Here is a 278,668-nt window from a genome sequence, read left to right on the forward strand (position 1 = left end):
ATTAACTATATTTTGCTACTTCTTTTGGCCCTGCCCAAGCAAGAGCACACAGATTCAGTTTTGATCTTCCCTGCATTGTTTGGGGAGATATATTAGAGAGGCAAAACATAAAGTTTAAGGTTATCACCCAATTAAATTATTCATCATGGACAAGATCGTGATGTTGGCCCATGGAGTTTGGGAATTTATCTTTCTGTAAACAAGTTTAAGCAAACAGGATTGAAGTAAATTGCAAAGACGAAGGAGCTCTCTTTAGAGCTGCTGCGCTCTCTCCCTTTCATGTTGCCTGACTTGGGGGGCTGAACAATGTTAATCACATTGGGAAGACCTTGGGCAGGCAACGCAGCAGCCTGATTAGTTTCACTCACTTCAGACAAGGGCCGCTTTGGAAGTCTGCAATAATATTGTTTTCTTCTTCACTGGATATCTGAGGAAGAGAAATAAACAGAATACTTTAAATATCACCGATGTGTTTGTTCTCTTCAAAAGCGAGAAACATCTTGTGATTCTGTTTTGTGTTTTTTAGAGTGGGTGTCAGATGTTGGATGCATGCACTCATTATTTCAATAAGCCCATTTGGGCCTCAGTCTCATGCATTGCTCTCTATAAAGAGAATTGTGGATGACCCACCATATTCTCCAGTTAATGCAGCATTACAAAAGAATACTAGATGGCTGTGGATAGATAGGACTGAGGCTACGGTGGGACCAGGGACCCACTGTCCCCAGTCAGTCTGAATTGCAAACAAGACTTTTGCCCCAATTCCTGATGAAATGGTGTGGTTAAGTCCAAATAAATTGAGTCCTCTGGTAGATGGTGGAGCTGAGGGGGTTGAAGTAATTATATGGTATTTTTGTTTTGATATACAGTATGTTTTTGGGGCATCTTAAAAAATATCCTTGAAAATATTTGACTAAAAGGATGATTGATTGATAATCATAGAACACGTTTGGTTAGCTTTAGTGCAGTCAGATTGTGCTATTGTGCCTGTTAAGAGCGTTTGTTTTAATTGAAAAGGATTGGGGAATCAGTAGAACATCACCATGAGTGAAGCATGATGCAATGGGGCTGTGCTAATAACTCCCCAGTGATGAGAAGTTAGACAACTGTCTCCAACAGTTTGCCTCTTCACAATACTGATGTGACCCCATTAAATAACAAAGTGCATACAATATACACAATATGGTATATACAAAAGTATCTGGACACCCCTTCAAATGAGTGGATTCGGGTATTTCAGCCCCAACCATTGCTGACAGGTGTATAACATCGAGCACACAGCTATGCAATCTCCATAGACAAACATTGGTAGTAGAATGGCCTTACTGAAGAGCTCAGTGACTTTCAACGTGGCACCATCATAGAAGTCCACCTTTCCAACAAGTCAGTTCGTAAATGTCTGCCTTGCTAGAGCTTCCCCGGTCAACTGTAAGTGCTGGTATTGTGAAGTGGAAATGTCTAGGAGCAACAACGGCTCAGCCGCAAAGTGGTAGGCCACACAATCTCACAAAACAGGGCAGCCGAGTGCTGAACCACGTAGTGCGTCAAAATCGTCTGTCCTCGGTTGCAACACTCCCTACCGAGTTCCAAACTGCCTCTGGAAGCAACGTCAGCTCTAAAACTGTTTGTCGGGAACTTCATGAAATTAGTTAACATGGCCGAGCAGCTGCACACAAGCCTAAGATCACCATGCTCGATGCCAAGCGTCGGCTGGAGTGGTGTAAAGCTCGCCGCAATTGGACTCCGGAGCAGTGGAAACGTGTTCTCTGGAGTGATGAATCACGCTTCACCATCTGACAATCCGACGGACGAATCTGGGTTTGGAGGATGCCAGGAGAACGCTATCTGCCCCAATGCATAGTGCCAACTGTAAAGTTTGGTTGAGGAGGAATAATGGTCTGGGGCTGTTTTTCATGGTTGGGGTTTGGCCCCTTAGTTCCTGTGAAGGGAAATGTTAACGCTACAGCATACAATGACATTCTAAACAATTCTGCTTCCAACTTTGTGGCAACAGTTTGGGGAAGGCCCTTTCCTGTTTCAGCATGACAATGCCCCCGTGCACAAAGCGAGGTCCATACAGAAATGGTTTGTTGAAATCAGTGTGGAAGAACTTGACTGGCCTGCACAGTGCCATAACCTCAACCTCATCGAACACCTTTGGGATGAATTGGAACATCGACTGCGAGCCAGGCCTAATTGCCCAAAATCAGTGCCCAACCTCACTAATGCGCTTGCCACCTAATGGAAGCAAGTCCCTGCAGCAATGTTCCAACCTCTAGTGGAAAACCTTCCCAGAAGAGTGGCTGTAATAGCAGCAAAGGGGGGACCAAGTCCATATGATTTTGGAATGCGATGTTCGACAAGCAGGTGTCCACTTTTGGTCATGTAGTGAAGTCTTTGTGTGCTTGTTTGATTGTTTGGTGTGGTTGTCTCTGCCCAAAACTAGTGATGATGAGTAACCTTTCCTTGTGGAATGCAGGATAAGCAGGTTTGAACCTCGGTCGTAGCTTACATAAGCAGGGCTGAGTGGAAGAGAGGCCTAGAGTCGCAGAGCCATCTTGAGGACACCTTACAACATTGATGGATGAAGTGACAACATCAGGTAAAACTGAATTATAAAACACTGTGTGGAATAAGGTGGCCCACACGCAGACCTGTACTTAGGAAAAATTTGTTTCCGAGGTTACGGTCCACTAAGTGCTACGGTACTTCTATCCTAACGGTCTCCTCTCCCATTGCGAATAAATAGGACACTCAAAACCATATGAGCCATTTCAACTGAATTGAACCCCACAGACGCAGACTACACAACTGTTGAGTGAGGGGCGCGTGTGGGGGAGTCCAGACGACTGCAGACTGCATCCACGGGCCAAAGTCTGCATTCCTATGCATTTTCCATAGCAGCACACTACAGACCTGAGTAGGAGAGCACACTTACTGCTGCAGCTGGTTGTTCAGGAAGTTGCTTGGCCAAGTGTCTGTGTGGACCATGCCAGAGCAGTGGATGGGACTGGGAGGGCTCTCAGCCAGTGGAAGATAGAGTACACTGACACACTCTTACAAAACTCTTCTGCAAGAGACATTTACGCCACCACACCAGACTTCTCAAGAGCTGTTTGGTTTATGAAGAGAATAGATCCAACAGTAGTAAATTCTAGCTGACCACCATATAGAATCGATTTTCCAAATAAGGAAAAAAATATACAAAAATAACAAAACTGTTAAACAGATCCTTCATTTGCCTCGGTTACGTGCTAAGATAAATGTAAACAGATAAGTGTATAACTTCTGGTACATACAGGTCCCTTTTACTTAGTACATTGCTTGAGTGCACTCTGAATTCTGAAGACAACAACAGAAATGTGTTCCTGTTTTTGTCTGGTGATGCAAGTCAAAAATAACAGAGCCACCAAGATTCTGATGAGAGAGAGAAAGATCAATCTTGATAAACTCCCATATGTACTAGGTGAAGTATCACAGTGTGCCACCATAGCAGCAAGCTTGGTACCTAATGCCACAAGAAAAGGCCAACCAGTGGAGCACAAACACCATTGTAAATAAAACCTATATTTATCTGTTTATTTATCTCCCCTTTCATACTTCAACCATTTGCACATTGTTACAACACTGTACATAGCCAATAATATAACAATTGAAATGGTTGGTATTGTAAACATATGTTTCCCATGCCAATAAAGCCAATTGTTGTACAACTGAATGCATTCAACTGAAATGTGTCATCCGCATTTAGAGAGAGAGAGAGCGAGAGAGAGAAAGAGAGAGACAAGAAGGGGCTTTACGTCATAAAAAGGATTAGGATCTGGCAAATTAGTATCCAATTAGGATCTGGCAAAAAAATACTTGAATCATACTTGAATCAGCCCTTTATGGTTGTGAGGTCTGGGGTCCGCTCACCAACCAAGAATTCACAAAATGGGACAAACCCCAAATTGAGACTCTGCAAGCAGAATTCTGCAAAAATATCCTTTGTGTACAACATAAAACACTTAATAATGCATGCAGAGCAGAATTAGGCCGATACCAGCTAATTATCAAACTCCAGAAAAGAGACATTCAATTCTATAACCACCTAAAAGAAAGTGATTCCCAAACCTCCGATAACAAAGCCATCACCTACAGAGAGATGAACCTGGAGAAGAGTTCCCTAAGCAAGCTGGTCCTGGGGCTCTGTTCACAAACACAAACAGACCCCACAGAGCCCCAGGACAGCAACACAATTAGACCCAACCAAATCATGAGAAAACAAAAAGATAATTACTTGACAAATTGGAAAGAATCAACAAAAAAACTGAGCAAACTAGAACGCTATTTGGCCCTAAACAGAGAGTACATAGTGGCAGAATACATGACCGCTGTGACTGACCCAACATTAAGGAAAGCTTTGACTATGTACAGACTCAGTGAGCATAGCCTTGCTACTGAGAGAAGCCACCGTAGGCAGACCTGGCTCTCAAGAGAAGACAGGCTATGTGCACACTGCCCACAAAATGAGGTGGAAACTGAGCTGCACTTCCAAACCTCCTGCCAAATGTATGACCATATTTCAATCAGATTACAAAGACCCAGAAATAATTTGAAAAAAAATCAAATTTTGATAAACTCCCCTGTCTATTTGGTAAAATACCACAGTATGCAATCACAGCAGCAATATTTGTGACCTGTTGCCACAAGAAAAGGGCAACCAGTGAAGAACAAACACCATTGTAAATACAACCCATATTTCTGTTTATTTATTTTCCATTTTGTACTTTAACTATTTGCACATTGTTACAACACTGTATATAGACATAATATATGAAATGCCTCTATTATTTTGGAACTTTTGTGAGTGTAATGTTTACACTATATTATATGAATATAATTGAGAGAGTGACAGAGAGAGAGAGAGAGAGAGAGAGGAGAGAGAGAGAGAGAGAGAGAGAGAGAGAGAGAGAGAGAGAGAGAGAGAGAGAGAGAGATCTTGGTCGCTCTTGGAAGACTAAACACATCGAGGTTCTGCATCATGCTGACCATGGAGTTCTTAAGGATAACAGAAAACATATTCATTCCATATGATACAACATGGGAGGTGATTCATCTATTGCAGGAGAGATCACTCTCTCAACCTAAATACTATCAAGCACCTAATGACAGAATGATAATTCATCTAAGAAACAACCGTTTTTTCCTTTCTTTCTTACTTTCTCTCATAGACATTGTAGTGAAGTGTACATGAAATCATAGATGTTTTTGTGATCATGTAATTGTGGCATTTTGTCACCTATATCACCACAAGAGGGCGCTGTAGATGGACAAATCTTCTGGAATGGATTCTCTCTGTCCAGTCTGCAGTAAAGGGCGTCCAAGAGTTGCATGGTTAGTTACCTGGGCATATGTTGAGTGATGGACACATGCCATATCAACAGTTACTTATTTATATCCTATATGACATGTTATATGTGTTCATGTCAGTTCATTGGGACTCCTGAGTAGCTCAGTGGTCTAAGGCACTGCATCTCAGTGCAAGAGGTGTCATTGCAGTCCCTGGTTCAAATCAAGGCTACATCTATTATATTTTCTCTTTAGGCCTACAGTAGAGTTGTGACTGATTCTCAGTACAGTGCTGTTTTGGGTGGAAGGACATCTCAAGCGATTTTTTGAAAAAAATTAAGTTACCAAAATATATGTGTGTGTGTGTTTTTGGGCTTCTATGTGTGTGTGTGCGTGTGTGTGTTATCAGTCTCAACAGCTCAATTCCAGAGAGAGATGTAAGAAGTGAGGGTGGCTTGTATTGTCTCCCATCACAATGGGTCCTGACAGGGCTGAAAGTGAGCTCAGAGCCGTAACCTTACACACACGCACGCACACACGCACACACACACACACACACACACACACAGACCCCAACCCATTTCCCTAGATGCCAGACTGATAAAAGGAGAAATTCGACAATAGTAACCCATCCATTAAACACATTACATTCACTGTCCATCATAACAAAAACCAAGGAAAGATCCTATAAATAAACAAGTTTTTAGGAAGGGAAGACTTACTGGAAATTGTTTGCTGGGCAGTTGAAGAGGTCTCTGAAGTCTCTGTTTGTGTTCCAAATGGTACCCTATTCCCCATGGGCCCTGGCCAAAAGTAATGCACTACAGAGGGAGTGGGGTTCTATTTTGGGACTATTTGGGCCTCTGACATTAAGGGAGGTTGTCTAGGTTTGGAGTTTTATCATGACCAACCGTGATCTCAGTTCAACTCAGTTAAACTTCAAATTAGGATAGTATTTAGACTAGCTTTCCCACTGAGACCTCTCTTTCCCACTGAGACCCCTTTTTCCCTTTGAGACCTCTCTGTCCCCCAGAGATCTCTCTTTCCCTCTGAGACCTTTCTTTCCCTCTGAGACCCCTATTTCCCTCTGAGACCTTTCTTTCCCTCTGAGACCCCTATTTCCCCCAGAGATCTCTCTTTCCCTCTGAGACCTTTCTTTCCCTCTGAGACCCCTATTTCCCCCAGAGATCTCTCTTTCCCTCTGAGACCTTTCTTTCCCTCTGAGACCCCTATTTCCCTCTGAGACCTTTCTTTCCCTCTGAGACCCCTATTTCCCCCAGAGATCTCTCTTTCCCTCTGAGACCTTTCTTTCCCCCAGAGACCTCTCTTTCCCTCTGAGACCTCTCTTTCCCACTGAGACCTCTCTTTCCCTCTGAGACCTTTCTTTCCCACTGAGACCTTTCTTTCCCTCTGAGACCCCTATTTCCCTCTGAGACCTTTCTTTCCCACTGAGACCCCTATTTCCCTCTGAGACCTTTCTTTCCCACTGAGACCCCTATTTCCCTCTGAGACCTTTCTTTCCCACTGAGACCCCTATTTCCCTCTGAGACCTTTCTTTCCCTCTGAGACCCCTATTTCCCTCTGAGACCTTTCTTTCCCACTGAGACCCCTCAGAGAGCTCAGAGCCGTAACCTTACACACACGCACGCACACACACACACACACACACACACACACACACACACACACACACACACACACACACACACACACACACACACACACACACACACACACACACACACACACACACACACACACACATCCCATGATTAACACATAGGTGAGCTCAGATTTAGGGTTGCACAACCCTGATTTGGCACAAGTCCATGACAAACCTCTCCCTTTACAGAGTGTGACCATGACCCTGCACCGTGCCAATCAACACATCTCAGTCTGGCGGCAGTGGAAAGACCATACAGTATAGTGCCAACTGAAATCACGGGACAGTTTCCTAGCGGAATGAGGTCTGGCCCGGAGATGAGCCCTCCTCAGTTCATTGAGCTTTTTTTTACGGCAAATGGCATGGGTTCCCTACATGTGTTGTACTTGTAGGAAAGAAGAATGGTCCTTGCTCGCATTTTTAAGTTGTCAGTTATACGTTAAATAGATTGTTTGGAATCATGACCTATATGAGGGAGATTTGATTATCCACATCAGTCCTGTAAGACTGAAGTATAAAATACATCAGTAAACACATATACGACCAACTCAGTGGCCTTGTGGTTAGAGTGTCCTCCCTGTGATTGGAAGGTTGGGAGTTGGTCAAGTCATGCCAAAAACTGTAAAAATGGGACTCAATATTTCTCTGCTTGACACGCAGCATTAAGGAGATAGATTGTGGGTAAGGCCCTGCAAGAGATTAGTGTCCTGCGTGGGGACTTTACATCAAGCTGCCTTACGCTATAGAAGGAGGAGATAGGTTCCTGCTTCCATGAGCCAATCCGGCTTGCATAAGCCAAAGCTCATGCAAGGCTACTAACACATATATGGTTTGAGACAGTGTCCTCAACTGTCTGTCCAGTGTGTCTCTGCTAAGACATATGGTCTCATCCCAGGCTATTAAATGCTTGTCCATAAAGACCCTGCATACTAGACTTCTATCTGAAGCCCAGATGAAACATAGGAGGGACCTACAATGTCTGCACATGTCCATGTGAGGATGAGTTATCCCCCTCTGTCCTAAGGAGACATCTCTGAGGCACCAGTGGTGTGTGTGTTCCAGCACCCTGCCAGGAGTTACATCCCCTGGGAGCCTCTTCTTCTTCCCTCTCTACACAAGGAACGTTCCATCATGTCCTATGCAGAGCGAGCCGACCGTTTGTCTATGAACCTTAATTTTTTTTTTTTCAAGTTAATGTCCCTTGCATTACTTCTCTGTGCAGCATCTGTGTCTCTGTCTCTCCCGTCCCTCCCTGTCATCTCTCTCTCCTTTTATCTCTCTCTCTCTCTCCCTCTCTCCCCTCGTCTGTCTGTCTGTCTGTCTGTCTGTCTGTCTGTCTGTCTGTCTGTCTGTCTGTCTGTCTGACAGGCTAGGAAAAGGACGCCACGTAGTTAAGGTGAGCCAGGCCACATCTCAAATGTCAACACTTCAGAGAGACTGTAGAATGAAGAGCAACAACATGTAGCATTTTAACACCTGCACGGCAGGTAACGATCTAAACAGGTAACAGTCTAAAAAGGTAACGATCTAACAAGTAACGGTCTAAAAAGGTAACGATCTAAACAGGTAACGGTCTGAAAAGGTAACGATCTAAACAGGTAATGGTCTGAAAATGTAACGATCTAAACAGGTAACAGTCTAAAAAGGTAACGATCTAACAAGTAACGGTCTAAAAAGGTAATGATCTAAACAGGTAACGGTCTGAAAAGGTAACGATCTAAACAGGTAACGGTCTGAAAAGGTAACGATCTAAACAGGTAACAACCTAAACAGGTAACGGTCTAAAAAGGTAACGATTTAAACAGGTAACGATCTAAAAAGGTAACGATCTAAACAGGTAACGATCTAAACATGTAACGGTCTAAAAAGGTAACGATCTAAACAGGTAACAGTCTAAAAAGGTAACGATCTAAACAGGTAACGATCTAAACAGGTAACGGTCTAAACAGGTAACGATCTAAAAAGGTAACGGTCTAAACAGGTAATGATCTAAACAGGTAACGGTCTAACAACGTAACGATCTAAACAGGTAACGGTCTAAAAAGGTAACGATCTAAACAGGTAACGTCTAAACAGGTAACGATCTAAACAGGTAACGGTCTAAAAAGGTAACGATCTAAACAGGTAACGGTCTAAACAGGTAACGATCTAAATAGGTAACGGTCTAACAACGTAACGATCTAAACAGGTAACGGTCTAAAAAGGTAACGATCTAAACAGGTAACGTCTAAACAGGTAACGATCTAAACAGGTAACGGTCTAAAAAGGTAACGATCTAAACAGGTAACGGTCTAAACAGGTAACGATCTAAACAGGTAACGGTCTAAAAAGGTAACGATCTAAACAGGTAACGGTTTAAACAGGTAACGGTCTAACAAGTAACAGGTAACAGGTAACTCTCTAAAAAGGTAACGATCTAACAAGTATCCTATTTAAAATGCTAAACATACAGTATTAGGTGAAAAAAACGGCTCTTTCTCTCTGGGAACCAAGAGTATAATTGCCATTTGTGGCTAGTTTTACAGGCCACAATATGCTTCATATGAGGGAGAGGGAGCTTTCTGTGGCATACAAACACACACACACACACACACACACACACACACACACACACACACACACACACACACACACACACTCTCTCTCTCTCTCTCTCTCTTTCTCTCTCTCTCTCTCTCGCGCCGACTGTGATTACATTAGCCCTTGGGAATGGGGATTTAGAAAGGCAGCCACAGCTGTCATGCTACTAGCCATACTGGTGTCATTAACCATGTGGTTTAAAGCCATGCTGTAGAGCTTCCTCTAGGGTTAGTCTACGTCCCAAATGGCACCCTATTCCCTGTATAGCGCACTACTGTTAGGCAGGGCCTATACGGCTCTGGTCAAAAGTAGTGCACTATATAGGGAATAGGGTGCCATTTGGGAAGTTGCCATGGTCTCTGAGCTTGCCATAAGGATGCAGTTTGAGTTGTTACACAACAAACTAGCTACATTTCTCTGGCAGGGTGGCATATCACACAGGCTAATCAACAATGTCAGACCAGATCCCAGTCCCAAAATCTGATATGCCATAACACTAGGGTTTCCTTCCAGTTTCTTTCAACGGGTCAAAGGCATTCAGAATGGCTGGTTTATAAATTCCATCTACATGGTTCAGTTCCAGAGCTCTGTTAAAGGAAATAACATACAAGAGAGTTATTTCTTTAGTTCTGGAATTGGTTATTGACTGATATGATCTCGCTCCTCAAAACTACTATTTTGCCTACTGAGCCTCACCACCCTAATAGGCATGCAACTATAACATCAAGATCTGTTGTTACAAATTGAATCATTATTTATACAAATCCCTGTGAGCTCTGTACAAAAGTCTTTCACTTTTGCAGAAAGGGAGTTATTTTAGGTTCACCATTGTGGTGGCGCATTCTACTAATATATTAATAGAAATGGCTATATGAATGGATATGCCTCCATATGTTGGTCTTGTAGTTCCATATGTTGGTGTGTAAGCTAAATGTAAATGGGCTTCCCGAGCCATGTGTTATGAAGTAAGACTCATAATGGTTTAATCTTACAGCAGGGTTCCCCAACTGGAGGCCCGGGTGTGATATTATCTGTCCCTCCAAAAAATTTATAAAAAATATATTTTTTATTTTCGGACATAAAAGACTGTAAAAACAACAGCAAATCAGCTGTAAGTGATTTTAATTTTGGAAATCTGTTCCAAAGTATTTGCATAATAGAGAGATATATGTGATCGTATACAAACGAAAGCCAAGTTTTAAATTATTAAGTGTTAGTCAAATGTTATATCTGTTAGGGCTTCTTGCGGTCAATTTGCAGTCTGCAAATGATTTGTAATCATGTTCTGGCCCTGTGACCATCCGCTCAAGAATAAATGGGCCCATGGCTGAAGCTAGTTGATGATCCCTGTCTTACAGCAATGCCTAAAAATAAAATAGATTTTGATAACTTTTGTAACAAAAATCTGTAAAATGCTTCTAAAAATGTCTCCTTTCCTTATAAATAACTCATATTATTAAGCAATTATTTACAGCTAATTAACTGTCAATTCACAATGTATTTGCAGGGTTACCGCTTACAAATGGGCTATTACTAGGCTATTGCATTGCGAGGTATTATATCCATGCTTTCATCTGCTGCCTGAAGGCCTAGCAATAAAACCAATAGAATAGCTCTCTCATGACTTTGAACTATAGAGGAGAGTTTGACCTCACATACGTGTGTCATCAGCCGTAACAATGAAAGTTGTCCATTATCTCATTATTTCACATATGCTATCAATTTGTCACAAGGCATTTTTAAAGGGCAATATGTTGAAAGAATAACCTGTATTAACTATATGCGTTTATCTTATAAGTTAACTTATCTATTCCGTTTAGAAAAACAAAGTGGACTGTGAGACTAAGAAACAGGCAGACATTACAATCCTCTCAGCCAATGTAAAGAAGAGAAGAGAGAAAAGAAAACAGATTCTAAATATTGATTCTGTCCCATGTAGTTTTATAATTTATTATTATTATGGAGAAACAGATGGTTGTCAGGGGAGATGGAACACAGTGGAGGACTCTGGGAGGATTGATACTCTGCATGAAAAAGAGTTTGCTCCCAACTTTATTGGTCAATTTCTCATAGTTATAATGCAAAGGTTTGCTTGATTTGAAAACTATATTTTATTCATCCGACTGAACATTAAGACAGGTTAAATGAATATGATAAATAAAAATATACAACTTTTGAAAACTTTGATTCTGTATCTAATAAAGATGCATTTGGTAAACGTTTTGCTGTAGAGGAACAGAAGAGGACATAAAATACAGCAAAGCAAACTAAGAGATATTTTGAGAGATTTGTTTGCAGTTGTTTGTAATTACAAACCATCTTGGCTCTTGAAACTGGAACTAGAAAGAAAAGGGATTATAGGCCTAAGCAGTTTATCTGAATAGCATAATGAACCCACTATGGTTGTTCCCAGTCCCAACCAGCTTGCATATCTGTGTGCAGTACAGTCTCAAATAAAATAAACCATGGTTAGAATAGAATACAATAGATTAGATTAGAACATAATTGAATACAATACAAAACAATACAATACTATACGAAGTTCTAGACTACCATCACATGAAATTATTGTTGCAATATCCAATGGTTAAGTGGCCGTGCAGAAGAATCAGCTACAAAACAAAATGTGGACATTTTACCCACGGAAATTGACTACCACTGTCATTGTTTTCCATAATGGTTTGTTTCTAGCCCCGTAGTGTACAGCTAACACACGTAGTTGGAGTACTGGATTATAGCATCAACAACTATAACTACGTAAGAAATACACAGATGGATTGTGGTGGAGCAGCTGTGGTAAACATTAGTGGATCAAACCAGGCACTCACTATTCCCAAATGGCACCCTATTCCCTATATAGTGCATTACTTTTCACCATGGTTTGGTCAAAAGTAATGCACTATATATGGGAAAGGGTGCGTTTAGCACCACTACCCACTGCCTGCCTGTTGTAGAGCTGTGGCCGTCAGAATCACATATCCCTGTCTGATTTATCCCCTGTGCTGAGGTGTTAGTGGGCCAGTAAATCCATTTCCTTCATTATTGAAAATTAAGCACAAATGGAATACATCTGTTTGCTTATTATTAAATTGAACAACTTCAAGTATTGTGACGTTGACTCGGTGAGCGGCAACATCTGCAGGAACAGTTCTCAGGGGTGAACAAATATGCTCGGCATTTTCATGGACCTAAATTCTTTAATCCTATTTCTGTGACATTTCCATCGCTGGGGAAGTTTTTCATTTATTTCTCAGGGAAAAAAATTGAATTCAAAGCAGGACGTTTTGCAGGACAAGTTAACCCGTTACTAAATGCAGTCGTCGACTATCACAGTTTAAGGCCAGAGTATTGAGAGGCGTGTTGCACTATAGTAACCATACAGCTGTGCTACTCCAAAGGATACCCCCAGAAACTTCACAGAAAAACATATTTAAAAAAGAACACATCCAAGACATTAACATAAACAAGAAAGTAACTTTAAATGAATTGTTTAGGGTCGTGAACCCCGAGTGTTTTTACTACATTGACCATATAGGGTGAGAAATCTCTCTTGGGCAGCCAACCATGGCTGGGTCAATAGGCTGAGGGGCTGGGGGAGAACAATTTACACTAAAGCAATCGGGATGGCTTCTTAAAAAAAACAATGTTCTCTTAAAAAAATGTAATCACAGAATCTCTAAGAATACATTAGCATTAGTGTGTCAGCTCAGCTCTTCTGGCAGTGGCAGGTTCCCAGAGCTGGTATTCATAAAGTTTCTTAGATTAGCAGTGCTGATCTAGGATCAGATCCCCCTGCTCCATTCATTATAATATAAAAGGCAAAAAACGGATCCTAGATTAGCACTCCTACTCTGGGGCATTTATGAATAAGGACAATAGGAGCAGATGTCCCTCCTAGCATGAGAGGTGCTCTATATGGCTCCACACAGAGAGGCCCTTTACTGTGTAAACTGGTCCTCATAGAGAGGACTGTTTATGTAACTCTAGCATTGCACGTCTGTCTGGGTGACATTATGGATCTAGTACAAGTAGAATATGCAACCCGGAATCCTTGGGACGTCCCTCTCCATTGAAGTTGACATTTAAAATGGTTAAGGTAAGGGTTAAGGTTAGGGTTAGGTAAGAATTATGGTTATGGTTATGGTTATGGTTAAGGTTAAGGTTAAGGTTAGGGTAAGGGTTAAGGTTAGGGTTAGGTAAGAGTTATGGTTATGGTTATGGTTAAGGTTAAGGTTAGGGTAAGGGTTAAGGTTAGGGTTAGGGTTTAGAGTAGGGACGTCCCATGGAACCCAGATAGCACTGCCCGAAGTACAACTGGAGAGGTAGAAGCGCTGCTCTGTCCGATGGTATAAACATGATACATGCTGGATTCCTCTTAAACGCCTCTTGGCCAAAATATTTAACCAGATGAGCTTAACAGAGCAGAGAGAACCACAGCTAGCTCCCTTCAAAACAGTCCTGCTATAGATTTGCATTATGTAGAAAGGCCCTTCTTAAAGAATGAGTGGAGTCTGATTGGATACTGAGTGGAATGGAATAATCTCAACTGACACTATTTTACAACTGTAGACATATACAAAGGTCCATAATTATTGGCACCCTTGATAAAAATGAGTAAAAATGGCTGTAAAATAAATAATACAAATACAAAGCTATATTATACGCTCAAAAAGATTTAGTTTAACAACAAAAAAAGATAGGTGTCAAAATAATTGGCACCCCTGTTTTCAATAATTTGTGCCCCCTCCCCTTGCGAGGACAATGGCACTTAGCCTATTTCTAAAATGTTTTACCTTAACAAGGGCCCCAGGACTAGTTAACTCAAAACAGCCCAATAACATCAAAGATCCACCACCATATTTTACAGTAGGTATGAGGTACTTTTCTGCATATGCGCCGACAGAGATGGTCGCTGACAGAGAAGGTCGCCGACAGAGATGGTTGCCTCGCTTTGCGTTCTTAGGAAACTATGCAGTATTTAGTTTTTTATGTACATTGTTACCCCAGGAAATCTTAAGTCTTATTACATACACCCAGGAAGAACTATTAGATATAAGAGCAACGTCAACTTACCAACATTACGACCAGGAATACGACTTTCCCGATCACCTGGGTGGTGATCCTCTCTTCGGACCACCACCCAGGACAATGGATTTAATCCCAGCAGCTGACCTAAAACAACGGCGGGGATAGGGAGCGGCAGATAGAAGAGGCAGACAGACCGGTCTTCTGGTCAGGCTTCGTAAACGGGCACATCGCTCACCGCTCCTGAGCATACTACTCGCCAATGTCCAGTCTCTTGACCACAAGGTAGATGAAATTCGAGCAAGGGTTGCCTTCCAGAGAGACATCAGAGATTGTAACATTCTCTGTTTTACAGAAACATGGCTCTCTCGGGATATGTTGTCGGAATCGGTTCAGCCACCGGGCTTCTCCATGCATCGCCCGACAGAGATAAACACCTCTCTGGGAAGAGGAAGGGCGGGGGTGTATGCTTTATGATTAACAACTCAGAAACTCAAACAGGATATACCAGTGACAGAACCATTCAACGCTGGTCTGACGAATCGGAAGCCACGCTCCAAGATTGTTATGATCACGCGGACTGGAATATGTTCCAGTCAACCTAAGAGAACAACATTGATCTATACGATGACTCGGTGAGTGCGTTTATAAATAAGTGCATTGGAGATGTTGTACCCACCGTCACTATTAAAACCTACCCTAACCAGAAACCGTGGACGGATGGCGGCATTCACGAAAAACTGGAATCGCGATCCACCACATTTAACCTCGGAAAGAGGTTTGGTGATATGGCTGAATATAAGCAGTGTAGTTATTCCCTTCACTAGGCAATCAAACAAGAGAAATGCCGGTACAGGGACAAGGTGGAGTCGCAATTCAATGGCTCAGACACGAGACATATGTGGCAGGGTCTACAGGAAATGTTTATTTTATTTTTATTTATTTATTTCAACTTTATCTAACCAGGTAGGCTAGTTGAGAACAAGTTCTCATTTGCAACTGCGACCTGGCAAAGATAAAGCAAAGCCGTTCGAAACATAAAACAACACAGAGTTACACATGGAATAAACAAACATACAATCAATAATACAGTAGAAAAAGTCTATATACAGCATGTGCAAATGAGGTAGGATAAGGGAGGCAAGGCAATAAATAGGCCATGGTGGCGAAGTAATTACAATATAATTAAACACTGGAATGGTAGAATGTGCAGAAGATGAATGAGAGATACTGGGGTGCAAAGGAGCAAAATAAATAAATAAATACAGTATTGCGATGAGGTAGTTGGATGGGCTATTTACAGATGGGCTATGTACAGGTGCAGTGATCTGTGAGCTGCTCTGACAGCTGGTGCTTAAAGTTAGTGAGGGAGATAGGAGTCTCCAGCTTTAGTGATTTTTGCAGTTCGTTCCAGTCATTGGCAGCAGAGAACTGGAAGGAGAGGCGGCTAAAGGAAGAATTGGCTTTGGGGGTGACCAGTGAGATATACCTGCTGGAGCGCGTGCTACGGGTGGGTGCTGCTATGGTGACCAGTGAGCTGAAATAAGGCGGGGCTTTACCTAACAGAGACTTGTAGATGACTACAAAAAGACTACAAAAACAATAACAGCCACGTCACGGATACCGACATCACGCTTCTAGACAAACTAAACACCTTCTTTGCCCGCTTTGAGAATAATACAGTGCCACCGTCGCAGCTCGCTAACAAAGATTGAGGTCACCCTCTCTCCTTCTCAGTGGCTGACGTGAGTAAAACATTTAAACATGTTAACCCTCGCAAGGCTGCTGGCCCAGATGGCATCCCTAGCCGCGTCCTCAGAGCATGCGCAGACCAGCTGGCTGGTGTGTTTACGGACATATTTAATCGCTCCCTATCCCAGTCTGCTGTCCCCACATGCTTCAAGATGGCCACCATTGTTCCTGTACCCAAGAAGGCGAAGATAACTGAACTAAATGACTATCGCCCCGTAGCACTCACTTCTTTCATCATGAAGTGCTTTGAGAGGCTAGTCAAGGATCATATCACCGCCATCTTACCGGCCACCCTAGACCCACTTTAGTTTGCATACTGCCCCAACAGGTACACAGGTGACGCAATCGCCATCCCACTGCACACTGCCCTATCCCATCTGGACAAAAAGAATACCTATGTAAGAATGCTGTTCATTGACTACAGCTCAGCATTCAACACCATAGTACCCTCCAAGCTCATCATCAAGCTGGAGGCCCTGGGTCTCAACCCCTCCCTGTGAAACTGCGTCCTGGACTTTCTGACGGGCCGACCCCCAGGTGGTGAAGGTAGGAAACAACATCTCCACTTCGCTGACCCTCAACACTGGGGCCCCACAAGGGTGTGTGCTCAGCCCTCTCCTGTACTCCCTGTTCACCCACAACTGAGTGGCCATGCACGCCTCCAACTCAATCATCAAGTTTGCAGACGACACAACAGCAGTGGGCTTGATCACCAACAATGACGAGACAGCCTACTGGGAGGAGGTGAGGGCACTCAGAGTGTGGTGTCAGGAAAACAACCTCTCACTCAAGGTCAACAAAACAAAGGACATGATCGTGGACTTTAGGAAACAGCAGAGGGAGCACCACCCTATCCACATCGAAGGGACAGCAGTGGAGAAGGTGGAAAGTTTTAAGTTCCTCGGCGTACACATCACAGACAAACTGAAATGGTCAACCCACACAGACAGTGTGGTGAAGAAGGTGCAATAGTGCCTCTTCAACCTCAGGACACTTTGGCTAGTCACCCAAAACCCTGACAAACTTTTACAGATGCACAATCGAGAGCATCCTGTCGGGCTGTATCACCACCTGGTACGGCAACTGCACCGCCCTCAACCGCAAGGCTCTCCAGAGGGTGGTGCAGTCTGCACAACGCATCAACGGGGGCAAACTACCTACCATCCAGGACACCTACAACACCCGATGTCACAGGAAGGCCAAAAAGATCATGATGGACAACAACCACCCGAGCCACTGCCTGTTCACACCGCTATCATCCAGAAGGCGAGGTCAGTACAGGTGCATCAAACCTGGGACCGAGAGATTGAGAAACAGCTTCTATCTCAAGGCCATCAGACTGCTAAACAGCAATCACTACTTCAGAGAGGCTGCTGCCTACATTAAGACCCAATCACTGGACACTTTAATAAATGGATCACTGGTCACTTTAAACAATGCCACTCTAAATAATGCCACTTTAATAATGTCAACCTATCTTACATTACTCATATCACATGTATATACTGTATTTTACACCATCTACTGCATAATGCTAGATTACTTGTTGGATTTGTGTGTATTAGGTAGTTGTTGGGAATTGTTAGATTACTTGTTAGATATTACTACACTGTTGGAACTAGAAACACAAGCATTTTGCTACACTCGCATTAACATCTGCTAACCATGTGCATGTGACCAATAAAACTTGACTTGATTTCTTTCTAAGCCAAACCCACCACCAGTGTTGCCAAAGTGCTCTATTTCCGTGTCATCTGACCATTGCATCGGTTCCAATCCAAGTGCCAATGCTGTTTAGCAAACTCCAGTTGTTTACAGTTGTTGGTTTCTCTCAATAAAATATTTCTTTCTGGCATCTAATTGTAGATTTGGAGACTTGGTGACCCCAAGATGTGTTCAGGTTCTGTAATTCTCCAACTGCTGCTCTTTTACCTTTTGCCTCCCAAACCATCTTCCTCACTATATGGGGAGACAAGATACTTCTGGGTCCTCTGCGAGGCAAGTTTACTCCTTGTTCCAGTAGTTTTAAACTTTGTTAATTGTTGCCCTAATAGTGGTATATTTGTTTTATCTGTTGCTTTTTTGTACCCATTGCCTGGTTTATGAAAGTCAACAACCATTTGTCTCTTTTCATTTGTGAGTTCTTTGCCTCTCCCCATGGTGATGGATGACGAAAGGAAATTTTATTTATTTATTTATTTCACCTTTATTTAACCAGGTAGGCTAGTTGAGAACAAGTTCTCATTTTTTGCATGTGTTTTACCTCGTTTTATTGCCCCAGTAAAACGGAAAGCCATGGAAGGCCAAAATACAGTGCCCTATCCCTGAGATTTACTTAAAAAACTAGAATGTTCATACAGATTACATTTTGTTTGATTTAATTTATAAGAATCTTTAGGTGTGCCCAATAATTTTGTTTCCTATCTTTTTGAGATTTTGCATACAATATATACAATATAGCTCATTAGTTGTATGATTTATTTCATACAGTATTTTTTGCTCATCTTTATCAAGGGTGCCAATAAGTTTGGACCTGACTGTAGATACTGTACATCATTAGTTCCTACAGTGTTTAAACTTTTTAAATCAAGCCCATATGCAAGAGGGAGGACTGACTTAAGTATTAAAACGGCATAGCATGCCAAGTCACTAACTGGGGTGAGCATATATGTGATTGAGTAATTGAAATAACAAAGAGAATCATTACATTGTTACTGATATTGCCATGGTGTCATTAATCTAAACCACAAATCCCCAGTGCAGTTAAAAATGATTCTGGTGGTTTATTGATTCTGTACTGTGCCGTATTTTACTGTACTGTATTCTATACCTTCTATACTGACCTGGCTGAATGTTGTCAATTAGGAGTGAGGACAAGAAGCAGAATGGAGAGAAAATATAGCATCTGGAACTATGTGATTTGACAAATAGACAAAAAGGTCAAGAAGTCTAGGACATGAAATGAAATATTAAAGTTGACAAGGTACTTAGGTAAGATATCTTACTACACTACGTGCCTCCACTGAAAATCCACTAGAATAGAACATAAATTCTACCTGGCTTATTGGCCTGCTCACAGTTCAAAAGGAGTGCCAATAGAGACAGGCAGACTGAGACAGACAGACAGACAGACAGACAGACAGACAGACAGACAGACAGACAGACAGACAGACAGACAGACAGACAGACAGACAGACAGACAGACAGACAGACAGACAGACAGACAGACAGACAGACAGACAGACAGACAGACAGACAGACAGCAGACAGAGAAAGAGAAAGAGAAAGAGAAAGAGAAAGAGAAAGAGAAAGAGAAAGAGAAAGAGAAAGAGACAGACATACAGACACATGTCTGAGAGACAAACCATTGTCAGGTCTGACCTAACCATAACTGTGACAGAGACGAGAGGAAGAGTCTGGTTTTGAGATTGGGAAGATAAGTAGACCCATGAGGGAAGCCTTACGGTAACATGTCTGTGGAATTCAACCGTTTAGCCAACAAGAGACACTTAATCACCCATCTCATTCACAATGTAAATACAACTGCTGCCTTACAGCTGCCTCGCGCCTCCAGTCCACCTGGCTGCCAAACTACCATCTGCAAAAATCACCTCTACTCTGAATTAGCTAAACATTGTATTTTTTCATCCTTAATTTTGTAGACAGAAGCATATAAATAATGTTAGAATATCAGCGCTAGGCAAATGGCAACCACCTGAATCACCTGACCTATGTGATGACTTCATTCATACGAGATGAGACAGGATGTTGAAAGGTGCCAGAGAGGATGGTGAGTTACTGCCACCAACAACAAGGGTGGTGAAATGACATTCAGAATTCGAAGCACAGACAAAAGGGGTTGGTTATCAGCATCTTTGCCGCTAGCTAGCTGATAAGTTAGTCGTACTAGCTAGCTAGCTGATAAGTTAGTAGTACTAGCTAGCTAGCCAGTGTAGCCAATGTATCAAGGTGACAGCTAAAGCACAAGCAACAGGTTGTAGTGATTTTTGGCATAAAAACTGTATCCCAAAATTATCAAAACCAAATTCATCCTGAACACATAGCGAGCAAGCTCTCCCACTTCATATATGCAGTCATTGCTCTCCCAACTTCGACCACTATGATCAGTAGTGGTGTGTGCGTAAAATAACTGGGGAAGCCAAGCCAGAAATAAAAGGAGTATTACAACCTACAGTGAGGGAAAAAAGTATTTGATCCCCTGCTGATTTTGTACGTTTGCCCACTGACAAAGAAATGATCAGTCAATAATTTTAATGGTAGTTCTATTTGAACGGTGAGAGACAGAATAACAACAACAAAAAATCCAGAAAAATGCATGTCAAAAATGTTATAAAATGAATTGCATTTTAATGAGGGAAATAAGTATTTGACCCCTCTGCAAAACATGACTTAGTACTTGGTGGCAAAACCCTTGTTGGCAATCACAGAGGTCAGACGTTTCTTGTAGTTGGCCACCAGGTTTGCACACATCTCAGGAGGGATTTTGTCCCACTCCTCTTTGCAGATCTTCTCCAAGTCATTAAGGTTTCGAGGCTGACGTTTGGCAACTCGAACCTTCAGCTCCCTCCACAGATTTTCTATGGGATTAAGGTCTGGAGACTGGCTAGGCCACTCCAGGACCTTAATGTGCTTCTTCTTGAGCTACTCCTTTGTTGCCTTGGCCGTGTGTTTTGGGTCATTGTCATGCTGGAATACCCATCCATGACCCATTTTCAATGCCCTGGCTGAGGGAAGGAGGTTCTCACACAAGATTTGACGGTACATGGCCCCGTCCATCGGCCCTTTGATGCAGTGAAGTTGTCCTGTCCCCTTAGCAGAAAACCACCCCCAAAGCATAATGTTTCCACCTCCATGTTTGACGGTGGGGATGGTATTCTTGGGGTCATAGGCAACATGCCTCCTCTTCCAAACACGGCGAGTTGAGTTGATGCCAAAGAGCTCCATTTTGGTCTCATCTGACGACAACACTTTCACCCAGTTGTCCTCTGAATCATTCAGATGTTCATTGGCAAACTTCAGACGGGCATGTATATGTGTTTTCTTGAGCAGGGGGACCTTGCGGGTGCCGCAGGATTTCAGTCCTTCACGGCGTAGTGTGTTACCAATTGTTTTCTTGGTGACTATGGTCCCAGCTGCCTTGAGATCATTGACAAGATCCTCCGTATAGTTATGGGCTGATTCCTCACCGTTCTCATGATCATTGCAACTCCACAAGGTGAGATCTTGCATGGAGCCCCAGGTCGAGGGAGATTGACAGTTCTTTTGTGTTTCTTCCATTTGCGAATAATCGCACCAAATGTTGTCACCTTCTAACCAAGCTGCTTGGCGATGGTCTTGTAGCCCATTCCAGCCTTGTGTAGGTCTACAATCTTGTACCTGACATCCTTGGACAGCTCTTTGGTCTTGGCCATGGTGGAGAGTTTGGAATCTGATTGATCGATTGCATCTGTGGACAGGTGTCTTTTATACAGGTAACAAACTGAGATTAGGAGCACTCCCTTTAAGAGTGTGCTCCTAATCTCAGCTCGTTACCTGTATAAAAGACACCTGGGAGCCAGAAATCTTTCTGATTGAGAGGGGGTCAAATACATATTTCCCTCATTAAAATGCAAATCAATTTATTACATTTTTGACATGCGTTTTTCTGGATTTTTTTGTTGTTATTCTGTCTCTCACTGTTCAAATAAACCTACCATTAAAATTATAGACTGATAATTTCTTTGTCAGTGGGCAAATGTACAAAATCAGCAGGGGATCAAATACTTTTTTCCCTCACTGTATGTGTTGTGATAATTGTGTTGTTTGCTCTATAACCTGTTAGTTCGTATGCCTTGCCACCGTGATATATACTGCAGGCCTAAAGGCCGAGACAATAAGAATACACAGTGGCAGAATAAATTCAACCAAACCTTTTTTTCATCACAAAGCCAGAGAGCAACTTCTGTCCAGCGAAGTCCACAAAGCATATTGCATGTAAGAAACAGTTGCACAGCCAACAGCATGGTCAAGCAAGTTCATGTTTGTGACATTTTCGGACTACTAAAAAACTATTGATTCAGAACCACAGTTACCGCAAGTCGCAAAGAAAACAGGAGCTGCCTCCACTATTCCAGCACCATTTCAACTTCAACATTTCAACAACATCAAATCACCTCTGCTTAGTCTAATACAGTGACAACTAAAAGATACCAAAAACAATTTAGCCCAATTAACGTAAGCTAAATATTATGTGGCTGTCCATGGTACTGATTTATGTCTGAGGGGTGTGTGTGTGTGTGTGTGTGTGTGTGTGTGTGTGTGTGTGTGTGTGTGTGTGTGTGTGTGTGGTGTGTGTGTGTACGTGCGTAACGGGCAAGTAGAAAAAGCATGATGACTCACCCTACTTGTAGAGAAAAGCCAATGCCCTCCTCCTCTCTTTTATGTTGACGAAACAGTCTATGACTGTCATACAGTACACGCTTTTAGTTTTTGTTGACTAAAATGACTAAAATGCTTGCTCGGAGAGATAAATACTTATCTATTTATGGAAAAATTACAGTGATAAACTCTTTGGTCCTATCACAGTTTACTTTCTTACTAATGGCATTGCCTACTCCAGATGATTCGTTTTTAAAATCATATGAGCAAAAAAAGATTTCATTTTATTTGGAATGGTCAGCCAGACAAAATTAAACGTGCCTATTTATATAATGAATATGAGTTTGGGGGGCTAAAATTATTAAATACTAACGCTTTAAACCTCTCACTAAAAGCTTCACTCATACATAAGTTATACTTAAACCCAAAATGGTTCTCCAGTAGATTATTAAGAAAAGCTCATCCTTGGTCAAAAAGTGCTTTTTTGCTTTCATACAGACTACAACTTCTCATTTCCGTCTAATTGAAAATGAAAATTTGTTCTAAAATATAGCCCTTTCTTAAACAAGCCATACAAAGCTGGTTACAATTTCAGTTTTATCGTCCAGAAAAGATAGAACAAATATTACAACAAATGTTATGGTTAAACTCAAATATATTGATTAATAAAAAAACATTCTTTATGGATTACATTTTTTTTTAATTATATTTATTCATGATATTATAAATAGAAATGGAGGAGTTATGTCACATATGCAGTTATCGAAAATATATGGGAATATCTGCTCAATCCAAATTTACAACCAACTGATTGCAGCACTACCACAACAATGAAGGAGACAAGTAGAAAAGGGAGAAGGTAGGGAACTTGTTTGCCTGCCATATATTAAAGATACAAATTGGCTGAAAGGAACTGGCATAAATAGAAAAATATACCAGTTTCATCTGAGGACAAAACTGTTGACAGCTGCACCATACAGATTGCAAAATAAATGGGAGGAGATTTACCAATTCCATGGCACATGGTTTATGAACTGATACAAAAACTACACTTGACTCAACACTTAGAGTTTTTCTATTTAAATTATTATATAAAAGTCTTGCCACCAACAGAATGCTATATATATATGGGGCATACAGCAATCTCAGCTCTGTAGACTTTGTTGCGAAGAGACAGGTATTGGCCCTATGTAGCTTGTTTCCGGCACAGGTTCAGGAATGGTTAAAAAATCACAACATGCACTTAAAATGAACCTTACAAATAGCAGTGTTGGGCGATCTGGAAAGCCATAGCCAATCAGCAAATAATATAATAATACTCGTAGGAAAGGTTTTCCTCTTTAGCTCACAATCTGTGGATAATATATGATTAGAAAGATTCAAATATTTTGGGCCTACTACATCTAGCTACGTTTTGAACTTCTATCCTCTCAGGACAGGGACACAATGTATGAATTTATGGTTGAATCAGAATTGCCATTATGGCCTTTTGAGTGGCGCAGTGGTCTAAGGCACTGCATTGCAGTGCTAGCTGTGCCACTAGAGATTCTGGTTTTGAGTCCAGCCAGCAGCCAGCTGCGACCGGGAGACCCATGGGGCGGCGCACAATTGGCCCAGCGCTGTCTGGGTTGGGGAGGGTTTGGCCAGCAGGGATGTCCTTGTCCCATCACGCACTAGCAACTCCTGTGGCAGGCCGGGTGCAGTGCACGCTGACACGGTCGCCAGATGTGCGGTGTTTCCTCCGACACGTTGGTGCGGCGGGCTTCTGGGTTAAGTGGGCATTATGTCAAGGAGCAGTGCGGCTTGGTTGGGTTGTGTTTCAGTGGACGCACAGCTCTCGACCTTCGCCTCTCCTGAGTCTGTACGGGAGTTGCAGCGATGAGACAAGACTGTAACTACCAATTGGATACCATGAAAAAGGGGGTAAAACATTTTTTTGCTAGCTAGCTTGCCACTGGAGGAGAACAACCAAACGAGATCCAACAATTCTATTTTTTTCTGACAATTACGTTTTGCTCTCAATATGATGTGATTCGTCTGAAGCAATATCCAGACTGGCTTCCCTTGACACTTTTTTTTGGTGCGCCAGGACCATTCACAGTTGAGCTCACTCAGTGTAGCTCAACACTGATTGACTATTATTTTACACTTTTTTTATCAAGGGAAGCCAAATGCTCACTGGCTTCCTTTGCATTCAATGCTACGGGCAGCAACAATATCATACTCTTTTTTGACCAGACAGCATCAGATAGATAGGCTACACATACAGAGGCAGAGGGGCGCTGTTTCGCTCGTTCAGATGCTTTCTCCAGTTAGATACATTGAGCCTCTTGTGAATTGAAGGAAAATTATGAAACACAGAGAGATGAAAAGATCAATTATTTTATGTTTTTTTTCTTGGTAATTTTTTTGGGGTGGAAGCCTGGCTTCCCTTGGCATCCATAAATACACGTATCTGACTACAATACTAACCCACTAATATAATGCCTTGGACCAGCCCTAGTGTGCCGACTGGTATGCGCATAGCACACTGATGCTCTCTCGTCTAGAGTTCAGGTTACGCATGCACATACCGCCTGAGACGCACGAGCATGCACTTTGTGATTCGCAGACTAGGCGGCGTCAGCGCGCAAAATCTGCAACTGGATGCTTCTCCTTACAGAGGCGAGCCAGCGACTGGAGGGTTGCCAGTTTGAATCCCTGTTCTGATGGGAATAATCTGGAGAGAAGTGAGCTGGCAGCCGGAGGGTTGTTGGTATCAAAGCCTAGTTGCCATTGCCTGATGTTGTGCCCTTGAGTAAGGCACTTAACCCCTCAAAACAACTGCTCCATGGGCGCCCAGTTTGGTAGCCCCCTGCTCTAACCTCTCCAACATGGTAATGTATGTGTGTCTTTCAGGAGTTTGAATAAAGCAAAAGTCTAGCTTAGTGAGGTTACATTTTCAAAATCATTATTAATATTGTGGAGGACAACGTGAAAAACTGACAACATCTTTTCATTAAAGGCCCACAGGCTCCCACTCTCCTACTGCTGCAGTCATTAAGCGAGGCTGTGCCCTGATCAACAATGCCACCTCTTCTTCTCTAATCACAGAACAGCTCATGCGGTTAAAGGTGGGTCAGAATAACACACACACTCACTTCTGTCCTCATGGCACATGCATGATGGTCTTAATGGGGAAAACATTTCTAAATGTACATTTTAGTAATTTAGCAGACACTCTTACCCAGAGGGATTTACAAGAGCAATTAGGATTAAGTGCCTTGCTCAAGGGCACATCGGCAGATTTTTCACCTAGTCGGCTCTGGGATTTCAACTAGAGATATTATTGTTTCTGGCCTCACTCTCTTACCCACCTGGCTACATGCCGCCAATGTTTATCTTTGAACTATGCACAGCCCTGGGTCCCTCGGGAGTTAAGGCAAACACACAAAATATCTGACCGCACACCCCCTCCAACCTTTCACAGCTCCAGACATGAGATTTGGGATAGACCCTAGGTCTGACTGGATTCAGGTATTGATTAACTTGTAACCAAACTCAAATCCTAACAAAAAATATTTGAAGCTCTTGTACTAAAGATGATAGAGGATTCCCATTCAGATTGGTGATCATCATAGAGGAAAGAAGTAGCACATTTTAGAGGAAGCACATCTGAAGGGTTTCAGTTGGATACACAATATCACAATCTCTTTCACACGTGTACACGTCTACAAGTACAGGAATACAGAGGATGAGTAATCGGCCGCATAATGTGCGCATACATGTGGACATTCGATTTTCCAAGCAAACACAAACACTTTCTTCACCCCAGCGCAGGTTTGCCTTTTATTCCCATGGGATTTCCTTCAAAGCCTAGCAGACAAAAGGGGTGTGTATTTCCATCACGGCATACCTTTCCCTGTAACTGCAGGTCAGGTCTGCTCCACTCACCTTTCAGTGGTGCCCCGGGCTACAGCAGAGTTTCACCACCCTCAGCACACCCTACACGTTTTCTAGATAACAGCCTTCAGTGAATGACTGGGGCTTGCCATCGACCAATCTGAGCTGAGGTGTGTATTTGATGTGATTATTGGTTGAGAGGGTAGACATCTGGTTGTTTTTAAAGCCTGGTAAGTAGTGCTGCTGTTTTTTTTATTATGTTGGTGTAATGAACACAATGGGAGACAGAGAGCTGGTTTCAAGCGCAGGGCACAGCAGGTGTTTATTGGTAAATGACCACAGGAGGAGGCAGGTAGCAGGTACCTGTTTCCCTCCTTTCCTGTTTCCCTCCTACCCTGTTTCCCTCCTTCTCTTCTATCCTGTTTTCCCTCCTACCCTGTTTACCTCTTTCCCTCCTTCCTTGTTTCCCTCCTCCCCCACTTTCCTGTTTCCCTCCTTCCCATCCCAGTCCTGAACGTCCCACAACATCTGTACCCTGTCTCTGGAAGGCAGGCAGACCAGGCTGACTCGGCAGGCAGTTGCTGACAGCTGGTATTGGTGTATTTTACAGCCCTCTGCCATCCTCCACAAATATGGGTTTATTTTCCAACTGGGCTTTACTTTACAGTTTGGATGAAATTAGTCTGGATGAAATTAATCCGTGGTTTAATTAAGACAGGTACTTAAAATCCACTCCACCACCAGAGCCTGAAAAATGAGCCGAGCGCCTTAATTTCAATGGCTACAATTTTCAGTACAAGCACCTATAAAAGCACAATAAATCAAATGAATGTTCATATCATTGGAATCAAATTTAGGCGTTGCATGTATCATTAATATACTTTTACAGGAATAACTTTGCCAAGATATGATGATCTATACAAACATAATTTCTGAAAAGTTGAGTATTTTCTGATAGACTTTGATGGTCTTTAAATGGTAATTGATAGCTATGTGTTTACTGTAGTGTAATTACACTGTAATTTCTGTAGTCATGATTGAGAAGAATGTTGGGTGACTCTCAGTTTGAAAGATAAGCTTGCTTCGGTGCAAAACAGAGTTGACCGTCGGCGGAAAATAAACAGTGGACATCACACTCTCTGTCTATAATCTCTCCCTGCTTCACAGTTTCAAGTAATGCAAACAAAAGACCCTCAAAAAACAGTTATACCCTCTATGCAGATTACAGATGTGTTGTATGCATTCACATTTTCCATAATACTAACCAACTGTATATGTGTGCATAGCATACTGCATTGTTAAATCTTTGTCACTGTATGTTGACAATTGGCATTCCCTCTGAGTATTGTTGTATTTGTGTTTGGTTTCAGTGTGCGGGAGAGTGGGGGTATTGGCCCTAACAGACCTCTTGGTTGAAGGACAATAATGTCATGTAATAGCCAAGACCGTCATTAATCTGTCATTGCCAGCATTCATTTAGGCGCCTGCAATCCTCCATTTGATAAGCAGATTTATAAACAGTTACTGAGACAAGAACAGTTGCCAAAATAGAGAGGCCACAATGAGGAATGTATTTGTGTATAAAAACAATTCAGTGCAGTTTTGAGACACATTTCTGTGGTGTGTGTGTTTTGTTGAACTATCCTTGTGGGTACCAGAAGTCCTCACAAGGACAGTAAAACAAGGAAAAGTGGGGGACATTTCGCCAGTCCCTACGAGGAAAATTAAGGTTAGGGTTAAGGTTAGGGTTAAGGTTAGGGGTTAAGTTTAGTGTTAGGAATTATGGTTAGATATAGTTTTAGGGTTAGGGCTTTGGAGTGAAGGTTAGGGTTATGGTTATGGAAAAATAGAATTTTGAAAGGGAATAAATATTTTGGTCCCCACAAGGAAAGTAAAACAAAATGTTCTGTGTGTGTGTGTGTGTGTGTGTGTGTGTGTGTGTGTGTGTGTGTGTGTGTGTGTGTGTGTGCGTGTGTGTGTGTGTGTGTGTGTGTGTGTGTGTGGTATATATGTACAGTATGTATGTATCTGTGTGTGTGCGTGCATGCATGCGCATGTATGTGGTTTTGATTGAGCTTTTTATAATGTGCGGTGGTGTGATTCTGAGGCTATAGATATTTTATTGGAATCGCTCTAGTGTTCCAGCTTTAAAAGTGGGGCTCTTCAACCTCTCCAAGTAAATATACACACATTACCCCTGTGACACAATCAAAACACTGTCTGCAAGTCAGCACAATGGGACTGTTTTATGGACACTGGCAAGCGATATCAAATGTACCATAGTCATTTTTCTTAATGTGTGAAGCGAGTGGGGGCCAGCTGTGCTACATTAGGATGCTAAACATAAATGGTCTACTACTATGTCAGGTGTGGTAGGAATGTATGCCTGGGGCATATTCATCAGCAGGGTAAACCTCTGGGATGAAATTATCTTGGTGTTTAAGATTTGTTTGACGTTCGTGTAAGGCTAGTATTCATATCTAATGATCACTAGCACGCAGAAATCACTGATCATTAGTTTGGAGTCTGTAAGAGGTGCTATGGTATACTGTACCTAAAGCCTACTCAGTAGAAATTACTTTACACAAAAACAACATTGAATTTACATCTCTTGATCAGTATCTAAACCTCATAAGATCCCATCATAGTGCCATATTGAAAGTTCAATCTACACCCCCCCTCACCCATACACTCAACCCCCCACCTTACCCACACACACACACACACACACACACACACACACACGCCTCCTCTAACCACTCCAACAAGCCCCTGGGAATTGACCAATGGCTATGAAGCAGGATGTTGTTCCCTACTCCGTGAGGAGGTGTCCCAGACCACTCTACTTGGCCACATCCCCTAACCAGGAGATAAACAAACAAAGCCCAAAACATACTGTCTTGACCTACTTAGAGTAATGGGTAACGTCCCAAATGGCATCCTAATCTCTATGCAGTGCACCACGGGCTCTGGTCAAAAGTAGTTTACTATATAGAGAACAGAATGCCAGTTCGGTCCACATTAAAACTGGCCTCCCCAATGTAGTCAGTGTCAAAAATGCTGTTGGTCAAATTGAATCCAAGGTTTCGTTCCCATATCTGTGATTCAATGGTTCTACAGTAATCCTTTCTCTGGGTTGTTGATATGATTCAAAACTTTCTGACGTACAGAAAGTCTGTGTCCGCTTCCCAATACAGTGCATGGGCCCTATGGGTCCTGGTCAAAAGTAGTGTGACACAGTATATAGGGAATAGGGTCCTATCTGCATTTTTTCTAAACTGAGTTATTGACATAGCCTTGTTCTATACTCTAAATACCCCAATTCATGTTGTTAAGTTCTGTTACAGAAAATAATCTCAGAAATCTGTCTGTGGAGGTGAATGAATGAAGGGTTGGAGAAGTGTGCAAAACAAATGAATCATCATTTAGAGAGGGGCCTGCTCAATGAGTGAGAAATCACTCTTGGACTGGTTCTGTGAGCCTTCATACACAGGTAACGGAAAAGAACGTGCTTAACTCTATCCTCTTGCGTAAAACAATGCTTGAAGCTGTAACGGTCGTCGTATGTAATGGACCAAGGCGCAGCGGGTTGAGTGCTCATTTTAACTTTTATTAGAACACTGAAAAAACAAAACAAGAAAACGAACAGTAATGCAGGCTAAACACAGCAGTGCAAAAACAACTTCCCACAAATGACAGGTGAAAACAGGGATACCTAAGTATGACTCCCAATCAGCAACAGCGATGTACAGCTGTTCCTGATTGAGAGCCATACCAGGCCAACACAAAGAAATACACAACATAGACAGAGCATAGAAATACAAAAACTAGAACATAACCAAAAACCCCGGAATACTCTAAACAAACACCCCTCTACATAAACACATATCCCAACAAACCCCGAACCACATAAAACAAACACCCCCTGCCACGTCCTGACCAAACTATATTAACAAATAACCCCTTTACTGGTCAGGACGTGACAGTACCCCCCCCAAAGGTGCAGACCCCGGATGCACCTCACACAAAAAATAAACACAAAAATAAACCCCCCAATCTAAAGGGAGGGAAGGGAGGGTGGCTACCGTCACCGACGGTTCCCGTGCTACACCCCCCCTCCCCAATCCTCCTACTGTGGAGGTGGCTCAGGCTCTGGCCTTAGTCCCCCACCTAACCTGTCCACCCCTGCTGAATACCTTGGGCTGAAGCGCGTCGCTGTAGACCTCGGGCTGAAACGCGTCTCTGGCTGCGCCGATTCCGGACTGTAGGGCGACTCTCGCTGCGCCGATTCCGGACTGTAGGGCGACTCTCGCTGTGCCGATTCCGGACTGCAGGGTGACTCTCGCTGCGCCGATTCCGGACTGTAGGGCGTCTCTCTTGGCTCCGGAATGTGGGCCGTCTCTCTCGGCTCCAGACTGTGGGCCGTCTCTCTCGGCTCCTGACTGTGGGCCGTCTCTCTTGGCTCCGGACAGTGGGCCGTCTCTCTCGGCTCCGGACTGTGGGCCGTCTCTCTCGGCTCCGGACTGTGGGCCGTCTCTCTCGGCTCCGGACTGTGGGCCGTCTCTCTCGGCTCCGGACTGTGGGCCGTCTCTCTCGGCTCCGGACTGTGGGCCGTCTCTTTCGGCTCCGGACTGTGGGCCGTCTCTCTCTGCTCCGGACTGTGGGCCGTCTCTCTCGGCTCCGGACTGTGGGCCGTCTCTCTACGGGACACTGTCGCCGGAAGCTCTGGACGGGGCACTGTCGCCGGACACTCTGGACGGGGCACTGTCGCCGGACACTCTGGACGGGGCACTGTCGCCGGAAGCTCTGGACGAGGCACTGTCGTCGGAAGCTCTGGGCGAGACACTGTCGTCGGAAGCTCTGGACGGGGACTGCACACTGAAGGCCTGATGCCTGGGGCTGGCTTAGGATGTGCCAGAGTAAGGACACGCACCACAGGGCTAGTGCGAGGAGCAGGAGCAGGACGAGCTGGACTGGGCTGACGCACTGGAGGCCTGGTGCGTGGGGCTGGTAGTGGAGGTACCAGACTGGTGACATGCACCCCAAGGCTAGTGCGAGGAGCGGGAACAGGACGTACTAGACTGGGCTGACGCACTGAAGGCCTGGTGCGTGGTGCTGGCTTTGGACACGCCAGACTGGAGACACGCACCTCAGGGCTAGTGCGAGGAGCGGGACCTGGATACACCGGGCCATGAGTAGGCACTGGAGGTCTGGAGCGTACCTCCTGCACAACCCGTCCTGGCTGGATGGTAATAGTAGCCCTGTATGAGTGGAGTGCTGGCACAGGGCGAACTGGGCTGTGCAGACGCCTGATGGTTGCCGTGCGTAGAGCAGGCGTAGGGTAGCCTGGGCCTAGGAGGCGCACTGGTGGCCAGATGCACTGCGCAGGCATCCTCCTTCCAGGCTGGATGCCCACTCTAGCACGGCACTTGCGAGGGGCTGGGATCGCTCGCACCGGACTGTGCGTGCGCATGGGCGAGATTGTGCGCACTTCCGCATACTCCGGCGCTCTCCACTCCCTATGCTCCCCATAATAAGCACGGGGAGTTGGCTTAGGGCTCACCCTTGGCCCAGCCAAACTACCCGTGTGCCCCCCCCCCCCAAGAATTTCTTGGGGGTGCCTGTCGTACTTGCCCCTCAGCGCGTATAATGCCTCATAACGTCGTCGCTCCGCCTTGGCTGCCTCTATTTCCTCCGGTGGGTGACGGTATTCACCAGCCTGGTGCCATGGTCCAGCCCCGTCCAGAATTTCCTCCCATGTCCATGATTCCCCATAGTCCATATAGTTCCTCTGCTGCTTCTTACCCCGCTGCTTGGTCCTTTGGTGGTGGGAAGTTCTGTAACGGTCGTCGTATGTAATGGACCAAGGCGCAGCGGGTTGAGTGCTCATTTTAACTTTTATTAGAACACTGAAAAAATAAAACAAGAAAATGAACGAACAGTAATGCAGGCTACACACAGCAATGCAAAAACAACTTCCCACAAATGACAGGTGAAAACAGGGCTACCTAAATATGACTCCCAATCAGCAACAACGATGTACAGCTGTTCCTGATTGAGAGCCATACCAGGCCTACACAAAGAAATACACAACATAGACAGAGCATAGAAATACAAAAACTAGAACATAACCAAAAACCCCAGAATACTCTAAACAAACACCCCTCTACATAAACACATATCCCAACAAACCCCGAACCACATAAAACAAACACCCCCTGCCACGTCCTGACCAAACTATAATAACAAATAACCCCTTTACTGGCCAGGACGTGACAGAAGCGAACAGTCAATCAAATAAAAATGACGAAGGGCTGAGCACTCACTTCATTCAGTTGCAAATTAATCTTTGTTTCATTTTCTTTTCTTTTACAAGCAACATGTCTTACTAGAAGCCTTTACACACAGTCATGAGGAAACGGAAGATGGCCAGGTAATCAGGTCAACAGAGGGACATCATACAGTACAGGCAGGGCCTGCATACTTTGGACACGCCAGACTGGAGACACGCACATCAGGGCTATACATAAAGTATGCAGCCAGGACTCTTTGCCTTCCAGTGGTCAGTGAGGTTTGAGAAGTGGGGCCTAGGCTGGTCAGCTCAAACATGGTTTGGGATGACATCATCATCAGATCTCCTATCCAACTCGCCCTGGGCCCATCTCTCCCTCTCACTCTCTCCCTCTTTCTCTCTCCCTCCCTCTCTCTCTCTCTCTCTTACAGCCTGACATCATAGTACTTTACACATTCTGTCCCATCTTCCTGATGAGGGGTCCTTGGAGTCACTGTGATCATGCATGACTCCAAGGACCCCTCATCAGGAGGATGGGCCAGATTAGCCTGTGAGGAGAAAGAGAGTGTGTGTGTGTGGACACATCTAGGTGGTCTACCCCCTCATCCCCTTTGCCAGATGGCCACATGGTCTGCATTATGTAATGGCTTCACCCAAGAGGGGACTGATGACATCATCAACACACTGCCAAACCTAACACATCATTACTACAACTCATTGTTATAAGACTAAGCCCACAGGAATAGGGATATCTACACTATTCTGAGTGAGATAATGACTAAGTAGAGTACCATGATGTTGTTACTGATGTTGTTACTTTACAAATTTTCCGCTTGATAGAGTGTATTAATCAGAGGAAGAGAAAAAAACATGCCGAACAAGTTATGAACGATTATAAGATTTTATTAGGCACACAAATGTGCATTCAAAATGCCATGCCTATTTACAGCATGATTTACAAAAGCTTTGCAAATTAAAAACAACAATTTTATCAACAAATAGCTTTGAGACCAAGGGGATTTCGACTGGCATTTGAGAAAGGACTTCTTTGGTTGTGCATAATGAAACTACAGCCAACTGACCAACACACACACACACACACACACACACACACACACACACACACACACACACACACACAGATGTTGAGAAAAGGTTAAAAAAAAGAAAGGTTCAAACAAATAAAAAAGCTATAGAATTAGCAGAAATGTAGGGATTATTTTACTGGGCAAATGAACTGTTCAGCGCTGATATTATGTACTGTATGGAGTGGGGCCTCTCTTACAGGGTGGCTGAAACCAGCAAACCTCCCCTGATCTACTTTGCAAAATACTGTATACATGTAAGATCTACAAACAGGGATTGAATTTGAGATCTAAACTTCCAAGTATAATATCTAATCGAATCCTAATTCATAGTGTAATTTGAGGTTTAACAGGTTCATGGGTAAATGTCCCACAGTAGATAAGAAAAGCCAGTGAACTACTGGAATGTTATAAATGCAAATGATGGTAACAGCCACTTTATAGAGCGATTGACAATTAAAGGCAACATTCCTGCGGTCGTGGAGACTGCATTCAAGGGAAAGGCTCCCTATGTCGGCTCAATCGGAAATGACCTTGACATTTTTAGGTGGATCTTCCCACCCGATAATTCGCTGATATGGCTTGAATCTTGCCTTAAAACTGCCATCCCACTGGAGCAGGTATTCCCAAACTGGGGTACGCGCAATGCCGTCGGGGGTACGGCATATAAAATGTGATTCACGTTTTTTTTTTAAATTAAAATTAAAAACATATATATATATATATACACACTGCTCAAAAAAATAAAGGGAACACTTAAACAACACAATGTAACTCCAAGTCAATCACACTTCTGTGAAATCAAACTGTCCACTTAGGAAGCAACACTGATTGACAATAAATTTCACATGCTGTTGTGCAAATGGAATAGACAACAGGTGGAAATTATTGGCAATTAGCAAGACACCCCCAATAAAGGAGTGGTTTGGCAGGTGGTGACCACAGACCACTTCTCAGTTCTTATGCTTCCTGGCTGATGTTTTGGTCACTTTTGAATGCTGGCGGTGCTTTCACTCTAGTGGTAGCATGAGACGGAGTCTACAACTCACACAAGTGGCTCAGGTAGTGCAGCTCATCCAGGATGGCACATCAATGCAAGCTGTGGCAAGAAGGTTTGCTGTGTCTGTCAGCGTAGTGTCCAGGGCATGGAGGCGCTACCAGGAGACAGGCCAGTACATCAGGAGACGTGGAGGAGGCCGTAGGAGGGCAACAACCCAGCAGCAGGACCGCTACCTCCGCCTTTGTGCAAGGAGGAGCAGGAGGAGCACTGCCAGAGCCCTGCAAAATGACCTCCAGCAGGCCACAAATGTGCATGTGTCTGCTCAAACAGTCAGAAACAGACTCCATGAGGGTGATATGAGGGCCCGACGTCCACAGGTGGGGGTTGTGCTTACAGCCCAACACCGTGCAGGACATTTGGCATTTGCCAGAGAACACCAAGATTGGCAAATTCGCCACTGGCGCCCTGTGCTCTTCACAGATGAAGCAGGTTCACACTGAGCACATGTGACAGACGTGACAGAGTCTGGAGACGCCGTGGAGAACATTCTGCTGCCTGCAACATCCTCCAGCATGACCGGTTTGGCGGTGGGTCAGTCATGGTGTGGGGTGGCATTTCTTTGGGGGGCCGCACAGCCCTCCATGTGCTCACCAGAGGTAGCCTGACTGCCATTAGGTACCGAGATGAGATCCTCAAACCCCTTGTGAGACAATATGCTGGTGCGGTTGCCCTGGGTTCCTCCTAATGCAAGACAATGCTAGACCTCATGTGGCTGGAGTGTGTCAGCAGTTCCTGCAAGAGGAAGGCATTGATGCTATGGACTGGCCCGCCCGTTCCCCAGACCTGAATCCAGTTGAGCACATCTGGGACATCATGTCTCGCTCCATCCACCAACGCCACGTTGCACCACAGACTGTCCAGGAGTTGGCAGATGCTTTAGTCCAGGTCTGGGAGGAGATCCCTCAGGAGACCATCCGCCACCTCATCAGGAGCATGCCCAGGCATTGTAGGGAGGTCATACAGGCACGTGGAGGCCACACACACTACTGAGCCTCATTTTGACTTGTTTTAAGGACATTACATCAAAGTTGGATCAGCCTGTAGTGTGGTTTTCCACTTTAATTTTGAGTGTGACTCCAAATCCAGACCTCCATGGGTTGATAAATTGGATTTCCATTGATTATTTTTGTGTGATTTTGTTGTCAGCACATTCAACTATGTAAAGAAAAAGTATTTAATAAGATTATTTCATTCATTCACATCTAGGATGTGTTATTTTAGTGTTCCCTTTATTTTTTTTAGCAGTATATATTTTTTTCTTCTTCATATTTTCAAACAGTACATTTATATTGTCCAACGGGGCTATGCATTTGGGTGAGGTTTGTTTCTCGCCTGAGTAGCCTCGTTTCACTGCCATAAATAAAATTAAACCATCTAGTGTTTATAACAACGTCATAGCCTAGTCAAATAATTAACATCCAATCACATTAACCGTTACTCTCTCGCAAGAATACCTTCACTCTTGCGCAGACATTTAGAAACTAAACATGACAATTTGAAAAATAAGCCACAGGAGTTTTTTGAGTGAGAATAAAGACGATTTTCGAGTAGTAAGACATGTATAAAAGCAACAGATACCATTAATAAGAAAGGGCTAGAAGCGTCTATTATGGTGAGCTACCGAGTGGCTTGGACAGGCAAGCCCCATACTATTCTGGAGGATTTCCTTCTTCCTGCTGCCGCGGATATGGCTGGGACAATGCTGGGGGAAAAGGCCCAAAAAACTATATAGACAATGCCTTCATCAAACAACACTGTTTCACGACGCATCAGTGACATGGCAGACGTTTTGAAACAATTACTGATTCGCATACAAGCCAGTGAATTATATGCGTTACAGCTGGATGAGTCAACAGACATGGCGGGCCTGACATAGCTTCTGGTATATATCTGTTACATTTATGGGGGGTCAGTTAAGGAAGACATCCTCTTCTGGAAACCAGGACGACATGAGAGGATATTTTTAAAGTACTGGACAGCTTTGTGACATCAAATGGACTTTGGTGGTCAAGATGTGTTGGTATCTTTACTGATGGCGCAAAAGCCATGACAGGGAGACATAGTGGAGTGGTAACGCACGTGCAAGCAGTTGCTCTCGACGCCACTTGGGTACACTGCAGCATCCACCGAGAGGCTCTTGCTGCCAAGGGAATGCCTGACAGCCTGAAATACGTTTTGGACACTACAGTAAAAATGGTTAACTTTGTTAAAGCAAGTCCCCTGAACTTTCGTGTATTTTCTGCATTATTCAATGGGCAGCGACCATGTAACGCTTTTACAACATACAGAAGTGCACTGGTTATCAAGGCGCAAAGTATTGACACGTTTTTTGAATTGAGAGACGAGATAAAAGTTTTCTTTACTGACCATCATTTTCACTTGTCTGACCGCTTGCATGATGACTAGTTTCTCACACGACTGGCCTATCTGGGTGATGTTTTTCTCACCTGAATGATCTGAATCTAGGATTACAGGGACTCTCTGCAACTATATTCAATATGCGGAACACATTTGAGGCTATGACTAAGAAGTTGGAGCTCTTTTCTGTCTGCATTAAAAAGGACAACACACAGGTCTTTCCATCATCGTATGATTTTTTGTGTGCAAATGAACTCAAGCTTATGGACAATGTCAAATGTGATTTAGTGAAGCACCTGAGGTGCGCAGGTACTTTCCCGAAATGCACGACACAAACAACTGTATTTGTTATCCCTTTCATGCCCTGCCTCCAGTCCACTTACCAATATCTGAACAAGAGCCTCATCGTAATTGCAACAAGCGATTCTGTGAAAATGTAATTTAATCAGAAGAAACTGCCAGATTTCTGGATAGGACTGCGCTCAGAGTTTCTTGCCTTGGCATATCGCGCTGTTATGACACTGATAACCTTTGCAACCACGTACCTATGTGAGAGTGGATTTTCAGCCCTCCCTAGCATGACAACTAAATACAGGCACAGACTGTGTGTGGAAAATTATTTAAGACTGAGACTCTCTCCAATACAACCCAACATTGCAGAGTTATGTGCATCCTTTCAAGCACACCCTTCTCATTAACCTGTGGTGAGTTATTCACCATTTTAGATGAACAAATAAGGTTTTATATGTAAGATGGCTAAATAAAAAGCTAAATTATTGATTATTATTATATCATTATTTATGCCCTGGTCCTATAAGAACTCTTTGTCACTTCCCACGAGCCGGGTTGTGACAAAAACTCACACTCATTCTTATGTTTAATAAATGTATTGTACGGTGTGTGTGTGGCAGACTTACAATGATGGCAAAAAACAACATTTGAGAGTGCGCTGACCCTGGTGCTAGAGGGGGTACGTAACTGGAGGTTGAATGTTTGAATGGGTATAAAAAGTTTGGGAACCACTGCACTAGAGAAAGCAACCTTTCAGAGAGAACTCACAATATAGCTCAAACAAAAAAGGAAAAACTTGTCTGGCACCATCACAGTACAAGACATTGAATAAGAACAGTGTTCAGAGAGTATGAATATAACTAAACCTGTAATATGACATCTGAAAATGTGAGAGGAACAGACAATACAGAAAAACCTTTCTTTTGATTTATGTAAAATACAATGAAGTACTATGTTGTACTACCATTCCATTGTGTTTATAACAATTCAGTCTTGCTTACTTACAGTGCATTCGTATAGTATTCAGACCCCTTCCCTTTTTCCACATTTTGTTACATTACAGCCTTATTGTAAACTGGATTAAATAAAAACATTTCCTCATCAATTTACACACAATACCCCATATTGACAAAGCAAAAAGTTTATTTTCTTGCAAATCAAAAAAAATAAATAAACTGAAATACCTTATCTACATAATTATTCAGACCCTTTGCTATGAAACTCAAAATTGAGCTCAGGTGCATCCTGTTTCCATCGATCATCCTTGAGATGTTTCTACAACTTGATTGGAGTCCACCTGTGGTAAATTCAATTGACTGGACATGATGTGGAAAGGCACACACCTGTCTATATAAGGTCCCACTGTTGACAGTGCAAAAACCAAGCCGTGAGGTCGAAGGAATTGTCCGTAGAGCTCTGAGACAGGATTGTGTCAAGGCAGAAATCTGGGGAAGGGTACCAACACATTTCTGCAGCATTGAAGGTCCCCAAAAACTCAATGGCCTCCATCAATCTTAAATGGAAGACGTTTGGAACTATCAAGACCCTTCCTAGAGCTGGCCGCCCAGCCAAACTGAGCAATCGGGGGAGAAGGGCCTTGGTCAGGGAGGTGACCAAGAACCCGATGGTCACTTTGACAGAGCACCAGAGTTTCTCTGTGGAGATGGGAGAACCTTCCAGAAGGACAGCCATCTCTGCAGCATCCACCAATCAGTACTTTATTGTAGAGTGGCTAGATGGAAGCCACTCCTCAGTAAAAGGCACATGCCAGCCCGCTGGGAGTTTGCCAAAAGGCACCTAAAGGACTCTGGTCTGATGAAACCAAGATTGAACTATTTTAGCCTGAATGCCAAAGGTCACGTCTGGAGGAAACCTGGCACCATCCCTACGGTGAAGCATGGTGGTGGCATCATCATGCTGTGGGGATGTTTTTCAGCGGCGGGGACTGGGAGACTAGTCAGGATCGAGGGAAAGATCAACTGAGCAAAGTACAGAGAGATCCTTGATGAAAACCTGCTGCAGAGCGCTCAGGACCTCGGACTGGGACAAAGGTTTGCCTTCCAACAGGACAATGACCCTAAGCAAACAGCCAAGACAATGCAGGAGTGGCTTTGGGACAAGTCTCTGAATGTCATTGAGTGGCCCAGCCAGAGCCCAGACTTGAACCCAATCGAAAATCTCTGGAGAGACCTAGAAATAGCTGTGCAGCAATGCTCCCCATCTTGAGAGGATCTACAGAGAAGAATGGGAAACTCCCCAAATACAGGTGTATCAAGCTTGTAGCGTCATACCCAAGAAGATTCAAGAAAGTACTGAGTAAAGTGTCTGAATACTTATGTAAATGTGATATTTAAATTATTTATTTATTTATAAATGTTTTTTCTTTGTCATTATGGGGTATTATGTGTAGATTGATGAGGGGGAAAAAAATGTTTGGTCCATTTTAGAATAAGGTTCTAACATAACAAAATGTGGAAAAAGTCAAGAGGTCTGAATACTTTCCGAAGTCACTGTATGTTATGAATAATGTCACAATTGTATTTATTTTTAAGTTATGGGTATACAAAATATTACTTTTGTAAAGCTATATGATATCTAATTGTCTCTATGTTTACATAGGAACATTTCAGTAAAAACAGGATCATTTTAAGGTAGTCAATTGAACCAACTTCAACACTAAGTGAGAGATTTTTCTTTAATTAAAACATCACATGTGAAGAAAATTGCTAATATTTTTACATCATTTATAGAAACAGAAATACATAAAGTAATATATGCAACTTTACAAAAAAAATAGAAAGAACACAAAACAAAAAATTCACAGTACTCAGAGTCAACAATAGATTGTCTCTAGGTAAATACTTTAAAATATATATATTTTTTATACACAACTATATATTTATACTCTGTTTACCTCTGTGGAGACATATATACATGTTAACATACAACTAAGACTCAAAGCTTTGAGATAACATCCCTTCTCTATCAGGATCTGCAGCAAGCAACACTTAAAATACATTACACATAAGTAGGGTCTAATGCCAATTTTCCTAATGTATTGGGTTTTCTATTTCTCTTCCAAACATATTTTCCTTCCAAAAAACTTCCCTTTTCTCCTATTAAAAAAACATGTACTTCTATTCAAACCCCCCAAACACAAAAAGTAAAGACACACCAAAGAACATTCATGGATTCTATGACGGTGAGACTCTTTTGGCTTTGCATTAGCTATGCATGGCACGTGATATTATAACTGATGCAACACAATACAACTCAACACAGTTGTTTGTCACTCACAATGAATGTACTCATTGCTAACATGCATTATATACATCTAAGTGCCCATATGTCTATATACACAGAGAGAAACAATACATGTTTTACTTCAGATCACAAATAATCAGGATGAGTTCATTAATAAGTAGTAGAATGTTTGTCAGAACAAGTACACCATTAACATTCCAGGATGGAGCCAGTATATGGCAATGTTTAAGGTCCAATGCAGCTGTTTTTATCTCAATATCAAATCATTTCTGGGTAACAGTTAAGTACCTTACTGTGATTGTTTTAACGTAAAATGGCCAAAAAGAAACAAAAATAGCTTCTTAGCAAAGAGCAATTTCTCAACCAATAATTTTGACTGTCTGGGAGTGGTTTGAGTTGAGGGGGGAAAACTGAAAACTAGCTGTTATTGGCTGAGAGGTTTGGAACTCTTTCTTATTGGTCTATTAACTAATTTACTGCCTGGGGATGTCACCAGGCAGGACAAAACTCCATCCCACCAAAACAGGCTGAAATTTCAGGCGGTCTTTTCAAACAGTTCTTACACTAAAAGGGCATTATCATAATTTTCACAATTTCACAGTATTGTTCCAACCTCAAAGTGTGGAAATATATATAAAACACAGGACAATCACGTTTTTGACTGCACTGGGCCTTTAACTATTTCATTTTGATGCAAGAGCTCTGGTGAGTAAGATTGGCAATATATTTATTACATATAGAAAATAAACTTGAAACTTGATCATCTGGGTCAGATCTACTGCGTAATAAGCCAATGACTATGTTGGCTTATATTTTCATAACACAATCTCAACCATATCAGATTCACAAAAGATACACATTTTGGTATGAAATTGTGTACAATATTATTATGTACAATCAGAATACCAACAGCTGAAGTTCTAGTGGTGTCGGACCCAGATAGAAAGGCACATTGTTTTGTGTTTTAAATGTAATGCCCAATTACTGTGCCCCAAGTTCACTTTTAACTATACTGTATATTTATGATCCAACACTGCAGCATATAGCATTTTAGTTACCTCACAGTGGATACAAACATTATAATATATTTGGGAATACTGGCCAAACGTAGCCACTTAACAATGTCTTATTTAACAACATGATATTTAGAATGCTTCTAATGCACCAACCTTGCACAGTATATTTTGACTTTCGCCTTATAACATTTTAGATTATTTACAATATTCACAAAAATATACATAGCTTTACGATACAATTTGTATATAGTATAAGAGAACCCATAATGCCTAATTCCAAGCTGTGTAACACCAATCAAACGTGAGACTAAGGATTACAAAGCATACATCACTCAATATCAACAAAAACACCATTGATACTTAATTAACAATGTTGTAACAACAGTAAGTTTAGATGGATGACTTGCCAACGTCCTACTATAACCGATAGCATGTAAAACTAGCTGGCTTACAAACAGGGTTATCATCAAGTGACTGTTCACATTACTTTTGTCTTTCACATTTGTCTTGGTATCTAGCTATCTATCTATTTACACCTCTGCTTGGTTATTAATTCCCTTCACATTCCAAGTGATTAATAGCACATGATGGGATGCTTCACTCTATCTGGTTTTGCTCTCTGATTCAACTGGTTGATTTGACCATTTCCTATCTACTGTAAATAGCATGAGGATAGGAGGTAGCATCTCTATACTGAACAAAAATATAAATGCAACATGTAAAGTGAAGGTCCAATGTTTCATAAACTGAAATAAATGATCCCAGAAATGTCCATACGCACAAAAAGCTTATTTTTCAACAAAAAAAATGCATATTGTTTACCTGTTAGTGAGCATTTCTCCTTTGCCAAGATAATCCATCCACCTGACAGGTGTGGTATATCAAGAAGCTGATTAAACAGCATGATCATTACACAGGTGCACCTTGTGCTGGGGACAATAAAAGGCCACTCTAAAATGGGCAGTTTTTTCACACAACACAATTCCACAGATGTGTCAAGTTTTAAGGGAGCGTGCAATTGGCATGCTCACTGTAGGAATGTCCACCAGAGCTGTTGCCAGATCATTTAATGTTAATTTCTCTACCATAAGCAACATCGTTAGAGAATTTGGCAATACGTCCAACCGGCCTCACAGCCGCAGACCACATGTAACCACGCCAACCCATGACCTCCACATCAGGCTTCTTCACCTGCGGGATCGTCTGAGACCAACCACTCAGACAGCTGATGAAACTGTGGGTTTGCATAACCGAAGAATTTTGGCACAAACTGTCAGAAGCTGTCTGAGGTAAGCTCATTTGCGTGCTCATCATCCTCACCAGGGACTTGACCTGATTAAACTTCAGCGTCGTAACTGACATCAGTGGGCAAATGCTCACCTTCAATAGCCACTGGCATGCTGGAGGTATGTGCTCTTCACGGATTATTCCCTGTTTCAATTGTACCGGGCAGATGGCAGACAGCAAATATGGCGTCATGTGGGCAAGCGGTTTCCTGACGTCAACGCTGTGAACAGAGTGCTCCATGGTGGTGGTGAGGTTATGGTATGGGCAGGCATAAGTTATGGACAACAAACACAATTGCATTTTATCAATGGCAATTTGAATGCACAGAGATCGCGTGACGAGATCCTGAGGCCCATTGTCGTGCCATCTATCCGTCCCCATCACCTCATGTTGCAGCATGATGATGCATGGCCCCATGTTGCAAGGATCTGTACAAAAATCCTGGAAGCTGAAAATGGCCTGCATACTCACCAGGCATGTCACCCACTGAACATGTTTGGGATGCTCTGGATCAACGTGTTCGACAGCGTGTTTCGGTTCCTGCCAATATCCAGGAACTTCGCACAGCACAGGAGTGGGACAACATTTCACAGGCCACAGTCAACAGCCTGATAAACTCTATGCGAGGAGACGTGTCGCACTGCATGAGGCAAATGGTGGTTTCACCAGATACTGACTGGTTTTGTGATATATTTTTTTTAAGGTATCTGTTTCCAACAGATGCATATCTATATTCCCAGTCATGTGAAATCCATAGACTACTGCCTAATGCATTCATTTCAATTGACTGATTTCCTTATATGAACTGTAACTCAGTAAAATCTTTGAAATTGTTGCATGTTGCGTTTATATTTTTGTTCAGTGTACATATAATGTGGATAGGAGTTAACAGGCAGTCCTGTTGACAGTCATGTTGTTCATTTCACTAGTCCTGCTAACACTCACAGATGTTGTTTGCAGACAGGCAGCTTTACTGTCTCCATTGCTATTGGTGTACACTAGCTTGTATACAGCCTAAACTAGAACATTTAAGGTCCCATGAAAATGATCTGATGTGATTGCAGAAAAAAGCAGCATTTGTATAAAAATAAAATAAAAAGGCTGGTATTTCACTAACAGTTATTTTTTGCCCGTAGCTAGAGTTCTAGTACTCTATAGATGTGAGGCCTTGTTGCCGTTCTGGGTATTAGAGGGTCATTCCACGAAATGAGTGCCATTTGCGTCCCTTTGATATTTTAAGTAGAAATTGTACACCAATATAGAATTTTAAAAGCCTGTTATATTTAATCAACTGCCCTTTAATATAGACCACATGCAGAATTCAATAAATCAGCTTTTTAATTTGAATAAAACAACTAAAATAAATAAAAGATTAGCATTTTGACATGTCCCTCCGTCAACTCTGTATCACTTCTAGGAAGATTGTAACCCACTTAACCCCAACATTTCTCTAAGTTTTAACCATCATTGTAAAGCCCTAGTTATTTTATTGCTTTGATAAACTCATTTCTACAGAATATTGTATATTTCAGGTGATTAAGGATTCATATACAATACCAGTCAAAGGTTTGGACACACCTACTCATTCAATGGTTTTTCTTTATTTTTACTATTTTCTACATTGTAGAATAATAGTGAAGACATCAAAACTGAGAAATAACACATATGGAATCATGTTGTAACCAAAAAGGTGTTAAACACTTAGATTCTTCAAAGTGGCCACCCTTTGCCTTGATGACATCTTTGCACACTATTGGCATTCTCTCAACCAGCTTCAACTGGAATGCTTTTCCAACAGTCTTAAAGGAGTTCCCGCATATGCTGAGCACTTGTTGGCTGCTTTTCCTTCACTCTGTGGTCCAACTCATCCCAAACCATCTCAATTGGGTTGAGGTCGTATGATTGTGGAGGCCAGGTCATCTGATGCAGCACTCCATCAATCTCTTTCTTGGTCAAATAGCCCTTACACAGCCTGGAGGTGTGTTGGGTCAGTGTCCTGTTGAAAAACAAATGATAGTCCCACTAAGCGCAAACCAGATGGAATGGAGTATCGCTGCAGAATGCTGTGGTAGCCATGCTGGTTAAGTGTGTCTTCAATTCTAAATAAATCACTGACAGTGTCACCAGCAAAGCACCCTCTCACCATCACACCTCTTCCTCCATGCTTCACGGTGGGAACTACAAAAGTGGAGATCATCCATTCACCTACTCTGCGTCTCACAAAGACACGGCGATTGGAACCAAAAATAAAAAATTGGGACTCATCAGACCAAAGGACAGATTTCCACCAGTCTAATGTCCATTGCTCGTGTTTCTTGGCCCAAGAAAGTCTCTTATTCTTATTGGTGTCCTTTAGTAGTGGTTTCTTTGCAGCAATTTGACCATGAAGGCCTGATTCACGCAGTCTTCTCTGAACAGTTGATGTTGAGATGTGTCTGTTACTTGAACTCTGTGAAGCATTTATTTGGGCTGCAATTTCTGAGGCTGGTAACTCTAATGAACTCTGCGTCTTCCTTTCCTGTGGCGGTCCTCATGAGAGCCAGTTTCATCATAGCGCTTGATGGTTTTTGCAACTGCACTTGAAGAAACCTTCAAAGTTCTTGAGATTTTCTGCATTAACTGACCTTTATGTCTTAAAGTAATGATGGACTGTTGTTTCTCTTTGCTTTTTTGAACTGTTCTTGCCATAATATGGACTTGGTCTTTTACCAAATAGGGCTATCTTCTGTACCTTGTCACAACACAACTGATTGGCTCAAATGCATTAAGAAGGAAAGAAATTCCACAAATTAACTTTTAACAAGGCACACCTGTTAATTGAAGCTGGTTGAGAGAATGCTAAAAACTGCCATCAAGACAAAACTGCAAAACAGCCATCAAGGTAAAGAGTGGCTACTTGGAAGAATCTCAAATATAAAATACATTTTTATTTGTTTAACACTTTTTTGGTTACTGCATGATTCCATGTGTGTTATTTCATAGTTTTGATGTCTTCACTAGTATTCTACAATGTAGAAAATAGTAAAAATAAAGAAAAACCCTTGAATGAGTAGGTGTGTCCGAACTTTTGACTGGTCTGTCCCTCATTTTACGGTCAACCCTGGTACGGTCAATCCTGTTACTTTATTTGGCATTTACTAGTCCTTTTTTTAAATTTAACCTATAGAGATTAGAAAATGTGTGTTTTATGATGTTGAACATGTGCTCTTTATGACAGAATGTTAAAATGAGGTGAAATCAACGTTTTTTTGGAGCAAGTTACACTTCTCAAAAGGCACCGAATTGGTGGAACAACCCTAGTACTGTTTCACTCTCAGACCAGTCCTTGTAGTACAGCAGTTCTGTCACACAGATTAACTTGTGTTGAAATAAATTGAATTAACCAGGGACATTAACGGGTGTTATTGTTTTTTAGTATCTTTCAAAATCCTTTTTTTATCCTTTTATTTTTATTTTCTTCTTTAATAAATCATCCTTCTTCTTTGTTTTCACAAAGCATCCCAAAATAATTCCTTTCATCCAGAGGGGAAACAAGTGTCAACAAACCCAGTTCCCTGTGACCCGTGTAGCCCTTCCTGTAGCCCTGCAGGGGGGTAGGGGGCTCCCCGCCGGGCTCCTTTCCAATGGCCTTGGCCTGACCTCTGGGCTATGCTGTACTGCTGCTTGAACAGGGTGTGCTTTGTGTGCTGCCAATACTGTGGGCCACACTGCTGTTCTCTGAGGGTGGGGGTTGGGGCTTCAGGGGCTGCTGTCGCCCAGCTGTATCACCTGGATAGGGAGGTGAGGGGGAGAGGGAGGGAAGTGAGAGAGAAGGAGAGGGGTGTGGGAGAAAGGGGGAGGGAGAGAGAAAGACAGACAGAGAGAGGGGGAGAGACACGCAGGAGGGGGTGAGAAGAAAAAATACAGAAGTGAGTGAGGGAGAGGGAGAGAGCGAGGGAGGGGAGAGAATGAAAAAGACAGAGAGATAAGGTTTGATGAAATACATCACAATAATATGATTTTAGATACGCTGTTTTGTACCACTGCCTTTTATTCAAGGTATCTTATTATCTAGAGGCCAATGGCTCAATCTGGTAACAGACTGATGTATAAATGAAAATCATCAGTTCTCCAAGTGCTGCTGCTTGTCCCATGTGGTGACCGCCACTTCACTGCCATTTGTTAAGTGAACGTAACAGTCGCACAAGGACTCAACTCCTTTGAGTCAGCCAATCAAAACACCTCATCAAGCACAGTGTCTAAAATGGAAAGACCTGAACTGAGGCTTCTCAATCCAACTCTCCACTTCCTGTTATCTGCAAGCAATTCGCATAGCTTTAGCAGAATAAAAATGAGACAGAGGCCTTTTGCTTGGACCTCAAACCACTGACTTGTTTATTGTTCTGTGTTTAAATGAGCATTCCAGTTTGTAGATTCCTGGGCTCCAAAGCTGGAGACAGAAAGTTAGGGGGCAAATAAAAATGCTTCAATTTGTTTGGAAAGCTTGTCTGACTGAGAACTGAAGGCATCTGAAAAAATCCCTGTGTTTGTTTTACATATCTGGCACACTGTGCTTCTGGTATTAAAATGCACTCCATATGTTGTTTGTTTGCAATCTGAGCTCCTGCATAGCTGAGTGAGGACCATAGAGGAATATACATAGAGAGAGACTGGAAAAATGGAGTCTGTGATTGTTTCCCAAATTGCACCGTATTTCCTATATACTGCACTACTTTTGACCAGAGCCCTACAGGCTTTGGTGAAAAGTCGTACACTATATAGGGAATACGGTGCCATTTGGGACGCAGTCGGTGCCTACCATATTGATCTCTGTTGGTTTCTGGAGTGGTTCTGTGTTTGGGTATTACTGTCATTTACTTTTGTGTGTGTGTTGCGCGGCTCTGGGCCCACAGCCCTTCTGGTTCCCTCTTTCAGGCCCCTCGTCTCTCTCTCTGCTCTAATGTTTGCCAGAGCAGCGCTGTCAAAGAGCTCAAGCTAAACACAGTCCATATACTCACAGAACACTGCATGGGTTGTCAAACACAAAAGGCCTCGGCTCACTTTAACTCTCCTTTCTGTCCATTCTCTATCTCTAAAAAAACTTCAATAACAAAGTCAGTTTACCTCCTGGTAGGAATCTAAGGGGCGAAATCCTAAATTTAATTTAGTCATGCATTGAAATCTATGGGAGACCAAGTGAAAATTTGACGTAAATAGAAGTTAGAATTCGCCCCTAAAAGCATACTTGGCTTTCCACCATACTGTCAGCGAGTTTGACCAAACAAATCTATAAATCTCATGATAGATCCGGCCGACCAGATAGGTAGGTCCGGAAAACCAGCCAGATAGGTACTGTAGGTCAGGCCTGCCAGATAGCTAGGTCTGGCCGGCCAGACACAAATGGGCTATATAATTTAATTTAATGTTGTTGTAAACCATCTGGCCTGAATGAGAAACTTTGCGTATGGTGACATCACGTGTCATTGAAGTGAAGCAACAGTCTATTCACCCTGTTCCGGCGCCCGGGTAACTCCCACTCCTTGTCTCCAGTGGCAATCCCCTTTAACCCCTGGTGTGAGCTATCACAATGCAGGCAGCGAGATCACAGCCAATCTTCCATAACAGCATCCTTCCTCCAAAGCTGTGTCCCAAAATAGCACCCTATTCCATATTTAGTGCACTACTTTTCACCAGGGCCCATAGAGCTCTGGTCAAAAGTAGTGCACTATATAGGGAATAGCGTGCCATTCTGGACGTACACCACATTCCTAATGTGGCATATAGTAAAATAGATGGATACTAGGGATAGTATTTATCACGTCCTGTATACACAGGATACATTACTGGACTGAAGACATAGCTTTAATAAATAACTTCCTGATATCTGTTTCCGGTTACATTAAAATATCTCTTATTTGTATTAAATAAATGTCACTTCCCTGTGGCTGCAAACACACGGTAATGATAAAGAATACTTCAGAGTACTCTACCGGTTTTAATTGTGACCTTCTATACCAGTCATGGGGAATATCAAAGCATGAGCTAGCTGTCCTATCTGCAGAGCCTGATAGGGGAAACCATATTGCACACTTGTACCTGATTAAAATGTGTACTCATGCCTAGTCTGTTGAAAGGTTCAGTTTTGAGCCATCAGGTGGATGCTTCAGCCATCTTGGAGTTTCTTTTTAGGATTTGGCCAAGACCACACAGACCAAGGAGAAAACTTTATGGGCTTGTTTTGTGAGTGGGTGAGTGTAGATGAGTGTGGGGTGAGTATGGTTTTGGCTTTTAATGTGAACAAACCTCTAACATTGTCCTTCGCCTCCTGAGGGAATAAGTGAGGGTACATGTTTCATCATTCACTGTTTTAAAATTATTCAGTTGTGGATATTTTAAGTTGTTTTTGAGAAAATATAAATTCTTGGGGTATTCTTGCCTATGTTTCCATGTAGGGATATGTTGGTGTTACAAGTCAATAGTTTCCAAGACTACATCAGAATAGAATAGGGATGCGTCCCAAATAGTACCCTATTCCCTATCCAAGACTACATCAGAATATAATAGGGATGCATCCCAAATAGTACCCAATTCCCTATATAGTGCACTGCTTTTGACCAGAGCCCTATGGGCCTCATTTTTAATTTTATTTTTAATTTAACATTTATTTAACTAGGCAAGTCAGTTAAGACAAATTCTTATTTACAATGATGGCCTACACCGGCCAAACCCAGACGACGCTGGGCGCCGCACTATGGGACTCCCAATCACGGCCGGATGTGATGCAGCCTGGTATCAAACCAGGGAGTGCAGTGAATCCTCTTGTACTGAGATGCAGTGCCTTAGACCACTGCGCCACCAGGGAGCCCTCATCAAAAGTAGTGCACTATATAGGGAATAGGGAGCTATTTGGGACACAAGCCTAAGCCTCTCGGCCTATTATGCTCCAACAGAGGAACCACTAGCTATAACATCAATATTAGAACCACATTCCTGCAGTGTTTTTTATCACAACTTCTAAAAGGGCTTAACTCTCCTAATCTTTTCATAACTACATTCTTTACACCTGTTTCCCTAAAGAAGTTCAACTCTTGACCTCAACAATATTTTGGGCCATAGGGGAATACAAAGGCTTGTGTTTATAATGGCGGGTCTCTCTAGGAAACTCATAAAAGTCTTATGAAGGACGTTTTAAAGGGGTGCCAGTATAAACAGAGGGATAAAGATAAAAGTAAAAAATTATGTATTTGGACTGGTTAACTGAAATGCACATTAGTGGAGTTTGCTGCACTTTTCTGAGATTTCCGCATTTTAGTGAGGTTGAAATTTGCCGCCCTACTGCTTCTAAGTTATAAGTGACACACATTTTAGTAATGACATTACCTAGATTAGATCAACTTTATTAGAACCCCCTTATGCTGTAAATGAAAGGTTTCACAGTGTTTCACTGAGATCACATCAGATCGATGAAGAGGGGGGCCAACAGTGTAGTAAGCAGATAAGACAGCCAGTGGCCAAACAGGCAGAACACAGACATGCCTTTGGTGCTATCTGTGCTGTGGTCCTCTACACCTTAGGGCAATGATCACACTTAGAACACCCTGATCTTGTTTATAAAGGATTTCATGGTTTTCTCTGAGGACACATGAAGGATCGATGACAGGGGGTCAACTCAACAGCATAGCAGCCAGGCAGAACACAGACAGGCCTGTTCTGTTCTACAGTATGTGCTGTTAGAGGTCCTCTCCAGACCTCAGTGACCTCCACGCTTCCTCCCAAAGGTCAGGGGTCACCAGCCTGGGGATGCTGGTGTGGAAAGTCTTGACTTAGCATCTAATGGACAGATTGTGTCTCTCTTCCTGTGAGCCAAACGGCGAGTACCCCACAAAATGGACAGGGAGAATTCCAGCCAGCCCACTCTCTATGTCCGAGCTGAGGCCATTGTGTCTGAGAATAAAACAACCCGCAGGACACGAGACCCATTCAAAGGCAGGAAAGAGAAGAGCCGCTTAAGCTGACAAACAGGATATATTTACAGTAGAGGGGTCAATATGTTATTGCCAGGGGTGTAGCCAGGGTCTGAGTTTTAGTCGGGTTGGGGGATCCAATAAATGTAAAGAAAGTTAAAGCTCATTTACTGCATTTCTATAACATTTTAAAACTCTAAAATGCTATTTGGATAACAGAATAAACAAGCAAAATTGCCTTAGCCATTACCACATTGGTTGCTGTAGGTTCATTCACCTCAGTTGATCTACTAAAACATAGCCTATTAGCTATACAATTAGCCGCTACACATTAACTCCCATTAACCTGTTAGGGCTAGGGGGCAGTATTGACACAGCCGGATAAAAAAACGTACCCGATTTAATCTGGTTACTACTCCTGCCCAGTAACTAGAATATGCATATAATTATTGGCTTTGGATAGAAAACACCCTAAAGTTTCTAAAACTGTTTGAATGGTGTCTGTGAGTATAACAGAACTCATAAGGCAGGCCAAAACCTGAGAAGATTTCATGCAGGAAGTGGCCTGTCTGAGAAGTAGTGTTTCATCTTGGCTCTTTTTATTGAAAACTGAGGATCTGTGCAATAACGTGACACTTCCTACGGTTTCCATAGGCTCTCAGAGCCCGGGAAAAAGCTGAACGATATCGAGGCAGGCTCTGGCTGAAACACTTTATCGCTTTTGGCAAGTGGCCACTCAGAGTACTATGGGCTTAGGCGCGTGCCCGCGTCGACCGAATGCTTTCTTTTCCTTTGTCTGTTTACCTAAACGCAGATCCCCGGTCGGAATATTATCGCTTTTTTATCAGAAAAATGGCATAAAAATTGATTTTAAACAGCGGTTGACATGCTTCGAAGTACGGTAATGGAATATTTAGATTTTTTTTGTCACGAATTGCGCCATGCTCGCCACCCTTATTTACCCTTTAGGATAGTGTCTTGAACGCACGAACAAAACGCCGCTGTTTGGATATAACGATGGATTATTTTGGACCAAACCAACATTTGTTATTGAAGTAGAAGTCCTGGGAGTGCATTCTGATGAAGACAACAAAGGTAATAACATTTTTCTTATAGTAAATCTGACTTTGATGAGTGCTAAACTTGCTGGGTGTCTAAATAGCTAGCCCTGTGATGCCGGGCTATCTACTGAGAATATTGCAAAATGTGCTTTCACCGAAAAGCTATTTTAAAATCGGACATATCGAGTGCATAGAGGAGTTCTGTATCTATAATTCTTAAAATAATTGTTATGCTTTTTGTGAACGTTTATCGTGAGTAATTTAGTAAATTCACCGGCAGTGTTCGGTGGGAATGCTAGTCACATGCTAGTCACATGCTAATGTAAAAAGCTGGTTTTTGATATAAATATGAACTTGATTGAACAAAACATGCATGAATTGTATAACATAATGTCCTAGGTTTGTCATCTGATGAAGATCATCAAAGGTTAGTGCTACATTTAGCTGTGGTTTGGGTTTATGTGACATTATATGCTAGCTTGAAAAATGGGTGTCTGATTATTTCTGGCTGGGTACTCTGCTGACATAATCTAATGTTTTGCTTTCGTTGTAAAGCCTTTTTGAAATCGGACAGTGTGGTTAGATTAACGAGAGTCTTACTTTTAAAATGGTGTAAAATAGTCATATTTTTGAAAAATTTAAGTAATAGCATTTCTAAGGTATTTGAATAACGCGCCACAGGATTCAACTGGCTGTTGAGTAGGTGGGACGCAAGCACCTAGCCCATAGAGGTTAACTGAGCACCGCAATTAAAAACTATAATTTAATCTGTACAGAGGGATCTGTTACCAGAAAAAGTATGTTATTAACAAAAGTTAAACAACTACGTAAGCCTTACAGAACTTTTTTGGTGATTGCAGTTTTACAGCTAATTTCCTGCAATTATACACATTTTGACATGCAGTACCAGTCAAAGGTTTGGACACACCTACTCATTCAAGGGATTTTCTTTATTCTTTACTATTTTCTACATTGTAGAAAAATAGTGAAGACATCAAAACTGAGAAATAACACATATGGAATCATGTTGTAACCAAAAAAGTGTTAAACAAATCAAAATATATTTTATATTTGATATTCTTCAAAGTAGCCACCCTTTTCATTGATGACAGCTTTGCACACTCTTGTCATTCTCTCAACCAGCTTCATGAGGTAGTCTCCTGGAATGCATTTCAATTAACAGGTGTGCCTTGTTAAGTTAATTTGCGCAATTTATTTCCTTCTTAATGCGTTTGAGCCAATCAGTTGTGTTGTGACAAGGTAAGGGTGGTATACAGAAGATAGCCCTATTTGATAAAAGACCAAGTCCATATTATGGCAAGAACAGCTCAAATAAGCAAAGAGAAACGACAGTCCATCAAAGGCAGAATTCCTCTGTCCAGTGTCTGTGTTCTTTTGCCCATCTTAATCTTTTATTTTTATTGGCCAGTCTAAGATATGGCTTTTTCTTTGCAACTCTGCCTAGAAGGCCAGCATCCCGGAGTCGCCTCTTCACTGTTGATGTTGAGACTGGTGTTTTGCGGGTACTATTTAATGAAGCTGCCAGTTGAGGACTTGTGAGGCATCTGTTTCTCAAACTAGACACTAATGTACTTGTCCTCTTGCTCAGTTGTGCACTGCGGCCTCCCACTCCTCTTTCTATTCTGGTTAGAGCCAGTTTGCGCTGTTCTGTGAAGGGAGTAGTACACAGCGTTGTACGAGATCTTCCGTTTCTTGGCAATTTCTCGCATGGAATAGCCTTCATTTCTCAGAACAAAAATAGACGGATGAGTTTCAGTAAAAATTAGTTTTTCTGGACATTTTGTAATCAAACCAACAAATGCTGATGCTCCAGATACTCAACTAGTCTAAAGAAGGCCAGTTTTATTGCTTCTTTAATCAGAACAGTTTCCAGCTGTGCTAACATAATTGCAAAAGGGTTTTCTAATGATCAATTAGCCTTTTAAAATGATAAACTTGGATTAGCTAACATAACGTGCCATTGGAACACAGGAGTGATGGTTGCTGATAATTGGTCTCTGAACACCTATGTAGATATTCCATAAAAAAAATTGTCCGTTTCCAGCTACAATAGTCATTTACAACATTAACAATGTCTACACTGTATTTCTGATCAATTTGATGTTATTTTAATGGACAAAAAATGTGCCCTTTCTTTCAAAAACAAGGACATTTCTAAGTGACCCCAATCTATTTGAAAAAAATGCAGAGGATATGACCTCGTTGTCCTCAAATGTAGCTACGGCCCTGGTTATTGTCAACTCGCCTCTATCAGCGATAAGATGTTTTCTGATTATAAAACAGCATTCTGGCACTGTGTAGTTAAGACATTCTTTAGAAGCACTTATCAGTCCAGAGAGGTCACCATCAAGATGAAACCTTCAGTCTAACATGAGGCCCAACAGGTAGGACCTCATGCAGCAGCAGGTAAAGGGACAGTACCCAGATGTTTAAGTTCCAATGAGCGTCTACGTTCCAAACAAGCATAGCACTAATGAATGTTCCAATGTCCATACTATCATACCACTTGGAATGAAGCAATGCATTGAGCATACATTCTAAGTAGTATACAAGTGGGGATGTAACTGTATGAGACTTCCTGTGTCTCAGGTAAAGGGACAGGTCAGAGAGATTTAACTGTATGAGACGTTCCTGTGTCTCAGGTAAAGGGACAGGTCAGAGAGATGTACCTGTATGAGACGTTCCTGTGTCTCAGGTAAAGGGACAGGTCAGAGAGATTTAACTGTATGAGACGTTCCTGTGTCTCAGGTAAAGGGACAGGTCAGAGAGATGTACCTGTATGAGACTTTCCTGTGTCTCAGGTAAAGGGACAGGTCAGAGAGATGTACCTGTATGAGAGTAGATGAACCACAGGGCTCCGGTCAACAGGGCACCGATCACAAATGCAGCGAAGGCGATCCCAACCACGGTTGGAGTGTCCAACACATACAAGATGGCTGAGAGAGAGAACAAGGTAGATTGTTATTCAATGACTTGACAACATGACAACACCTTGGTTTGAACGTGAGGTAGCGACAGCATGTATTTTTCTCTGGTCGTGACAGCATGAAAACAAGTTATAAGTAAATGACATAACTCAATCTGGACAACAAGTATTATGTCAAAGTGGCCTAAGATCCTGAGATATAAAACCATTGGTTAAGAATTTCCTAGTCAATGACTGACTTACTTTCCCCTAGGGGGTCAGCAGGGTCTTGTGATGCCATGAGGGTGGGATGAACTGAAACATAAAACACAGACTGGTGTTAACATAGAACAACAACTGAACAACATTACATTTGTAGATGCATGAAAACACCATATCACAACTATGTGTTGAAGCGTCAAGAACACTTGCTGTGACGTAAAATGACAGCACTTCTAAATCAAATCTGAGCAACCCAATGACCCTAACTACCGTGGGATAACCAGGTCTTGACAATGGTCCCCTATGTGCCCTGGGCAAAAGTAGTGCACTACAAAGGGAACAGAGTGCAGAGATGAACTTGTTGACTCCTAACATTTCTGCTTATTCCTTAATTTGAGGTCATCTGGACAGCTTTAAAAAAACAAACAAATTACTTCTAAACAAACCATACAATGGTGCTTGTTGTGTAGAGGCGAACTCAAGAGCAGGTTTGTTCCGGGTCCAAGCTATTCCGGGAAAGAACACCTTTGGGTTTTCATTCCATCATGACGGACAATGATAGAACCATCAGAGGATAGTTGGATTTCACATGGGACCCCCCTCCCTTCATCCCTCCCTCCCCTCCAAACCACTCAGTGACTTTCCTGCTCCATCTCTCAATCCTTCTCCTCCATTCCCCCTTCATCCCACCCTCCTGTCATCCCTCCTACTGCTCCACCTCTCCAGTCTTATCTGTTCCTTTGGCTCGTTATGAAGAAAATGCAAAGCTGACCCGTCAACAATCAGAGACGCCCAACGAGTTCCAGGTCAGAGGAGAGGATAGAGGAGCCGAAGACAAGTTGAGGCCAACAATCAGAGACGCTCAACGAGTTCCAGGTCAGAGGAGAGGATAGAGGAGCCGAAGACAAGTTGAGGCCAACAAAACTAGCACACCGTGGAAATTTGTTTTGCAGTACAGTTGTAGTTGTACAGTACAGTTGTATGAAAAGACTGTAGCAGAAGATCTTTCCAAGCCTGGTCAAACTTTGATTGGGAAGTTCCACCTCTGGGTTGCAGTTGGGGTTTTTGGCCGTCTGAGGTATGGTCACAGCTCTGAGGTTCTGTGTAAGGGTCCCTGCCCTGTTCCCATCTAGCCTCGCCTGCCCATGTGTTCTAACAAAGATGGTTGAGTCAGCTATCCCTGGGTCTTCCCCCCAGACCAACTTTCCTACTAGCACATCTGCAAATAGTATGAAAGAGACCCTAAGGTTCAACCATTCTCCATGTAAGAAGCAAAGCTTTGTTCTTCATACTTATTCAGATTTCACAAAGATCTCAGCTGTGCTACGTGTGTGAGAGGAAGGGAGAGAGAAAGAGAGAGAGAGAGAGAGAGAAAGCGAGAGAGTGGGAGAGAAAGAGAGAGAAAGAGGAAACTAAAGGAAAGGCAACGTTCTCATCTCCGTATGCTCTAGACACAGTCGACCCGGAACCGATAGCACCTCAATAGAGTCAACGTCATTTGTTTGCCCAGTGTTTGCTGTTCACATAATAGAACAGAAGAACAGTCCTTTAGTGGCATGGTGCCTTGTTTCTCTTAACATCTGACCCTTGGCCTCTAATTCAAATCCCCAAAGTGTGTAGAAATGACTAATGGAGTCCATGTGAGATCCTTGACATTTGAGGCCTGTACTCAGATAAACCATATGCCAGTTGACTTGGTTGCACAATTTACAGGCAGTCAGTCAGATAACAGGAATTCAGTCAGAAAATGTTATGTGTTGTATAATTACTGTACTGTAAACAAGTCCACTTCAAAAGAAAAGCATAGGGAGATATGCAACAGGGGATTCAAAATGGCAGTGCTCTGACGAAGTTGGTTGTTGACTGAAAGCTTAGCACATTACAACTCGCATCTGAAGCTTAGCACTGAACCTGCATCTGATTCAAGTGTGCAGAGACTTCTTTTGATAGCTCAACGTTCTTACCAGTACTCAACATTACTACTGTCCCTTCTGTTAGCTTTCCTTACAGTTCACAGTTCAGTAAAAAGGGTGACAATTTATTTATGCTGTGAGGCAGTAAATCTAACTTTGATGGCTGAGCTTGAGGCTGTTATGTTTTTCCGTGCAACAAACTGCCTACAAACGTCCCTCTTTGATTTGGAGATCAAGCTGAACTCAGTGGATACTGTCCAGTACAGGACTCAGGTTGCTTGAAAATACTGCTTGTTGTCTTTGCCATCTCAGCATAAGAGATGCCTTTGTATTAAAAGCATGGTATCTGAGCCCAGCTGTATTTTTTTCATTAGGCTTTATGTGCTTACTTAATATCCCTTTGCCACGGGAAACAAATCCACAGCCCTGCTTGGCATAAGTACTGGTATTGGCAGGAACACAACACACCACTGCCAAGGTTGGCTTGGTTACAGTAGGCTAGGTTTGGCATATACTGCATACTCAGAGCCCACGTGGGTGATGACTCCATCCTTATGGGTCTCTGATCACCAATAGCTAAAAGCAGCTGAGGTTGTTGAGGTTCTTTATTTCCAAACATCATCAATGAAAGACATATCCCTTGATTACAACATCTCAGTCTGAGCCGCAGAGGAGTGGTGCTCACTGTCAAATCAAGTGGCACCCTATTCCCTTAGGGCTCTGGTCAAAAGTAGTGCACTATATAGGGAATAGGGTGCCAATTCTGATGCAGCCTGAGTCTGTACCCAATGTTTAGGCCCTGCAGTGGCATGGTGCTCCTTTGTCAACATAGGCCAAATCAAGTGTAGTAAACACTCCTCAGGTTCCCACTACTGTTTGCCATGCTTCATTTACTCTGGGCACAATGCCAGCCCTTAGTGATTAATACAGTATGATTAGACATGAAAGACAAGTACTGCATCCTAAATTGCAGCCAATTCCCTTTATAGTGCACTACTTTTACCATGGCCCATAGGGAATATGGTGCCATTTGGGACGCACATTGTGGGTCAATAGGGGTTTACTCATCACACCCACCGACAACAGTCCACTTGTTGATGTAATCACCCCATAGGGGGATGCTGATTGGAATGTGAAAACAGTCCCATCTAGATCATAATGAGTATAATGAGATGTAGGACACCCTCGGGCCTCTGTGGTCCTGGGGCCACTCCAGTCTGCCCCACCCTCTCTCTGATCACACACTCATACACGCACACACACACGCACACAATCCCAGCCCTCTGAGCCCCAGAGAAGAGAACAACTGACTGACTGACTGACTGACTGACTGACTGACTGACTGACTGACTGACTGACTGACTGACTGACTGACTGACTGACTGACTGACTGACTGACTGACTGACTGAATAAGTGATTTTCTAATGCAGCGATGAGGGGGCCTCAAGCTCTGGATATTCTCCCAAACCTAGCGAGAAGACCACTTCTCCCTCCTTTCTTTACCGGGAAGGGGAGGCCACAGAGGAGGTTCTAAGTGAAAACAACTAGAGCTCTCTGCTGGATGGATGTGGATGACTCGTCTTTTTCCACTCCTTTCGCACAGTACTGCTTTGTAGAACTGTGATAGAACATGGCTGGGGCCTCATCTGGGGCCTCAGCGCTAGCAGCAAGCCACCCATAACCCAGCTATGCTCGACTGCTCCAATCAACCTCTCTCTCACACACACACACACACACACACACACACACACACACACACACACACACACACACACACACACACACACACACACACACACACACACACACACACACACACACACACACACGCTAATAAACTCCAGATGCAGGGAGGCAGGGGGGCGGAGGATGCGCTCTGCAATGTGTCTCCTCTCCTTCTGCAGAACTGAGGTTGATTTTTCCTGGGACGTCCTTTCTGCCACCCAGACTGTTCTCTGATTTACTCTCTCTGTCTTCCTGTCCTTCTTCAATGACCTCAAAACAGTTCTGGCTCTTTACATGTGTCTTAGTTAAGCAGGCTGCGCATACAGTATGTCTCAGTTAGACTAGTCTCTCTCCACAGACATTCATATAAATGTTAGCTAGACTTCCAGTACGTCTTGCGAGACTACAGTAAGATTAGACTGTCTCTGATGTATAGGGAGGGAGGGAAGAAGGGAAGGAGGGAAAGATGGAATGAGTACTTTGCAGTAGTTCTAACATGCCATCCTCCTCATATATTTTGGATAAGCTGGTTCATCATAGAGATTATATTGGTTATGAGGACTGTACAGTAGGTTAGCGTTAGTCCACTCACCAGGTTCCTCCTCCTCTGTGTCATGTTCATCCACCACCACTAGGGTCTTGGTAGAAGTCCTGGTGTTCATCATCATGGCTAGGATGATCTCTCCGTTGACAGACGTACAAGCCTCGTCCGGTTGGATACACTGCACGGAGAGAAACACAATCACAATGAGACCACTGAGAGATCAAAGATAATTCAGCCTTGGTATTCATACACCATGTGAAAATATTTCATACAGTATATTACTTTTATTAATGTTTTATGAATTTCATTAATTTCATATGTTACATAACACATGGAGTTTCCTATTAAAATAAACCATTTTTCGTATGATTTGCTTATCAGCCATGAGACTGTTACATGCTTTTCATTCATATGACAAAAGCAGTTTATAAGACCAATCAATAATCAAATCTCTACACATTTACCCAAGACAAAGCATGCCTTTTGATCTTTGACCACACGTATCATTTTCCAAGAAATCATACCTAGTCAAAACTCATGTTCCTTCCCTTGATCCCTATCCTAACCATAATGTAAATAATCAGCTGCATCGCTGCTCTGGCGTGAGTCAGCTTGGAGCCCCAGCCTGCCTCTGACAGGACATTTTCATGTAAAATACCCTCTGAGACCCAAATAGAGGGAGGCTGGGTGAGCACTGAGCAGAAAGAACTGCTTGGAAAAGGTTATGAAAGTGGAATGACTTAGCAGAGATGGAGGGAGAGTGAGAGAGAGAATGAGAGAAAAAGAGAGGAGTGAAAAAAGGAGAGAGATAGAGAGAGAGAAAGCGTGCACGTGTAACGCCCTGGCCATAGAGAGGGGTTTTTGTTCTTTATTTTGGTTAGGCCAGGGTGTTACATTGGGTGGGCGTTCTATGTTCCTTTTTCTATGTTTTTGTAGTTCTTTGTTTTGGGCCGTGTGTGGCTCCCAATCAGGCACAGCTGAAGTTCGTTGTTGCTGATTGGGAATTACTGGACGAAGGTGGACCATGGGCTCAAACTGGGGATTATTGATGCCCGCAGTGGGAGATCGAGGCAGCGATAGCTGAGAGGCGCTGGTATGAAGAAAGGGAGCGCAGCAGACACGAGAGGAAGCCCCCCCAAAAAATTTGGAGGGGGCACACGGGGAGATTGGCGGAGTCAGGCGGTAGACCTGAGCCAACTCCCCGTGCTTACCGGAAGCAGCGTGGTACTGGTAAGACACCGTGTTATGCTGTGGAGCGCACGGTGTCCCCAGTGCGCGTTCAAAGCCCGGTGCGCTACATACCAGCCCCCCGCAAGTGCCATGCGAGGGCAGGCATCGAGCCAGGACGGGTTGTGCCAGCTCAGCGCGTCTGGTCTCCAGTGCGCCTTTTCGGGCCAGGGTATCCTGCACCGGCTCTGCGCACTGTGTCTCCAGGGCGCTGGGAGGGTCCAGTTCGCCCAATGCCTGCTCTCCGCCCGTGCCGGGCCAAAGTGGGCATTCAGCCTGGAGTGTGGGTAAAGAGCGTCCGTACCAGAACTCCAGTGCTCCCCCACAGCCCGGTTTATCCTGTGCCACCTCCTCGGACCAGGTCTCCAGTGGATCTCTCCAGCCTGGTCCGTCCTGTGCCACCTCCCAGGACTAGGCCTCCAGTGGTTCTCCCCATCCTGGTTAAGCCTGTGCCTCCTCCTCGGACCAGGCCTCCAGTGGGTCTCCCCATCCTGGTCCGTCCTGTGCCACCTCCCAGGACTAGGCCTCCAGTGGGTTTCCCCATCCTGGTTAAGCCTGTGCCTCCTCCTCGGACCAGGCCTCCAGTGGGTCTCCCCATCCTGGTCCGTCCTGTGCCGCCTCCTAGGACTAGGCCTCCAGTGAGTCTCGCCAGTCCAGAGCCGCCAGAGCTGCCCGCCAGTCCGGAGCCGCCAGAGCCGCCCGCCAGTCCGGAGCTGCCAGAGCCACCCGCCACTCAGGTGCCGTCAGAGCCGCCCGCCAGTCAGGAGCCGCCAGAGCCGCCCGCCAGTCAGGAGCCGCCAGAGCCGCCCGCCAGTCAGGAGCCGCCAGAGCCGCCCGCCAGTCAGGAGCCGCCAGAGCCGCCCGCAAGTCAGGAGCCGCCAGAGCCGCCCGCCTGTCCGGAGCCGCCAGAGCCGCCCGCCTGTCCGGAGCCGCCCGCCTGTCCGGTGAGTCCTGTGCCTGCGCCTAGGGCCAGGTCTCTTACATATCTCCTCAGCCTGGTGAATCCTGGGTCAGTGCCGCCGGAGGGACTCCCGCCAGCCAGGCGCAGCCAGGGACGCCCGCCAGCCGGGCGCAGCCATCGCCGCCAGCCGGGCGCAGTCATCGCTGCCAGCCAGCCGGGCGCAGCCATCGCCGCCCGCCAGCCGGGCGCAGCCATCGCCGACCCGCCAGCCGGGCGCAGCCATCGCCGACCCGCCAGCCGGGCGCAGCCATCGCCGACCCGCCAGCCGGGCGCAGAAATCGCCGCCCACCAGCCGGGCGCAGCCATCGCCACCCGCCAGCCGGGCGCAGTCATCGCCGCCAGCCAGCCGGGCGCAGCCATCGCCTCCCGCCAGCCGGGCGCAGCCATCGCCGCCAGCCAGCCGGGCGCAGCCACCGGGCGCAGCCATATAAAGACATAATATTTATTATTTTGGAACTTTTGTGAGTGTAATGTTTACTGTACATTTTTATTGTTTATTTCACTTTTGTTTATTGTCTATTGCACTTGCTTTGGCAATGTTAACATATGTTTACCATGCCAATAAAGCCCCTTAAATTGAAGCAAATTGAATTGAGACAGGACTAAATGCAAGAGAGAATGCGTGAGAGAGAGGGAGAGAGAGAGAGAGAGATAGCGAGAAAGAGAGAGAGAGAAAGAGAGAGGGGGACTAAAGGCGAGAGAGAGAGAGAGAGAGAGAGAGAGAGAGGGCTTCTGGTATGGTGAGGAGAGGGGAAAGTGAAAATGACACTTGAGTTGTTGGCTTGTTTTGGTTCTACAGATGGTTACTTAAGAAACCTGAAGTAGATGTATGCTACCTGCTCTGGTTCAGAATGGATTGAGACTGACAGACGGTGCAGCAGGCCTAGCTCGTGCCAAGTCTGCAAACTGGAGCACAGACCTTCTGAATGGCTAAACTGCCCAGTCACACTGTAAACACTACCTAACTTACGCCGAGTGCTCTTCAAACTACCATGAAATGTATGAATCATTGCATAGACCACAGATTCAGGTCATGCCAGTTAAGTCTGGGTTACTGCATGTAGGGCTTTGAAAGAGGTAGATGCTACAGTATATACCACTGGCAATGCAGGAATTTGGGCAGTGGCACAGCCAGGCTCTGGACTACCCATGCCCCGTGAAAGACCAGGGTTCAATCCCTGGGCCAACATCTACAACTCTTCATACTGCACCTCTTATTTGTCCACCCACCCCTATTCAACATTATCTATCCCAATAAATAATACCGAGTGAGTGAGATAGAGGTCATTCGTCAATGGCTTATGCTCCTTGCAGTTTACTCCGAGTGGATATTTACATCATTCCCACAAACTGGGGAAAACAAAAATGTTTTCCCATTGACCCCAATTGTAAAAGAGCCAACTTCATCATTGATGTTTTGTTATGTAGAAAAAACAAAACATGCTGAAAAGCTGCTGTGTTGTTCAATGTACATGTAACCAAATCAAAAATCACAACCTACAATTTGCAATTGTCCCACGTAGCGAAATAGAACCTGTGAGAAGTGCTCTGTGGCTTCAGGCTATTCAGCATGGGAGAGGGAAATGTGGGGACCTGGTGTTCAAGCAGGCTACACCTAGCTACAGTGCCTTCAGAAAGTATTCATAGCCCTTGACTTGTTCCACATTTTTTTGTGTTACAGCCTGAATTTAAAATTGATTAAATTGAGATATTTTACTAATTCATAAAAAATGTAAAGCTGAAATGTCTTGAGTCATTAAGTCTTCAACCCCTTTGTTATGGCAAGCCTAAATAAGTTCAGGAGTAAAAATGTGCTTAACAAGTCACATAATAAGTTGCACTCACTCTGTGTGCAATAATAGTGTTTAACATGATTAGGAAAGACCAGACAGGGTTTTCCAGTGCCTCGCAAAGAAGGACACCTATTTGTAGATGGGTAAAAAATAAAAAATAAAGCAGACATTGAATATCCCTTTGAGCATGGTGAAGTTATTAATTGTAGTTTGGATGGTACACCCAGTCACTACAAAGATACAGGTGTCCTTCTTAACTCAGTTGTTGGAGAGGAAGGAAACTGCTCAGGGATTTCACCATGAGGCCAATGGTGACTTTAAAACAGTTACAGAGTTGAATTGCTGTGATAGGAGAAAACTGAGGATGGATCAACATCATTGTAGTTTATCCACAATACTAACCTAAATGACAGAGTGAAATGAAGGAAGCCTGAACAGAATACAATTATTCCAAAACATCCCGTTTGCAATAAGGCACTGAAGTAAAACTGAAAAAAAAGCAAAAATAATTGCTTTATGGACATACTCATGATTCATATCCCAAAGTAAAGAAATTATCTCACTACAATACATTACAATAGAAAATTAGCAAAAATAGATAAGATCTTGCTATCATGGAAAGGAAAATACTTGTCTATTTGTTGAAAAATCACCCTGATGAACTCTTTAGTCATATTCCAGTTTACCTATTTGCTTATGGTCTAGCCTACACCTAGCAACCAGTTTTTCAAATTATATAAGCAAAAAATATTCCATTTTATTTGGAACGGCAAGCCAGACAAAATGATTAAATATTAAAGAATTAGACCTCTCACTAAAGGCTCCAGTCATACAAAAGTTATACTTAAATCAAAACTGGTTCCTATAGTAGGTTAGTAAGAATGTCTCATCCCATGTTCAAGAATGGCCTTTTTCTGTTTATTCAGATTATAACCTCTCACTTTAATGTCTGCATATCTTACATTACTCATATCTCATGTATATACTGTATTGAGATCCAATCACTGGACACTTTAATAAATGGATCACTAGTCACTTTAAACAATGCCACTTTAAATAATGACTCTTTATTCATGTTTACATATCTTACATTACTCATATCACATGTATATACTGTATTTTATACCATCTACTGCACCTTGCCTATGCCACTCGGCCATCGCTCATCCATATACTTATATGTACACATTCTCATTCACCCCTTTAGATTTGTGTGTATTACGTAGTTGTTGGGGAATTGTTAGATTACTTGTTAGATTTGTGTGTATTAGGTAGTGGTTGGGAATTGTTAGATTACTTGTTAGATATTACTGCACTGTTGGAACTAGAAGCACAAGCATTTTGCTACACTCGCATTAACATCTGCTAACCATGTGTATGTGACCAATACAAATTTGATTTGATTTGATTTATAGATTGCAAAATAGTTAGGAAGAGATTTTTGATGTACCGATTCCATGGCACATGGTTTATGAACAGATACGCAAAATGAAGCCAAATTGAAAACTTAGAATTTTTCTATCTAAATTATTATATAAAATTCTTGCAACCAACAGAATTTTATATATATGGGGGATACAACCATCCCAGCTCTGCATATTTGGCTGCGAAGAGACAGAATCATTAGATCATTTGTTTTGGTACTGTCCATATGTAGCTTGTTTTTGGTCACAGGTCCAGGAATGGCTGAAGAATTGCAACATTTACCTGAAGCTAACTGTGCAAATAACACTTCTGGGTGATTTAAAAAGTCATAGTCAATTGATCAATAATATTATAATACTTTTATTTAAAAAAATATTTCATTTACAATCTGTAGAAACTATGAGAATAGAAAGGTTCAGAACTTTTGTGAAGCATCACAGCACAGTTGAAAATGGATGGTGTTAAAAGATAGATGGGAAGGGTTGAATGGAGCTGAAGAGTGCAACTAAAAACAACAAGATAACTAATGGAAAATATACTGTGTCCGTAAAATGTATATAGGTTCAGAACTTTTGTGAAACAGCACAGTTTCCCAAAATTGCATACAAAGTCTTTTGTTTGGGGCAAATCCAACACAAGACATCACTAAGTACCACTCCTCATATTGTCAAGCATGGTGGTCGCTGCTTCATGTTATGGGTAAGCTTGTAATTGGCAAGGACTATGGAGTTTAAAAATAAAATAAAATAAATGATTTTAGCTTAGAACATGCAAAAATCCTAGAGGAAAACCTGGTTCAGTCTGCTTTTCAACAGATGCTGGGAGGAAAATGCACCTTTCAGCAGGACAATAACCTAAAACATAAAGCCAAATATACACTGGAGTTGCTTACCAAGACAGCATTGAATGTTCCTGAGTGGCCTAGTTACAGTTAAATCGGCTTGAACATTTAGGACCTTGAACATGGCTGTTTAGCAATGAACAACAACCAACTTGACAGAGCTTGAAGAATTTTTTAAAGAATAATGTGCAAATATTATATAACCCAGGTGTGCAAAGCTCTTAGAGACTTACCCAGAAAGACTCACAGCTGTAATTGCTGCCAAAGGTGATTGTAACATGCATTGTCTCTGGGGTCTGAATACAAAAATGTAATATTTCTGTATTTAATTTTCAATAAATGTGCAAAAATCTCTAAAAACACTTTGTCATTATAGGGCATTGTGTGTAGATGGGTGAGAAACAATATATATTTAATACATTTTGAATTCAGGCTGTAAGACAACCAAATGTGGAATAAGAAAAGGGGTATGAATACTTTCTGAAGGCACTGTATGTGTGTGGAAAACATTTAATCACAAGTAAGACATTTAACGTGTTTAGTCTGTTTGTAATTCCACTCACTACTTGTAGCTGTATAATCTGTTTGTTTGTGTTGTTGGTCTTGGCTAGCTTTAATGTTCCAGTCAGTAGCTAGCTAGCACTCACTCGCTAGCTAGCACTCACACCGGCTCCTAGCACTGTCATGAAAAGGGGCACGTATTACGTTTTTCTAAGTAGTGAGAACGCTCGGGAGCAGGCAATGTTGAAAAGCAATCTTTAGATGTTGTACTTTTCTTAAATGTAGTTTTGTAATTGACTAAAACATGTAGACAACAAGAAATGTGCGTTCTGTAAGCCAATAGGGTAACCAAAGTAACCACAGGTTGTTTTCCTCATAAGTCGGCGGGGCCGTGACGCTCTAGCTAATACAGACTGGGACTATCGGAGCCAAGGATGTCAAGTAACTCAAGAAATAACACAAATATGGAAAAAAACGAAAACATACCATCGCCAGTCCCTGGTTATTGTGGGGTCTCTTAGAGCAAACGGACATTTCACAGTGCAGGAAGAGCAACGATTCATTGACGTGTGAGTTGAAGGTGAAGCTGAACCTCTTCCTGTCGGTCTGGGAGTGGGAGATAGGTAGGTGTCTCTGACTGTAGTATTTGACGGTGTCGTCCGTAGGGCAGATATTCTCGATCAGGGTATAGTCTGACGCGATGTTGGGGTTTGAGTTGGCAGAGATGAAGCAGGTCTGGATCATGAAGCCAAGATATGGGTCGAATTTGAAGGCTCCAATCTGACGGGAGAAATACATTAAAAAAGAAAATCAAGATCAAAGATTTTGGTGTTAAACAAAACATTGTGTTAAACATTGTGTCATTTTTCACAAAAACAATCAAGTCATGTGCCAAAATATTGTCCAGTTTATAATGTGTAAGCAAGGTGTGGAGGTTATATGATTGATACAGCCTCTAAAGATGTCAGATGATTCTATTTACGAATCCTCTCATCGATGTCATCGAATTGACAAACTATCTGTTTCGCTCTGCAAAGTTGTGTGAGGAACACCATCTTGGCAAATGTCTGTACACTCTCTGTCAGTCCAGGAGCTGACTATTTACTTTAACACAGAGAACAAGCTAAAGGAACACTATCAGAGTGCTATCAGGTCCAAGAATCACAAATCCTGTGGATTTCGGTCCCTTCAAACGTTTTAAGAGGATCTTTCCTTCGGCAGACCACAAGGCATTTCCCTGAGTTATGGGATACATCCCAAATGGCACCCTATTCCCCATATAGTGCACTACTTTCGACCAGAAACCTATGGACCCTGGAATAGGGTGCCATTTGGGACGCAACATGACTTATTATCCCCCTGCTGCTTTCTCTCTCCTTTTTCTCTGAAAAATCTACATGTGTTTTACTGTTTTCTGGCTGTGCCATCGACATGCCAAGGTTGTCAAAAAGCTTGCCCAGTCAAAAGCACACATGTACGCACGCAGGCACGGACACACAAACACGCACACAGGCATGCACACACACGCACGCACGCACACTGCGTTCAAAGGACAGCTCATGGTTGGCAGCGACTAGTGAAAACCCAGTGAGCACTGTACATGCAGGCTGTGACCTGACCTATGAGTAACACAAGTTATGACACACTTGTTGCACAACAGCAGTTTCCTATACAGCTTAGTTTGGGCTGTAGCCTCAGGGGCTAGGGCAGGGCATGGCAGATCTCAGCCCAGTGTGAGAGGTGTGGAGGTGGGACAGAAAGGGCTAGAAAGGGGCTAAGGACTAGATCCCATGGCCCCACACACAGAGCTCTTTGTGACTTGTTGCTGCTGGCTCTCTGAGGCCACACTGTCAGAGCAGCCGTCCTCCTCAAATACCTCCATAAATCAACACTTCAAGAGCCTCACTATGTGGATCTACATTATACATTATAGTCATTTAGCAGACGCTCTTATCCAGAGCGACTTACAGTAGTGAATGCATACATTTCATCCAATTTCATACATTTTTTTTTTTTTTTTTTTTTTTTTCTGTGCTGGCCCCCCGTGGGAATCGAACCCACAACCCTGGCGTTGCAAACACCATGCTCTACCAACTGAGCTACAGGGAAGGGAAGGATCTCAAACTTATCTTACACAACCTCCCGATAGGACCTTTTTAGTAATTACTTTTCAATGCTATTAGCAAGGTACATCCTGGACTTTCCAAACAGAATAAATAGAAGATACGGTCTCTGGGGAGAATTCTAAATGCCATACAGTAGTGTATGTGCCAGGACACTTAAGACAGAGATGATGGCTGGGAGGGGTAGTTAACAGCAGAAAGACGATATGTTAACTTTATATCCTACCGACCCAGACCAAATATCAACGTACCCTGTGGAAGCTAAAACACTAACAGATGAAAGTGGACCAGACCAGTGTACACACAGAACAGTCCTCACTGTTGTTTTGACAGGCCTCATATTAAGAGAAACAGAGACACAGACATATGCACACACACACAGACAATCCTGGCTCTTGTGAAATCGCTCCAACTCACATGTCCTAACATCTGGATAGTAGCCTACTAATTATATTCATCTGAGCGAATCACACACAGACTAAAAATATAACAGACACAATGTATTACTTAAATATATTTAGTACAGTTTATAGTATTTCACTGCTTCGTTTACCTCTACGAAGACCTGTTTATTTTTGGAGACGGCATGGAAGGCCTGGGTAGACGGATAACGGAAGAGATGGGTGTTGTACAGCTCCATGTTGAACATGACGTCGGCGCTGAGCGGTTCCTTTGCTGCTGGGGAAATACGGGGGAACGATCCTGATGATCCTGATCCTCCTAGAGTGTCCTGGTTCTTCCTGTAGGTGCAGTTGAACTGGAGAGAGGCGGGAGAGAGGAGAGAAAGCCAGTCAAAACAGCTGAACTGGAAGGAGAAGGAGAGAAGAGCCAATCCAAACAGTTGAACTGGGGGAGGGGTGAAGAGCCAATCTAAACAGCTGAATTGGAGGGGTGAAGAAGAGAAGAGCTAATCACAACATAATCATGGTTCTAACATACCCTGGCCCTCACCCTGGTCCTCACCCTGACCCTCACCACCCCCCTGGCCCTTACCCTGGCCCTCACATTACCTGTCCCTCTCCCTCGCCCTGGCCCTCACACTACCTGGCCTTCACAGCCAGGAGCGTGTCAAGTGTTTCATCACAGCAATATCACTGAGGGACACAGAGATACAGGCAGGAGGAAACAAAGATGAGAGAGGAAGAGTGTGCATGGGTAAAGAGTATGGCTATAGAGACACAGAGAGAGAAAGGAAAGAGACTTTTTAGATGAAAGGGAAAGCGTGATGGCAGATTTCCCAAAACGTTCAGGTCAGAAGAAGTTCAAGACATAAAGATAATGTGGGGAGTAGACAGTGAGAGTTGGAATCTTCCATCCTCCTAAGAAGCCAGATGAGTCTTTACTAGCACTGAGGGACTCTGGGAGATGGAGTTTCAACCATCTGGACAGGATTCAGGCGGAGGTACTATGTAATTTATTGATGATCAGTGGTCTGGTCTTGACTCCCAAAACTCTCAACCCGAGGCAGGCCCTGTCATGCAATGCTACTCTCTTAATTCCTTTTTCATTTAGGGTTCATTAACCAGGGTAAACTCCCTTGACTTTGAAAACCAACCTCTTGTTCGAGGGGGACCAAATGTATGAAAAACAAACAAATGGAGAGTCATGTAGCTACAGGACTGGCTCTAGCCATTTGGGGGCCCTACGTGAGATCTGGTTGGTGCCCCCCCACGTCCCGGGAAAACATATTAGTGCTCCCACCCCCTTTCACGGCTGAGAGAAAAATTTGAGTTTTAAAATTAATTTCCTGCAATACTACCCATTTTGCCATTGGGTGGAGAGACATCTTTGCAGTTTTATAGAAGTCGGGAAAAAAAACAAGCGACCGCTTATGCCTGTAGCTGGCCCTGTGTAGCTAGATGTCTAACCAGAATGGAGGACCTGTGTTCATATAGAATCTATATTATCTTATATTATATTATAGATGTCTTACCAGAATGGAGGACCTGTGATCAGGCCCCGTGGTCTGCTCCAGGAAAGCAGCCCTCTCCAGCGCCTCTGTCTCCCCAGGGAAAGTCACGTCTCCGGACTCTAGATCATCGTAATCCAGGGAAACACCACTCCCATCCTTAGGCTCATCGTGACTTATCAGGATCTGGATGTCAACCACAGGGGAGTTGAACACATCAGTGAACACAGTTCAGATACAGTATGCATCCCAAATGGCACCCCAGTTATTCCCTTTATAAAGTACAAACTTTTGACCAAAGCCCTATGGGTCCTGTTCTAAAGTAGTGTACTATATAGCTAGGGTGCCATTTGGGACACACACACATTGAACAGGTTCAGCTTGACTTTTTAGAATCTGTACGTCAGCCACACAGGGGAGTTGATCATTGAATCATTGAACATAGTTCAGATATACTCACAAGGTAAACAGCACATGTTCCCAGCTATTGGCGCCAAATCATGTTTTATGGGTGCATCTCAAATGTCACCCTACTACCTATATAGTGCACTACTTTTGTCAGGGCTTTGGTAAAAAACAGCGCACTATATAGGGAATAGGGTGCCTTTGGAGACACACACCAGGACACTTTACCAGTGATTGGAGCCAAACTATTTTTTAAAAATGGTCTGCGTGTGAATGGTGTTGTTTCATTCAGGGGCTCAGGACTAGTGTTGCAAAGCTACCGGTAATTTAGGTAATTAACAGAAAATCTATGGCAATCTATCGTAACTTTGGTAATGTATATTTGAATAACTTAAAAACATTTATAATAATATAGAATATTCATTTTTTATATCTGTGTCCATATTGTTCATGAGTTTCTAGTACATGGTTCAAGAGAAAATAGCCTAATTAATGAAAAAAAACATGGCATTATTTTCAAATAACTACTAACTATTGACTTTTTCATAACTGCCACCAGTTTGATGGCAAAACACTGAAACAAATACATATTGACATAATAACATAAATACACGTTTAAAAAAAATACATATATAGGATATTTCATGCTGAAACCCTCATATTAAACACCAATTGTAAGGGGTGCGTACTGGCGGCAGAGAAGTCAGACGCAGGAGAGCAGAAACTGTGTTTCCAAACAGCGCAGTTTAATAATAAAAAAACCCACTAGAAAACAGAACAATCAAATAATGGGTACATAACCCGACGCACACCAGGACAGATGTGCACAAGCACTTACAACAAACAATCACCGACAAGGACATGAGGGGGAACAGAGGGTTAAATACACAACATGTAATGAATGGGATTGGAACCAGGTGTGATGGAGACAAGACAAAACCAAAGGAAAATGAAAAGAGGATCAGGGATGGCTAGAAGGTCTGTGACTTCGACCGCCGAACGCCGTCCGAACAAGGAGAGGGACCAACTTCGGTGGAAGTCGTGATACCAATGGTATCACTAATTTGATGGTGAATAATGTTTTGGTGAATGGGGAATAATAGTTTTTTTTAAATCATCTTATTCAATCATTTCATAAGTTTTACACGTGATAAGGCGACACAGAGGCCCAGAGATTATTACAGAACCGTACCCAAAAGGGCCACTAGATGTCTTGTGATAGATTACATAAAATCCTTCAAAGATACCAAAATTCTGGTAGTTTACTGGTAAACTTCTAAAGTTTCCAGTAATATACCCTCCCTTTGCAACCCTACTCAGGACACCAGTGATGCGGCTCTGGTCTGAATCTAGCTGCCAAAACATTCTGCAACAGATGAGCTTACATTCAAAACGCGGGAACGTCCAGAGATTTCAACAGTCCAGAGCTGAAAGCTCTATCAGGTAAAACCCTGTAAAGCATATATTTCATTTTCTCCACAGGAAAGAAACACTGGAAGCCCACTCTGTGTACTTCAGATGTTTACAGGGTCAGAGGTGAGTTAGGGCTAGAGGACAAGGACTAAATTAGGTCAATTATTGCCATTGACATTTAGTTTACGACACACAGCTGTACATTTCAATGAAACATGGTGAAGCCCCAAAATTGCCCTCGCTAGAAGCCTGTGTTTCAGACATAAAGAAGTGGATGGCTGCAAACTTTCTACTTTTAAACTCGGACAAAACAGAGATGCTTGTTCTAGGTCCCAAGAAACAAAGAGATCTTCTGTTGAATCTGACAATTAATCTGGATGGTTGTACAGTCGTCTCAAATAAAACTGTGAAGGACCTCGGCGTTACTCTGGACCCTGATCTCTCTTTTGAAGAACATATCAAGACTGTTTCAAGGACAGCTTTTTTCCATCTACGTAACATTGCAAAAATCAGAAATTTTCTGTCCAAAAATGACGCAGAAAAATTAATCCATGCTTTTGTTACTTCTAGGCTGGACTACTGCAATGCTCTACTTTCCGGCTACCCGGATAAAGCACTAAATAAACTTCAGTTAGTGCTAAATACGGCTGCTAGAATCCTGACTAGAACCAAAAAATTTGATCATATTACTCCAGTGTTAGCCTCCCTACACTGGCTTCCTGTTAAGGCAAGGGCTGATTTCAAGGTTTTACTGCTAACCTACAAAGCATTACATGGGCTTGCTCCTACCTATCTTTCCGATTTGGTCCTGCCGTACATACCTACACGTACGCTACGGTCACAAGACGCAGGCCTCCTAATTGTCCCTAGAATTTCTAAGCAAACGGCTGGAGGTAGGGCTTTCTCCTATAGAGCTCCATTTTTATGGAATGGTCTGCCTACCAATGTGAGAGACGCAGACTCAGTCTCAACCTTTAAGTCTTTACTGAAGACTTATCTCTTCAGTAGGTCCTATGATTAAGTATAGTCTGGCCCAGGAGTGTGAAGGTGAACGGAAAGGCTGGAGCAACGAACCGCCCTTGCTGTCTCTGCCTTGCCGGTTCCCCTCTTTCCACTGGGATTCTCTGCCTCTAACCCTTTTACAGAGGCTGAGTCACTGGCCTACTGGTGTTCTTCCATGCCGTCCATGGGAGGGGTGCGTCACTTGAGTGGGTTGAGTCACTGACGTGGTCTTCCTGTCTGGGTTGGCGCCCCCCCTTGGGTTGTGCCATGGCGGAGATCGTTGTGGGCTATACTCGGCCTTGTCTTAGGACGGTAAGTTGGTGGTTGGAGACATCCCTCTAGTGGTGTGGGGGCTGTGCTTTGGCAAAGTGGGTGGGGTTATATCCTGCCTGTTTGGCCCTGTCCGGGGGTATCATCGGATGGGGCCACAGTGTCTTCTGATCCCTCCTGTCTCAGCCTCCAGTATTTATGCTGCAGTAGTTTATGTGTCGGGGGGCTAGGGTCAGTCTGTTACATCTGGAGTATTTCTCTTGTCTTATCCGGTGTCCTGTGTGTATTTAAATATGCTCTCTCTAATTCTCTTTCTCTCTTTCTGTCTTTCTCTCGGAGGACCTGAGCCCTAGGACCATGCCTCAGGACTACCTGGTATGATGACTCCTTGCTGTCCCCAGTCCACCTGGCCGTGCTGCTGCTCCAGTTTCAACTGTTCTGCCTGCGGCTATGGAACCCTGACCTGTTCACCGGACGTGCTTGTTGCACCCTCGACAACTACTATGATTATTATTATTTGACCATGCTGGTCATTTATGAACATTTTAACATTTTAACATTTTGACCATGTTCTGTTTTAATATCCACCCTGCACAGCCAGAAGAGGACTGGCCACCCCTCATAGCCTGGTTCCTCTCTAGGTTTCTTCCTAGGTTTTTGGCCTTTCTAGGGAGTTTTTCCTAGGGAGTTTTTCCTAGCCACCGTGCTTCTTTCACATGCTTTGCTTGCTGTTTGGGGTTTTAGGCTGGGTTTCTGTACAGCACTTTGAGAATATCAGCTGATGTACGAAGGGCTATATAAAAATAAATTTGATTTGATTTGATTTGATTTTATTCCTACTGGTGCTTATTTCACACGTGTTGACCCGCCAGTGTAGTCTCTAGTCTAAGAATGCATCCCAAATGGCACCCTTATTCCCTATATATTGCACTACTTTTGACCAAGGCTCTAATGCACTATATAGTAGTAGGCTTGGGCGGTATACAGTATATACCATATACCGGGGGAAATTTTGAAATAGCCACAGGATGTTTATTTATTTATTTTACTTTTTTTTATAAATTAGAATATTTGTAGCTACTTTTTAAGTAAATTCCTGCAGTCAACTTGTGCAATACGTTAGGAGATAAAGAAGATTCCGTTCTTCATTTTACCTGCCACATCATTTTTCATTATGAAGCTTACTGGTAGTCCCCAGTCACGTGGTGTTTGTTTACAAGCACACAACAACGAGAGGCCAGAACCTTGTGTCACTAACTGTTGTGCAGTACGCATCCGATGATCTAGTTTCAGTATGGAATTCACAACTAAATGTTTGCCAGCAAGATATTTTATAACTATTACGGTAACTGTCTAAAATGTGCTAAATGCTCTGTGGTTGTGCATTTGGTTGGCTAATTTAGTAGCTAGTTAGCTATCTAGCTACGTGGTTAGCGTCTTCAAAAATCAAGATTCGCTTTGTAACAGCTGAGAATCCCCTACTGGATCAAGAGCCTTGCTGTCTAATGTGTGCTTTGTGCAGCAAACTGTGAGTAGCATTTCTTAGTTACTTGTAAAAATGTATGAGCTGGGATGTCTGTCCTGCAAATAGTTTAGGTCAGAGACTGTATAAAATGTTTGCAATGCACTTGTTAACATTTAGTTAGCACTCTCTATTGGTTAGCATTGCTAACCTTTGGATTACAGCGGCTCAGTGGGGTTTGAAAATAGCTCCCCTTGTGTTCAATGCTGGTATGACCAAATATCCCGGGATGGCACAAGGTCGGTATGAAGGTATGACAATCTGGATACCGCCCAAGCCTAATAAATGAAAATGCTTATTCGTAGGATGGAACAAACAAGGACCATACAAGGACATGGGGCTTTGATGTATTGCGAAACAGCTAAATGAAGAATATTTTATTTTGACCATAGAGAACTGAAGTTATCTTTGCATCTAAGAAGAGAAAAAAATAAGAATTATCCAGGAGTAATAAAAGCCAAGTTCACAAATTTTGCGGGGGTATTTATCAAGGGGTGGGAAGCCCCCTCAGCACCCCTACTTCCCGCGGCAATTCATATTGTTGTCCTGATTTAGCCCTAGCTGCCCCTAAATGTTCCTCCCATGCACATAGAGATAATGGATTACCATTGTTCAGAGTAACAGGATAGGGTTGGGGGTTACGGCCATAGAGATCCTATAATTGTTCTATTTAAATATGTGAATACAGTACTCATATTGCGCTAGTTTCCAGACACAGACCAAGCCAAGTCTTGGACTGAAAGTATTTTAAATGGAGATGCATTTTAGTCCAGGGGTATGCTTATTAGGATCTGGGCACCCTCAATTTCCAGGCTTTACAAGATTTGGGAGTATGGTAACATGTGGTAGGCTAGGGTCCAGGAAACCAGCCATTCAATGAGTTGTTATAGATAATCATTTGCTAAGTGTGCTACTCACTGAGTTGATGTAGAGGACCATAGGACCGGGGTGCATGGGGTACTTGGTGGTCTGACAGCCCTCCAATGGGGTCACCAACGTGTAGTGGGTGGAGTTGACCGTTGCTTTGCATTCTGGGTCTTGAAGAGTCAGGTTGACATTAGCGTAACCGTTGGCCTGAGGAAAGAGACAATGTAATTATAAATAAATAGTCAATCATCTATAAAGTATTTTTTAATGATATAATGTCAATATAATCTATAATCTTTGCAATAAAATGTAATCATGATCATCTCAAAACGATCAGTAGAGCTGACTGAGACACATAGCATTAGACAAGTGAGGCATTAGACGTCACTATGCCATTCTACAGCACAGACTACTTCTCTGTGTGATGTTAAATAAAACCACAGGATAGTCCAACTCTAACCTTAATTATACCTAATTGCAGTGTGTGGGTTTTACTACACTGTGATGTTGTCTATTGTGTTGAGCCTGCTTCACAGTGCCCAATGGTAGCACACAAGTACAGACACACACACAGCAGCAAACACACTACACACTGTTGATTCAAGTCAGTGCCAGTCAGTATTAAAGAGGAATAATCATACAGTTAAATCAAGCATGAAAAGTGTGAATTCCACAACTGCCTTTCCTCCATTTTTGACACAATGAAGGCAGACATTTATTCACAGTGATAAACCAGTTGGCTGACTACTAAAGTATCTCCTCACCTGCAGACTCTCTCGGTCAATGCAGACCACTATCCTGCTCTCCTCACACTGAACACTGAGACCAACACTGAGGGTCCCCTGCTGCTCCTCAGGCTCCCCACCCAGCTCCCCTCCCAGCCAAGGCCGGTCATCCAGGGAGGGGTGCAGGGACAGGTAGGGCAGGCCCTGCTCCATGAGCGGGGGCAAGGGGAAGGTGAAGGGCAGGCCACCGGAGTGTGGGCCAGCACCCCCCTGACCACCAGAGAGGATGGGGTTGGTGTCCCGTAAGATGGAGAGTTCTGGAGGGAACATGGAATCCAGGGGATCCACCACATCTGTAAGTGAAGTGTGTGTGACACATTTTAGTCACACCCACAGATGCACAGATACAGAGACGCACAAGCACGAATGCACAAGCACGAATGCACACGCACATGCACACACACCTTCACACACACACTTTCACACACACACTTACACAGGCCTCATCTGGTGATTTTAAAGGCATGGAGATTGCACAGAGCACAAACAGAACAGAACAATGAAACTAAATTGGCTCAGAGTTAGCAGACTTGAGTTTCAGACTATTGTCTTTATAAGGACAGTTAAAATTGGATGTTGATGGTTTGTGGTTGTAAAATCAATGATTTATAATAGTTTATACTTTTATAACAAGCGCTTACAAATAAAATGTATTATTATTATTAGCATCATTTATTTACACAGTAGATATCTTTCTTAAATTTAGTGAACCTATGTCTATTTGTCATGCATTATCTGTTATTTTCATTATAGTAAACATACACTTTCAATGACCACTTTATTAGTTACACCCATCTAGTACCGGGTCGGACCGCCCTTTGCATCCAGAACAGCCTGAATTCTTCAGGGAATGGATTCTACAAGGTGTGGCATTCAAACGTAGCTCAATTGCTATCAAGGGACCTAATATCTGTCAGGAAAATATTCCTCACACCATTACACCACCGCCACCAGCCTGTACCATTGACACCAGGCAGGATGGTGCCATGGACTCATGCTGTTTACGCCAAATCCTGGCTATCATCAGCATGACGCAACAGGAACCGGGATTCGTCGGACCAGGTGATGTTTTTCCACTCCTCAATTGTCCAGTGTTGGTGATCGCGTGCCCACTGGAGCCGCTTCTTCTTGTTTTTAGCTGATAATAGTGGAACCCGGTGTGGTTGTCTGCTGCAATAGCCCATCCATGACAAGGACTGATGAGTTGTGTGTTCCGAGATGCCATTCTGCACACCACCGTTATTTGCCTGTTTGTGGCCTGCCTGTTAGCTTACACGATTCTTGCCAATCTCCTTCGAGCTTTCTCATCAACAAGCTCTTTTTGCCCACAAGACTGCTGCTGACTGGATGTTTTTTGTTTGTCGCACCATTCTCTGTAAACCCTAGACACTGTCATGCATGAAAAGCCCAGGAGGCCGGCTGTTTCTGAGAAACTGGAACCGGCGTGCCTGGCACCGACGATCATACCACGCTCAAAGTCGCTTAGGTCACTTGTAGGGTTGGGCGTAAATCCCAGGATTTACGGTATTACTAGCTTGGTACACAAGGGGGCGCCAAAATAAACAAAAAAAAGCCCTATGGGCGTCTATTACCAGAATGCTAACAAAATTAGAATAAGAAATAACACATTTCCATGGAGGCTGCTAGCTAAATATGCTAACGAGCGCAAACAAAAACAAACTTATTGCAAAGACAGGCAATCCAGCTCATAAAGTTATACATATATAGGTAGGAGCTACCGAATGTCATTTTTGGTGAGTTTGGACATTTAAAAGCGAATGTGAATGAGAGACTCAAAGTTTGGACGCATGCTTGTCTGAACACTACTCTGGAGCAGTGTGTGCAGGCTGTGTCTGTGTGGAATCTGGAGTCACTAGGGCAACTGGCCTGCCTGCCTGCCTGCTCTGCTTGGAGAAGATGGGGTAGGAGCAGACGGGCTGATAACAGAGAGGATAAAAAAGCAAGGAATTCAAGACAGCCTACAGAATACTCATCCAAAGGGCTTTGACTTCTCAAACACAGCAGAAAGCTAACCCAATATTGTTAATTCAGCCACTTAGATAACTAGTAAGTTAAATTCAGGGTTGTGTTAATGCAGAATTCTGTGTTTTTTCATGCAGGAAAAAAAATATGCTGCGTTTTGGAAAAGCAGATCTAAAATGCTTCTTACTGGAATTTCTGCTTGACACCAGAATAATTTTGTGCTTCAAGTTGCACTTCTCCATTTGGATGACACTTCACGAATGGGCATTCTATCAGCAGACAGTGCTTTGAGATGAACTTCAAGCAAAACATTAGGACATTTAGCAGGCTACATTCTTTCTATGATAAACATTAGAAATATGATGGCCATGCATCGTTTTTGCAAAAAAGACCTTGCTTTTTCATTGTAAACTCATTTACTTTTGTGGTTGCCGGCCAAGTAGTGTTGCGCTTCTGTTGTCATCTGATGAAAATGAAGCTATTGTCTGCCGAATTTGTTGCACTAATGTTTTTTCTGTGAAGGAGAACTATAGCTGCACATCCCTGATCACTAGTGAAGCCAAAGACAATATAAAACGTGACCCCTGTCAATACACAGCTGGACTAACCTGCTCCCGCTTTCTCCTGTTGTGCTATTTACAAACAAACACTTGGCTGGCTCAACTGTTCTGGGGAAGTAAGGTAAGATTCTTAATGTAAAATAATGTGACAGGTGAAATGAAGAATGCAATCTGCTTTATCTCCTAATATATTGCACAATTTGACTGCAGGTATTTACTCAAAAATAAGCTACAAATATGAACATTTATTGAAAAACTTAAAATAAGTAGTTTCAATGGTGACGGTATTGAAAAAACATCCCGTGGCTACTTCCAAATACCCCGGTATACGGTATACCGCCCAAGCCTAGTGGAAGCCCGACTGGAATTTTTCTAATAAGTTATTCATACTCAAATAAGCCACCAATTGCTTGAAAACTACTTCTAAAAATCTTGGATAAAAAAGGACGTTTAGAGGTCTATAATTACTCAGAGAGGAGGGGTCTAGATTGTGCTTTTTAAAGAGAGGTTGGACCAGAGCTGTTTTTGGAAAGGAGCCAGAGTTCATGGACATAATGTTGAGGCCAACATTAGGCATAACTTCTTTTAGTAGTCTAGTAGGGATCACTTCTAAGGGGCAGGAGGAGGTCTTCATGTGAGCTACAGTATCAAGGAGAGAATCAAAGGATATTTTCTCAAAGGAGCAAAAGGAAGCAGTAGAGAGTTTCAGAGCGGTTGCCTTTAGTGCCTCCTGACCAGAAATGCTGTTATGGTGTCGGCTACTGTCAATCTGGGATCTAATATTTTCTATAAAGAATCGTAAAAACTGTTTGCAGAGATCGGGGGGGGGGGGGCACCAACAACAACAACAACAACACAATCAGTTGTCTAGAAACAGAATTATAGAAGCCTGGGTGTTTCTCACCTGGCTCCCTGAGCCTCAGATTAAAGGTGTTAGCTACAGGTGTGTGGGTGTAGGTGGTGACTGGTCCGTAACCATGATCCTCTGCCCACTTGATCAGGGCCTGAGAGCCAGACGGGAGGTGGTGCTTAGGGGTCCTAGACACCTCCATCAGCCTCTCTGTGTTGGGGCTCAGACTGATGGTATCTGGCGTCTGAAAGAAAGGTAAATACAGCTTTATATTAGTCATATGGAATATTAAATATGACATACAGTATACAGTCATTTTCTTCCGACAGATGGAGTCACTCCTATGTGATGCTCATCGCTCAGTACAGACAGAGCAATCTGACCATATTTTAAACCAGTCTGTGTCATGAAAGTCATTTTATAGAGATCAAAGTGGGTGCTTTTTCTCTTCTAGTCAGCAGCATTTACAGTAATCTCTACCTCTGTTAAAGTTTCATTTCCTTTGTCTGACTGTATGGAACAGTAAAAACGACCCTGCCAGCTTCAAAAGCCAGCGCGACCACAACCCACAATGAAAGTGTGGGAGTATTTCACATCAATAAAGTGTGAGAGTATTTCACATACTTTCATATCTTGACAGAGTAAAAGTCGAAGAACCATTTTACATTTGTCAGGTTTCTTCATGGAAGGAAAACCCATGAAAAATGTACTACTGCCCATAGCGGTGAAGGGTCATATGCACGCTCAATCAAACACACACACGATCACACACACACATCGAAGGCCTGATCAATGGTGGGACTTCGTCTAATGTGTCAGATTTCTACCAGAATTCCTCATTAGTTCCGCAGTGTTCCGTGCTGTATAATGTGAGGGAGCTAATCCCTTCTCACAGATCCACTCTGTCACAAATGGCATCCTATTCCCTATTTAGTGTACTACATATGGCCAAGGCTCATGTACTCTATGTCAGCCTGGCCTGTACTTTCCCAGACACCCTGGAACCACTCCAATTCGCATTCCGCCTTAACAGATCCACAGATGACGCAATCTAGTTGCACTTCACACTGCCCTCTCCCACCTGGACAAGAGGGGAAATAGCTATGTAAGAATGCTGTTCATAGACTACAGCTCAGTGTTCAACACCATAGTCCCCTACAAGCTCATCTTCAAGCTGGGGACCATGTGACTGAACACCTACCTCTGTAACTGGATCCTGGACTTCCTGGCGGGACAGCCCCAGGTGGTAAGGGGAGGCAACAACACCTACATCAGGCTGACCCTCAACACGGGGGCCCCTCAAGGGAGTGTGCTTAGCTCCCTGCTGTACTCCTTGTTCACCCATGACTGCATGGCCACGCACAACTCCAACAACATCATCAAGTTTGGTGACGACACGATGGTGGTAGGCCTGATCACCGACGGCGATGAGACAGCCTACAGGGAGGAGGTCAGAGACTTGGAAGTGTGGTGCCATGACAACAACCTTTCCCTCAATGTCAATAAGACCAAGGAGCTGACCGTGGAATACAGGAGAAGGAGGGGAGAACACGTCCCTGTCCACATAGACAGGGCTGTTGTGGAGCTGGTTCAGAGCTTCAAATTCCTTGGCATCCACATCACTAAGGACTTAACATGGTCCACACACACCCAGACAGTTGTGAAGAGGGCACAACAGTCTTCTTTCTCCTCAGGAGGCTGAAAAGATTTGGCATGGGCTCTCGGATCCTCAGAAAGTTGTACAGCTGCACCATCGAAAGCATCCCGGCTTGGTATGGCAATGCACCACCATCGACCGCAAAGCGATACAGAGGGTGGTGCGGACAGTCCAGTACATCACTTGGGCCGAGCTCCCTGTCATCCAGGACCTCTATATCAGGCCAGAAAAATTGCCAAGGATTCCAGCCTCCCAAGTCATTGACTGTTCACTCTGCTACCATCCGGCAAATGGTACCGGAGCATCATCTGTCAGACTAACAGGCTCCAAGACAGCTTCTACCCCCAAGCCATAAGACTGCTAAATAGCCATAAGAATGCTTAAAGGGATATTTCGGTTTTTAACATGTTAGACCTCATTTTCCACTTACTTTTAGTGTTGAAGCCTCACCCAGGCAATTATTTTGGTCAGACTTCCATTCCTGAGATTTCTTTGGCTGTCTTAGTTGCTTGCAAGAGTCTATATATCCTGAACTGTGTTTACTGTTTTGCCCTTGTATTGGAACTCATTTCTATGTCACTACTACATCCGCGTGCTGCTAGTCTTGCTTAGCCACACGTCCAAATTCTACGGAGCACTGCTTCTCGAGGATAGCGCAGTACAGACACATCTTTCAAGCACTACACTGCCCAAAACCATTACATCAAAATCAAAACATGTCTGAGTCGGACAGCTACAAGCCTGAAGAGGATGCATACTTTGCAGAACCATATTTATATGGGCCAGAATATACTGATGAAGAGCTTGGACAGATAGAAGCCGAGACAGAATGGGGGAAATGGCAACAGGTGATCAGGCAGACCAGCAACCAGTGGCAGCGCCCAGAGAGAGAGTCACGGGGAACTGGTGGTGTAAATGTGAAAAATCTGAGAAAAATGGAAGGCAATGCAGACCGAAATTGAGTGTCTGTGCTGTTCCGATGGGACTTGATAATGCCAACACTTGAAGAACTACATTTGTCTGCTGGAGACACTGATGATGTCGGTAACAGCACAACAGTCTGTGTGACAGACCATGCAGATTTCACAGCCCTTATCAACCCAGGAGTCATTTAAATGTTTTTCCATGTCCCTAAGATCAACTGAAAAAAGTGACCACGTCCAGCGGGAGCAAACGGGCAGCTGTCCATAGATTCAGTAAACATTTGAAGTTGAAGTTATCAATAATGTATACATAACAATGAATGTATTATCTGTTTCCTATAATGATCCCTTAATGATACACTATATATACAAAAGTATGTGGACACCTATTCAAATTAGTGGATTCAGTTATTTCAGCCGCACACATTGCTGACAGGTGTATACAATTGAGCACATAGGCATGCAATCTCCATAGACAAACTAGAATGGCCTTAATGAAGAGCTCAGTCAACCTTTCCAACAAGTCAGTTCGTCAAATTTCTGCCCTGATACAGCTGCCCCGGTCAACTTTAAGTGTTGTTATTGTGAAGTGGAAATGTCTAGGAGTAACAACGGCTCAGCCGCAAAGTGGTAGGCCAAACAAGCTCACAGAACGGGACTGTCGAGTGCTGAAGCATGTAGCACTTAAAACTTGTCTGTCCTCGGTTGCAACACTCACTATCGAGTTCCAAACTGCCTCTGGAAGCAAAGTCAGCACAAGAACTGTTCGTCGGGAGTTTCATGAAATGGGTTTCCATGGCCAAGCAGCCGCACACAAGCATAAGATCACCATGCGCCAAGTGTCGGCTAGAGCGGTGTAAAGCTCGCAGACACTGGACTTTGGAGCAGTGGTAACATCTTCTCTTGAGTGATGAATCACGCTTCACCATCTGGCAGTCCGACCTGCCCCAAAACATAGTGCCAAATGTAAAGTTTGGTGGAGGAGGAATAATGGTTGGGGCTAGGCCCCTTTGTTCCAGTGAAGGGAAATGTTAATGCTACAGCCTTCAATGACATTCTAGACGATTCAGTGCTTCCAACTTTGTGACAACCATTTGGGGAAGGCCCTTTCCTGTTTCAGCATGACAATGCCCCCGTGCACAAAGCAAGGTTCATACAGAAATGGTTTGTTGAGATCTGCAAGCATTTCACGGTTAAGTATTCGGAGCATGTGACAAATAATATTTGATTTGGTTATTAACTGTCATGTTAAACAGATATTTACATTTTAGTAATTTATCCAAAGCAAATAGGGTTAAGTGCCTTGCTCAAGGGCACATCAGCACATGTTTTCTCTCCACGTAGTCAGCTTGGGGATTTGAACCAGCGCCCTTTCAATTACCGGCCCAACGCTCTTAACCGCAAGGCTACCTGCCAACCCATATAGGCCCAAGCTGGTACTGTCCTAGAACAGTAAACTGTAGGTCAGGAGCACAGCACATCGCTACCATGTGTCCTCAGTTTCCAGTCCCCTCCTCCCCCTAATGTTTCTCTTAGCGTAACCTACTACTGTAGCCAACCGTAGACCTGCTCTGTTGGCCTGATTGATTCAGTGCAGTGATAGCCTAAAGTGTAGCTGTACAAACAGGCAGAGGCTGGGGAGTGTAGGTTTGTGTTCCAAATGGCACCTTAATTCCTATATAGTGCACTACTTGTGACCAGAGATCCATGGACCCTGGTCAACAGCAGTACACTACATACGGAATAGGGTGCCATTTGGGATGCAACCTGGGCCTAAACAGAGCTGGCTGCCTAGCAGAGGCACACACCCACCCTGCCTGCATGAGGGCGACTGTTACATAATGTGGGAACCAACCCAGAGCCCATAAGACAACACAAGACACCTCCACTGAGGTCAGCACTTAGCATAGGGACCATGGAATGGAGCTACGCAGCACTCATAAAGATGATAGGATAGGAGGGCAGGCCAGTTTGGTTTGAGCCACAGAGATGGTCTTTTTTCCTTTAGTCCAGGTCATCATTGTAAATTACAATTGGCTTTCAAATGACCCACCTTTTAAGTAAAAAAAAAAAAACATCTTATTAATAGATAAAATGTTATATCCATTAGGTATCTGTTGTCTATGTGCCAAAGGTGTAAGAGCCATCCATCATTATGACTTCAGATATACGTAAATGGTTTATTTGTTGTTGTTTTTATACATACATTGCATTGTCAACCTTAAACCAAATAATTATCCCTTGGTGTAAGCCTTGTAAATGTGTGTATGTATGTCTTTCAATTACAATAAAAGTGTATAAACGACCACAGTGTGTGGGTGTCAATGTTAACAAGAATGAAACAATATTTAAATTCTACAGACAGTCATGGATGTATTTATTACACAGGATTTTAACCTGGTCTCAAGAGTATTTCGTATGATTCTGTATGTAAATCCGAGACACTCCATTTAGCATGATATGTTACGTTTCGTATGGCATATATTCATTTGTGGATGTCCATCACCCATTTCGTATGATATGTTACAAATTACAATTCATATTATATCAGTCAGCAGCGCTCATAACTCACATTATCATGGATGACAAACAGGTCAGGCTGTGTGAGGCTGTGAGCACAAATACTGTCTGTGATGAGCCTATGAAAATGTCTTGCCCCCCTCCTCTCTTCCCCCTTTCTCCTCCTCCTTCCCCCTCCTTATTTGATGCGATGACAACCCTTAGTGCTGTCGGGGTGATATTTCACGGTTCATCCATCCCCCTCCCTCCTTCCATCCCTCCATCCCCTGCAGGCAGGTTGAAACCAGGTGCCACTTCAACACTCCTCAGATTGTGACAAATGTATTGGTCAACAACAAAAAGTGGTGACATGGCTGTCTGTCTGCTGTGCCCGTCTAGTCATGTGTTGTGACATGGTTCTTCTGCCTGTATCCCCTCACACAATCGGTGCCATTGTGATGTGTTACTGAGACAGTGAAAAAAATATTGGCAGTGAAAAATCTTAAAGTTGAACTACTCAATTTGAAAAACAACTCAACAACAGTGCCGCCACTTGGTTTGCTATAAAGCTGAGGGATGGAGTCTTGGGTCTCTGGAGATGGCCTTTAAATAAAATGCTACTACTGAAAATCATTTTTTTTTAAATTTAGGTCAAAACAGCTCTTCCCAAAAGGAGAGGCTGTGTTTGTTACGTTCAGAGTGACGTTCTGAGTCACGTACCACTACATCCAGTTTCCCGCTGACGCTGTGAGCCTTGATGACCCAGTTGACAGACTTCTGACACTTCAGCAGCAGCACGATGTCACGATGCAACAGAACATCTGCCCCCAACGGCCTCAGATCAACAATCACATCCACCTGGAACGCACTGCTCAAGGAGAGAGAGAGAGAGAGAGAGAAGGGAATAGAGAGCCAGCCAGGAGAGAGCCATAAGAATTATGGAAGGCCCAAAACACTCTGTATTTACATGCCTTCTCTCAGTCTGGCCAACTGATTAAGAAACTGGAAGTATTCCCAGAAAGAAGAGGACGTGTGTAACAGACCAGACCACATAGCAGCAGTATGGTGAAATACATGTATTTCTGGGCTCTTCATGCATATACAAAGTAATCACACCACTGGAAGAGTGAGGCGATTATCTGGCAGACTGGAGATAGGTTGCATCCCAAATGGTGAATAGGGTGCCATTTTGGGACAACCCCATAGACTCTGAGCCTGAGATATAGTTCTTTACAGAACGTCATAAGGTCAATATTACCCCCCTCTTCCTTCGTATCCAACACAAACTACCAGAGACCAGAGAGAGCGACCATTCTGGCCTCTTGTAATGGGGAAATAACACTGAGATCATGAAGGTTCATGTTAAGAGTTACTGTGATCGACATAATGTGTATCATATTGACATAAAGGGCCAGTTTCCCAGTGACAGATTAAGCCTGCTCCTCGACTTAAAGCAAGCTCAATAGAGAATCTCCATTGAAAGTGTTCTTTAGTCCAGAACTAGGCTTAATCTGAGTCCAGAAAACCAGCCCAAACTAGATAAACGTGCACCCTATTTGGGTCAGACTATGTTTTGGTTCTGGTCGTGGGCTACAGTACTGACCAGCTGGAGTTATGTTTATGTTACGGTTGTGTTATGGTTGTGTTGTGGTGGATTACAGTACCGACCTACTAGAGTTGGGTGCTTGCAGCTCGATGATGTGGACCTCTTGGTCCTGGTCTGGTCCAGACAGGACACAGCCTTTAGAGGCCTGGGACTCTATGTAGCCAGCAAGGTAGTTCAGAGAGAGGAACTTGTTGTCGATCTTGCAAGTATCGGAGAACACTGGGTCTGGAAGAGGAAAGGAGAAGGTGGGTGGATGTGATTATGAGATGAGATCATGACTCAATGTATAATTCGAACGCTGGATGTGATGTGATTATACATGATTAATCATCAAGAGGAAGAAGCTCTGACGAAGGCAGAGAGGACGATACGTAAGCTTAATATACTGAAGTGATACTAGGAATCACTGTGTGCAAGTTTTTCTTTACTTTCAAGATGATTCCTCATGAGCAAATGGGTGAGGTATTTAGTTTGAGTATTTACACTACAGTGTGTTCAGCCAACGTTTTGAGATATCTAAACACTTTGAGATTGCTGGTAAAAGACAGGGACAGACAGACAGACAGACAGACAGACAGACAGACAGACAGACAGGTTTTGTATTGAACACTATTATTCAAGTTCTGACAAAATTAAGGCCAATATGTTTTGAAAATATATTTTGAACAATATCAGTCATAAACACGTCGAACCTAGATGTCAGGTTTCCCACCATTTTAACTTATCATTTATTTACTCAAATATTATTATACTCCATCCAACTGCCCAGGCATGCAATCCTCTTCTCCATCTTTTCAGAGGAATCACAAGACAGATGCTTCCTTATTTGGCAAACAAGGTCTTGGACAGTAATGAGGTTTAGAGAATATAAAGTAAAGGGTTGACACCTTCCTCCCCGAACGTCCTCATGGCACTTTGAAGAGCGGAGGAAGAGAGAGTGTGTGTGTGTTAATGGCCTGAGACAACAAAGTGGAAATCTGTCCCACCTCATGAAAAGGTACCAGAGAGGAAAAGACATTGGGAGACGGACTGGAAAGTAGAGCTCTCTCTCTGTGGTAAACATGGCATGTTGGACGTTTGCCAAACCACAGGATCTAATGACAGAGAGAGGGGCTGAATGGATGACTGCTTCAAGGCTAAGCAATCACACACTCTCTGTTCTCTCTGCTCTCCTCCAAGTGACTGAGAACATGGAGAGCACAGAACATGGAGAGCATAAAAGAAAGGCCTGAGGTGTATGTTTCATAATTAACTACTCATGGTGTGATTCTGATAACGTACAGAAATGCAAGTCCTTTTGTTCACCTGACCTAGAATACTGACCTCACAATCAAATGCAGACCGTATTACCTCCCAAGAGATTTATCTTCAGTTATAGTACCAGCCGTGTATATTCCCCCTCAAGCCGATACCACGACAGCCCTCAAGGAACTACACTGGACTTTGTGCAAACTGAAAACCACAAATCCTGAAGGCGCATTTATTGTAGCTGGGGGCTTTACAAAAGCGAATCTGAAGAAAAAGCTTCTGAAGTTCTATTAACACATTGCCTGTACAACTCGTGCATCAAAAACTATTGACCATTGTTTCTCTCCCTTCTGGGATGGCTACAAAGCCCTCCCCCGCCCTCCGTTCGGCAAATCAGATCACGACTCCATTCTGCTCCTCCCTTCCTATAGGCAGATGCTCAAACAGGAAGTACCCATGCTAAGGTCTATTCAACGCTGGTCTGACCAATCAGAATCCATGCTTCAACATTGTTTTGATCATGTGTACTGGGATATGTTTCGGGTTGCTTCTGAGAATAACATTGACGTATACACTGACACAGTGACTGAGTCAATCAGGAAGTGTATAGGGGATGTTGTTCCCACTGACTGTGGGAACCTTCCCAAACCAAAAAGCATGGATAGATGGCAGTATTCACGCAAAACTGAAACCATGAACCACCGCATTTAACCATGGCAAGGTGACCAGGAATATGGTTGAATACAAACAGTGCAGTTATGCCCTCCGTAAGGCAATCAAACAAGCAAAACGTCAGTACAGAGACAAAGTGGAGTCGCAATTCAACACCAGATCTATGTGGCAGGGACTCCAGACAATCACAGACTACAAAGGGAAAACCAGCCACGTTGCGGACACCGACATCTTGCTCCTGGACAAGCTAAACACCTTCTTCACCCGTTTTGATGATAACACAGTGCGACCGACACAGGCCACTCTGGAGGACTGTGGGCTCTCATTCTCTGAGTAAGACATTTAAGTGTGTTAACCCTTGCAAGGGTGCCGGCCCAGATTGCATCCCTAGACGTGTCCTGGCTGGAGTGTTTACGGACATATTAAATCTCTCTCTATCCCAGTCAGCTATCCCCACTTGCTTCAAGATGTCCACCATTGTTCCTGTATCCAAGAAAGCAAAGGCAACTCAACTAAATGACTAATCGCCCCGTAGCACTCACTTCTGTCATCATGAAGTGCCTTGAGAGGCTAGTTAAGGATCATATCACCTCCACCTTACCTGACACCCTAGACCCATTCCATTTGCATACCGAACCTACAGATGATGCAATCGTCATCACACTGCGCACTGCTCTATCCCATCTGGACAAGAGGAATACCTATGTAAGAATGCTGTTCATTGACTACAGCTCAGCCTTCAACACCATAGTACCCTCCAAGCTCATCATTAAGCTAGGGACCCTGGGTCTGAACCCCGTCCTGTGCAACTGGGTCCTGGACTTCCTGAGGGGCCGGTCCCTGGTGGTGAAGGTAGGAAACCTCACCTCCACTACACTGATCCTCAACACAGGGGCCCCACAGCCCCCTACTGTACTCCCTGTTCACCCTGCCTCCAACTCAATCATCAAGTTTGCAGATGACACAACAGTAGTAGGCCTGATTACCAACAATGACGAGACAGCCTACAGGGAGGACGTGAGGGACCTTGCGGAGTGGTTCCAGGAAAATAACCTCTCCCTCAACTTCAACAAAACAAAAAGCTGATTGTGGACTCCAGGAGACAGCAGGGGGAGCACGCCCCCATCCACATCGAAATGGTCCACCCACACAGATAGTGTGGTGAAGAAGGCACAACAGCGCCTCTTCAACCTCAGGAGGCTGAAGGAATTTTGCTTGGCCCCTAAGACTCTCACAACTTTTGACAGATGGCCATTGAGAGCATCCTATCAGGCTGTATCACTGCCTGGTATCCCGCTCTCAAGAGGGTGGTGCGGTCTGCCCAACGCATCACCGGGGGCAAAGTACCTGCCCTCCAGGACACCTACAGCACCCGATGTCACAGGAAGGCCGAAAAGATGATCAAGGACATCAACCACCTGAGCCAAGGCCTGTTCCCCCCGCTATCATCCAGTAGGCGAGGTCATAACAGGTGCATCAAAGCTCAGACCGAGAGACTAAAAAACAGCTTCTATCTCAAGGCCATCAGACAGTTAAATAGCCATCACTCGCCAGCCTCCACCCAGTACTCTGCCCTGAACTTAGTCACTGTCACAAGCCAGCTACCACCTGGTTACTCAACCCTGCACCTTAGAGGCTGCTGCCCTATGTACATAGACATGGAATCACTGGTCAGTTTAATAATGTAACACTGGTAACTTGAATAATATTTAAATACTGTTTTACTCGTTTGATATGTATATACTGTATTCTACTCAATGCCATCCCTCAACTATTGTTGTATATATACTAATCTATTCTAGGTATTCCACAGATATACTAAATATTCTATCTGCATACTGTCCATAATGTCTATACATCCTATCACGTGTACACATACATACAGTACCAGTCAAAGGTTTGGACACACCTACCAATACATGGGTTTTTCTTTATTTTTACTCTTTTCTACAGTGCCTTGCAAAAGTATTCATCCCCCTTGGCGTTTTTCCTATTTTGTTGCATTGAAACCTGTAATTTAAATTGATCTTTATTTGGATTTCATGTAATAGACATACAAAAAATTGTCCAAATTGGTGAAGTGAAATGAAAAAAAATTACTAAAAATGTGAGAAAAAAAAACATGGAAAAGTGGTGCATATGTATTCACCCGCTTTGCTATGAAGCCCCTCAATAAGATCTGGTCCAACCAATTACCTTCAGAAGTTACATAATTAGTTAAATAAAGTCCACCTGTGTGCAATCTAAGTGTCACATGATCTGTCACATGATCTCAGTACATATACACCTGTTCTGAAAGGCCCCAGAGTCTGCAACACCACTAAGTAAGGGCCACCACCAAGCAAGCGGCACCATGAAGACTAAGGAGCTCTCCAAACAGGTCAGGGACAAAGTTGTAGAGAAGTACAGATCAGGGTTGGGTTATAAAAAAATACTTTTGAACTTTGAACATCCAACGGAGCACCATTAGATCAATTGTAAAAAGATTGAAAGACTATGGCACCACAACCAACCTGCCAAGAGAAGGCCACCCACCAATACTCATGGACAAGGCAAGGAGGGCATTAATCAGAGAGGCAACAAAGAGACCAAAGATAACCCTGAAGGAGCTGCAAAGCTCCACAGCGGAGATTGGAGTATCTGTCCATAGGACCACTTGAAGCCGTACACTCCACAGAGTTGGGCTTTACGGAAGAGGAGCCAGAAAAAAGCCATTGCTTAAAGAAAAAAATAAGCAAACACGTTTGGTGTTCACCAAAAGGCATGTGGGAGACTCCCCAAACATATGGAAGAAGGTACTCTGGTCAGATGAGACTAAAATTGAGCTTTTGGCCATCAAGGAAAACGCTATCTCTGGCGCAAACCCAACACCTCTCATTATGTTTTTTCATCGGCAGGGTTTGGGGAAACTGGTCAGAACTGAAGAAATTATGGATGGCGCTAAATACAGGGAAATTCTTGAGGGAAACCTGTTTCAGTCTTCCAGAGATTTGAGACTGGGACGGAGGTTCACCTTCCAGCAGGACAATGACCCTAAGCATACTGCTAAAGTAACACTCGAGTGGTTTAAGGGGAAACATTTACACGTCTAGGAATGGCCTAGTCAAAGCCCAGACCTCAATCCAATTGAGAATCTGGTATGACTTAAAGATTGCTGTCCACCAGCGGAACCCATCCAACTTGAAGGAGCTGGAGCAGTTTTGCCTTGAAGAATGGGCAAAAATCTCAGTGGCTAGATGTGCCAAGCTTATAGAGACATACCCCGAGACACTTGCAGCTGTAATTGCTGAAAAAGGTGGCTCTACAAATTATTGACTTTGGGGGGGTGAATAGTTATGCACGCTCAAGTTTTCAGTTTTTTTGTTTTATTTCTTTTTCTTTTCACAAGAAAAAATATTTTGCATCTTCAAAGTGGTAGGCATGTTGTGTAAATGAAGTGATACAAACCCCCCAAACATCACTTTTAATTCCAGGTTGTAAGGCAACAAAATAGGAAAGAATGCCAAGGGGGGTGAATACTTTTGTAGAATAATAGTGAAGAGATCAGAACTCTGAAATAACACATATGGAATCATGTAGTGACCAAAAAGTGTTAAACAAATCTAAATATATTTTATACTTGAGATTCTTCAAAGAGCCACCCTTGATGACAGCTTTGCACACTCTTGGCATTCTCTCAGCCAGCTTCACGAGGTAGTCACCTGGAATACATTTCAATTAACAGGTGTGCCTTGTTAAAAGTTAATTTGTGGAATTTTGACCAAGAAAGAGAGTGATGGAGTGCTGCATCAGATGACCTGGCCTCCACAATCACATGACCTCAACCCAATTGAGATGGTTTGGGATGAGCTGGACCGCAGAGTGAAGGAAAAGCAGCCAACAAGTGCTCAGCATATGTGGGAACTTCTTCAAGACTGTTGGAAAAGCATTCCAGGTGAAGCTGGTTGAGAGAATGCCAATAGTGTGCAAAGATGTCATCAAGGCAAAGGTTGGCTACTTTGAAGAATCTAAAATATAAAGTATTTTTCAATTTGTTTTACACTTTTTTGGTTACTACATGATTCCATATGTGTTATTTCATAGTTTTGATGTCTTCACTATTATTCTACGATGTAGAAAATAGTCAAAAAAACAAACAAAAAAAAAACCCTGGAATGAGTAGGTGTGTCCAAACTTTTGACTGGTACTGTAAATATATATAACAATACACAAATCTAAAATTTAAATAATGGAATTAAAAAATATATAAATATTAAGATGAGCAATGTCGGAGTCCTAATATTTCTATATTTGTTAATTCCATTATTTTACTTTCAGATGTGTGTATTGTTGTGAATTGTTAGATATTACTGCACTGTTGGAGCTAGATATGTGTACGCGACCAATAGAATTTGATTTGATTTTGACATAATGCTGTAATGTGTAATGGAGCCATTACTCCCCTCCACTCCTGGCAGTAACTGTGATGTTGTCTTGCAGTGAAAGATAGTCGTTAAAAGGTCTCCTATCTATCTGGATGTTAATGTAGGATGAAGTTGAACGTGCTGTCGGTTCGGTTTACCAGTGGGGAGTGAAACAGTGAAGGAAGGAGTGAAGCATGGCTTCAATGGATCAATCACACAACATCCCTGGAGGAGCCCTGGACTTCCAACAGCCAGCCTCCCTACTACAGTAACTCTACTGACTGGTGGAGAGGAGATGAGGCCCCCACTGTCTGCTTTTGCTCAAGACACCTCTTCACAGTTTTCCACTTACAGCTCATAGTTATCAAGGAACATCTCACATTCCCTAAACCCATTAATGCCTTCGACAGTTTAGTTTACTACAAACTTTGCTGCTCAGAAGAGATCTTCCTATAGACACAAGTTGAGGAGCAAGGCCCCTATCATCTTACTTAACAGCAGCTTGAGGAGTTAAGTAGGAGATAATATGATAAATAGATCCCTCTCGTGTATTTGACTAAACCTGCTTGAATACTTGAATAGCAAGAAACAGTCCCATGTTTGATCTCTCAGTCTACAGATTTTGTTCTTGTGTCATGAACTTCGGTACAACTCTGCCACTTCCCTCTTTTTCTCATAGTGCACAGGACTAGTCTATCAGGCCTCAAATCTGGCAGCAGGCCTACACACAAGCTAGCAATCAGAGCAGCGATCCCTCACAAACATACTACGCATTTCCATCAGTCACTTCTACCTCACTCCACTGACTCTGGGCTCATGGTCAAATAAGAAAAGTGACAAGCAAGGAAAGCAAGGGGCCAGATTACAAAAGAAAGAAAGTCTATGTGCAACTGGTCAAGTCTATGTGACAATATACAGTTAGCAAAATTAGGTGTAAAAGTCTCCCCAGGCATTCTAAATGAGAATGTGGCACACCTTCTCCCACTTTGATGTATGGTTTCACCTGAAACCAATGGTTATCCTACAGAAAGGACAGCCAAAGAACCCTTTATGGTTCTAGGTACCACCTTTTTCCATACTGTCCCTCTAACAGTGAAACACACCTTCTCCCACTTTGATGTAGATGTCCAGGGTAATCTTGAGTTCGGAGAAGGAGGTAACGGCTCTGTACTTCTTGGTGGCCCAGTTGAGGAGGTGCTCGTTGCCATGGGGAAGTACCTCCTTCTGAACATGACAGTGGAGGGAGAAGTTCCCTGGAGGGAAGTGGACATCAGATCCCCCAGATACCTGGAGGAAGGAGAGATACAACAATGTTATAGACAGTCAGTAAGAGAGACACCATGGCTTTACAGACAGACATACAGTACACTTTTCATCAACAGACATAGCCCTGAGACATGGCTGTAGTGTGTTAGGAGTCATAATGTAGGAGTCTACAGCTATGTATCAGCGCTACACAAGACACAGGGAATTGGACCACTGAGGTTTCAGATAGCTGGAGGGTTGAGAGACACAATGAGGTTACAGACAGACAGTGTACATCAGAAGACAGCCCCGAGACATGGCTGTAGGCTGCTATGGTATTACAGTAGGTGTAATAAGACTCGTAGTCAGTTATAGGAGTCTACAGCCTTGTCTCAGGGCTAAAGGAACCACAGAGGGACATCACTTTGCCGGTGAGAGAAAAGAGCTGAAGGTAAGGATTCCACAGAATGACTGTGATACAGTAGGTTTCTGTATGACAGTATGGCCTGGTTTTCCAGCCACAGATAAAACCTAGTCCTGGACTAAAAAGCAAGCTCAATGGAGAATCTCCATTGGAAATTATTTTTAGTCTAGAACAAGGCTTAATTAGTGTCGAAAAAACCCGACCCTAGCTGGAACATTTGAAAATTATGGGAGGCAACCCAGCTGTCTAGAGAGACTAAGCCTTAATCAGTGTGTGGGAAACCGGCGCTAAGAGACTACCTAAAGCATTATGGACCTAGGGTGAAGAAACACAGAGATACCATAGGAACAGTAATATGCGGTGGGGATTTACAGTATCGGAATATCTAGTCCAGAGAGCAATAAGCATTGATTTAATATCATAGGGATGATTTTTGATAGTCTAATCTACATCAAATAACTTTTGATTTCTTTTAGCAGTCTCCATTTCAGCTACAGAAGGAAATACATGTATAGAGTTACTGAGGACATAATATGGTAAGCTACAAAAAGGTAGCTGTGATTTACTGTTCAGAAGCCGTATTTTCTGTTGGGCTCATGGAGTTAGTTTTCAAGACTTTCACTCACAACGACTTCTTTGTTGATAAAGATATGCACATAAAACTAAATTCTGTATTGATATGTTCATCCACTTTATGGGAAAATAACAAACTCGAGACAATAAAAGTAAAGGCCTGCCTAGAGGCAAACAGAAAGAAAGAGATGAGCAGACCTTTCCAAAGTTAAAACCTTCATCTAAACTTCGCGCAAACACATCTTTCACACTCCATCCCCATTCATTATTTTAAGACTTCTCACAATGTCCTCTCCTTATTTTCACACAAGGTCCCCTTGCACAATAAGGTGTATGGTTTCTACTGTTTATATAACCTGTTATTGTGCGTAAGCCGTGTGCAGGGATTTTTCAAAATGGCAGCAAACAGCTGGAGTAGTATGGAGCTGTCTGTCATGAATGTAGCTAGCAGTTACACACACGCACGTGATCGCATATGCACAAACACTTATCTGTCTTCATCATAGGTAATACATATGCAAGATGCGCGTGTCTGTATATGCATGCTCACACACGCACACACACACACACACACACACAATAACTCAGAGGTACAAAAGAAAGAGACAACTTTTATCAATGCAGTATGTTTGTTTGGCGTTGCCATTGGGGATCATCTCAAAGTAGATCATTTTGTCATATTAGAGCCGGCTGAGAGTGGGGTGATACAATGAGACGCAGCCTAAGCCTAGGTAGGTAAAAAAGTGTTCACAAAACCCAGCTGTAATATGCAGAGTGAAAAAAAGAAGAAGAAAATGTGAGCGGAGCCCTGAGCCCACAATGAAATGCTGGTTTGTCTTCTGGCAGGAAGGGAAGGAGGGATTGAGGAAGGGATGGAGGGAAAGAGAGAAACTTGGCTGAGCTTGGCATGTGTGAGTGTGTGTGTGCATGTGCATAGAACAGGGAGCAGAGAAAGAGAGAGAGAACGAGAGAGAAGTAGAGAGAAAGCGAGACCACCCCTTTGGTTCTTAATGGACCTCGACCCATATGCTTCATTTCAGAGGGATAAACATTCACATGCGCTGAAAAACCTACTACTGACTGTAGTACAACTGTGAGCAGGGCTGAGCATCCCAGGCCAGTCGGCAGCCCCACACACAGTCTGGTCTAGATAGCCTACCTCATTATATTTCCATACTTGTTATTCTTAATACCAAGGCCTCCAATGTAAAGTGGGGGGCAGCTGACAGTGTGCTGCCTGGCAGGCCAAATGAAAACATTAACTCATAACACTAAACTGATAGAGCGTAGTGCTGAATGGACCATTTCCCTAAAGCGTAGGTGGACATTTAGGATCATTCACACTTTGTTGCCTTCCCCATATTTTGGTTAATAGGAATTTTCCAACGAGGGGGAAGAGGAAAGCAAAAACGCAATAATCTACTGCAACGTTGGTTCATTTTTCAGATTATGGTGTCCGTTTGTTTGTGTGAAAATTAGTCACATTATCTCTGTTGGGTATTTGGAGCTCCAGACAGAGAGGTTCTCCATTCCCCCCAAACACACACACACACACACACACACACACGCACGCACGCACGCACGCACGTACACAAACACACACACTAGCCAACACTATGTGCAACATCTGCCTGACCCGTGGCCTCTCCTCTCTATGTTCCTGGCATTGTCACCACAGATAATAAATTCCAAGACCAGGGAGACGGACACTGTCGAAGAATTCACCGCTACTTAGATATTTATTTTTAGCGATAACGTTTACTAAGACTATGGCAGGAAGGAAAGGAAAACTTAAGTGGAGAAAGATGGAGCACCGTGCCATTGCCTGACTGCCTCACCTAAGCTATCAAATATGAAATAGAGCAATGGAGGAGCGCTGAGAAAAGAGAGGAAAGGAGGAAGAGGAGGGGGAAGATGAAGAGGAGGAGGAAGGGGTTTACTTTGGAAAACCTTCCCAAGCTCAGCAGAGTTTATCAATTTAATTGTGGCAATATGACTGTAATTAGTCTGAAAGAATTAGAGGGGGAAGCCTGAAAACCCAAATTAGCTCCAGGCCTTTCCAGGGTGATTTGAAACCTCAGTAATATGTAATGGGAATATGAAAGAAGAGACTCAGAGAGACCCACTTTGGGACTCGACCAGTTAGCTGAGGGAGAGAGACAGAGAAAGAAAGAGAGAGAGAGGGGAGGGCTTTTGAGATTTAAAAAAAATGAAATATATGAGTAATGTTTTTATCAAAGACTTGAAAGTTTGAAGAAAGTAATTGCCACTAGCATCCACTTTTACAAGAACACATAAACTGTGAAGCCAGCCCTTGCATGAGAACTGCTTTAAAATGTAAAAGCAATGCTATTCTTAATTTTTCCACTCCTAGAGTATCAACAATACTTCAACGTAGTGCTATATGCATAGACATCAATGACTGACACAATGGGACGATTAACTCAATGATCCGTACAATACACAGAACATACATTTTTGTCTATTATATTGTCCCTACTGTCATAGGCATGTACGCTACTCGTTGCCTTGTGATTGTTATCACCCCGTTCTCCCTGAAAAGAGAAGAGGAGGATATGACTAAACGTGCAGAGAGAGAAAGGGCTTTATTCCTAAACTTTATCCCTGAACACATAAATCATTGTTGTTTATATGTCCTCTGCTCACAAACAGACCCAGACAGACAGACAGACAGACAGACAGACAGACAGACTGACTGACTGACTGACTGACTGACTGACTGACTGACTGACTGACTGACTGACTGACTGACTGACTGACTGACTGACTGACTGACTGACTGACTGACTGACTAGCTTAGTCCTGGGCTCGCTGTATCATATGACTTAACACCTAACGCACCCAAGCATGGCCTGTCTGTCTGTCTGGCCTCTTTCTGTCGGTCTGGAATCAGCTCAGGTCTGCACTCAGAGGTGAGCGCCGTGGAACTTTGCAAAGCCAAAAGTTTACCTCATTCTACCTAACTGAGCATGGAGCTAATCTCCAATGAGGAGTTCTTGGGCAGTTCAAAGCCAAATATAAGGGTACTTGAGTATAACCAGGGATGGAACTCTAGTCTGGAACATTTTCTACAAGCCCAATATGAAACATACTGGCCTCTGGCAAGCGGGCTAGCCTAATTTCCATGGGTATAACACAATTACAAGGGTCATATCTGTTGAAAAAGCATTTGGCATCCTCAACTGTTCAGCAGAACATGCAATGTGACACAATTAAATATTACCCATACTTTCAAAGAGATTTGTCGACAATCCACAGAAGTCTACCTAACAGCTATAGAGAGCTAAGCCTCCTTACTGTAACATTGGTCCCTTGCTTCTCTCCGCAAAGTTTAAAACCCAACAATAACATGTGCATGCTGCCCAGTACCCTGCATGGTCTGTGGCGTTTTAAAAGCATATTTGCCTGTGGTTGGTTTCCTGGCCTCTCTGCCTATGTGTGTGAGTCTACATATTACTTCCATATGTGCCAGTCGTGGTGAGGGGAGAGGAGAGACGCCATGCCAAATGTTTTATATTCATTATCAGAGTGCTGCAATCCTACTACCTAAGAAATACTAAGCAACACCCACAGTAAAGCACAACCTGAGAAAACGCCATGTCTGTTTGGAGAGACAGAGAGAGGATGTGAGATAATAGGAGCGTGCTCTAATGCAGATGATATAAATGTGATAAATGCTTTTGTGGGTGATTTGATCTGCTCTCTCAAGACTGGCTCCAGGATAGCTAATCAAGCTCCTGGGGGGGGGGCGGGTGTGTGCGTGTGTGTGTGTGTGTGTGTGTGTGTGTGTGTGTGTGTGTGTGTGTGTGTGTGTGTGTGTGTACTGGCAGGGAGAGCTGTTGTGTAGATAACAACACCATCTGTCTCTACATCAAAGCCAATATTGGGCTGGCCATGGTTCCAATTAAGAGAGCGAGCGAGAGAGAGAGAGAGGGAGATGAAAGAAAGAGATACAGAGAAAGAAAGACAGAGACAGAGACATACAAAGAGAGAGAGCGAGAACAAGACAGAGAGAACAAGACAGGGAGAAGAAGATAGATAGACAGAGAGAAAGAAACGAAAGTGAGTGAAATTTGCACATCATAACCATAAAATGACATTTGAAATGTGTCTATTCCTTTGAAACTTGTGAGTACAATGTTTACTGTTAATATTTGATTGATTATTTCACTTTTGTTTATTATTTATTTCACTTGCATTTGGCAAAGTAAACATATTACCCACGCCAATAAAGCCATTTGAATTGAATTGAATGAGAGAAAGAGAGAGAGAGAGAGAGAGGGGGAAAGAGAGAGGGATTTAAAGAGAGACAAAAAGGAAAAAGATAGAGATTTAAATCAAATCAAATTTTATTGGTCACATTCGCCGAATACAACACCTTACAGTGAAATGCTTACTTACAAGCCCTTAACCAATAATGCAGTTAAAAAAAAAAAAAAGTGTTAAGAAAGTGTTTACTAAATAAACTATAGTAAACAATAAATAAATAAAAAGGAAAAAAGGAAAAAAAATTAAGAAAATAGAAAAATAACAAATAATTAAAGAGCAACAATAAAATAACAGTAACAAGGCTGTATACAGGGGGAACCGGTACAGAGTCTATGTGCGGGGCACAGGTTAGTCGAGGTAATATATACATGTAGGTAGAGGTAAAGTGACTATGCATTGATAATAAACAGAGAGTAGCAGCAACGTAAAATTGGGGGGGGGGGGGGGGGGGTCAATGCAAATAGTCTGGGTAGCCATTTGGTTAGCTGTTCAGGTCTCTTATGGCTTGGGGGTCGAAGTTAAGAAGCCTTTTGGACCTAGAATAGAAGCTCCGGTACTGCTCCTGTACCGCATGACACTAGGGTGGCGAAGTTATGGCAATTTTTAGGGCCTTCCTCTGACACTGCCTGGTATAGAGGTCCTACCCTCTGTAGTGCCTTGAGGTCGGAGGCCGAGCAGTTGCCATACCAGGCGATGATGCAACCAGTCAGGATGCTCTCGATGGTGCAGCTGTATAATTTTTGGAGGGTCTGAGGACCCATGCCAAATCTTTTCAGTCTCCTGAGGGGGAAAAGGCGTTGTCGTGCCCTCTTCACAACAGCCCCATTGATGAGAATGGGGGAGTGCTCGGCCTTCTCATCAATGCTCGGCCTTCCTTGCTCACATTGAGGGAGAGGTTATTGTCAGGTCTCTGACCTCCTCTCTATAGGCTGTCTCATCTTTGTCCGTAATCAGGCCTACCACTGTTGTGTCGTCGGTAAACTTAATGATGGTGTTGGAGTCATGCTTGGCCATGCAGTCATGGGTGAACAGAGAGTACAGGTGGGGACTGAGCACGCACCCCTTAGGGGCCCCCGCGTTGAGGATCAGCGTGGCAGATGTGTTGTTACCTACCCTTACCACCTGGGGGGCGGCCCGTCAGTAAGTCCAGGATCCAGGTGCAGAGGGAGGTGTGTAGTCCCAGGGTCCTTAGCTTAGTGATGAGCTTTGTGGGCACTATGGTGTTGAACGCTGAACTGTAGTCAATGAATAGCATTCTCACATATGTGTTCCTTTTGTCCAGGTGGGAAAGGGCAATGTTGAGTGCAATAGAGGTTGCGTCATCTATGGATCTGTTGGTGTGGTATGCAAATTGGGGTGGGTCTAGGGTGTCTGGGAGGATGCTGTTGATGTGAGCCATGACCACCTTTTCAAAGCTCTTTATGACTACAGACGTAAGGGCTATGGGTCGGTAGTCATTTAGGCAGGTTACCTTAGTGTTCTTGGGCACAGGGACTATGGTGGTCTGCTTGAAACATGTTGGTATTACAGACTCGGTCAGGGACAGGTTGAAAATGTCAGTGAAGACACTTGCCAGTTGGTCAGTGCATGCTCGGAGTACACGTCCTGGTAATCCGTCTGGCCCTGGGCCTTATGAATGTTGACCTCTACGGAGAGGGTGATCACACAGTTGTCCGGAACTGCTGGTGCTCTCATTCAGTGTTGCATGCCTCGAAGCATGCATAGAAGTAATTTAGCTCGTCTGGTAGGCTTGTGTCACTGGGCAGCTCACAGCTGTGCTTCCCTTTGTAGTCTGTAATAGTTTGCAAGCCCTGCCACATCCGGCGAGCATTGGAGCTGGTGTAGTAGGATTCAGTCTTAGTCCTGTATTGACGCTTTGCCTGTTTGATGGTTCGTAAGAAGGCATAGCGGGATTTCTAATAAGCTTCCGGGTCAGAGTCCCGCCCCTTGAAATTGGCAGCTCTAGCCTTTAGCTCAGTGTGGATGTTGCCTGTAATCCATGGCACTTATTGATGAAGCCATTGACTGATGTGGTGTACTCCTCAATGCCATCGGAATAATCCCGGAACATATTCCAGTGTGTGCTAGAAAAACAGTCCTGTAGCTTAGTACCTGCGTCATCTGACCACTTCCGTATTGAGCAAATCACTGGTACTTCGTGCTTTAGTTGTTTCTTGTCAATAGGAATCAGGAGGATAGAGTTATGCTCAGATTTGCCAAATGGAGGGCAAGGGAGAGCTTTGTATGCATCTCTGTGTGTGGAGTAAAGGTGGTCTATAGTTTTTTCCCCTCTTGTTGCACATGTAACATGCTGGTGGAAATTGGGTAAAATGGATTTAAGTTTGCCTGCATTAAAGTCCCAGGCCACTAGGAGTGCCGCCTCTGCATGAGCATTGTCTTGTTTGCTTATGGCCTTATAAAGCTTGTTGAGTGTGGTCTTAGTGCCAGCATCGGTTTGTGGTGGTAAATAGACAGCTACGAAAAGTATAGATGAAAAATAGTAAATAGTGTGGTCTACAGCTTATCATGAGATACTCTACCTCAGGCGAGCAAAACCTCAAGACTTCATTAATATTAGATTTCGTGCACCAGCTGTTATTGACAAATAGACACAAACTGCCACCCCTTGTCTTACCGAGGCAGCTGTTCTATCTTGCCGATGCACAGAGAACCCAGCCAGCTGCATGTTATCCATGTCGTTGTTCAGCCACGACTCAGTGAAACATAAGATATTAGAGTTTTAATGTCCCATTGGTAGGATAGGCTTAAATCAGAGCTCATCCAGTTTATTATCCAATGATTGCACGTTGGCTAATAGGACTGATGATAGAGGCGGGTTACCCACTCGCCGTCTGATTCTTACAAGGCACCCTGACCTATGACCCCTATATCTCACTGTGGCTCAGTTGGTAGAGCATGGTGTTCGCAATGCCAGCATGGTGTGTGCAATGCCAGGGTTGTGGGTTTGATTCCCACGGGGGGCCAGTACAATTTTTTTTTTTTATCCATGAAATGTATGTATTCACTACTTACTGTAAGTCGCTCTGGATAAGAGCGTCTGATAAATGACTAAAATGTAAAAATGATATCTCTGTCTCTTATTCATGTGAATGACGGGGATTTGGGCCTTGTCCGGTGACTGATGTAAATCCTTCGCATCCGATTCATTAAAGAAAAAATCTTCGTTCAGTACGAGGTGAGTAATCGCTGTTCTGATATCCAGAAGCTTTTTATGGTTATAAGAGAATAAGTTACACATAACGTGGAAAAAACACACACAATAGCACAATTGGTTACGAGCCCGTAAAATGGCAGCCATCTCCTCCAGCGTCATTAATCAATTCACACACCAAGTTCAAATAATGTAATAAAATAAAGAAAAGGGAGGGAAAACGAGGAAGACTTGGAAAACACAGAAAGAGCAACACATTCCAACAGCTAAACTTTACAATGTTGCTCCATCAAAAGGCCAGAGAGAACAGAGATGTGTTTCAGATCAAACTAGTCAAACAAAGAGGCACGATAACACCATATGCAATAGAGACACAGACAAAGTCATACAGCCAACTTCCCTAAAGACATGGAAACATGCCCTCTTTCGGATTGTAATTGTCCCCTGCTGAAATTACATTGGCTTGATTTGCTGTGTCCATCTTTCATTCCATGTTAGAATTGGTATTCTTTCATTACTCAGTACTTCTGATTGATAGGGAGTGTTGCGGAGCATGTTTACCAACAGAATGTCTGGATTTTAAAAGGCTGGAGGTTAGGAGGGTGCAGTGGGCCAACAGCAACAGTGTGTTTACCAGGCAGAGCAGGGCTAAACTGCAACAGTTCCAGAACCCATCCGTGTCTGTCTGTGGACCCTAGAATGAGGGACCAGGAAACGAGGCCTTGGCAGAGCTGATTCAGGGCTGATCAAGTGTTTGTATATGTGTGTGTGTGTGTGTGTGTGGTGTGTGTGTGTGTGTGTGTGTGTGTGTGTGTGTGTGTGTCTAGCAGGGCTGATGCATGGCCCATTAGCCCCAGGAAACAAGCTCTCTAACGGGGAACAGCGTAAAGAAGGTTTGGGTCGAGGTGTTACTATTGTCTCTGTTACTCCATAAATCCAACAGGGGAGATAAGCAGGGGAGATGTGGCTGCATGCAGTGTGATGGGGTTTCTCCTCCTTTTCCTCCTCCTCCTCCACATCCTCCTACAGGGAAAACAGGCAGAGTGAAGCACCGATAGTGTGCGGGACAGGAAGAGTGGGTGTACATCCTTTCTTTCACCCTGTCCCGTCTCGTTGTCCAGTCATTGTGTGTCTGGGTTCCATGGTGGCATGTTAACAAGGCGTCCCGGTGGAGCTAACCTGAACCTGAGGAGAGCAGAGGCTCCAGGGTTCCTGAAACTGAGGCGAGCAGAGGCTCCTGGGAATCTGGTTCTGGCTAAGTGCAGACAGGCTGACAGAGAGGATGTACAAGGCAACTCGATTTGCGCACAGTCAGAGGGCCTGGAGCTGTCACTCAAACACACAACCCAACACTTACCTTACTTTGCCATAGCTAAGGACAGAGTGGCACTCCACAGACAGACGGCTTATCTGGTACAGTCAATTCACTGTTAGAGTGAATGTGTCTGAATAGGACTCACATATGACTCACGTGTATATGTGTAGCTTGCCAGGGCCATAAAGAAAATCTCATGTAAACTATTTAGATGAAAATTACAAAATCTGTTTATGTGAATATATGATACTGCGGGTACATTAAAGTATCCCTGAACAGTAAAACTCTCACCAGGGAGGAGTCCTATCCCCTTCCCTCTTCACAGTGGGAAAGCAGGCACAGGGCCCCATGTCAGATCCCATGTCTAACAAATCAAATCAAATCAAATTTTATCACATACACATGGTTAGCAGATGTTAATGTGAGTGTAGCGAAATGCTTGTGCTTCTAGTTCCGACCGTGCAGTAATATCTAACGAGTAATCTAACAATTTCACAAAGGAATGATTAAGAATATGTACATATAAATATATGAATGAGCGATGGCCGAACGGCATAGGCAAGATGCAGTAGATGGTATAGAGTACAGTATATACATATGAGATGAGTAATGTAGGGTATGTAAACATTATATACAGTGGCATTGTTTAAGTGACTAGTGATACATTTATTACATCCAATTATTAATTATTAAAGTGGCTAGAGATTGAGTCTGTATGTTGGCAGAAGCCACTCAATGTTAGTGATGACTTTTTAACAGTCTGATGGCCTTGAGATAGAAGCTGTTTTTCAGTCTCTCGGTCCCAGCTTTGATGCACCTGTACTGACCTCGCCTTCTGGATGATAGCGGGGTGAACAGGCAGTGGCTCGGGTGGTTGTTGTCCTTGATGATCTTTTTGGCCTTCCTGTGACATCGGGTGGTGTAGGTGTCCTGGAGGGCAGGTAGTTTGCCCTCGGAGATGCGTTGTGCAGACCTCACTACCCTCTGGAGAGCCTTACGGTTGTGGGCGGAGCAGTTGCCGTACCAGGCGGTGATACAGCCCGACAGGATGCTCTCGATTGTGCATCTGTAAAAGTTTGTGAGTGTTTTTGGTGACAAGCCAAATTTCTTCAGCCTCCTGAGGTTGAAGAGGCGCTGTTGCGCCTTCTTCACCATGCTGTCTGTGTGGGTGGACCATTTCAGTTAGTCCGTGATGTGTACGCCGAGGAACTTAAAACTTTACACCTTCTCCACTACTGTCCCGTCGATGTGGATACGGGGGTGCTCCCTCTGCTGTTTCCTGAAGTCCCCGATCATGTCCTTTGTTTTGTTGACATTGAGTGTGAGGTTATCTTCCTGAAACCACACTCCGAGGGCCCTCACCTCCTCCCTGTAGGCCGTCTCGTCGTTGTTGGTAATCAAGCCTACCACTGTAGTGTCGTCTGCAAACTTGATGATTGAGTTGGAGGCGTGCATGGCCACGCAGTCATGGGTGAACAGGGAGTACAGGAGAGGGCTGAGAACACACCCTTGTGGGGCCCCAGTGTTGAGGATCAGCGGGGTGGAGATGTTGTTTCCTACCCTCACCAACTGGGGGCGGCCAGTCAGAAAGTCCAGGACCCAGTTGCACAGGGCGGGGTCGAGACCCAGGGTCTCGAGCTCAATGACAAGTTTGGAGGGTACTATCGTATTAAATGCTGAGCTGTAATCAATGAACAGCATTCTTACATAGGTATTCCTGTTGTCCAGATGGGTTAGGGCAGTGTGCAGTGTGGTTGCGATTGCGTCGTCTGTGGACCTATTGGGGCGGTAAGCAAATTGGAGTGGGTCTAGGGTGTCAGGTAGGGTGGAGGTGATATGATCCTTGACTTGTCTCTCAAAGCACTTCATGATGACTGAAGTGAGTGCTACGGGGCGATAGTCATTTAGCTCAGTTACCTTAGCTTTCTTGGGAACAGGAACAATGGTGGCCCTCTTGAAGCATGTGGGAACAGCAGACTGGGATAGGGATTGATTGAATATGTCCGTAAACACACCAGCCAGCTGGTCTGCGCATGCTCTGAGGACGCGGCTAGGGATGCCGTCTGGGCCGGCAGCCTTGCGAGGATTAACACGTTTAAATGTTTTATTCACATTGGCTGCGGTGAAGGAGAGCCCGCAGGTTTTGGTAGAGGGCCGTGTCAGTGGCACTGTATTGTCCTCAAAGCGAGCAAAGAAGTTGTTTAGTTTGTCTGGGAGTAAGACATTGGTGTCCACGACGGGGCTGGTTTTCTTTTTGTAGTCCGTGATTGACTGTAGACTCTGCCACATACGTCTCGTGTCTGAGCTGTTGAATTGCGACTCTACTTTGTCTCTATACTGACGCTTAGCTTGTTTGATTGCCTTGCAGAGAGAATAGCTACACTGTTTGTATTCGGTCATGTTTCCAGTCGCCCTGCCATGATTAAAAGCAGTGGTTTGCACTTTCAGTTTTGCGCGAATGCTGCCATCAATCCACGGTTTCTGGTTGGGGAAGGATTAAATGGTCACTGTGGGTACCACATCACCGATGCACTTGTTAATAAACTCGCTCACCGGATCAGCGTATACATCAATGCTATTGTCTGATGCTATCCGGGAAAACATATCCAGTCCACGTGATTGAAGCAATCTTGAAGCGTGGAATCAGATTGGTCGGACCAGCGTCGAACAGACCTGAGCATGGCCGTTTCCTGTTTTAGTTTCTGTCTATAGGCTGGGAGCAACAAAATGGAGACGTGGTCAGATTTGCCGAAAGGAGGGCAAGGGAGGCTTTGTATGCATCGCGGAAATTAGAGTAGCAATGATCCAATGATCCATGATGCCAGCCTGGGTCGCGCATTCGATATGCTGATAAAATTTAGGGAGCCTTGTTTTCAGATTAGCCTTGTTAAAATCCCCAGCTACAATAAATGCAGGTTTCCATTTCCTCTATGTAAACTGGAAACCAGTTTACATAGAAGGAGTCCAATGAAATTCTTTCAGGGCAGTCAAGGTGTCTGCTTGGGGGGGATATACACGGCTGTGATTATAATTTAAGAGAATTCTCTTGGTAGATAATGCGGTCGGCATTTGATCGTAAGGAATTCTAGGTCAGGTGAACAAAAGGACTTGAGTTCCTGTATGTTATTATGATCACACCACGACTCGTTAATCATAAGGCATACACCCCCGCCCTTCTTCTTACCAGAGAGATGTTTGTTTCTGTCGGCGTGATGCGTGAAGAAACCGGGTGGCTGTACCGACTCTGATAACATATCCCGAGTGAGCCATGTTTCCGTGAAACAAAGAATGTTACAATCTCTGATCTCTCTCTGGAAGGCAACTCTTGCTCAAATTTTGTCTACCTTATTGTCAAGAGACTGGACATTGGCGAGTAGTATACTCGGGAGCGGTGGGCGGTGTGCCCGTCTACGGAGCCTGACCAGAAGATCGCTCCTTCTGCCCCTTCTGCGGCGCCGTTGTTTTGGGTCGCCTACTGGGATCCGATCCATTGTCCTGGGTGGTGGTCCAAACAGAGGATCCGCTTCGGGAAAGTCGTATTCCTTGTCATAATGTTGGTAAGTTGACGTTGCTCCAATAGTTCCTCCCGGCTGTATGTAATAAGACTTAAGATTTCCTGTGGTAACAGTGTAAGATATACACGTTAGATACACTACAGCATAAAGCCTAGTACTGTACTGTAGGCTGTGGGTTGGGCTTCATGGCTTCATGACTGTTGTCAGCTGTTATATATCTGATGAGGAGACTCTGTTGACCTGCTAATGGCTCCCTCCGAGACCACGTCCCAAATGACACCTTATTCCCATATAGTGTACTACTTTTGATCAGAGCCCACACTACATATAGGGAATATGTTTCCATTTGGGACACAGCCCCTGAGAAGACTGGCTCAAACTGCATTTGGAATTACAGCTCTAAAAACAGAAGCAGCCTGGATGCACATTCATCTGAATAAACTACGTCAATCTGACATGGAAATATTTCCACTTAGTACAGGAAATAACTCAATTAAAAAGGGAGCCTGGTATGTAGGTTGTTATGCTGTGTGATGTATTCACTAGGGGTGTCCGAGTGAAACCGGAGTCTGTGGTTAAGACAGATGGGTCTGTTGTAGAATTGGGTTCAAATACTATTTCAAATATTTATAATTATTTTAGCATTTGCTTTCGCCTGCCTGGAGCGACAGATGGGAAGGGTTTTCACTTTTGCACCTATTCTATTGGTTCCATTGTGCCTGGCAAACTCAATCAAGCCCAGCTGATGAATTTGAAATAATTTCAAATAGTGTGTGAACCCAGGTCTGGTCTGTGATATGGCTATATAATGGTTTCTCTGCTCAAAGTGGATGGATGTTAGCACGTCGGCTACGTAGCTTCACATGACCACAGTAATCCCACTCAACACAGAGGTGATGACGGAGATCTCGCTCTTCTCATTGCCGAAGGAGACCAAGGTCTTTTCACTGCCGAAGGTCAGATTTCAGGCAAGCCTCTCTCTGAGAGACTGAATTTGGCTATATCTGTTATAAATGTAAAATGTTTTAGCCGTAAAGGATTTAGGTCGTGGCTTTATTGCTGAAGCTCAGCTCTCTCAGTGATCAAAATAAAAATGGCTTAATATATTTTTGAAAGACCCTGTGCGTGTGTGGTGTGGGTCAATGAGTGTGTGTTTGTGTGTGTGTTCGTGCATGAATGCGTGCGTGTGTGTTGTGTGTGCATTTATGTGGGCGTGCTGATGCATCTGTATGGGCTCTGGTTTTCATGATAGGATGTTTTGCATGCAGTGAGAACACATAACCACCACATCTGGAAATAATATGGAGTATGAATGCCATTCTTGCAGAATGCTATGGTGTTAACTCACATTTGACAATGATTATTTCAGAAGAACCGCAAGCTACATGAAAGTTTTCACAACATATATGGAAATGTAGGTGTTGAGTGTACAGATCCAGACAGGCTTACAGTGTAGAGCAGCATTTTGAGTTAAACCATGTACATGAAGGCCTGTTGCTCTCATTTCGCTCAGATGTTGTCATGTGATACCCCACTGTAAGGTGGGGTATCATGCCCCACTGTAAGGTGGGGTATCATGCCCCACTGTAAGGTGGGGTATCATGCCCCACTGTAAGGTGGGGTATCATGCCCCACTGTAAGGTGGTGTATCATGCCCCACTGTAAGGTGGTGTATCATGCCCCACTGTAAGGTTGGGTATCATGCCCCACTGTAAGGTGGGGTATCATGCCCCACTGTAAGGTGGTGTATCATGCCCCACTGTAAGGTTGGGTATCATGCCCCACTGTAAGGTGGTGTATCATGCCCCACTGTAAGGTGGGGTATCATGCCCCACTGTAAGGTGGGGTATCATGCCCCACTGTAAGGTGGTGTATCATGCCCCACTGTAAGGTGGGGTATCATGCCCCACTGTAAGGTGGTGTATCATGCCCCACTGTAAGGTGGTGTATCATGCCCCACTGTAAGGTGGTGTATCATGCCCCACTGTAAGGTGGGGTATCATGCCCCACTGTAAGGTGGTGTATCATGCCCCACTGTAAGGTGGTGTATCATGCCCCACTGTAAGGTGGTGTATCATGCCCCACTGTAAGGTGGGGTATCACGCCCCACTGTAAGGTGGGGTATCATGCCCCACTGTAAGGTGGGGTATCATGCCCCACTGTATGGTGGTGTATCACGCCCCACTGTAAGGTGGGGTATCACGCCCCACTGTAAGGTGGTGTATCACGCCCCACTGTAAGGTGGTGTATCACGCCCCACTGTAAGGTGGGGTATCACGCCCCACTGTAAGGTGGTGTATCATGCCCCACTGTAAGGTGGGGTATCATGCCCCACTGTAAGGTGGGGTATCATGCCCCACTGTAAGGTGTGTGTGTGTTTTCGTGATGGAAGGGAGGATGGGAGGGAAGATGGGAGGGGAGGGAGGGAGGGATTACCAGTCAGACTGGAAAACAATAACGTTGTTAGGGACTCCAGTGCCAACAGAGCTCACCGACCCTGGTGTGACTATGACCGTAGCTGTTGGCAAGACAGCACAAACAGATCTGGGACCAGGCTAAGCATAAAGTACATGCCAACCTATATCCCATCATTTGGCAGGTAAACCCTAATCACTTGAGGGTTGATATCAATGATGTCCTAAAGGAGTGGTGCGTTAGTCATCAAAGTGGTATAGGTTTGTCACTGATTTTTAGAGTTTACTGCGAGAGGATGTGGAAAGTGTGAGTGTTTGCACAGTGTAAAGAAGAGCCTGTACCCATGGGTAAACCACTGCTGCACATTACACACAAACTACTGCCATACAGACATCAATGTCTCACCACAGGCCACGTGGGAGGGTGCGTGTCTGTGTGCGTGTCTGTGTCTGTGTGTGCCTGTGTGCCTGTGTCAAATCAAATCAAATCAAATTGTATTTGTCACATACACATGGTTAGCAGATGTTAATGCGAGTGTAGCGAAATGCTTGTGCTTCTAGTTCCGACCATGCAGTAATATCTAACAAGTAATCTAACAATTTCACAACAACTACTTTATACACACAAGTGTAAAGCAATGAATAAGAATATGTACATATAAATATATATGGATGAGCTATGGCCGAACGGCATAGGCAAGATGCAGTAGATGGTATAGAGAACAGTATATACATATGAGATGAGTAGTGTAGGGTATGTAAACATTATATAAAGTGGCATTGTTTAAGTGACTAGTGATACATTTATTACATCCAATTTTCCATTATTAAAGTGGCTAGAGTTGAGTCAGTATGTTGGCAGCGGCCTCTCAATGTTAGTGATGACTGTTTAGCAGTCTGATGGCCTTGAGATAGAAGCTGTTTTTCAGTCTCTCGGTCCCAGCTTTGATGCACCTGTACTGACCTCGCCTTCTGAATGATAGCGGGGTGAACAGGCAGTGGCTCGGGTGGTTGTTGTCCTTGATGATCATTTTGGCCTTCCTGTGACATCGGGTGGTATAAGTGTCCTGGAGGGCAGGTAGTTTGCCCCCAGTGATGCGTTGTGCAGACCTCACTACCCTCTGGAGAGCCTTATGGTTGTGGGCGGAGCAGTTTCCGTACCAGGCGGTGATACAGCCCAACAGGATGCTCTCAATTATGCATCTGTAAAAGTTTGTGAGTGTTTTTGGTGACAAGCCAAATTTCTTCACCCTCCTGAGGTTGAAGAGGCGCTGTTGCGCCTTCTTCACCATGCTGTCTGTGTGGGTGGACCATTTCAGTTTGTCTGTGATGTGTACGCCGAGGAACTTAAAACTTTACACCTTCTCCACTACTGTACCGTCGATGTGGATACGGGGGTGCTCCCTCTGCTGTTTCCTGAAGTCCACGATCATCTCCTTTGTTTTGTTGACACTGATTGTGACGTTATTTTCCTGACACCACACTCCGAGGGCCCTCACCTCCTCCCTGTAGGCCGTCTCGTCGTTGTTGGTAATCAAGCCTACCACTGTAGTGTCGTCTGCAAACTTAATGATTGAGTTGGAGGCGTGCATGGCCACGCAGTCATGGGTGAACAGGGAGTACAGGAGAGGGCTGAGAACGCACCCTTGTGGGGCCCCAGTGTTGAGGATCAGCGGGGTGGAGATGTTGTTTCCTACCCTCACCAACTGGGGGCGGCCAGTCAGAAAGTCCAGGACCCAGTTGCACAGGGCGGGGTCGAGACCCAGGGTCTCGAGCTTAATGACAAGTTTGGAGGGTACTATCGTATTAAATGCTGAGCTGTAATCGATGAACAGCATTCTTACATAGGTATTCCTGTTGTCCAGATGGGTTAGGCCAGTGTGCAGTGTGGTTGCGATTGCGTCGTCTGTGGACCTATTGGGGCGGTAAGCAAAATGGAGTGTGTGTCAGGTAGGGTGGAGGTGATATGATCCTTGACTAGTCTTTCAAAGCACTTCATGATGACGGAGGTGAGTGCTACGGGGCGGTAGTCATTTAGCTCAGTTACCTTAGCTTTCTTGGGAACTGGAACAATTGTGGCCCTCTTGAAGCATATGGGAACAGCAGACTGGAATAAGAATTGATTGAATATGTCCGTAAATAAACCAGTCAGCTGGTCTGCGCATGCTCTGAGAACGCGGCTAGGGATGCTTTGGCAGAGACACGTACAGGATTCTACCCTCCACAGCATAACCTTCGCTCCAGATCAAAACTCAAAACCTACAACCTAATTTTGGACAGAATTATCTGGAAGGCCCAAGCTATACAGCAAATGCTCTGGCAAACAAACTGAAAACACCATCCAACCTGGAACTGAGTGAGTAATGTTTAGTCTGAAGCTATATTTTATATTCAAAAGCCAAGAAGAAAAATAAATTACAATGATATATTTTACTTTATGAGGACTGAATGCTAAGTTGGACTAGCAAGCTTGCTGGGACAAGGAGATACAAATTGACATGTCAAGTGAGAGGTGTCAGAGCCCTTTAGCCCAACAATGGCAAGAGAATCAAACAGTCTACTCCAACCAAATGCAGAGGGATTTGAAGCTGCCTCCCACTGTTCAGAGGTAATTAAAATACAGTACACTCTGTATGTAAAAAACGATAAGGCAAGAAAAGAGTACAAAATGGAGCTCCTTATGGAAAATCAAAAGACACTTTTTGTTGACTGTTATAAAAATGGGAACATAAGCAACTTAATCTTCCACACAGACCATCCAATGGCATGGCACAGTGCTATATTAACACACTACCCCTCCGTTAAGAGTGTTACTGAGGGGTGGAAACTCAGGATATTACACAATGAGGACTCTGAGTCAGCTAATATAAATCTCCATAAGTCTGGAACAGTATTGGTACAGGACAACCCCAAACAGTTTCAGCTGGACTTTCACCTAATCAAAGAATTAGCTCAGCAGGAGAAGCTCTCCCTTGAGAAAGATACCCCTAGCGGATCAGACCAGACCTCTTCATCATATAACCCCACAGACGAGCAACCCCAAGCGGAAAGTCAACCTCCCAGCACAGAGTACTACCCTCTCATTGAAATGAAGGATAAATTCACCCAGCTGGAGGTAAGGCAGGTGGAGCTGGAACAGCAGGTGATTACACTCCAGTCAGCACAGACCCAGACAACAGTCCAGCACAACAACACCCCCTTAACCAGACCCGAAGAGCTGGAGGTGGAGAGAGACATATCTGCACTCTGGACTGTAGTGGGACAACACAAACAGGAGAAAGAGCAGGAGCAAGAGAAAAACAGAGCACTAGAGGAGAGGATCAGACTGCTGGAGGAGAGCTTGAGGGGGATGGCGTGTGACAGAGAACAATCCACTAGAGAGGTGGCCACCCCCGCAGAGAAGCCAGCAGAACAGCCCACCTCAGCTCCCGACAAAGGTCTCGACACCACAGCAGAACAGTCCACACCAGAACCCCCCCCCACACACACACACACACACACACACACACACTAAGGACACACACAAGACACAGATTGTACTCCTCAGACGGGAAATATATACATTAAAAAAAATACTTTTCCCAAACACAGAGTGTCTGACCTCTGGTGTCCAAACACCCAGCGTGCCCTAGACCTTCTGTCTGAGGACCAACTAGGGTCACCCAGCCACATAATAATACACACAGGCACAAACGACCTGAGAACACAGCAGGAAAGAGCACTCAAGGGAGTGATTGAAAGCACTCAAGGGAGTGATTGAAAAAGCTTCTTCTACTTTCTCCAATGCACAAGTGGTTATCTCCACCCTGCTACCACAAAAATACTTCCACCCTGCTACCATACAGCAGGTAAACGCAAGTATTTCCTGTGACTGTGCCTCAAAAACAAATATATTCCTGGCCCACCACTCCACCCTGGACTTGAACAGCCTTTATGACCAGGCACACCTATACAAGGCAGCAGTGCCCACCTTCACCCGGACTCTAAAGGACATCTCTCTCAAACGCAGCCCCAACACTTCACACAGGAGCATCAGATCAATAGACACCCCACCCAGACCAGCGAGACACTCTCCCAGACCTGCGGGACCCCCCCCCCCCCAATCAACCAATCAACACCTCCCCAAGTCAAACATGCCCACACCCCATTTAGGCCCCCTCAGATCAGACCTATGCCCCTCCTGCCCAACCCATGCCCCCCACTCCCGCAAAGAGGGCCTCAACATGAAAGTCACACATACGCCCAGGCCGTGAGGGGGCAAACAGGCCCAACCCCCACTCTTACATTAGCCCAAGCCAATGGAATGTACCAGGTGCTCAGCAGGTTCTGCTCACACTTACTGGCCTGAGGCCAAACCACACAACCAACAATATTGGACACTTTATGGAACACAAAGCCTTCACTATATCATCATGGAATATCCAAGGCCTTAGGTCATCTGCCTTTGGCCTAAAGAGCAGGAACCTGGACTTCAGACATTGTCATCCTACAAGAAACATGGTATAGAGGAGACGGACCCACTGATTGCCCTCTAGGTTACAGAGAGCTGGTAATCCCATCCACCAAACTACCAGGTGTGAAACAGGGAAGGGACTCAAGGGGTATGCTAATTTGGTATAGAGCAGACCTAACTCACTCTATTAAATTAATCAAAACAGGAATATTTTACATTTGGCTAGAAATTCAAAAGGAAATGATCTTAACAGAGGAATATGTCATCCTGTGTGCTACCTATACCCCCCCACTAGAATCCCCATACTTTTATGAAGACAGCTTCTCCATCCTGGAGGGGGAAATCAATAATTTCCAGGCCCAGGGACATGTTCTAGTCTGTGGCGACCTAAATGCCAGAACCGGACAAGAACCTGACACCCTCAGCACACAGGGGGACAAACACCTGCCTGGAGGTGACAGCATTCCCTGCCCCATATGCCCCCCTAGGCACAACTATGACAACAGAACCAACAAAAACGGGTCACAACTCCTACAGCTCTGTCGCACGCTGGGTATGTACATAGTCAATGGTAGGCTTCAAGGAGACTCCTATGGTAGGTACACCTATAGCTCATCTCTTGGCAGTAGTACTGTAGACTACTTTATCACTGACCTCAACCCAGAGTCCCTCAGAGCATTCACAGTCAGCCCACAAAATCAAAATCACAGCCTACTTGAACAAAGCAATACTCAATCATGAGGCATCAAAGCCAAAGGAACTGAGTAATATTAAGACATGCTATAGATGGAAGGAATGTAGTGTGGTAACCTACCAAAAAAACAATTAGGCAACAATAAATTAAATCCCTTTTAGACAACTTCCTGGACAAACGTTCCACTGTAACAGTAAAGGTGTAAACTTGTCATTAGAAAATCTTAATAGTATATTTGACCTCTCAGCTTCCCTATCAATTCAAAAAAATTCTAACAGAAAACTAAAGAAAATGAACAACAATGACAAATGGTTTGATGAAGAATTCAAAACCCTAAGAAAGAAATTGAGAAACCTGTCCAACCAAAAACATAGAGACCAGGAAAACCTGAGTCTACGCCTTCACTATGGTGAATCACTAAAACAATACAGAAATACACTACGGAAAAAGAAGGAACAGCACGTCAGAAATCAGCTCAATGTAATTGAAGAATCCATGGACTCTAATCCATAGACTCTAACAACACTAATAATTATCTATCCAAAATGGAGATGTATGGGTAAACCACTTCTCCAATCTTTTTGGCCCTATAACAAAGAACAAACAGCAAAAACATATACATGATCAAAAACAATTCTTAGAGTCAACTATTAAAGACTACCAGAACCCACTGGATTCTCCAATTACCTTGAATGAGCTACAGGACAAAATAAAAACCCTCCAACCCAAAAAGGCCTGTGGTGTTGATGGTATCCTCAATAAAATGATAAAATATACAGACAACAAATTCCAATTGGCTATACTAAAACTCTTTAACATCATCCTTAGCTCTGGCATCTTCCCCAATATTTGGAACCAAGGACTGATCACCCCAATCCACAAAAGTGGAGACAGATTTGACCACAATAACTACTGAGGGATTTGTGTCAAAGGCAACCTTGGGAAAATGTTATCAATAACAGCAGACTCATACATTTCCTCAGTGAAAACAATGTACTGAGCAAATGTCAAAATGGCTTTTTACCAAATTATCATACGACAGACCACATCATGAGAAACCAAATCATGAGAAAACAAAAAGATAATTACTTGACACATTGGAAAGAATTAACAAAAAAACAGAGAAAACTAGAATGCTACTTGGCCCTAAACAGAGAGTACACAGTGGCAGAATACCTGACCACTGTGACTGACCCAAACTTAAGGAAAGCTTTGACTATGTACAGACTCAGTGAGCATAGCCTTGCTATTGAGAAAGGCCGCTGTAGGCAGACCTGGCTCTCAAGAGAAGAAAGGCTATGTGCACACTGCCCACAAAATGAGCTGGAAACTGATGTATGACCATATTAGAGACACGTATTTCCCTCAGATTACACAGATCCACAAAGAATTCGAAAACAAACCCGATTTTGATAAACTCCCATATCTACTGGGTGAAATACCACAGTATGCAATCACAGCAGCAAGATGTGTGACCTGTTGCCAGAAGAAAAGGACAACCAGTGAAGAACAAACACCATTGTAAATACAACCCATATTTATGTTTATTTATTTTCCCTTCTGTACTTTAACCATTTGCACATCGTTACAACACTATATATATACATAATATGACATTTGTAATGTCTTTATTCTTTTGGAACTTCTGTGAGTGTAATGTTTACTGTTAATTTGTATTGTTTATTTCACTTTTGTATATTATCTACTTCACTTGCTTTGGTAATGTTAACATATGTTTCCCATGCCAGTATAGCCCCTTGAATTGAAGAAAGAAAGAGAAAGAGAAAGAGAGAGAGAGAGAGAGAGAGAGAGAGAGAGAGAGAGAGAGAGAGAGAGAGAGAGAGAGAGAGAGAGAGAGAGAGAGAGAGAGAGAGAGAGAGAGAGAGAGAGAGAGAGAGAGAGAGAGAGAGAGAGAGAGAGAGAGAGAGAGAGAGGAGACACACAGCGATTAGAAGGGAAATGAGTTAGATCTGGACCCAGATGGAAGATATGTTTGATAGGAGTAATAGGGGAGTGTTTGTAAGGAACTAAGTTGGAGCTGGACTCACATGGAAGGTGTGTTTAATTCCTAGGGCTAGTTTCTCTGTCCTGATGTCCCACACCACAGGCTGGGGGGAGTTTAGCACAAACACCAGGGGCTTCTGGTGAACCAGCAGGGACTGGATGGGCTTCAGATGCAGCTCCACCTGGGAACAGGGTAACAACACAGAAGGTTAGAGGTCTATAATTAAGCAATAAGGCCTGAGGAGGTGTGGTGTATGGCCAATATACCACGGCTAAGGTCTGTTCTTAAGCACGACACAACGTGTTGGTAACTAGTTTATAATAGCGATAAGGCTTCTCGGGGGTTTGTGGTATATAGCCAATATACCCCAGCTAAGGTCTGTATCCAGGTACTCCTTGTTGCGTCTTGCGTAAGAACAGCCCATAGTCGGGATATATTAGCCATATACAGGGTTGGGTAGGTTACTTTATAAATGTAATTAGTAACGTAACTTTAGGATTACCCAAACTCATTAACGTAATCTGATTACATTCCATTACTTTTAGATTACTTTTCCCTTAAGAGGCATTAGAAGAAGACAAAATGTATGTTACCAATTGAACGACATCTATTGCAGAATAAATCAATGTTAAAGTTTACATACTGTAGCTGGCAATATATGGATGTTCAATTTTACTATATGGGTTGGTTATGTAGTCTTCTTCTAAACCATTGCTTTCTACTACATATAATAATACCATTAAATGATATCTTTACATTAAAAACCAAAGTCTATCAGAATTCCAGTCATTCCAATAAATGTTATACCCCTTAATCTTCAAGAATAGGACTTGGAAATGTGTTTTATTTTATCTTTATTTAACTAGGCAAGTCAGTTAAGAACAAATTCTTATTTACAATGGCCAAACCCTTTGAGCCAGAGTGTCTGTAGTGACGCCTCTAGCACTGAGATGCAGTGCCTTAGAGCACTGTGCCACTCAGGAGCCCCGAGTATAGATTAGCCAAATTGTTTTACCTGAGCATGACCCCAAAACTAAGGACTTATTAGCCAGCCCTACTCTGTTGTTTATGATTTTGTTGTCAGGAAGGACTGATTGGGCTCATTGATTCTAGTTCAAAAATAAATGCTGCGCTCATGGAATGGCATGCTTTGAGAACTACTGAAAAGTGCTATTTACATGTGAAAAATGAAAGCCATATGCTGCATTTGCTATAGGCCTATTGTTAACCTTTTTGTTGGTGCCACTTTAATATCTTGATAATATGCAGCTGTTTAAAGGGCAAATCCACAGATGAAACAATAACACAATGGACACCCCACCTCTGTTTTGGTAAAAAGCTGAGGGATGGGCCTGGAGAAATGCAACCAATCTCAGATAAATAGACAGAGCTATGGATGCAAGGACTGACCATCAATGATATCAAAAAAATTGTTTTAACCACATGTGGATATAAAGTGTTTGTTTACATTCACAATGTTTACAAACAATGGAGTAAAATAACCTTATATTTTGGGTTCTCATGGAGTGTGACAGTTGAACTACACTAACATCAAGGCGGTGACCCGATCCTGTAGGTTCATGCTCTACAACATTCGCAGAGTACGACCCTGCCTCACACAGGAAGCGGCGCAGGTCCTAATCCAGGCACTTGTCATCTCCCGTCTGGATTACTGCAACTCGTTGTTGGCTGGGCTCCCTGCTTGTGCCATTAAACCCCTACAACTCATCCAGAACGCCGCAGCCCGTCTGGTGTTCAACCTTCCCAAGTTCTCTCACGTCACCCCGCTCCTCCGCTCTCTCCACTGGCTTCCAGTCGAAGCTCGCATCCGCTACAAGACCATGGTGCTTGCCTACGGAGCTGTGAGGGGAACGGCACCTCCGTACCTTCAGGCTCTGATCAGGCCCTACACCCAAACAAGGGCACTGCGTTCATCCACCTCTGGCCTGCTCGCCTCCCTACCTCTGAGGAAGCACAGTTCCCGCTCAGCCCAGTCAAAACTGTTCGCTGCTCTGGCACCCCAATGGTGGAACAAGCTCCCTCACGACGCCAGGACAGCGGAGTCAATCACCACCTTCCGGAGACACCTGAAACCCCACCTCTTTAAGGAATACCTGGGATAGGATAAAGTAATCCTTCTAACCCCCCCTTAAAAGATTTAGATGCACTATTGTAAAGTGGTTGTTCCACTGGATATTATAAGGTGAATGCACCAATTTGTAAGTCGCTCTGGATAAGAGCGTCTGCTAAATGACTTAAATGTTAAATGTTAAATGTAACTAAGCTCATGAGGCATTTGTAAGTTATATTCTTCAAGAAGCAATGGATATATACATACACTACCATTCAAAAGTTTGGGGTCACTTAGAAATGTCCTTGTGTTTCAAAGAAAAGCATTTTTTTTTGTTGTCCAGGCCAGCATCCCGGAGGCGGCTCTTCACTTTTGACGTTGAGACTGGTGTTTTGCGGGTACTATTTAATAAAGCTGCCAGTTGAGGACTTGTGAGGTGTCTGTTTCTCAAACTAGACACTCTCATGTACTTGTCCTCTTGCTCAGTTGTGCACCGGGGCCTCCCACTCCTCTTTTTATTCTGGTTAGAGACAGTTTGCGCTGTTCTATGAAGGGAGTAGTACACAGCGTTGTACGAGATCTTCAGTTTCTTGGCAATTTCTCGCATGGAATAGCCTTCATTTCTCAGAACAAAAATAGACTGATGAGATTCAGAAGAAAGTTCTTTGTTTCTGGCCATTTTGAGCCTGTAATCGAACCCACAAATGCCGATACTCCAGATACTCAGATACTTAGTCTAAAGAAGGCCAGTTTTATTGCTTCTTTAATCAGAACAAAAGTTTTCAGCTGTGCTAACACAGCTTTGTTTTGGGCCGTGTGTGGCTCCCAATCAGGCACAGCTGAAGTTCGTTGTTGTTGATTGGGAGTCACACATAAGGAGCATGTTTTTCCTTTGGGTTTTGTGGGTAATTATATTTTCTGTTTAGTTTTGTACCTAGCAGAACTGTAGGCTGTCGTTCATTTTCATGTTTTGTTTGAAGTGTTTCTATTAATTAAATATTGAATATGAACACATCCTCCGCTGCGTATTGGTCCACCTTTTCCGACGATGACTTCTCTGTTTCATCTGACGACGAAGACAGCCGTTACACTGACTTGTGGTGGAACAAACTTAAACTTGCACCTTTTTTCAATGCTGATTTGAATGTCATTGAGAAAACAGAGAAGTGTCAAAGATTTTTTGTGCAAACCTCCTTTCTGAATTTAAAAGTAATCCTCGAAGTAATCATCTAGTTTTTCAAAAGTACCTGTAATCTGATTACAATATTTGTGCTGACAACGTAACGGATTACAGTTACCGTTTTTTTGTAATCCCTTACATGTAATCCCTTACTCCCCAACCCCAACCCTAGCCATATACCACAAACTCCCGAGGTGCCTTATTGCTATTTTAAACTGGTTACTATCGTAATTAGAACAGTACAAATATTTTTGGGAGTCATACCCATGGTATATGGTCTGATATACCATGGCTTTCAGCCAATCAGCGTCATAAGACCTGTCATAACCATGTATGGCCCACTTACAGTGCCTTGCAAAGTGTTCACCCTCCTTCACATTTTTTCTATTTTGTTGCATTACAACCTTTAATATAAATGGATTTTTATTTGGATTTCATGTAATGGATATAGACAACATAGTCCAAATTGGTGAACTGAAATGAAAAAAATTTATAAAAAACGGAAAAGATGTGTGCGTGCATATGTATTCACCTTTTGCTAGGAAGCCCCTAAATAAGATCTGGTGCAACCAATTACCTTCAGAAGTCACATAATTAGTTAAATCTAAGTGTCACATGATCTGTCACATGATCTCAGTATATATACACCTGTTCTGAAAGGCCCCAGAGTCTGCAACACCACCAAGCAAGCGGCACCATGAAGACCAAGGACCTCTCCAAACAGGTCAGGGACAAAGTTTTGGAGAAGTACAGATCAGGGTTGGGTTATAAAAAAATATCCGTAACGTTGAACATCCCACGGCGCACCATTAAATCCATTATAAAAAAATGGAAAGAATATGGCACCACAACAAACCTGCCAAGAGAGGGCCACCCACCAAAACTCACGGACCAGGCAAGGAGGGCATTAATCAGAGAGGCAACAAAGAGACCAAAGATAACCCTGAAGGAGCTGCTAAGATCCACAGCGGAGATTGGAGTAGGACCATAGGACCACTTTAAGCCGTACACTCCACAGAGCTGGGCTTTACGGAAGAGGAGCCAGAAAAAGCCAGAAAAGCTGGAGCAGTTTTGCCTTGAAATGGGCATAAATCCCAGTGGCTAGATGTGGCAAGCTTATAGAGACATACCCCAAGAGACTTGCAGCTGTAATTGCTGCAAAAGGTGGCTCTACAAAGTATTGACTTTGGGGGGGTGAATAGTTATGCACACTCAAGTTTTCAGTTTTTTTGTCTTATTTATTGTTTGTTTCACAATAAAAAATATTTTGCATCTTCAAGGAGGTAGGCATGATGTGTAAATCAAATGATACAAACCAGCATATGGTCAGATACAGTCAGCATAGGGTCAGCATAGGGTCAGCTACAGTCAGCATAGGGTCAGCTACAGTCAGCATAGGGTCAGCTACAGTCAGCATAGGGTCAGCTACAGTTAGAATAGGGTCAGCATAGGGTCAGCTACAGTCAGCATAGGGTCAGCTACAGTCAGCATAGGGTCAGCTACAGTCAGCATAGAGTCAGCTACAATCAGCATAGGGTCAGCTACAGTCAGCATAGGGTCAGCTAGAGTCAGCATAGGGTCAGCTACGGTCAGCATAGGGTCAGCTACAGTTAGCATAGGGTCAGCTACAGTCAGCATAGGGTCAGCTACAGTCAGCATAGGGTCAGCTACGGTCAGCATATGGTCAGATACAGTCAGCATAGGGTCAGCATAGGGTCAGCTACAGTCAGCATAGGGTCAGCTACAGTCAGCATAGGGTCAGCTACAGTCAGCATAGGGTCAGCTACAGTAAGCATAGGGTCAGCATAGGGTCAGCTACGGTCAGCATAGGGTCAGCTACAGTCAGCATAGGGTCAGCATAGGGTCAGCTACAGTCAGCATAGGGTCAGCTATAGGTCAGCATAGGGTCAGCTACAGTCAGCATAGGGTCAGCTACAGTAAGCATAGGGTCAGCATAGGGTCAGCTACGGTCAGCATAGGGTCAGCTACAGTCAGCATAGGGTCAGCATAGGGTCAGCTACAGTCAGCATAGGGTCAGCATAGGGTCAGCTACAGTCAGCATAGGGTCAGCTACAGTCAGCATAGGGTCAGCTACAGTCAGCATAGGGTCAGCTACAGTCAGCATAGGGTCAGCTACAGTTAGCATAGGGTCAGCATAGGGTCAGCTACAGTCAGCATAGAGTCAGCATAGGGTCAGCTACAGTCAGCATAGGGTCAGATACGGTCAGCATAGGGTCAGCTACGGTCAGCATAGGGTCAGCTACAGTCAGCATAGGGTCAGCTACGGTCAGCTACAGTTAGCATAGGGTCAGCTACAGTCAGCATAGGGTCAGCTACAGTCAGCATAGGGTCAGCAACGGTCAGCATATGGTCAGCTACAGTCAGCATAGGGTCAGCTACAGTCAGCATAGGGTCAGCTACAGTCAGCATAGGGTCAGCTACAATCAGCATAGGGTCAGCTACGGTCAGCATATGGTCAGCATAGGGTCAGCTACAGTCAGCATAGGGTCAGCTACAGTCAGCATAGGGTCAGCTACAGTCAGCATAGGGTCAGCTACAGTTAGCATAGGGTCAGCATAGGGTCAGCTACAGTCAGCATAGAGTCAGCATAGGGTCAGCTACAGTCAGCATAGGGTCAGCTACGGTCAGCATAGGGTCAGCTACGGTCAGCATAGGGTCAGCTACAGTCAGCATAGGGTCAGCTACGGTCAGCTACAGTTAGCATAGGGTCAGCTACAGTCAGCATAGGGTCAGCTACAGTCAGCATAGGGTCAGCAACGGTCAGCATATGGTCAGCTACAGTCAGCATAGGGTCAGCTACAGTCAGCATAGGGTCAGCTACAGTCAGCATAGGGTCAGCTACAATCAGCATAGGGTCAGCTACGGTCAGCATATGGTCAGCATAGGGTCAGCTACAGTCAGCATAGGGTCAGCTACAGTAAGCATAGGGTCAGCTACAGTCAGCATAGGGTCAGCTACAGTTAGCATAGGGTCAGCATAGGGTCAGCTACAGTCAGCATAGGGTCAGCTACAGTCAGCATAGGGTCAGCTACAGTCAGCATAGGGTCAGCTACGGTCAGCATAGGGTCAGCTACGGTCAGCATAGGGTCAGCTACGGTCAGCATAGGGTCAGCTACAGTTAGCATAGGGTCAGCTACAGTCAGCATAGGGTCAGCTACAGTCAGCATAGGGTCAGCTACGGTCAGCATATGGTCAGCTACAGTCAGCTACAGTCAGCATAGGGTCAGCTACAGTCAGCATAGGGTCAGCTACAGTCAGCATAGGGTCCGCTACAATCAGCATAGGGTCAGCTACGGTCAGCATATGGTCAGCTATAGTCAGCATAGGGTCAGCATAGGGTCAGCTACAGTCAGCATAGGGTCAGCTACAGTTAGCATAGGGTCAGCATAGGGTCATCTACGGTCAGCTACAGTCAGCATAGGGTCAGCTACGGTCAGCATAGGGTCAGCTACAATCAGCATAGGGTCAGCTACGGTCAGCATATGGTCAGCATAGGGTCAGCTACAGTCAGCATAGGGTCAGCTACAGTCAGCATAGGGCCAGCTACAGTCAGCATAGAGTCAGCTACAGTCAGCATAGAGTCAGCTACAATCAGCATAGGGTCAGCTACAGTCAGCATAGGGTCAGCTACAGTCAGCATAGGGTCAGCTACGGTCAGCATAGGGTCAGCTACAGTTAGCATAGGGTCAGCTACAGTCAGCATAGGGTCAGCTACAGTCAGCATAGGGTCAGCTACGGTCAGCATAGGGTCAGCTACAGTTAGCATAGGGTCAGCTACAGTCAGCATAGGGTCAGCTACAGTCAGCATAGGGTCAGCTACGGTCAGCATATGGTCAGATACAGTCAGCATAGGGTCAGCATAGGGTCAGCTACAGTCAGCATAGGGTCAGCTACAGTCAGCATAGGGTCAGCTACAGTCAGCATAGGGTCAGCTACAGTTAGCATAGGGTCAGCATAGGGTCAGCTACGGTCAGCATAGGGTCAGCTACAGTCAGCATAGGGTCAGCTACAGTCAGCATAGGGTCAGCTACGGTCAGCATAGGGTCAGCTACAGTCAGCATAGGGTCAGCTACAGTCAGCATAGGGTCAGCTACAGTCAGCATAGGGTCAGCTACAGTCAGCATAGGGTCAGCTAGAGTCAGCATAGGGTCAGCTACGGTCAGCATAGGGTCAGCTACAGTTAGCATAGGGTCAGCTACAGTCAGCATAGGGTCAGCTACAGTCAGCATAGGGTCAGCTACGGTCAGCATATGGTCAGATACAGTCAGCATAGGGTCAGCATGGGGTAAGCTACAGTCAGCATAGGGTCAGCTACAGTCAGCATAGGGTCAGCTACAGTCAGCATAGGGTCAGCTACAGTAAGCATAGGGTCAGCATAGGGTCAGCTACAGTCAGCATAGGGTCAGCTACAGTCAGCATAGGGTCAGCATAGGGTCAGCTACAGTCAGCATAGGGTCAGCTACAGTAAGCATAGGGTCAGCTACAGTCAGCATAGGGTCAGCTACAGTTAGCATAGGGTCAGCATAGGGTCAGCTACAGTCAGCATAGGGTCAGCTACAGTCAGCATAGGGTCAGCTACAGTCAGCATAGGGTCAGCTACGGTCAGCATAGGGTCAGCTACGGTCAGCATAGGGTCAGCTACGGTCAGCATAGGGTCAGCTACAGTTAGCATAGGGTCAGCTACAGTCAGCATAGGGTCAGCTACAGTCAGCATAGGGTCAGCTACGGTCAGCATATGGTCAGCTACAGTCAGCTACAGTCAGCATAGGGTCAGCTACAGTCAGCATAGGGTCAGCTACAGTCAGCATAGGGTCCGCTACAATCAGCATAGGGTCAGCTACGGTCAGCATATGGTCAGCTATAGTCAGCATAGGGTCCACATAGGGTCAGCTACAGTCAGCATAGGGTCAGCTACAGTTAGCATAGGGTCAGCATAGGGTCATCTACGGTCAGCTACAGTCAGCATAGGGTCAGCTACGGTCAGCATAGGGTCAGCTATAGTCAGCATAGGGTCAGCTACAGTCAGCATAGGGTCAGCTACGGTCAGCATAGGGTCAGCTACAGTCAGCATAGGGTCAGCTACAGTTAGCATAGGGTCAGCATAGGGTCAGCATAGGGTCAGCTACAGTCAGCATAGGGTCAGCTACAGTCAGCATAGGGTCAGCTACGGTCAGCATAGGGTCAGCTACAGTTAGCATAGGGTCAGCTACAGTCAGCATAGGGTCAGCTACAGTTAGCATAGGGTCAGCATAGGGTCAGCATAGGGTCAGCTACGGTCAGCATAGGGTCAGCTACAGTCAGCATAGGGTCAGCTACAGTCAGCATAGGGTCAGCTACAGTTAGCATAGGGTCAGCATAGGGTCAGCTACGGTCAGCATAGGGTCAGCTACAGTCAGCATAGGGAAAGCTACAGGTCAGCATAGGGTCAGCTACAGTTAGCATAGGGTCAGCTACAGTCAGCATAGGGTCAGCTACAGTTAGCATAGGGTCAGCTACAGTTAGCATAGGCTCAGCTACAGTCAGCATTAACACCACCACCACCTTTCATTTCACTCAGTTGCTTCACTAGGCAAATATCAGAGCATTTTCTCATCAAAACATTGCAGATCACTCTGTTGACTGTTCCTGCACAATTACCGAGCTATAATGTTTCTGATTGTGTCTTTTATCAGGGTTTTAGTCTGACTAAGTTTGACTATGAGCTTTCTCCCTTTGGAAAGCAGTAACTCTGCTCTGATATGTAGTCTCTCTCAGGTTGCTGCTATCTGAATGACCCTAATTGAACTCTTATACACTGGAGGCTTTGTTAGGAGCGCTGAGGATTTTCTTAACGAGCGACGGAGCGAGCCTCTGTTACCCATAACCTCACAGCATAAAGCTATGACCAAGCTATGTCTTCCCTACTCCTTAACGTGCGTGTGCGTGTTTGTGAGTGAGTGAGTGAGTAAGTGAGTGAGTGAGTGAGTGTCGTCTTCCCTACTGTCATTTTCACTGTCAGAGGGAGAGGAGTGATTCAGCTAACTCACACTGTTGGGAACTGTGTTGTTGTACGCTGCCCTGCACTGGTGGCGCAGGCTGGGCCCCCAGGACCAAATCTAGCCTTGAGATTTAGAAGCATGTAGGCCTCACAGAAACCAGACTCTACCTCAGACATGTTAGGATTTGGCCCCTCCATCAGCAGTTTGACAAATAGGCCAAAACTTTATCACAATCAAGGTTTTTTAATTTTTTAATTTAACCTTTATTTAAGTAGGCAAGTCAATTAAGAACAAATTCTTATTTACAATGACGGCCTAGGAACAGTGCCTTGTTCAGGGGCAAAATTACAGATTTTGATCTTGTCAGCTCAGGATTTGATCTAGCAATCTTTCGGTTACTGGCCCAACGCTCTAACCACTAGGCTACCTGCCGCCCCAGCTGAGCTGAGCTCCACTAACAGATGGGAAGAGGTGCTCTGTTACCTGGAGGGGAAATACACCCAGAGAAGTTTTCACATGGATACCTGACATACTGTACAGACCTAGTTTTGATGGATACTAATATAGGTGGAGGGGGGTTAGGGGGAACTATAGTTTAACGTATCAGTTGTTGAACCTTCCTTCAATCTCTCTCTCCCTCTAACCCCCCCTCTTTCTACCCCCCACCACCCATGTCTCCCTCTCTGTCTCTCTCGCCATTCAGACTGGTTTTAACTCTATTCGCAGGCATCATATTAAGCTCTTCCTGCGTGTGAGTGACCAGAGCTTGTAAATCACAGTAAATCACTAACTCAACCCACAACAAGTTCTGTCAGTGTCATATTATTTACATTTAATGGCCTTAAATCAATTCTAACTCAATTAGTCAAGGCAGGTTCAGATGAGAAAAAGAGAGAACAGAGACTTCTAGCTACTGTCTTCAATAGTGACTGGCGTCAGCACATTTTCAGTTCCAAAGTCTGTCAAAAATGATAAACACAGCAAATGCACAAACAGTACGATATTGTGTCTGAGAGTGACATTTCAGATGTACACTAGAGCCAAGAAAACGTTCAAAGCAAATATGCACAAACAAGTTGTTTGTTCACGACCTTACATAGTTCAAACCTCAGATCGTTATCTTCAGAAGAAACTCACTTGCTGTGTTTATATGTTCTGTTACATTAACAGATAGGCTCTTAACATGTAATGCTTGATATAGTATATTTCAAGGTTAACCATAGTTAAACATCAGCAATAATTGAATTCCTCAGACTTTGTTATGAGGCAGACAACATCTTCAAATGTAGTATTCGGGCCCCTTGAACTTTTCGACCTTTTGCCACATTTCAGGCTTCAAACATAAAGATATAAAACTGTAATTTTTTGTGAAGAATCAACAACAAGTGGGACACAATCATGAAGTGGAATGAAATTTATTGGATATTTCAAACTTTTTTAACAAATAAAAAACAGAAAAATTGGGCGTGCAAAATTATTCAGCCCCCTTAAGTTAATACTTTGTAGTGCCACCTTTTGCTGCGATTACAGCTGTAAGTCGCTTGGGGTATGTCTCTATCAGTTTTGCACATCGAGAGACTGACATTTTTGCCCATTCCTCCTTGCAAAACAGCTCGAGCTCAGTGAGGTTGGATGGAGAGCGTTTGTGAACAGCAGTTTTCAGTTCTTTCCACAGATTCTCGATTGGATTCAGGTCTGGACTTTGACTTGGCCATTCTAACACCTGGATATGTTTATTTGTGAACCATTCCATAGTAGATTTTGCTTTATGTTTTGGATCATTGTCTTGTTGGAAGACAAATCTCCGTCCCAGTCTCAGGTCTTTTGCAGACTCCATCAGGTTTTCTTCCAGAATGGTCCTGTATTTGGCTCCATCCATCTTCCCATCAATTTTAACCATCTTCCCTGCCCCAGCTGAAGAAAAGCAGGCCCAAACCATGATGCTGCCACCACCACGTTTGACAGTGGGGATGGTGTGTTCAGGGTGATGAGCTGTGTTGCTTTTACGCCAAACATAACGTTTTGCATTGTTGCCAAAAAGTTCGATTTTGGTTTCATCTGACCAGAGCACCTTCTTCCACATGTTTGGTGTGTCTCTCAGGTGGCTAGTGGCAAACTTTAAACGACACTTTTTATGGATATCTTTAAGAAATGGCTTTCTTCTTGCCACTCTTCCATAAAGGCCAGATTTGTGCAGTATACGACTGATTGTTGTCCTATGGACAGAGTCTCCCACCTCAGCTGTAGATCTCTGCAGTTCATCCAGAGTGATCATGGGCCTCTTGGCTGCATCTCTGATCAGTCTTCTCCTTGTATGAGCTGAAAGTTTAGAGGGACGGCCGGGTCTTCGTAGATTTGCAGTGGTCTGATACTCCTTCCATTTCAATATTATCGCTTGCACAGTGCTCCTTGGGATGTTTAAAGCTTGGGAAATCTTTTTGTATCCAAATCCGGCTTTAAACTTCTCCACAACAGTATCTCGGACCTGCCTGGTGTGTTCCTTGTTCTTCATGATGCTCTCTGCGCTTTAAACGGACCTCTGAGACTATCACAGAGCAGGTGCATTTATACGGAGACTTGATTACACACAGGTGGATTCTATTTATCATCATTAGTCATTTAGGTCAACATTGGATCATTCAGAGATCCTCACTGAACTTCTGGAGAGAGTTTGCTGCACTGAAAGTAAAGGGGCTGAATAATTTTGCACGGCCAATTTTTCAGTTTTTTATTTGTTAAAAAAGTTTGAAATATCCAATAAATTTCGTTCCACTTCATAATTGTGTCCCACTTGTTGTTGATTCTTCACAAAATATTACAGTTTTATATCTTTATGTTTGAAGCCTGAAATGTGGCAAAAGGTCGAAAAGTTCAAGGGGGCCGAATACTTTCGCAAGGCACTGTATTAGAGATGCACAGTAGAGATAATATATTAGAGAGAGAGAGCAGCGAGAATATATTAGAGACAGAGATAATATATCAGAGACAAACACAGCAGAGATAATATATTAGAGAGATACAAAGCAGAGGATATATTACAGACACAGCAGAGAGAATATATCTGTGTCACAGGTATCGTAGCAAAGAGACCAAGGCGCAGCGTGGATAGTGCTCATTCTTAATTTATTTTATGAGAACACTTAAACAGCAAAATAACAACGACCAACAGTTCCGTCAGGTAAAACAACTAAACGGAAAATAACCACCCACAAAACCCAAAGGAAAACAGGTTGCCTAAGTATGGCTTCCAATCAGAGACAACGAAAGACACCTGCCTCTGATTGGAAACCATACTCGGCCACAGATGGAAAATGAAACATAGAAACAGAAAACTAGAACAAATTCCCCTTGAACCAAAAAACCCCAAAACACACAAAACAACCCCCCTGCCACGCCCTGACCATTCTACTATGGCAAATTACCCTTTTCACTGGTCAGGACGTGACAATTAGAGCGAGACACAACAGAGAGACTATATTTGAGACAGACACAGCAGAGAGAATGTATTAGAGAGACACAGCAGAGAATATATTAATGCAAGAGAGACAGCAGAGATACTATATTAATGCGAGAGAGACAGCAGAGATACTATATTAGATAGAGACACAGCAGAGAATATATTAGGGAGAACCACTGCAGAGAGAATATATCAGAGAGAGACACAGAGATAATATATTAGAGAGACACAGCAGAGAATATATTAGAGACACAGCAGGTATAATATATTAGACAGACACAGCAGATATAATATATTAGACAGAGACACAACAGAGATAATATATTAAAGAGACACAGCAGAGAGAATATATTAGGAAGACACAGCAGAGATAATATATTAAAGAGACACAGCAGAGAGAATATATTAGGAAGACACAACAGAGAGAATAAATTAGATACAGATAATATATTAGAGACAGACACAGCAGAGATAATATATTAGAGAGAGACACAGCAGAGAATATATTAGAGACACAGCAGAGAGAATATATTAGAGAGAGAAACAGAGAGAATATATTAGAGAGAGACACAACAGAGAGAATATATTAGAGAGAGACACAGCAGAGAATATATTAGAGAGAGACACAGCAGAGAGAATATATTAGAGAGAGACACACAACTGAGAGAATATATTAGAGAGAGACACATAACTGAGAGAATATATTAGAGAGAGACACAGCAGAGAAAATATTTTAGAGAGAGAAACAACAGAGAGAATATATTAGAGACAGACATATTAGAATATATTAGAGACAGAGGATATAGTACTAAAGAAAGTATAGGCATGGCTTCAAAGCCTCTTGATCATAGTCTCCCACAGATCTAAAGGAATAAGGCCCTGGGGAAGAGAGGGAGAGGAGGAGAGCAAATTTGAGTATTTAGTGATATGGGCCATAAAAATGCTGCAATAATCATAATAAAAAGGCCCTCTGAGAGAGACGAATGGAAGAAATTACAGAACGCTTATCTTCAAGGGGGCTTGGCTCAGAGACGCTCTGAGCCAGACACACACACACACAACAAGTGAGACGAAAGCCCCACAAGTACGTCTCGCATAGCTTCTCTCCCTCTTTTTTTCTCACCCCTTTCTTCATGTTTGTCCTCATGGAAAATTGTAGATGAGCATCTAATCTACTTAAACCTCCCCCTCTGTCCAGACTCTGGAAAAAGCCTCTCCATCCCTCCTGGGAGAATAAACTAATGCAAGGCAACTCAGATACAATCATACCTGCTCTCATATACAGCTGGCTCCAGGGGCCTTGGCTTTGAGCAGAGAGAGAGAGAGAGAGAGAGAGAGAGAGAGAGAGAGAGAGAGAGAGAGAGAGAGAGAGAGAGAGAGAGAGACAGAGAGAGAGAGAGAGAGAGAGAGAGAGAGAGAGAGAGAGAGAGAGAGAAATAAAGAGAGAAAGAGAAAGAGAGAGTTGTGGAATTTTAGAAGCAGACAGAATCAATTCCAAAAGAAGTGAGTCACCTGAAAGCAAAGGCATAAACATAGTTGCGCGGAAACAAAATGGCAAAGGTTAAGAGAAAGTAGTGCCAGAGAGTGTAAAATAATAAGATTAACAGTGTTGTGATACACTCTTTCACGTCAGACTGAATGCGCCCATGGGAGGGTCACTGACGTAGAAATACCTGGAGAAGACCTGTGAGGCCATTTAGCCAGTCAACTTCCAGACATTATAGATCAACTGAGGAATGCATCAACTCATGATCTTTCACACTTATAATGTGGGAAGGGGGAGATAATGTGATATCAATCTATCAGCTGTGGAAGCACTGGAACTCACAGACACTTTCCCATTCCCACTCCCAGTCCCCACTCCCACTGCCAGTCCCAGTGCCAACTCCCCATCCCCTCTCCTACTCCTACCAGCCAGATGTGTAGAGGACAGAGGAGAGCTGAGCAGCAGATACTGTGTGTCTCTATCTGCCCACAGAGAGACTGAGATGCAATCCATCCAGATTCCATCCGGAACCATTGTCACTCTGCACTCCTCAGCCAGCGGTAATGTGATTTAGACGTCACAGCAGGCAGGGCCCAGAACCCATGGAGGATGTGAAGAGAAAAGGACCAGAGGCCCCAGTGATCAAAGCCCAGATAGTAGTGCTAAGTAATTAGTGATTTTTGAGGTTTTGGTCAGATTATTAGAAGATAATAACATGAAATGCACTATGCATTATGTGGGTTAAATGATGTAACAACACAGAATAAAGCTATTAATAAAGTCCCATGATGGTAGTGACTGCCAATTACACCTTATCACTTATTAACCATTATTTATTCACATTACTTTACTTTAATAAAATATTTCAGTTATTGTGTATATTAGATTTGTTTAATTTGATGACTTTATTATTTCATTCCAAGTCATCATCTCATCTGTATAGAGCTGCTGCCTATGCTGTCTGACAAAAATCTAAATTTAGTAGTTCTTTAAAGTAAATAAGGCACACTTTTATGACTGCCGAATAACAACTATCAATCACTTAGATCATGTATTTTCAGGTAGAGATACCTCGCGAAGCAACAGCTGCTCTCTATGTCACCTCACAATGACTCATTATTCTCTCTTCTGTAGCAGGTGTAAAAGAAACACAGACCGGACAACTAGATGACAATGACCATAATCCGTTGCGCATTAATTACTATGTAGAATATTGGCCTGTTGGAAACTCCCTACTAGATTGCACAGTTCAGGCTGGATCTGATTTATCTCTAGAGAAACTGCGCAATGTGCGCATTGATCTCACAGAAAAAATGGAATTCAAATAACTTAACCCATGTTGGTCAATTAGTTGTAAAAAAAAATAAAAAATGTAAACTACATTTATGATAATCGTTCAGCACTACCAGCTATTATCAGGTGGCCCTGGACCTGGGAGCTGGGACTGCCACGCACCTCCAGAGGAACCTGTGCAGACTAGAGGCCCTATGGAGAGCCCCGGCAGGAGCCTGGAAGCCCAGCCTGATTGATGATGGGGAGGTTGGTGCAGGGATTTGGGGGACCAGGGTCCATTACAGTCATAGCCAGGCCCAGGACACATGGGCTGTGTCCCAAATGGCACCCTATTCCCTATATAGTGTACACATTTTGACCAGAGCCTAGGTGGTCCTGGGCTCTGGTCAAAACTAGTGTGCTATGTAGGAAATAGGGAATAGTGTGTCATTTGAGACATAGCCATGCTAGTGACTGGCCAGGGACAGGGAGGGACATGGGCTTGTCTGGACCTATCACGTTACGGTAACATCAAACCCCTCACACAACCCTCACATGATCACAGCTGCTGCCAGCCCCGGCATGCTAGGCCAGTCCCAGGCGGCATACCGTGACTGGTCAGAGCATACGGACGTAAACAAGGAAAAGATCCCATTAAATACAAAAATCTCAGTTAATTACTACATAAGCAACGAATGCCAATACAACACGCAAAAAGAGGAGGATCCAACTGCTGTAAACAGACACAAGGCTGTGGATATCTGCAGTATTAAGGTATGATGAAAACATATTCCAAGTGAGACATACCACACCGTCAGACAATAATAACTACACCATGATTCAAGGCATTTGGCCAGCCACCTGCGTCAAGCATTCTGAACACAATTGCATGACCTTTCAGGCCCAAGTAAATGATGTTTCGCGTCCAAGCATTCATAATACCTCAGCATAGTAGAGTGAAATGTTCATAACCAATGTATGCACAGCCCGTTGTTAATAAGCTGTCAGTACCCAAGTACTACAACACAGCTGTCAGAGACCTCTCTCTCTACTCCTCCATCCAGTCAGTCAAACCTGACACTATCACACGCACAGTGACCCACTTACACACACACACACATCCAACTCCAGCTTTCAGCAGCCCTGGCTGCAACAACCAGGAACAGGGTATTTTTCCTTTATTGACAGAACTAAATATGCGTCTGACAGTCCACAGTGACTCAGTGCTAACTCAAAACATCCTTTCGATTAGCCGGCCAGTAATACTAATCTATCAAAATATTCTACATCCCTCCCTCCCCTGGCAAATTATAATAATGGTCAATCCACTTCAGCATGAAATCAGCAGGCACTTTGTTACAACAGAAACACAGTTGGTTGGAGCAGCTGCCTACATGATGGATAATGACTTTTTATACAGTACCACTTGGTAGCCCTTTGTAACTGGGTTGATATAATGTATAAAGTCACAACTGGAATTATTGGCACCCTTCATAAAGATAAGCAAAAAAGACTGTATAAAATAAATAATTCAAATTCTGAGCTACAGTTGAAGTCAGAAGTTTACATACACTTAGATTGCAGTCATTAAAACTTGTTTTCCAACCACTCCACAAATGTCTTGTTAACAAACTATAGTTTTGGTAAGTCGGTTAGGACATCTACTTTGTGCATGACAAATTGACTAATTGTTTACAGGCAGATTATTTCACTTATAATTCACTGTATCACAATTCCAGTGGGTCAGGAGTTTACATACACTAAGTTGACTGTGCCTTTAAACAGCCTGGAAAATTCCAGAAAATGATGTCATGGCTTTAGAAGCTTCTGATAGGCTAATTGTCATCATTTGAGTCAATTGGAGGTGTACCTGTGGATGTATTTCAAGGCCTACCTTCAAACTCAGTGCCTCTTTGCTTTACATCATGGGAAAATCAAAAGAAATCAGCCAAGACCTCAGAAAATAAATTGTAGACCACCACAAGTCCACAAAATTCCCTGTCTTAGATCAGTTAGGATCATAACTATATGTTAAGAATGTGAAATGTCAGAATAATAGTAGAGAGAATTATTTATTTCAGCTTTTATTTCTTTCATTACAATCCATTACTCCAACCTAAGTGTATGTAAACTTCCGACTTCAACTGTATATACAGTGGGGGAAAAAGTATTTGATCCCCTGCTGATTTTGTACATTTGCCCACTGACAAAGAAATGATCAATCTATAATTTTAATGGTAGGTTTATTTGAACAGTGAGAGACAGAATAACAACCAAAAAATCCTGAAAAACGCATGTCAAAAATGTTATAAAATGATTTGAATTTTAATGAGGGAAATAAGTATTTGACCCCCTCTCAATCAGAAAGATTCCTGGCTCCTGGGTGTCTTTTATACAGGTAAGGAGGTGAGATTAGGAGCACACTCTTAAAGGGAGTGCTCCTAATCTCAGTTTGTTACCTGTATAAAAGACACCTGTCCACAGAAGCAATCAATCAATCAGATTCCAAACTCTCCATCATGGCCAAGACCAAAGAGCTCTCCAAGGATGTCAGGGACAAGATTGTAGACCTACACATGGCTGGAATGGGCTACAAGACTATCGCCAAGCAGCTTGGTGAGAAGGTGACAACAGTTGGTGCGATTATTCGCAAATGGAAGAAACACAAAAGAACTGTCAATCTCCCTCGGCCTGGGGCTCCATGCAAGATCTCACCTCGTGGAGTTGCAATGATCATGAGAACGGTGAGGAATCAGCCCAGAAATACACGGGAGGATCTTGTCAATGATCTCAAGGCAGCTGGGACCATAGTCACCAAGAAAACAATTGGTAACACACTATGCCGTGAAGGACTGAAATCCTGCAGCGCCAGCAAGGTCCCCCTGCTCAAGAAAGCACATATACATGCCCGTCTGAAGTTTGCCAATGAACATCTGAATGATTCAGAGGACAACTGGGTGAAAGTGTTGTGGTCAGATGAGACCAAAAATGGAGCTCTTTGGCATCAACTCAACTCGCCGTGTTTGGAGGAGGAGGAATGCGGCCTATGACCCCTAGAACACCATCCCCACCGTCAAACATGGAGGTGGAAACATTATGCTTTGGGGGTGTTTTTCTGCTAAGCGAAAAGGACAACTTCACCGCATCAAAGGGACGATGGACGGGGCCATGTACCGTCAAATCTTGGGTGAGAACCTCCTTCCCTCAGCCAGGGCATTGAAAATGGGTCGTGGATGGGTATTCCAGCATGACAATGACCCAAAACACACGGCCAAGGCAACAAAGGAGTGTCTCAAGGAGAAGCACATTAAGGTCCTAGAGTGGCCTAGCCAGTCTCCAGACCTTAATCCCATAGAAAATCTGTGGAGGGAGCTGAAGGTTCGAATTGCCAAACGTCAGCCTCGAAACCTTAATGACTTAGAGAAGATCTGCAAAGAGGAGTGGGACAAAATCCCTCCTGAGATGTGTGCAAACCTGGTGGCCAACTACAAGAAACGTCTGACCTTTGTGATTGCCAACAAGGGTTTTGCCACCAAGTACTAAGTCATGTTTTGCAGAGGGGTCAAATACTTATTTCCCTCATTAAAATGCAAATCAATTTATAACATTTTTGACATGCGTTTTTCTGGATTTTTTTGTTGTTATTCTGTCTCTCACTGTTCAAATAAACCTACCATTAAAATTATAGACTGATCATTTCTTTGTCAGTGGGCAAACGTACGAAATCAGCAGGGGATCAAATACTTTTTCCCCTCACTGTACTATATACAATGTGCTGGTCATCTATTAGATAGTGTGGTATGTTTAAACACTAAGTCAATTTGGCAGGTGTTTGTGTGTGTATGCGGAGAGGTGGAGGTGTATTGGGACATGCAGCAATGCTGACAGCAGAGTGCATGTGGAAGAATTGGAAAATATAATGCATGAGCTCATTGTGTCAATGTAGGAGAGATAGCATTTCCTCCACTCACAGCAGATCCAACCTGGACTGCTTTTATTTGCAGTATAGTCAACATCAAGTCTCTAGAGAGAGTGGTAACTGCCTACAGAGTACACTGTACACTGTATATATACACACTACTATTCAAAAGTTTGGGGTCACTTAGAAATGTCCTTGTTTTTGAAAGAAAATCACAATTTTTGTCCATTAAAATAACATCAAATTGATCAGAAATACAGTGTATATTATTATTTTATACTAATACAATTGCTCAGAGAAACATTTAAATAGAGCTTTTTGGCCACGTAAACAACCCAAATTATTGGCACCCTTGATAAAGAATGGGCAAAAAAAGAGGTATGCATATGCAGAAAAGTACCTCATACCTACTGTAAAATATGGTGGTGGATCTTTGATGTTATGGGGCTATTTTGCCTCCACTGGTCCTGGGGCCCTTGTTAAGGTCAACGGCATCATGAATTGTACTCAGTAGCAGGACATTTTAGCAAAAAACCTGGTTGCCTCTGCAAGGAGGCTGAAACTTCGCCACAAGTGGATCTTCCAGCAAGACAATAACCCCAAGCACATATAAAAATCCACAAAGAAATGGTAAATTGACCACAAAATCAACATTTTGCAATGGCCGTCTCAGTCTCCAGACTTAAACCCATACTGAAAACCTGTGGTTTGAATTGAAGAGGGCAGTCCATAACAACAGACAAAGAATATCAAGGATCCAGAAAGATTATGTATCGAGGAATAGTCTAAGATCCCTCCCAACGTGTTCTCCAATCATATATATATTTTTTAAAGGCTCAGTGCTGTTATCCTTGCAAGGGGAGGGTGCCAGAGTATTGAAAACAAAATATTTTTATTTGAGCAATTGTATTACTATAAAATAATATAATTTGGTATTTTTTTGCATACAGTACAGCTCATTATTTGAATTATTTATTTTATAGTGTTTTTTTGCTCATCTTTATCAAGGATGCCAATAATTCTGGTCGTGACTACAGTATATCACCATATGGTGACTTGCCATATTCGATAACTAGGCCTGGGGAAACGTTGCGGCATGCTCAAAACAGGATGTTCAGCAACACAATCATCACTCCTCTACAGCAGACAGACAGCACTAGATGAGAGCCCGAAAAGACAAGGCTGTTGGAAAAGCCTTGCATTTCCTGGAACTTATCAATGAACATTAAGCTCTAGCTTTATCAGATAGGTGTGTGTGTGTGCATGCGTGTGTTTGTGTTGTCTGTATCTTGGTTCTTTCTGGATCACTGCTCAGAAAGTGTCACGAGTGTCGTGTGTGGAGGACCAAGACGCAGTGGGTATATGTACACTCATCTTCTTTTATTAGGACAAAGAAGGGAAACCAAAACAAACACGTATACAAAAACACAACGACGATAAACAGTCCTGTAAGGCATAAAGCTAAACACGGAAATAACCTCCCACAAAGTGACAGGTGAAAACAGGCTCCCTAGTATGACTCTCAATCAGCAACAACGATGTACAGCTGTTCTTGATTGAGAGTCATACCAGGCCAACACAGAAATACAAAACTAGAACAGCCCCTTAGAAATACAAACACAAGAACATACCCAACACCCCGGAACACATAAATCAAATACCCCTCTACAATACACACACACCCCGAACCACCTAAATCAACTACCCCCTCTACATCGACACTTACACCAATAAACCCCAGAAACACTCTACACAAAATATCCCTCTATCTAAACACATACACAAAACCATGAAAACAAATACCCTCTGCCACGTCCTGACCAAACTACAATAACAAATAGACCCCTTTACTGGTCAGGACGTCACAGAAAGAGAGAGGGCAGAACTCTCTGTGGGGGTAGATAGCAGTTAGGCCAGGCTAGAGGAGAGGAGTAGCTCACAGGGCTGCCAGGGCAAGGGATCCTGTTGACTGATCTTATCAGCACCCCACCGGCCGTCCCCCTGCTGATCTAAGGGCCGATGGGGCCACTACCTGGAGCCTCTCCACTACACAGCGATGCTAATCAGTCTGCTTCCAACCCCAGGTCACACACACACACACAGATCTCAAATGGGCCCAGCAGGCAGATAAGACGTCAGGGGTAGATATTTCTTCATGGGATGATAGTAATCAGGTTGTGATTATGTAGGCTGGCAGGGGAATGAGGGGATGATAGTAATCAGGTTGTCATTATGTAGGCTGGCAGGGGAATGAGGGGATGATAGTAATCAGGTTGTGATTATGTAGGCTGGCAGGGGAATGAGGGGATGATAGTAATCAGGTTGTGATAAGGTAGGCTGGCAGGGGAATGAGGGGATGATAGTAATCAGGTTGTGATTATGTTGGCTGGCAGGGGAATGAGGGGATGATAGTAATCAGGTTGTGATTATGTAGGCTGGCAGGGGAATGAGGGGATGATAGTAATCAGGTTGTGATTATGTAGGCTGGCAGGGGAATGAAGGGATAATAATAATCAGGTTGTGATTATGTAGGCTGGCAGGGGAATGAGGGGATGATAGTAATCAGGTTGTGATTATGTAGGCTGGCAGGGGAATGAGTGGATGATAGTAATCAGGTTGTGATAAGGTAGGCTGGCAGGGGAATGAGGGGATGATAGTAATCAGGTTGTGATAAGGTAGGCTGGCAGGGGAATGAGGGGATGATAGTAATCAGGTTGTGATAAGGTAGGCTGGCAGGGGAATGAGGGGATGATAGTAATCAGGTTGTGATAAGGTAGGCTGGCAGGGGAATGAGGGGATGCAGAGGAAAACAACACTCCATAAAGGAGGGAATGATGCAGACCCAGAACTCAGACCCAAATCTCAGACCCAGATCTCTGTCAGATTTGTTTAAGTGGATGGGGTACTCCCAACTCCCCGATTCTATCGCTGAATGCTGTGCATTCACGTCATGTACAGTAGCCCTTCTGATCCCCATGGGAACAACAATTCTAGAGGTGCCATCATATAACTACATATCCATTCATGTTAAATGATCCTTTACAAGGTTGTCAGTCAGCATGATTCAAATAAACCATACATGTAGAATATGTGTGCTCAGCATAACATAGTGTCAGGACACCCAGGAGGAGATAGATCTGAAGAGATAGCTGTGTCAGTGCTTGTTTTCACATCTGACTCTGGTGATAACACAGTGCCATCGCTGCTTGTTAATTAAGAGGCAGATGTCTAGAGAAATGTTGTTCTCTGCTACTATGGGTGCATTCGTAAATTCACTCCGATTTCAGAGCACTCTCGTCTGAGTGTGCCAGACCCCCAGAATAACTGATACATATACCAACGTGCAACACATATGAATATGACCAGAATATGACCCCCACCTTAGAGAGCAAGATAAGATGGTGCCGAAGAACATGGCTGACGTTTTACATTCTCCCCAAAAATTGTGTGATTTTGTAATTTTTTTTGCGTTTTGTGTAACTTATTTTTTAACTTATTGTGTACATAATGTTGCTGCTACCATCTCTTATGACAGAAAATAACATCTGGACATCAGAAAAGTGATTACTCCCCACGGACTGGAAGAAACTTTTTCCTTTAACGAGTCTGACGAGAAGGATATCCTGCTTTCACTGGAAAAGGCCCAGACCACGCCTTTTGCGTGAAGAAAAGACGCCGGGAAAATGGGTCGCAGATCGGGCAGCCTTCTGAGAATCCGGAGGCAAGCGAGTAAACTCCCACTGCCATCCGTTCTTCTTGTTAACGTGCAATCATTGGAAAATAAAATTGATGACCTCTGATTAAGATTATCCTACCAACGGGACATTAAAAACTGTAACATCTTATGGTTCACCGAGACGTGGCTAAATGAAGATACGGACAATATAGAGATAGTGGGATTTTCCATGCACCGGCAGAACAGAGACGCTACCTCTGGTAAGACGAGGGGTGGGGGTGTGTGTCTGTTTGTCAATAACAGCTGGTGCTCTATGTCTAATATTAAAGAAGTCTTGAGGTATTGCTTGCCTGAGGTAGAGTACCTCATGATAAGCTGTAGACCACACTATCTACCAAGAGGGTTCTTATCTGTTTTAGCTGGCACTAAAACCGCTCTCAACCAACTCTATAAGGCCATAAGCAAAGAAGAAAATGCTCACCCAAAAGCGTCACTCCTTCTGGCCGGGGACTTTAATGCAGGCAAACTTCAATCAGTTTTTCCAAATTTTTACCAGCATGTCACATGTGCAACCAGGGGAAAGAAATCCTACACCACCTTTACTCTACACACAGAGATGCATACAAAGCTCTCCCCCACACTCCATTTGACAAATCTGACCATAATTCTATCCTCCTGATTCCTGCTTACAAGCAAAAACTAAAGCAGGAAGTACTAGTGACTCGCTCAATACGGAAGTGGTCAGATGACGCAGATGCTACACTACAGGATTTAAAGGGATTCATCCAATGGCATTGAGAAGTACACCACCTCAGTCATCGGCTTCATCAATAAGTGCATCGATGACGTTGTCCCTACAGTGACTGTACGCACATATCCCAACCAGAAGCCATGGATTACAGGCAACATCCACATCAAGCTAAAGGCTAGAGCTGCCGCTTTCAAGGAGCTGGAGACTAAAGCTTATAAGAAATCCCGCTATGCCCTCAGACGAACCATCAAACAAGCAAAGCGTCAATACAGGATCAAGATTGAATACTACTACACTGGCTCTGACGCTCGTCGGATGTGGCAGGGCTTGAAAACTATTATGGACTACAAAGGGAAACCCAGACGCGAGCCTACCAGATGAGCTAAATGCCTTTTATGCTCGCTTCGAGGCAAGCAACACTGAAGCATGCACGAGAGCACCAGCTGTTCAGGATGACTGTGTGATAATGCTCTCGGTAGCCGATGTGAACAAAACCCTTTAACAGGTCAACATTCACAAAGCCGCTGGGCTCAAAGCATGCGCGGACCAACTGTCAAGTATCTTCACTGACATTTTCAACCTCTCCCTGACCAAGTCTGTAATACCTACATGATTCAAGTAGACCACCATAGTCCCTGTGCCCAAGGAAGCGAAGGTAACCTGTCTAAATGATTACCACCCTGTAGCACTCACGTCGGTAGCCATTAAGTGCTTTGAAAGGCTGGTCATGGCTCACATCAACAGCATCCTTCCAGACACCCTCGACCCACTCCAATTCGCATACCGCCCCAACAGATCCACAGATGACGCAATCTCAATCACACTCCACACTGCCCTTTCTCACCTGGACAAAAGGAACACCTATGTGAGAATGCTGTTTATTGAATATAGCTCAGCGTTCAACACCATAGTGCCCACGAAGCTCATTACTAAGCTAAGGACTCTGGGACTAATCACCTCCCTCTGCAACTGGATCCTGGACTTCCTGATGGGCCGCCCCCAGGTGGTAAGAGTAAGCAACAACACGTCTGCCACACTGATCCTTAACACTGGGGCTCCTCAGGGGTGTGTACTTAGTCCCCTCCTGTATTCTCTGTTCACCCATGACTGCGTGGCCAAACACGACTCCAACACCATCATTAAGTTTGCTGATGACACAACAGTGGTAGGCCTGATCACCGACAACGATGAGACAGCCTATAGGGAGGAGGTCAGAGAACTGTCAGTGTGGTGCCAGGACAACAACCTCTCCCTCAATGTGAGCAAGACAAAGGAGCTGATCGTGGACTACAGGAAAAGGAGGGCCGAACAGGCCCCCATTAACATCGACGGGGCTGTAGTGGTGCGGGTCGAGAGTTTCACATTCTTTGGTGTCCACATCACCAACAAACTAGGCGGTGTCAGAGGAAAGCCCATAAAATTATCAGTTACCCAAGTTATAGACTGTTTTCTCTGCTACCGCATGGCAAGTGGTACCGGAGCGCCAAGTCTTGGACCAAAAGGCTCCTCAACAGCTTCTACCCCCAAGCCATAAGACTGCTGAACAATTAATAAAATCGCCACCAGACAATTTACATTGACCCCCCCCCCCCCCCCCCTCCCTTTTGTACACTCCTGCTACTCGCTGTTTGTTTGCTATCTATGCATAGTTACTTCGCCCTCACCTACATGTACAGATTACCTCAACTAGCCTGTACCCCCGCAAACTGACTCGGTACCGGTGCCCCCTGTAAAGTCCTTCCTCCTTTAAAAGTTGCGTCATACTGCGGCACACCGTGCATGCTGCCACAGCATTCTGTGGCACGTCATTTAATTCTCAGCCATTTCTTCTGTTACTGCAAGACATTGCTAGTTTGACCACCAGAGGGCATCTTTGAAAAGCATTTGATAGTCTTCCATATTGCAGACACAGGAGACTGGAGTTCAATCCCCCAACGGGGAGGAAGGAGTAGGCTGTCCTTGTAAATAAGAATGAGTTCTTAACTGATTCCATATGTGTTATTACATAGTTGTGATGTCTTCACTATTATTCTACAATGTATAAAATAGTAGAAATATATAAAAATCCTGGAATGAGTAGGTGTGTCCAAACTTTTGACTGGTACTTTCTTAATTAATTTGATTATTATTATGGTGTTTCTATTCCATGAAAAATGCAAAACCCTCTGGATAAATTCAGACCGTTTCGCTCTCGGAGCGCACACTAGACGTTCGGGCCGAGGCAGTCAAGCACCCAAGCTAACAATGGCTAGCTTGCTATCTACTTCCAGACACAAATGAGACCACTCTGACCATTTTACTCGCCCTGGCAGAGCTGGTTAGGCAGTTTTCGTGTTAACCAGAGCGTTGGTGACTGTAACTGTGCTGCTGGAAACAATTTAACTACGCTTTATTCGGCCATATTCAATGGGCATGAAGCGCTCGTAAATTCATTATTATGCGCTCTGGTACACTCAGACGAGAGTGCTCTGAAATCAGAGCAGATAGCCAGAGCAAATTTACAAAAGCATCCGAATGTCCATTGAGAACGCACTCGGACTATACCATTTAGCTAAGCTAAGAATGACAGGAATAATCAAGTCAATAAACGTTGGGTAGTTAGATAGCCTATAGTCAATTTACTGTCAAGTTTGATGTATAACTACTAACGTTAGGTAGATAGCTAACATACAGGTACATACTGCTGTAATGATATCATATGTGGTTCGTAAAGACAGCGTAGCTAACAAATTGTCAGCCAACATAACGTGTAAGGTAACTTATTTGAAAAGTCATTACTTCATTACATTGAGTAGCAAGTTACCGCGAGGACATGCTCTATCGACTCTGCGGCTTGAGCATGCTTTTGGTGCACTGTCGATAATGCGCTGGACTTCAGGCAAGAAGGTTGAGGGTTCGAAAACCTGCTCCCTGCTTGCTTCATTTGAAGTTGTGCACAATTATCAGTTTATTATTTGGTTTATATTGCCCATTCATTGTCAGTTAGAGACAATAAAGCATTGGGACCCAAAAGCATAATCAGTGCATTGGTCGTTAAGGCAAATCTGGTCTGTGATAGGACACGGGTTTTTCACACCTAGCTCAGCTATTAGACTACTAAAGAATAAAGGTTGAATAGTCTATTGTTCAGCTATTAGCCCCCCTCCCCGACTTGCAACAAATGGATGTATTTTTGTCAAGAGCAAAACTTTTTTATTTTCAAGTCAAAAATAATTGTTCTGAAGCAACTTTTATATTTTCAATCAAAAATAATTGTTCTGAAAGTCAAAATGAGGCTTCAAAGGAAACCGAAATGTTTTGCAATCAAATATTTTGTAATAGAGCGTAAAACTATGCATTTATTCCCCGAAAATATTTTGAGAACAAAAAATGTATTTGAAAACAAAACTCGTTATCAGCCACCCTCCATTTTGGCAATTTTTTGAGTGTCAGTTTGGCTACAATCAATATTGTTCAGCCTTTCTTTCCGACAAAAAGGAAGTCATAGCGGACACCTATGAAGGACTGTGTGATGATGTCATCTCAGGTAAGCAGCACTGGGCGTTCTTCTGTCCAACTTTTACATAGCTAGTAGTTAGCTCCTACGATTCAGTGTCAGGTTCATAACATTGTACTATATTACATAGATACATGCATACCGTAGAATGATAAATCATGCAATTATTATTCTCAAGCTAACCAAAAGCATTCAGCTTCGAACGCCTGTTTTCGCCATTTTCAGTTCAATTAATCTAACTTTCTGTCATGGCAACTCATAAGCAGGCCATGTCCTACTTGTTTCATAGTCGATATATAATCATATTTCATGACAGTGTAACGGTTAACTTTGTTTACAGAAAGATGAAAGAACACAATATGTCTGTCAGGGAATGCTATTCTGATATGTCAGATTCTTCATTCTTCATATTGTGTTACACCAGAAAGTCAGCGTCATTAAGGCAAGGATGCCCCATGCAGGCTTTAGAATGGTCAAAGGAAGTCTCAGAGCAATGGGCCATCGTGTACAATGGCGAAGAGTCTTTGCAGCGTGTAGATGGTGCAGGTATCATTGCCAGAATGATCCAGCTTCGTTGCATTGCTCGGCAAAAATACTCTGTTCCTGCACCTCTGTCTCTCGTCCACATTGATACAAATCATAAATTGATAAGGTACTAAGATGTAGAATGTCTCCATCAAATCTAAGAAGTTATTTTAACTTTAACTTACTTATTCCTAAACAAATTTTCAATGATGTATGAAATTGGAGTTGTTCTTCATCAACTGGTAATACATAAATAATGAAGCAGGTTAATAGCTTAAACATTTCACTTTTAATTCCAATGCTTTTTTCAAGATACAACAGGTAATATATTAATATATTATTTTGTATACATATTGCATATTTCCCATCACCTAATGAACAACCACAATACCAGTCTGGTGTTAAGCTTTCTGTGCTGTATTGACGTATCCTGAAATTGATATCTTCTGCGTTAGATTGATCGGTCATATCTCAGTTATTGTTTTCATATCAACAAAAAATAAGCTACTTTCTTTACTTTCAGAGTGCAAGCTGATCAAAGGGTCGAAAATGTAGATATTGCCAGATGTTCACTGTCCGAGGAACAGGCTGTGGAAGCTTTATTGCTGGCAAAAGTGTCCATAACCACAGGTAATTAAACTGTTCTGTGTTCTTTTTCTCTCTTCCTCTCTGCCTGTCTTGTTGTACATGGAACCTGTCTCACATGCACAGTTTGGAGGAAGAAGGATACATTGACCTGTCAAATATTATCCACCTCTTCTGTGTGGGATATGTGTTCCTACCTCGTCTGCGGGCAGATCTGCAGCATTTCACAGAGAGTTGGAATAATCACCCTTTAAGTACAGAGGCGAACCTGACACCTCACCAGCTGTGGCATATCGGAATGCTCCAAACATCTGTGCACATTTTTGTTTTTGCCTTAGCACTACACAGCTGATTCAAATGATCAAGTCATCATCAAGCTTCAAGTGGTATTATGTCTAATAATGACATTATCTTCTATTGTTTGTCCTCATGTGTCTGTTTTTCAACATAAAGTACTCTTTGGGCACTTAGTGTGGACACCAAGTGAGACCACACACACACACACACTAACAGTCTCTCTCCTTCACTTCATCCCTCTCCCCCTTCTCCCTAAATCCTCTAGGTTATATCAGCTGTGTCGGTGAACCCCTCCCGCATCTGAACTGGCTGACACAGAGGGCACAGCATGATCATAGGTGAGAGGTCAAAAAAAGGCTTAATCATGCTCTCTCTCTATCCATCTGTCTCTCATCTGCAGGTATGTTTTGATGTGAGAGAGGAAGCCAGTCCCATCATCGCAACCTCACCCACTCTTAACTTCTCTAGGGTAGGGGGCAGTATTTTGACGTCCGGATGAAAGGCGTGCCCTTGGTAAACTGCCTGCTACTCAGGCTCAGGCTTAGATTTGGATAGGAAACACTCTGAAGTTTCTAAAACTGTTCGAATGATGTCTGTGAGTATAACAGAAGTCATATGGCAGGCAAAAACCTATGCCGGAGTTGGCAAATATGCCGGAGTTTGACACACCTGGTATTGGATATGACTGAAAAAGAATGTCTCAGAGATTCATACCTAAACCACACCTTTATTTTCCAAGGAAGAGTACATGATCAGTGCATATATATATATATATATATATACAGTGGACAGGCTACAATGTGGGGCTCTCATGTGTGGTAATAAGTACAGTACATGTATATAGAACTTGCATCCTTGGCACAATAAAGTTATTATATTCTACTCAATCCATAGGCTTCATTAATGCCATTCAAACTTGAAGTTGATACAACAACTATGATAGCTGAGGTTCATAGATTGGTATGAATATTAGTTCAGAACCTAACGTTTTAGGGTCCATACACAGATCGGCTACATACTGTAGCTAGCTACACATCCATATGCATACAGTTATTTTTAAACAACACAAATTACAATGTCATACTGTACTCATGTCATAACACCAGCTAGCTAGTTGGCTAATGTTAGCTAGTCAGTTAACTTGCTAAATCGCGATTTTTGTAAATTAACTTTATGACAAAAAATATGCACTGTCTCTAGATTAACTAACTTATTCCTCTCAATTGTACATTTTTAACATGACTCATTATGATGTTATAATTACTTACATTTGCTTCCCCGGTAATGTTTTGTCAGCCATCTTTGTTGAAGAAAGCTACCAGGGACGGGTGGCTCGCGTCAAATTCGACATTGGAACCACTTGATATGATTGGTCATATAAAAACCTTGGGAACCAAATATCTTCTTAACTCTTGTAAGTAAGCATTTCATTGTAAATTCTACACTTGTTGTATTCGGCGCATGTGACAGATAAAGTTTGATTTGATTTGATTTATTTATAACTTGTCAGACATGTCCAGATCAACTAGCCCATGTCAGCTAACATTTTTTTAATTTAGGTTTATTAGCCCATAGATATTGTTGTAATTTTTTGGTCTCAAATTTCACATGAATACACATTAGACATGGCTAAATTTATAGAATTGCAATAAAATGAGCTTCTTTCCATCAACAAGAGGGATGTGAACAGTTTTTGTGCAGGGGGGGGGGGGGGTGCGGGATGTTCCTGAATGCTGGAAGGGGGGCCCGAGTGAAAAAGTTTCAGAACCCCTGCTCTAGATAACATGAAAACAGCTTAACCAGCTCTGCTAGGGTGAGTAAAATGGTCAGAGTAAGGTGTTCTCTCATTTGTGTCTGAAAGTAGCTAGTAAGCTAGCCAACTTTAGCCAGTTAGCTTGCGTGCTTGACTGCCGTTGTGAGGTCAGAACGCTCGGATCAACTCTACTCAGCCAGAGCGTCCAGTATGTGCTCTGAACGCTCTGAGAGCGAAATGCTCTATTAACTGACAATCTGACAACACTCTTAATTTACAAACGCCCAGAGCACACTCTGAGGCACTCTGGCACTCCAGAGTGAATTTACAAACACACCCTACAATTACCCTTGTCCAAGAGCACCTGTAGAGGTATGTAATAGTATTTTCTTATAGTTAAAATTAGTTCTCTAATAACTCTGTCGCCAGAGAGAGAGAGAGAGTAGTGGTGGAATTGTGCCTATTTACAGTACACTAGTTAGCTTGACCTGTCTCTTGCCCTTTGTAGTGTCACTCAGTTCCACTCCAATCTTCGCATTCAGAAGCTGTATTCTCTGCAATCAACTAATAGTGCCTGAAGAGATGTTACACCACAACTCTGTCCTTTAAGAGCTGTGCTATCTGCTGTCATCTATTTGTGCCTGGGGAGCTGTACCGTAAGTCACCCTCCAGGCAGATCTCAGAGCAGCTACAGTATCTATGAATTCCAACTGATAAAACAATCTGCTGAGCCTCACTCTGATCTGTGGCAAAAAGACTCTTGTTTGACGTTTGCCTTTGTGTGTGTGTGTGTGTGTGTGTGTGTGTGTGTGTGTGTGTGTGTGTGTGTGTGTGTGTGTGTGTGTGTGTGTGTGTGTGTGTGTGTGTGTGTGTGTGTGTGTGTGTGTGTGTGAGTAAGTGAGTGAAATGTGTGAGAGAGTGAGAGACAGTTGAGTACCACTTGGTAAAAAAATTAATAATAATTGTGTCAGCGTAGTACATGTTGAGTGTCCTTCTCTATAAGCATGGTGAAAGTGTTGTTAATTGGTTTACAGAAAAATACAGTGCATTCGGAAAGTATTCAGACTCCTTGACTTTTTCCACATTTTGTTACATTACAGTCTTATTCTAATATTTGTATCTTTTTAATTTTTAATTTATTTAACCAGGTAGGCCAGTTGAGAACAAGTTCTCATTTACAACTGCGACCTGGCCAAGATAAAGCAAAGCAGTGCGACACAAACAACACAGAGTTACACATGGAATAAACAAACATACAGTCAATAACACAAAATAAAAACATATATACAGTGTGTGCAAATGTAGTAAGATTAAGGAGGTAAGGATATAAATAGGCCATAGTGGCGAAATAATTACAATTTAGCATTAACACTGGAGTGATAGATGTGCAGAAGAGCAAAGGAGCAAAAAAAAGATAACAATATGGTGATGAGGTAGTTGGGTGGGCTATTTACAGATGGGCTGTGTACAGGTGCAATGATCGGTAAGCTGCTCTGACAGCTGATGCTTAAAGTTAGTGAGGGAGATATAAGTCTCCAACTTCAGTGATGTTTGCAATTCGTTCCAGTCATTGGCAGCAGAGAACTGGAAGGAAAGGCGACAAATGAGGAGTTGGCTTTGGTGATGACCAGTGAAATATACCTGCTGGAGCACGTGCTACGGGTGGGTGTTGCTTTGGTGACCAGTGAGCTGATAAGGTGGGGCGTTACCTAGCAAAAACTTATAGATGACCTGGAGCCAGTGGGTTTGGTGACAAATATGAAGCAAGTGCCAGCCAACGAGAGCATACAGGTCGCAGTGGTGAGTAGTATATGGGGCTTTGGTGACAAAATGGATGGCACTGTGATAGACTACATCCAATTTGCTGAGTAGAGTGTTGGAGGCTATTTTGTAAATGACATCGCTGAAGTCGAGGATCGGTAGGATAGTCAGTTTTACGAGGGTATGTTTAGCAGCATAAGTGAAGGAGGCTTTGTTGTGAAAAAGGAAGACGATTCTAGATTTAATTTTGGATTGGAGATGCTTAATGTGAGTCTGGAAGGAGAGTTTACAGTCTAACCAGACACCTAGGTATTTGTAGTTGTCCACATAGTCAGAACTGTCCAGAGTAGTGATGCTAGACGGGCGAGCGGGTGCGGGCAGCAATCGGTTGAAGAGCATGCATTTAGTTTTACTTGCATTTAAGAGCAGTTGGAGGCCATGGAAGGAGGGTTGTATGGCATTGCAGCTCGTCTGGAGGTTTGTTAACAAAGTGTCCAAGGAAGGGCCAGAAGTATTCAGAATGGTGTCGTATGCGTAGAGGTGGATCAGAGAATCACCAGCAGCAAGAGTGACATCATTGATATATACAGAGAAAAGAGTTGGCCCGAGAATTGAACCCTGTGACACCCCCATAGAGACTGCCAGAGGTCCGGACAACAGGCCCTCCGATTTGACACACTGAACTCTATCTGAGAAGTAGTTGGTGAACCAGGCGAGGCAGTCATTTGAGAAACCAAGGCTGTTGAGTCTGCCGATAAGAATGCGGTGATTGACAGAGTCAAAACCCTTGGCCAGGTCGATGAAGACGGCTGCACAGTACTGTCTTTTATCGATGGAGGTGATGATATCGTTTAGGTATTGATTAAATAATTTATTTTCCTCATCAATCTGCACACAATATCCCATAATGACAAAGCAAAAACAATAAATAAAAAAATGTGTTCAAATGTATTAAAAATAAAAACAGAAATATCTCATTTACATAAGTATTCATACCCTTTACTCAGTACTTTGTTGAAACACCTATGGCAGCGATTACAGCCTTTAGTCTTCTTGGGTATGACGCTACAAGCTTGTATTTGGGGAGTTTCTCCCATTCTTCTCTGTAGATCCTCTCAAGCTCTGTCAGGTTGGATGGGGAGCATCGCTGCACAGCTATTTTCAGGTCTCTCCAGACATGTTCGATCGGGTTCAAGTCCGGGCTCTGGCTGGGCCACTCAATGATATTCAGAGACTTGTCCCGAAGCCACTCCTGCGTTGTCTTGGCTGTGTGCTTAAGGTCGTTGTCCTGTTGGAAGGTGAACCTTCGCTCCAGTCTGAGATCCTGAGCACTCTGGAGCAGGTTTTCATCAAGGATCTCCCTGAGCTTTGCTCTGTTAATTTGTCCCTCGATCCTGACTAGTCTCCCAGTCCCTGCCACTGAAAAACATACCAACAGCATGATGCTGTTACCACCATACTTCACTGTAGGGATGGTGCCAGATTTCCTCCAGATGTGAAGCTTGCATTCAGGTCAAAGAGTTCAATTTTGGTTTTATCAGACCAGAGAATCTTGTTTCTTATTGTCTGAGAGTATTTTGGTGCCTTTTGGCAAACTCCAAGCGGGCCGTCAGGTGCCTTTTACTAAGGAATGTCTTCCGTGTGGCAGCTCTACCATAAAGTCCTGATTGGTGGAGTGCTGCAGAGATGGTTGTCCTTCTGGAAGGTTCTCCCATCTCCACAGAGCAACTCTGGAGCTCTGTCAGAGTGACCATTGGGTTCTTGGTCACCTCCCTAACCAAGGCTCTTCTCCCCTGATTGCTCAGTTTGGCTGGGTGGCCAGCTCTAGGAAGAGTCTTGGTGTTTCCAAACTTCTTCCATTTAAGAATGATGGAGGCCACTGTGTTCTTGGGGACCTTCAATGCTGCAGAGAGTTTTTGGTACCCTTCCCCAGATCTGTGGCTAGACACAATCCTGTCTCTGAGCTCTACGGACAATTCCTTCGACCTCATGGCTTGGTTTTGCTCTGACATGCACTGTCAACTGTGGGACCTTATATAGACAGGTGTGTGCCTTTCCAAATAATGTCCAATCAATTTAATTTGCCACAGGTGGACTCAAATCATATATCAATGATGATCAATGGAAACAGGATTCACCTGAGCTCAATTTCGAGTCTCATAGCAAAGAGTCTGAATAATTCTGTAAGGTATTTCTGTTTTTGCCACTTTGCCAATGAAGTAATCATTCATAGAATTGGCAACATCAAATGGTTTTGTAATCATTCATATAATTGACAACATCAAATGGTTTTGTGATGAAAAAGCCATCTGACTCAATGAAAGATTTTGTCTTTCTGCCGATAATTTCATTTAAGGTACTCCAAAAAAAAAATCCATTCTTTATATCATTGATCTAAGCTTCATAATTCAGTTACTTCTTATTTTTGTGGAGTTTAGTCCCATAATTTCTCAATTTGCAGTTAGTCAGCCAGTCAGTTTCTTAACAGGTGCAGCATATGGATCCCCCTTATTAATCACATTAGACCAACAAATATTTTTACCATCATCCACATAAGAGTCACAGCAAACTCTTTTGTATGATCTCTTATATACTATTATAGGCCCAGCATTTAGAACTTTGGCTTTCCTGGATATATAGTGATCACTGGATCCAATAGGTACGGATACAGCTTTATTAGTAAATATTAGTAAAAATATGATCAATACATGTGAATGATCTTGTTCCTGTAGTGTTTGTAAACACCCTGGTAGGTTGATTAATAACCTGAACCAGATTACAGGCACTTATTACAGTGAGAAGCTCCTGAGCGGATTGCTTGATGAAAACCAGTTAATATTCAGGTCCACAAGAAAGTAGACCTCGTGGTGTGTTCCATCAGAAATAATTTGTTATTGTTTGAACATTGAGAGATACGTATAAATGTAAGCTTATCACTGTCAGAGTTAGACCCGTATGCACAGTATTAGACAGCAGCCAGGAGGCTGCATATTGTGAAGCAGGCAAATGCAGCTGTGCATTTCTCTCTGTTATTAGAAGGATTAGGGCCCAGACCCTCTGACAGTATCCCAAATGGCACCATATCCCTACATAGTGCACTACTTTTGATTGACTCTGCTCAAAAGTAGTGCACTATACAGAGAAAGGGGAGCTATTTAGTGATGCAGCCTTTGACTGGTGTATGCCCATACAAAATGGGCTCACTGGGAGCATGGCAGGAAACTATTAATTCCTCTCACTTCTGAAGTGAATACGTGGAAGAACTCAAAAAGCGTTTGAGGGTTTCACACGTAGATGTGAAGAGGATATAGAGCAGGCCTGACAGAATGCAGCTGGTGTGTGTGTGTTGTGTATGTGTGTACATCAATGTCAATGTTGCATTGATTAAATAGTAGCTGGGAGCTTGTGGTGTCTGTACTTGTGAGATTTGTTTATGACAGTTTGTGATGGAACACATGAAAATTGCATGTCCTTTAGAATTGTTTGGCAAGCTAATCATAGGTGGGCTGCGAGCTACTAGTAGCTCACGATCGTCCTGTTGGAGACCCCTGGTGTACATCCTGTTCCTCTTCCTGTTCCCTATCCTCCTTCCTCTTAGCCCCTCCCTGTAACCATGGAAACCAGATGCATGTCTCTGCATGCTTATCAGGATAGAGATATCATGGAGCACATCCTGGTAACAAGACTGACTCATGCAACTAAACCTATTAACAGTAATATTTTGAACTATACCAATGTCCAATTAGAATAATACTTTTGAGAAACAGTTACAAATAGGCCTGACTGTATGGAAGAACATGGTTTTATATGGATCTTATGTTCCACCAATTCCCCTGTGTAGACAGTGGAACTTGAAGGTGCACCTTGGAGGTGTATTGTCTATACAGACAAGGTGTTACTAATGGGTGGAAGTTGGGTTTGGAGCGAACTCTGTACGTGGACATAGCTGTGCACTTGACTTGATAGGTCAGTTCAATTGAAAAAGCAGTCCCTGGCTGCTGCACAGTCAGTTCAAAACAGAAAAGGACATGTTCCACATCGGCCCCTGAGCCCAAACAGCCCAGCCAGAGAAGACAGTCCCAGCCAGAGCAGGCCACAGACCCCTGCTTGTGCTGCAGGCCAATCCACTGTAAACATCAAAACACACCACACACACAATCTGTTCTACGGGCCAGTCGCCACTCCCTCTTCCAACATGAGGCAGAGAAGAGACTGGGGAAAACAACTCTCCATAATTATTGACTGCCCTGGATGACCAGCTACCTTTGTACTGATTCTGACAACAACAAGCATCCAACACACACTCCTAATCAAACAGAGGAAAAACCTCATTACATAGAGTGGAGGGTAATAAATTAGCATGCCCCATGAAAGGACTGAATGAAATGGATTTGAATGTCGGTATTAGCAATCTTTCCCTTGTGTTTGTCTCAATACAGAGGCCAGTAGGCCATCTTACCTCAAGAAGACAGGAGATGCCTGACTACAGTTATTTTGTTCAGGCAACTTTCCATCCCCCTCTAGGCTTATAGAGTGGATGTTGGTAACAGGAGCAGAGGCAGACTAGGCAGAGTTAGCAAATCAGGTGTCCAGTGAAATGTTTGTGTGTCTAAGTATCCCCTCCATCTGCCACTGAAGGTCATGATTACAGGCAAGTTGTGTACGTGTCATGGTCAGCCTGTGTACGTGTCATGGGCAGCCTGTGTACGTGTCATGGTCAGTCTATGTACGTGTCATGGTCACCCTGTGTACTTGTCATGGGCAGCCTGTGTACTTGTCATGGTCAGCCTGTGTACGTGTCATGGGCAGCCTGTGTACGTGTCATGGGCAGCCTGTGTACATGTCATGATCAGCCTGTGTACGTGTCATGGGCAGCCTGTGTACGTGTCATGGCAGCCAGTGTACGTGTCATGGGCAGACTGTGTACATGTCACGGCAGGTAGTGTACGTGTCATTGGCAGCCTGTGTATGTGTCATGGGCAGCCTGTGTACATGTCACAGCAGGTAGTGTACGTGTCATTGGCAGCCTGTGTATGTGTCATGGGCAGCCTGTGTACGTGTCATGGCAGGTAGTGTACATGTCAATGGCAACCTGTGTATGTGTCATGGGCAGCCTGTGTACGTGTCATGGCAGGTAGTGTACGTGTCATGGGCAGCCTTGTGTACGTGACATGGGTAGCCTGTGTACGTGTCATGGGTAGCCTGTGTACGTGTCATGGGTAGCCTGTGTACGTTTCATGGGCAGCCTGTGTATGTGTCAATGACAGGCATTGTATGTGGTGAAGCCAAACCCTGGTCTCTGCCTGGGTGTAAGACTGAAGGACAAGGGATGAGGGAAGGCTACACAGAGGCAGAACCTGTGTCCCAAATGGCACCTTAATCCCTAGGCCTATATAGTGCACTACTTCTGACCAGGGTCCATATGCTATTGTCAAAATTAGTCCACTTCAAAAGGAATAGGCTGGCATTCAGACTGAGACTACTGAATATCCATATGGGCACATCTGGACCCCCGTCTCAGGTACTGTAGGAAGGTCAGCCGTTATAATGTCAAGGATCAGGATTGGTTAAGTTAGGAAGCTTATCTCCACAGAGACACCCACCTACGCTCACAGGGAGAACCGGTACAGGGCCAACTTATCTCTATCTCAGATTGTAAATAACCTTGGTCATTTGTCCACCAAGGTAAAGCCTACGGCCAGAAACCTTGGTGTCTTTTTGACCCTGACCTAAACCTCAAGCTGCATGTAAAGAAGGTTGTCCTGCTTTTATCGTTAAAAAAATATAGCTAAAGTCACTGATCTGGAGAAACGTACACATGCTTTTATTTCCTCAGACCTAGATTACTGTAACTGTTTGTATTACTGTCTCAGTCAGAAATCCCTCCATCATCAGTTAGTACAGTTAGTTCAAAATGCTGCAGCTCGGCTTTTAACAGGCACCAGGAAATGTAACCATCACACCTGTTTTAGCTACACTGGCTACCAGTCACTTTTAGAATAGATTTTAAAATTGTATTAATCACGTTTACGGCTAGGCTTGGTTTAGCCCATCCTATATCCTTGATCTTTAATCTCCCTATGAACCAGGATGCAGCCTGAGATCCTCTGGCAGGGCACTGTCGACCATTCAAAATTCTAGGGTGAAAACGAAAGGAGACCAGGCATTTGCCATTAGGGCCCCTAGACTTTGGAATGGTCTGCCAGAGGAGATCAGGCTTGCAGATTCAGTGCCTCTTTTTAAATCCCTGCCGAAGACACACTTTTATGAAGACGCTTTTAATGTATCATTTCAACGTATGCTTTTAATTATCTATCCAATTTAATTCTCATTCCTCCTTTGTTAATTATTTTACTTTATTGTTTTATGGTGTGAAACACTTTCTTACCTGTATTGAAAAGCCCTATACAGTAGTAGTAGTAGTAGTAGTAGTAGTAGTAGTAGTAGTAGTAGTAGTGGTAGTAGTAGTAGTAGTAGTAGTAGTAGTAGTAGTAGTAGTAGTATGCATCTCTCTCTCTGCCTGAGACGGAGTGGCTTTCTGCAGCCAAGGACAGGGTTTGGAGGGGTGAGTGGAGAAGGCCAGGTAAATAGACAGATAATAGTTATGTTACACAGACAATCTAGGATGTTTCTAACAAACAGGAATATTCTAGAACAGTTCAGCACTTTCCATTCTATCTGGTAAGTAACCCACCAATTGTTCATTGGCAGAACGGAGTGTGCAAATCATCATCATCCATACATATGTTGTTGGGACACATCTTTGAACTGGCCCAAGACAAACTGCTTAGGGGGATTCATGTGACATTCGCAATGATGTGAAATGAAACTCATGAAATGAAATGCACTCTTTGCAATGATGACAAGCGTTTCCCATGACATTTGAGCATGTCCTTCCTCCCTCCCTCAGTTCAAGACATCACTTATATAAAATACCATCTATTAGTCTGATTTACAGTCCAACTAATGTAGTCAGAAGATGACACAAAGTCAGAAAAACATTAACACTGGCCAAAATGACAAACAAAACATGAGATATATTACATGTGAGAATTTCACGAGCAAAACAAGCCCACTCTCAAATGTCAACATAAGCCATGACAGTTATCCTTAGGGAACAGAGTGTGTGCTTTGGACTATGTGCTCGTGGACTCTGTACCTCCCAAGCAGAATTAGATGACAGTAATTTAAGTTGTTATTTGGGTGGTAACACCAAGCAGGAGAGGTCTATAAAGAGAAAATAATTGCAGGATTTTGGACAGCTAAACTCCCATGGGTTTATTCTGATTGCTCAGCATGAAGAGCACCATGAGAGGCCTTGGTTTCCCTATTATGAGTCCCAAATGGCACCCTATCCCTACATAGTGCACTATTTTGCTCCAGGGGTGCTGTACAACTAAATGGCTGACCCTGTAAAACAACAGACAAAGGTATCATTAGGCTGGTGATTAGAGTGGCGCAGTGGTCGAAGGCACTACATGGCAGTGCTAGAGATGTCACTACAGACCCTGGTTCAATCCCGGGCTGTATTACAACCGGACGTGATCGGGAGTCCCATAGGGCGGTGCACAATTGGCCCAGTGTCATCCGGGTTAGGGGAGGGTTTGGCTGGGGTAGGCAGTCATTGTAAATAAGAATTTGTTCTTAACTGACTTGCCTAGTTAAATAAAGGATAAATATACAAATACATTACTTGGCTTCAGGTGTTTTCTGTGGTCTCATGTACTGTCTGAATACACTACAGAAACAAACTCTCTCTCTCTCTCATTTTTGACTCTCCCTCTCTCTCTTGTGTGTGTTCCTAATGTTTTGTAAACTCAGTGTATATGTTGCAGCTCTTATTCAAAAGCGGCAGGATATCTCCGTTCTTGGCAAGGTTATTCTTCTACAGAACAAAGATATGTAAGCCAAAGAGAGCAATCAGAACAGCACATGTTTTGGATGTGGAGTAATGACAGGTATGGCATCACTCAGACTTAACTTTGCTGCATGCATTCCTTTTCGGTGTGACAATTACTTCAATGTGTTCTGTTAGATTGTGTTCATACTATGGTATTCTATTGTCCAACATCGCTCTCGATCCTTCTTGGGAAATTTGTTGATACTATATGTTTCAAAGGAGACCTTTAATTAAATCATTTACCTCAAGCTCGTCCTTTAGAATATGTTTTCAACATAGGCAAAAGTACAAGTCCTATCTACATCTGTGATGTTTTATTGTGCTTCCCATGACAGTGTTTTTGTATTTTAATGTGTGTATATACAGTACCAGTCAAAAGTTTGGACACACTCATTCCAACACACCTCCAGGCTGTGTAAAGGCTATATGACCAAGAAGGAGAGTGATGGAGTGCTGCATCGGATGACCTGGCCTCCACAATCACCCGACCTCAACCCAATTGAGATGGTTTGGGATGAGTTGGACCACAGAATGAAGGAAAAGCAACCAACAAGTGCTCAGCATATGTGGGAACTACTTCAAGACTGTTAGAAAAGCATTCCAGGTGAAGCTGGTTGAGAGAATGGCAAGAGTCTGCAAAGCTGTCACCAAGGCAAAGGGTGGCTACATTGAAGAATCTCAAGTATAAGACACTTTTTTGGTTACTACATGATTCCATATGTATTATTTCATAGTTTGATGTCTTCTCTATTATTATACAACATAGAAAATAGTAAAATATAGAAAAACCCTGGAATGAGTAGGTGTATCCAAACTTTTGACTGGTATTGTACACTGCTCCAAAAAATAAAGGGAACACTAAAATAACACATCCTAGATCTGAATGAATGAAATAATCTTATTAAACACTTTTATCTTTACATAGTTAAAACAAGTCAAAATGAGGCTCAGTAGTGTGTGTGGCCTCCACGTGCCTGTATGACCTCCCTACAACGCCTGGGCATGCTCCTGATGAGGTGGCGGATGGTCTCCTGAGGGATCTCCTCCCAGACCTGGACTAAAGCATCCGCCAACTCCTGGACAGTCTGTGGTGCAATGTGGCGTTGGTGGATGGAGCGAGGCATGATGTCCCAGATGTGCTCAATTGGATTCAGGTCTGGGGAACGGGCGGGCCAGTCCATAGCATCAATGCCTTCCTCTTGCAGGAACTGCTGACACACTCCAGCCACATGAGGTCTAGCATTGTCTTGCATTAGGAGGAACCCAGGGCCAACCGCACCAGCATATGGTCTCACAAGGGGTCTGAGGATCTCATCTCGGTACCTAATGGCAGTCAGGCTACCTCTGGCGAGCACATGGAGGGTATGGCCCCCCAAAGAAATGCCACCACACACCATGACTGACCCACCGCCAAACCGGTCATGCTGGAGGATGTTGCAGGCAGCAGAACGTTCTCCACGGCGTCTCCAGACTCTGTCACGTCTGTCACGTGCTCAGTGTGAACCTGCTTTCATCTGTGAAGAGCACAGGGCGCCAGTGGCGAATTTGCCAATCTTGGTGTTCTCTGGCAAATGCCAAACGTCCTGCACGGTGTTGGGCTGTAAGCACAACCCCCACCTGTGGACGTCGGGCCCTCATACACCCTCATGGAGTCTGTTTCTGACCGTTTGAGCAGACACATACACATTTGTGGCCTGCTGGAGGTCATTTTGCAGGGCTCTGGCAATGCTCCTCCTTGCACAAAGGCGGAGGTAGCGGTCCTGCTGCTGGGTTGTTGCCCTCCTACAGCCTCCTCCACGTCTCCTGATGTACTGGCCTGTCTCCAGGTAGTGCCTCCATGCTCTGGACACAACGCTGACAGACACAGCAAACCTTCTTGCCACAGCTCGCATTGATGTGCCATCCTGGATGAGCTGCACTACCTGAGCCACTTGTGTGGGTTGTAGACTCCGTCTCATGCTACCACTAGAGTGAAAGCACCGCCAGCATTCAAAAGTGACCAAAACATCAGCCAGGAAGCATAGGAACTGAGAAGTGGTCTGTGGTTACCACCTGCAGAACCACTCCTTTATTAGGGGTGTCTTGCTAATTGCCTATAATTTCCACCTGTTGTCTATTCCATTTGCACAACAGCATGTGAAATTTATTGTCAATCAGTGTTGCTTCCTAAGTGGACAGTTTGATTTCACAGAAATGTGATTGACTTGGAGTTACATTGTGTTGTTTAAGTGTTCCCTTTATTTTTTTGAGCAGTATATATAGGTTGGGTATAATGTGTATATTTATGTTGTATATACAGGGCGCATTTGTAATATGTCTTCCCTGTTAAAATAAAGGTTAAGTAAAAACATCTCTGCAAGGCACACTAAGGTGTTATGATACAATCACCAGAGTGATGTCTTTATTTGCATACTGACTCAACATAACACACCCTGCCTTACACCCAGTTTCTGTTCTTGTCTATGCATCAGGCCTTAGCAACATTTATGTCTGCCTAACTCAGCAGTGAAATCCCCAGTGCAGGCCGAGACATGCTGCTTTTCACACTACCATGACTGATGGGGTAGGGAGTGGGACACTTAAATATCCTGACACAGCACAAGCACATCCTTCAGTCCGCAGTCTAGACATTTGACACCCATGACTTATGGTAGAGAAAATGTTAATGCATACAGAGGTTCTTGCCATTCAATAGTCTGATATACAGATGTTGGATCTTAATTTGATCACACTTTTGTTGCGATCAAACAACATTATGGACTAAACGTTAAAATCCTGTTGCTGCAGGATTATTTTGCTATGACAATACTGGTCAAATGAAGATCCAACACCTGTACTGTAACCCTTGAAAGAGAGAAGGGTTCAGGCCTATAGGCAGCTAGACACACTACAACTATGAGGATTCAGGTGCAACAGTATTCAGTGTCTTCTTTAGTTGACGTTATTAAAACAATTATTTACTGCTAAGCCTCTCTTGAATATGCTGGGATGTCATTTTGAGCAATAAAAGAATGTGATGACAGCCTACTTTTCTCTCTCCTCACAGTGTGAAGAAGTGCAGAGGCCAGGGTAAAGGGTTTATTGACTGCACAGCCATTAATATAGCTGGGGGAGATAACCTTTTCTTTGCTTTTGTTTTACTGTATGTTGCTGAGCTCTCCAACAACAATGGCCATGTCCCAAATTACATCCTATTTCCTATATATATTTCCTATATATACTACTAAGCAGTGCAATATGAAGGGGAATAGGGTGTAATTGGGACGCAGGGGTAGAGCCCTCCAACAACAATCTGATCTACCACGGATGTTTACAATCTTCTGCTGCGTTGTTTTGGCCATCAAGCCTTTCTTTGGCTTCCTGTCAGCACCAGGAGGGAAGGAACGGACGCCATTTTCTGGGGCCCTGATTATAATGGGGGCAGAAGAGGGCAGGGGATAGATGCTACAGATACCGTGCTATCTACTATACTCTACAGATAGTGTTCTCTACTGTACTCTACAGATACAGTGTTCTCTACTGTACTCTACAGATAGTGTTCTCTACTATACTCTACAGATAGTGTTCTCTACTGTACTCTACAGATACAGTGTTCTCTACTGTACTCTACAGATAATGTTCTCTACTATACTCTACAGATACAGTGTTCTCTACTGTACTCTACAGATAATGTTCTCTACTATACTCTACAGATACAGTGTTCTCTACTGTACTCTACAGATAATGTTCTCTACTATACTCTACAGATAGTGTTCTCTACTATACTCTACAGATAGTGTTCTCTACTGTACTCTACAGATAATGTTCTCTACTATACTCTACAGATAGTGTTCTCTACTGTACTCTACAGATAATGTTCTCTACTATACTCTACAGATACAGTGTTCTCTACTGTACTCTACAGATAATGTTCTCTACTGTACTCTACAGATACAGTGTTCTCTACTGTACTCTACAAACACAGTGTTCTCTACTATCAAATTTTATTGGTCACATAAAGTTATTTAGCAGATGTTATTGCGGGTGTAGCGAAATGCTTGTGTTCCTAGTTCCAAAATTGCATTAATATCTAACAATTCACAACAATACACACAAATCTAAAAGTAAAATAATGGAATTAAGAAATATATAAATATTGGAAGAGCAATGTCGGAGTGGCATTTACTAAAATACAGTAGAATAGAATACAGTATATACATATGAGATGAGTAAAGCAGTAAGTAAACATTATTCATGTGACTAGTGTTCCATTATTAAACTGGCCAGTGATTCATTGTCTATGAATATAGGGCAGAAGCCTTTGAGGTGCAGGGTTGAGTAATCGGGTGGTAGCCAATTAGTGATGGCTATTTAACAGTCTGAGGGCATTGAGATAGAAGCTGTTTTTCAGTCTCTTGGTCCCAACTTTGATGCACCTGTACTGACCTTGCTTTCTGGATTATAGCGGGGTGAACAGGGCGTGGCTCGGGTGGTTGATGTCCTTGATGATATTTTTGGCCTTCCTCCGGGTGCTGTAGGTGTCCTGAAGGGCAGACAGTATACCCCCGGTGATGCGTTGGGCAGACCGCACCACCCTCTGGAGAGCCCTGCGGTTGTGGGCAGTGCAGTTGCCGTACCAGGCAGTGATACAGCCCGACAGGATGCTCTCAATTGTGCATCTGTAAAAGTTTGTGAGGGTCTTAGGGGCCAAGCCAAATTTCTTCAGCCTCCTGAGGTTGAAGAGGCGCTGTTACGCCTTCTTCACCACACTGTCTGTGTGGGTGGACCATTTCAAATTGTCAGTGGTGTGTATGCTGAGGAATTTGAAGCTTTCCACCTTCTCCACTGTGGTCCCGTCAATATGGATAGGGGCGTGCTCCCTCTACTTTCTCCTGAAGTCCACGATCAGCTCCTTAATTTTGTTGACGTTGGGTGAGAGGTTACTTTCCTGGCACCACTCCGCCAGGGCCCTCACCTACTCCTTGTAGGCTGTCTCGTCCTTGTTGGTAATCAGGCCTACTATGGTTGTGTCGTCTGCAAACTTGATTATTGAGTTGGAGACGTGTGTGGCCATGCAGTCATGGGTGAACAGTGAGTGCAGGAGGGGGCTGAGCACGCAACCTTGTGGGGCACCAGTGTTGAGGATCAGTGAAGTGGAGGTGTTGTTTCTTACCTTCACCACCTGGGTGCAACTGGGGTGAAAGTCCAGGGCCCAGGTGCACAGGGCGATGTTCAGACCCAGGGCCCCGAGCTTGATGATGAGCTTGGAGGGTAATATGGCGTTGAAGGCTGAGCTATAGTCAATGAACAGCATTCTTACACAGGTATCCCTCTTGTCCAGATGGGATAGGGCAGTGTGCAGTGCAATGGCAATTGCATCGTCTATGAATCTACTGGGGTGTAAGCAAATTGAAGTGGGTCTAGGGTGTCAGGTAAGGTAAAGGTGATATGATCCTTAACTAGCCTCTCAAAGCACTTCATAATGACAGAAGTGAGTGCTACGGGCGATAGTCATTTAGTTCTATTACCTTTGCTTTCTTGGGTAGAGGAACAATGGTGGACATCTTGAAACAAGTGGGGACAGCAGACTGGGATAGGGAGAGATTGAATATGTCTGTAAACACTCTAGCCAACTGGTCTGCGCATGCTCTGAGGACTGGGCCGGCAGCCTTGCGAGGGTTAACACGCTTAAATGTCTTACCCACGTCGGCCACAGAGAACAAGAGCCCACATTCCTTGGGAGCGGGCCGCATTGATGGCAATGTGTTATCCTCAAAGCGGCGAAGAAGGTGCTTAGCTTGTCCGGGAGCTAGACGTCAGTGTCCGCGACTTGGCTGGTTTTCCCTTCATAGTCCGCGATTGTCTGTAGACCCTGCCACATGTCTCATGTCTGAGCCATTGAATTGCGACTCCACTTTGTCTCTGTACTGATGTTTTGCCTGTTTGATTGCCTTACAGAGGGAAGGCCATATTCCCAGTCACCTTGCCATGGTTAAATGCAGTGGTTTGTGCTTTTAGTTTAGTGCGAATTCTGCCATCTATCCACGGTTTCTAGTTTGGGAAGGTTTTAACAGTCACAATGGGAACAACATCCCCTATACACTTCCTGATGAACTCCATCACTGTGCCCGTGTATACATCAATGTTATTCTCCGAGGCGACCCGGAATATATCCCAGTCCGAGTGATCAAAACAATCTTGAAGCATGAATTCCTATTGATCAGAATAGCGTTGAATATACCTTAACACGGGTACTTCCTGTTTGAGTTTCTGTGTATAGAAATGGAGGAGCAAAATGGAGTTGGAATCTGATTTGCCAAAGGGAGGGTGGGGGAGGACCTTGTAGGGATCCCGGAAGAGAGAATAGCAGTGGTTGAGTGTTTTCCCAGCATGAGTACTACAGTCAATGTGTTGACAGAACTTCGGTAGCGTTTTCCTCAAATTTGCTTTGTTAAAATACCCAGATAAAATAAATACAGCCTCAGGATATGTGGTTTCCAGTTTGCATAAAGTCCAGGGTAGTTCCTTGAGGGCCGTCGTGGTATCGGCTTGAGGATGAATATACATGGCTGTGACTATAACTGAAGAGAATTCTCTTGGGTGGTAATATGATCAGCATTTGATTGTGAGGTATTCTAGGTCGGGTGAACAAAAGGACTTGAGTTTTTATACCTTATCACAATCACACCATGAATGGTTAATCATGAAACATACACCACCACCCTTCTTCTTCCTGGAGAGTTCTTTATTCCTGTCTGCGCGATGCACTGAGAACCCAGATGGCTGTATGGACGGGGACAGTATATCCGGAGAGAGCCATGATTCCGTGAAACAGAGTATGTTACAGTCCCTGATGTCTCTCTAGAAGGAGATCCTCGCCCTGAGCTCGTCAACTTTATTGTCCAGAGATTGAACATTAGTGAGTAACATACTCGGAAGCGGAAGATGGTGTGCCCGCCTCCTGAGTCGGAATAGAAGTCCACTCCAAATACCTCTTCTCTGCCGGCAGGTTTTGGAGCAGCCTCTGGGATAAGTTCAATTGCCCTGGGGGGTGCGAACAAAGGATCCAATTCAGGAAAGTCGTATTCCTGATCATATTGCTGGTGGGTTACCGCCACTCTGATATCCAAAAGTTCTTTATAGCATCCAGTATAAAATAACACAAAAACTGTTCTGGGCTAATAATGTAAGAAATAACACAAAAAAATGAAATACTGCAAAGTTGCTTAAGAGCTAGAAGAGCTGCCATGTCTGTCAATGCCCTCATACTATACTCTACAGACACAGTGTTCTCTATTGTACTCTACAGATACACCATGGAAGGAGCTGCTCACAGGGAGAGGGGGCCTGTGTGCAGAGTGGTGAGAGACAGGAGAGCCATCCATCTTTACACAAATAACCAAAGCCTGGGTAGTGTTCAATCAATAGGCACACAAAAATAAGAAAATGGTGTGAAACCGGGAGGTACCACCTATCCTATAAAAAAAATGATTGTTTATGGTTTTTTTTTTTAAATCACAAGAAAGGCCATGTAAGGTTCTCTGGTCTATTGTCTTTAATGACTCAGGGTCAAGAACAGCATTCAGATTGGTTGCCTGCAGCCTAAGATCTGCATGGCTGATAACATCTAACTAGTGTGTATGGTAATATCTCCCCTACATTGAGCAACAACCGCCCACCACCACCTCCTCAGTTAAAGCTGCTGTTATTCTGGGACGAGTACAATTTGATAAGAGGGGGTCCACTATCTTTCGTTAACAACATTACTCTCCAGCCCTGCTGCTCAGCAATGACAAAAACATTTTTTTATTATGCAGCTCTCCCCAGAAAGTGCTTGAGTCTCCCCAGCTCACAGCCAGAGAGGCCTACCAGTAATTATAGCATCCATTAACTTGATATGGAGCTGTTGAAAGGTGAAAGCCAACCCACACTGTTATGTACTTTCTTAGGATGGCACACTGCCCATGGAACGATACTGACTGAGTTATCACCTGGAGGAGGTGACATTTTCTTTAACGTGCTCATCTGCTGAGGCCACTTAACTCAAAATGACACCAGCATTTTTGTTGACATCAATGTTTATGTTATGGTAGAAACAATATGCTGGGAGCATGTTGGATATTTAGCTGTCTGACAGAGTTGTGCACTGTGGGTTACAGTTACTGTATAACAGTATATACAGGTGTGGATAGAGTGAGACTCTACAGTCTACAGCAGGGTTTCTCAAAGTGGGGTCTGCCGAGGTACTGCAGGGGGTCTGCGGCCAGATCAAAAATAAATAAATATAGCTCTGTCTATGAATTTGAGAGTGGTTACATTTCTCCAGGCCCTCAGCTTTTTACCCAAACAGAGGTGTGTAGAATTGCAGGAAATAGGCTTGAAGACTGCAAAATGTTGTCGTTGATGCCGTTCCTTCCCAGGGCCTGAGACTTGGTTTGTCCAGCCATGCACTGCTGAAGTCATAGTAAAACTCCTGGTATGCTACTTCTATCTCACACCAATTCATATTCTCTAGTAGTTTTCACACTACTGAGCCATGCCGAGCTGTATTGCACTGGCCTAGTTATGCATCCACCATAGTTGCTGGTACCATGCTGGATTGGACATATCTGAGCCTGCACAGTGCGGTTGAGTTTGGCATGATAGTGTGAAACAGTATATGAGGTGTGGGTGTTCTGGGCTGGCTCAGCCAGGTGAGTGACTGACCTCTGGTCAGGTGTGTCCTGTGGTCCATCATATTATATACAGTATATCGTTATACATTGTATTATATATAGGTGGTTATATTATATACAGGTGACTGACCTCTGGAGGTGTGCCGTTTGACCCCTCAGGGCTGCTGCCCCTCAGGTTGATGATGTGAACCTCCTGTGGTAGACCCGTGGTTCCACGGGAGGCACAGCCTGACAGGGCCGTGAAGCTCTTCAGCAGAGCCTGCACCGGGTGGCCTACACCTACTGGCAGCAGCTCACACGGGCTACGAGACAACGGACCTGGGGGGGGGGGGGGGGGGGAGAAAAATTAGATGAGTGGAACCCATGAAATGGTTTTTTGAGAATCCAAGATCCCCAGTGTGGAGCTAAATAATCTTCATTTTAAAAGTCAACAGCACAGATGGAAGAAGTGTTCCACACTGCAGCTTCAGTCCAACAAACTGGAGAACACTTTATATGAATTTTCTGTAAATCATTTATAGACTGTCCATAAATAGATAGCGTATGAATCAGCAATTCTCTGATGAACAAGTTATGAATGATGAGGGTAAATAAAGTGTCAGCATGCAACTATAATGAGTGACATAATCATTATTTAAATTGGGAATAGCAAAATAAAACCGTGACTGCGCACATTGTCTGGGCACAAAGCTCACTACTTCTCAAAGTAGGGCATTCTCTCCAGTCCACAGCCTACTAAAACAGCAGACTGGCCTCTCAACAAAGAGCAGCACCACGCTTTCTGACCCTCAACAGGCCACTAACACAAGACTGGCCTTGCCTCTGAACAAAGCAGTGTCTAGCTGACCCTCTACAGGATGTTATGGTGCCAGATGTATAATCAAGATGACCCGAAGAGACCTCCATTATAATCCCCTTTATGTCACTTTTACCTCTTTCTCTTTTCCCGTAAATGTTCAGATCTGACCTTCCCTTAATTCCCTAATCCCTACAGGGGGTGGCCCACACTTCACACTTTAGTGCTCTTGTCTCTGGACAGCCCATAGTTAGCCATTATGACTGTGGTCAGTTATAGAAGTTGCTGTGGAGATGTGGCGCTGGAGGTGTTCCTGTGAGAAGCCTGTTAGATTGGTCTACAGTGTGTGTGTGTGTGTGTGCGTGTGTGTGTTTCACTCCCACTGGTGCCCTGCTGCACAGAGAGACTGGTGAACTTGGACTTAGAGTACAACAAGAACGGATGGACTATAACAGGGGTCAAGCAGTTGAACATAACGAGCACACTTGTTAACAAAACTTCCTTGAAGGGCTATCCTAACAAGGTCATATTATGTTGGAGGTTGTGGGATTCCGTTTTCTCTCTCTCTGGATCAGAATCTCGCTTTTTCTATCTTTCATTTTACTCTAAGCTGATTAGCCTAATAGTGGTGCAGGTAACATTGTGAGGTCCTGTATATTACTAAAAACGGAAGATAATGCTTTAGGTAGCTAAAGTCAATCATAATAAATTATAATAAATAGGCAACAACTAAATATCAAGACTGCCATAGATTATAGTTAGTCTGAGGGCAGTGGTCCAAAAATAGGGCCGTCTGCCCCTTTCCTCTCACTACTGTCCATCCATCCATCCATCCATCCATCCATGGCTGTCATGGAGAGGAACAGTAGGACCAGTGAGACCTGTCAGTCATGCAGAGCCAAGCCCCAGCGTGGTCAGACCAGGGTTATGTCCCGAATAGCATCATATTCCCTATATAGTGCACTATAAAAGTAGTATAAAAGCAGTGCAATATATAGGAAATAGAGTGCTATTTGGCACGCAACCTGGGAGAGGACACTAAGACCCAGTCTGTCTGGGAGGCCTGGTAGGGGGCTGGGGGACCGGCTGGGTTTCTGGGTTTGGTCTGCTGGCCTGGAAAAGCACATTTGTCCCTCACTTACAGATCAGGCTGCAGTGAGTGTTTGGAGAGCTTGGATTTAAACTCAGATCATACCATGCTTATAAACTCATCAGCACATCATCATGGTCACAATGGTAAGCTCATCAGCACATCATCATGGTCACAATGGTAAGCGCATCAGCACATCATCATGGTCACAATGGTAAGCTCATCAGCACATCATCATGGTCACAATGGTAAGCTCATCAGCACATCATCATGGTCAAATTGGTAAGCTCATCAACACATCATCATGGTCACAATGGTAAGCTCATCAGCACATCATCATGGTCAAATTGGTAAGCTCATCAACACATCATCATGGTCACAATGGTAAACTCATCAGCACATCATCATAGTCACAATAGTAAGCTCATCAGCACATCAACCAGCTAATCACATTGCTCTGTGGACCGCTATTACATCAGGGCATAGGCTTAGCCATGTGCACAAGGAACGCATGCCACTTGCCACAAGCTTTCAGGTGGGCTACAAGGTTAAACTGCCACTATCTGACATGTATCTACAGCGTAAACATTATTTTACTTTAACTTTAGTAATTTTACACACTTAAACACACACACACTCTTACACTGACACACACATACACATACACACACATGCTTACACTGACACACACACACACAACACACACACACACACACACACACACACACACACACACACACACACACACACACACTGTTAAACTGACACACACACATACACACACAGCCCTGATGTTTTGTGCAAGGTGTTGGACAGGCCTTTTCCATTAGAGAAACTGTGTCTCAGTGGACAAGCTGTGGCCAGACTTTCCTCTTGCAGGTCAGTCCCTACACTCTACTCTGCCCAACGGCCTCACAGACATTTCTTGGGCCAACCAGCCAGCATAGGCCCGCCCAGGTTTCAAACACTGCATGATAAACACGCTATAGTTGCCGATAGCGATCAGGGGGAACATTTGGAAATAATTAAAAGAGAAAATGAAAGACAGGGGAGATAACAACTTTAAAACTCCCCTGTCTCTGACAAAAATACTGTACCTCACAAGTGGGTTGCTACAGTGGGTTGCTAGAGGTAGGTTTCTCTCTGAGAACAGACTGTTATTGTTTTGCAGTACACACACACACACACACACACACACACACACACACACACACACGTGTGATCCGCACAAAGCCTGAGACATGACATACCTTCCTATCTGTGTGTTGTGAGGACAGAAATGCTTTACTATTGTCTCTCTTGTCTCTCCTGAGAGAGACCTTGAGAGCCTCTGACAGATGTCTTTAACCTATTCTCTCTTCCTACAGCTGCTGTCTCCTGGGGCTAGTGAATCCCTTCCCCATACAACCCATAGGAGATCTACTTTGATGTGATTGATGATTCAAAAACACAGTGACGGATGCCTGGAGTCAAGGAAAAAAAAACTGCAAAACCTTAATGGCAAAACCTTGTTGTGGTACTCCTCCCCAAGGAGTACACGCCGGTCCCTCTCTCTCCAGTCATCACACCTAACCCTTCAGTCCTAATCTCACAGCACTCAAACTCACTTTTCCCTCCACACCACACATTGTGAAATAACAACCACCCCACCTGCCAGACAGACAAATAATTTGTCCTTTTTAGAAGACAGCTAAGAAATGACGCTACTTGTCGGGCAGTGATGTTGTTTCTTTATTTAACTTCCTGGAAAAAAGGGCTATACAGAGAAAATAAAAGCGTGTTGGAAAAAAAGAATACAGAAGATTTTGAAAATAATGGAAGGAAACCAAACATTTGTTTTATAACCCTGAAACACAAATGGAGCTGTGGGTAATAAACAAAGACACTGTTTCCATCCCAAAGAATAATGGAATCATCGGTATCGAGTTCAAAATCATATCAGGACAAAATGGTTTTGACTGAGATGGGATTGAGCAACAATAGGGCCATACTTTCCCCTAAACTAAACTCAGACAACAACTCTGATTATTTGTGTATTATATATTCATTTATGGGCCTGCCATATTTACAACATTATTACAACAACGATGTCTATTGGACATTTACAATATGGAACTTAGTTTATATATTTACACAAAGGAACTTTAATAGACATATACAATGCACCCAGCCACTACAAGGATCATTCCTAACTCAGTTGCCGGAGAGGAAGGAAAACGCTCAGAGATTAAACAGCTACAGAGTTTAATGGCTGTGATAGGAGAAAACTGAGGATGGATCAACAACATTGTAGTTACTCCACAAACCTAGCCTAAAAGACACAGTGAAAAGAATGAAGTCTGTGCAAAAATATTCCAAAACATGCATCTTGTTTGCAATAAGGCACTAAAGTAAAAGTGCAAAAAATGTGGCAAAGAAATTAACTTTATGCTAAGAGCTAAGCACAATCCTAGAGGAAAACCTGGTTCAGAGACAAATTCCCCTTTCAGCAGGACAATAACCTAAAAACAGAAGACCAAATATACACTGGAGTTGCTTACCAAGACGACATTGAATGTTCCTATGTGGCCTATTTACAGTTTTTACTTAAATTGTCTTGAATCGGCAAGACCTTGAAAATGGCTGTCTAGCAATGATCAACAACCAGCTTGACAGAGCTTGAAGACGTTTTTAAAGAATATTTTGCAATTATTGTACAATCCATGTATGCAAAGCTCTTAGAGACTTACCCAGAAAGACTTACAGCTGTAATTACTGCCAAAGGTGATTCTAACATGTAATGACTCAGAGGTGTGAATACTTGTGTAAATTACATATTTATGTATTTAATTTTCAATACATTTGCTATCATTTCTAAAAACATGTTTTCACTTTGCCATTATGGGGTATTGTGTGTAGATGGGTGAGAAAAAATGTATATAATACATTTTGAATTCAGGCTGTAACACAACAAAATGTGGAATAAGTCAAGGGGTATGAATAATTTCTGAAGGCACTGTACTTATACAACAATCCTCTATTATAGCCATAATATCTGGTATTATTGATATTTTTCTGTGTAGCTGAAACCAACTGGAATCTAATCCTGCACATCTGGTATGGTCATCATAGTCTGCAGCCTCCATGGAGAGGGGGGAGAGGAGAAAAAAAAGACTTGAACAGCTTTGTCTCTTCTGTCACCTCTCCCCCTGTCCATACCTCTCTCTCTCTCCCTGTCTCTCTTCCTCTCTCCCCCCTCTTTCCCCCTCTCTCTCTCTCTCCTCTCTGTGTTTCTTCTCTCCACAGCAGAGGGAGTACAGAGAGGTCCTGTCCAGCAGCTGCTAGGCCCTCTGGCCAGGCTGAGCCGGACTAACGCCCACAGGAGAGGAATGAGAGAAGCTGTTGTTCACTCTGCATGAAAAATCAACCCGGCCTAGAGAGCCCACCAGACACTTTACTAGACAGACTATACACACTGCAGAGCAGACACCTCCAAGACCTAAGCCCAGCAGATCCAGTCATATCTGATAGTAACAAGTGATATTCCGTCTGTGATGTCTACCTTCACAGCAAAATATTTATCTTGGATTTTGATTGGGAGAATAAGGTCATGGTTAATCGTCTTCTGGTGGAAAATAAGGTCAAGGACCTGTGAATCTCAGCGTGAAGCCAATGTTGGTTGATCAGATTATGTTCAAAAATGAGAACAATAACAGCAATTGAAGAAAATTCTGATTTTATTTCATGTCTAGGATATGATTATATCCATCAATGTTCAAGCACCCTTTATTCTGGGGCCTTGGGGACTAACTGCTCTCGTCAGGCAAACCACCACACCAGGCGAGACTGGTTCCCACAGGAGTGTCTCTTCCTGTCTCAGTCTGGATCCTGAGAAAGATGAGACAGACAGAACCCTGCAAGAGAGCAGCGCATGGGATAGAGCACACCTGTGTAAGTACAGACAGCCTGGTCTGGTCCTGCATGTTCTGGACCCACAGACTCAACATCAATATCCTACTATCCTCACCACCCAGACCTAGTTACAGCCAGGATAACTAAGTAAAAATCATAATAAACGACAACAAAAACACAAAACTATCCTATAAATAAATACTCAAAAACCACAGAAGACAGTTTCTGTGTACCTCACCAGTTTGACATCAGATAGGTTTCTATAAAACTGACTAATTTAGAATGTTTCCCCAGGCTAGCATGCTAGGAAATAATGATTTGATAAACGTGTAATCAAAGTAACAGAAGGATAACATCTCAGTTCTAGACAGGATGTATTGCCAATGATGGTCGACATACTGTACAAGGTGTCTTTGCCACTCGTTTCTGCTGCTACCTCAACTTTCTGTCTGGAAATGCCATGCCTTTGTCTTTCACTCCCACATGCACCTGTTTAAAGAGAGCACAGACACACCAGGCCACAACTTTTACACCTATAAGCTATTAACCTACTTGTTCATATATACATCCTGTTAACCTGTATTCATAACGGTATTCTATCTTTCCTATCAAATTTGGATATATATATTTTTGCTGTCAATTTTTACAAATGTCAATATTTATTTATTTATTGAAAGCAGTAACTACCCTCAATGTCCTCTGGACATTTCATGACTCTAGGACCAAGAAAATGTATTCAAAATAACTTCTGAAGTTTTATAATTGTGTGTTCGTTAATGGGGAAATATGGTAATTTATCAGAAAAGTCTCTGTTTTTGGAGATAAGAGGTTTTCATCAGACAGTGACGATATGGTATCTTATCTTGTGGAAGGTTCAACTATGTATGATGGGTAACGGCAATAAACCATTCCTGAAACCATTTGCTAAAATACAAATGTTACTCAAGGCCATTTGGCGTCATGGGGCAGTCAGTCTTGAAAAGGCATTTGTAATAAGTTTCAGCATGAGCCATAGTTTCAATTAAGTCCTTTGAGTGGAGGAAGACGAATAAGCCACCCGCACACATGCTTCGCGGCCAAATTAGATGCCAGAGAAAATGAAAAAGAGCTGATAGCCCGCTGTGCCTTTGACACACACACTGCCCTTTCTCTCTCTCCTACAGTATATATTGTAGATACCAGGGGAGGGCTGTCAGAGTGAGTCAAGGGGCTCTGTGGGCCCTGGTCAAAAGCAGTGCACTATAAAGGGGATAGGGTGCCATTTGGAAGCAGGCTGAACGAAAACGCTGACTGGGTTATATAGTGGTACTACTGCGAAAGGCCTCAGAGAGAGTAGATTAAGTTTAGGTTGCTGAATTTACTGGGTTCTTATAGTAATACTGGGAAAGTCCTTTGAGAGAGTAGATTAAGTTTAGGTTGCTGAATTTACTGGGTTCTTATAGTAATACTGGGAAAGTCCTTTGAGAGAGTAGATTAAGTTTAGGTTGCTGAATTTACTGGGTTCTTATAGTAATACTGGGAAAGTCCTTTGAGAGAGTAGATTAAGTTTAGGTTGCTGAATTTACTGGGTTCTTATAGTAATACTGGGAAAGTTCTCAAGAGCAGATGACGACGGTTTAGGTTACTGAATTTACACAGGGTAGAAACCACAGGCATTCACATTTTTACACGTCAAACTAGGAGTTTAGAGAGAGAGAGGGACAGAACAAGAAAGAGGAGAGAAACAGAGAGCGAGAGTGAGAGAGAGTGAGAGAGAGAGAGAGAGAGAGAGAGAGAGAGAGATCAGGAATGGGGGAGGCACTGACACTGAAAGATAAAATGCACTCTGACTCAGATGAGTATAACTCCTTATTACTCCACTTAACCTATCTGATGATGTGGGAGTTGAGAAGCACGGACAGCCAGTAACAGAACTGATGTACTTTTCAATCTCCCAGTCTCTATTCTGCCCCTTACAATACCTACTGAAGTCTGCAGTTCTGGTTATGCCTCTTTTGTGAATTACAGTTCAGTTTTTATATCAGGTGGTCAAAGTATTAGCAGTCTCTACTCAGAAGCTGTATATGTGAACTAAAATAGAAATAGATTCTGTAGTAAAGGCTCATTGAGTGCTTTGATTATTACACTGATGTTGAAGGCTAGGGAACGAGGAACGTGGATATACAGTATCGGGATCGCTCTCAAAAGGGTTAGTAGAGTCAGGAAGCGTATAGAAACTCAAAATGATAGTTAAATCTCAGATACTGTAGAAATAATCTCCAAGCCAACCGACTTATGACGCATTTAAACACCCTGGAAGTGTTCCAAATAACACCCTATTCCCTAGTCCTATAGGCCCAGGCCAAAAATAGTGTACTATATAGAGAATATAATGCCATTTAAGGATGCAGCCACTGATTAGATTCCAAGAAATGCACTCTGTTGCTACAACATGCTGCTGGTGACATTCAAAGACTTTGCTACAGGATGTGATGTCATTCCATGTGCCTGTTAGGAACATATCTGATTTTCCCACAAAGCCAATTCCGATAAGAAACAAAAAGACCCTTCCCCAATGCACTACACACACACAACATGTGCACGCATAAACACACTCACACACTCAGAGACAGACAAGTGCACGTGTCTTATTTCCAGCATCCCTCAGCAGTAGACTATTGTATATTTTTTCAGAGGGAGATACTTTTACACAGTTTTAATTCTTAAACAGTGTGTTTCACAATATAGATGACGCTGGCTGTGCACTGCCTATATCAGAATACATGCTGTATCCTGTACACATTCCCAAATAAAGACAAACGGGTTTTAAAACATGTTTGTTCAATTACACAAAGACATCATAAGGCAGGATTGATTACAGGAAAATACATGTAATAGACAGGGGATTGGTGGGGCCACTATGTCAATATGTGTAGTTCTATCCATTAAACCTGTGGTATCTCAGTTCCCATATGGACTAAGGTATTATCTCAATCCTCCAATCATTGGTCCTTGTCTCCTAGCAGAGATTCTCAGGGTCCGCAGAACACGCAAACCAGTTTAGGGAGAGCAATATTCTGCCCTGTCATGTTTTTCTAAGGGGCTTTAGTTTGGAACGACACAATCACTAGGCCCGCAGTGCTGACACTAACAGTAACTCAGTCAGCGCTGAGTTAGCCAGAGGGCACAAATACAGGAAGCGAATAAAGCCTTTCATAAGGATAGTACTAGCTTTATTCATTCTGTCTGCTAGCTATGAAATATGGATTCATCATGAACCAATATGAGCCTGTAAAATGTGGAAGCACGGGAGGCAGGACGTTGGTAGGAAGGGGGAGACATGGGGGAGGACGAGGAGAAGAGGTGGGGGAGAAGAGTGGTTGACAGGGGAGGACGGGGGGAGGAAGTGGGAGATGGGGGCGGCACTGCAGTCAGTCAGGAAAGTCATAAAACCTTTTCATCAAAGTGTGAAATCTGAGATCAAAAGTCCCACAAACCTGTCCACGGTCCAGCATCACACAAACAATCCCTTATTTGATGAATCAATCTGATCAGACAAAATTGTATTCGCTAATGCGAAGCTTGATTGCATGACTGAATAACTTGATCGCATTACTGAATAACATTTACATAAGGGGGATAAAACAGTAATCGGGAGAAAAATATTTAAATGAATCTTTGTTCCATCTCCAAGTGTGTTACCAGGTGTGGATACTAGTCATAAATCCTACATCTGTGTCCATAAAAAGAACAGTGACAATTGAGCTATTGACCTAGGACTGAAACCGTCACTCCAAATCGGGACCCATCTTTCTATCAAGTGATAATAAACAGACAGGCCCAGTCTAGGAATGGCTTCCTGTTTTGATTTTATACACAGGCATAGCAGTTGCAGAAACGGTATGTACTGAGATGGATTAATTCAAAAGTATTCACACCCCTTGGATTTCTTCACAGTGTTTTTTTTCAAAGTGGGATTAAAATGGTTTTAACTGTAATTTTTGGTCAACAATCGACACAAAATACTCTGTAGGGTCAAAGTGGAAGAAATACACTTTTTAAAGAAGATTTAATCAAAAATAAAATAAATAAAATATAGTCGTTGCGTAAGTATTCAGCTCCCTGAGTCAACACATGTTAGAAACACATTTGGCAGCAATTACAGCTGTGAGTCTTGTTGGGTAAGTCTCTAAGAGCTTTGCACACCTGGATTATGTAATATTATTCTATTATTCTTTTAAAAATTCTTCAAGCTCTGTCAAAATGTTGTGGATCACGGCAGACATCAATGTTCAAGTGTTGCCATAGTCTTGCCATAGTATTTCAAGCAGATTTAAGTCAAAACTGTAACTTGGCCACTTAGGAACATTCACGGTCTTCTTGGTAAGCAACTCCACTGTAGATTTGTCCTTGTGTTGTAGGATATTGTCCTGCAGAATAGTGAATTCCTCTCCCAGTGTCTGGTGTAAAGCAGATTTTGCTCTCGGATTTTGCCTGCGCTTTGCCCTATCCCGTTTCTTTTTACATTTACATTTACATTTACGTCATTTAGCAGACACTCTTATCCAGAGCGACTTACAAATATGTGCGTTCACCTTATGATATCCAGTGGAACAACCACTTTACGATAGTACATCTATATCTTTTTCTTTTTTTGGGGGGGGGGGGGTTAGAAGGATTACTTTATCCTATCCCAGGTATTCCTTAAAGAGGTGGGGTTTCAGGTGTCTCCGGAAGGTGGTGATTGACTCCGCTGTCCTGGCGTCGTGAGGGAGCTTGTTCCACCATTGGGGTGCCAGAGCAGCGAACAGTTTTGACTGGGCTGAGCGGGAACTGTGCTTCCGCAGAGGTAGGGGGGCCAGCAGGCCAGAGGTGGAATCCTGAAAAACTTCTACATCAGTACAGCTACATCAGTATTTGCATACCTATACCATGATGCAGCCATCACCATGCTTGACAATAAGGAGGCAGTTACTCAGTGATGTGATATGTTGTGTTGGATTTGCCTCAATCATAGAGATTTGCATTTAGGCCAAAAACTGTATTCCTTTGCTATGCTTTTTTGCAGTATTACTTTAGTGCCTTGTTGCATACACGTTTTGGAATATTTTTTTTATTTTTTATATTTGTGTTCTTTTTGCTCTGTCATTTAGGTCATTGTTGTGGAGTCACTACAATTTACATTTACATTTACGTCATTTAGCAGACGCTCTTATCCAGAGCGACTTACAAATTGGTGCATTCACCTTCTGATATCCAGTGGAACAACCACTTTACAATAGTACATCTATATCTTTTTTTTTGGGGGGGGGGGGGGGGGGGTTAGAAGGATTACTATATCCTATCCCAGGTATTCCTTAAAGAGGTGGGGTTTCAGGTGTCTACGGAAGGTGGTGATTGACTCCGCTGTCAATGTTGTTGATCCATCCTCAGTTCACTCTCATCAAAGCCATTGAACTCTGTAGCTGTTTTAAAATCACCAATGGCCTCATGGTAACTGTATATTGGAGGTGTCTCGGTGGTTTAATACATCATTCACAGCATAATTATGAACTGGACCATGCTTAAAGAGATATTCAATGTCTGATTTATTATTGTTACCCATCGAAAAACTCCCTGGTTTTTGTAGTTGAATATGTGCTTGAAATTCAACACTTGACTGAGGAACCTTACAGATGTTGCATTTATGGGGTACAGAGGAAGAGTTAGTCGTTTAAAAATCATGTCAACCACTATTATTTCACATAGAGTAAGTGAACGTAATTTATGTGATTTGTTAAGCCCAATTGTATTCCTGAACTAATTTAGCCTTGCCTAAACAAATGGGTTGAATACTTATGCAACGACTATATTTTTCAGTTATATTTGTTTTTATTAATTCAATTGTTTTAATGTTTCTTCCACTTTGACATTACACAGTATTTTCTGGGTATTGTAGACAAAAAATGACAATTAAATTCATTTTAATCCCACAATAAAATGTGATGAAAACCAATGGGTCGGAAAACTTTTGCAAGGCATTGTATGGACTCAAGGGTGTAGAGACTAGAAAGAGTTCTCCCAAGTCATGCTATTCTTTAGTGGAGAGTTAAGTATGTGCTAACAAAAATGACTATGATGAATTGTTTTAGAAAGAAAAAAGTTTCCGTTGGCACCTTTATATAACTGCATATTCAAGAATGAGGGTGACATAAACATAAATCTAAAATATTTTAGCTTTTTCATCCCTTGGCCTTTTGAAACAGGAGACAGGAATTGTAAATGAATAAATGCCCGGTCACGTCAATGACCTTTCACCCATCACTCACAGGCGCCAAATAGACCCCAGGCCCTTTCATCCAGGCTTGTCAGCGTTCTCAGGAGCAACCACCTACCCCTGTCCTCTTAGCCTCCCACCCGTCTCAGGCCTCTTTTCAGGGTCTCAGGCCCAGTGTGAGTCAGATTCAGACACACACACACAGGCCTCGTAGCCAGGGTCTCAGGCCCAGTGAAGGTCTTGAGTGCCACTTGTCCTGCTCGTTCCTGACACCATTTATTTTCTGAATGACCCACCCACCCAGCCTGCTTTCATCTGGCCCTTTGTATTGTTCATATTAGTAATGACTTTACAACAATAGAAAGGCTGAAAAGCCAGTCTAGTTAAACCACCAATGTGAAGTTTCCTCCCACCTCACTTGAAGTATTAAAGAACACTTCTTGAGACTCTAAGTCCTATACAGATCCTGTGAAGGTTACATCAGCAGCTAGAGGTTGTAGATGCTGGGGACAGGAATACAATTTTAATGACATAACGACTGAAGCTATCTGTTTATTAGTGCATTTTGGGCCGTATATCAGAAGAAAATTCTAACATAACGTATTGTATTTCACTGTGCTCAAACGTCCGGGAAATTTAAAATGCTGCCGGTCAAATGTCCAGCGCCACATTTTCCTAACGGAAACCCTGACAGACATGTACACACAATAAATAAATGTGGTGTGTGATATCTACTGAATAAACATACCCCTGCTTGTTTGTTCTTTACCATGAGCAGCAGGAAGGGATTGAGTATCAGGGTAAACAGAGGGCAGCCCCTATACAGCTTTACGGCTTAAATATACTGCCTCATATACCCCTATTGATCCAGCCACAGCACATAAATATCTAGGTCATGGTTCTACAGAAAATAATGAAACCAACTGTAATCTTCCAATGGAGATATAGCCTGAAAAATGAACAAGTGAAGTCAACAGAATAATATTTGGGGTCATTACAACATGAAAAGGTGGATTTATGTTCCACGGGAGCAAAGAGGAGTAAAGACTTAAAATATATAGGATTACTATACTGTATGTTCTCTGGATGCCATGGCGATAGCAGGACAGTTTTGAGGGATTATCTCCAAAACAAACACTATATATACAAAAGTATGTGGACAACCTTTGAAGTGAGTGAATTCGGCTATTTCAGCCTCACCCATTGCTGACAGGAGTAGGAAATCGAGCACACAGCCATGCAATCGTTGACAAACATTGGCAGTAGAATGGCCCGTACTCAAGAGCTCAGTGACTTTCAACATGGCACCGTCATAGAATGCCACCTTTCCAACAAGTCAGATCAGAAAATGTCAACTCTGCTAGAGCTGTCCCGGTCAACTGTAAGTGCTGTTATTGTGAAGTGGAAACGTCTATAAGCAACAATGGCTCAGCCGCGAAGTGATAGGCCACACAAGCTCACAGAATGGGACCGCCGAGTGCTGAAGCGCGTAGTGCGTAAAAATCATCTGTCCTCGATTGCAACACTCACTACCGAGTTCCAAACTGCCTCTGGAAGCAACTTTAGCACAAGAACTGTTCGTCGGGAGCTTCATGAAATGGGTTTCCATGGCCAAGCAGACACACGCAAGCCTAAGATCACCATGCGCAAAGCCAAGCGTCTACTAGAGTGGTGTAAAACTCGCCGCCATTGGACTCTGGAGCAATGGAAACACGTTCACTATTTGGCAGCCCGACAGACGAATCTGGGTTTGGCGACTGCCAAACACTACCTGCCCCAATGCTTAGTGCCAACTGTAAAGTTTGGTGGAGGAGGAATAATGGTGTGGGGCTGTTTTTTATGGTGTGGCTAGGCCCCTTAGGTCCAGAGAATGGAAATATTAACGCTACTTTGTGGCAACAGTTTGGGGAAGGCCCTTTCCTGTTTCAGCATGATAATGCCCCAAGTGCACAAAGTGAGGTCCATACAGAAATGTTTTGTCGAGATCGGTGTGGAAGAACTTGACTGGCCTGCCCAGAGCCCTGACCTCAACCCCATCCAACACCTTTGGGGTGAATTGGAACGCCGACTGTGAGCCAGGTCTAATCTCCCAGCATCAGTGCCCGTCCTCACTAACACTCGTGGCTGAATGGAAGCAAGTCCCCGCAGCAATGTTGCAACATCTAGTGGAAAGCCTTCCCAGAAGAGTGGAGGCTGTTATAGGAGCAAAGGGGGGACCAACTCCATATTAATGCCCATGATTTTGGAATGAGAAGTTCGACGAGCTGGTGTACCCATACTTTTGGCCATGTAGTGTATCACTCACTCTGTGGCGCTAGCTGCCTAGTGTTATAGTCATATGAATACTTTTGTTATTATGTTATATACATGTACATCATTATGACTGATGGGTTAGGAGAAGCAGCTGGTTGCCGGCGAGGCCAGTATGAATAGAAAAGAAAGGCAGGTCTTTACATTTTAATGGAGCCTGAGAGGCAACTAGAGAGGGCAACTACTTTTACACACACAAACACATATATTTTCACACACACACAGCTACTTTCACATAGACCCAAATGAGGAGACCACATTCCAGTGGACCTCCTCGTCTCGTGGCCCGAGAAGAATGACATGACGTCAAATGTCTTGCCGCTTTGCCCCCACACGTATTAACACACGCAAATGACCCTGTGAGGGGAGAGACCCTGGCCTTCGACAAGACGCTGGCTAGTTAATAATGAGACTGAGTACAAAGGGGATAAAATATGCTGCTGGTGAATAAAGTCCTCTGTTTAAGGAAGACTTCAGATCAGCCTCCACTAGAACCCCATGAGAGAGGAACTACACATCTGACTAACTGCCACTAAGCAGAGCTCGCCCACCAGCTCAAGAAATATATTGTTATTTATACAGTAGAACAATTGAAATATAGTTTATTTTAATTGTTGTAATAGTTAATCAAGCAGTGTGGACAACAGGTAATTTTGTCAAGAAAATGGAAGATACCATGACATGAAATTAATAAAAAGTTTAGTACGCATGTGTTTTAACACGAGAGTGTTTCTCCCACGTACACAAAAGAAAAGAAAGGCACCTTCCAACTCATACATAACAGTGCATCACATTGTGGAGGGGAAACCCTTGTGGTAAATGTGATGAGTCCCTTAATCCTCTACACAGCAGCAATGACGCTAACCACAACCAACAACAGTACTCTCTTTCCATTCGTTAGCCAAGTCCCAACTTCCAGAGCTGAGACCCAAGGTGAAAAAACAAGCGTGAAAATATCAATATGTGACTGTGTGTGTGATCTAAGGCAAATGATATCTGTAATTTAGTGTTCAGACTGAGGAGGGCCTGTTACTTTGGAAGAATACTTTGCTGATATTTTCCAAAGAAACTTTCCGACGGTGGGGCTTAGCCGACGTGGCCTGTCAGCACAACTTATCTGAGGGGAATTGAGGGGGGAAAGGTGGGTCCCAGACTGGGGAGAGTAGGGCGGTGAGATGAGAGACACCACCTGGAAGCCTTCAGCTAACTCACTAACATCCCTGCTCCTACTTAAGATGAGGGAGGGAGAGGAAGGGAAGCTTATAGATTGTTAACTGCAGAGAAAGTGACACGTCATGTGTGGTGGTGATGATAATGAACCTGATAATGTACTTCAAAATAAGAGGATATCAAGTAACTCATATCCTTCCAGAAAACATGTGGGGACAGAGATCAGGGCTTTTAGCTAAACTTGCAGTGAATAAAGGACTCAACTCAAACCCACTCGCTTAGTTTTTTTAAAAATTTTTAGTAAGAAGAAGAGTGCCAAGTTCTGGCAACCTACAATGAAAGAGGCAAAAAAACAGAGACATGCCCTACTACTCTGTCTACCTTCTTCCAATACCAGGACAAGAGAGAGTTAAACTCTAGTAATATTTGTTCCTTTCTCTTTCTTCAGTGAAGTCACACTCCACATATCTCCTTTACTGTTCCAGGACCTCTATACCAGGCGGTGTCAGAGGAAGGCCTTAAAAATTGTCAAAGACTCCAGTCACCCTAGTCATACACTGTTCTCTCTGCTACCGCACGGCAAGCGGTGCCGGAGTGCCAAGTCTAGGTCCAAAAGGCTTCTTAACAGCTTCCACCCCAAGCCATAAGACTCCTGAACAGCTAATCAAATGGCTACCCAGACTATTTGCATTGTCCCCCCCCTCTTTCATGCTGCTGCTACTCATTGTTTATTATCTATGCATAGTCACTTTAACCCTACCTACATTTACATATGACCTCAATTACCTTGACTAAACTGTACCCCCGCACATTGACTCTGTACCAGTACCCCCTGCATATAGCCACACTACTGTTATTTTACTGCTGCTCTTTAATTATTTGTTATTTGTTCTTTTTATTTTTTACTTAACACTTCTTTTTCTTAAAACTGCATTGTTGGTTAAGGGGTGGTAAGTAATCAATAAGGGATGATTGCTTTCACCTGGTCAGTTTATGTAATTGAAAGAGCAGGGGTTCTTAATGTTTTGTAGACTCAGTGTACATCCACTGCTGTTCATCACTAATCTCAATAATAAATCTACACTTAATTACTAAATAATTTTCTCAAGCTGAGAGAAAGCCGTGTCTTTCTCTCCTCCCTCCCTTATCGGCAGTGTTGTTGAGATAAAGGCTTAACCGCAGGGAAGGGCCCAGGTCTGTAAGTAGAGATGCTCAAGGCAAGCTGGGCTCCCATTGCTATATAAACATCCCTACCACTCTCTAGCCTACAGCAACACACACAGTCATATGTGCATCCCAAATGGCATGCTATTCCTTACATAGTGCATTACTTTTAACCCTATGGTCAAAAGCAGTGCACTATATAGTCACAGTCTCTGTACCGCTCTGACTGGCTGCTCCGACTGTTAGCATGAATCACACTCCAACATCTGGTTTAACATGCTGGGAGGGACCTCTCTCTCTTCGGTTTGGCTCAGTGTGTGTGTGGAGTGTGTGTGTGTGTGTGTGTGTGTGTGTGTGTGTGTGCATGCATGTGTGGATGTGTGTGTGTGCGTGTGTGTGTGTGTGTGTGTGTGTGCGCGGAGTGTGTCGATTTGGACTGGACTCCTCTTCCCCCTCCTCCCCCATTCTCCCCTCAGTTTACAGTGGGTTGCACAATCCATTTTGGCAGTCCCCTTGTCATGCTGCAGTCCTTAACAGCGGCATTGTGGATATACAGTAGATGGTGATTTACAGGCCATCCTTTTGTTCAACTATGGGGAAAAGGGCTAAAACTGCTTCCCTGAAGTGTGTATCTGATAGCCAAGCATGGAGCTGGAAATAAAATAAAAGAGCTAAGACAATTATATATTAAATGTGGTACACTGTGAGCACATTAAAATGAAAGCGGTAGATTGGTATCAAAGTGAAGGTTATAGGAGTATGAAGATTAATACCATATTTATTGCACTCGAGCCTTGTTTACATTGGCAGTTTGAAGTGACTCAAATCCTATTCTTTTGCATGTCTGATTTAAATCTGATCTTTTTTATGCAGTCTGAACAATCAAAAAGCACATAGAATCGGATATTTCAAGCCACATCTCAAACCACCTTCGTTAGTTGCTTGAAATCAGATACAAATCTGATTCCTGGCCACGCGACAGTAAAATCTGATTTATTTGCCCTCAAGTGGTTTTTAGACTGTTATTTGGCTTGTTGCTTGCTAGCTACTATCTTTACAGTTTGACAAGAACATGTGGTAGCTAACTATCTTGTTAATTGCTTATAAAGAAATTAGTGAATGTGCTAGAAAGCTAAACAGCTGCCTAGCTAGTTAGTTGAATGCTGTGGCTAGCCAAAATTGACTTGTTTTGAAAGATGGATCATCCTATCCTTTGAGGCTTTAAAAGTGTTCTTACACTATGATTTTGAACATGCCAAGCAACTGGGAAACATCCATGGCAGGCATTGTTTCCACCTTAGCTTGCTACATAACTTCTGAGTGATAGGAAGCACGAGCACCACCACCAATCAGCCTACACCACTGAGCACACACCCGTTGATACTATGACAGCTAGTGTAGCCATTTGGTCATTTGTAACTTTCTCTTTGGACAGTCAGTATTCCAAAATGGATTTGAAAAAAAAAAACTGGTTTGAGCATTAAGGTCTGCAGTGTGAACCAGGCTTTGGAGTCATGGAATTCAGTAAATGATGACTCAGGCCAGGGTGACTGACTTAGTTTGTCATGTTACCGTTGTCTTTTATAGCTGTTAAAACTTGATATGAGTGAATTCTCAGGCCCATCTATGTGTCTGTCATCATTTAAAGTCCCTACATGTACATACAGTATCACCATGCCTTCCAATTGAAACTCAAAGACTACCCCCTTCTCTCGGCTATGTGTCACTCATCAGAAAGAGCCGCCTATGAGATAATAACATGTGAACGGCTCGAGGAGAAAAAGTGCCTCGGCACTCAACACATGAGCGTGTGTTTCTGAGAGAACCACGAGCGGTGCATTGTGCCTGCAGTATAACAAGCATCCTGCCTGAGCTGTTTTTGGCAAGTGCATCAAATTAATATCCGGCTTCACATTTATTTCACAGTGAAACCTGAAGTTGTCACAACCAGTTCATAAAATACCCTTCAGAGATTAAAGAGTTTTGTCAAGGTGAGGAGAGGCACACGTGAAAAGAAAAGGTAGCAGAGTAAATGCACAAAACGTATAAACAGTCCCAGGGAAAAGGGAGAGAGAATGAGAGAGAGATAGAAACAGAGAGAGAGGCAGCAGACAGAGAGCGAGGCAGAAAGAGAAAGAGAGAGGCAGCGAAGAAGGACGGAGCAGACAGACAGATGGGAAGAGAGCCATCAAGGTACTTTGGGTAAAACTTCAGAGAGAATTATGGCTTGTATCCTGGATTGCATTACATTTACATTACATTACATTTACATTTAAGTCATTTAGCAGACGCTCTTATCCAGAGCGACTTACAAATTGGTGCATTCACCTTATGATATCCAGTGGAACAACCACTTTACAATAGTGCATCTAAATCTTTTAAGGGGGGGGGGTGGGGGGGGGGGGTTAGAAGGATTACTTTATCCTATCCTAGGTATTCCTTAAAGAGGTGGGGTTTCAGGTGTCTCCGGAAGGTGGTGATTGACTCCGCTGTCCTGGCGTCGTGAGGGAGCTTGTTCCACCATTGGGGTGCCAGAGCAGCGAACAGTTTTGACTGGGCTGAGCGGGAACTGTGCTTCCTCAGAGGTAGGGGGGCCAGCAGGCCAGAGGTGGATGAACGCAGTGCCCTTGTTTGGGTGTAGGGCCTGATCAGAGCCTGAAGGTATGGAGGTGCCGTTCCCTTCACAGCTCCGTAGGCAATCACCATGGTCTTGTAGCGGATGCGAGCTTCAACTGGAAGCCAGTGGAGAGAGCGGAGGAGCGGGGTGACGTGAGAGAACTTGGGAAGGTTGAACACCAGACGGGCTGCGGCGTTCTGGATGAGTTGTAGGGGTTTAATGGCACAGGCAGGGAGCCCAGCCAACAGCGAGTTGCAGTAATCCAGACGGGAGATGACAAGTGCCTGGATTAGGACCTGCGCCGCTTCCTGTGTGAGGCAGGGTCGTACTCTGCGAATGTTGTAGAGCATGAACCTACAGGATCGGGTCACCGCCTTGATGTTAGTGGAGAACGACAGGGTGTTGTCCAGGATCACGCCAAGGTTCTTAGCACTCTGGGAGGAGGACACAAGGGAGTTGTCAACCGTGATGGCGAGATCATGGAACGGGCAGTCCTTCCCCGGGAGGAAGAGCAGCTCCGTCTTGCCGAGGTTCAGCTTGAGGTGGTGATCCGTCATCCACACTGATATGTCTGACAGACATGCAGAGATGCGATTCGCCGCCTGGTTATCAGAAGGGGGAAAGGAGAAGATTAATTGTGTGTCGTCTGCATAGCAATGATAGGAGAGACCATGTGAGGATATGACAGAGCCAAGTGACTTGGTGTATAGCGAGAATAGGAGAGGGCCTAGAACAGAGCCCTGGGGGACACCAGTGGTGAGAGCGCATGGTGCGGAGACAGATTCTCGCCACGCCACCTGGTAGGAGCGACCTGTCAGGTAGGACGCAATCCAAGCGTGGGCCGCGCCGGAGATGCCCAACCCGGAGAGGGTGGAGAGGAGGATCTGATGGTTCACAGTATCAAAGGCAGCAGATAGGTCTAGAAGGATGAGAGCAGAGGAGAGAGAGTTAGCTTTAGCAGTGCGGAGAGCCTCCGTGACACAGAGAAGAGCAGTCTCAGTTGAATGCCCAGTCTTGAAACCTGACTGATTAGGATCAAGAAGGTCATTCTGAGAGAGATAGCAGGAGAGCTGGCCAAGGACGGCACGTTCAAGAGTTTTGGAGAGAAAAGAAAGAAGGGATACTGGTCTGTAGTTGTTGACATCGGAGGGATCGAGTGTAGGTTTTTTCAGAAGGGGTGCAACTCTCGCTCTCTTGAAGACGGAAGGGACGTAGCCAGCGGTCAAGGATGAGTTGATGAGCGAGGTGAGGTAGGGGAGAAGGTCTACGGAAATGGTCTGGAGAAGAGAGGAGGGGATAGGGTCAAGTGGGCAGGTTGTTGGGCGGCCGGCCGTCACAAGACGCGAGATTTCATCTGGAGAGAGAGGGGAGAAAGAGGTCAAAGCACAAGGTAGGGCAGTGTGAGCAGGACCAGCGGTGTCGTTTGACTTAGCAAACGAGGATCGGATATCGTCAACCTTCTTTTCAAAATGGTTGACGAAGTCATCCGCAGAGAGGGAGGAAGGGGGGGGAGGGGGAGGAGGATTCAGGAGGGAGGAGAAGGTAGCAAAGAGCTTCCTAGGGTTAGAGGCAGATGCTTGGAATTTAGAGTGGTAGAAAGTGGCTTTAGCAGCAGAGACAGAAGAGGAGAATGTAGAGAGGAGGGAGTGAAAGGATGCCAGGTCCGCAGGGAGGCGAGTTTTCCTCCATTTCCGCTCGGCTGCCCGGAGCCCTGTTCTGTGAGCTCGTAGTGAGTCGTCGAGCCACGGAGCAGGAGGGGAGGACCGAGCCGGCCTGGAGGATAGGGGACAGAGAAAATCAAAGGATGCAGAAAGGGAGGAGAGGAGGGTTGAGGAGGCAGAATCAGGAGATAGGTTGGAGAAGGTTTGAGCAGAGGGAAGAGATGATAGGATGGAAGAGGAGAGAGTAGCGGGAGAGAGAGAGCGAAGGTTGGGACGGCGCAATACCATCCGAGTAGGGGCAGAGTGAGAAGTGTTGGATGAGAGCAAGAGGGAAAAGGATACAAGGTAGTGGTCGGAGATTTGGAGGGGAGTTGCAATGAGATTAGTGGAAGAACAGCATCTAGTAAAGATGAGGTCAAGCGTATTGCCTGCCTTGTGAGTAGGGGGGGAAGGTGAGAGGGTGAGGTCAAAAGAGGAGAGGATTACAATGAGAGAAGATGTATCACTGACCAATTTAAACATTACATAACTAAGAGCCCTCCTTCCAAGTTTACAGGGCATATGTGACCGTATTTGATGAGACTTCAGGACTGAGAGAAGCTGGAAGGTGTAACACAAACGAAGATGAAATGTCCCGTTCTCCTCTTATTTACCTCTTTTGTAATGTCATATGTTATCTTTGAATCTCTATTTGTTTCATAGTCTTTTCAGTGATCTTTCAGAGTCACCTTCAAGTTTTTTGGCACACACCTCAGCACAAGGCTTGTCACATCTTAACACCACTTAATTGGTGGAATTACTGAGTAACATCTTTCATCAGTAGGATATTCACACTTACACGACTTCACAAATATTACTCATGTAACTAGGAAACACTACACCTTATGATGATGAAGACATAATCTAAGACTTACAGTGAGGGAAAAAAGTATTTGATCCCCTGCTGATTTTGTACGTTTGCCCACTGACAAAGAAATGATCAGTCTATCATTTTAATGGTACGTTTATTTGAACAGTAAGAGACAGAATAACAACAAAAAAATCCAGAAAAACGCATGTCAAAAATGTTATAAATTGATTTGCATTTTAATGAGGGAAATAAGTATTTGACCCCCTCTCAATCAGAAAGATTTCTGGCTCCCAGGTGTTTTTTATACAGGTATCGAGCTGAGATTAGGAGCACACTCTTAAAGGGAGTGCTCCTAATCTCAGCTTGTTACCTGTATAAAAGACACCTGTCCACAGAAGCAATCAATCAATCAATCAGATTCCAAACTCTCCACCATGACCAAGGCCAAAGAGCTCTCCAAGGATGTCAGGGACAAGATTGTAGACCTACACAAGGCTGGAATGGGCTACAAGACCATCGCCAAGCAGCTTGGTGAGAAGGTGACAACAGTTGGTGCGATTATTCGTAAATGGAAGAAACACAAAAGAACTGTCACTCTCCCTCGGCCTGAGGCTCCATGCAAGATCTCACCTCGTGGAGATGCAATGACCATGATACCGGTGAGGAATCAGGCCAGAACTACACGGGAGGATCTTGTCAATGATCTCAAGGTAGCTGGGACCATTGTCACCAAGAAAACAATTGGTAACACACTACGCCGTGAAGGACTGAAATCCTGCAGCGCCCGCAAGGTCCCCCTGCTCAAGAAAGCACATATACATGCCCGTCTGAAGTTTGCCAATGAACATCTGAATGATTCAGAGGACAACTGGGTGAAAGTGTTGTGGTCAGATGAGACCAAAATGGAGTTCTTTGGCATCAACTCAACTTGCCGTGTTTGGAGGAGGAGGAATGCTGCCTATGACCCCAAGAACACCATCCCCACTGTCAAACATGGAGGTGGAAACATTATGCTTTGGGGGTGTTTTTCTGCTAAGGGGACAGGACAACTTCACCGCATCAAAGGGACGATCGACAGGGCCATGTACCGTCAAATCTTGGGTGAGAATCTCCTTCCCTCAGCCAGGGCATTGGAAATACTTATTTCCCTCATTAAAATGCAAATCAATTTATAACATTTTTGACATGCGTTTTTCTGAATTTTTTTCTTGTTATTCTGTCTCTCACTGTTCAAATAAACCTACCATTAAAATTATAGACTGATCATTTCTTTGTCAGTGGGCAAATGTACAAAATCAGCAGGGGATCAAATACTTTTTCCCCTCACTGTACTATATACAATGTGCTGGTCATCTATTAGATAGTGTGGTATGTTTAAACACTAAGTCAATTTGGCAGGTGTTTGTGTGTGTATGCGGAGAGGTGGAGGTGTATTGGGACATCCAGCAATGCTGACAGCAGAGTGCATGTGGAAGAATTGGAAAATATAATGCATGAGCTCATTGTGTCAATGTAGGAGAGATAGCATTTCCTCCACTCACAGCAGATCCAACCTGGACTGCTTTTATTTGCAGTATAGTCAACATCAAGTCTCTAGAGAGAGTGGTAACTGCCTACAGAGAATAGTGCAAAGACTGCAGCCAAAACTGGGGTGGTAAAGATGGTCATTATCAAAACGTTCCACTTCAGGCACTCACAATGAAATAAAAATATGTTCTATGTTGGGTCACACTTCAAGATTGTCATTTACAGCAGGGTTCCCCAACTTCGGAATTTGGTCCGCGGGTGGATTTATTTGGCCCCCCAAGTTTTCTGAGCAAAAAAATACAGTATATATTCTATATATCCTAAAGCATGTGGACACCTCTTCAAATGAGTGAATTGGGGTATTTTAGCCACACCCGTTGCTGACAGGTGTATAAAATCGAGCACACAGCCATGCAATCTCCATAGACAAACATTGGCAGTAGAATGGCCTTACTGAAGAGCTCAGAGATGTTCAAAGTGGCACCGTCATAGGATGCCACCTTTCCAACAAGTCAGTTGTCAAATGTCTGCCCTGCTAGAGATGCCCCGGTCAACTATAAGTGTTGTTATTGTGAAGTGGAAACATCTAGGAGGAACAGCAGCTCAGCCTCAAAGTGGTAGACCACACAATCTCATAGAGTGGGGCCGCCGAGTGCTGAAGCACGTAGCGTGAAAATAGTCTGTCCTCGGTTGCAACACTCACTACTGTTACGAACCGGCTCTGAGTTCGCAACAAAAGGGAGACAACGTGGAGACAAGGGGTATCAAAATATATATTTATTAACTAAAGTAACTAAATAATTAACAATGGTGTGTGTGTAATCAGTAATCAGTAGTGTAAGTGAGTGTTTTGCATACCTGAATGTAATAATGCAGGGTGTTGAAAGGTGCCAAAGCAAATAACCAAAAAAGCCACAAAACTACACAACCAAAATCAACAAAGTGTCTGCATGGAGAGAGTCCTCCCAATAACTGTGGAAGAGGTCTCTTTATCCTGGGACACACCCGGGCCCAGGTGCTTCCCATTTAGCTGACGACCCTTCCAACTCCGCCCACCGGCATCCTAACAAGGAAACAAGAACAGAGAGAATACGGCAGACAGAGTGGGAGGGTCGTCACACTACCGAGTTCCAAACAGCCTCTGGAAGCAACTTTAGCACAATAACTGTTCGTCGGGAGCTTCATGAAATGGGTTTCCATGGCCAAGCAGCAGCACAAAAGCCTAAGAATACCATGCGCAATCCCTAACCTCAACCCTATCGAACACCTTTGGGATGAACTGGAATGCCGACTGCGGGCCTGCCTAACCCCCCAAAATCAGTGGCCGATCTCACATATGCTCTTGTGGCTGAATGGAAGCAAGTCCCCGCAACAATGTTACAACATCTAGTGGAAAGCCTTCCCAGAAAAATGGAGTCTGTTATAGCAGCAAAGGTGGGACCAACTCCATATTAAATGCCCATGATTTTGGAATGCGATGTTCGGCAAGCAGGTGTCCACATACTTTTGGTCATGTAGGCCGTCATTGTAAATAAGAATTTGTTCTTAACTGACTTGCCTAGTTAAATAAAGGTTAAATAAAATGTAGTGTATATATATATATTTCTTTTTTTAAATCATTGCTGGCATACATTTTGGAAATCTGTTACCAATTATTCCCACGTATAATGGAGAGACAAGTGATCGCATAAAATGTAATCAAGGTTTGAAATGATTATGTTTAAGTCAAATATTATGTCTGTTTGGGCTTCTTGTGGTCAATTTGCAGTATTCACATGATTTGTAATTATGTTCAGGGCCCCTGACCACCCGCTCAAGAAAAAATTGACCCATGGCTAAATCTACTGTAGTTGATGATCCCTGATTTACAGGATTCTAAGGTCTAGATAAACACTACATACAGTGACTTCGGAAAGTATTCAGACCACTTGACTTTTTCCACATTTTGTTACGTTACAGCCTTATTCTAAAATTGATTAAATAAAATAAATTCCTCAGCAATCTGCACACAATACCCCATAATGACAAAGTGAAAACATGTTTTTAGAAATCTATTACAATTAAAAACAGAAATACCTTATTGTCACGCCCTGACCATAGAGAGCCCTCGGGGTTCTCTATGGTGTTTTAGGTCAGGGCGTGACTCGGTGGTGTTCTAGTTGTTATATTTCTATGTTGGTGTTTTAGTATGGTTCCCAATTAGAGGCAGCTGATTATCGTTGTCTCTAATTGGGCATCATACTTAAGTTGTCCTTTGTTCCCACCTGTTTTGTAGGATATTGTATTGTGTGAGTGCATTCAGCACCATGTAGTTCACGTTCGTTGTATGTTTATTGTTTTTTGTTTATGTTTCACTGCAAATAAATATGTGGAACCCAACTCACTCTGCGCCTTGGTCCGTCCATTACCACGACCGTGACACTTATTTACATAACCATTCACACCCTTTTTTTATGAGACTCGAAATTGAGCTCAGGTGCATCCTGTTTTCATTGATCATCCTTGAGATGTTTTTACAATGTGATTGGAGTCCACCTGTGGTAAATTCAATTGATTGGACATGATTTGGAAAGGCACACACCAGTGTATATAAGGTCCCACAGTTGACAGAGCATGTCAGTGCAAAAACCAAGCCATTAGGTCGAAGGAAATGTCCGTAGAGCTCCGAGACAGGATTGTGTCAAGGCAAAGATCTGGGGAAGGGTACCAGAACATTTCTGCACTATTGAAGTTCCCCAAGAACACAGTGGGCTCCATCATTCTTAAATGGAAGAAGTTTGGAACCTCCAAGACTCTTCCGTCATTGTAAATAATAATTTGTTCTTAACTGACTTGCCTAGTTAAATAAAGGTAAAAAAATTAAATACATAAAAAATAATAATAACAATTTAAAAAATAACATTAAAACAAGAGCTGGCCGCCTGGCCAAATTGAGAAATGTGGGAGGGGGGGGGGTCTTGGTCAAGGAGGTGACAGAGCTCTAGAGTACCTCTGTAGAGATGGTTGTCCTTCCGGAAGGTTCTCACATTTCTACAGCACTCCACCAGTCAGGCTTTTATGGTAGAGTGACCAGACGGAAGCCACACCTCAGTAAAAGGCACATGACAGCCAGCTTGGAGTTTGCTATAAAAGCACCTAAAGACTCTTAGACCATGAGACACAAGATTCTCTGGTCTGATGAAACCAAGATTGAACTCTATGGCCTGAATGCCAAGCATCACGTATGGAGGAAAACTGGTACCATCCCTACGGTGAAGCATGGTGGTGGCAGCATCATGCTGTGGGGATGTTTTTCAGAGCAGGGGCTGGGAGACTAGTCAGGATCGAGGGAAAGATGAACAGAGCAAAGTACAGAGAGATCCTTGATGAAAACCTGCTCAGGACCTCAGACTCCAGCGAAGGTTCATATTTCAACAGGGCAACGACCCTAAGCAAACAGCCAAGACAAAGCATGAGTGGCTTTGGGACAAGTCTCTGAATGTCCTTGAGTGGCCCAACCAGAGCCTGGACTTGAACCCAATCGAACATCTCTGGAGAGATGTGAAAATAGCTGTGCAGCAACGCTCCCCATCCAACCTGACAGGGCTTGAGAAGATCTGCAGAGAATGTGAGAAACTCCCCAAATACAGATGTGACAAGCTTGTAGCGTCAAACCCAAGAAGGCTCGAGGCTGTAATCGCTGCCAAAGGTGCTTCAACAAAGTACTGAGTAAACGGTGATCTGGAAAGTCATAACCAATCAATAAGTAATATAATAATACTCGAAAGAATGGTTTTCATCTTTAGTTAATTATCTGTGGATAATATACGATTAGAAAGATTCAAACATTTTGTAAAACATCACAGCACAATTGAAAAATATATGGCACATGGAAACCAAACAAAGGCGGTCTATGGTGATACCTGGGATGGGCTGAGAGTGGCTGAGGGTTGGGGTTAAAGAGTTTGTTTGGTCATGTATTGTTGTTATATATAAAAGTACCATGTATGTAAAATATAAACTCAGCAAAAAAATAAACGTCCTCTCACTGTCAACTGCATTTATTTTCAGCAAACTTAACATGTGTAAATATTTGGATGAACATAACAAGATTCAACATCTGAGACATAAACTGAACAAGTTCCACAGACATGTGACTAACAGAAATGGAATAATGTGTCCCTGAACAAAGGGGGGGTCAAAATCAGAAGTAACAGTCAGTATCTGGTGTGGCCACCAGCTGCATTAAGTACTGCAGTGCATCTCCTCCTCATGGACTGCACCAGATTTGCCAGTTCTTTCTGTGAGATGTTACCCCACTCTTCCACCAAGGCACCTTCAAGTTCCTGGACATTTCTGGGGCGAATGGCCCAAGCCCTCACCCTCCGATCCAACAGGTCCCAGACGTGCTCAATGGGATTGAGATCCTGGCTCTTTGATGGCAATGGCAGAACACTGACATTCCTGTCTTGCAGGAAATCACGCACAGAATGAGTAGTATGGCTGGTGGCATTGTCATGCTGGAGGGTCATGACAGGATGAGCCTGCAGGAAGGGTACCACATGAGGGAGGAGGATGTCTTCCCTGTAACGCACAGCGTTGCGATTGCCTGCAATGACAACAAGCGCAGTCCGATGATGCTGTGACACACCGCCCCAGACCATGACGGACCCTCCACCTCCAAATCGATCCCGTTCCAGAGTACAGGCCTCGGTGTAACGCTCATTCCTTCGACGATAAACGCGAATCCGACTATCACCCTTGGTGAGACAAAACCGCAACTCGTCAGTGAAGAGCACTTTTTGACAATCCTGTCTGGTCCAGCGACGGTGGGTTTGTGCCCATTGGCGACGTTGTTGACGGTGATGTCTGGTGAGGACCTGCCTTACAACAAGTCTTCAAGCCCTCAGTCCAGCCTCTCTCAGCCTATTGTAGACAGTCTGAGCACTGATGGAGGGATTGTGCGTTCCTGGTGTAACTCGGGCAGTTGTTGTTGCCATCCTGTACACTGCAGGTGTGATGTTCGGATGTACCGATCCTGTGCAGGTGTTGTTACATGTGGTCTGTCACTGTGAGGACGATCAGATGTCCGTCCTGTCTCCCTGTAGCTGTCTTAGGCATCTCACAGTACGGACATTGCAATTTATTTCCCTGGCCACACCTGCAGTCCTCATGCATCCTTGCAGCATGCCTATGGCACGTTCACACAGATGAGCAGGGACCCTGGGCATCTTTATTTTGGTGTTTTTCAGAGTCAGTAGAAAGGCCTCTTTAGTGTCCTAAGTTTTCATAACTGTGACCTTAATTGCCTACCGTCTGTAAGCTGTTAGTGTCTTAACGACCGTTCCACAAGTGCATGTTCATTAATTGTTTATGGTTCATTGAACAAGCATAGGAAACAGTGTTTAAACCCTTTACAATGAAGATCTGTGAAGTTATTTGGATTTTTACGAATTATCTTTGAAAGACAGGGTCCTGAAAAAGGATAGTTTCTTTTTTTGCAGAGTTTAAATGTAAAATGTATATGTAAAATGTATAGGTAAAATGTATGTAGCAAAAATATGTAGCAAAAAAGCTGTAAAAAAAACTACGATATTAGTCCTCCGAAGAGGGGTTAAAAAAAAGTACCACATTTATGAAGTTTATTTAAAGTGGTTGATGTTGATAAGCAGACTGAGTCTTCAACGTCTGAAAGCCTGCCACATAACCACAGGTTTTCAGCAGGCATTATCTTATTTGTTTGTTTCCGTGTTGTTGTTTTCTTCTCTCCTATCTCTGCAGTCTGCCTTACCAAGCAGCTGTAAATCACAGTGCTTTTGGCTTCGCCTGAATCTCATTCCAATCAATCTGGCAGATACTTGTGGAGGCATTATGGAGGCCTTCTAGACCTGCTATGAGATCGAAGCTGTCAGCACTTTTTTTCTGCCTCAGCCCTGCCTCAGCCCTGTTTCAACCCTGCCTCAACCCTGCCACAAACCTGCCTCTGTCTCAGAGCTCCAACAACAAATCTCTGCTCTGGGGAGGCCTGCCTGCTGGGAGAAACAGGGGAAATTCCTAGAGTGTGGGGCGATTTGTGATTGCCTGAAAAAACAGGCAACACCAGGTTAGCCCTGACGAGGCCCGGAGTGCAAAGTGTGCTTCCAGTTCCTAAGAGTGATTCCACTGCTTGGCTGCCTTCCACAGTGAAGACTCAATATATAAGAGCATACATTGACTACTCACTCTACTCACATAGAAAACATCTAGCACTAAACATACAGTTTCCATTTCCATGTTTTGCTACTCTATTACCAAAAGCCTTTATTCTTATCTTTCTTTGAACATTTGTATTAAAAATATAGCCTATAATAATATATAATTCAAAAATCCCTATGTCTACAGATATATAAGCAGCCAAAGATGACTTACCTGCAAATGCTGAGCAGCAGAACGCCAGGAGAAACAGGGGTAGAATGGGTCTGTCTGGCATCATAATGCTGCAGTTATACTGTAGTAGAACTGGCCTACAGCTTATCCAGAAGAGGACAGGATGTATCCACTGGACGGCCTTCCTTCCTCCTGGTTCTTCACAAGTACAACCCTTCTTCCACCACACAGTCAGTCAGTAGAGAGAAACCTCACAGGAGCTCCTGCTGCAAAGAACAGGAGTAGGAGTAGAGAGAGAGAGTGAGACAGAGAAACATGATGGCTAAACGTTTAGCATGACCAAAGAGTAAGACTGATTGTAAGTCCCAAATGGCACCCTATTCCCGGCATAGTGCACTACTTTTGACCTTAGCCCTATGGGCCCTGATCAAAAGTAGTACACTATATAGGGTGCCATTTGGGACGCAGCAGTGGCAAGTACCAGAAGGGGCAAGTACCAGAAGGGGCATTAGGATCTAGTTCCCTGTGGAACTGATGAGAAGAGACAGGAGAGAGGGGAGACAGTGGCTCGGAGACCAGGAGGATTAATCTCATAGGGCTAACTAAACATCATGTGAGTTTTTAGGGTTCTTGTTCTTGGTACCCATACCGGCCACCCACCTACCCCACCACAGCCCACGCACGGTCAGTCAAAGAGGGGTATCTGAGGGTTGAGGTATGGCTGGGTGGCCAGCGGGTGTGAAAACACTGTTTTCTGAACATGTTATGGGGTGGGTGGGGTAATTCACCCAGTTTAATTGAGATCGTTGGGAAAGACGGGACCCTCCAGCAGGATCCTGGTTAAGCTGCTTAGTGCCAGTGGGGTCGATTTTGCTGCAATCAGCATGACCATAGCTGAACCTTTTAACTTGACCAGGCTATAGACCACACCCTGTTAGCCAACCTCCAAACAGGGAATAGCACCATAAAACCCTTATGGTCTTAATTCATTCCATTCGTATTGCTTCCTCATCTTAACACAATAAAAATAAATACTCCAAAATCAATGAATGGAATCTAATAATGGATCATATAATGTCCCGATAAAACATAACGTTGTTAATTAAAAACTTCTGTCTTTTTACCATTATGTTTAATTAAATGTTTATATATTGTAGTTATTTTTCAACCTTTTACAACTCAACACTTTGATTTGTCAAAAAAGGTTATAACAATGCAACAACCCACGTCAAATCAGTCTTTAAAAAAATCCATCAGAATTAGCCTGGTGGTCAATTCTGTTTGCGCTTTAGCCAACTGCTCTCTGTGTCCATTTGTTGGCATGCCAAAGATGTGCATGGCTTGACAACAATAGAAAAGTTGGCTACGGCACATTCACTAGGGTACCAGGAGAGATAAAAAATATGCTTTGAATGTCATTTATCTGGGACATTTTTCAACATGGTGACAGGCTTTGTTATTATTCAGTTATATTTTGGTGAAACTGTTTATTTTTTCCAACAGATGATGGCCAGATTTTACTTTTTAGTTTTAAAGCTGCAATATGTAACTTTTCGACTGACCTGACCAAATTCACATAGAAATGTAAATTATGGCTGTGTCATTCTTATTGAAAGCAAGCCTAAGAAGCGGTAGGTCTGTTCTATGTGCGCTATTGTAGGCTCGGCCCTAATTGATGTGCTCTCTGACACCTGGAGTTGCATGCCAAATGGTCAAGGAGCACAAGGAAGACAAAGGACCATGCCAAAGGACTAGTCAGCCCTTCCCCCCTCTGAGGGGCCAAAATGTATCTCTCTGTTATAGTATCCAGAGGACTGACTATTGAGTGTGATAGAATAAAACTAAATTATCCATGTTTGGTATCTATCCAAAACTTGTTCACTGAGGATAACTCTGATGCATCTATATGGATGTATGATCTCTGTGGTAACTTGTATCTGTACAGGGTGAACTCTAAATTACTCTCAAAGGGATTTTATTGTCCTCTCAGGAATTCTGTCTCATGGTCTCATTCCCCAGACAAGCCTTTAAATGCTGTGACACCCTGTGGAGATTGGGCCTTGGTGGTCAATTTACACTGTAAACTTGGTATCGTTTGATTGGTCAATGGTGGCTGGTCTTGGGTAGAAAGGTTACATTTCCATTCCATGGAGGAAGGTTGCATGATTAATTATAATTTCCTAGGCTTCTCTTTGTTCATGCTTTGCCGTGTAAGGGAATCCACTCATTGTACAATGTTAATTAAATATCTGCCTTTGATATCAACAATTCTCAGACCAATTCTTGCTAGTCAACGTCAACTCATTGCCTAATGCTTGCGTATATTTTAATTATCTTTATGGAGTCAGATAAACATTTTAATAGGCTAATTGCTTAGTCTTATTACGAGTCACATGTGAGGTATTTATAATATACACATATCATACATGATAAAAATTACAACCACTACACTATTTCTATGCTTCCCATTCTTAAGTTTCATTTCGTTGTCTTTTACTTTCGGTTATGTACAACAGTTTCAAACAGTTGAATGCAATATTTGTAGATGGAATAAATGGTTCTCTACACTATACTTTCTTATTTTGTCACAAACTGAAATTAAGCAAACTATTCGAATTTTAGCAACCAGGAAATGGCAACACGATTTCTACATAGTGCACCTTTAAAAGTCATATAGTGCACCTTTAAAAGACATTTAAATAATTTGTGGAATGATAAGTGAACAGTAAGCCTGCCTCAGTATCACTATCACAGCATTAGTCAGTTAGGACAGGGAAAGGGATTTTTCATAGCTCATTGAGTTGTTAGGATTACCCTACAATAGCAAAGGATTCTCTGAACAATAGAGCAGTAATGCAGCACACAGAGGAATGCACCACTGCAGCATGGCCGTTCAGATTATTACCCCAGTGCAGAGAGTCCTGACAGGCCAGATGCCAGCCCTATTGTGGTTTCCTCACTCTGTATGCTCTCACATTGTTGAGGGCCAACACAGACCACAGTAATATACTGTGCCCAGTCTTTCTCTATGTATATTTTAAAATCTTTATTTAACTAGGCAAGTCAGTTAAGAACAAATTCTTATTTACAATGACAGCCTACTCTAGCCAAACCCAGACAATGCTGGGCTAATTGTGGACCACCCTATTGGACTCCCAATCAAAGCCAGATATGATACAGCCTGGATTTGAACCAGGTATGATATTGGCGCCTCTTGCACTGATGATGCAGTGCCTTAGACCGCTGCGCCGCTCAGGAACCCTAAAGTATGGCCTGTCAGGAGATGACATGATGTAACAGCTGTCTTTGTCGTCCTCAGATGAAGGGGAAGAGAAATCAAACCAAAATGCAGCGTGGTAAGTGTCCGTCATTTTAATGAGAAAACTGAACACTAAAATACGACAAACAACATAAAAGAACAACCGAACAATTCCATAAGGCACAGAAGCTATACGGAAAACAATCACCCACAAAACCCCAAAGGAAAAACAGGCTACTTATGTGTGACTCCCAATCAGCAACAACGAACTACAGCTGTGCCTGATTGGGAGCCACACACGGCCCAAAACAAAGAAATACAAAAACATAGAAAAATGAACATAGAACGCCCACCCAATGTAACACCCTGGCCTAACCAAAATAAAGAACAAAAACCCCTCTCTATGGCCAGGGCGTTACACATGATGTGACTGTCAACATCAGAATTTTGTTAATTTTCATGTATGTTCCCCCTCAGACGTACCTTCCAGCCCACCTCAAAGCAACATGAGTTCCAGAATCTATCTTATAGAATAATATAATTTTTGGGCCAGTGGCCAGCATTGCTGCTCTATGATCAGCGCTCATGGACCATGGCAGCCGCCAGTTGATGACAAGACTGGTGTAAGAAGACATGCTGGTGATCTGGTGTGACTGACTGTCCAGTGATGAGCAGAGTGAGAGATGAGGTCATGTTACAGAAGGAGCATCTCTATCTTTTTCCTATTGCGCACCTCTTAACCTTTCCACTGCAACAGAGAGAATGCATGGGAGGAGAAATGCATGGGAGGAGAGATGAATGGGAGGAGAGATGTATGGACGGAGGCCAAAGTAGGGCTAAGGATAGCTTTTATTTATTTAAATTTTTTTCACCTTTATTTAACCAGGTAGGCCAGTTGAGAACAAGTTCTCATTTACAACTGCGACCTGGCCAAGATAAAGCAAAGCAGTGCGACACAAACAACAACACAGAGTTACACATGGAATAAACAAACGTACAGTCAATAACACAATAGGGGAAAAAAAGTCTATATACAGTGTGTGCAAATGGAGTGAGGAGGTAAGGCAATAAATAGGCCATAGTAGCGAAGTAATTACAATTTAGCAAATTAACACTGGAGTGACAGATGTGCAGATGATGATGTGTAAGTAGAAATACTGGTGTGCAAAAGAGCAAAAAAGTAAATAAAAACAATATGGGGATGAGGTAGGTAAGATTGGATGGGCTATTTACAGATGGGCTGTGTACAGCTGCAGCGATCCGGTAGCTGCTCAGATAGCTGATGTTTAAAGTTAGTGAGGGAGATGTAAGTCTCCAACTTCAGCAATTTTTGCAATTCGTTCCAGTCATTGGCAGCAGAGAACTGGAAGGAAAGGTGGCCAAAGCAGGTGTTGGCTTTGGTAATGACCAGTGAGATATACCTGCTGGAGCGCGTGCTATGGGTGGGTGTTGTTATCGTGACCAGTGAGCTGAGATAAGGCGGAGCTTTACCTAGCAAAGACTTATAGATGACCTGGAGCCAGTGGGTCTGGCGACGAATATGTAGCGAGGGCCAGCCGACGAGAGCATACAGGTCGCAGTGGTGGGTGGTATATGGGGCTTTGGTGACAAAACGGATGGCACTGTGATAGACTGCATCCAGTTTGCTGAGTAGAGTGTTGGAGGCTATTTTGTAAATGACATTGCCGAAGTCGAGAATCGGTAGGATCCTCGACCTAAGGTGCTTTGCAGTGCTCTGAAGCATGGAGTGGATAGAGGCCTAAGAGATGGAAGGAGAGCTAAGGTGCATCAACAGAGGGAGCCGAGGGCTGATGAGAACTGAGGAGGGCTAAGGTGCATCACTGAGCTCCACAGTGCAAACAGCTGCTGGAACAAAGGGCCTTTCAGACCCTGGCAGCTGTGTGGGCTGGAAAGTCGTTTTGGATGATCACGACAAATATTACACTTCCAGGGCTAGTGCCATCTCTTTTTGATTTGTTGGCCCCTTTCCCAACGCCCCCTTCCCCTTTCATAAGTGGAGGTAAACTCTGTCCCTCCATTCTCCACTATAGGCCAAATTCCATATCAACGGGAAGCTAGATGACATGATATAATTCAGAGCGTTCAGGCCAGCGCTAAACTGTGTTGCGACCACACAGAGTACAGAGTGGAAACCGGTTGTGGTCTTGAGCAAGAAGAGTGAAATGAGAAAAAGTGCTGAAGTGTTTTTGCTTCCTTCCGGAGTTTAGATTGATGGTTGTGACACAGTGGGTTCAGAAGCACTTTCATTAGGCCTAATTGTTTCCAGGAGACAAAAAGAACTGGCCTAGCCTATCATGAAAGAGTCAAATCAACCAGTCTAAGGGTTATTGCATGGGTCTGAACTCTGGATTCAAACCAATGACTGTATACATTATGAATGGACAAAGCCTTCGATCACGTGACACCATGAATTCCTATGTTTATTTTATTTATTTAACAAGGCAAGTCAGTTAAGAACAAATTCTTATTTACAATGACGGCCTACCAAAAGGCAAAATGCCTCCTGGGATTTGGGATTTTAAAAAATCTAAAATAAAATGTTAAAAATATAGGACAAAACACATCACAACAAGAGAGACAACACAACACTAAATAAAGAGAGACCTAAGATAACAACATAGCATGGCAGCAACATGACAACACAACATGTTAGCAGCACAACATGGTAGCAGCACAAAACATGGTACAAACATTATTGGGCACAGACAACAGCACAAAGGGCAAGAAGGTAGAGACAACAATACACCACGCAAAGCAGCCACAACTGTTAGTAAGAGTGTCCATGAATGAGTCTTTCAATTAAGAAATTGAGATAAAACTGTCCAGTTTGAGTGTTTGTTGCAGCTCGATCGTTGCTAGCTGCAGCAAACTGAAAAGACGAGCGACCCAGGGATGTGTGTGCTTTGGGGACCTTTAACAGAATGTGACTGGCAGAACGGGTGTTGTATGTGGAGGATGAGGGCTGCAGTAGATATCTCAGATAGGGGGAAGTGAGGCCTAAGAGGGTTTTATAAATAAGCATCAACCAGTGGGTCTTGCGATGGGTATACAGAGATAGATGGTAAAAGGGGAGTATAGAGTGCAATGACGTGTCCTATAAGGAGCATTGGTGGCAAATCTGAAGGCCGAATGGTAAAGAACATCTAGCCGCTCGAGAGCATCCTTACCTGCTGATCTATAAATTACGTCTCCGCAATCTAGCATGGGTAGGATGGTCATCTAATCAGGGTTAGTTTGGCAGCTGGGGTGAAAGAGGAAAGTTTACGATAGAGGAAACCAAGTCTAGATTTAACTTTAGCCTGCAGCTTTGATATGTGCTGAGAGAAGGATCCCAAGTACTTGTATGAGGTGACTACCTCAAGCTCTAAACCCTCAGAGGTAGTAATCACACCTGTAGGGAGAGGGACATTCTTCCAAACCACATGACCTTTGTTTTGGAGGTGTTCCGAACAAGGTTAAGGCTATGTGAAGACTCAATAGCGCAATGAAGCCAAATTAAGTCAGTTAAGATGGCATCTCGTGGAGACATAACATGCGCAGATTGAGCTACTCCAGGAAGTGACGTTGCAGACTAACTTGGAGTTGAGGAAAGACTGACTGCATCGCTTTTTGGTTTTATAAGAAACATTAATGTGTTGGAAATTCCACATTGTTTTCATAGTCAACTTACACAAAGCACTGACACACACACACTTACCCCACCAGACATGCCACCAGTGGGCTGGACACATGAACTTTAAAAAAAACGCTTTTTCTGATAAAAACTAGTTCATTGCATCCGCCGTGGAGCCCAGTCTCATAATATTACCATCTGTCCCAACTGCTTGCCGTAGTTTTGAAGTAATCGCAAAAGAAATGGCTTTATTTTAAGGCATTTTTCACCCTGCCAGCTCATATTAGTTCTATTGAGGTTTAGGTTTCAAAAAACAAATAAAGCACTTTTGTGTGTATATACTGACATGTGTATGTACAGATTTTTCCATTCATTATAATGGAGGATCCTGTTTTCTGCTAACAATGCCTACAGTACCACGGTCGGCCTGGAACTACCGCAACTTCAATGAGGGGGCAGTCGTTCTCCCCTGATTCAAACCGATGCAAGAAACTGACTGACTTTTTGTTGCCGCAACAGTAGGATCACCTCATGTGACTTCTCTTTTAACTCTAGCCGTCCGTCCAAGCAGAGCTTCCATTTCACTCCAAGCTGGTCTGGAATACCCATTAGAGACACTGCAGACCCCAGACTGAACATAATAAGTAGCTATGAGGTACTCTACACTATTGCAGCGTAGGAGGGACCGTAAATGCCACATGGTTACCAAAACGCAGCAGCCTTATCCTAAATCCAGGAAACCAGGCAGAATTGTTTACTTAAGCAATAAGGCACGAGGGGTGTGGTATATGGCCAATATACCACGGCTAAGGGCTGTTCTTAGGCACAACGCATCGCAGAGTGCCTGGATACAGCCCTTAGCCGTGGTATATTGGCCATATACCACAAACCCCCGAGGTGCCTTATTGCTATTATAAACTTGTTACCAACGTTATTAGAGCAGTAAAAATAAATGTTTTGTCATTCCCATGATATACAGTCTGGTATACCACGGCTGTCAGCCAATCAGCATTCAGGGCTTAAGATAAACTGAGATTAATGAATTTAGTACTGTGGCCGTATGTAGCAAGCATCTAGGAGTAGGAGTGCTGATCTAGGATTAGTCCCCCAACCATGTAAACTTGTGCATTGTGATCTAAAAAGCAAAACTGATTCTAGATCAGCACTCCTATACTGAGACACTTGATACATATGGCCCCTAGTCACATCTAATGCAAAATTATTACAATTATTAATCAACAGTGTTAAAAAGGGCTATTTATATAACTCCCTCCTATCTAACAAAGGGAAAGGCTGTCTAATGAAGGATGTCCTGTGCTGGCTGCAAACCACCCAGAGACCAGTAACTTGCATGCTCTGCCACTCTTACGCCGGATCAAGCATAAATCACCTATTAAATACGGCTAATGTGTCTGAATGAGCGTCTCCAACCACCTCATCTCAGTTCATTAGTCCATCTGGACATTAGTCCATCTGGACAACTACCCATCCAGAATATGAGTTCTGTTTCTGCAATAGGACATTGAGAAGCTTCATAACCTAAAATGACACTCATCTGACTGCTCTCATTTCAATAGTTCACTGAATGAAGTACACTCTTAGAAAAAAAGGTGCTATCTTGAACCTAAAACAGTTCTGCGGTTGTAATTATAACAACACTTTTTGGTTCCAGGTAGAACCCTTTTGGTTCCAGGAATAACCCTTTTGGGTTCTATGTACGTAAAACCCTTTCCACAGAGGGTTCTACATGGAACCAAAAAGGGTTATTCTATGGGGACAGCTGAAGAACACTTTTGGAGAAAAAAAATTCTAAGAGTGCAGGCTGGCCTCCCGAGTAGCACAGTGGTCTAGAGATCCTGGTTCGAGTCCAGGCTCTGTCACAGCCAGCCGCGACTGGGTGACCCAAGGGGTGGCGCACAATTGGCCCAGCATCGTCCAGGTTTAGGGGAGGGTTTAGCCGGCAGGGATGTCCTTGTCCCATTGCGCACTAGCGACTTGTGTGGCGGACCGGGTGCAGTGCATGCTGACACGGTCGCCAGGTGTACGGTGTTTCCTCCAACACATTGGCGTGGCTGGCTTCCGGGTTAAGTGGGCATTGTGTCAAGAAGTAGTGCGGCTTGGCTGGGTTGTGTTTCGGAGGACGTACGACTCTCCCGAGTCAATAAGGGAGTTGCAGAGATGGGACAACACTGTAACTACCAATTGGATACCACGAAATTGGGGAGAAAAAGGGGTAAAATAATATAAAAGAAATAATAATAATACATTTTAAAAAAGAGTGTAGGCTGGCTTGTTCAGTCTAAAGTTGTGTTTCTCAACTGCATAAGACACCGATGATGCAGAGTAACTACCGTTGTTTATAATAAACAATGTGCTTGTCCAGAAGAGACAAATCTTCCCTCCCCACATCCCCTCTTGTGGAAGTGAGACGCCACGTGTCAATGCAAGGGATGCACACTTAGGATGCATGTATTGACTAGCTGTGTCTCTCTCTGTCTGTGTGCGTGCGTGCGTGCGTGCCTGCGTGGTGTCCTCCTGTGTGGCTCAGTTGGTAGAGCATGGCACTTGCAATGCCAGGGTTGTGGGATCAATCCCTGAGGGGAACCAGTACAAAAATGCATGTAGTCACTACTGTAAGTTGCTCTGTAATGTAAAGTGTGTGTGTGTGTGTGTGTGTGTGTGTGTGTGAACACATATTGATTACTTAATATAGTGACAGGGACTGACCAGCTACACACTCTCCCCAAACATATGTGCACTGACCCCTGAGTAAGTCAATCCATATGCACACACAATCTGCTCAAACACACAGCCACAGACTCTCTGCTCATACACTGAATGTCATCAGTATGTGAGATCTATATGAGTGAGTCACAACAACTGAGTACATACACACAAGCATCAACATGCATATTCCCTGGTCCTGCTTTTCTTTCTCTCTGAGTCAGTTCAGTTATTCACTGATATAGAGACTGAGGGCATGCTTATGTTTGCTTTGATATCAGGCTCAGCCTCTCCTTCTGTGTTTTATTCACCTCACCTAAGGCATGAGTTACAGGTCTCTCACCCGTCTCCCTACTTCTGACACCATGGAATAGGTACAAGCCCTTACCTCAGCTGCTAAACACAGGCACAAGACCAGATATCAAATATATAGCTATTAAAAATGTGCACAACACTACAGCTGCCATCAAGCTTAACATAGCCTATCATGCCCCAGACTGCCCAACAACAATCCTCCTAGGAAATCCCTAAAGCAAGTATTTAGAAAGCAATTCAAATAGCTTTCTGACACAGAGCTCGATCTGTAGTCTAAAGCTTTTTTTCAGCTCATGTTTTATAACTACATTAATTATGACTTTTCCCATATCAGACATACTACTGTATAAATCTGCTATTCTTTCATCATAACAAGGCAAACAGTTATATCTACTTTTACCAAGTCAATAACAGTATTATAATGCATCAAAGGTTTCTGAAAACGGTTCCTAAAACGACAGAATTGCAGAACTAAATCAGCAAAAATTACAGAGAACTCAAACTAAAGGAAGATAGGTGCATACTGCAAATGTATAAATCATGGTAAAAAATTCACATCCTTTCAGAAATTGCTGTAGACAGTTTGGTATCATGCTTTGCTTTCACATCAGTGATGCCACACTGGAACACAACTTGAAGTTGTTTAAGGCAGGGATACAAAACAAAATCATACAGTAAAGTGATGTTCAGCACTAAGGTGTGATATCTGGTTATGGCAGGTCAGTTGTGTAATGTTAAAGTTCCTTCCCGCCAGTAATCCTCTGACCATGGTGTCTACATCAAAGCTTGCACAAATAAATAGCCTAATACCAATTTAGCCTAATACATAAGCCTGCATTACTATGTTTACTATTTACAATGTTAGAATAAATTATTGAAATGAATTATCCAATGTGAATATTTATTGATTTAGTTAGTTATAAACAGTTATAAACCAGTTGCATATTATAAGAAACAATGCTGACACTAATTGAGGGGTGATAGGTAGTTGTAGGTGTGCGCAAGGACCATGCAACTGGCCATGCTTGTTTGGTTTTGAGAGCTTGACAGCTTCAATATACTCAGAATCTTACGTTTGCAAATAGCTTTTGGGATAGTTGTTCATTCAGGAAAGCATAGGACGTCATTAAAGTTGATAAGAGGGAAAAGTTCATCACTGTTGATCTGAAGAACTATTGTGTGTGCATTGGAAGAACATGTCAAAACAAAAGCCAATGCACTTTTTGTTTGTTCTGTCACTTGGAACAATACAGCCTATCACAAAATATCCGACATATTCTGCTGGCCGGCAGGGATGTTCATACTCTGTGCCCTGTTTTGCATCCTTGCAGTGCGGGGTTGTGAGCCGGGGACACAGCAATTATTTATCCCAGAGATGTTCCGAAAAAAATGCGAGATATTACATAAATTATTTTCATAAAACAATTACTATGTAGGCCTAATGTAACTTTTCTTTCTGTACGCTAGTATAACATGTTTCACAACGTTTAACGCTTAAAGAAGAACTCTGACGTACCATGCAGAATATCCAGAAATCTCAAAGTAAACTTTGTTGTAAATTGTAGCTTGCTTGCCTTGCAGTGGTTCGAATGGATGCGATATGTATCCTTTCCTGGAAAAACCCCTCTGCGTCCTTGGAAAACAACGTTAGATGTCAGGTAACAGAATTTGCCGAGTTTATGAATAGTGAGTCCACTACTATTGCGATATGTTTTAAAGTTTTAAATACCTATCTCCGTTTTCACTAGGCACTTCATTTTGGGGGTTGGTCTTGTGGTGGGAGGAGGCTGCGAGGTAAACTAGCTAGCTACATCAGTCAACAGATTGGTTTTCATTGGAGAAGAGCAGACAGTTGCTGCTGTCATTCCAGTGAAAGTATAATTATGGTCCAAACAGATTGCACATTATGACATTAGGCAAACACAATATAGGCTAATTGAACTATGAAATTAATTAAATAGTATTGTTATTATTGGGTTTAATAATGATTAATAATGAATATTAAAATTATAATGTTTGGTTCTCTTTATAAGCAGCATTTTCCAATGTTGTTGTCGATGTTTCATTTTTTTACACTCAACACATAATAAGTAATTAGTTGTAATGACCTCTCCCATCAGGAAGTTGAAAAGGTTTGGCATGGGCCCTCAAATCCTCAAAAAGTTATACAGCTGTGGTATGGCAACAGCACTGCCCTCGGTTGCATGGCCCTACAGAGGGTGGTGCGGACAGCCCAGTCTGTAACTTTCTCACTCACATATAAGTGAACTTGTCTCAATACTTTTGGTCCCCTAAAATGGGGGACTATGTACAAAAACTGCTGTAATTTTGAAACTTTTCACCTGATATGGATGACAATACCCACAAATTAAAGCTGATAGTCTGCACTTTAACCTCATAGTCATAATATCATTTCAAATCCAAAGTGCTGGAGTACCGAGCCAAAACAACATCAACAAATGTCACTGTCCCAATACTTTTGGAGCTCACTGTATATTTATTTTCCCTTTTATTTAACTAGGTAAGTCAGTTAAGAACAAATTCTTATTTTCAATGACGGCCTAGGAACAGTGGGTTAACTGCCTTGTTCAGGGGCAGAACGACAGATTGTAACCTTGGGATTCGATCTTGCAACCTTTCGGTTACAAGTCCAAGTATAACCTGATGCCTAGTCACCTTACCCCTATACATTTCTACCTCTATAACTCCAGTATCCCTGCACATTGTAAATATGGTATTGGAACTGACCCTGTATATAGCTTCTTACTTTCTCATGTTCTTCTTATTTCTAGTGTGTTTTTGTTCTACTTTATGTTATTTTTAGTGCTGCATTTACAGTTGAAGTGGGAAGTTTACATACACTTAGGTTGGAGTCATTAAAACTCGTTTTTCAACCACTCCACAAATTTCTTGTTAGCAAACTATAGTTTTGGCAAGTCGGTTAGGACATCTACTTTGTGCATGACACAAGTCATTTTTCCAACAATTGTTTACAGACAGATTATTTCACTTATAACTCACTGTATCACAATTCCAGCGGGTCAGAAGTTTATATACATTAAGTTGACTGTGCCTTTAAACAGCTTGGAAAATTCCAGAAAATGATGTCATGGTTTTAGAAGCTTCTGATAGGCTAATTGACATCATTTGAGTCAATTGGAACTGTACCTGTGGATGTATTTCAAGGCCGACCTTCAAACTCAGTGCCTCTTTGCTTGACATCATCAAAAAATGAAAAGAAGTAAGCCAAGACCTCAGAAAAAAAATTGTAGACCTCCGCAATTCTGGTTCATCCTTGGGAGCAATTTCCAAATGCCTGAAGGTACCACGTTCATCTGTACAAACAATAGTATGCAAGTATAAACACCATGGGGCCACGCAGCCGTCATACTTCTCAGGAAGGAGATGCGTTCTGTCTCCTAGAGATGAACATACTTTGGTGTGAAAAGTGCAAATCAATCCCAGAACAACAGCAAAGGACCTTGTGAAGATGCTGGAGGAAACAGGTACAAAAGTATCTATATACAAAGTAAAATGAGTCCTATATCGACATAACCTGAAAGGCCGCTCAGCAAGGCAGAAGTCACTGCTCCAAAACCACCATAAAAAAGCCAGACTACGGTTTGCAACTGCACATGGGGACAAAGATCGTACTTTTTGGAGAAATGTCCTCTGGTCTGATGAAACAAAAATAGAACTGTTTGGCCATAATGACCATCATTATGTTTGGAGTTAAAAGGGGGAGGCTTGCAAGCCGAAGAACACCATCCCAACCGTGAAGCACGGAGGTGGCAGCATCATGTTGTGGGGGTGCTTTGCTGCAGGAGGGACTGGTGCATTTCACAAAATAGATGGCATCATGAGGAAGGAAAATCATGTGGATATACTGAAACAACATTTCAAGACATCAGTCAGGACGTTAAAGCTTGGTCGCAAATGGGTCTTCCAAATGGACAATGACCCCAAGCATACTTCCAAAGTTGTGGCAAAATAGCTTGCGGCCAACAAAGTCAAGGTATTGGAGCGGCCATCACAAAGCCCTGACCTCAATCCCATAGAAAATTTGTGGGCAGAAGTGAAAAAGCGTGTGCGAGCAAGGAGGCCTACAAACCTGACTCAGTTACACCAGCTCTGTCAGGAGGAATGGGCCAAAATTCACCCAACTTATAGTGGGAAGCTTTTGGAAGACTACCCGAAACGTTTGACCCAAGTTAAACAATTTTAAGGCAACGCTACCAAATACTAATTGAGTGTATGTAAACTTCTGACCAACGGGGAATGTGATGAAAGAAATAAAAGCTGAAATAAATCATTCTCTCTTCTATTATTCTCACATTTCACATTCTTAAAATAAAGTGGTGATCCTAACTGACCTAAGACCGGGAATTTTTACTAGAATTAAATGTCAGGAATTGTGACAATCTGAGTTTAAATGCATTTGGCTAAGGTGTATGTAAACTTCCGACTTCAACTGTATATTGATTACTACATTGTTGGGTTTGGAGCTTGCAAGAAAGGCATTTCACTGTCCTTGTGCGAGCTCTCCCTCAAGGTGTTGTTCCTTGGTTTTCTCGCTTCATGCCATTGATGAAGCCTACCAATGTCTACATGTTTAATACATGACTGTCTTATTAGCTTTGACTGGTCCAAAAAATAGGAAACAACTGATTCTGTATTACAAAAAAATTAAAAGGTGGGATTAGTCAAATGTTCCATGTGCTCCCCTCCTCCCAGATAGCTATCATCTAGCAAGCATACATCACTGTGTGTATGTGTGTGTGTGTATATTGATATTATTAGCTGCATATATCTGTACCTACCTCGTCAACTCGTCTCGTATCTCTGAACAAACAGATCTGTTTTGCTTTGATGTGATATCATCTCTCCACAGAGAGGGAGATGCTATATGGCAGGGTACAACACAAATGTCAGAGAGATGATTTGCCACTAATGAGCCGGTACCTGTGACAAGAGGGGAGGAAACTTTGTTTCGGAACACCTTGATGCCTTCACAACAACACTGATGTGTCGCTTCTGAGAGTTGACAAGCTAACGCTCAAAGGGCTCAAATCATTTTACGTCTCATACATATGTATGTATGTATGATGACAGTGAAAGGCCTGCTTATATTGTTGTATGTTTATTTGGTGTTCAATGTTTGGGCTGAGGGTAGGCTGACATCTCAGACAGAGAGAAAAATTAAGTGTGAATAAGAAAATAAAAATAGCATGATATCTTCTAATTTCAGGGAAGTAAAAGTAGTACTATAGTTAGTAGCCTATTAGACAGCAGTAAAAAAAAAAATACATTGAGAATTGGCTAAAAAGGGGCAGAGGGGCTGGGCTGAAGTAATGAATTCTGTACATTTTAATATAAACCTGAAGAGTAAGGAAATACATAACCCCTGACCTCTGTCTCACAAAGAGTGATTATGTATTATGTGAGTTATGTATGAGCAACATGAAAAAGGCTTCAAAAGTTGACCATTATAGCTCACAGTTTGAATATAGTGAAAAAGTGAAGGACTACCCAACATAACTGCACAGCATGTTCATCTTGTGCAGAGAAAGAAAATCCCAAATAATGACAGAGACTATTGATTGTTGATAGATATATCAGAATCACTTTATCCACCAAGTACCTTTAACCGGAATTTAACTGTGAAGTGGTGCTGCCGGCAACAGACAAAATATGCAAACAGAATATAGATGTCCACAAGTTAACAAAAACAGTAAACACACGAGCAGTGACCAAAACACTGTGGCTGCCTCACTGAGTGCCCAAATTTTGTCAAACAATTTATGGAAACTAACAGTATATTAAATGCATGGTCCTTGCACGTCAGTTCTCCAGTTAGCCTTCGGCAGAGTAGTTTCTGCACCACACATAATGTAGGTAATACTGCCCTCCTGTGGCTGTTTCCAAATAGCACTCCTCCTGATTCATATAAAGATGCAGGCCAACAATGTTTTCCTCATCCTTCTATCGTCATTTCAGTACTGTATTGTCAGACAAATGCTCATGTATTTTGTGGTTATTCAAAGCACTATTGGTAAGTTCGAATAAGTACTGTTTGTGTTTAAGAGGCACTTACAAAGAAACTTTGCTGAATGAACATTAATTACTTTCATTCCCAATGAAACGCCATTACCACATGTTGAGAGCAGTTCCTGACGTGTCCAAATAGAATGGAAAGCTCAGAGTTAGATCTTTATTTGAGTGATGTTCCCATTTATTGTAGAATACAAAATACAGTTCCAATACAAAATATGACCTTACAAACGGGATGAGATTCATTCCATAAGCTTTCTAGTGAGACAGTTAGAACCGTGCTCTCTCCTCTTACCTTTGCTAACACTTCCTGGTAAAAATTATTATTATTTTTACACCTTTATTTAACCAGGCTAGTCAATTAACACATTCATATTTACAATAACAAAAGGCCTGGCAAGAGGCAAAATGCCTACTGTGGGGACAGGGGATAACCATTTGTGGTTTCATGGTGGGTAGAAAAGGAGTTGGATGTTTTCTTTTTTTTCTTCTGACCAGAGGGAGTGGGCGCTCTGTCACGTCACTTGGGTCAAGATCTGATTCTTGCTTTGCTCTTAGGAACAGGGCACCATTGAAAGGAGTGATTTCTGGGGTAGCGTTAAGTGTGGAGGTGGAGCATTGAAGTTGAAGATTCCTGATGTTTATGACGCCTGCCGTTTGGTGCGACGCAGACCTGGTGGTGAGCGTGGGAGTGAAACAGAGGAGCCACAAGGTCATGTTAGGATATATCAGTTATCCTGTTAGAGCTTTTGTGGTGAATCCACTGCTCTGTTTCAGGTGCAAATGTTTATGGTCATGTCGCAGCAGTGTGTAGGAGGGAGATTCCAATATGTGGGAAGTGTGCAGGACTCATGGGACAGATGATTGTGTAGTTTCGGTGGATAAAGTGGTGTGAGTCAATCAACTGTAGGGGTGCATATGATGCTGGGATAGTTAGAGTCAGAGTTGTGCAGAAGGTGTCGTATGCTGAGGCAGTGAAGAAAGTAGAGGATGGGTCAAGGGTGAGGAATTCTGAGAGGATCCCTGTGAATAGTAGATCTGTGCGAGCACAGAGGGATAGACCAATGAGTGATATATGCTTCAGTAAGGTTGGCTTCTTAGCGTTCATAGCAAGGGTTATCAACTGTACCGCAGAAATGGAACGTAAATGACAGAAAATACACTACAAAAGTATGTGGACACCCCTATAAATTTGTGGATTCGGCTATTTCAGCCACAACCATTGCTGACAGGTATATTAAAAAAAATAGAGCACGCAGCCATGCAATCTCCATAGACAAACATTGGCAGTAGAATGGCCTGTACTGAAGAGCTCAGTGACTTTCAACGTGTCACCATCATAGGATGCCACCTTTCCAACAAGTCAGTTCGTCAAATTTCTGCCCTGCTAGAGCTGCCCTGGTCAACTGACCTTATTTTGAAGTGGAAACATCTAGGAGCAGCAACAGCTCAGCCATGAAAGTGGTAGGCCACACAAGCTCACAGAATGGGACCGGCGAGTGCTGAAGCGAGTAAAAATCGTCTGTCCACGGGTTGCAACACTCACTACCGAGTTCCAAACTGCCTCTGGAAGCAACATCAGCACAATAACTGTTCATCGGGAGCTTCATGAAATGGGTTTCTATGGCCAAGCAGCCGCACAAAAGCCTAAGATCACCATGTGCAATGACAAGCGTCGGCTGGAGTGGTGTAAAGCTCATCGCCATTGGACTCTGGAGCAGTGGAAACGCGTTCTCTGGAGTGATGAATCCGCTTCACCATCTGGCAGTCCGACGAACGAATCTGGGTTTGGAGGATGCCAGGAGAACGCTACCTGCCCTAATGCATAGTGCCAACTTTAAAGTTTGGTGGAGGAGGAATAATGGTCCGGGTCTGTTTTTCATGTTTCAGGCTAGGCCCCTTAGTGGAGGAGGAATAATGGTCTGGGTCTGTTTTTCATTTTTCGGGCTAGGCCCCTTAGTGGAGGAGGAATAATGGTCTGTGTCTGTTTTTCATGTTTCGGGCTAGGCCCCTTAGTTCCAGTGAAAGGAAATCTTAACGCTACAGCATACAATGACATTCTAGACAATTCTGTGCTTCCAATTTTGTGGTAACAGTTTTGGGAAGGCCCTTTCCTGTTTCAGCATGACAATGCCCCCGTGCACAAAGCGAGGTCCATACAGAAATGGTTTGTTGAGGTCGATGTGGAAGAACTTGACTGGCCTGCAAGGAGCCCTGACTTCCTCAACCCCATTGAACACCATTGGGATGAATTGGAACGATGACTGCGAGCCAGGCATAATCACCCAACATCAGCGCCAACCTCACTAATGCTCTTGTGGCTGAATGGAAGCAAGTCCCCGCAGCAATGTTCCAACATCTAGTGGAAAGCCTTCCCAGAAAAGTGTAGGCTGTTATAGCAGCAAAGGGAGGACCAACTCCATACTAATGCTCATGATTTTCTAACATCTCATTCTAAAAACAGTACTTAGGGATAGGAGATTTGACTTCAGAAGAGTTACAGCGTGTGTTCTGTGGCAGTGTCGCGTCCACTCAGGTTGTTGGCCTGAGGTAAGATCAGAGAGGGTTAAAGTAGTGGAATAAGGTGATGGGTTTTAATGAGTATAGGGTTAGATGGTAGGGTAATTAAAATACATGTATATTTTATTTTATTTTTTTATTTTTTTCCCGGTTCCCATTTCGTATCACAAAGTGTAATGGCTCTATACTATAGTTCAGTTGGGGGCAGTAATGCAACATATGGATGTCGTCCAGGTTTGGCCATCATTGTAAATAAGAATTTGTTCTTAACTGACTTGCCTAGTTAAATAAAGGTAAAAAAAATTTTTTAATAAAATGCCAACTGCCGTTAAACCTCACCAAAGAAAACGCTGGCAACAGCATAAATACAACAGCAAACAAACAGTGAATGAGTGTGTGTGTGTGTGTGTGTGCATGCAGGCATGTGTGTGAGGTAAAACAACATGTGTACCTGAACCAGTATCTCTGAATCAGTATCTGTGAATTTAGAGACCTCTAACTCACAGAAAGATCTGATTCAAACTCCCATTCACCAGCTCTGCAAGTGTTAAAATATGTTAGTTGATCACCAAATATGGAGTGTCGCTGAGCAACTCTCTTAATTTACTCCCGTTACGGCCGGTATGTACTTCCAAAAAAGGTCAAAATAAAAATGTGCAAGTAACCAAAAAAATTGTTCTGACACCTCCAATGCTGTTGTAGACTTCCGACCGATGCATGGCAGTAATGAGTGATTGGAGGTGCCGAATAGGCTTTTTTTCAGTTGTTTCTACATTTCTATTTTGGAAGTACCAGTGGAAGAAAAATTACCCAACTGTCATACTTGAGTAAAAGTAAAAATACTTTTAATAGAAAATGACTCAAGTAAAAGTGAAAGTCAACCAGTAAAATACTACTTGAGTAAAAGTCAAAGTATTGTACTTAAGTGTCAAAAGTCAAATGTAATTGCTAAAGTATACTTAAGTATCAAAAGTAAAAGTCTAAATAATTTACAATTCCTTATATCAAACAAACCAGATGGCACCATTTTCTTGTTTTTATCTATTTATGTGTAGCCAGGGGCACACTCCAACACTTGGACATAATTTATAAACAAATCATGTGTGTTTAGTAGGTCCGCCAGATCAGAGGCAGTAGGGATGATCCGGGATGTTCTCTTGATAAGTGGATGAATTGTACAATTTTCCTTCCCTGCTAAGTATTCAAAATGTAACAAGTATTTTGGGTGTCAGGGAAAATGTATGATGTATAAATTACATTATTTTCTTTGGAAATGTAGTCAAATAAAAGTCGTCAAAAATATAAATCGTAAACTAACGTACTTATACCCCCCAAAAAATATTACTTTAAAGAATTTTTACTTAAGTACTTTACACCACTTGAAGGACATACCGGCCGTAACGTGAGTAAATGAATATAGTTGATCAGCAAACTCCATATTTGGTGATCAATTTACGTATTTTGACATAGCGCTTGCAGAGCTGGTGGATGGAGTTTGAATCTGAGCTTGTTAGAGAGGTCTCTAAGCACAGATACTGGTTCACTGTGTGCCTACATGCAGAAAGGAAGAGGTGAAGCGAGAGGTTTTAGTCGGCCCAAAATCTGAAAATAAGGAATTAGGAATTTTTGTATGGAGGTCAATGAGATTGTCAAATTCGGTAAACAAAAAATGAATTTCCAAATTTGATACATGAGGCTTCTTTGATTGAATAGAGTACGTGTCAAACTCATTCCAAGGAGAGCCGAGTGTTTGCGGGTTTTTGCTCCACCCTTCTTTTTCTTCTTTAAGGTCTAACGGCAGACTACACCTATTGGTGTATTGCCGCCACATACTGTACAATCAATTAACTTTACCACCCCATTCCACTATTTAACCCCATCTAATCCTACTCCTACGGTCTGGGAGGAAAGAACACTACCATTCAACACCCTCTGCAGCTTCTCTGCAGCTGCCTCCACGACCACGATTTTCTGTGACTTACATTCCATTTCTGCAGTACAGTTGACAACCATGGCTATGGATGCTAAGAAACTCACCTTACTGAAGCACATATTATTCCCTTTACTCTCTATTGCTCTTCACTGCTTCAGCATACGACAATTTCAGTACTACTCTGACACTGGCAACCTCAACCTGCATTTCTCTCACTGGACACGATCTCCAGCCCCTCCGATCTCCAGCCCCACAGCTAACACATACAACTTTCTCCACCGATACTACATATTCCTTCATCTCATGCCCACTTCACACATCTAGGAATCTCCCTCCTACACACTGCTGCAACATGACCATAAGCTTGGACCAAAAACGCTGTAGAATTTTTGGATAACTGACACATCCTAACTTGACCTTGTCGGTCTTCTCCGTTTCACCATGCACTCCACCGGGTCCACGTCGCACCAAACGCAGGGCGTCACAGATACCAGGAATCTTCCATTTCAGCTGATCCTCCTCAACACTTAATGCCACCCCACATTACCACTACTTCCAATGGCGCCCTGCTCTGAAGAGCAAAGCAAGTCACAGCGCCACTCCCTCTGGACAGAAGAATCACAATAAATCATCACGAGTCCATTTGAGTTACTTTCACCGACTCAACAGTCCCCAAACTCTTCTCCACCCAATCTGACACCACATATGGATCAGCCAGAAAACAAGGATCCATTCTCTCCACAAATCCCAGAATCATCCTTGTCATTATCGGGAAGAGGCTCAAACTCAACGGTCCTCACCACACCTGCCCCCAAGTATCCTCACTCTCGTCAGGTTACATCTCTAAGCTACTGGAGCACGTATCCCTCTTTTGGCACTTGGCGCCAACCTTCCTCACCCCACCGCTTTCCTTTACACTCAGCTCCTTCTCTGCGGTCATCACTACACATTCCAGCACAGTTAATTAATCCTCACTCTCGTCACGTTAAATTTCCTTCTGTCGCTCTTGTTAAAGTTCTGTATAATCCTCCATTCCATATTCACTCAAAACATAATCCACTTTTCTCCTTTTTTTCTTGTCGGGGGATTTTCTCCTTCATAAAAGTCATAATATGTTCCACGTTCCTCCTTTCTTTCCTGTCCACCATCTTACCGCCGACATCCATCTTCCTTCGAGCAGGAAGTTCTTCCCTTCTTTTTCTTTGACGAGATTTAACAGAGGTTGGCATCCAATAAATGTTGCATTACCGCCACCTACTAGATTGGAGTAACTCCCTTATACTTATACTAAACAAATACCCTACACTCACTAAAAACCTGTCACTTCACCTATTTAAATCCATCTAGTCCTACTTCAGGCCAACAGCCTGAAAGGACAGGACACCACAACTCAACACACCCTGTAACTCTTCTGACGTTAAGTCTAGCAAATACCTCTCTGTAGCTGCCGCCACATCCTCAATTTTCTGCGACTTACATTCCATCCCTGCAGTACAGTTGATAACCATAGCTATAAATGCTATAAATGTAATTTTACTGAAGCATATATCACTTGTTGGCCTATCCCTCTGTACTGGTTAAGATCTACTACTCACACCACTCCTCTCAGGATCCCTCCCTCTGTACTGGTTAAGATATACTACTCACACCACTCCTCTCAGGATCCCTCCCTCTGTACTGGTTAAGATCTACTACTCACACCACTCCTCTCAGGATCCCTCCCTCTGTACTGGTACAGATCTACTACTCACACCACTCCTCTCAGGATCCCTCCCCCATGACCCATCTTCCTCTACTTTCTTCACTGCCTCAGCATACGACAACTTCTGCACTACTCTAACCCTGGAAGCCTCAACCTGTCACTCTCGCACGGGACATTTCTGATCCCCAGCCCCATGGGCACCCCCACAATTAACACATACCACTACTTTCCCCAATGCTACACATTCCTTTGTCTCATGCCCTTCTGCACACTTCTCACACCTAGGAACCTCCTCCTACACACTGCTGCCACATAAGCTTGACACCTGTAAAAACGCAATTTATTCGGCACAAAAGCTTGCACCGGATAACTTATATATCCTAACATCACTTTGTCTGGTAAAGACTCAACATCAAAACTCAAAAGAGCAGACGACTCTTCTGTTTCACCACTCACGCCCAACTGTCTGCGTTGCACCAAACGACAAGCATCACAAACACCGGGAATCTTCCCCTTCAAATTGGTGAACTTTCACATTTACCGCTACCCCAGTAATCACTGCTTACATCTCTTGTCCCCATTCGTTTAACCAATTCAAGCTCACCCTCTTCTTCCCGCTCTCTCTGACCTCCTCTGCCTCTCTATTTTCCTCCATTCTGCCACCATAATCCAAGTATATGTCTCCTCATGATAATGCTATCATTCTTCTGACATACATCTTGTTCTTGCCCAACTGATTTAAATCCAAACCCTTCGTCGTGGTGTGTGCATTTTCTTTTTCCGGCCACCCTCTCAAGTTCTTCCCAGTCCACCATTGTACTTGATGGATGGATTAAGGTCCCTAATTAGTAAGGAACTCCCATCACCTGGTTGTCTAGGTCTTAATTGAAAGGAAAAAAAATGTTTTTGAGGTTTTGTAATGGTTAGGTTGTTAAGAATGCACTGATATAAGTGGACGCATGTGGAATTTCTGCTACTTACCCAAAAACAACTTTATATCAGAGTTGTTCCTGTTGTCATAGAGATAGATAGAGGACTCATAATGGTTATAACCTGTTTTAGCATGGACATTGCCATTGAAGGCTTCCACCATTTTAAAGTAGTCAACTGGGTCGGGATTCCATGACATAGGAGCAATCAGCCAATGAAGAAGAAAATGTATTACTTTAAAAAGGAGATACAGTGAGGGAAAAAGTATTTGATCCCCTGCTGATTTTGTACGTTTGCCCACTGACAAAGAAATGATCGGTCTATCATTTTAATGGTAGGTTTATTTGAACAGTGGGAGATAGAATAACAACAAACTGATTGAATTGATTTGCATTTTAATGAGGGAAATAAGTATTTGACCCCCTCTCAAACAGAAAGATTTCTGGCTCCCAGGTGTCTTTTATACAGGTAACCAGCTGAGATTAGGAGCACACTCTTAAAGGGAGTGCTCATAATCTCAGCTGGTTACCTGTATAAAAGACACCTGTCCACAGAAGCAATCAATAAATCAGATTCCAAACTCTCCACCATGGCCAAGACCAAAGAGCTCTCCAAGGATGTCAGGGACAAGATTGTAGACCTACACAAGGCTGGAATGGGCTACAAGACCATCGCCAAGCAGCTTGGTGAGAAGGTGACAACAGTTGGTGCGATTATTCGCAAATGGAAGAAACACAAAAGAACTGTCAATCTCCCTCGGCCTGGGGCTCCATGCAAGATCTCACCTCGTGGAGTTGCAATGATCATGAGAATGGTGAGGAATCAGGCCAGAACTACACGGGAGGATCTTGTCAATGATCTCAAGGCAGCTGGGACCATAGTCACCAAGAAAACAATTGGTAACACACTACGCCGTGAAGGAGTGAAATCCTGCAGCGCCCGCAAGGTCCCCCTGCTCAAGAAAGCACATATACATGCCCGTCTGAAGTTTGCCAATGAACATCTGAATGATTCAGAGGACAACTGGGTGAAAGTGTTGTGGTCAGATGAGACCAAAGTGGAGCTCTTTGGCATCAACTCAACTCGCCGTGTTTGGAGGAGGAGGAATGCTGCCTATGACCCCAAGAATGCCATCCCCACCGTCAAACATGGAGGTGGAAACATTATGCTTTGGGGGTGTTTTTCTGCTAAGGGGACAGGACAACTTCACAGCATCAAAGGGACGATGGACAGGGCCATGTACCGTCAAATCTTGGGTGAGAACCTCCTTCCCTCAGCCAGGGCATTGAAAATGGGTCATGGATGGGTATTCCAGCATGACAATGACCCAAAACACACGGCCAAAGCAACAAAGGAGTGGCTCAAGAAGAAGCACATTAAGGTCCTGGAGTGGCCTAGCCAGTCTCCAGACCTTAATCCCATAGCAAATCTGTGGAGGGAGCTGAAGGTTCGAGTTGCCAAACGTCAGCCTCGAAACCTTAATGACTTGGAGAAGATCTGCAAAGAGGAGTGGGACAAAATCCCTCCTAAGATGTGTGCAAACCTGGTGGCCAACTACAAGAAACGTCTGACCTCTTGTGATTGCCAACAAGGGTTTTGCCACCAAGTACTAAGTCATGTTTTACAGAGGGGTCAAATTTCCCTCATTAAAATGCAAATCAATTTATAACATTTTTGACAAGCGTTTTTCAGGATTTGTTTGTTGTTATTCTGTCTCTCACTGTTCAAATAAACCTACCATTAAAATGATAGACTGATCATTTCTTTGTCAGTGGGCAAACGTACAAAATCAGCAGGGGATCAAATACTTTTTTCCTTCACTGTAGTTCAATGGCCCTGCTTATGCCACCACATACACTATAATGGCAGACACAAAGATTAGCCCTCTAACTCTATGGCCCACGAGTATTGGATGGGGCCACAGTGTCTCCTGACCCCTCCTGTCTCAGCCTCCAGTATTTATGCTGCAGTAGTTTATGTGTCGGGGGGCTAGGGTCAGTCTGTTATATCTGGAGTATTTCTCCTGTCTTATCCGGTGTCCTGTGTGAATTTAAGTATGCTCTCTCTAATTCTCTCTTTCTCTCTTTCTTTCTTTCTCTCTCTCGGAGGACCTGAGCCCTAGGAACATGCCTCAGGAATACCTGGCATGATGACTCCTTGTTGTCCCCAGTCCACCTGGCCGTGCTGCTGCTCCAGTTTCAACTGTTCTGCCTGCGGCTATGGAACCCTGACCTGTTCACTGTGATTACTATTATTTGACCATGCTGGTCATTTATGAACATTTGAACATCTTGGCCATGTTCTGTTATAATCTCCACCCGGCACAGCCAGAAGAGGACTGGCCACCCCTCATAGCCTGGTTCCTCTCTAGGTTTCTTCCTAGATTTTGGCTTTCTAGGGAGTTTTTCCTAGCCACCGTGCTTCAACACCTGCATTGCTTGCTGTTTGGGGTTTTAGGCTGGGTTTCTGTACAGCACTTTGATATATCAGCTGATGTAAGAAGGGCTATATAAATACATTTGATTTGATTTTGATTTGATATCTACCCTCTCATTGGCTAGAATGGTCCCACCTGATCTCACCTGCCTTCCATCTTTGAGGACATGTATTTCCATTGTTAGAGCGGTCACTCAAATATCTTGTCAATATAATCAAAGAAGAAGAGGCGAAGCGAGAGGCCCAACTCGGCCCAAAATCTGTCTTCTCTAGCAGATGGCGTTTTTTCGCCAACCAAGCAAGTTTTTGTATGGAGGTCAATGAGTGAGTTTGACATTTGGTCAACAAACATTTTTATGGCTTATCATCAATCAATCAATCAATCAAATGTATTTATAAAGCCTTTTTTTTACATCAGCCGATGTCACAAAGTGCTGTACAGAAACCCAGCCTAAAACCCCAAACAGCAAGCAATGCAGATGTAGGAGCACGGTGGCTAGGAAAAACTCCCTAGAAAGGCCAGAACCTAGGAAGAAACCTAGAGAGGAACCAGGTTCTGTGCCGGGTGGAGATTATAACAGAACATGGCCAAGATGTTCAAACGTTCATAGATGACCAGCAGGGTCAAATAATAATAATCACAGTGGTTGTAGAGGGTGAAACAGGTCAGCTCCTCAGGAGTAAATGTCAGTTGGCTTTTCATAGGCGATCATTCAGAGTTAGAGACAGCAGGTGCGGTAGAGAGAGAGTCCAAAACAGCAGGTCTGGGACAAGGTAGCACATCCAGTGAACAGGTCAGGGTTCCATAGCCGCAGGCAGAACAGTTGAAACTGGAGCAGCAGCATGACCTGATGGACTGGGGGCAGCAAGGAGTCATCAGGCCAGGTAGTTCTGAGGCATGGTCCTAGGGCTCAGGTCCTCCGAGAGAAGAGAGAGAGAGAAAAGTAGAGGGATCATACTTACAGTTGAAGTCCGAAGTTTACATACACCTTAGCCAAATACATTTAAACTCCGTTTTTCACAATTCCTGACATTTAATCCCAGTAAAAATGCCCTGTCTTAGGTCAGTTAAGATCACCACTTCATTCTAAGAATGTGAAATGTCAGAATAATAGAAGAGAGAATGATTTATTTCAGCTTTTATTTCTTTCATCACATTCCCAGTGGGTCAGAAGTTTACATACACTCAATTAGTATTTGGTATAGGATTGAGGTCAGGGTTTTGTGATGGCCACTCCAATACCTTGACTTTGTTGTCCAGAAGCCATTTTGCCACAACTTTGGAAGTATGCTTGGGGTCATTGTCCATTTGGAAGACCCATTTGCAACCAAGCATTAACTTCCTGACTGATGTCTTGAGATGTTGTTTCAGTATATCCACATGATTTTCCTTCCTCATGATGCCATCTATTTTGTGAAGTGCACCAGTCCTTCCTGCAGCAAAGCACCCCCACAACATGATGCTGCCACCCCCGTGCATCACGGTTGGGATGGTGTTCTTCGGCTTGCAAGCATCCCCCTTATTCCTCCAAACATAACAATGGTCATTACGGCCAAAAAGTTATATTTTTGTTTCATTAGACCAGAGGACATTTCTCCAAAAAGTACGATCTTCCCCACGTGCAGTTGCAAACCGTAGTCTGGCTTTTTTATGGTGGTTTTGGAGCAGTGGCTCCTTCCTTGCTGATATTGGACTCGTTTTACTGTGGATATAGATACTTTTGTATCTGTTTCCTCCAGCATCTTCACAAGGTCCTTTGCTGTTGTTCTGGGATTGATTTGCACTTTTCGCACCAAAGTACGTTCATCTTTAGGAGACAGAACGCATCTCCTTCCTGAGAGGTATGACAGCTGCGTGGCCCCATGGTGTTTATACTTGCGTACTATTGTTTGTACAGATGAACGTGGTACCTTCAGGCATTTGGAAATTGCTCCCAATGATGAACCAGACTTGGGGAGGTCTACAATTTTTTTCTGAGGTCTTGGCTGATTTCTTTTGATTTTCTCATGATGTCAAGCAAAGAGGCATTGAGGTTGAAGGTAGGCCTTGAAATACATCCACAGGTACACCTCCAATTGACTCAAATTATGTCAATTAGCCTACCAGAGGCTTCTAAAGCCATTACATAATTTTCTGGAATTTTCCAAGCTGTTTAAAGGCACAGTGAACTTAGTGTATGTAAACTTCTGACCCACTGGAATTGTGATACAGTGAATTATAAGTGAAATAATCTGTCTGTAAACAATTGTTGGAAAAATTACTTGTGTCATGCACAAAGTAGATGTCCTAACTGACTTGCCAAAACTATAGTTTGTTAGCAAGAAATTTGTGGAGTGGTTGGAAAACAAGTTTTAATGACTACAACCTAAGTGTATGTAAACTTCCGACTTCATCTGTAAATTCACTCAGGACACCGGATAAGACAGGAGAAATACTCCAGATATAATAGACTGACCCTAGCCCCCCGACACATAAACTATTGCAGCATAAATACTGGAGGCTGAGACGATACCCCCGGACAGGGCCAAACAGGCAGGATATAACTCCACCCACTTTGCCAAAGCACAGTCCCCACACCACTAGAGGGATATCTTCAACCACCAACCTACTACCCTGAGACAAGGCTGAGTATAGCCCACGAAGATCTCCCCCACGGCACGAACCCGAGGGGGCACAAACCCGGACAGGAAGATCATGTCAGTGACTCAACCCACTCTAGTGACGCACCCCTCCTAGGGTACGGCATGGAAGAGCACCAGTAAGCCAGTGACTCAGCCCCCGTAATAGGGTTAGAGGCAGAGAATCCCAGTGGAAAGAGGGGAACCGGCCAGGCAGAGACAGCAAGGGCAGTTCGTCACTCCAGTGCCTTTCCGTTCACCTTCACACCCCTGGGCCAGACTACACTCAATCATAGGACCTACTGAAGAGATGAGTCTTAAATAAAGACTTAAAGGTCGAGACCGAGTCTGCGTCTCTCACATGGATAGGCAGACCATTCCATAAAAATGGAGCTCTATAGGAGAAAGCCCTGCATCCAGCTGTTTGCTTAGAAATTCTAGGGACAGTAAGGAGGCCTGCGTCTTGTGACCGTAGCGTACGTGTAGGTATGTACGGCAGGACCAAATCGGAAAGATAGGTAGGGGCAAGCCCATGTAATGTTTTGTAGGTTAACAGTAAAACCTTGAAATCAGCCCTTGCCTTAACAGGAAGCGAGGCTAGCCTTGGAATAATATGATAAATTATTTGCTATGTGAAACTTATTTGATCAAATAGAAGTTTTGTAATGCTTAGGTTGTTACAAGTGTACTGATAAGTAGGACACGTGACATCCCGACAACTTTGAGAAAAATAACTTTATATTAGACATGTGCATTTGTTCACACGCGTAGCTGCCTTCTCATTGGCTAGGATGGTCCCTTCCGATCTCGCCTCCTCTCGACTGCCTTTGTATTTTCATTGTTAGAGCTCCCACTTGTGTATCTGGTCAATATAATGGATAATCTGTGATATAATAGACCATCTTTGCTACATGACCCGTGGCCCAGAAGCAGGGGTAAAAGTAGAATTCATTTCTTCCAGTTATGGGACTTCCTATATGCACGTGAGCCAACCATTTTTATGGGCTTAATCATATAATTACATATAGAATCCCTATTAATTCAATAAGATCGACATTGGCCATGTTGTAAAGACTTGTAATTTTAGTTTTAAAATGTATTACCTTTTATTATGGAATAAACACAACCAGTCATGATGTATTCAAATGATTGTCAAACAATCACTTCAAAGGGCTTCTTTACTAGACAATCTCCAAACAGTAGTGAATGGAAAGAGACATTTGTTACACAAAACACCAAAAAGTGTCATGTCATTTGGCATTGTCATTAGGCCAGAATTTATGCATCCACTGCTGTCTATATGTGCATTGTCACGTCCTGGCCAGTATATAAAGTTAATTGTTTTGTAGTTTGGTCAGGGCGTGGCAGAGGGTATTTGTTTTATGTGGTTCGGGGTGGTGTGTTTGTTAAAAGGGTGTTTGGTTTAGTATTTTCGGGTTTTGGTTTATGTCTAGGTAGTTCTATGTGGAGTCTAGTGAGTGTATGTCTATGTTTGGTTAATTGGGGTTGGGACTCTCAGTTGAAGGCAGGTGTTGTCTATCTGCCTTTGATTGAGAGTCCCATATATTAGGGTGTGTTTGTGTTTGTGATTTGTGGGTGATTGTTCTGTGTTGAGCCTATGCTAGCCAGACTGTTTGTAGTTGTTCGTTCGTTCTTTTTGTTTTGTGATTTTGTACGTTCATTTTTTGAAGTTAATAAATTCTCAAGATGAGCATACACGTACCTGCTGCGTATTGGTCCACATTTTCCGATGACGATTTCGTTATATCATCAGAGGACGAAGACAGCCGTGACATGCATCTTGGTGTCTTTCAGTGTTTTCGTCAAACCACATCACATTTTGGAGCATAGGTTATACCACCCATTATGAAGTTCATTCGCTAATTTTGGTCATGATAAAAAGTGGTGTAAAAAAGCCTACAGTTTTCTTGACATTTTGTTTTAATTATTGTGATAGGCTCATGTTTTACCTGTATGTGTAACGCCCTGGCCATAGAGAGGGGTTTTTTGTTCTTTATTTTGGTTAGGCCAGGGTGTTACATTGGGTGGGCGTTCTATGTTCCTTTTTCTATGTTTTGGTATTTCTTTGTTTTGGGCTGTGTGTGTGGCTCCCAATCAGGCACAGCTGAAGCTCGTTGCTGCTGATTGGGAGTTACACATAAGGAGCATGTTTTTCCTTTGGGTTTTGTGGGTAATTGTTTCTTGTTTAGTGTGGTTGCACCTGACAGGACTGTTGGCTGTCAGTTTCCTTGTTTTTGTTTTTGTATAGTGTTCTTTCCAATTAAATTGAAGGATGAATACTAACTCTGCTGCATTTTGGTCCTTTCCTGAAGACAGCCGTTACAGTATGGCGTACCCTCACTATTTATTTTTGCCAGTCCGCCATACCGCCTAACTTTCACTCCTACCTACAACCCCATGTGAGAGTGCCAGCAGCCCCACATAGGAACTATGGTTGTTCTTGTTAGGTGTCTGATGCCAAATCCTATCCCACCATGGCAGAGATTCTCAATTGGGAAAAAGTCTGTCCTCTCCAAGACTCTTCCGTCCAGAAACTGACAAATGGTCCAGTGATCAAGGAGAGAATCAATTAGTTAGTAGACGAATGAAGGAGTCTGCTCCCCTCCTCGATTAGCTACTTCGGCAGAGGATGGAAGTGTTTTATTCTCGGGTGGAAGTGTTTTAAAACCCACCACACTTCCAATCAGGTGAAAATAAATATTTTGAGAGAAGGAGAGTGGAGAAGGAGAGTCTCATTTCATACACGCGTATTTTGTTTCAATGCTTACTCTCTCACCTTCTCACCTTACTCTCTCACCTACTATGAAGGAGCAGACTCCTTCATAGTCGGTGGCAGGATGCACATTCAAATGTGTGATTGCCAGTATACCATAGAAGAAGAAGAGAGAGAAGAAGAGAAGAAGACTTACTCTCTCACCTTCTCTCCTCTTCTTCTTCTTCTTCTTCTCTTCTATAGTATACTGGCAATCACATATTTGAATGTGCATCCTGCCACCTACTATACGGGATGGAAACAGGATTCCCCCAAAACACTGAACTACCAAAAAACGACCAAAAAATGCATAAATCAAATAACTTTTCTGTTAAAAAATAAATTAAAAAAACAGATCTGATCCATACACAGGCTCAAGGGGAACCTGGGAGGGCAAGTCTTCCGGGCACCAGTACCCCTTGCAAGTCTTCCGGTGTAAAATCCTTGAATCCCAAAAACTTTTCTGCTGCAGCCACAGTAAGGTCTAGTTTCTACGACTTCTTTGAGACTTATGCTGTACAGTTTATAACTGTGGCAATGAACGCAACGAAATCCACCTTTTTAACACACAGGGTATCTTTTGTCTGGCAGCAAACATTTACTACAGCCTGTGGTGTATCCACTACCATCTCTTCACTAGCATCACACATAGGAGATTCGATTGACCACTAACTTTTCCCACCTCAATTTCCTTCACCATTAGAGGGCATTCCAGGAACTCAGGGTCATGATCACCACCACAATTGCAACACTGGCGTCCTTCTACACACCTTTCTTCAGTATACTCTGTTCGTCTGCACACACTTGAAACACGTCCAAATCCTCCTTCCAAAATTCTTACACTGCACTGGTTTGGGGTGACGAAAGCTCTTAAGGCGTATCTTACATAACCAAGCTTCACATGCGTAGGTATTTGCTCTTTATCAAAAAACAACTGGACTAACAGACTTTCTTATTTTTCTCCATTCACCCAGCGGGTCAGACGCCGGGCACCAACCACACCAGGAATTCTCTTCAGTTATTCAACCTGAACATCCGTCGTCACCCCTGAGATGACGAGTACTACAATGGCTCCGGGAAGGGATGGCTGCCGTTCTACGGGCTCCAAACCAACTGTGCTATTTTGTGTGTTTTTTCACATTGTTTTTAACTTATTTTGTACATAATGTTGCTGCTACCGTCTCTTATGACCAAAAAGAGCGTCTGGATATCAGAACAGCGATTACTCACATAGAACTGGACAAAGAGTTTTTCTTTAATGAGTCCGATACGAAGGATATACTGCTTCTCTGAGACCAGGCCAAAATCCCCGTCATTCGCATGAAGAAAAGACAGGGGGCGGAGATCCTGTGTCTTCTGAGAATTCGTTGGTGAGTGGGTAAACCCACCTATTCCATCCCTTTTATTGGTAAATGTGCAATCACTGGAGAATAAACTGGATGATCTCCGTTCGAGACTATCCTACCAACGGGACATTAAAAACGGTAATATCTTATGTTTCCCCGAGTCGTGGCTGAATTTACGACATGGATAATATACAGTTGGCTGGGTTTTCTGTGCATCGGCAGGACAAAACAGCTACGTCTGGTAAGACAAGGGGTGGGGGTGTGTGTCTATTTGTCAATAACAGCTGGTGGACAATGTCTAATATTAAGGAAGTTTCAAGGTATTGCTCACCTGAGGTAGAGTACCTCAAGCTGTAGACCACACTATCTACCAAGAGAGTTTTCATCTATATTTTTCTTAGCCATCTATTTACCACCACAAACCCATGTTGGCACTAAGACCGCACTCAACGAGCTGTATAAGACCATAAGCAAACAATAAAATGCTCATTCAGAAGCTGCGCTCCTAGTGGCCGGGGACTTTAATGCAGGCAATCTTAAACCGTTTCACATCATTTCTACCAGCATGTCACATGTGCAACTAGAGGGGAAGAAAATCTAGACAACCTTTACTCCACAAACAGAGATGCATACAAAGCTCTCCTTCGCCCTGCATTTGGCAACTCTGACCATAATTCTATCCTCCTGATTCCTGCTTACAAACAAAAACTAAAGCAGGAAGTACCAGTGACTCGCTCAATACGGAAGTGGTCAAATGACGAGGACGCTACGCTATGCTACAGGACTGTTTTGCTAGCACAGACTGGAATATGTCCCCGAGATTCATCCAATGGCATTGACGAGTATACCACCTCATTCACCGGCTTCATCAATAAGTGCATCGACGACGTCATCCCCACAGTGACCGTACTACATATCCCAACCAGAAGCCATGGATTACTACAAAGGGAAATCCAGCAGTGACCTGCCCAGTGACGCGAGCCTACCAGACGAGCTAAATGCCTTTTATGCTCGCTTTGAGGCAAGCAACACTGAAGCATGCATGAGAGCACCAGCTGTTCTGGACGACTGTGTGATCACGCTCTCCGTAGCCAATGTTTAAAAAATATATATATTTAACCTTTATTTAACTAGGCAAGTCAGATGTGAGCAATACCATTAAACAGGTCAGCTGTATTACCAGGACTTTTACTCAGAGATTTTGCGGAACAACTGTCAAGTGTCTTCACTGACATTTTCAACCTCTACCTGACCGAGTCTGTAATACCAACATGTTTCAAGCAGACCACCATAGTCCTTGTGCCAAAGAAAGAGAAGGTAACCTGGCTAAATGACTACCGCCCCGTAGCACTCACGTCGGTAGCCAAGAAGTGCTTTGAAAGGCTGGTCATGGCTCACGTCAACACCATCATTCCGGAAACCCTGACCCACTCCAATTCGCATACTGCCCAAACAGATCCACAGATGACACAATCCCAATCGCACTCCACACTGCTCTTAACCTGAACACGGGGGCCCTTCAGGGGTGCGGCTTAGTCCCCTCCTGTACTCCCTGTTCACCCTCAACTGCGTGGCCAAGCAGAACTTCAACACCATCATTAAGTTTGCTGACGACACAACAGTGGTTGGCCTGATCACCGACAACGATGAGACAGCCTATAGGAGGTCAGAGACCTGGCAGTGTGGTGCCAGGAAAACAACCTCTCCCATTACGTGAGCAAGACAAAGGAGATGATTGTGGACTACAGGAAAAGGAGGGCCAAAAGCCCCCATTCACATCGACAGGGCTGTAGTGGAGCGGGTCGAGAGTTTCAAGTTCCGTGGTGTCCACATCACCAACAAACTATCATGGTCTAAACACACCAAGAAAGTTGTGAAGTGGGCACGACAACGCTGTTCCCCCATCAGGAGACTGAAAAGATTGGCATGGGTCCCCAGATCTTCAAAAGATTCTACAGCTGCACCATCGAGAGAATCCTGACTATTTACATTGCCCCCCCCCCATTATTTTTACACTGCTTTTATTATCTATGCATAATCACTTTAACCCTACCTATATGTACAAACTACTAACCTGTATCCCCGCACATTGACTCGGTACCAGTACACCTGGTATATAGCCTCGTTAATGTTATTTTAGTGTTACTTTTTATTTTATTTTCTATTTTCATTTATTTAGTAAATATTTTCTTAACTTATTCTTGAACTGCATTGTTGGTTAAGGGTTTGTAAGTAAGTATTTTATGGTAAGGTCTACACCTTTTGTATTCGTTGCAAGTGACAAATAAAATGTTATTTGATTTTTGATGACTCCTTTGATGGGTGCTCTACTCCGAAGCTCAAAACACAAAACTTACGTTGTCCAGATTCTTTTCAGGCCGACTGCAATCTTCCTTTGCTCTTCAGAAATAGAATTAATCAAAATAATACCACTCCTGGTCACTCTGGCAGACTGCACTTTTCCAAGCGCATACTTCACAATTTTTGACACCTCAAACGGGTTTCCCACATATGCATCCATTCTCAACAAACGCATACCAACGAGAAGTTATTCATTATCATTTACACACGTATGCTCCATTCCAATTTTAGACAATTTCCTTTTTGTTCAAGTTTTTGATATTACTGTTGTCCATTCAGAACATTAGTCTTCATAAAATGTACTTGACGCGCTGCTTAATTTAAGCACAGCATCCACTTCCTCCATCTTCCCCCTCATCACTGTCTCCCGGCAGAATCAGAGCCTTCGCTCCTCGATTACCTCTGACCCTTGTCATAAAGATGTGAGGAGAGGACAGAGGAGAGGAGGCGAGCAAAACAAATTGAGATTCTCCCCATATGTTTGGCATATAATGAATTACAAGGAGTTGGAATGATAGCACAAACAGACTGGCACTCAGGCTTACCATATCCCTCCTACCATGACAGAACACTATTAGAGAAGTTTGAAACCTAATCATCTACTCTTCGACCACACCTTACCAGTGTTGGGGAATAGTAAAATTACTAGTTGAACTACATGTAGTTAACTACATTTTGTAATATCTGATGGCAGTTGAACTAAATTCAAATATTGGTAATGTTACCAGTAGTTTATTATTTTTTGTCATGCAGTGGTGTAGCAAACTACTGGAACTACACAGTACTTTTTTTTGCAAAAAGTAAAGAAAATATTCTCAATAAGCCGGATGTGGAGGTTCCTGGGCTGGTGTGATTACACATGGTCTGTGGTTGTGAGGCCAGTTGGACGTACTCCCAAATTCTCTAAAATGACGTTGGAGGCAGCTTATGGTAGAAAAATTAACATAACATTTTCTGACAACAGCTCTAGTGAACATCCCTGTAGTCAGCATGGCAATTCCATGCTCCCTCAACTTGAGACATCTGGGGCATTGTCTTGTGACAAAACTGCACATTAAAGAGTGGCCTTTTATTGTCCCCAGCACAAGTGGCACCTGTGTAATGATCATGCTTTTTAATATGCCACACCTGTCAGGTGGATCAATTATCTTGACAAAGGAGAAATGCTCACTAACAGGGATGTAAATACAGTGCCTCCGGAAAGTATTCAGGCCCCTTGACTTTATCCACATTTTGTTAGGTTGCAGCATTATTCTAAAATGTATTTTTTTTTAAAGTATTCTTCTCATCAATCTACATACAATACATACCCCATAATGATAAAGAAAAAACTGGGTTTTAGACATTTTTGTGCATATATTAAAAACCAAAAATTTGAAATATTACATTTACATAAGTATTCAGACCCTTTTCTCAGTACTTTGATAAAGAACCTTTGGCAATAATTACAGCCGCGTATCTTCTTGGGTATGACGCTACAAGCTTAGCAGACTTGTATTTGCGGAGTTTCTCTCATTCTTCTCTGCAGACTCTCTCAAGCTCTGTCAGGTTGGACGGGGAGTGTTGCTGCACAGCTATTTTCAGGTTCAAGTCCAGGCTCTTCCTGGGCCACTCAAGGACATTCAGAGACTTGTCCCGAAGCCACTCCTGTGTTGTCTTGGCTGTGTGCTAGGGTTGTTGTCCTGTTGGAAGGTGAACCGTCGCTCCAGTCTGAGGTCCTGAGTGCTGTGGAGCAGGTTTTCATCAAGGAGCTCTTGATGTACTTTGCCCCGTTCATCTTTGCCTCGATCTTGACTAGTCTCCCAGTCCCTGCCACTGAAAAACACCCCCATAGTATGATGCTGCCACCACCATGCTTCACCGTAGGGATGGTGCCAGGTTTCCTCCAGATTTGATGCTTGGCATTCAGGCCAAAGAGTTGAATCTTGGTTTCATCAGACCAGAAAATCTTGTTTCTCATGGTCTGAGATTCTTTAGGTGCCTTTTCACAAACTTCAAGTGAGCTGTCTTGTACCTTTTACTGAGGAGTGGCTTCCGTCTGGCCACGTTACCATAAAGGTCTGATTGGTAGAGTGCTGCAGAAATGGTTGTCCTTCTGGAAGGTTCTCCCATCTCCACAGAGGAACTCTGGAGCTCTGTCAGAGTGACCATCGGGTTCTTGGTCACCTCCATGACCAAGGTCCTTCTCCCCCGATTGCTCAGTTTGACCGGGTGGCCAGCTCTAGGAAGAGTCTTGGCTGGTTCCAAACTTCTTCCATTTAAGAATGATGGAGTCCACTGTGTTCTTGGGGACCTTCAGTGCTGCAGACATTTTTCGGTACCGTTCCCCAGATCTGTGCCTCGACACAATCCTGTCTCGGAGCTCTACGGACAATTCCTTCGACCTCATGGTTTTTGCGCTGCCATGCACTGTCAACTGTGGGCCCTTTTATAGACACGTGTGTGCCTTTTTCAAATCATGTCCAATCAATTGAATTTACCACAGGTGGACTCCAATCAAGTTGTAGAAACATCTAAAGGATGATCAGTGGAAACAGGATGCACCTGAGCTCAATTTCAAGTCTCATAGCAAAGGGTCTGAACACTTACGTAAATAAGGTATTTCTAAAAACCTGTTTTTCGCTTTGTCATTGTGGGGTATTTTGTGTAGATTGCTGAGGATTTAAAATTTTTTTAATCCATTTTAGAATAACTCTGTAACATAGCAAAATGTGGAAAAGTCAAGGGGTCTGAATACTTTCCGACGGCACTATAAATGTGTTTACAACATTTTAGATAAATAAGCTTTCGATGGTGCAGCTGTAGAACTTTTTGAGGATCTGGGGACCCATGCCAAATCTTTTCAGTCTCCTGATGTGGGAATGGCGTTGTCGTGCCCTCTTCACAACTTTCTTGGTGTATTTGGACCATGAAAGTTTGTTGGTGATGTGGACACCACGGAACTTGAAACTCTCGACCCGCTCCACTACAGCCCTGTCGATGTTAATGGGGGCGTGTTTGGCCCTCCTTTTCCTGTAGTCCACGATCGTCTCCTTTGTCTTGCTCACATTGAGAGGGAGGCTGTTGTCCTGGCACCACACTCCCTATAGGCTGTCAGTGATCAGGCCTACCACCGTTATGTCGTCAGCAAACTTAATGATGGTGTTGGACTTGTGCTTGGCCACGCAGTCGTGGGTGAACAGGGAGTACAGCTGGGGTCTAAGCACGCACCCCTGAGGGGCCCCCGTGTTGAGGATCAGCGTGACAAATGTGTTGTTTCCTACCCTTACCACCTGGGGGCGGCCCGTCAGGAAGTCCAGGATCCTGTTGCAGGTGGAGGTGTTTAGTCCCAGGGTCCTTAGCTTAGTGATGAGCTTTGTTGGCACTATGGTGTTGAACGCTGAGCTGTAGTCAATGAACAGCATTCTCATATAGGGTTTCCTTTTGTCCAAGTGGGAAAGGGCAGTGTGGAGTGTGATTGGGATTGCGTCATCTGTGGATCTGTTGGTGATGCAGTGGTGGAGAAAGTACTCAATTGTCATACTTGAGTAAAGGTTAAGATACCTTAATAGAAAATGACTCAAGAAAAAGTGAAAGTCACGCAGTAAAATACTACTTGAGTAAGTCTAAATGTATTTAGTTTTAAATATACTTAAGTATCAAAAGTAAATGGAATTGCTCAAATGTACTTAGGTATCAAAAGTAAAAGTATAAAGCCATTTTCTCATTTTTTATTTTTGTTTCTTTTTCTGACAGATAGCCAGGGGAACACTCCAACACTCAGACATATTTACAAACAAAGCATTTGTGTTTAGTGAGTCTGTCAGATCAGAGGCAGTAGGGATGACCATAGATGTTCTTTTGATAAGTGTGTGAATTGGACAATTTTTGGGGTGTCAGGGAAAATGTATGGAGCAAAAAGTACATTATTTTCTTTAGGAATGTAGTGATGTATAAGTAAAAGTTGGCAAAAATATAAATAATAAAGTAAAGTACAGATACCCCAAAAAACTTCTTAAGTAAAAATACTTTAAAGTACTACTTAAGTACTTTATCCCCACTGTGGCGTGGTATGCAAATTGGAGTGGGTTTAGGGTTTCCGGGATGATGGTGTTGATGTGAGCCATGACCACCCTTTCAAAGCACTTCATGGCTACCGATGTGAGTGCTACGGGGCAGTCATTTAGGCAGTTTACCTTCGCTTTCTTGGGCACAGGGTCTATGGTGGTCTGCTTGAAACATGTAGGTATTACAGACTCAGTCAGGTGAAGACACATGCCAGTTGGCCCGCGCATGCTCTGAGTATACGTCCTGGTAATCCTTCTGGCCCCGTGGCCTTGTGAATGTTGACCTTTTTAAAGATCTTGCTCACATCGGCTACGGAGAGTGTGATCACACAGTCGTATTGAAAATCTGGGGCTCTCGTGCATGCTTCAGTGTTGCTTGCCTCGAATGCATAAAAAGGCATTTAGCGTCATTGGGCATCTCGTGGCTGGGTTTCTCTTTGTAGTCCGCAATAGTTTGCAAGGCCTGCCACACCGGACGAGCATCAGAGCCGGCGTAGTAGGATTCAATCTTAGTCCTGTATTGACGCTTTGCCTGTTTGATGGTTCGTCTGAGGGCATAGAGGGATTTCTTATAAGCGTTAGGATTAGTGTCCTTGAAAGCGTCAGCTCTAGCCTTTAGCTCGGTGCGGATGTTGCCTGTAATCCATAGCTTCTGGTTGGGATATGTACGTACAGTTACTGTGGGGACGACGTCGTCGGTGCACTTATTGATGAAGCCGGTGACTGAGGTGGTATACTCCTCAATGCCATTGGATGAATCCCGAAACATATTCCAGTCTGTGCTAGCAAAACAGTCCTGTAGTGTAACCGATGTGAAATAGCTAGCTAGTTAGCGGGGTGCGCGCTAATAGCGTTTCAATCGGTGACGTCACTCGCTCTAGAGACCTTGAAGTAGTTGTTCCCCTTGCTCTGCAAGGGCCGTGGCTTTTGTGGAGTGATGGGTAACGATGCTTCGTGGGAGGCAGTTGTTGATGTGTGCAGAGGGTCCCTGATTCAAGCCCAGGTAGGGGCGAGGAGAGGGACGGAAGCTACACTGTTACATTGGTGCCGTGACCCGGATCACTGGTTGCTGCGGAAAAGGGGGGTGAGTGTAACCAATGTGAAATGGCTAGCTAGTTAGCGGGGTGCGCGCTAGTAGCGTTTCAATCAGTGACGTCACTCGCTCTGAGACCTTGAAGAAGTTGTTCCCCTTGCTCTGCAAGGACCGTGGATTTTGTGGAGCGATGGGTAACGATGCTTCGTGGGAGGCAGTTGTTGATGTGTGCAGAGGGTCCCTGGTTTGAGCCCAGGTAGGGGCGAGGAGAGGGACGGAAGCTACACTGTTACAGTAGCATAGCATCCGCATCATCTGAGCACTTCCTTATTGAGCGAGTCACTGGTACTTCCTGCTTTAGTTTTGCTTCTAAGCAGGAATCAGGAGGATAGAATTATGGTCAGATTTTCCAAATGGAGGGCAACGGAGAGCTTTATACGCGCCTCTGTGTGTGAAGTAAAGGTGGTCTAGTTTTTTTCCTCTGGTTTAACACGTGGCATGCTGGTAGAAATGAGGTAAAATGGATTTAAGTTTGCCTGCATTAAAGTCCCCGGCCACTAGGAGCGCAGCTTCTGGATGAGCATTTTCTTGTTTTCTTATGGCCTTATAGAGCTCTTTGAGTGCGGTCTTAGTGCCAGCATCAGTTTGTGGTGGTGAATAGACAGCTACGAAAAATATAGCTATAAACTCTCTTGGTAGATAGTGTGGTCTACAGCTTATCATGAGGTACTCTGCCTCAGGCGAGCAATACCTCGAGACTGCCTTAATATTAGACATGCGCACCAGCTGTTATTGACAAATAGACACACCCCCCCACCCCTCGTCTTACCAGACGTAGATGTTCTGTCCTACCGAAGCACGGAAAATCCAGCCAACTGTATATTATGTCGTCATTCAGCCACGACTCGGTGAAACAAGATATTACAGTTTTTAATATCCCGTTGGTAAGATAGTCTCGAACGAAGCTCATCCAGTTTATTCTCCAGTGATTGCACGTTGGCTAATAGAACGGATGGTAGAGGCGGGTTACCAACTCGCTGACGAATTCTGAAAAGGCACCCTGATCTCCGCCCCCTGTATTTCCTTATTTTCTTCATGCGAATGACTGGGATTTTGGCCTTGTCTGGGAGTAACATTATATCCTTTGCGTCCGACTCATTAAATAAATAATCCTCGTCCAGTTCGAGGTGAGTAATCTCTGTTCTGATATCCAGAAGCTTGTTTCGGTCATAAGAAACAGTAGTATCAGCATTATGTACCAAATAAGTTACAAACAATGCGAAAAAACAGGCAAAATAGCACAATTGGTTAGGTGTCCGTAAAACGTCAGCCATCCCCTCCAGCGCCATTCTTCCTGGGACCATATGTGTACACAATTGTGAGTATAGACAGTATGGACAGCACAGGAGGTTGGTGACACCTTATTTTTTGGGAGAACTCGCTCGTGGTAATGGATGGAGCGGAATAAGTGAAAAGGTATCAAATACATCAAACACATGGGTTCCATGTGTTTGATGTCATTCCATTGACTGTTCCAGCCATTATTATGAGCCGTCCTCCAGTCTGCAGCTTCCCCTGATGGACAGTATATGAATAGAAATGTTATGTACAGCAGTAGTTATATAGGATGTGCCTTGACTAGAAAACAGTATATACATATAAAGTGGGTAAAACAGTACGTAAACATTATTAAAGTGACCAGTGTTCAATGTCTATATACATAGGGCAGCAGTCTCTAAGGTGCAGGGTAGAGTACCGTGTTGTAGCCGGCTAGTAACAGTAAATTCTTCTAGTGTAAAGTAATTGGTAAACAATATTTTCAGAGTAGCCTCCCCAACACTACACCTTACCACTGGTTGGGGTTGGGTTGCACCACTGAGCTCAAATCAATTCTGTATCAGCTGAGCCAACAACAAGGCTAGACATGACGTTAGGTAAAGCCAAATCAAAGGCACTCGTTCGATATAAAGTTGTTTTTGACGAAAATTAAAACGTGTCAGTTTGTCACTTTCACGAGGTTGGAGAAATAACATGTTCAACTATTTAAGACATTGGCACGAATATAGGTTGTGGCTTTAGATTTCGAGAAAATGTACAACTAAGGAAGAATTGTTCAATTATCTTATTGACATATCAAACGGCAAACCCCGGATTGGTCTGTTTGGCAAGAATTCCCGGAAGTCTCGCGATGTTGGCTTCGAAACTGTGATAGTTCTCAGCTGAACTACCAACACCGCTTGGCTGTACGCTTTCTTTGGGACAGGCACCATATCGATGAAACAGCGACTAGAAACACATTTGTGTATAATGTTCGCAAGAAATGTGTTGTTTAGCGGCAATTTTCATTCTTACACATCAATGGAAGGTTCTAGAATGGTCATGTGATGTCGTTTGACCAGTTATGTTGCATTTTGAAAAATACCCTGCTTTTCCGTGTTTGTTTTTTTTACGAGTGCCTTCTCTAATTTTCAAACTATCTAGGGTACTACATCGAAAAAGAGGACGCGGATGTCAGTGAGCTCAAGGTGAACCGATGTTTGATAACAATATCTAGGATATTTTTATTTAGTAAAACCAAATCCTCTCTCACGCTTGTGAGGAAATCAAGGACTGAATGTATCACGTGAGCTGGTTTGACCAATCACCGCTTGAGTTCTGAACTGAAGTGTATAAATATGAGGCGGTTGCCCATAGAGACGTCCGCCATTGAAGACTCGTTTTCAATGTACTTGATATTGGTAAAACCGTGTGTTGTTTTTTTATATTATTTGTTAGCAAACTAAAAACAGCAACATTTTTATCCACCGCATCATCGGCGACAGTTTCATTTGGCATCCTTCAAGCAGAACACGGTCGGCAAAGAACGTCTCTCAGTTCGGCAGTAATAACAATCTTGTTGTGCCAGAGACGGAAAGGTAAACGTGAAAAGAGGTCAGGGATATATAACGTTAACACATTGCATTTAATCAGCTGGTTACTTTCTGTGTATCTCCTTATAACGTTGATATGGAAGGCTTGTGTGTGTGGCGGAGCTGTTTCAAGTTTGAGCGGTTGGCCTCCTTTTTGTGTGGGCCCTTGACACGGAAATCGTTTCCTGTCACCATTTTGTTACGTAAAGCTAACTAGCATTGCTAACAAGCTATAACTAACGTTAGCCGAACAAGATTCGCTTGTCACATTCACTGCGAAATCTGAGCCATGTTCAGGATTCAAACTTTAGCGACAAGGTAGAATTTCATATTTGTTGGCTGGGCGAAGCTTTCGTTTTTTGGTACGAAAGTCACGTTGTAAATTATCTCACGCGCTAGCCACCACATTTCGGTCCAACCACGTTGATTGCGTCATGCAAGCATGGAGTTGACCAATAATGCTCACAAACTATAGCTCACTAACGTTTGTTACCTTCAACAATGTAACATTTAACGAACGTTAGCTAGCTAGTCTGAAACGTGTTGTAGCTGACTAAGGTTAGCTAGCTATGTACAGCAGGGGTAAAGTTCTCCGTTACTGCGACGGATTTCCGTCATTCATTCTGAAGAGGTCGTTTTTTTTCAGTGTAGATCTGCAATAACATTATCGGGGGGGCTGGTTTGGAGACGACTGTCTAATACCAACAGGAGCACGTCTGTTCTACAAAATGTATTACAAAACGTCTCAAATTTGATTTGGTCTGTTACGCTGTGTGGACTGAACTGGCATGCATGATTTCTGCTGACATTCCCATATTCAGATGAAGGGAATTAATTAAATAGTTTTAACGCGCACCAACGCGGTGCTTAACTCACACAGCGGTGTGTAAGAGCCAGTAAATGCTTGGACCGAAAATGTGGTCGGAGCACGCAGAGGCCTAACGTTAATTTAACTCCATACTGCTTTGCCGTGTGCCGCTCAAATGGTGTAACAATGCGGAGGGCTCAGTATAGCTCCGCATTGACATGATTTGGTTGATGGTAGTAGGCGAGAGGTCCTGTATAAACACCAACTTCCTTCACAGCAGCACTGCTCTGCGAAGGCCAAGAAGTATGCTGCACAGCCAGTGCAGACGAAGGAATACCCACGTAGCGCCTTGATCAGTGTCATTGCATTCTGGAACGTCAGAAGTACATTCATTTCCAATGGTACGTTGGATTTATCGAACGTATGCATCACTGTATGGGTCGATTTCTTGACAGAAATGGAAGGATAAGGTGAATGTTGAACTTTTGTAGCACACATCCAGATGATGCTGCGTACCACTTAGTGCAATAATGTTGGTGTGATCAAGGTTTTAAACGCATCTCAAATGTATTTATTTTTTTACCTTTATTTAACTAGGCATGTCAGTTAAGAACAAATTCTTATTTTCAGTGATGGCCTAGGAACACTGGGTTAACTGCCTTGTTCAGGGGCAGAAAGACAGATTTTTACCTTGTCTGCTCAGGGATTCAATCTTGCAACCTTCCAGTTACTAGTCCAAAGCTCTAACCACTAGGCTATCTGCTGCCCAATCTCAATTGTTGTTGAGATCTGATATCTTGTGCAAGATGAGACGTGGGCAAGTATCATAGGCCTATCTTCAATCACATTTCTTAAATCCTTTTGGGATACATTTCAGCTGAACTTGGAGGACAATTGGGGCTGACTACTTACAAAAAGCGTGCTTCTGACAAAGTTACAAAAATAAATCGCCATGTTAGACTGAAGGATATACGGTAATTTTGTCAAATTCAAGGCTCTTCATGCTCATTGGTTGCTCATTCAGAATATTTTCAGGTACTTCACTCTCCCGTTTTTAAGTCTCCCTTCCTAACTGTTTTACATTCCTCCTGAGAGCTGAGACCAACCTGCAATGTATCGTTGGGCAAATATTCCCACATTTTCATAACATTCATGTTAACGCTTGTTTCTGTGTCACCAAATGTTGCATGAGGCAAGAGTAGGCTAGGTGCGTTTCAATTAGCTTGTTTGGTTACGCAGGAGTGTAGTACTGTTGTAGCGCACCCGCCTTTTCTCACAATGGTTCTCCTTTAGTAAAGTACGATCAAAGCTGAATCAATGTCTTGGAAGATCAAGTAAATGATTCTACATAACATAACCAAATATAATAGCAGTGTTACTGTTTACACCACCTAATTTCTTAAGATTTTAGGATGGTTAGCTCAATAGTCCCCCAAAAGTTAATGTTGGCTACACTGACCTGCAAAATCATCCTGTTATCCTGCATTTGGGTATTTTAAATGCGCAACAGAGCTCTTAAATTAGCAATGGCATCTTAAAAGTGCAATGACAAAAATAATACTTTTTAGAGTGCATAATGAATTATAATATAGACTATGCGTTGTCCAAATGATTTTATTGGTCACATATTTAGCAGATGTTATTGCCGCTGTCTGAAATGCTTGTGTTCCTAGCTCCAACAGTATAGTAGTATCTAACAATAAACACATCTAAAATAATGTAATTAAGAAATATATATATATATATAACACTTTTATTGGGCCTGTTTCTGGAGGTGGAAATCATTATTCATTAATTTATATATGTATGTATGTGTGTGTCTAAAAAGCTCAGTTCTGGTGACCAGAACTGAGCTTTTTAGACATCCCAAGGATTCTGATAGCACGGACCCTGGCCTGATGCCAACTATTTGCTTCCATGTCTACCAGTAGAGGGCAGTCAGAAATTACAGTGATGCATTGTTTCTCGTGGCTGTGGTAACTAGTGACAACCCTGGTCAGAGTAAACAACTGCATGTTTAAATAATAAAATGCACCTATACATCCATCACTTCTCACATGTAATGCACACATTCATCTGTAACGTTAGGTTCTCCTAGTAAATAAACATGCATGATATTGTTTTTCTTTCTATTCAGTCCAAGGCTTAAGTTTTGCTCCCCCCCCCCAAAAAAAAATGTTTTGTTCAGTATTAGCTGCATGTATTTTTTTTTCATAACATACTACTTAATTATATAACATTAGGTAACGTTAATTGTAAACAAATTTTAGTCTTGTTATGATTTGTATTTTCTAATGTTTATTTTTAATGTTCATTTTACAATGTTTTGTATGTCCTTGGGAGTGCAAATTATAGTTTCTTTGTAAAAATACAATGTATTTATTGAAAGAAAATAAACTGCCTAGAAATATCAACATAACTTGTAATGTAAATTCTTTGATTTGGGTATGGGCAAAAGTCAAATCTCATTGAATGTGTACCCTTTTTGGAAGATTGCAATATTCTTTATGGGGTAAGTGGGTAACAAAGGCATGCATCTGTGCCAGCACAAATGTTTTTTTGTGAACTGTTAGGTACCTAGTTTGGTTTGTAAGGCTGTGAATGACACTAAACGTTCCCTGCCTACAAGTCTATTGGAGGTGTTTTTCAAATTTGAGTGAAACGTTGAAAACGGTCGACTGATTGGGCATTTCCCAGAGAAATTGGGCCTATAGTTTACTGTATAATGGTCAGTGTAGTTTGTTCATATGCATGTTATGTAATTCATATCTTTGGTAATGTTGAATAATTTATGGCTTAAAGTTTGTTATTCCAAACATTCATAAAATACCTAAGGGTTGGGTTGAATAATTATAAAGATATGATTTTCCTAGAATATTACATTGATACTGTGATGCAGAACCTTCGTGACTATTCAGTTTTTTTCTGTGATGTGAATAGGCCTAATGCTTTTCATAAAGTGTTGATGCCTAGAATGTTGCTACTTATGAGTGTAACTAATTGTCAAAAATGTTTGACTGAAAACCTGGATGCTTACAAGTTCATCAGTTGGCATGGCGCTTTGTAGAGTCAATTGATACGCCCATACTTTTCATAAAACCATTTGGTTGGATGGTAGAGGAGAGCACTGCTTACAGAGGGGCTTTGCTGTGGTTTCCGATGGGAGAATTCGTAAAAAATATCTGCGGTTTTATTTGTCAAGCGATGTTTCTCTGACATGAGGTAAGCAAATTTGGAGCTTTAGATGCCACATTGGACATCAGAATTGTAATGTTTCCTGTAGCCCACAATGCACAGGTCCAGTAGATGGCAGTAGAAACCAGTTCTGAATATCATAGGATTAATTGGTTGTTTTTTGTAGTTATGTTTTGTGCTCAATTTTATTTAGCAAAACCCTTGTCAGTAAAACCTTTTTTTCCCCCCTGCACAAAAACGCCACATCAATCTGCCTGTATGGCACCGTCTATGGACATACTGGTGTACGATATAGCAGTGACGGGTTTACGTATTGGGCTTTCAGAGCCCTCTTTGATATTTATGCAGATGGCATTTTCATGGCTGTGTTTTTTTAATTGTGGCCAAAGCCTTACTATCTTAATAAAACAGTCAATCCAGCAACTTCATCTCCATGGCAGTGTGATTCTGCTCTGGATATTGTACCAGGGGATCAAAAGGGGTTTTGTCACTATTATTGTACAGTTATCTATAGAGAAATGCCCAGCCATGCTGAAAACCACCCCTCTCTTTCAGTAGTCTTGGAGGAAGATGTGTGATGAGAGCTGAGCTACGGAAAATAAGTGTCGTTCTCAACTGCTACCCTGTGTCCACCGCGCTTTGGACTGCATCGCGATGACAGACGCCAAATACCCTTCTGTGTCCAGGGTGGGAGGCGTGAACCCTCCTCCGCCGAAGTTCAACAACCCAAAGAAACCCGGTCGCCAAACCAACCAGCTGCAGTACCTGGAGAAGGTGGTGGTCAAGGCCCTGTGGAGACACAACTTCTCCTGGCCTTTCAGAACGCCTGTTGATGCTGTCGGACTGCACATTCCAGTGAGTCTCACTTTTTTTGTTACTCGCAATTACTTTTATATATGGTTGTTTTTCCCTACTAAACTATACTAAACACAAATATAAACACAATTTCAATGAGTTATAGTTCATATAAGGAAATCAGTCAATTTAAATAAATTCATTAGGTCCTAATCTATGGATTTCACATGATTGGGCAGGGCCGAAGCCAGAGGTGGGCCTGGGATGAGCCAGGCCCACCCACTGGGCAGCCAGGGCCAGGCAATCAAAATTAGTTTTCCACACAAAAGGGCTTTATTATAGACGGAAATACTCCTCAGTTTCATCAGCTGTCCTGGTGACTGGTCTCAGACTATCCCGTAGGTGATTAAGCCAGATGTGGAGGTCCTGGGCTGGTGTGTTTATGCATGGTCTACAGTTTTGAGGCCAGTTGGACGCACTGACAAATTCTTTTAAAATGACGTTGGAGGCTGCTTATGGTAGAGAAATTAACATAAAATTCTCTTTCGGCAGCTCTGGGGGACATTCCTGCCGTCAGTATGCCAATTGCACTCTCCCTCAAAAAGTCCCCTCAACTCTGGTGTGTGACAAAACTGCACATTTTAGAGTGGCCTTTTAATGTCCCCAGCACAAGGTGCACCTGTGGAATGATCATGCTATTTAATAATCTTCTTGATATGCCACACCTGTCAGGTGGATGGATTATCTTGGCAAAGGAGAAATGCTTACTAACAGGGATGTAACCAAATTTGTGCACTATTATTATTTATTAAATAAGCTTTTTGTGCTTATGGAACATTTCTGGGATTTTTTTAAATTTCAGCTCATGAAACATACGACCACTTTACATGTTCCGTTTTATATTTTTGTTAAGTATAAGTTGAATGCACTGACTGTAAGTTGCTCTAGTTAAGTGTCTGCTAAATGGCTAAAATTGTACTTGTTTATTTTTAATTTCCTCCATCCTTCCTCCACCTTAATAATCTTATCTTTTGTATTTGTTTTCCCATTATTTTCTATTTTAGGATTACTATACAATTATCAAGACGCCAATGGACTTGAGCACCATCAAGAAGCGTCTTCAGAATAATTATTACTGCAAGGCGTTGGAATGCATACAGGACTTCAACAAACTCTTCACCAACTGCTATGTATATAATCGGGTAAGGGAAAAAAGTTAACATTTCATAATCATATTGTATTAATTTGCCACGCACCAATAGTGTAGGCCTACATGGTCTCCTATTGAATGACAGAATGCACAATAATCGGGATTACATTTTTCCAGCCTGGAGATGACATAGTTCTGATGGCCCAAGCCTTGGAGAAGATCTTCCTACAGAGAGTGGCTGAGATGCCCCAGGAAGAGACTGAGATATCTGCCATCACAACCAAGACACCAGTGAAGGGTGGGAGGAAGTCCTCCTCTGCTAGTAGGCTACACAGCTGCTCCAGCTGCTTAATCTTGCACATAAATTGTATGCGTCCCAAATGGGTGGCACCCTATTCCCTTTATAGTGACTACTTTCAACCAGGGCCATAGAGCTCCATACTATCTATTATATACTCCTAGGAGTACACGCTGCCTTCTAAATGTCCTATGTTCTTCTGTGTAGGTGTGGTGAAGCTGAGGCCCCAGTCCCCTGTGTCTGAGGTGGTGTTCCAGCAGACAGTGACAGTCATCCCTCCTGAGGCCCTCCACACCGTCCCCCCTGCTGCCCAGCTCTCCTCACACATAGCAGCCAAAGTCAGTACCTCTTCACAATTACCTCAGTGTGTACTGTGTATATATTTTGACAGCAACTTTAACCTCTATTCCACTTATACATTCCACATAAACATCACTTTTGTAGTTTCCAGAATACTTTGTAACATATATATTGTGCAACCTCTGTTTAGTCTGTAGTTTGATTGCATTTCCACCCTTCTCAGATAACACCCAGCCCTGTTGTATTCATATCGTTTCAGATCAAGAAGGGTGTGAAGAGAAAAGCAGACACCACCACGCCGACAGCCTCTGCTCCGATCACCAGCTGCGAGTCGTCCCCCGTCATTGATGGCTCGACGGCCTGTAAGCTGTTCTCCAGGCGGGGCAGCGGTCGGCCCATCAAACCCCCCAGAAAAGACCTGCCGGACTCTCCCCAGCACCACCAGAGCAAGAAGAGGAAGCTCTCTGATCAGCTCCGCTTCTGTAACTGCATCCTGAAGGAGATGTTCACCAAGAGGCACGTGGCTTACGCCTGGCCCTTCTATAAGCCGGTGGATACGGAGGCCCTGGGTCTACGCGACTACCACGACATCATCAAGCAGCCCATGGACCTGGGCACCATACGGGTTAGATAGCCGTGTTACACTAAACTTGTTGAACAAGAGGCTAGTTAGTGTCTGCCAAGGTTACTTTGGTCTAGCTGTATCTTGTTCCTTGATCTCTCTCACTATTATGAAGATGACAGTATTTGCGTGTTTTCTCACAGAAAAAAATGGACGAACGTGAGTACATGGATGCCCAGGAGTTTGCTGCTGATTTCAGACTCATGTTTTCCAACTGTTACAAATACAACCCACCCACCCACGAAGTTGTTATTATGGCAAGAAAACTCCAGGTATGATTGCCCTTGGTTTCAGCCAGTCCAGTCCCTAGAAGTTGTCTAAATAAATTGCGATGGAATAACGAAAGTGCAACATGAATGAATATAGATGGTTGGTGAGAAGTTTTGACTAGATGACTTGTGGCCCCTACCCACCAGGATGTGTTTGAGGCACGCTGGCTGAAGCTTCCAGACGAGCCAGTGAGGAGTGCGGGTGATCCAGGTCACCACAGGGACAAGAAAGCGAGAGGCGATGGGCCTGAGCGCTCTTCCAGCACAGGCAGCAGTGACAGCGAGAGCTCCTCTGAATCGGAGTCCTCCTCTGGCACGGAGGAAGAGGAGGAGGAAGAGGAGGCCAGAGTTCTACGTCTGGCTAAACTAGAGGAACAGGTATGTTGTCATCTTACCTGGCCATGCTGACATTACTATTCTGTTACCTACTGCCATGTATCTAACTCTCTTCTTTTCAGTTGAAAGCGGTGCACGATCAGCTGCAGAAACTCACCCAGGAGCCCCTGCTCAAACCAAAGAAGAAAGAGAAATCAAAGGAGAGAAGAAAAAAGAAGGAAACGAGTAGTAGACCGAAGCAGGAAGAAGACCTGAGGAAGATCAAACCTAAAGTACAGCAGAGGGGCATCAATAAGGGCGCGTCTGCAGTGTAAGTGGCCAATCCTTGTTGATAAATTGCTCTAATTGTTTTCTAATCCCGATCCCCGGTGTAACTCCTTTTCTTCAGCCAATACACAGGATTACTGACTATTGTTGCCAATTTTACTTTGAAACTAACTTCCATTGTCCTACCAAGAGTTTTTTAATATCTTCTCACCCCTCTGTAGGCACGGCAAGAGGAGGAAGATGGCACTCCCAATGGTGCCCTACAAGTCTGATGAGGAAGAGGTGCCAGCGGTGCCCATGTCATACGGTGAGAAGAGGCAGCTGAGCCTGGACATCAACAAGCTTCCGGGGGACAAACTGGGCAAGGTGGTGAACATCATCCAGGCCAGGGAGGCCTCGCTCAGAAATGCCAACCCTGAGGAGATCGAGATCGACTTTGAGACCCTCAAGCCCTCCACCCTCAGGGCCCTGGAGAGCTTTGCCATGACCTGCCTCAGGAAACGGCCCAAGAAACACAACCGTGAGTAGTTGTAGTACACACCTTTTCTTTTTGAGCTTCCTTGCGGGTTGATCATTGCACTGTAGATCTCAGTACTGCTGACCAAGGACATTACCAGGCTCAAATGTCATTGTTATTTTCCATCTTCTTTCTTCCAGTGAATAAGCTGGTGAAAACCAAAGGACCAATACAGACTGTGAAGAAGCATGATGCAGAGAAACATCTCCAGAGTATTACTGAAGAAATGAGCTCACTCGAAAAGAAGAAAAAGACAACAAGTAAGTAAACAGTGAATCTGTGGTAGCAAGGACCAGGGCCATACAGTGTGTATCTATAGAGAGTTAGGCCAATGCGGTTGAACGTTCTGAGGGCGCCACTTTCTCCTCCATTGCTAAGTGATCACTCTTTTGCATTGTGTTTATTTCTGATAGTTTTCAAAACCTATGAAGATGTCCAGTGAAAGCAGATATGCAATTTGTTGACACTACAACACAGTAAAGACTTGAATACACATTACCCTGAATTCCCTGCTCTGTTTTGCTTGTTTACAGCGGGTCATTTCAAAGGGAACTGTTGTAGGCGCTCTAGTGTTGTTACATCACCAACATTTCAAGAATAAAGTTCTATATGGGCGCTAACATGGCGGCCGTTCTGAAAACCTGGCCTCTCGTATTTATATATGGACCTGTCAAGGACCAGTGTAGTGTGTCTGTGATCTAGGGGCCTTGTTGTCCTTAGAGTCAGGGAATATGGGTTCTTCTATGTTTTCTCTCTGCTGTCCAATAGTGAATAATTCAACTGTGCAGTGCTTGCCTCAGTCTTTCTCTCTGTTGTCCTATACATAAGTTGTCCCTCTCTGTTTTTCTCCAGATGGGCTCCCCAGGGCTCCTGCTGTCCCAGACCTGGCCCAGCCATCCCGTCTCCGTGAGGGCATCAGCTCTGACAGCTCCAGCAGCAGCAGTAGTAGTGATTCTAGCAATTCTGATAGCAGTGACTCTGATTCAGGTTAGCTGTTCTCCTCCGCACTAAGCACTTTCCTCCCTCCCCTACCTACCCACTCCCTTTCCCCACTCTCTACACATGGATTGAGTGAAAAAGATATGGCTTAAAACCCACTGGGACTCTCTAGCCCCTGTAGCACAGTAGAACTCAATCACCTTTTCACCTGCTGGCGAAACCAAAATACTTGAAGAAATATTGTTTTATTTTATTATTACGTACATTTAGTCTGTCTATATAGCCAACTCTGTCACACAAACCTCTTTCATCAGACTATTAGGGTGTTATATTTATGTTTGATAATGTTATTGTTTTGTTGTAGTTTCACAGAATTTATTTTACCTTTTGAAGACAAACTGTAGGTTAGGTTTGAAATGAGAACAGCCAGTCTTCTGTACAAAATGTCAATTATCCAACGGGCCCCAGACTGCTGTTGCATGGTGACAAGTTCTTAAAAACTGCCCATACAGACTAGCCACTAATTATAAGCCAGAGATCTTATTTTCACTCCTACCGGTAGCTATACATCTTTCGATAAACATAGCAAAAATCAGATGGGTAGGGCTAGAGAAGTACCAGGCAGTGTTACCATACTCTTCGCCCCCCTCATCTCACCCTCCATACTCTGTACCATTGCAGAGTCAAAGCTGGTCCTCATCACTATGATACAGTTTTGATTGTACTTCGATTTTTGTACTTTTTGTGTTGGGTTTTTGCATGATTTAGTATAGAGCAATATTAGCGTAAAACGCATACAATCTGATGTATTTAAAGTAATCAACAGCTTGTAACGTTAATACAGACCTTGATGGAGTAGGATTTCTGCTGCACTTATACATTTTGTAGCCAGTGCTAATGTTTTCTTGTTCTAGTTTAACCTACGTCTTGGTGGTCAACACCTAAAGGTTCAAATAAATACATTTTCATAGACAATTTGACATTTTACTGTTAACGATTTGTGATAAAAATGAAAAGAAAAACAACTTAAAGCCTACTAGACACTTAAGCTTTAGCTGAGAATGTGTATGAGAGTAGTGATTCCAGAGTAGGTCAGTGGAATTGTTTTGATATTACTTGAAGGTAAGTGAAGTAGATCTTCGTTTTTATTTTCCAGTTATCCTACAATGGGTAAATTTAAATTACTATTGTACCTGTCTTTCAGTGAAGAAAACCAATAAGAAAAGCAAAGGTTCTCCACACAAAGTCAAGACCAAGGTAAATCTGTAACATAGGCCCTGCTTCTTTTAAACTAGTGGACTAATTCACATGGTTATACGTTCACTTTTGTGATATTTGGATGAATATACTTGAAGGTTGGAACTACAGTGCATTGTCATTATAAATTGTAAGTCCTTTCCTTCTCATCTGAAGTCTAAAAATAAGAAATCTGAGAAGAAAGACTCATCGTCGGAGTCTTCTCTCCAGACCAGCCAGCCCCCGCCTGCCTCTCCACCCCCTGCAGCCGTCACTAAAGGCCAGTCTACACAGCAGTACCCAGCCCAGCCTCCTCTAGATCTGCTCATCTCACCCCCAGGTAATAAACGCTTGTTGCCTTCATATTCTGTGTGTTGTCTATAAAGGAGCTCAATGGACAACCATGTCAAGTTCTGTAACACTGTCCTTTAATGATTTAAAGGTGGTTGACACTGCTCTTCCAAAGTCCTTCGTGTCAGCCCTAGCTATGGAATGCAATTTATCCTGTAAACCAGCAGGTTTTAAGCCCATTGAAAGTCTCAGGCTGGACCGAGGATTGCATTGTTTGGGTTAGCGATTAAACAGCTGGAGTGCCAGGTTTCTCTGGGCAGTGGGGTGAAGTTTAGTTGATTTTAGCAAGGAAGTCAGATTGGGATGGAAGCCTTATCTTACTGTTGCTCTTGAATCTCCCTCTCCCCACTTGTCTTCAGCCTTACACAGCCGCCTGCCTCCGCAGCCTTCAAGACCTAGTTCCAAAGCAGCACCACTACCTCGCAAAAACATGGTGGCCCCCCAGCAGCTCACTGACAGTCAGCCCCAACAACAAGACCCCCTATCTGAGAGCCCTACTACCCCCTCCCTCACTCCCCCTTCTGCCTCCTCCTGTGACCCCTCCCTGACTCTAACTCTGCCCACAGACCCTCTCAGCACAACACCCACCCCCACACAAGAACCTCCTTCCAGCCTACGCTGTTTGCCCCAGCCCTCTCCCCTAGCACTCCTCACCTCTCCTCAGTGTCAATCACCAGGCCAGACACAGGAGGTGAAAACTGGGCCAGTTTATCTCAATCTACCTGATAGGGCACAACAGGAAGGTAAGATCTCTTCAGTCAGCTAAGCATCCCCCCTAGCTTGTAGCTGTTAGCATGTCCACTCGCCTGTGTGCTGCCTGCTTCTCAGCCCATAGCTGATCATGTCTGTGTGTCGTCTGTAGATGGTGTGTTTTGTCTCTTTGTTTGCAGTGTGTTATAGATGCCATGTCACCATCGCTGTAGCCTAGGGTGCATGTCTCATCCCACTCTGCTCCCCATCAACTGCTGCCTGCTTACATCCACAGTGTTGTTGTCTGTCTGGAGAATAATGCACTGCTTTGTTTTTCTCCTGTCCATCAGGTCTGTCTGCGCTGCTGTCCCCTCTGACCTCTCCTCCTGTAGGTTTACTACAGGCTGCTGGCAGCAGATATGAGGTATGCTCTCCTCTTCCTGTTGTTGATGGATGAATTGTGACGCTGGATTAAATCACTGTTTAAATGAATGTCTCTGTCCTTGGCATTTATTAATGTTGAAAGAGTTGGTTGGTAATTTTTGGGGGAAGGAAATTGGGTTAATATCGATACAAGTCTACCGTGTTCTTTTCCTTTTTGTTGCGATTTTAACTGTTTTTACTGGCCAAATCCTTAATGAGTGGAGACAGATTGTGTGAAATAGCATTGGCCTTAGCCCTGGGAGTGATAATGGAGGTTTAACACTGTAAATCTCACTTTGTGGTAGCAGCTGTACCCAGTGCTGTTGTCCCCTCTACAAGACAGCCCATTACAGCCTGTGAAGGATGACAGGAAGCCCTCGGAAGCACTGGAGGAGACTCCCTACAGGAAGCTGCAGAAACAGACTAGTAAGCACAACGGTGTGTGTGTGTGTGTGTGTGTGTACGCTGTGTAAATGTTTTCCTTCAGAATTTCTTCCAGAAATCTTTTAAATGGACTCTATTTACTCTGCCTCCCCAGATACCAGACACTCTGACAGTGTGTTTGATGGTGGCAACACCAGCCTCTCTCATCCAGCTAATAAAACCACTGCTGACGGGAAAAAAACGCCTGCCAAAAAGGTACGCAAATGTGATTGAAACTTAACACTACCATCGTCATTAATTACTTGAAATGCACTGTATGCATGCCCATAGATGCATTCATATTATTTGTGAAACTTAATTTGTGAAACTATCCTTGGTAGGATATTGTCCTGAAGAACGCAGACTCCTGGGCTAGTCTGAGGAAGATGTCTCTTTCCACTCCCTCTACGGTGAGGTCATCGAAGGAGAGCTTTGATAAGTTTCGCAGGGCAGCCATAGAGAAGGAGGAGAGAGAGAAAGCTCTGATTCTAAGGAGGATGCAGATGAAGGAGATGGCTTCTGGGAAGAGCAGGTATTATTCATCCATCCAGTCATAAACATATTTTCTTAATTTATTCTTTAGTCTTATCAGTTTCATGTCTTGTAGGAAATGCTGCCTCACCCAAAATCCTCACATAATGAGGTAGATCTCTATCAATATGTGAGTGATACTTGATGAGCTAGCTGACATTGTTGTGACTTTTTCTTTTCAGCCTGACTATGCCAGTATCGGTGCCAGTATCCGTGCCACCTAGAGCAGCAGAACCGGAGCCCCTGCCCTGTAGAACTCCAACCCCAGAGCCAGCAGAGATCCCCCTGCAGACAGAGGCCATCGCGGAGCCTCCGCCTCCTAAGGCTCCAGAGGCCCTGAGAGAGGAGCCTCCAGCCACTGCCCCAACCCCACCTCCGCCCCTCACTACTCAGACCTCTGTGGACAGGGAGAGGGAGATGGCCCGCAGGAGAGAACAGGAGCGACGCAGACGGGAGGCTGTACGTTCCTTTTATTCCTCTTCCATGTATTTTATTATGCCAGTCATTCTTCTGTTCTTTTATACAGTTGAATCCCAAACTGTGTAATCTCTTAACCTACCTCCTCTCCTTCCTCAGATGTCTGGTATCATTGACATGACCATGCAGAGTGACATCATGGCAACGTTTGAGAAGAACCTGGACTAAAATAAAATGGCAGCAGGCAGTGCAGCTTGTGACTGACTGATGTCTTCTGTTATTGGACAATAAATAAATGAGCATGGTGTTCCAGTAGACAGCACCCTAGGCTTCTTCTCCCTCCAGACACTGGCTGTCTGAACAGAGCGAGCTGCATCTAAATTAAGGAAACGGGTCATTGTTGCTTCCCAAATTACATTCCTACCCCCTATATAGTGCACTACTTTGGGCTCTGGTCAAAATGATTACATTACATAGGGAATAGGGTGCCATTTGGGACAGCATATTACTATCCTTACCAGGGGAAGCTTGTACTATACTATAGCAGCATCACATAACATAACCCCAGTACATTTTAGTATTGTCAACTGTAAGAAGATACTGTAAGATGTAAAATATTGATATTGCAACAAAAAAAACACAATGGACCATATATAGATGGCATTTGACTTTCCTTTTTTTACTCATGCTGGTGGTGGTTTTGTAAATATCTGCTGCACTGAAGTAATGCTTACCTCTTAGAGAGAAAGACTAAGTGAAAAGTTAGCAAAATGAAGCTGTTGAAAAAAATAAATGTTGAAAATAAGTTGTTTTTCCTCCAACACGTAGAGTCCTCTGTTCCTTTTCACCTAGGTTACTTCCCAAATGGCATCCTATTGCCTTTGTAGTGTATTACTTTTGACCAGGGCCCATAGGATCTTGTAAAAACTAGTGCACTGTATAGAGAATAGGGTGCCATTTGGGACACTACATGGTGAGTCGTCCTCCAATGACTGCAGTACACATCAACCGGTTCACACACTTCTTAACATTCCAACTCTTTGACTTGGCTGAAATGCATAACCTGACCTTTGTGTTTGCTACACTCCCAAATAGTAATACTATGTATATCCATGTACTGCACTGTATAGTTTCTCCAGTTATAGTTCTTATCTTCATATTTCATTCATCGTTACAATTCTGCACCTTTTTGTGGAAAAATCTTCAATATGATGCGCTGAATTTTACAATGCATGTCCTATTTGATTGACTTAAGTAAAAAATGTCTTTCTGTTCCAAACATATTTTTGTTTATCTGTATGAAATCATACTTAGTATTTTGTTACACGGAGGCTGAAGATGTGTCGATCTTTGCCAAAATGTCATTTCAAATGTGGGACTTATTTAAAACCATATACTTGTTTTGAGTTTCTGCTTGAAAAAGTTTAAGTGCCATGTATAGTGGTGTGCTTATAGCAAACTTTAGGCATTGATGATGCCTACATTGTTGGCTTTTTCTAATCAAGATCCAATCCTGACTAAATGTTTTGGGAGACATGTAAGACTTTGTTAATGTTTTTTTGATCCTATGGTTCTAGCTATTCTGCAGTTTTTTTCACTCTTTGACATGAACAGTAGCACTTTATTCTGTATCTTGTGGTATGAGTGAATGTCATACCATTTATAGAGAAAGAACTAATATACTTTTGAGAAGATCACACTCTAAAAGCTAAATCATAAAAAGATTTTCATTGAAGCACAGTGTTTTTTGTATTTGTTTATTTCTACACCGCCTCTGACGCTCGTCGGCTGTGGTAGGGCTTGAAAATGATTATGGACTACAAGGTGAAAGCCAGCCGCGAGCTAAATGCCTTTTATGCTCGCTTCGAGGCCAGCAACACTGAAGCATGCTTGAGAGAACCAGCTGTTCTGGATGACTGTGTGCTTACGATTTCGGTAGCTGATGTGAGCAAGACCTTTAAACAGGTCAGCATTCATAAAGCCGCGGGGCCAGACGGATTGCCAGGACGTGTACTCAAACCATGCGCAGACCAACTGGCAAGTGTTTTCACTGACATTTTCAACCTCTCTCTGACGGAGTCTCTAATGCCTACATGTTTCAAACAGACCACCATAGTCCCTGTGCCCAAGGAAACTAGGGTAATCTGCCTAAATGATTACTGCCTGTGATACGTCAGTAGCCATGAAGTGCTGGTCATGGCTCACATCAACAGCCTCCTCCCAGACACCCTAGACCCACCCCAATTTGCATACAGCCCCAATAGATCCACAGATGACGCAATCACATTCACACTGCTCTTTCCTACCTGGACAAAAGGAACACCTATGTGAGAATGCTGTTCATTGACTACAGCTCAGTGTTAAACACCATAGTGCCCACGAAGCTAATCAATAAACTAAGGACCCTGGGACTAAACACCTCCCTCTGCAACTGGATTTCCTGACGGGCCGCCTCCAGGTGGTAAGGGTAGGCAACAACATGTCTGCTACGCTGATCCTCAATGCTGGGTGCGCCTCGGGGGTGTGTGCTTAGTCCCCTCCTGTACTCCCTGTTCACCCATGACTGCGTGGCCAAACACGACTCCAACAGCATTAAGTTTGCTGACAACACGACAGGGCTGTAGTGGAGCAGGTCGAGAGTTTCGAGTTTCTTGGTGTCCACATCACCAATGAACTGTCATGGTCCAAACACACCAAGACAGTCGTGACGAGGGCACGACAACACCTTTACCCCCTCAGGAGACTGAAAATATTTGTCATGAATCCCCAGATCCTCGAAGTTCTACAGCTGCACCACCACCTGGTATAGTAACTGCTCGGCATCTGACCGTAAGGCCCTACAGAGGGAAGTGCGTAGGGCCCAGTACATCACTGGGGCCAAGCTTCCTGCCGTCCAGAACCTATATACTAGGTGGTGTCAGAGGAAAGCCCCAAAAATTGTCAAAGATTCCAGTCACACAAGTCATTGACTTTTCTCTGCTACCGCACAGTAAGCGGTACCGGAGTGCCAAGTCTAGGACCAAAAGGCTCCTTAACAGCTTCTACCCCCAAGCCATAAGACTGCTGAACAATTAATCAAATGGCCACCGGATTATTTGCATTGACACCCCCGCCGCTGCATTCGTTTTTTTTACTCTGCTGCTACTCGATGTTTATCGATGCATATTCACTTCACCCCTACCTACATGTACAAATGACCTCGACTAACCGGTACCCCCTGTATATAGCCTAGTTATTGTTATTCTATTGTTACATTTTTATTATTTTTACTTTAGGAAACTGTTTACCAAATAAACTAACTCTTTCTTGAACTGCACTGTTGGTTAAGGGCTTGTAAGTAAGCATTTCATGGTAAGGTCTACACATGTCAGCGCATGTGACAATTTGTTTGATTTGATTAATGGATGATGACGATGATTTATAGAAGTGCTTGACTTGGACTGAAATAGGTTCCGGTACTCATTTTGGGTGTCGGTACTGTTTATATTTAAGTGCAGGAACTTTATAATACTTTTAAGCTAATATTTTATAAGATGTGTAGGAACTCAAGCCATATAACATTTTAGGTGCCGGTACTTGTATTTGTATATATTAGAGATCCCAATTAGCTGCCTTCCCTGTGGCTCAGTTGGTAGTCATGGTGTGTGCAACGCCAGGGTTGTGGGTTCGATTCCCACGGGGGGCCAGTACAAAGAAAAAATGCATGAAATGAAATGTATGCATTCACTACTGTAAGTCGCTCTGGATAAGAGCTTCTGCTAAATGACAAATGTAAAAATGTTCTGGTGAGCTCCTGCCCAAGTCAAGCACTAATGATCAGCCAGTCCATCAAGGAGGATATCCAGAAAGTTTTCATTACAATAAAAAGATGACGCAATACTTGAAAACAGAGTGCACATTCAGATCTACACACTTGCATTTGTTCAGTGACTGAGATTTGACAAGACAAGCTGGACTCACAATGCCTCAATTTAGTGTTATTCTTAGCAATTTTCCAACTGCATGCCAGTATACTGCAATAATAGCTATACACTCACTGAGAGTCAGTCCTGTACATTAACTTTTTTACATTCATACTTCCCATATCAGCATCCATCAACCTTCGATTGAGCAGTGGATTACAGCCCTGGGAGTCTCACCATTTTCTTCCCTTGAGGCGTTAACTGTCATTCATCTTTAATCCCAGAGAGCTCTTGGTCTCTCAATCATGTCCCTAGATCAGTCTCAGTCAGGCACTTGCTCATTCACCTCTTATTTTGCAGTCTAAACACGTAGAAAGGGTTTCAGAAAATAATCTGTTTTGAAGGTGACGTGGCGTCTCATATTTTTCTCTGATTCATTTCTAGGCTTTTAGATTAAAATAATAGAAGCGTTAAACACCAATCTCAAACTAAACATCCTATCTGCTGTCATCACACGCACGCGTGGGTTCTGACGTACTGCTCCCCTCTTGAACATTTCATTCAGGGATCCTCCCTAGTACAGCGGCAGACCGACAAGCAGATGCGCTGTTAGCGGAGCTACCGGATAACGATGAGCGATATTTCAAGATAATTAACAAAATAATATATCAATAGGTAGGTGACGTTATCTGCGTTGTTTTACCTGAGTAATGTAAAGATGGCGAGAGTGCTCAACAACTTGCTCCTGTTTACAATCAGACTCACGCTGAAGATCCGAGTTTTAGGGTATTGGTCGTTGATATACGGTTATTGTGCCCTCTGCACTGCCGTAGCGCTGCTGAAACTTTGGTGGAGCATCATTTTAAGGCCGTCAGCCACCTTTCAGTGGGGAATTCGCGAAACTCCCCCTGCTTGCTTGAATGACACGTCCTTGGGAACCCACTGTTACGTTAGAATAAAGGTATGGCACACTTTACATTGCACGTGAGAGGAAGCCTATTTGAGATTGGGAAATAGCCTTTTGTGTGCGTGAGAGGTCTGTTTAGGTAATTCCGTATGTGCCTTAGTTTGTTTGTAGAATTGAAATCAATTCGAATAGGCCTGCAGGGTACGTGCAGATCTTGGGGCATCTGTTTTGTTTTGGGGGAATTTCAGCGAAACGCCATATGCAGATATATTTGCAGTGTAGGCTTCTGTTATTATTCCAAGCGACTGTCTCTGTATATGCGCTCACGCCTCAGAGGTAGGTAGTGCTGAACGGGCAGTCCCCTATAGCAGCAGCAATAGTAATTCGTGACAAATGTCACGATTTCATACGAGTACCAAGATAAAAGGTGCTATAAACTGTAGATTCACATTTAATTTGTATTTTTCGTTTAAATGTTTATTTAGCAACACATTATCCCTTATAGGATTCACATAGCATGAACGCATGCTCACAATAATAATGTGGCAGTTCAGTTGTAAGAATAATCCCCTATATTATTTGACATCCTAAGTAACCTGTGCGATTTAAGTTTGTGCCAGTAAGTAGCTACATTGGGCCAGAAAACGCTTGAGCTAGACAATGTTATAAAATCAGAAATTAGATAAGATAGGTAGTCCATGCATATAAACCAATCAAATGTATCCACACTTTACTCAACGGGTAGACCATAAGAACAACCTATTCTACATACCATTGCAACATAAATTCACAATGATTTGAATAGAATTGGCTATAAATGTTAGTGACAGATTGATTTCATAATATAAAGAATGCTTCATACTGGAATGACCAGACAGAAGGCAGGCCAGGGCTGAGTTTATGGGATGGCCCTGCTCTCTCCCTGTTCTATCCCTGCTTTACAGCGCCATAAAGCACACAGCAATGTTGGAGGATGAGAGTTTTATGTCACAGAGAGCACTACGCCCCAAATGGCATCCTATTCCCTATGTAGTGCACTACTTTCAACCAGAGCCCATAGTAGTGCACTATATAGGGAATAGGGTGTCATTTGGGACACAGCCAGAGACCAGCAGACAGTAAGAGCCCACGTGATGGTGATCAGGGAAGTGTTGACATATAACAGTGTGTCCCTGGTGACTGACAGATCTGTCTTCCGTCTTTATTCTCAGGAGTCTGGTCTGAGGTTTCACTATGTCGCTGCTGGAGAGAGAGGGAAACCGCTCATGCTGTTTTTGCATGGTTTCCCAGAGTTCTGGTAAGACATCTAGACTACACAGTGCGTCTGCACGTTATACACACATAAAGGGCTGGTGTTTCAACCCAGACACAGATTAAGCCTAGTTCTGGACTGAAAGGCACTTTCAATTGAAATTCTCAATTTATCTTGCTTTTTAGTCTTGCTTTTTAATCTGTGTCCAGGAAACAGGCCCATAGAGACTCAACAAATTTATTGGTATTGCCTGGCCAGTTAATTTTTTTATTTTTGTGTTTTTATGCTGAGAAAGCATTTTGGAAAGGAGCTCCTTTGCAAACTAACTAACCAGGACCCCCATGAAACACTGACCCCGGGGCCTCCCGAGTGGCACAGCACTTTAAGGCACTGCATCGCAGTGTTAGAGGTGTCACTACAGATCTGGGTTCGATCCCGGGCTATGTTGCAGATGACTGCGACTGGGAGACCCATGTCCCGGCTGTGATGTCCTTGTCCCATCGGGCTCTAGTGAATCCTTGTGGCGGCCAGGCGCATGCATGCTGACTTCGGTCACCAGCTGTACTGTGTTTCTTCCAACACATTGGTGCAGCTGGCTTCCTGCTTAAGCGAACAGTGTGTCAAGAATCAGTGCGACTTGGCGGGGTCGTGTTTCGGAGGACGCACGGCTCTCGACCTTCGCCTCTCCTGAGTCCTTACTGGAGTTGCAGCGATGGGACAAGACTGTAACTACCAATTGGATATCACGAAAAAGGGGTAATAATAATACCAACAACAAGAAAAAACACCCCATAACTACTATATCGATCCCACACAACAGTACTGTATCATGTAACCAACGCTCTGCTGTACATTACTTCTGCATCAAAAGACCATATCTCAGTTGGGGTCTTCATACCATGTGATTCTTCAATTACAATATTCCTATTAGACTTTATTGCTTATTAGGATAGCTAAGGATCTAAAGTTCCTTGTTCCTCTTTCCACCATGTTTCATAAAAAATGATATGGAGCGTAGTAGTGAGATCGACCTCTGGAATGGGGCTAAATTAAGAGGTTGTCAAGTGCTGTAAGCTAGTCCATATCTCAGGGAACTCACAGAGCAGCAGAAAGGACAGGACCGGGCTTAATTAACGGGTCTTCTTGGGTCTATTCTGCCTCACTGCCCATCTACTGCACAGGAATCCATGATGAACTTTGAATGTGTCCCAAATGGCACCCTATTCTGTATATAGTGCACTACTTTTGACCAGAGCCATATGGGTCCTGGTCAAAAGTAGTGCATTTATGGGATTAGTGTGCCATTTGGGACGTAGCGTCTCTCTCTGCAGTGCTAGCTGGACAGACAGACTCTCTTCCACTTATGAGTTTCTTCTCCCACTTAATTCAGTGTTTAAAAAGTGCTAAACCCAAGTTTCCCTTATCACTCAGAATAGAGAGAGGCTTGGTGTGTGGGTGATTGGGGTGCAAGGTGGGGGGCTGTGAAGGAACTGGAAGTGCCTGTGTTATTTTAAACCTCATCTATATTCTAAGATATTGGGTTTCTCTGCTCCAGTCCTGTGTCCCAAATGGCACCGTATTCCCTGTAGTGCACTACTTTTGACCAGGGCCCAGCTCTTATCCTGACTCAACAGAACCCCAGTCAGGCCTTGTGCTCCTCCTCTGTGGGGCTTTGAGCTCTGAGGAGCCTCAGCCTCCAGTCCACAGCAGATAGATCCCCAGCAGACAAGATCTTCAATTAGAGAGCTTTTGCTCTCCACTATGATGATTGAGCGGATTAGAATTGTGGAAAGAACATCTCATATTATAAACTCAGCAAGAAAAGAAACATCCCTTTTTCAGGACCCTGTCTTTCAAAGATAATTCATCAAAATCCATATAACTTCACAGATCTTCATTATGAAGGGTTTAAACACTGTTCCCCATGCTTGTTCAATGACCTATAAACAATTAATGAACATGCACCTGTGGAACGGTCATTCAGACACTAACGGCTTACAGACAGTAGGCAATTAAGGTCACAGTTCTGAAAACTTAGGACACTAAAGAGGCCTATCTACTGACTCTGAAAAACACCAAAAGAAATATGCCCAGGGTCCCTGCTCATCTGCGTGATTGTGCCTTAGGCATGCTGCAAGGAGGCATGAGGACTGCCGATGTGGCCAGGGCAATAAATTGCAATGTCCTTACTGTGAGATGCCTAAGACAGCGCTACAGGGAGAAAGGATGGACAGTTGATTGTCGTCGCAGTGGCAGACCACATGTAAAAACACCTGCACAGGATCGGTACATCCGAACATCACACCTGCGGGACAGGTATAGGATGGCAACAACTGCCCGAGTTACACCAGGAACGCACAATCCCTCCATCAGTGCTCAGACTGTCTGCAATAGGCTGAGAGAGGCTGGACTGAGGGCTTGTAGGCCTGTTGTAAGGCAGGTCCTCACCAGACATCACTGGCAACAACGTTGCCTATGGACACAAACCCACCGTCACTGGATCAGACAGGATTGGCAAAAGTGCTCTTCACTGACGAGAAGCGGTTTTGTCTCACCAGAGGTGATAGTCGGATTCGCGTTTATCGTCGAAGGAATGAGCGTTACACCGAGGCCTGTACTCTGGAGCGGGATCGAATAGGAGGTGGAGGGTCTGTCTTGGTCTGCGGCAGTCACTAGCAGTTCTGGGGGAGGGGCCAGGGGGGGCCAGTGCCCCTGTGACAATTTTGGACCCCCTTGTGGCCCCCCTAAATGTGGAGTATGAAAGAATTTTTACATAAGACATTTTGCTATCGTTCTTTTTTTACATCCGTTATTAGACAGTGGCAATGCGAAACACTAATTTAACCCACACATTTTCTAGAGGGACGGCTTTAGGCGGAACACAACAGTATCGTACCACATGCAAAACGATATGACAACAATAACGTCTAATGTAACTGGCCCCTCTAACAGTACAACTGGCCCCAACTTGCCCCCCCCAGTTGAAATGGTCTAGAACCGCCACTGGCGGCAGTGTGTCACAGCATCATCGGACTGAGCTTGTTGTCATTGCAGGCAATCTCAACGCTGTGCGTTACAGGGAAGACATCCTCCCTCATGTGGTACCCTTCCTGCAGGCTCATCCTGACATGACCATCCAGCATGACAATGCCACCAGCCATACTACTCATTCTGTGCGTGATTTCCTGCAAGACAGGAATGTCAGTGTTCTGCCGTGGCCAGCGAAGAGCCCGGATCTCAATCCCATTGAGCACGTCTGGGACCTGTTGGATCGGAGGGTGAGAGCTAGGACCATTCCCCCCAGAAATGTCCGGGAACTTGAAGGTGCCTTGGTGGAAGAGTGCGGTAACATCTCACAGCAAGAACTGGCAAATCTGGTGCAGTCCATGAGGAGGAGATGCACTGCAGTACTTACTGCAGCTGGTGGCCACACCAGATACTGAATGTTACTTTTGATTTTGACCCCCCCTTTTGTTCAGGGACACATTATTCCATTTCTACTAGTCACATGTCTGTGGAACTTGTTCAGTTTATGTCTCAATTGTTTAATCTTGTCATGTTCATACAAATATTGAGAGGATGTTTCTTTTTTTGTTGAGTTTATAAAGGTGACCTTCACTCCGTTTGGAAGGGAAGAAGGGAAGCCGAGTGCCAGTAGAAATAATGCAGTATAAGATACAGCAACTTTGTAGGTATATTCAAGAGAGAAACACACAGCGTTTTTATAGAAGAATATATGCCTAGGTAAAAGTTTGTGGTTTTTCAGCAGTGTTCAGCAGGGGTTTAATAATTAAATACTGTCTTGTGTGTGACTTTCTCCTCTCACAAATAATAATATAAAATGCCAGTAAATAATATTACAAAATTAAATATCTAAATATGCAAAATGAAACTATAACTAACTTAACTAAATAACGGTCATCTTCATCTCTCTCACACACACACACTCACTCACTCACTCACTCTCTCTCGTTCTCAAATTCAAGCTGCTTTATTGGCATGAAAAACATTGTGTCAATATTGTCAAAGCAACAATGTATACAATATACATTGTAATACAATTATAAACAATAAAATAATAATATAGAATGGCAGTAAATAATAATACAAAATTAAATATAAAAATAATAACAATAAAATAGTAGTAAAATAATAGTATAATGTAATAAATATAAATATGGAAAATGAATCCATAACTAACTTATAACTAAATAACGGTCATCTTCACCATTACATCAGTACTACAACTACTGTCGTCATTACTAGTACTACTACCACCACCATCACTAAACTGCTATCATTACCATTACCACCCATATCACTACTATTTGGAATGATAAACAACAATAATAATAATAGTAATAACAATAATTGTAATAATAAATAAGTTACTGCTTACTATGCAGATGTTATTATCCAGTGTCCCTCAGGCTATGGCAGGAAAATACATATTTGGCTGCAAGAGGAGCCATTGCTCCTTCGCCCATGAGTATTTGTCGTTTTTCCTCTGGGTTTAATAAGTTAAAATTTGGAGTAAATGTAGTCATTTCTGTGAATAAGGAATCTCTTTGTGAGGAATATTTATCACACTAAAGGAGAAAGTGCATCTCTCTCTCTACCTCCTCTGTCGTGCAGTGACCACATACACGCTCCTCTTTGGGTAGCCATGTCTTTTTATGTCTGCCGGTTTCTATTTCCAATCGGTGGTCACTCAGCCTGTACTTGGTAAGGATCTATCTCTGCTTCCTATCTCTGACAGAGTAGAGATAATCAGCCAATTCATATTTTCTGTTTAGGGTCAGATGGCAATTTAGTCGGCTTTGGGATTTTGTTTCGTTTTTCCAATGTTGTAAATATGAGTCCTTTGATTGTCTCTGTCTCTGTCTCGGTCCGTCTCTCGTCCTCCCTCTCTCTTTCAATCTCTCCCCCCTCACTCTCTCTCTTTCTCTCTCTGTCCACCTGCCCCCAGGTTTTCCTGGCGCCACCAGCTGCGTGAGTTTAAGAGTGAGTTCCGTGTGGTGGCCGTTGACATGCGAGGCTACGGGGAGTCCGACTTGCCATCATCCACAGAGAGCTACCGCTTTGATTACCTGGTCACAGACGTCAAGGACATTGTGGAATACCTAGGTAAGAGTGGACAACCACATCTTTTTTTCTGTATTTTATATCCATGCTTATGTAGTTTATGCAGAAATACACACGGAGACAGATGTATATATGATGGAAGATGAAACAAAACATGCCCACTCTGATTCAGGGATAGACACTTTAGGGACCATGACTACCCATATTATGAAACATCACTCCGTGGGAACAAAGAGAAAGGGTGACCGTCTGGTGTCCTGAGCTGAGTCAAAGTTAAACTTGTTTCTCATTGTAATACTGTGTGGACTGGACAGCCTGTGAACACCCTGTGGGCCTACAACACAGCAGGACATGACAGGCTTACTCTGACTCATGGTGACTGACCGTGGGTCGTCGTGCTGATACACACTAACTACAGAGCCCCCAGCCAGTGAAACAGGAAGCATCCACTCAGACCTGGGGTCCTCTGTGTCTGTGTAACACCAGTATGCCTCACCTTGTGTCAGACTGATATTTCAAATAGCAGTACACCTGACAATTATTTTCTTTGCAGGCAAAATATTGACATTTTTAAACAAACAAGATTGTTCTACTTCAGGAGGTACTGTATCTTGGCAAGGAGACTCAACTCCAAGAAGGTGAATGAATGGTGCTGGACAAATACACACACACACACACACACACACTCAGACTTTACTCCATCTCTCCTCAGGTTACAACAGATGTCACCTGGTCGGCCATGATTGGGGAGGAACCATCGCCTGGCTGTTCGCCATCCACTACCCCGAGATGGTCACCAAACTCATCGTCCTAAACTGCCCCCATCCATCTGTCTTCAGTGGTATGTCCTAATGTCCTAAACTGACCCCATCCATCTGTCTTCAGTGGTATGTCCTAAACTGACCCCATCCATCTGTCTTCAGTGGTATGTCCTAAACTGACCCCATCCATCTGTCTTTAGTGGTATGTCCTAAACTGACCCCATCTATCTGTCTTCAGTGGTATGTCCTAAACTGACCCCATCTATCTGTCTTCTGTGGTATGTCCTAAACTGACCCCATCTATCTGTCTTCTGTGGTATGTCCTAAACTGACCCCATATATCTGTCTTCAGTGGTATGTCCTAAACTGACCCCATCCATCTGTCTTCAGTGGTATGTCCTAAACTGACCCCATCCATCTGTCTTCAGTGGTATGTCCTAAACTGACCCCATCTATTTGTCTTCAGTGGTATGTCCTAAACTGCCACCACTCCTATTTGTCTTCAGTGGTATGTCCTAAACTGCCACCACTCCTGTCTTCACTGGCACATCCTAACTTCCCTCTGTTTTCAAGTTTCACTTTTGCAAAGTAAATTAGTTTAGCATAAAATGACAGGGACTACATTGGTGAACACACTGTGGACTGAATACACCAATCGACTAGTCCCTGGAACGTCATTGTCCTGAACTGCCTCCATCCCTCTGTGTTAACTGGTACGTCATCACCATCATCATCCTTAGATGAACAACAGATGAAACAGCCTACTGTATGTCACAAATATACAATCATTAAATCAATTGGATGTGAGAGAAACCTCCTCTTCCTCCTTGTGCTAATTAGAGATTACCATCTTTAATTGTGAGGTATTATTACCCTCATGCAGTGTTTGCTGCATCCATCTGGTAGTTCCTCAGTCTCCTTCATTGAGGGGAAGATGGATGAGGTAATTATACAGTAGTGCTTTAATATGAAGCTGGAGCAGCTGGCTAGACTGGGCTGGAGGAGCGGAAATGAGAGGAGAGGATAGAGGGGAGGTCACTGGCAGACATCCACAGCCTCTCTCTCCCTAGCAACTGCACTACGCTGGATTCGTCTCTTGCTTAACATCCATACTTGCATGCCACTTAGAATACATGCCCAAAACATTGCTTCATTCTAAGTGGTATGCAAGTGTTTATTTTGAAACTTTTTCTCATCCTCTCTTTTTTGTCTTATTTTCCTCTTTTCCCTCTCACCCGCTCCTCTTTTCTCTCATATCCTCTTCTCCCCTCTCCCTCCCTCCCTCCACTCTCCCTCTACTATTTTCTTTCCTCTGTTCTCTCCTGTTCGCTCCCATCCTTTTCTCCCCTCTCCTCTCCCTACCTACCTCCCTCCCTCTCTCCTCTCCTGCCCTTCTCTCTCCCTCTCCCCTTTTCTCTCCTGTTCTCCCCTGTCCTTTTCTTCCCTCCTCTCTCCCTGTGTCTTCTCTCCTCTCCTCTTTCCTCCATGTTTCTAGATTATGCCCTGCGTCATCCCAGTCAGCTGCTCAAGTCCAGCTACTTCTTCTTCTTCCAGCTGTCTCGCTTCCCAGAGCTCATGCTCTCCATCAATGATTTCAAGGTGAAGCATGTTGCATGTATTTGAGTGACCTCAAGGTGAAAAATACAGAACTGCTCCAGGCAACAGGAAGTTGCCTTTGTGTGTATGTCGAAGGGGAGGGGCTTCTTGATGTGATGGTTGTGCCTCAAGGAGTCTGTGTATGGCGACAATTTATAGAGTATAGTAGTTGCAGGCAATCTATCATTGAATGGTAAATGGAGCAAAAATATGTTGGCTTTTTTGTTATTGACAGGAAGGCATGTTAGTTCTTTTTTAGCTATCATGAATATAAATGAATAATGATTAACTATGTTACAAGAAGGCAATCAAATTGATCATGTCTCAAAAAAAGCAATGCATTCCCATATGCGTTTTTTTCCAATATATACTGTAGGGGAGAGAGACGGTTGTCATCCATGATGTTATGCCTAAGTCCTTTTCAGTTGAGTGTAGGTCATCTCACAGTAGTCAACACAACCGCCATGGCATTTATAGAGCCTCATACAACCTGTATTACTGTGACAGTGACATAAGCGACCTTGTCTGTGTGTGCCATCCAGTTCAAATCACACCTTGAGCACAACCGGAAACACACACACACACACACACACACACACACACTCACCCGGTGTGTCCTTCTGTCCCCTCTGTACTGTAGGCACTGAAGGATCTGTTCACCAGCCGTAGTACAGGGATTGGGAGGAAGGGTCGGTGGCTCACTGCAGAGGACATGGAGGCCTATCTCTACGCCTTCTCCCAGCCAGGGGCCCTCACCGGGGCCCTCAACTACTACAGGAATGTCTTCAGGTTAAGATTATGAACCAATGAAATTCTTAATTAGTGAGCTCTGTATTTGGTCTCCTGTGGGCATCCCTACTTATGTATGACATGCCCATTGAACATGTCGTAGCTGACCACCATTGTTGTGTACCCTCATTTGAGATACGGTTACTTCAAGCGCCTTATGATAATGTGAATCATTAGCACACTCTTGTGTTTGAAATGCTGTTTTGATGAAAGTACATTCAAAAATAAGTTCCTCTTATGAAAACTCAGTGGTTGTGTAATAGGTACAGAGGTCTTGGAATCAGACTACATGATGAGAAATAATTGGGCTTTAGAATAATGTATTCTGTTAGTTTTTTTGTATTGTTTGTCTTTGACAAGTTGACTCCTATAATGAATAAGAGAAAGCCTGGATGATTCCAATGTAATCTCTGGCACTCACTCACTCACTCACTCACTCACTCACTCACTCACTCACCCACTCACTCACTCACTCACTCACCTCACTCACTCACTCACTCACTCAGCATCAGAGAGTACATGTGTTTTTGACATGTGAACTGTACATGCATGACTGACTTCACCATCTGCTCTTCTTCCTCAAGCAGCCAGCCAGTGTCTGTCAGAACAGAACAACATATTTTATTCTGCTCGGAATTATATAATATGAATGTCACTGACACATTATCAATTAGCGTAAGAAACATGTTCTATAAATCTATTATTCAATTAGCCTCTCCACAAGTTTACAACACAGGTAACATACATGGATACCACGTGAATACTGGACATCAAGTCTGCATTAAACCAGATTTCTGGTTCTCAGATGCGTTGCTTTTTAATGTGGAAATTAGAATTTTCAGTTTACTTCCATAATTGACCCCAAACCATTTCAGATCTGATCATGTTTTCTCCACAGGTAACATGGATAGCACATGAAAATATTAAACTCGTCTACATCATGATGGAACGCGAGTGTTTACTGTAACAAGTTTCATATAAGCAACCTATCTCAGATCTGTATATCACATCATATGATTGAGTTTAACCAGTTTTAAGCAACTCATCTCAGGTCTGTTATTAATATTCTCTCCACAGTTCCCTCCCACTCAGCCAGAATGATGTCAAGTCCCCGGTGTTGTTGTTGTGGGGTGAGAGAGATGCCTTCCTGGAGCAGGAGATGGCTGAGGCGTGCCGTGTCTACATCAGGAATCACTTCCGACTCAACATCATCTCCGGGGCCAGCCACTGGCTACAGCAGGACCAGCCTGACATCGTCAACACACTCATATGGACCTTCCTCAAAGAGGGAGAGGGCCGCAAAACCTACAGGAACTGAATCTAGCTAGGTCTACATCCCAAATGGCACACTTTCTTCCTACACAGTGACCTACTTTTGACCAGAGCCCTACGGGTCCTGGTCAAAAGCAGTGCACTATATAGAGAATAGGGTGCCATTTGGGACACAACCTAAAACAGGGCCTCCTCCCTCCTTCACTCCCTCCCTCCCTCCCCACCAGCCACCCCTACCATAGAACGGGGCCTCTTCCCTCCTTCACTCCCTCCCTCCGTCCCCACCAGCCACCCCTACCACTAGAAGCCTGGAATATTCCTGTGAAAAACCAACCAATATAATGACAATGCAATCATTCTTTAAATCTTTGCACATTTCAGATATTTTTTTTATGTCAAAAGAAAGGGAAAGAGAAAAAAAGCACATTTTATTGAGAGGACACTGAGTAGTACAGTAGTATGTTTGACACATATTCAGTACTCTTTTGCACATGACATCCGCCTTAAAGTTTGTAGGTTACAACATTACAAATGTGTGGTAAAATCTCCTTGTGAGTTTGTATTGTGTGGTGCCTTTTAATGTAATGTTGTATAATGTTTTGCGGCGTTGTAAAATTGTGCCATGTCTTCTGAGGTTGAGCTGTGGCGTTTGTCTGCTATATGTGTAACTGGATTGCTCCTCACTATTTTAGACACAATCCTTTGGGATCCCTCTTGTCCCACACCCTTGTCTTTGTCCCAAATGGCACCCTATTCCCTATTTAGGGATATAGGGTGTCATTTGGGACGTAACCGCATACCCTCTCTATCAGGTAGTGTTGTCTTACAGAAAATATTGTTATTTTTGTATTTTTTTGATTATTTACTCAGATATTTGAGAATGTTGTTATTATGAGATTCCTGTATAGAACAACAGTGATGGTTCAATATTGTACACTTTTTTGAATCTCTTCCTACACACTGCATTTTGAAATCCACTGAGCCAGGTCTGCACCATTTTGATTTTTTAAGCAAATAAACTATAATGTGAAGCCTGGGGAGCCATTGTCAATCTTTTTAACTGACCTACTGAATCGACCATTGACTGTATGGATGACAGACACAACCTGACAATTTGCATGCCTGCTGTGTCACAGAAGCAGCCCTGTCATTATATCAGAACATGATTAAAATTAGATTGGCCTGGTTTAGAGATGCCAATCCCTCTAGTTCAAAATAGTTTACTGCGTTTTATTTATTTGTTTGGAGAGATCGAATGCAATCTGAGCATTTACAACACAGTATAACATTTAATACCCATTTATATTCACGCCTATTCATGCATTTATGGTAAAAGTACATCATTTTCCCTATGTCACCTGGCACAGCAAGCATGTTACTTGCAAAGAAATTCAATTGAAATGGTATTAAAATATTGGTCTTGCTCAACATTGCAGCCGACAGTGTAGGCGACTGACTGATTGATCTATTTACCCATGATACATTACGGATTTGAATCTCTCAAACAGCCATTTGACACGTTAGAGCGGATCAATTCTTTCAAATTCCAAAGTGTGTTGTGTTATGGGGATAACAATTGTCCGACTTGCGACTGCATGAACTTTACAAATGTCATGAAGTTTTGACTGCACTTGGCTGCAAGTTTATGCAGTTTCTCTTTACCAATTTCATCCTGCATCCATCTCCTGCATTGTGGGAGGCTCAATTGTCACCAAATCATAAGGGTGTTTTTATTTGACCCACGTGAATGTGACAAAAGACATGACTGAAACGAACTAACTTTGCACAATTCATGTATACAGTGGACAAATTAATGGGTGCGTTTGAGTAGTAAGGCAAAAGTAATCGACTGTAGACGGAAGTCGACAAGTACATTTGGGGGATGTACATATGCACCGATAGCAAGTCAGACAACTTCTGCTGTTTCTAGGAAACGCGACAAAGGCAGACATGGCATTTGCCTTTGTTATTGCCGATGAAGTGGACGCTATTGAAATTCCACTTCTCATACACGAAGCTCAACATGATCAACATGGTCCAAGGAATGAATATCCTGATGATAAGGACATTAGATACCAGCCCAACTTCTTTCTAACATTCAAGACTTGTTTTGTTTTTTTGTTTGGTTATCTCAAAACATAAGCAGGTAGTGAGTGCATAGAATGAGACATAGCATGAGACATATAGGTGTTTTTGCAGCATATTGAAAAGCTATGTTTGCCATTACTTCATGCCCTTGTACCTTCCTCATTATTATGTTATTGTGCAACATGGAATTGTAACAGATGTGATTAAATGGAGCCCAGAAAGATTCTTACTGTATGGTAATTGATTGCATGTCAGCATCATTACAGCCTGTAGTGTAGGTTTATTTCTTTAATTCTCAACTTTTATGTTGGTTTTATCAGTAAGCATGTGAAGAACATAATTTAATCACATGAAGGACAAAACACTCACTGTACAGAAAATAATGAAGCTATACAGTGGCAAGAAAAAGTATGTGAACCCTTTGATCTGGATTACTGCATGAATTGGTCATAAAATTTGATCTGATCTTCGTCTAAGATACAACAATAGACATACAGTTTGCTTAAACGAATAACACACAAATTATTGTATTTTTCTTGTCTATATTGAATACATAAATTAAACATTCACAGTGTAAGTATGTGAACCCCTAGGCTAATGACTTCTCCAAAAGCTAATTGGAGTCAGGAGTCAGCTAAACTGGATGGAGTTCAATCAATGAAACGAGATTGGAGATCAAATCAAATTTATTAATAAAGCCCTTCTTACATAAGCTGATATCTCAAAGTGCTGTACAGAAACTGTACTGTGGTGTACAGATGTTGGTTAGAGCTGCCCTATAAAAAACACTCACAAAATTTGAGTTTGCTATTCACAAGATGCATTGCCTGATGTGAACCATGCATCGAACAAAATAGATCTCAGAAGACCTAAGATTAAGAATTGTTGACTTGCAAAAAACTGGAAAGGGTTACAGAAGTCAGTGGCAGTTCTAGACCATTTCAACTGGGGGGGCCAAGCTGGGGCCAGTTGTACTGTTAACTGGCAGTACTGTTGTACTGTACTGCCAGTTACATTAGACATTATTGTTGTCATATTGTTTTCTTCACTGCATTGCAGGCATTAGCAGGCAAAAGACCATGTTTATAATCATCATCGTTGCCCCTGTCTAATAATGGATGTAAAAAAAGAACGATAGCAAAAATGTGTTATGTTAAAATGATTTCATACTCCACATTTAGGGGGGCCACAAGGGGGTCCAAAATTATTGTCACAGGGACACAGCTAAATTAATACATTAGCTGTGCTATCACAAGTACAATATTTTATTTATCTATGTTATACATTTGGATCAAATGTAGGCCTATGTAATTACATTGTAAGGATACAGTATTTAAGCTCTAAATAGTCATCTACCCAGAAAAGTCAACATGCATTGATAATAACCAATGATAGGTGGTGACATCAACCATTTGTGAGCATGTAGTGCCTTTTGCTTCCAAAAAAAAAAGAAGGTAGTCTCCCACAATGCTTTGGTTCCAACTTCAAGTTGCAATTGGTGAGGAGCAACTGCAGACATTTGTATACCCATAATGCAACACACTTTGAAAGGCGATGACCGACGTTTGTCAACATCTTTACAAAAGTAATCTGCTCGAATGCACCCAATGTGATATTTGAAGCTTACTCTAACTAATTGCTAGTGCAATGTACAATAGAACAATATACAGTACCAGTAAAACATTTGGACACACCGACTCATTCAAGGGTTTTTCTTTATTTTTACTATTTTCTACATTGTAGAATAATAGTGAAGAAATCAAAACTATGAAATAACACATATACTGTAGAATCATGTAGTAACCAAAAAGTTAAACAAACCTACATATATTTTTCATTAGAGAATCTTCAAAGTAGCCACCCTTTGCCTTGATGCAGCTTTGCACACTCTTGGCATTCTCTCAACCAGCTTCACCCGGAATACTTTTCCAACAATCTTGAAGGAGTTCACACATATGCTGAGCACTTCTTGGCTGCTTTTCCTTCACTCTGCGGTCCAACTCATCCAAAACCAGCTCAATTGGAATGTCAGTGGAAACGCTTTTATGCGCCAAAGTGGAAAATGTTGCCGACGGATTGGGCTTCCGTGCTTTTAGTTCTTAGGAAACTTTGCAGTATTTTGTTTTTTTATGTGTTATTTCTTACATTATTAGCCCAGGAATTGTTTTGTGCAATTACATACAGCCGGGAAGAACTTTTGGATGTCAGAGCGGCAGTAACTCACCAGCATTACCAGCATTATGACCTGGAATATGACTTTTCCGAATCGGATCCTTAGCTCTTACCCCCCAGTGCAATTGAACTGATTCCAGAGGCTGTTCCAAAATACCGCCAACGGAAAAGAGGTACTCGGAGTGGACTTTTAGTCCGACTCAGGAGGCACGCACACCACCCACCGCTTCTGACCATATTACTCGCTAATGTTCAGTCTCTGGATAATAAAGTTGATGAGCTCAGGGCGAGGATTTCCTTCCGGAGAGACATCATGGGTTGTAACATGCTCTGTTTCACAGAAACATGGCTCTCTCAGGATATACTGTCTGAGTCCGCACAGCCAGTTGGGTTCTCAGTTCATCGCGCAGACAGGAATAAATATCCCTCCGGGAAGTAGAAGGAAAGGTGTGTATGTTTCATGAATAACTACTCATGGTATACAGTAATTGTGATAACATACAGGAAGTCCTTTTGTTCAACCGACCTAGAATACCTCACAACCAAATGCCGACCGTATTACCTCCCAAAATAATTCTCTAAGGTTATAGTCACAGACGTGTACAGTGCCTTGCAAAAGTATTCACCCCCCTTGGCATTTTTCCTATTTTGTTGCATGACAACCTGTAATTAAATACATTTTTATTTGGATTTCATGTAATGGATATACACAAAATAGTCCAAATTGGTGAAGTGAAATTACTTGTTTTCAAATATTAAAAAAAAAAATTAAATACTGAAAAGTGGTGCGTGCATCTGTATACACCCCCTTTTCTATGAAGCCTCTAAATAAGATCTGGTGCAACCAATTACCTTCAGAAGTCACATAATTAGTTAAATAAAGTCCACCTGTGTGCAATCTAAGTGTCACATGATCTGTCACATGATCTCTGTATATATATACATGTATTCTGAAAGGCCCCAGAGTCTGCAACACCACTAAGCAAGGGACACCACCAAGCAAGCGGCACTATGAAGACCAAGGAGCTCTCCAAACAGGTCAGGGACAAAGTTGTGGAGAAGTACAGATCAGGGTTGGGTTCTGAAACAATATCAGAAACTTTGAACATCCTACGGAGCACCATTAAATCCATTATTAAAAAATGTAAAGAATATGGCACCACAACAAACCTGCCAAGAGAGGGCCACCCACCAAAACTCACAGACCAAGCAAGGAGGGCATTAATCAGAGAGGCAATAAAGAGACCAAAAATAACCCTGAAGGAGCTGCAAAGATCCACAGCGGAGATTGGAGTATCTGTCCATAGGGCCACTTTAAGCCTTACACTCCACAAAGCTGGGCTTTACGGAAGTAGGGCCAGAAAAAAAAGCCATTGCTTAAAGAAACAAATAAGCAAACACGTTTGGCGTTCGCCAAAAGGCATGTGGGAGACTCCCCAAATATATGGAAGAAGGTACTCTGGTCAGATGAGACTAAAATGTAGCTTTTTGGCCATCAAGGAAAACATTATCTCTGGTGCAAACCCAACACCTCTCATCACCCCGGGAACACCATCCCCACAGTGAAGCATGGTGGTCATCATGTTGTGGGGATGTTTGTCAGTGGCAGGGACTGGGAAACTGGTCAGAATTGAAGGAATGATGGATGGCGCTAAATACAGGGAATTCTTGAGGGAAACCTGTTTCAGTCTTCAAGAGATTTGAGACAGGACGGAGGTTCACCTTCCAGCAGGACAATGACCCTAAGCATACTGCTAAAGCAACACTTGAGTGGTTTAAGGGGAAACATTTAAATGTCTTGGAATGGCCTAGTCAAAGTCCAGACCTCAATCCAATTGAGAATCTGTAGTATGACTTAAAGATTGCTGTAAACCAGCGGAACCCATCCAACTTGAAGGAGTTGAAGCAGTTTTTCCTTGAAGAATGGCTAGATGTGCCAAGCTTATAGAGACATACCCCAAGAGACTTGCAGCTGTAATTGCTGCAAAAGGTGGCTCTACAAAGTATTGACTGGGGGGTGAATAGTTATGCACGCTCAAGTTTTCAGTTTTTTTGTCTTAATTCTTTTTTTGTTTCACAATAAAAAAATATTTTGCATCTTCAAAGTGGTATGCATATTGTGTAAATCAAATGATACAAACCCCCCAAAAATCTATTTTAATTCCAGGTTGTAAGGCAACAAAATAGGAAAAATGCCAAGAGGGGTGAATACTTTCGCAAGCCACTGTATATTCCCCCTCAAGCCAATACCACGACAGCCGTCAAAGAATTTCACTGGACTTTATGCAAACTGGAAACCACATAGCCTGAGGACATATTTAATGTAGCTGGGGATTTTAACAAAGTAAATTTGAGAAAAATGTTACCGAAGTTCTATCAACACATTGACTGTAGTACTCGCGCTGCTAAAACACTCGACCACTACTACTCCAACTTCCGGGATGCTTACAAGGCCCTCCCCAGCCCTCCCTTCTGCAAATCTGATCACAATTTTTCCATTTTGCTCCTCCCTTCCTATAGGCAGAAACTCAAACAGGAGGTACCCGTGCTAAGGACTGGTCTGACCAATCGTAATCCACACTTCAAGATTGTTTTGATCACGCGGACTGGGATATGTTCCGGGCAGCGTCCGAGAACAACATAGACCAATACACTGATACGGTGGCTGAGTTCATCAGGAAGTGTATAGGAGATGTTGTTCCCACTGTGACTATTAAAACCTACTCTAACCAGAACCCGTGGATAGATGACAGCATTTGCGCAAATTTTGAAAGTGCGAACCACTGCATTTAACCATGGCAAGGTGACTGGGAATATGGCCGAATACAAATAATGTAGTTATTCCCTCCGTAAGGCAATCAAACAGGCAAAACGTCAGTATAGAGACAAAGTGGAGTCGCCATTCAACGGCTCAGACATGAGATGTATGTGGCAGGGTCTACAGACGATCACGGACTACACATGAAAAACCAGTCACGCCACGGACACCTGACGTCTTGCTTCCGGACAAGCTAAACATCTTCTTAACCTGCTTTGAGGATAACACAGTGCCCCAGATGTGGCCCACTATTTTGTGGTCTCTCCTTCTCTGTGGCTGACGTGAGTAAGGCATTTAAGCGTGTTAACCCTCACAAAGCTGCCGACCCAGACGGCATCCCGAGCTGCATCCTCAGAGCATGCGCAGACCAGCTGGCTGGAGTGTTTATGGACATATTCAATATCTCCCTATCCAAGTCTGTTGTCCCCACATACTTCAAGATGTTCACCATTGTTCCTGTACCGAAGGAAGCAAAGGTAACTAAACTTAATGACTATCGGCCTGAGGGCTCACTTCTGTCATCATGAAGTGCTTTGAGAGACTAGTCAAGGATCATATCACCTCCACCTTACCTGACACCCTAGACCCACTTCAATTTGCTTATTGCCCCAATAGATCCACAGACAATGCAAACGCCATCACACTGCCCTATCCCATCTGGACAAGAGGAATACCCATGTAAGAATGCTGTTCATTGACTGTAGCTCAGCATTCAACCCCATAGTACCCTCCAAGCTCATCATTAAGTTTGGGGCCCTGGGTCTGAACCCCACCCTGTGCAACTGGGTCCTGGGCTTCCTGACGGGCCGCCCCCAGGTGGTGAAGATAGAAAGCAACATCTCCACCGCTGATCCTCAACACTGGGAACCCACAAGGATGCGGGCTCAGCCCCGTCCTGTATTCCCTGTTCACCAATGACTGCGTGGCCATGCACGCCTCCAACTCCATCATCAAGTTTGCAGATGACACAACAGTAGTAGGCATGATTACCAACAATGACGAGACAACCTACAGGGAGGAGGTCAGGGCCCTGGGAGTGTGGTGCCAGGAAAATAACCTCTCACCCAACGTCAACAAAACAAAGGAGCTGATCGTGGACTTCAGGAAACAGCAGAGGGAGCACCCCCCTATCCACATCGATGTGACCGCAGTGGAGAAGGTGGAAAGCTTCAAGTTCCTCTGCGTACACATCACTGACAAACTAAAATGGTCCACCCACACAGACAGGAGGCTGAAGAAATTTGTCCTGGCACCTAGAACCCTCACAAACCTTTACAGATGCACAATTGAGAGCATCCTGTCGGGCTGTATCACCGCCTAGAATGGTAACTGCACCACCCGCAACCGCAGGGCTCTCCAGAGGGTGGTGCGGTCTGCCCAACACATCACCAGGGGCAAACTACCTGCCATCCAGGACACCTACAGCACCCGATGTCACGGGAAGGCCAAAAATATAATCAAGGACAACAACCACCTGAGCCACTGCCTGTTCACCCTGCTATCATCCAGAAGGCGAGGTCAGTACAGGTGCATCAAAGCTGGGACCGAAAGATTGAAAAACAGCTTCTATCTCAAGGCCATCAGACTGCTAAACAACAATCAATAACTCAGAGAGGCTGCTGCCTACATGGAGACCCAATCACTGGTCACTTTAACAAATGGATCACTAGTCACTTTAAACAATGCCACTTTAAATAATGGCACTTTAATAATGTTTACATATCTTACATTACTCATATCATATGTATACACTGTATTTTATACCATCTATTGCACCTTGCCTATGCCGCTCGGCCATCGCTCATCCGTATGTGCATATTCTCATTCACCCTTTTAGATTTGTGTGTATTAGGTTGTTGGGAATTGTTAGATTACTTGTTAGATATTACTGCACTGTCGGAACCAGAAGCACAAGCATTTCGCTACACTCGCATTAACATCTGCTAACCATGTGTATGTGACAAATAAAATTTGATTTGATTTTGATTTGATACTGTCCAATCTTCCTTATGCGTGCTTTTAATGGCAAGCTGTATATCACTCAAACATGTATACCTAATTTTTTATTTTTTAAAGGCTTTATAAATAAATGGCACTACAGACACATCAAATGTTGTTTAACCCAAGTCATTTATGTTTCACTGTGGATTATCTGACTCTCTTTCGATCCATCATCATGACTGTTAAACCGGTGCTTGGATTGTAGTTGGAGTACTGTTAAATCTCTGACAGATGGCGCCAAACTCATGTTCTTTCTGGATATTACAGTATTTTGTCATGCAGGTTTTCAATCGAACAGCGTAATCTGGTTATGAACAACAAAGGAATTATGAGATTATGTGATCATGTTAGTGTTTATTCAATCCATGTATAATATCATCATCAGGGTGGTATGACTCAGAACCAGTGGTACTCTCCATCAGGAATACTGTAGACTAGAGGTAGATCTGACACCACCACCACCAGCAGCAGCATCAAACCAAATCAAATCAAATGTTATTTGTCACATGCGCCAAATACAACAGGTATTAACCTTACCGTGAAATGCTTATTTACAAGCCCTTAACCAACCATGCAGTTTTAAGAAAATAGAGTTTACTAAATAAACTAAAGTAAAATCAATGCAAATAGTTTGGGTGGCCATTTGGTTACTATGGTCTATTGAGAGAGTAATAGAATGCTATTTGGCCCTGAACAGAGAGTACACAGTGGCAGAATACCTGACCACTGTGACTGACCCAAACTTAAGGAAAGCTTTGACTATGTACAGACTCAGTGAGCATGGCCTTGCTATTGAGAATGGCCGCTGTAGGCAGACCTGGCTCTCAAGAGAAGACAGGCTATGTGCACACTGCCCACAAAATGAGGTGGAAACTGAGCTGCACTTCCTAACCTCCTGTCCAATGTATGACCATATGAGCAACACATATTTCCCACAGATTACACAGATCCACAAAGAATTTGAAAACAAACCCGATTTGGATAAACTCCCATATCTACTGGATGAAATACCACAGTGTTCCATCACAGCAGCAATATTTGTGACCTGTTGCCACAAGAAAAGGTCAACCAGTGAAGAACACACACCATTGTAAATAGAACCCATATTTATGCTTATTTATTTTCCCTTTTGTACTTTAACCATTTGTACATCGTTACAACACTGTATATCAAATCAAATCAAATTGTATTTGTCACTTACACATGGTTAGCAGATGTTAATGCGAGTGTAGCGAAATGCTTGTGCTTCTAGTTCCAACCATGCAGTAATATCTAACAAGTAATCTAACCTAACAATTTCACAACAACTACCTTATATACACAAGTGTAAAGGAATGAATAAGAATATGTACATAAAAATATATGAATGAGCTATGGCTGAACGTCATAGGCAAGATGCAGTAGATGTTATAAAGTACAGTATATACATATGAAATGAGTAATGTAGGGTATGTAAACATTATAGTGGCATTTTTTAAAGTGGCTAGTGATACATATATGACATACATTTTTTCATTATTAAAGTGGCTAGAGATGAGTCAGTATGTTGGCAGCAGCCACTCAATGTTAGTAATGGCTGTTTAACAGTCTGATGGCCTTGAGATAGAAGCTGTTTTTCAGTCTCTCGGTCCCCGCTTTGAAGCACCTGTACTGACCTCGCCTTCTGGATGATAGCGGGGTGAACAGGCAGTGGCTCGGGTGGTTGTTGTCCTTGATGATCTTTTTGGCCTTCCTGTGACATCGGGTGCTGTAGGTGTCCTGGAGGGCAGGTAGTTTGCCCCCGGTGATGTGTTGTGCAGACCTCACTATCCTCTGGAGAGCCTTACGGTTGTGGACGGAGCAGTTGCCATACCAGGCGGTGACACAGCCCGACAGGATGCTCTCGATTGTGCATCTGTAAAAGTTTGTGAGTTTTGGTGACAAGCCAAATTTCTTCAGCCTCCTGAGGTTGAAGAGGCTCTGCTGCGCCTTCTTCACCACGCTGTCTGTGTGGGTGGACCATTTCAGTTTGTCCGTGATGTGTACGCCGAGGAACTTAAAACTTTCCACCTTCTCCACTACTGTCCCGTCGATGTGGACAGGGGGCTCTCCCTCTGCTGCTTCCTGAAGTCCACGATCATCTCCTTTGTTTTGTTGACATTGAGTGTGAGGTTGTTTTCCTGACACCACACTCCAAGGGCCCTCACCTCCTCCCTGTAGGCCGTCTTGTCGTTGTTGGTAATCAAGCCTACCAAACTTGATGATTGAGTTGGAGGCGTGCATGGCCACGCAGTCATGGGTGAACA

At 43.4% G+C, this 278,668-nt stretch overlaps 3 protein-coding genes across 14 annotated transcripts; 2 read left to right on the plus strand and 1 right to left on the minus strand.

Annotated features, from left to right (window-relative positions):
- Positions 1-40,374: 40,374 nt before the first annotated feature.
- LOC106560309 (transforming growth factor beta receptor type 3) lies at positions 40,375-207,282 on the minus strand. The gene is made up of 17 exons (XM_045687704.2): positions 207,031-207,282; positions 195,625-195,848; positions 166,057-166,244; positions 117,188-117,325; positions 94,148-94,331; positions 86,784-86,946; positions 85,836-85,983; positions 80,091-80,280; positions 76,623-76,936; positions 75,910-76,065; positions 70,404-70,565; positions 69,024-69,227; positions 66,834-67,127; positions 59,648-59,777; positions 55,459-55,509; positions 55,118-55,225; positions 40,375-47,032 (listed from the first exon to the last, which is right to left on the minus strand). Exons 2-17 carry the CDS (start codon positions 195,686-195,688, stop codon positions 46,911-46,913), a joined length of 2,616 nt encoding a protein of 871 aa, XP_045543660.1. The 5' UTR covers positions 195,689-195,848; positions 207,031-207,282; the 3' UTR covers positions 40,375-46,910.
- Positions 207,283-237,481: 30,199 nt separating this feature from the next.
- On the plus strand, positions 237,482-253,475 carry brdt (bromodomain testis associated). 12 transcript variants are annotated; one of them, XM_014123079.3, is made up of 22 exons: positions 237,816-238,179; positions 239,259-239,382; positions 242,732-243,031; positions 244,036-244,173; positions 244,299-244,443; positions 244,627-244,757; positions 244,979-245,344; positions 245,485-245,613; positions 245,758-245,988; positions 246,069-246,256; positions 246,435-246,733; positions 246,871-246,990; positions 247,583-247,717; positions 248,874-248,926; positions 249,083-249,245; positions 249,616-249,999; positions 250,297-250,370; positions 250,675-250,795; positions 250,908-251,008; positions 251,134-251,324; positions 251,506-251,782; positions 251,900-253,475. In XM_014123079.3, the coding sequence occupies exons 3-22, from the start codon at positions 242,831-242,833 to the stop codon at positions 251,966-251,968; spliced, it is 3,516 nt and encodes a 1,171-aa protein (XP_013978554.2). In that variant the 5' UTR covers positions 237,816-238,179; positions 239,259-239,382; positions 242,732-242,830; the 3' UTR covers positions 251,969-253,475. The 12 variants fall into 12 exon arrangements, with proteins under 12 accessions (XP_013978555.2, XP_013978560.2, XP_013978554.2 ...); XM_014123080.3 differs by lacking the exons at positions 237,816-238,179; positions 239,259-239,382 and adding an exon at positions 237,482-237,789; XM_014123085.3 differs by lacking the exons at positions 237,816-238,179; positions 239,259-239,382 and adding an exon at positions 237,482-237,789 and having other exon boundaries at positions 242,735-243,031.
- Positions 253,476-256,212: 2,737 nt separating this feature from the next.
- On the plus strand, positions 256,213-268,335 carry LOC106560314 (epoxide hydrolase 4). Its single transcript, XM_014123099.3, has 7 exons — positions 256,213-256,603; positions 257,761-257,846; positions 262,771-262,928; positions 263,599-263,727; positions 265,143-265,246; positions 265,884-266,032; positions 267,110-268,335. The coding sequence occupies exons 1-7, from the start codon at positions 256,361-256,363 to the stop codon at positions 267,348-267,350; spliced, it is 1,110 nt and encodes a 369-aa protein (XP_013978574.2). The 5' UTR covers positions 256,213-256,360; the 3' UTR covers positions 267,351-268,335.
- The last annotated feature ends 10,333 nt before the right edge of the window (positions 268,336-278,668 follow it).

This window comes from Salmo salar, chromosome 10 (assembly GCF_965601325.2).
Source record: "Salmo salar chromosome 10, fSalSal1, whole genome shotgun sequence".
NCBI classification, from domain to species: Eukaryota; Metazoa; Chordata; class Actinopteri; order Salmoniformes; family Salmonidae; genus Salmo; species Salmo salar.

Excerpts from the sequence above, each read along its gene's own strand:
- LOC106560309 (XM_045687704.2), bottom strand. The coding sequence starts at position 195,688 with ATGATGCCAGACAGACCCATTCTACCCCTGTTTCTCCTGGCGTTCTGC. Across the intron at positions 86,947-94,147 it reads CTACATCAAAGTGGGAGAAG|ACCCAGTGTTCTCCGATACT; the intron begins GTGTGTTTCACT and ends TTCCTCTTCCAG. Across the intron at positions 76,066-76,622 it reads TTGACCGAGAGAGTCTGCAG|GCCAACGGTTACGCTAATGT; the intron begins GTGAGGAGATAC and ends CTCTTTCCTCAG.
- brdt (XM_014123080.3), top strand. The coding sequence starts at position 242,831 with ATGACAGACGCCAAATACCCTTCTGTGTCCAGGGTGGGAGGCGTGAAC. Across the intron at positions 248,927-249,082 it reads CACACAAAGTCAAGACCAAG|TCTAAAAATAAGAAATCTGA; the intron begins GTAAATCTGTAA and ends TCTCATCTGAAG. Across the intron at positions 249,246-249,615 it reads TCTGCTCATCTCACCCCCAG|CCTTACACAGCCGCCTGCCT; the intron begins GTAATAAACGCT and ends ACTTGTCTTCAG.
- LOC106560314 (XM_014123099.3), top strand. The coding sequence starts at position 256,361 with ATGGCGAGAGTGCTCAACAACTTGCTCCTGTTTACAATCAGACTCACG. Across the intron at positions 257,847-262,770 it reads CATGGTTTCCCAGAGTTCTG|GTTTTCCTGGCGCCACCAGC; the intron begins GTAAGACATCTA and ends ACCTGCCCCCAG. Across the intron at positions 266,033-267,109 it reads TACTACAGGAATGTCTTCAG|TTCCCTCCCACTCAGCCAGA; the intron begins GTTAAGATTATG and ends TTCTCTCCACAG.